Source organism: Esox lucius, chromosome 25 (assembly GCF_011004845.1).
Source record: "Esox lucius isolate fEsoLuc1 chromosome 25, fEsoLuc1.pri, whole genome shotgun sequence".
Classification (NCBI taxonomy): Eukaryota; Metazoa; Chordata; class Actinopteri; order Esociformes; family Esocidae; genus Esox; species Esox lucius.
Genome location: NC_047593.1, coordinates 1706350 through 1994707, shown reverse-complemented (window position 1 = coordinate 1994707; position 288358 = coordinate 1706350). Strand labels below are relative to the sequence as shown.

The following is a 288358-nucleotide window of genomic DNA, read 5'->3' as shown; positions in this document are numbered from 1 at the left end:
ATGGTGCTCTGATTAGTCAAATAAAAGAGTTAAATCCTGAACCAGCTTCTCACATGACACACCCAACTCCTTTAGAACCACAGGCTTCCCATTCAAGTGTTCAAATTACGGAGTTAAATCCTGAACCATCAACTCCTTTAGAACCACAGGCCTCCAATTCAGGTGCGAATCAACATGGTAGAGGTGTTGATAGAAATGTGAATATTGTTTATCGCAATAAATTCAGCAACATTGAAATCCAACAGTGTTTTATTTTTGCTCACATGAATGAAATGTATGATTATTCAGCGTTCTATGTCAATGTGTTAACCACTTTAACAGAACTGTTAGATAGAGCTACAGCCTACGCTGAGCCTAGAGATGTACTGCAATTAGAAATTAGGGGTGATTCTATACGAAACAATGTATCCTATATTATGGAGAATTTCTGGATATGATTGAAAGGCTTGTACAGTCCAATTTATCAATCTTAAGCTGATAATAACCTAGAACTGATTGTGCAAATATTGAGAACTCCTCAGGGTGCGGGCAGACAGAGGAGTACAGCTGAAACTCTTTTGAAATCCAAAATAATTAACAACAAAAAGGAATATCTTATTATTCCTCAGAATGCGGATAACAAATTATGTTTTGCCATTTGTCTGGCACATTTATTGAATCCTGGCATTAGTGATATAGAAAGTCTAAAGATAGCTACTGAACTTCAGAGAGCAGTGGGCTTGTCCATTTATGAAACTGTAGCTTTTTCTGATATATCCAAATTTGAAAACTTACTCTACATCAAATTTGTGGTTCTCTTTCACAGCAGGCATGATTCGGCTATATTGAAATTCCAAAACACGTTACACCCTCATCTTCAAATACTGTATTTGTTTGTATAAGACAATCATTATTATGGTATTAACAAGATTAAGGCATTCTTGGGAGTTCCCTACATCTGTCAGTCATGTCATACTGGCTTTATACGATTAGGGGGGCACTCCTGTCGGTATAACTGTTCAGTATGCATTGATGAGGACTGCCCATATCATCCCCTGCAGCTGACAAAGTGTTGTGACTGTAACCGTACATGCCGTTCAGCTTACTGATATGAAAAACACAAGTTGGCCTTACGGAATCCTGGGGCAGGTAATTTTGCCAGCTGATGTGACATCAATAAGAGTAGTCCCTTAAGTCAGGCTAATTATAAACAAAAAATTTATGAACCTGAACCACACAAATGCAGCAGAAAACGTTGTCCTATATGTAAAGGGGATTTGGATGACGTTGGTGTATTTGAAAAGGTCCACAAATGTTATATTCAATCTCTGAATGAAGAGAAGCCCTCAGAAAAATAAAAAAAATTATGACTTTGAAACCCGTCAGAATGACTCAACAGGTTTAGACATAGCTGTATTTTTGTCTAGGATGACTTTCGAGGGTAAAAAGTGGACGGCTAAGGGACAGAAATAAAGATAGTACACTTTCATAGCCCATAATTCAAGAGGTTATGACTCCTACCTTCTTTTAAAACTCTTGGTTCTGCAAGGCTGATCAAATTACAGTCAAAGAGAGAGAGAAGTTTATAACAGTCCGGCATGAAACCTTTGATTTTCATAAAGATATGGAAATGTATTGTGACAATGATCTGGCTATTTTGCGTGAAGGTTGTCTCAAGTTCAGAGCAGAAATAATCAATGACGCTGGCGTTGATCCCTTGAGTTGTATAACTATTGCATCGGCTTGTATGAAAACCTATCGTACTCATTTTATGACCGAGGAATCTATAGCCATTCTCTCACCTGATATCTATAGATGGCAGTACAAATCAAACTCTAGTGGTTCCATCCAATGAGTACCTGGCTGAGACAAAAACCTCTTTATTCAGCATGCCTTGGAGGGGGGTGAAAAAGGTTTGGGCCTTATCATGTAGATGGTTTTGCAGTCATCTTTTGAGTACAATGAGTGTTTCTTTCATGTACATCCTGCTTTTTGCCACCGGATATGTGAGCTTTAACCCAAAAGTTCTTTGGTGACATGTAATCTAGAGTTCCAAGACAAACAGAAATCCTTACAGGTTGATTATGGTCTGAAAATTGTGTTTTTGTGGAAGCACGAGTGGTCTCACTTGAAAAGGTCAGACCCTCAGGTTCAAGCTTTTACGGATAATTTTGGTACGCCAGTACCCCTGGAACCCAGAGATGCATTATTTGGTGGTTGTACCGATGCTTTGACTTTAAGGCATTTAGCCCAAAAGGATGAAACAATAGAGTACAGTGACCTTACATGCCTTTATCCTCATGTTATGAGTAAATACCACTTTCCTGTGGGCCATCCTGAAATCATTCATAGTGACTTTGACCCCACAACTATTTCGGTCTGATTAAGGCAACGGTTTACCCTCCTCGGGTTTGTTTCTTCCAGTGTTACCAACCCATGGTCCTAATGGGAAGCTTTTCTTTTCTCTTTGTCGCACATGCAGTGACAACAATAATCAGCAACATCCCTGTGATTATTCTGATGAAGAGAGAGCTCTGACAGGTGAAGTGTTTCAAAACAATTTGTGGGGAAAGTATGCTCAGAGAAGCAATATGCTGACAACATCCATTGTCAGAGAAGCCCTGCAATTTACAAAGGTCATGTTTTCAAACCGTTTTGAAATTCTGTGGTTTATGTGAGCAAGCAGGGTGACTGGAAGCCCCCTCTGAGCAATTATTTGGGAGGTTTAACAAATTAACTTGAAGATGGGGATCATATCACAGAATGGTCATCGTGTGGTCCCAAGAGTTATGGATTTAGGACTAACAACAATCACGTAGTCTTGAAGGCCAAAGGCATCACACAAAACTATGAAAACACCCCAAAGGTAAACATGGAATCACTCACACGTTTGGTCGACGGTTTCATAAAGGACAAAACTAGTTAGGAAATTTACTGAACATGTATTAACTCAGACCTTTGACAATATAGTGTGGTGTTACAGTTGCTATCAACCGATGTATGATGAAATGTTGAAGAAAATAAAAATTAACCATGTTGAAAGAATCCTTGAATCATCGATTGATGATCAACTCTTTCCTCCCAACAGAAATAATCTTTTAGTTTCAGATGATATGCTGTTTGCAGGTAATGAACATCCTGAAATTGCCAGAGCTTTTACTCAAAATACTCACCATCGAAACTTTTCTGTGCTCTATTTGATACAGAATATGTTTCACCAGGGTAAAAATAGCCGTACCATTAGCTTGAACTCCAAATACATGTATTGTTTAAAAATCCTAGAGACAAACAGCAGAGTTATGAAGACGCGACAAAAGAAGCATGTTCCTATTTGCTGGTAGACCTTAAAGCTTCTACACCAGAACATTTAAGACTCGCCTACTAAGCGTAGCCCTCCCTTTCCTCATTAGCCTAATCGCCCCCAGGAGTGGGAGCTAATGTCTAACAAAATGTATTTAGTGCCTTAACATCAGTTGGATAAACTTAAGCAACAAGGTTCTGAAACTATTAGACAAATGGCTGAAAGGGATCTGGATACGGATATGAAGGATATATTGAACATGAAAGGAATTAACCCTTATGACAAGGCAAAGAAATACTCTCAAATCTTACAAAGGTATTTGTCTTTGTTGAAACAAATTGAAAATAACATGGGACACTTGACCCTCTCCCTACCTGAAACGGAGTCTACAGAACCTCTTGTTTCAGGGTGCGTACAGGATCACGTCATAGACGAACTTCTTTTGTATACATTATGAATAAAATAAAGGGGTTAAATGAAAGAGCTGGTTGAAAAGACAAGGTTGAATTAATCAGTATTGGTACAATTTTAAGAGGCTCTAATATGATAGACTTGATCAAAAATGTAATTGCCTCACACAAGCCTTACAAAGACAGAAGACCTCTAGGATGGACCCATTTTCTTAAGAACATGAATGATCTCAATTTACCCCTGGCCAGTGTGGCTAATTTAAAAAATGTGTCAACAGATACAAAATGTAAAATCGGTTCCCTCCAAAAGACACTCATTTGAAAAGCAGAATACTGAACACTGGTTAAAATAAGAACTGCCACCTTAACGTGGTGGAGGGGTTTGAGTACCCGAGTGACCCTAGGAGCTATGTTGTCTGGGGCTATATGCCCCTGGTAGGGTCTCCCAAGGCAAACAGGTCTTAGGCGACGGGTCAGACTAAGAGCGGTTCAAAACCCCTTAATGAAGAATAAAATTTTGAGTACCGTGACGTCGCCCGGTATGGCGCAGCCGGGGCCCCACCCCGGAGCCAGGCCCGGGGTTGGGGCTCGAATGCGAGCGCCTGGTGGCCGGGCCTTCCCCCATGGGGCCCGGCCGGGCTCAGCCCGAACGGGTGACGTGGGGCCGCCCTCCCGTGGGCTCACCACCCACAGGAGGGACCATAAGGGGCCGGTGCAAAGAGGATCGGGCGGCAGTCGAAGGCAGGGGCCTAGACAACCCGATCTCTGGACACAGAAACTGGCTCTAGGGACGTGGAATGTCACCTCGCTGGCGGGGAAGGAGCCTGAGTTAGTGCGTGAGGTTGAGAGGTTCCGATTAGAGGTAGTCGGGATCACCTCTACGCACGGCTTGGGCTCTGGAACCACACTCCTTGAGAGAGGATGGACTCTTCACCACTCTGGAGTTGCCCATGGTGAGAGGCGGCGGGCTGGTGTGGGTTTGCTCATAGCTCCCCAGCTCTGCCGCCATGTGTTGGAGTTTACCCCGGTGAACGAGAGGGTCGTTTCCCTGCGCCTACGGGTCGGGGATAGGTCTCTCACTGTTGTTTGTGCCTACGGGCCGAACCGCAGTGCAGAGTACCCGACCTTCTTGGAGTCTCTGGGAGGGGTGCTGGAAAGTGCTCCGACTGGGGACTCTATTGTTCTACTGGGGGACTTCAACGCCCACGTGGGCAACGACAGTGACACCTGGAGGGGCGTGATTGGGAGGAACGGCCCCCCTGATCTGAACCCGAGTGGTGTTCAGTTATTGGACTTCTGTGCTAGTCACAGTTTGTCCATAACGAACACCATGTTCAAGCATAAGGGTGTCCATCAGTGCACGTGGCACCAGGACACCCTAGGCCGCAGGTCGATGATCGACTTTGTTGTCGTCTCATCTGACCTGCGGCCGTATGTCTTGGACACTCGGGTGAAGAGAGGGGCGGAGCTGTCAACTGATCACCACCTGGTGGTGTGTTGGATCCGATGGTGGGGGAGGAAGCTGGACAGACTCGGCAGGCCCAAGCGTACTGTAAGGGTCTGCTGGGAACGTCTGGCCGAGTCTCCTGTCAGAGAGATCTTTAACTCCCACCTCCGGCAGAGCTTCGACTGGATCCCGAGGGAGGTTGGAGATATTGAGTCCGAGTGGACCATGTTCTCCACCGCCATTGTCGAAGCGGCCGCTCGGAGCTGTGGCCGTAAGGTCTCCGGTGCCTGTCGAGGCGGCAATCCCCGAACCCGGTGGTGGACACCGGAAGTAAGGGATGCCGTCAAGCTGAAGAAGGAGTCCTATCAGGCCTGGTTGGCTTGTGGGACTCCTGAGGCAGCTGACGGGTACCGACAGGCCAAGCGGGCTGCAGCCCGGGTGGTTGTGGAGGCAAAAACTCGGGCCTGGGAGGAGTTCGGTGAGGCCAAGGAGAAGGACTATCGGCTGGCCTCGAAGAGATTCTGGCAAACCATCCGGCGCCTCAGGAGAGGGAAACAGTGCCCTACCAACGCTGTTTACAGTAGAGGTGGGCAGCTGTTGACCTCAACTGAGGATGTCGTCGGGCGGTGGAAGGAGTACTTCGAGGATCTCCTCAATCCCGCTGACATGTCTTCCATTGAGGAAGCAGAGGATGAGGGCTCAGTGGTGGACTCGTCCATCACCCGGGCTGAAGTCACAGAGGTGGTCAAGAAACTCCTCGGTGGCAAGGCACCGGGGGTGGATGAGATCCGCCCTGAGTACCTCAAGTCTCTGGATGTTGTGGGGCTGTCTTGGTTGACACGCCTGTGCAACATCGCGTGGCGGTCGGGGACAGTGCCTCTGGGATGGCAGACCGGGGTGGTGGTCCCTCTTTTTAAGAAGGGGGACCGGAGGGTGTGTTCCAACTATAGGGGGATCACACTTCTCAGCCTCCCCGGGAAAGTCTATGCCAGGGTTCTGGAGAGGAGAATACGGCCGATAGTAGAACCTCGGATTCAGGAGGAACAGTGTGGTTTTCGTCCGGGCCGTGGAACACTGGACCAGCTCTATACCCTCTACGGGGTGTTGGAGGGTTCATGGGAGTTTGCCCAACCAATCCACATGTGTTTTGTGGATTTGGAGAAGGCATTCGACTGTGTCCCTCGCGGCATCTTGTGGAGGGTGCTTGGGGAATATGGGGTCCTGGGTCCTTTGCTAAGGGCTGTCAGGTCCCTATACAACCGAAGCAGGAGCTTGGTCCGCATTGCCGGCAGTAAGTCAGACTTGTTCCCAGTGCATGTTGGACTCCGGCAGGGCTGCCCTTTGTCACCGGTTCTGTTTGTAATTTTTATGGACAGAATTTCTAGGCGCAGCCAGGGGCCGGAGGGTGTCAGGTTTGGGGACCACACGATTTCGTCTCTGCTCTTTGCAGATGATGTTGTCGTGTTGGCCCCTTCTAACCAGGACCTTCAGCATGCACTGGGACGGTTTGCAGCCGAGTGTGAAGCGGTGGGGATGAAAATCAGTACCTCCAAATCCGAGGCCATGGTCCTCAGTCGGAAAAGGGTGGCTTGCCCACTTCAGGTTGGTGGAGAGTGCCTGCCTCAAGTGGAGGAGTTTAAGTATCTAGGGGTCTTGTTCACGAGTGAGGGAAGGATGGAACGGGAGATTGACAGACGGATCGGTGCAGCTTCTGCAGTAATGCAGTCGATGTATCGGTCTGTCGTGGTGAAGAAAGAGCTGAGCCGCAAGGCGAAGCTCTCGATTTACCAGTCAATCTACGTTCCTACTCTCACCTATGGTCATGAGCTTTGGGTCATGACCGAAAGGACAAGATCCCGGATACAGGCGGCCGAAATGAGTTTTCTCCGCAGGGTGGCTGGGCGATCCCTTAGAGATAGGGTGAGAAGCTCGGTCACCCGGGAGGAGCTCAGAGTAGAGCCGTTGCTCCTCCACATCGAGAGGGGTCAGCTGAGGTGGCTTGGGCATCTTTTTCGGATGCCTCCGGAACGCCTTCCTGGGAAGGTGTTCCGGTCCCATCCCACCGGGAGGAGACCCCGGGGAAGACCTAGGACACGCTGGAGGGACTATGTCTCCCGGCTGGCCTGGGAACGCCTCGGTGTCCCCCCGGAAGAGCTAGAGGAAGTGTCTGGGGAGAGGGAAGTCTGGGCATCCCTGCTTAGACTGCTGCCCCCGCGACCCGGCCCCGGATAAGCGGTAGAAGATGGATGGATGGTTAAAATATTCTGAATACATAAACAACCTATAATTGTCATGTAATGAGATCTTTATTTCAATAAAAAAACATTTGACTAAAAATCTTAGCATTTATGGTTTTCTTTAAACATCTGTCTTGAACATGCACACTGAGTATAAGGTTTTAAAGGGAGTACATTTAAACACTTTAATCTTCTCATTTAAGGCATGGTTCATCCAACAGACAACCGCTTTTATGTTTTTATAATAACCAGTTTTGAGTCTGATAGCTTCAGGGAGTTTGGAGTCTATTTTGAAGAAAAACTAAAAATCATTTTCCAGGATATTTGTCCAGCTATGCGGACAAATACTCACCTAAAGGATTATTAGGAACACCATACTAATACTGTGTTTGACCCCCTTTCGCCTTCAGAACTGCCTTAATTCTACGTGGCATTGATTCAACAAGATGCTGAAAGCATTCTTTAGAAATTTTGGCCCATATTGATAGGATAGCATCTTGCAGTTGATGGAGATTTGTGGATGCTCTATTGGGTTGAGATCTGGTGACTGTGGGGGCCATTTCAGTACAGTGAACTCATTGTCATGTTCAAGAAACCAATTTGAAATGATTCGAGCTTTGTGACATGGTGCATTATCCTGCTGGACGTAGCCATCAGAGGATGGGTACATGGTGGTCATGAAGGGATGGACATGGTCAGAAACAATGCTTAGGTAGGCCGTGGCATTTAAATGATGCCCAATTGGCACTAAGGGGCCTAAAGTGTGCCAAGAAAACATCCCCCACACCATTACACCACCACCACCAGCTTGCACAGTGGTAACAAGGCATGATGGATCCATGTTCTCATTCTGTTTACGCCAAATTCTGACTCTACCATCTGAATGTCTCAACAGAAATCGAGACTCATCAGACCCGGCAACATTCTTCCAGTCTTCAACTGTCCAATTTTGGTGAGCTCGTGCAAATTGTAGCCTCTTTTTCCTATTTGTAGTGGAGATGAGTGGAACCCGGTGGGGTCTTTCTCCTCTGCCCATTCTCCTCTGACTTCTAGCATCAACAAGGCATTTTCGCCCACAGGACTGCCGCATACTGGATGTTTTTCCCTTTTCACACCATTCTTTGTAAACCCTAGAAATGGTTGTGCGTGAAAATCCCAGTAACTGAGCAGATTGTGAAATACTCAGACCGTCTGGCACCAACAACCATACCATGCTCAAAATTGCTTAAATCACATTTCTTTCCCATTCTGACATTCAGTTTGGAGTTCAGGAGATTGTCTTGACCAGGACCAGGACCACACTAAATGCATTGAAGCAATTGCCATGTGATTGGTTGATTAGATAATTGCATTAATGAGAAATTGAACAGGTGTTCCTAATAATCCTTTATGTGAGTGTACATGACCTGCAGACCTCTGTTGCCGAGGCTGACAAACAAACCTGGGTGACAGCCGGCTGTGCAGCTGGTACCGATGGGATCTTTAGACACCCGTTGCACCAGTCTCACTTCTGCCCAGTCTTTCCAAGTGGTTCATATAGTGTGCCACACGGGAAAGGGGGGAATTATAGCTAATATAGGCAGACTTTGGTTTGCTCCAGGACTTCGAAAAGCATGTGAAAAATATGAATGGAATGCCCAATCTAAGGTATGCAACATACAGAAAACAGGCCCTGTAAAACAAGGTAAAGCACCCTCACCACAATGGTCCGTTTGTACATATACAAAACGTTTTTATTGAAATGAGGGCTGGAGACAAACGCAATTGCTTGGAAGGTAATAATGGCCATATTTCCAAGTTGGGTGGAAGCTTTTCCAACACAAAACAATAAAAAAAAATGAACGAAGAAAAGATCTGTGCCAAGCACTAGGCACTCGCCAAAATTATGGAATAATATAGGCAATACAAATGAACTTAATATATCTGTACAATGCAATTCCACTGCCTGTTGAGGTGTAGCCTAAATAGGACTGGATTATGTTTATTAATAGAGCTGCATTGATTATGGGTCGTACCCATTCTGGTACTATAAAATATTCAAATAGATTAAAGCAAGGAGCCACACAATTGTTTACAGTTTAAATTGCCAAGATTTCGCTGCTTTCTAATAATTAAAAGTGTGACAGTTATAAATGAGGATTTAATCTGAAGGAAATAGCGCACTATTTCAGACGACGTTCATCTGGGGTTGCTTTCCCATTCCAATTGGAGAACTCTGTGTACACGAAATTGCAGGACTGGCTATTTCCAAATTATGAACTCATCTAAATTATGAAACACAACCAAGACTTGCTTTAAGTTAGAATCAACTGGCCAATGTTAAATGTATTATTTTTTTGTATGTATGTTTAAATGTTATGAGTAGTTAGTGTAGGGTATATTGTGTCAGAATGGTGATTTATGGCCCTGGGGGGCGGGGCTTCCATATTGATGTGACAGGTGGGTGGGACATCCGGTTTGCATGGGTGGGACTTCCTGTATGACGTATGTTAGGGTGGGACTTCCTGTATGACGTATGTTAGGGTGGGACTTCCGGTATGACGTATGTTAGGGTGGGACTTCAGGAGTGACGTATGCATGTCCGGTGACTTTGTGATTTATGATTACATTGATGTGTCAGTGTTTGATGTTTTACAACGCCTGATGAGCAAACCAGACTAGTGTTATAACAGGTGGGCTATGTTTGATGATTAACAAATGGGGTTTAGGGTTTCGGAATGTTAAATTCCCAGGCAGTAAATAAGTGTTGTGTCAGTGGTATGGTGTTTGGCGTTAAACAAAAGGGGGCCAGGGTTCCAATGCCTTGTGGTACAGATGTAAACTTCCATGTTTTGCAATGTGGTTGTAACATGGTGTTTTTCCACAAACACAGAGTTACATGTGAGAGACGTGTTTTCCTGTAAGATATAAAGAAAGGGGATGGGACGGGACTTACGAGTTCGGATGGTTTTCAGCCCAATATTCATTTTAACAAGAGATGGGCTTCAAGGTTATATCTGCCCAGTGGTAATGGTCCCTAAATAACCACTAATACAAACTGTAGTATATGCAGGTTAGAAACCACCCCGTGTCTCACGGTTTGTATTCCAACACAGAATTACAGCAAATTAACATCGCATGAGCAATGCTTTTATTTTGAAGGAGCATCCATGGCCCAGGGCCAACCACACATTTCGCAAAGGTAGATTGTGTCGTGGTTGGGGGTTTTTAAAATATTGTTATAAATAAAAACAAGTGTATGTATGAGCAATGTTGAGTTTTGTAATAAAAATTGTTAAGTCAGCATTAACTTCTAAGTTGCATTATATGGCAAAACGTTACAAAGTTACCAGCAAGGTCGCGTATAAATTTGCATGAACAACGGGGAATCGTTGACAGGGAAGGATAGGTTATTTCAGGTAATTAAATCATTCGTAAAGGCGTCTTTTGAAATTGTACAACAGATATCAACGCAAGATTGTTTTCTACACATTGGTAGAAATGTTTAATAATAGGCAAACGTTGGTTAAAAAAAATACTATAGTATATGTGTTAGTATGGGGTTATGCTGTCACTTCCGGGTGAAGATGTGCTGCATTCTCTTAATGAACAACTCGTGAAATCTGATTTTGTATTGCTGCATTATGGTCCTGTGTTTGTTAAATGTTGAACTGAATAATATCGATATGGTGACAATAGCAAGCGTTTATATGTAAGCAGATGAGTTTATCGTTAATATATACAATTATATGACGTGTGTCACGGCTGAGCCGCGAAAATTAACGAGAACGGCTGTTCTACCAGACGTGATATAGCAATATATTTGGTTGCCAAGTGGCTACAAAAATCAGAACTAAATAGTGAAGTTTTATCCTGAATTTGTATCATTGCAGCATGTATAGTTCTAACACAATTTGAATCTAACGTGAAGAACGATGACATGTAACCAATGACAAAGTTAAGAGGCGTGACTTGCTGGAGGAGCCCCGGCTGCGATGTGAAGACAGTAATTAAACCCCGCAGCATCCGCAAAAGACAGCTGGTGTTTCAAGCGTGGAGTATATCGTTTCTGTTGTAAGTACAAGTTATTTTATTTGAAGTAATTTATTTGAATTGTGATGCAACTTTTTAAGAATTTGTAAATCAATTTTACGATCGCGCAATCCATTCATTTTTAGCTGTCTTTCATGTTGCCTGTTTAAATCTCCGGTTTAGGTTGAGCGGATTTGAACACCGACCGTGTTTGGTAAACACATTTTTGGACCTCCAAATCTTGGTAAGTAGACTTTTGACATTATTGTTAATCAGCTTTAATTACCTGTATACGCTTGTTAATCCTATTTGTATTTAGTTCAAGTGACCGGCATCTGCGTCAGCTGGACTGGGTGGTCAGACTGTGATCTTACACAACCTGAGCAGATACTTTGTGTAAGTTTAATTATTTACAGACATTTTTAGTCTTGTTCTAAAGTGTTATTAACAATTATGACTATGCATACTGACCCTTGGTACAACATTCTATATTCCAACAGATTGAGGACAGCCGGGTGATGATACAAAGTACATTACCACAATGGGGTCAGTTACGGACACCCTTCCTTGTGGCTGCACAGCGTGAGGGGATTTTTGTTTTCTTTCAGGCTTGAAAGCTGAAGGTAATACAGCCAACTCTTCAAAACTGCGCTGTATGTAAATGTATGTTTGAGTTAGAATATTTAAATCTGAAAAGTGGATTGTTATTTACACGTTAAACCAGAGAAATGGCGAAAGATAATGCTAACGACAGTCCAGACACGGAACAGCCAACAACCTTTACAAATAATCAATCGACCATACCCCAAAATACAAATGAACCAACCGCTACTTTGTTACACAGCGACGCGCACAATAATCCTCAGATACAAGGCTTGTTAACCGAGCTTAGTAGCCCCCATTTTTCACACGATCTAGTTGACACTCCTTCAAGCTCTCTGATGCAAACTCAGTGCAGTGATGGCGATGTTAGAGTTATACAGCGTAATGCGTTTGACAATGTTGAATTACGACAGTTTATAAATTTACAAAATACTGGTGAAGTTGGTGATTTTGGCACATTCTACACAAGTATTATGGCAGGCTTGGATACTTTGATTGTTAGAGCCTCAGACTTTGTACAAGGGCCCGGTGATCGTCTGCAGATTGAGTTGATTGGTGAATCTCTGATAGATCCCGTACATGTGACCATGAGAGCGGATGAATATAATGAACGCACGTTTGGTAATTTACTTGAAAGTGTTATGCAGAGTAATGCCGAGATTATGATTGATGAATCACTAGAACTGGTGGTACTAATAGTCAAAAACTGTGATGGTGGTGCGCCACGATGTAAAGCTCAAACATTGTTGATTGATCAGATTATCAATAAAAAAAGAAGACATTTATATGTGGCTGTGAATAATGATTCTACGTGTTTTTCTGTTTGTTTGATGGGTATGTTGAACCCGCAGTACACATATCCCGAGGCCCTGGTTAGTGGTCGTGAGCTACATAAGGGGGCTGGTTTAGCGTTAGATGAATGTGTGTCATTCACAGATATTGTTCGGTTTGAAGAAATGACAGGGTGTAAAATTGTTGTCTTTCACCGAACACGGGATGGTCACTTTACCAAGTTTCAAAACAGCAAGGAAACCCACCCTAGAACTGTCTTTATGTACTTACACGATAACCATTTCTACGGTATCATGAATCTGAAGGGTTTTCTGGGTGTGTCTTATGTTTGTGACTGGTGCTATACCGGTTTCAACACACGTGGTGATCATGGTTGTAAACATAGCTGTAGTGTCTGTCTTCATGAAGATTGTCATACCCAACCCCGTAACACAAAGCAGTGCCCTGACTGTAAAAGGATATGTTATTCAGATTTTTGTTATAGCCATCATAAACGTTTGAAGCACCACAAAAGTGTGGATCGTTGGGTTAGCAGGTGTGACCAGAAGAAATACTGTGTCGATTGTGGTCGCTATTACAATGTCAGTATTACCAACTATAAAGCACACCGGTACATTGCTAACATGTGCCCCAATTGTAATGTGGATCTGGCTTTTGAAATGAATCATCAGTGTTTTATAAAACCCTCCAAGCCCGAGGACCCCAGTGAGCGCTACATATTTTATGATTTTGAGACTATTGCCAATCCGGTGAATGGTGTACACACTGCAAATTTTGTGTGTGCAATAAGCTTTGATAACAAGACGTGGTGTTCAGCCGGAGATGGTTGTGTCACTGCTTTTTTTCAAAAGTTTAGGCAACCGAAATATAATGACTACACATTTATAGCACACAACTCTAAAGGTTTCGATGGTTACATCTTGATGCAGTACCTTGCTAACAATGGTATTGGCACGACACTTATTGCTAATGGTAGCAAGCTCATGATTTTTACAGACAGCACATTCAATCAGAGATACATTGATAGTCATTGCTTTCTACCTATGAAGCTGTCAGCCTTGCCACGTGCTATGGGTTTTAAGGATTCGAAAAAAGGCTACTTTCCTTACAAATTTAACATCAAGGAGAATGAGAACTATGTTGGCCCCCATCCGGAACCGCATTACTATGGCGTGAATACCATGATGGCTAAAGAAAAGGATGAGTTTTTGCAATGGTATGCAACTGTTTCCGCAGACCCCTTTGTCATGCAGGATGAAATAAAGGCTTACTGCGTGAATGATGTGGTCATCTTGAGAGAGGGTTGTATGCGCTACAGGCTCGAGTTCCTGGAGTGTGGTGGTGTTGACCCATTGCGGTCAATTACGATTGCTTCGGCTTGCATGAAAGTCTTTTGCAACAGATTCCTCACCAAGGACACCATTGCATTGGTCCCCTCAGACAACTACAACCGTTGTCAGAAGACATTCTCAAACGGCTCAATACAGTGGCTTGAATATGTGGCCTCCGATAAGAATATATCAATACAGCACGCCCTGAACAGGGGTGAAGTGAAAATCGGTCCCTACTACGTTGATGGTTATGCTGAACGTGATGGTTTTAGCACGGTCTATGAATTTCTAGGTTGTTTCTGGCACGGTCACCCAAAGTGTCATTGTTCAACCAGCATCAATCCAATGACAAAGATTCAGTATGGGTTGATGCACCAGCAATGGTTGACAAAGCTAGAGGCTTTGAAAGAACAACACAACGTACATGTTCAATACATATGGGAGTGTGAGTGGAACCGGCTTAAAAACACATCCGCAGATGTCAAAGCTTTCTTGAAGACCTTTGGTTCTCCAGAGCGCCTTGACCCTCGGGATGCTCTTTTTGGTGGTCGTACTAATGCGATTCATCTGAAGTTTACGGCTCGAGAAGGGGAGACTATTCAGTATAACGATGTCTGTAGTCTTTACCCATTCTGCAACAAGACAAAGACTTATCCGATTGGGCATCCAGACATAATCTTTCGAGATTTCAAACCCCTAGACACTTACTTTGGTATTGTTAAGGCTACAGTGTGTCCACCGAAAGGCCTTTATCACCCCGTTTTACCACACAGGGTTGGCGGTAAGCTGTTCTTTCCATTGTGTAGATTATGTGCAGAGTCTGAAAACCAGGTAACTGATTGTTCACATACTGATTCAGAAAGATCTTTAACCGGTACCTGGGTTTCTATTGAGCTGGTTAAAGCTGTTATCGCATTGTGGAAATATTTGAAATCTGGGATTTCACCAGGACATCAGATGATCTTTTTGCAGATTACATGAGAACATTCCTGAAGCACAAGCAGGAAGCTAGTGGCTTCCCACCATCTGTGGTTGACGATGAGGCTAAAGACCGGTATATCCGTGAATATCATGAAAAGGAGGGTGTGCAGCTTGACAAGGAAAACATTGTTGTAAACAGTGCTAGGCGATCTTTAGCTAAATTGGCAATGAATAGTCTTTGGGGTAAGATGGGTGAGCGGACTAACCTTATGAACACAATGTTAATTACAGATCCGGAGGAGTTTAGCCACTACCTTTTTTCCAGTGAAATAGATGTTGGTTATTTCTCGTTCATCTCAGACACTGTTGCAATGGTACAGTGGCGTTACACAAAACAGACACCAATCAAACCACGTAACGGCAACATATTTATTGCCGCGTTCACAACAGCTTATGCTAGACTCGAGTTGTATTCACTCTTGGAAAAGTTGGATAGACGTGTACTCTACACAGACACTGATTCCGTGATCTTTGTCACACGCCATGGGGATTGGGTCCCCCCACTGGGCCCGTTCTTGGGTGACTTGACCGATGAGTTACCGGATGGTGACAGCATAGCTCAATTTGTTAGTGGTGGGCCAAAGACATATGGTTACAAAACCGTTAAAGGTCTGACCTGTCTCAAAGCAAAAGGCATTACGCTCAACAGCTACAACACAGCCATTGTTAGTTTGGAGACGCTGACACGACTGGTTGATAACTTTGTACGGGGTGAGGGTGGTGATGATGATCATGTCCTTGCTAATGCAGACACAATTGCTAGAGATAAAAGAACATTCACGTTGAAAAACCGAGTAGTGTCTATGCGTTTCAGAGTTGTGTACAACAAGCGTGTACTGCTCCCTGATTACAGCACAAGGCCTTATGGGTACTAAACCACAGTCTAGGATGGATAGCGGTTTTGACCCGCGACTACAACACCCGTTCAGCTGTGTCATTAGTGGCCCCAGTAACTCTGGTAAAACATATTTTGTGAAGATGTTGTTGGATAATGCAGAGGTTGTATTCTCCAAAGAAATTCAAAATATCGTCTGGGTTTATTCATGTTGGCAACCGCTGTATGACAAACTGTTGAAAGTAAGGGAGATACATTTCATAGAAGGTCTACCAATATCGCTGTGTGATGACAATCTGCTACCGATTCAGAAAAACAACCTTTTAATTATTGACGATTTAATGAAAAGTGCATCAGAGAGTTTGGAGATGGAGCGAGTTTTCACACAATATTCACACCACCGTAACCTGAGTGCAATTTACCTCGTCCAAAACATGTTTGTTAAAGGCAAATCTAGTAGAACTATTAACTTGAACACAAACTACCTCATCTTATTTAAAAACCCCCGCGACAATCAGCAGATTAGTATTTTAGGCAGACAGATATACCCCGGTCTTTCTCGATTCTTCATGGAGAGTTTTAAAGATGCAACACATCCGCCTTTTGGTTATTTACTTATTGACTTTAAAGCTACAACACCAGAAGACTACCGTCTGAGAACAGGGTTATTTTCAGGGGATTGGCCTGTCGTGTACGTTCCTAAGAAAGTTTGATCATGTCTAAACGCATTCGTAGAAATTTACCACTTTTGAAAATGATATTTAAGGCACCGGCAAGTCAACGAAAAGTTATTTTAGAATCAGCATCCACGACCTCATCCTATCACTCTGTGAAATAGCGCTTAATCTAAGGCGCGGTAATATACCCTTAACCGAGTCGCAGCTCCGAAAAGTAAAGAGACAAAAAGCCAAAATTATATACATGTCTAGAAAGAACACTTCAGTTGCACTGAAAAGAAAAACCATCAACCAATCTGGAGGTTTTCTACTGCCGTTACTAAGCGTTGCAGTTCCATTCTTAACCAGTCTAATTGCATCGAGACAGGATTAAACAACATGGAGCATGCTCAGTAAATGTTTCTGGTGCCACAACATCAGTTGGAAAAACTGCGAGAATCCAAAACGACTAGCACCGATGTAAGACAATCTGTTGAGAATGATTTGGACTCATCGATTCGCAATATACTGTTGAAGCCTGATATGGATTTACCTGAGAAAGCTAAAAGATACTCTGCCATTTTACAAAGATTTTTGACTGTTGTGCGCCAGGGGGAGATTGATACAAACACCCTGACTTTAAGTCTACCTGGGTCTGAGACCGGGTCTGCTGTAGTAAACGTGACTGAGAATAAGCAAACTGTTGACCGAAATGTTGACCTTGTTGATGAAATTTTGGATAATGTGCCTGTGAAGCGTAGAAAGAATGTTGAATATATTCTTAATAGAATGCACAGGTCTAAAGATTTGACTTCATGGAATTCAAATGGTGAATTTGTTTTCAAAGGAGAGATAATCAAGGGCTCGCACCTATTGGATCTTGTTAAAAGTGTGACAGCTACCAATAAAATTGCTGACGATAGAAGACCGTTGGGGTGGGGTGTGTTTTTAGAGGCCATGGCATGTCTCAACATGCCTTTTACAACTATTCCAAATGCGCATGTAAGACGTAAAATCAATTTGTATAAACAAAAGTCTGGTGACACAATGGATGATTTAGCCACACCACCAGCAACTGGTTTTCAAACAACCAAAGCTTTCTTTGAACCTCATACCACGGACCCCGCAAAATGGCTTCCATTTTAATGTTTTTATTTGATTTGTGATACATTGTATGTTTGTTTTATCTTGAATAAATGTTGTATGAAAAAAAATATGTAAACATTGATGTGGTTTTACAAATGTTTTTATTTTTTAATAATAAAGTTGACATACACATGATTGGCTTTTCTATTTCTTCAACAACCATGGCACAAATTAAACGTTTCACAAGATTGAGCATGTTGTATGCAATTAAACATTTGCTTATCACGCTTACTCTGGTACATCTTAGCTACAAACTTTGAGACTAGGGCATCATTTTCTCGTAAATCATCAGCATAAAAAGACATAACTCAGACCTTTTGTCATTAGAAAGAGAAAGAACAAACAATGCTGTCCACACGTGGTTGAAACCAGGTCCTGTACTTGTTTTGAACTGTATTCCACATTCTCACAGGTTTTCAGAAAGGCCTTGATTGACTTGGGAAAATATGTAAAATCCGGGGGGTTTCCAAAACTGTCATAAAACCTTCCAATGCCATCATCCGTTATGTAAACAGCCAGCCAGTGCTCCCCAGGTTGATTGCTTGGGTGTGTATTAACAATCATCATTGATGCAACATCTCGGACAGGCACCCTAGGTAGTTGGTCACTTGCCAGCACACCAAAGAAATGGGTCCTAGATGAAAATTGGTTCACCACACTGGTCAACTCTGCGGTATTCATTTCCACACCGTTCTCCTAATAGTAGTCAACCATGACTTGTCGCCGGTTTGACACTTCGATAATGGAGTCAAAGATTGAATAAACAACTAAATTAATTGTGTGGGGTAGTGGTTGTCTGAACCTCATCTCAAGTCGTACATTCCCTGACTTGATCAAGGATATGTGCTGACCACATTCCTCGTCTGGCGCGCAGTTGAATGCATAAAGGGCATAGCCGTGTAAGAAGTCCGACCTGTCAATAGCCAAGGCTTGGTCCTTTAGGTGTTTTCCTGAAGCTAAGGCCAATTGGTAAAATTCACGCACTGCTGACCCTGTTGTGTAATTTGGTTGGAATGGTTTGCTAGGAAATTGCTGACCATCTACATACATAGCCATAAACTCCAAATTATAATGTTTGAAATTAAATGGATTCTTTGTGTAACTTCCGGTAAAACTGTCATTGTCCACCAATCCTATTACAATACATTTTGGCAGAGGTCCTAAAAATAGGTTTTCCTGGTTACAAACACGACACCCAGCTGGTAAACTAAATGTCTTCATACACACTCTTTCAATTGGGTACTTGGCATTGGTTGAGAGTAGCGCTTGAGCGTGTCCAAGTTTCACGGCTGGCGAAACAGACACTTTCTTGACAAATAGTGATGCTGATAGTATATGCAAACGATAACGCACATCCCCGACCCCCATAAGGCAGAACTCATCTTTACCGCGCACCATCCTAACCTTTATGTCAACACCGTTTAACATAAGTTTCTCTTGAAAGAAGATATCGCTATGAACAGGGCCGATCATTTCAAATGTTGTGCTATCCGCCGAATAGGCTGCCCTTTTCGTAAGTCCATCGTTCTCGCCTGCAGGGTCCGTAACATCCATGTGACCTGCGGCATCCTTGTAAAACAACCCAGCTGAAAACTGTGTCTTTAATGAATCACATCCATAATTCAGAATGCTCTCTATAACGGCTCTGTAGGGGTATGTGTTGCTACTCTGGCTAATTAAACGATCACCCAAGGAGACATCCACTTGTGAAAATAGGGTGGCTATCGGATAGTTGATAACCCCAACACGTGCTCCGGCATCAATATTAGTTCCGTCCGGTTTAGTGATTTTTACACGTAGGTACAGCAAAGTATTGTTTAGATCAACGTAGTCTTCGCCATTCCCGGCAATAAAGAACTCCAGAGGGGCTGCGTCTGATATTGCTGATAGGGTCGGTATTTCAATGTATGTATTTTTCTCAATAGATGTCTGTGTGAATGGAACTGTGAATAAATCCAACTCTGTCTTCATACATTCGCCAGACATACGGTGTAGGAGTGCCATCTCTCTAAAATATATTCTTAATCAGATTTGTCGTGTTCCCTTTGAGTGTCCTCCGGGGTGTATGTCCTCTTTTAACCTTGGCTCTTGTTTTTGTCTCATTCTTGTGTTTTTTACTCTTGGGTAGGCTCCGCCTACCAGGTGGTCTCTTTCTAACACCTCGAGACATGACCATTAATCCAGAACCATCCTGCTGTTTTGTTTGTCGTGACATAACACTGTTGACAACATCGCCGACTATATTCCTAGCCGCACTCTTCAGATGTGGTTTTGCTATGGAGAACCCGCGCTTCAACAAAGGTATTGCCATCCGGAAAAGCCCTCGGAAAAGGCCCCCTAGACCGGCCCCATACATTGCTGAGCTACCATGATACCCTGGTAAACCATACCGGCCTGTGTTGTAGGCAAGGCAAGGCAATTTTATTTATATAGCACATTTCATACACAATGGTCATTCAAAGTGCTTTACATAAATATCCATTTGACAGAGGAACTGTTACAGAAATAAGAAATAATAAAAACCATTAAGAATATAAAATCAAATACAGAACAGTGAAGAAATAAGAAAAATTAAAACCGTTAAGAATATAATGTCAAATACAGTTTAGAATAAAAAATATAATAAAATAAAGGACAGTGAAAACAGTCGGACGGACAGTGGCACAGTGCTCATTCATTAAATGCAAAGTAAAATAGATGTGTTTTGAGTCTGGATTTGAATGTGACTACTGTAGGAGCACATAGTATTCAACATACCTTTGAGGATCATCATAGAGCTTCTGCATCTGCATCTTAAACTCTAAAAGATTGTTTGACGGGTCTGAAGTGTAATTTTGCAATCACCTTCCCCACTACAAATGAAACCAGCTGGTTTTGATCAGATTTTACTTCAATACAGATCTCATCAAATTGTCTCTTACTAAGAGGTACGTAGTGTGGCTTGTCGTACGTCACTGTGACAACTTCATTCTTTCTCCCTGTAATATGTACAGTTCGCAGCAGTGGGACATGACTGTCACCAACACATTGATAATCAATTATATCTGTGTAGATGTATAGGGTGTTAAACCCTGCCAGAATATCTGTGGGGTATGTTCCGTACCATGTGGCGGACCACCACTCGCCTGGTTTTAACCCCAATATCTGTTCCAGTTTTGCGCTAAATTTCAAACTAAACTGGGGCTCACCTTTTAGAAGCACTCTATTTTTAAATTAATCGTACCCCACCGATAAACCATGTGTTTTTATATGACTGTTGAGCTCTATCACTAGTTTTAATATGCTGCTGTAATAACCGGTGTCGAGTTCATATTTCCAAGTTTTGTCGTTTTTCAAGTCAAGTAGTTCAAATGCGTTTTCGCCCCGTGTAAAAGTTTTCCACGTATGCGGGTATTGGAACTCTATCAAAGATACTTCCCAATCGCCTTTCAAATCTATACCTTTGGCAAATTTAGTGGTATAGCACGAACTCGTGTTGCTTGGATAGACATGTCTCGATGAGTTACTGGGCAGCGTTATGTAGAAGCCACCGTCACCCATGCTGATCGCAGTCAATGTAAAGGACGTGATCCTGTAAACCCTGGAGTTTTATCCAGTTTCTAGGTCAACCACCTGTTCCGACGGTATCCAGCTGTTGAATTTCTCAGGCCAACCAAGCCACTTCACAAGACACATTTTCCTCCCTTTCTGTACTTTCTCATTCAAAACTGCTTCCACTTTAAAAGTTGTATCCTTATTTTCAGCAATTCCTGTTCATAAAAGGTCCCAACTATCACATCACCATCGTAATCTTTTATTCTATATACAGGAGGTACCCGAGGAATGCATTCTGTTATTGTAAAATATTCATCTGTGTACCCTTTTTCATAGCCTTTTGTAAACGCACCTCTCAGCTTTGAGAGTCTCACAGTATCCCCAACCTGGAACTTTGCTTTGATTACCATTTCTCGTTAATGTTGTGCCATACAGGTTCTTGAGAACTAATCTAACATTTTCTTCACAAACGTCAGCAGGCTTCATCTTAATAGACCGATGGTAGCTATGGTTGTACCCACGAACTAAATCTTGAATAACCTCAACATAGCGGTGGGTGTTGGCTGTTGTCAGATACCTCCACATTCGTGATTTAATTGTTTTATTAAACCTCTCAACGATACTCGCTTTGACATCATTTCCTGTAGCAAAATGTTTTATGTTGTACTTCTTCATCAACATTTCAAAATGTGAATTAAAAAACTCCTTCCCCTTGTCCGTTTGGACTTTTTGTGGTGTTCTTCCTTCTTTTAATATGTCTTCAAATGCTCGCTTTACCTCTATAGCGCTTTTATTTCTCAGCACGCGAATCCATGCGTATTTGCTTAATACATCTATGCATGTTAACATAAATTTCATGTTATTATTTTCCACGCTGTAAGCACTCATGTCAACCAAATCCAGCTGAAATTGTGAATTTATATCATGAACAATAACTGTATTTCTTTTAAAATGTATAGCTACAGGCCTGTGTAGCGTGTATGCATCCTGGGCGAGCAGCCAGTCATCGGCCTCACCATTTTTGAGGATCTCCCCGGTTTTTTCCAAGTATGCTCTTTTCAAACCCTCTCTACCCACATAAGCACCAGGGTTTGCCGGGTCATAGTAAATACTTTTCATAACCTGTTCAGACATCGTAGAGTGTTCGAGCAATAATGGGAATTAATACATGTTTAACAATGTTTTATTTGAGTTTTCGAAATTACACAACCAATATATTCAGAAAAGTTACACAAACATTCAGATTTCTCATAGTCTTTGTTTATATACATGTTAACATGAGAACTGAAGCTACCTTGGCCTTAGACAACAGACTCTTTGCTTTCATCATACCATGACCCCGCTGCGTCGCATACAACATCCTCATTAAATTTGTCCATGTACTCATCCCTGTTCTCACTCAGTCTCTGTGTGATGTTCGGCTCCAACTTGAGCTTGTGCAGAAAGTTCTCAGCGGCCTCGTGAACATCAGTCATCGGTGTGTGAAAACCAGATGCGTTCAAAGCGTTGACCAACACATGTTTCAGTCGCGGTGTTAAAACTGTCGCCACAATGTCATCATAATGGGCCTCAAAAAAATACTCAGGCGGTTCGAGACATGAATGTCTTGTCTGGCTCGGGTGGTCCACTTTGCATCCGATGCATGCTTTGTGTAGAATAGCCCCAACAACGTTTTCCAGAATCATACCCATTGTTGCTTTGATGATCTTTAAAATTTTTGGTGCAAGTTGTTTGTCCATTTTGTGATAACTCTTGTTAGCATTTGAAAGGTATGACAGGTTAAGAGGACCTAGTTGATCACCAACCCTGTCAATCCAATGGTAGTTTCTTGTTGGGTATGCCGGTGGAATCGAGCTGTCTGGGTCAGGGGTTCCGTAGAAGGCTTCAGCGTTGTCATCCCAGGCGTCACACAGCCAGTCCTCAGCCTTGGGTTCTTCAATCACCGCTTGGTTGTAATCTTGAGACATGTTTCGTAAAATCTTCCGACTGCTTGAATGTCACCGGCGGTCTGTCGGTTTTTATGCTGTGCTGATGAAGGTGTTGGCTTAAGGCGGGGCTTCGGGGTCTTAGGTCAGTTGATCAGTCCGCAGTCACAAACTAACCCGCTGATATTTTACGGAAATAACTCCAATCTGACAGAGTCATACTCTTTCAGCCCCTCGACAACTTTAAACAGTACATCTACTGTATTATGTGGGCCTTGTTTTGGCCCCAAATAAAACACTTTTCGAAAGGTGGCCCATAAACTGGCATTAAAAACCATTTGATCAGTCACACCAGCCTTAAACACTTGGCCTTCGGGTAATTCATAAAATGCAACCTCTGGTTGCTCTGGGTTGAAGATGTATCCCCCGATCCGACCATCGTCCAATTTCCACTCCTGTGCCACCATATCCGGGTGTAATTGATGGATTCGGGTTAAACTCTGCATCGGTTTCTTCGGGGCTGGCATGTTGATTGCATCTCTGCGGTCCATTTGCAATTTCTTACCAAATCGCTGAGCTGCGTTTAAGCTGTTAGCTTTCACCGGTGTTTCACCCAAAACATTGATAGCAGCACAATCCTCCATGTTTTGTAATGTGTAGGTAAGTTCGCTCAGTCAAGACTGAATGACCAACCCCGATGTCAGCGTGGTTTAAATACACATACCACGCCAGTCAACCCATATAACATGAAAGGTTAACAAACACCATTTGTATGCCAGCTGTTGCAACACTTGTCAGAAGATAAAACACCCGGGTTTTATATTTGTCGAACACCATTTGCTGTACACCAAACAACTTGCCGCTGACACAACACTTATTTACTGCCTGGGAATTTAACATTCCGGAACCCTAAGCCCCATTTGTTAATCATCAAACATAGCCCACCTGTTATAACACTAGTCTGGTTTGCTCATCAGGCGTTGTAAAACATCAAACACTGACACATCAATGTAATCATAAATCACAAAGTCACCGGACATGCATACGTCACTCCTGAAGTCCCACCCTAACATACGTCATACCGGAAGTCCCACCCTAACATACGTCATACCAGAAGTCCCACCCTAACATACGTCATACCGGAAGTCCCACCCATGCAAACTGGATGTCCCGCCCACCTGTCACATCAATATGGAAGTCCCGCCCCCCAGGGCCATAAATCACCATTCTGACACAATATACCCTACACTAACTACTGTTATGTGTTTGTGTTATGTCCAAATGTAGCAAACTGCCTGCTTAACAAAACTACTAACTAACTGCAAACCTGCTTATTTGTGCTATTTGTTCTGTATGTCTGGATGTTTGTTGATTTACAAGTTAATGACATCAATGATAGAAATTGAGAAAAGAAAATTGTGTGCTACATTCATGATGACATTTGTAAAAAAGTTTTTCCCAATTTAGGCTAAATATTCTCTACGTTCTCTATGAGAAAAATATTTGAATAAATAAACATTGTTATGGTAGGCTATATTGACATTAAGCTGGATGTTTTAATTTTATTTGACTTATTTTATTATTTAAAATCTGCATTATAAACTTAGGTTTAAACTAATTACGATGGGTTTTCTGTATGTGTTCACAAATCTAGACATGCAGACCCAATGTTAAGCCCAACGACCTCACAAATGCTTTTATGTTCAATTATTTGGGGACATGACATTAAACATTAAACAAACAGATCTTGCAATTGTAGTAACATTGTATTTCTCCCCCTATTGTCGAGAGAAGGGTGTCCACATCACACAAGACTATAGTTGTTTTACAAGAATGTTCTTCAAAATGGTAACTCTACTCACTGGTGGTAGTCTACAGTTGCACTATATTGTGTTGATGACTGCTGTAATTTGTCAATGACTGTCGTTTTATTCATGTTAAGTAACAAGTACTGTAATGGAACTTTTTCTTGGAAAATTCTTAATGTGAACATTAAGCTGGTGCATTATGAAAAATATGTGAGTGTTGCTTCTTGCTTGTACAATTTACAGCATAAGTTCTCTGAGAATCTCGTTTGCATCAAAGTAAAATTGGTATTGCAACTGAATTATCCCTAACCTAATGGATAGCGAATCAAATCTGAAATATAATTGAATCAGCATTATCAAAATCATATCGGGACCTTGTGAATCTGAATCAAACCGGGAAATCAGTGGCGATACCCAGCCCTACATATGACAGTATCATATTTCAAGCAATGTCTTAAGCAATCCATTTGGAGTGTACCACATGAGTGCTTGAACTTCGTAACTACATCAACAAACAATAGGGATGACAATGGCTAGTATTGGTCATTAAAGATGGATTCCCGAGAAGACAATGCAAGTTAAGTTATGGGCCACCGAGAATGAGGCCCTGAAATAAGTTCAAACATGAAATGAAAAAACATCAAATAGATTAATAACTTCATTCTGTTATCTGGTTTGTTTGATTTAACAGTACTGAGCTACTGCTAAGTGGGGTTGATCAATAGAATTATTTTTTTTATTTTATTTTCCATAGTAATAGCTTAATAGTACTTTTCAATGCACATGAGGAAAAAAAACTACACCAGCAGCCAGTTCAAAGCATGAACAACTGTTGGTGTACATAATGATTAAATCCACCCATTCAGATAAATTACCAATAACTAACATCCATATACACTGCTCAGAAAATTAAGGGAACACATAATCATCACAGTATAACACCAAGTCATTTTACTTCAGGGATATCAATCTGTCCAGTTAGGAAGCATAAGCAATTGTGAATAAATGTCACCTGTTTTGGTGCAAATGAAAGTGACAACAGGTGCACTGGAGGCAACAGCAAGACAACCCCAAAAAGGGAATGGCTTTGCAGGTGGTGGCCACAAACAATTGCCCTCTCCTTATCATTCCTGACTGACTCTTCTCTAGTTTTGTGTTTTGCTAGTGTTCTTGTCACCACTGGTAGCATGAGGCAGTACCTGCAACTCATTCAGGTTGCATAGGTATTCCAGCTCCTCCAGGATGGCACATCCATACGTGTTGTTGTAAAAAGGTTTCCTGTTTCTCCCAGTACAGTCTCAAGAGCATGGAGGAGATACCAGGAGATGGGCCATTACACAAGGAGAGCTGGACAGGGCCATAGAAGGGCATCAACCCAGCAGCAGGACTTGTATCTCCTTTGTGTGAAGAGGAACAGGAGGAGCACTGCCAGAGCCCGACAAAATGACCTCCATGCGGGCTACTGGCATGCATGTTTCTGACTAAACTCTCAGAAACAGACTTCATTAGGGTGGCATGAGGGCCTGACATCCTCTAGTTGGACTCCGTGCAGCTCGATTGGAATTCACCAAAAAACACCAGAATTGGAAAAAAAAGTCAGAAATTAGGCGCCCTGTTCCCTTCAGAGATGACAGTAGGTTCACACTGAACACGTGACAGACATGAAAGAGTCTGGAGATGCCGCGATGAACGTTCTTTTTGAACAAATCTTTTCAGTGAACTGGGTGTACCAAATTACTGCTCCAGAAGATTTGTTCAATCAGTGAATCACTTTTGCGCAAGAGAATAACAGAGCTTTAATTGCTAAATACTGTCAATTAAATGATTCCCAAATAAAACCAAAAGCATAAGGTAGGCTTCTTGAATAGTCAATGGGATAAGTTAGCCATTGTTGCCTCTCTACAAACATTAATCAGGGGATGTCTGTAATTCATGCAGAGCAAATTGTTTGTTAATTCCACAATTAGAATATGCTTTGGTGGAAACATTAATGCTTAGGTTAGGTTAGCAAAAACATTCAATAATGACAACTTACCATGCTACAAGCAAAGTGTTAGGTGGATTCACGCAATGCAGCGCCTCTTGATCAGTTGAAGAGTTAGTGGAGACATGGCTAGCATTCTCGTTAGATAGGTTTTTGTAGTGAGACTGGGGTACGGGACGCAAGGCTGATGTTGTTAAACTAGTGTTGAGTACACATGATTCACAACATGAATGCCTATCCTTCAATGATATATTGAAAACAAATGCCTACCACCAAAAAGTTACCGCTTGTGAGTAGTGCGATGCTGACAAGCTCTAACTATGGATGGCTCTGAGGCTTAAAAATGAAAAATGAGTTAATGTTAAAACATTAATGACATAGCATAGCATAGCATCATCTTCCGCTTATCCGGGGCCGGGTCACGGGGGCAGCAGTCTAAGCAGGGATGCCCAGACTTCCCTCTCCCCAGACACTTCCTCCAGCTCTTCCGGGGGGACACCGAGGCGTTCCCAGGCCAGCCGGGAGACATAGTCCCTCCAGCGTGTCCTAGGTCTTCCCCGGGGTCTCTTCCCGGTGGGACGGGACCGGAACACCTTCCCAGGAAGGCGTTCTGGAGGCATCCGAAACAGATGCCCAAGCCACCTCAGCTGACCCCTCTCGATGTGGAGGAGCTCTACTCTGAGCTCCTCCCGGGTGACCGAGCTTCTCACCCTATCTCTAAGGGATCGCCCAGCCACCCTGCGGAGAAAGCTCATTTCGGCCGCCTGTATCCGGGATCTTGTCCTTTTGGTCATGACCCAAAGCTCATGACCATAGGTGAGAGTAGGAACGTAGATTGACCGGTAAATCGAGAGCTTCGCCTTGCGGCTCAGCTCTTTCTTCACCACGACAGACCGATACATCGACCGCATTACTGCAGAAGCTGCACCGATCCGTCTGTCAATCTCCCGTTCCATCCTTCCCTCACTCGTGAACAGGACCCCTAGATACTTAAACTCCTCCACTTGAGGCAGGCACTCTCCACCAACCTGGCTGCGCCTAGAAATTCTGTCCATAAAAATTACGAACAGAACCGGTGACAAAGGGCAGCCCTGCCGGAGTCCAACATGCACAGGGAACAAGTCTGACTTACTGCCGGCAATGCGGACCAAGATCCTGCTTCGGTCGTACAGGGACCTGACAGCCCTTAGCAAAGGACCCAGGACCCCATATTCCCGAAGCACTCTCCACAGGATGCCGCGAGGGACACAGTCGAATGCCTTCTCCAAATCCACAAAACACATGTGGACTGGTTGGGCAAACTCCCATGAACCCTCCATCACCCTGTAGAGGGTATAGAGCTGGTCCAGTGTTCCACGGCCTGGACGAAAACCACACTGTTCCTCCTGAATCCGAGGTTCTACTATCGGCCGTATTCTCCTCTCCAGAACCCTGGCATAGACTTTCCCGGGGAGGCTGAGAAGTGTGATCCCCCTATAGTTGGAACACACCCTCCGGTCCCCCTTCTTATAAAGAGGGACCACCACCCCGGTCTGCCATCCCAGAGGCACTGTCCCCGACTGCCACGCGATGTTGCACAGGCGTGTCAGCCAAGACAGCCCCACAACATCCAGAGACTTGAGGTACTCAGGGCGGATCTCTTCCACCCCCGGTGCCTTGCCACCGAGGAGTTTCTTAACCACCTCGGTGACTTCAGCCCGGGTGATGGACGAGTCCACCTCTGAGCCCTCATCCTCTGCTTCCTCAATGGAAGACGTGACGGCGGGATTGAGGAGATCCTCGAAGTACTCCTTCCACCGCCCGACGACATCCCCAGTTGAGGTCAACAGCTGCCCACCTCTACTGTAAACAGCGTTGGTAGGGCACTGTTTCCCTCTCTTGAGGCGCCGGATGGTTTGCCAGAATCTCTTCGAGGCCGAAGAGATTAATGACATTAAGTATTTAAAATGTATATATTAAAAATTCTTAATATATGTATATTAATTGTTAACATTTGTTCTTCAGCAATTTCTGAAAATTGTGCTGAATTCTTTTTGGAAAGCACATTATATTAACAGACCGGGGAGGGCAAACTAAGGCCCGTGGGCCGAATCCGGCCCTTGAGTCAATTCCATCCGGCCCGCGATAGGTAATAAAATAGTTTTGAGCGGAAGTAAAACACAACTCACCAGCCCATTATACATCTGAGAAATTAAATTATTTAGACATTATAATTAATATTTTAATTGTTGCCCTTAGGCTCAAGCATGCCTGTTGCTCATCAGTTAGGCAGCTTGCCTTGGTTTCCAACATTGACCATTGACCAACAGTAATAACCTATGTCATATGTCAGTAGCAGACCGCACTTGTTTTGGCAACACTGCATGCTTCTTTTGGCCACATAAATAGTGAAGATGTGCAGCAAATGAGTAGCCCGACTCATGGAGGACAGAAAGCATGAAGGGATTTTCAGTATTTTGTCAGGGGCTGCTGTGGATACAGCATATCAGATTTCTACAGTCTACATGTAGTGTGCCTGCTACATTTAGGCCTATTTAGTTTTGTTTGGGTTTTGAGAGTAATGTGTTTATGAATTATAAATGATAAATTCATTATGGTGAAGTGAAGAAGGCACCTTGAGATGTGTGTGTTTTGTCCAGCCTGTACGACCTAGCCAAACTCCCCTTTTAAACACCTTGCAGGCGACAAAATGGACTTATACAAATGGCTCTGAGACACAACTTGTCAAGGCTTACACATACTATTAAGCATTAGAATGGTGCTAGCAGCCTTACTCAAATAAGACACACATGTCTCTGATCATGCAATGTCAGGGGGGGCTAAAATGAAATTTAGAAGTAACTCAAAACAGGCCACATGCAAACAATATATATTCTCCAGTAAAATAGTTTTCAAGATAGACACATTTTGTATCAAAAATGGACAAGGCAATGCTGAAACTCGTTTGTGTGCTACTTGATTAGCAGCTCACATCAAGGGCTTGAGTGTTTTGGGCATAGGTATTTTGTGAATGTGTGTTGAATGGTGTGTACGTGTGTTGGCTAGGGAATTCTTGAGATCAATGCGTCCTCGGAAGGTGGGGTTGGTAAGGGATGGGTGTATGAAGGGTAAGTTAGGAAGCAGTCTGGGTGTGGATTTAACCTCCTAGTTTTCATGATCTGTGTCTTGTATGGATCAGTGTAAAACATTTCTACATCAGCATTTGTCACAAAGTGCTTTTACAAACACCCTGCCTGAAATCCCAAAGCCTCTTCTGGCTATGCTGGGTGAAGATTTTAAGTATACAAAATGTAATAATTAGTAAATGCATATGGGCTGTTTCCTACGTATACAAAATATAATCCAAGTCAGCCATATGACCAGGTGGACAAGGACAGGGACAGTTAGATGGGGTGAGTGGTGTGGCAGCTGGAATCATCAGGTAGCTACTTGATCAGCAACACAACCATGGACAGCTACGAGCCCTTTGGGCTTGCTAGTCCCGAGGTGTAGTTCAAAGGGGCATTTTCTCCTATGTTTAAACGGAAAGCCTCTGTCATAATAATACAGAAGGCATAAAACCTTTGGGCTGAGACAGGGCTCCAGTGATACTGTGGCCCTATCTAAGGGTAACCCTGGATAGGGCTCAACAGGCAGGAATTAACTGCACCCACTTAGGCCTAGTCCACACGGACACGGGTATTTTTATAACCGGAGTTTTTTCTCCTCCGTTTAAAAAAAAAACCCGTCCACACATGCTCGGTTTAAAATAAATCTCCGTCCACATGAAAACACAAAAACGCGCTGTCAAGAGCATGCCACACCAGCAGGCGGCGATATAACCCAAATCGTAAAGTCACCTTGGCCAATCAGAAGCCTAGAAAAAAGTTATTACCGGTTCCGCTAGACTAACAACATGACGAACAGATATAGTGATATAATTGAGCATGTATCTGTATACATGTTAGAAGCCCTGTTAGCAGCACAGTTGTTATAAGCACGCTTTGGGCTACATCCGCCATTGCAAAGAATCGTCAACAAACATCAACAAAGCAGTTAGCGGCGCACAATATGACGTCAAACACAGCGGATAACGGCGCACACTCTGGCGTCGCAAGGCAAAAAACCCGGTTATACTGTCCACATGACAACACTGTAACCGGCGTTTCTGAAAATGCTCACCCTGGCTGGAGTTTTCAAAAATGTTCGGTTACAGTGCCCTGAAACTGCGTTTTCGTGTGGACGGAAGGCCGAACCGCGTAAAAAAAGTCACGGTTATAAAAATACCCGTGTTCGTGTGGACTAGGCCTTAAGCAAGCATCAACCAAAGGGACAACAACCAACCGCAACAATCATGAAAGAGGGCAGAGTATCGCCCACAGAGTTCACTCCCATTGCACGAGGACAGCAATGGAGTGTAACAATAAGCCAGTGACTCTGCGACTCTAACCTGGATTGGCAGATCATTCCACAGTAGTACTCTAACTAATTGAACTTGATTTATTAATTGATCAGAGTAACCGGAAGAGAAGTGTCCAATGACATCCAACACCCTCTCACCCTCATTGTCATTGTCCCTATTTAACTCTCATTTCTTAGTGTGTCTTGTTGGTTGTTCTTTTGGTATTATCCATTTGTTATGTTGTTCTGTCTTCGTGACGTAGTCTGTGTTTTCTTACATTTTCATAATTTTTATTAAAGTTCACCCGTTTTCCCAGTGCATGGTGCTTTTTGCAATGTTACAGAAAGACAGTCCACAACTAAGGACGCAGTGAGTGAACCGAGGACCCGGAAGAGAGGGCAACTGATTGGTGGATAGCTCCCCAAAATATATTTTTTGGGGTGCTATGGCGTTGAGTGCAACAAATGGGTTGGCGCTCTGCCCCAACAGCTGCTGTAAGAGGACACCAGCAACCAGATTTGTCAGTCGTGAGGGGAGCCCGCAGCTATAGGATACAATGGTTTACCAGTTAACTGGAAAAAGACACTCTTGATATAATACACTATATAGCCAAAGGTAATAATTGAGTGTCAGCCATTGTTCACAGGTGCATAAAATCCAGCACATTGCCATGAAATCTCCAAAGACATTTATTTGGGTCGTACTAAATTGCTCAGCGATTTTAAAGGTGGTTCTGTCATACAATATACATTTTAGCCATTTAGCAGATGCTCTTATCCAGAGCGACTTAAAATAAGTGGAAGCTTCTTAAGGTGTCCTGAAAAAACAAAATCACACTAGAGGTGGGCTCATCATTTTGCACACCCTGACAGAAATTGTGAAATCTTGGCATAGATTTAGAAAATACGACTGATCATACAATCTTTCATTTAAGGATATTGATCATAGGATGCCATTAATTATCACATAGTTGTTTGACTCCTTTTAAAATCATGATGATGAGAAACCAAACTTTTGCACACCTGTTGATAGACTGGTGCATCGGAGAAGACCGAAGATCGATACAAGTAAACAAAAGAACACACGCACACTTATACTGCGTAACTTGCAATAAGAATTGAACAACAACGTTTCAGTACAAAGACCTTCATGAGATGATTTCATAATAACCTGATGAAATAAGCTGATGAAGGTCTTATTGCAAGTTACGCAGACTGTGTGCGTGAGGTTTGTTTACATAAATCATAATGATACCAGAAATCACCCAAATGGCCATGATCAAAAGTTTACATACCCTTGAATGCTTGGCCTTGTTACAGACACACAAGGTGACATGCACAGGTGAAAATGGCAATTAAAGGAGAATTTCCCACACCTGTGGCTTTTTAAATTGCAATTAGTGTCTGTGTATAAATAGTCAATGAGTTTGTTAGCATATAAAAAATATATAAAAATGTATCCAAAGATTTCCAAATGCCAGTCAGTACTGTTCAATCACTTATTAAGAAGTGGAAAATTAGGGGATCTCTTGATACCAAGCCAAGATCAGGTAGACCACAAAATATATCATTCAAAACTGCTAGAAGAATTGTTCGGGATACAAAGAAAAACCCACAGGTAACCTCAGGAGAAATACAGGCTTCTCTGGAAAAAGACAGTGTAGTTGTTTCAAGGAGCACAATACGACAATACTTGGACAAAAATAAGCTGCATGGTCGAGTTGCCAGAAAGAAGCTTTAATGCGCCAATGCCACAAAAAAAAACAGGTTACAATATGCCCGACAACACCTTGACATGCCTCACAACTTCTGGCACACTGTTATTTGGAGTGACGAGACCAAAATAGAGCTCTATGGTCACAACCATAAGTGCTATGTTTGGAGACAGGTCAACAAGGCTTATAGTGAACAGAATACCATCCCCACTGTGAAGCATGGTGGTGCCTTGCTGATGTTTTGGGGGTGTTTGTGCTCTAAATGCACGAAGAATCTTGTGAAAATTGATGGCAAGATGTATGCAGCATGTTATCAGAAAATACTGGCAGCCAGTTTGCATTCTTCTGCACAAAAGCTGTCCATGGGACACTCTTGGACTTTCCAGCACGACAATGACCCTAAGCACAACGCCAAGTTGACACTCCAGTGGTTACAGCAGAAAATGGTTCTGGAGTGGCCATCACTGTCTCCTGTCACCTTGGTATCTTCGAGCCATTCTGGGGAGATCTCAAACGTGTGGTTCATGCAAGGCGACCAAAGACTTTGCATGACCTGGAGGCATTTTGCCAAGACGAATGGGCAGCTATACAACTCTATAGAATTTGAGGCCTCATAGACAACTATTACAAAAGACTGCTCGATGTCATTGAAGCTAAAGGGGGCAATAAACAGTATTAAGAACTAAGGGTATGCAGACCTTTGAACAGGGGTCTGTTTATTTTTGCTGGGCCACGTAAGCGGAGCCGGCTAAGAGCGAATGTCACTGACTGGACTGAACTGACTGCCTGACTGACCTTGTTAAATAGCGTAGTGGTTAGAGAAGTAGACTTGTGAACTATAGGTCCTGAGTTCGTATCTCATTATGAATTATTCTGTATAGACGAAAACTTTGCTGACTGAAACTGTATGCGGTCATATTGCGACTGTTTCTGGCATGGAATATTTCATCTTCAGTCCCGCTAGCAATAGCTCAATTCTTATGATTATTCCTAGGAAGTTAGATACTAGTAAGCCTATTACTGGCTAATAAGCTGTTAAAACAGCCAGTGGCAAAAGCAATACAGTTCATAGACGCTATTTGTGGTGGAGGTAAACTTAATAAGAAACGTTAGTCAGTTTAACACCCGATACCAGATGAGCGGATGAAGATGAGAGAGAAGATGAGTTTAACACAATCCTCAATGGAGTCTAGCGATTGCTGAAATGTGTAACCATGGCGTAGTGGGTAAAGACGGTGCCTCTCATGTGGAAGATCTAACTTCGAATCTATTGAGAGCAACAACATTAATCATTTCTGGTAGATTCCATGATTCTCTTGTCTTTTCATTCGATGAAAAAGTTAGTTATCGTTGCCTTTATTGATAGTTATTGTATAAATGTCATTCACGAAGTACGTTGTTTTGCCATGAAAGAAAAAAGACGTTCTTATGCCATGAAATGAAATAGCTTTGTCAGACTCGCTAGCAATTGTTCAATACTTATGACTATTCCGGTATGACTATTCCGGTAAGTTAGTAGATACCGCTAAAGCTTATTACTGGCTAATACGCTGTTAAAATGGACAGTGGCAAATGCAATACATAGCCGCTATTTGTGGTGGAGGTAAACGGCCAGTTGCAAAAGAGGATTTGTTCAGGATAGATACAAGAGACTACACTGACACCCGGCAGATCTCGAAGTGGCAACGCTTTCTATTGCGAGCCGGCTGAATTAGGCTTGCCTGGTTTCCTGTTTTCTTTGTTGCCATGTTTTGTATTAAGATTGTGCCATTCTGTTATGACCTACAGTTGAATGTGAATCCCATAAGAAATAAAAACTTGTGTGTTCTTTACAAATGGTACATATGTATTACCAATTCTCCAAGGGGTATGCAAACTTTTGAGCACAACTGTAAGTAAATTTTCCTTTACCAAAGCCATTAGTTGGCAAAATTGGTGCCAGAGAAATCAAAGTTAAGTGCAATTTTTTTAGGTTGTGGGGGTGGGGGGGATACACAAGTAAATTAAAATACTCATCAAAGAGGTAGGTTTTCTGCTGTTTTCTGAAGATTGGCAGGGACTCCTCTGTCCTGGCTTCAAGGGAAAGTTTGTTCCACCATTTAGGTGCCAAGACAGAGAAGAGTTTTGCCTTGGCTGAGTGGGAGCTGCCCACCCCTTGAGGGTTGGGTGGCCAAAAGTTACAGATTGGAGTGCATGGGTAGGATTGTAAGGTTTAAGCGTAGCCTGCAGATGGAAGGGGCAGTTACCTTTGCTGCTCCATAGGTAATCACCATGGTCTTCTGATTACCTATAATCTTCGGATGCGAGCGTCTACTGGAAGCCAATTGAGCTTGTGGAGGAGAGGGGTGACATGGGTGAATTTGGGAAGGTTGAACCCAAGATGGGCTGCAGCTTTCTGGATATGTTGCAGAGGCCTGATGGCCAAACCTGATGGCCACCTGGACTCTGGAGCAGTGAAAACTTGTTTTCTGGAGTTCTACCTACTGGAACGCATAGTGCCATACAGGTGTGATGGTCAGGTATCCACATACTTTTGGCCATATAGTGTATATTTTATATGCTCATCAAAGGAGCGATCGGGTTTGAGGGTAATAACAAAAAGTACTAACCTCTCATGAAATGTAACTTTTGAAGTACTGTACATCATTTTGTGTCAGGTTTTTCATGTTTTGGGGTTTTCCAAATAAAATGTGTTATTCCCGGCCAACAGTTTCAATTGTCATTTGGACGGGCATGTTAACGGTCAACAATAACATATGAATGTTATGCTTTTCATTATATTATAGGCTGTAAATCATGTTTAGAGAGAATAATAAAGTGCACAAAAATACACAAATACCATAATTGGTCATTCTGCCTCAGCATCATATATCTCAACTGGGTCTGGGATTATCTTATACTGCTCAATGGCTTATTCTTGGGCCTCAGAAATCATGCATGGTCTACCAACAGTATTTGTACAGTGTGAATACTAATCTTAAGGTCATATCCTTTTCTTGAGTGGGACTATGTCCCACTTGTGTTAATGCAGTAAGTACAGAAAACAGGATGGTCAGCAATTTAGTCAGATTACAGTAAATAAACACAAAATAAATGAACCTATTTTTATTAAGTTCAGACAATTGATGCCACAGTGGCTTGGCTGCATTCTTCTTTCTCTACCTCTCTCTTGTCCATCTCCTCTCATTATTCCTCAAACTCTGATGTTCTCATCCATTGTTCCAAAACACAGATGATGAGCTTTCCTGTGACCTTTTTATTCAAGCCAACATCCTAATTGCTTGTTAAGTAATTATGCTTGTTAGTGTTTACACCTGGTCAACTGTTATTTGAGAGCGTTTAGTTATTTTAAGTTTGGTTTTCAATAACTGTGCTTTATAGAGAGAGTTTTTCAAAAAAAAAGTGTGAATGGAACAAAGATCTGACTGAAAACAGATGAATAGTGCTTATGGGTAGCGGTAAATGGTATTTTTTCTGTAATTTAGAAGAAAAAAATTGTGCATGTTCAAAGAACCAGTTTTATTGTGATAGTGACTGTCAAAATGGTATAATTCTTTTAGAATCTACAGTATGCAAAAATAGGGGCGCTTGACTTCATGTCATGTTCAACAATCATGTCTTCTCTTGTTTATCAGAAAATGGAAAAAAAATTAGATGAAGTTATGGTGAGCAATCTCAATATAAACTCCCCACATTATAAAAAGTGCATGGCTTCAGTACTTTTCACACTGTTAAATGTTTTTATACTTCGTAACCACCCAGAATGTGAAATGGGTATTCATTGCATTATTATTCAGCTAGAGCATTCAACATTTTCACAGAGACTATGTGTCAGACTGTGTCCATTACACTATTTAAACAGAGGGAATGCAGCTATTACCTCAGCCATGAAAAAATTTGTGAAATAACGTGGACAGCAGGACATTTATGGGCTAACACAGCCCAAATGCATTTATTAATTATTACAACTTGTACTCTTAAAATGCTCACCCGGCACAGCCAGAAGAGTACTGGTCACCCCTCTAAATACATTTGATTGATTGACTGATTGGGGATGTTCCACAGGACTTGCAGGTAGACAGTCCACCTCCATATATTCTCCAAACGTTTATCCCAGCCATTAAATTCTTGCTGAAATAACGTGAGTAACAGAACGTTTATTAACGGAACTAAAGTGTACTCTTGTAAAAAGATTACTGTAGATGGTCATCCATACAATAGTACCGCTATGCTACTGTATGTGAACTACGAGGAAATTGAAACCATTGGCTGAATCTCAAATCGCATACTACATACTACGTACTACGTACTACAAGTACGTACTTCGCGGATGATGGTGAAGTACATAATGTTTTGTATATAGTAAGCTAGTATGCCAGTATTTGGACCGATTGAAACATACTACCTTTTCAGAAAATTGTGTCTCCACATGAGAACATTTGGTCACGCGTTGACGTCACGCCAAGTTTGAATACTTCGCTAGACACCATTAATCATTGTGTTAAACTGACTGAAGTTTCTTAATAAGTTTACTTCCACCACAAATAGCACCTATGAACTGTATGACTTTTATTAGCCAGTAATAGGCCTGCTATTATCTACTTCTACTTGGAATAGTCATAAGAACTGAGAAATTGCTAGCGAGACTGATACATTTTACACTGCCAAAGCTTTTTAATTTCATGTTTTGTTTTTCTTTCATTCGTGAATGACATTAATACAATAACTATCAATATAGGTGACTATTTCATCAAGTGAATAGATGAGAGAATTGTGGAAACCCCTCGACTTTTACTGCGCCAGAGGTTGTGATCTATATTACCTCAAAAAGCATGCACAGATGTGTACTTAGAAAATCCACCAGAAATCTAAGTTTTATTTTAAGCTTACTATAACATAACTACTCAAGGTTGTAGCCAGCTAAGTTTTTGTTTATTCTGAACAAATCCTAATGCATAATTTGTTTTATCTGTGACAAAGCTCAAACACTGGCCACCTGCATGGCAGTCTGCATCTTTACCGTACTGTGACATACTGTGTTCACAGACAATGGTTTTCAGAAGTGTTCCTGAGCCCATGCAGTGATTTCCACTACAGAATCTTGTCTAATTTTAATGCAGTGCTGCCTGTGGGCTGAAGATCACGGCCATCCAATATTGGTTTTCGCCCTTGTCCCTTGCATACAGAGATTAATCCAGATTTTCTGAATATTTTAATGATATTGTGTACTGTAGATGATGAACTTGTTGCAATTTTAAATTGAGAAACATTATTCTTCAATTGTTGCACTATTTACCCGCGCAGTCTTTCACAGAGTGGTGAATCCCTCCCCATCCTCACTTCTGAAAGGCCCATCCTCTCTGGAATTACATTTAAAACCCAATCATAATACTGACCTGTTGCCAATTAACCTAATTAGTTGTGTGATATTCCACCAGGTTTAGTTTTTAGCATTACACTACTTTTCCAATCTTTTGTTGCCTCTGTCCCAACTTTTCTGAAATGTTTTGCTGGAATCAAATTCAAAGTGGCGATATATTTTTCAAGAAACAATGTCTCAGTTTCAACATTTAATATCTTGTCTTATACAATTTTTAATTAAATATTGGGATAAAGGACTTGCACATCATTGCATTCTGTTTTTATTTAGCATTTTATGCAACCCTGTTTTTTTGGAAACAGGTTTGTAAGCAAGGATTGAGTAATCATATGCAATCTCTTATATCATGTTGGATACCCCTCTTAGCCATATTTATGGTTATTTAATAACATAGAAGTGTTTATAGGGAATTGTCTTTAGGTGATGCTGAATCACTGGATTTATTCAACGTACAACAAAAAAACACTTCAGAGTGTTTCACAAATTCAGGCAAGCTATATGCAGTCATGCAGTTAAGAGGAGGGATATATTTTTGTCTGGGACAGTCTCACAACTGACCACCACCCAATTAGTACAGCAGATAAAACCCATGCGTGTCTACATCAATGACTAAGTCCTACTGTTTGAGCACTTGCTTTTGAGGGGGTCCTTTCAGAAAGTCATCATTGCGAATTCCACATACCAAAGGTAGGTAATATCCTATAAATAATGACCTATGTCTGATTTCAGGGTATGTTTGTTGTGCAAACTGTTTTTATTGTTCATATCAGCAGAAATAGCGGACTGGAGTGAAATTATTTTGGAGCAGATTGAGGTTATAAGTATATTTGGAGCAGAGAGAGGTTAGGGACATTTTCTTTTTGTAATAACAATGCAATATTCTATTTGTATAATTTTATATTTCTCTGGAATTGAAAATCTCAGGGCAAATATAATGAAAACGTGATTATCATGTTGCCAGGCACAAAAAAATAGAACTATCTCCATTAAAATATTAAACTGAATCACATAACCTTTTTAGGAATTAGTTATATTTGTCACAGACAAGAAACACATTTCACCATTATTTGACCAAAAAACAATAGTATGTCATGAGGATGCTGAGATGTTATTACTTTATATTTTGCTAAATATATTAATGTATTTACTCATGTTTATTCTGTTAAATTAATAACTATTTAAGATAAATACAAACCTTACAAATCCATTCTCACACTTGGAATATTTATACTGATTAATTTCAACTTGTTAATTAACCACTATTAATGTTTGTAATGATTGGCATTTGAGATTCTATTAGTACCTGACAGATATATTGGATGGTTTAAATTAATGGGGGACATCAATTGGTCTAATTGCCTCATGAAACTATGGAAATATTTAATCTCTTGACTCCAAGCAAAACCCCCTCTGAGGGTCATGCACCAGATTATGGAGCCATCTGAGAAATACTGAGGGCATTGCCTTACTAGGTAATGAATTGAAAGTAATCTGACTGGGGTTAAAAAAGAGTTCACAATCCTTGACCATGACTGGTACCTCTTTATTTACCATAAAATGTGCTTGACAAGAATTACAGTCAAACATGCCAGATGTTTTCGGACCTCAAAAGTCTTCTTCTGTTCAGATAAATCCACAAAGGCCAGGCCATGGGATATATACATCCAGCCATATCCATATATTTCTAAATAATTTAAATAATTATGAACATGTATTTGCCTCCTTTTAGTCCATTTAGATTATTTGAGAATTGCTTAACAGGATAATACTCCACAACCAGTATGGCAATCTAGTGTACTGTAACTGTACAAATGATACCCATGATACTACTTATTTTTGTTGCAGATGAGGGAACAAGCAAAGATAGTGTTAGAATAATTATTGCAAACCCGTTTGTCAAGGGAGAGAGAAAGTATATTATTTATTGCAGCATTAGTAAGTCTTGTTCATGAGGTTACAGACCTGGTCTTCCTTACACAACCTCATCTCAGTCACTCTCTTCTCACTGTAATGTTGGTTACAAGCTGATATATACATTGAAGGGTGTGTCTACTTAGCAAAGATCAGGTTTCCAAGACAGTAACCCCCATGCCAAATGGTCAATGTAAAACAGTCCTGTGGTTAGTAGAGCGCAACCTACAGAGTGATAATCTAAACAGAGAGGTTTCTGTTGTTCTCATTATATCGGCACATTCACCTACAATGAAACGTACATTCACATTATAATTGTTAATGCTCAGATTCCACAATTGGACAACACTTTAAATATGTATGTACTCATGTCAAGCATGCATATAAGAAAATACTCTTATTATTTTATTTATTTTTTTTAGATCCTTTGGTACTAATCACACAAGTACAGTGGACATACAAAGTCTACACACCCCTGTTAAAATGGCAGGTTCTTGTGATGTAAAAGAATGAGACAAAGATAAATAATGTCAGAACCTTTTCCAAGTTTAATGTGACCTATAACATGAACAATTCAATTGAAAAACAAACTGAAATCTTTGAGGGGGAAAAATGTAAAATTCCCAATAAACTGGTTGCATAAGTGTGCACACCCTTAAACTAATACTTTGTGGTAAACCAAGCACCTTTTGATTTTATTACAGCACTCAGTCTTTTTGGGTAGGAGTCTATTAGCATGGCACATCTTGATGTGGCAATATTTGCCCACATTTCTTTACAAAAGCACTCCAAATCTGTCAGATTGGACATCTCCTATGCACAGCCCTCTTCTGATCATCCCACAGATGTTCAATTGGATTCAGGTCTGGGCTCTGTCTGGGCCATTCCAAAACTTAAATTTTCTTCTGGTGAAGCCATGCTTTTGTGGATTTGGATGTGTGCTTTGGGTCATTGTTGTGCAGAAAGGTTTCAGCTTTCTAACAGACGTCTGAAGGTTTTGTGCCAAAATTGACTGGTATTTGGAACTGTTCATAATTCCCTCCACCCTGACTAAAGCCCCAGTTCCAACTGAAGAAAAACAGCCCCAAAGCATGATGCTGCCACCACCATGCTTCACTGTGGGTATGGTGTTCTTTGAGTGATGTGCTGTTTTGTTGTTTTTGCACCAAACATACCTTTTGGAATGATGGCCATAAAATTCAAACTTGGTTTCATCAGACCATAACACATTTTCCCATGTGCTTTTGGGGGACTTGATGTTTGTTTTTGCAAACTTCAGCCAGGCTTGGATGTTTTTCTTTGTAAGAAAAGGCTTCAGTCTTGCCGCCCATTCATATGAAAAATAATGAAGATTTTTGTCACATGTAGCACACCAGCCACACAGCCAGTACTTGCCAGAAATTCCTGCAGTTCCTTCAATGTTGCTGTAGGCCTCTTGGAAGTCTCCCTGACCAGTTTTCTTCTCGTCCTTTCATCAATTTTGGAGGGACGTCCAGTTCTTGGTTTTCTCAACTTGATAATGACTGTCTTCACGGTGTTCCATGGTATATCTAATGCTTTGGAAATTATTTTGTACCCTTTCTTTCAAAAGTGAGATCCCTCTTATGCTTTGGAAGCTCTCTGCGGACCATGGCTTTTGCTCTGAGATACAACTAAGAAAATGTCAGGAAAACCTATTAGAACAGCTGCACTTTATTTGTGATTAATCAGAGTCACTTTAAATGATGGCAGGTGTGTAATGACTTCTATTTATGTGATTGTGATTGGTTGATTCTGAACACAGCCACATTCCCAATTATAAGAGGGAGTGCACACTTACGCAACGCAAGGTTTTTTATTTTTCATTTTTCCCCCTTGAAGATTTCCGTTTGTTTTTCAATTGAATTGTTCACATTATAGGTCACATTCAAAGTGGAAACATTTCTGACATGATTTATCTTTGTCTCATTCTTTTACATCACAAGAACCTGGCGTTTTAACAGCGGTGCGTAGACCTTTTATATCCACTGTATGTGGTAATGTATCAGCACTCTTAGTACAAACAAAAACTCAATCAAAATGGTTATTCTTCCTCAAATCGCTAAGCATATCATTGACTGAGTACAACAAAAATCTAGAAAGACATGTTTCACATTGAAATACATTATGATCATACGAAGTACATGCATATCTTTTGGTAAGATTTCCTTCTGTATTGAGTAAACTTTTACTATCAGAATGCTCACTGTTCCTAATTGATCATCACTCAACCATTTGGTGAATATACTGTATGTATTTTACATTGTATTGCCTACTATGATCTGTGCAGATTGAAAAGTGCAGAATCACCACCTTAAGTCCATAGAATTCTAGGTGATCTCAGTGTATTTCTAGTGTTATGCACTGACAACTAATCCACAAAAGACCAGTGTATTGCCTATGTACAACACAATACTGTCAAATACAGGACATGATTGCCATCCACAGTCGTAACCACAAAGTAACCATAAAAACTGTGTGAACACCGGCAATGTCTTTCAAAATGGGATCATACAGACAGCAAGTCAGAGGAGTAAATCAGAACAATTATTCAAATTGTTAATAAAGCAGGCTTCTTTGTTGATAAAGCAGGCTTCTACCAGGCTAAAACACAATTGTGTTGTTGTAATACAAACGGCCAGTGAGCAACTGTCCTAGTGCCTGGACAATATGGGAGGAAAACAACCCTGTGTGCAGCCATATCTATGTCCTGTGTGTAGGACATAAGCCACATTTTGGCCCCATAATCTCCTCTTCATTATAGAGGTGGAAAGTCTGCCATTCCTATGAGCATTCCAACCTCCTTCAGCCCATAGATAAGCCATGTCATAACATCACTCGTGACCAATGTCATGTTTGGATGCGCCATGCCAAAAGATGTTTCCCACAGCGCATGGAAAAAGAAGACATCCATTGTGACATGGACAAGATATCATGGCCAAATGCAGAATTGATGCACTTTAGTGTAGTGCTTGCTACCCATTGACATTTCTGTCATTTACATCTCTGGAAAAAATTAAGAGACCACTGCCCCTTTTTCTTTCCTTTCCAAAAAAGTTGAAAAGGAAAGTTTTGAGTGAGGAAGTGTTCGATTTGCAGTGGTCTTAATTTTTCTCTTAATTTTAATCCTTCTGAAGGCTGAGTAGGTGAAGTAGAGGAAGGAGTGGTTCATTTGGGGTTTAGCAATAATGTCACTAGTAAACCATAAAAAGGCTCTACCACTAGATGGTAGTATATTCATATAATGGCCACTACATACCAATTACTGTTTTTCTCAATCGCTTTGGCAAAATTGTCCTTTTTTTTTCCAAAACAATATGTTCATATCTCTGAACAATGACTTTCTCAGTTGCTTTAGCTCATTTTTTAAAGTGTTTTCATTCTCAAAGCTCTTGCTGCATTTGTCTAACAGCATATGTGGTACAACGCAACACCAGAGCTCATCTGCAGGTCTTAACTCACTCCAACTATTTAACTCATGCTTCAAAACAAAGTTTGCGTCCTGTAAAAAGTCAATGCCCTCAAAATGAAAAGTTCCCAAGCAATAGAGAAAAACTGTAAGCAAATTGCACACGTTTTGGCACAGGTTCAAAAGAGTAAATACAATTGTCTACAATTTGCACAATACCATGGCTTGCTGATCAAAACTGATGAGTCGATTCTCAGTGAAATTGTCTTACTCTTCACTTCTAAAACACTCTACCATCGTGTGAGGCATCACATTCAATTATCAAAATCTGTCAGACATCTATGTATATTCCATAAATATATATGATGTGGAATGTTTGTGATGGCATGCAGATGCAAATTAAAACAGAAAGCAATGATGTGCAAATAATTTATATTATATTATATATATATATATAAATATATAAATGAAAACAGTACAAAGACAATATTTAATTGACAACCTTTCAACTTTTGAAACTGAGAAATGTGATTGTTTTTGGAAAAATACATGCCCATTTTGAATTTGATGTCAGCAACATGTCAAATAAAGTTGGGGCATCATTACCAGTCTTGCATCACCTCTTCGTGTACAGTTTTTCACAGTCACTTTGGTACATTTCTCGAATCATCCTTAACGTTTGCAAACCAGTAAGTGCATTACTCAAAACAATTTGTACAAACAGCACCACACAATGGATCACTTGCAAAAGCCTGGAACTTGCTCAAATTCTTTAGTTCATCACTCAAAAGTAAATATTTAAGTCAGTGAACATATCAGTGCCATCAGAATGATAAGTCCTCCTGTCATTGTTCACAAACAAGATAGACAAAATGCTTAGCCATGTTGTCAATATAACAGTGTACTGTATTTTCTGATGCCTACGGTATTGATGACAATGATTGGAAATGCACAAGACTGCACGATGCAACAGTACAATGTTACATATTACTGTATGTGGGATATTGATGGGAAATAGCAACCGATTGGACTGGATTCACATTTATGCTTTTTTTCTTGGTCAGTCAACAAATGACAGTACAATGTCGTTGCGATACAGAAAATAAAAAAGCAAGGCTATTTAAAAGCAAAAAGGAAAAAAAATATAATTAGCAAGTTCAACATAGGCAGCTCCACTTAGGCAGAACTGTACATGCAGCACTTTATGGGGCGCTGTCTTTCTACATCTCCTGATGTCCCGGCCTGTCAGGACATTCTCATCCACATCACAACTGATATCTTCCCTTGCAATGCAGCACGGAAATCATCTCTTGCAGTGTCTTATCCAGCATCTGCAGGCATCTGCTATGATGTCCTCACATGCTGCATCCAAGGCACCTAGGAGGGTCATCTGACTATGTGGCTGAGTATAGAAAATATGATTGACAGATTATGGCAACTGGTTCAAATATTTTGCGTTAAATTACTTATGCAATGAACCAAGGACTAGATGTTTTGGGAACAAAGAATATTAAACCGAGAACCAGTATAATATACAGTATTTTGATCAACATGACATAAGCAATTGATATTGTAGGAAAAAACTGACAATTGTACATCATCAATTGCATGAATGTACCAAAGCATTGGAATTTCTTTTCAAAAGAATGAACAATTGCTTTTAAGTGATGTGGAGGTTGAACATGTAGTTTTGAGAATTTCAGTTGTGATCTGAGAAATGTACCAATGCGACTGAGAAAAACAGTGACAACTGAGAAACTGAGACCAATTGCTGTGTTTTGAACGTGTAATGTTGTCCCATTCTTGCTTGATATAGGATTGAAGCTGCTCAACAGTTCCAGGTCCTTTGCTGTATTTGTCCTTTCATAATGTTGTGATATGTGCAGAATGTGGTTTGGCATTGTCCTGCTGAACGGCAGCCTATGTTGCTCCGAAACCTGTATATATTGTTCAGCATTGATGGTGCCTTCACAGAAATGCAAGTCACCCATGAATTATAGCGCTTTATTATGTAGCCCCCTCTTTTTAAGGGACCAAAATGTATTGAACAATTGAGACAAAAGCTGTTTCATAGACAGGTGTGGGAAATTCCTTCATTATTTTTTCATCAATTAGGTAAAAGGTCTGGAGTTCCCAATGCAAGTGAAACAGGCCATCAATAGGCTGCTAAAAATAAATAAATCCAACAGAGAGATAGCAGGAACATTAGGAGTGGCTAAATCAACAGGTACATTCTGAGAAAAAAAGAACAGGAGAATGGCCTTGCCGAAATTAACCCCCCCAATAAATAAAACTTGATTCAAATTGTGACCACAGTCAAATACTTTTGGTGGCACTACTGAGTTTGGCAAGCAAGAATATGGTCTCATCCTAATTTGACTCTATAGTTACAATAAGAGCACATGGGGGGGAGGTCGACAGGGGGGATCGACAGGGGGCTGAACACATACCCGGTCTGTCTTGTCTTATTGCACACACCTGTTCCCATTTTCCTCATTGGCATGAGTGTATAGGTCGCAAGATGTTTGAATGGCTGTAGGATTTTGATGCTGCTGATGGACAGCAAGCTGCTAAAATCTTGAAGTTACAGTCATTAGGTGGGGGAAGAGTGAAGTGTTTCTTGCCTTGAAGCAATGCAAAATTGAGGGGTGTGAGTGGAGGTGCCAGTGGAGGTCTCAATGGAAGACTTGCGGTGGGAGGTGTCAGGTGGGAAGGTGGTGAGTGCTAGGGGAATGAATAGGAAGGATAGGAAAGAGGGCGAAGAAGCAGTACAGTATTGCTGAAGAATATATTTTGTACACGTTAGTTTGTTTTTATGTACAGTAATTTGAGATGTCACAACTGTCAACGCATGGGCAACGTAGCAAGTGTTTGTAGGGTGAAAATGCAATGTGTTAGATGTGGGGGCCCACATTTATGATGGAAGTGTGGTGAAAAGGACAGTGTGAAATGCTGTAATTGCGGAGGAGAATGCAGCGCGGCTTTTGGGGGTTGTAGAGTACAGCAACAGGCGACTGACGCACAGAAGTATGAAGTGCAGAATAAAGTTAGATATGCTGAAGTGACAAGGAAAGTGCCCAGCGACAGCCCCGAAACCTTTAGGATTTGTAGGAGGTCTGTATGGAGGAGTGGGCCAAAATCCCTGCTGCAGTGTGTGCAAACCTGGTCTAGAACTACAGGAAACGTATGATCTCTGTAACTGCAAACAAAGGTTTCAGTACCAAATAAGTTCTGCTTTTCTGATGTATCAAATACTTATGTCATGCAATAAAATGCTAATGAATTACTTAAAAGTCATACAATGTGATTTTCTGGATTTTTGTTTTAGATTCCGTCACTCACAGTTGAAGAGTACCTATGATAAAAATTACAGACTACTACATGTTTTGTAAGTGGGAAAACCTGCAAAATCGGCAGTGTATCAAATACTTGTTCTCCCCACTGTATATGCAGTATAATAAATGTCGGTGTGCTAGTTAGTGGGAAATGTTCTCGCATAGACGTGGTAGTGTGTGCCGCCAGAGATTACCTGGGCATCTCGGACATCCCAGGGGTAATGGTACATGAATTTATGGCAAGTGTAAGTACTGAAGGGGTGGATAGACATAGTGTATAGGATGGTGTTAGTGATCCTTCAATGGAATACCAAGGGAGTCTAGTGGCAAATGGGCAGCAGCTAAAAAAGTGTATATATGCTATAGATGTGGTGCCTGATGTAGTGTGTCCAGGAAATGTGGATTAAGCCTGAGTTAGATTTTGTGGTCCCTGGATTAATTTCAGTGAAGTATGATAGGACAGGAGGAGTTGGGGCAGGAGGAGGGGGGGGGGGGGGGGGGGGGGGTCACATTTGTTAAGAAAGGTGTGGCATTTTGGGAGATTAATGTTTGGGAATCGGAATGTGTGGGAATTGATGTAGGTTTGAGAGGGGGTAATGTGTGTGTGATACATTTTAATAATCCATGTAAACCGCTGGTATTGGAAGCATTGGAAGGTCCATTTGTGCTCATAACTCTGCATACCCTGGCAGAAAGTGTGACATTTCTTTATTGATTTTGAAAATATGACTGATCATGCAATGTTTTTTATTTAATTTAAAGATAGTAATCATATGAAGCCATTTATTATCACATAATTGTTTGGCTCCTTTTTAATTCAGAAATCACCCAAATGGCCCTGGTCAAAAGTTTACATATGCTTGAATGTTTGGCCTTGTTACAGACACGCAAGGTGACACGCACAGGTGAAAATGGCAATTCAATGTGAATTTCAATATGGAAAAGGATATAAAAATATATCCAAAGCCTTGCAAATGCCAGTCAGTACTATTCAATCACTTAATAAGGGGTGGAAAACTTGGGGATCTCTTGATACCAAGCCAAGGTCAGGTAAACCAAAAAATATTTCAGCCAAAACTGCTGAAAGAATTGTTCGGGATACAAAGAAAAACCCACAGGCAAACTCAGGAGAAATACAGGCTGCTCTGGAAAAATACGGTGTGTTTGTTTCAAGGAGCAGAATACGACTATACAGTGGGGCATAAAAGTATTTAGTCAGCCACCAATTGTGCAAGTTCTCCCAATTAAAAAGATGAGAGAGGCCTGTAATTTTCATCATAGGTACATTCAACTATGAGAGACAAAATGAGGGGAAAAAATCCAGAAAATCACATTGTAGGATTTTTAATGAATTTATTGGTAAATCCTCGGTAACATAGGTATTTGGTCACCTACAAACAAGCAAGATTTCTGGCTCTCACAGACCTGTAACTCCTCTGTCCTCCACTCGTTACCTGTATTAATGGCACCTGTTTGAACATGTTATCAGTATAAAAGACACCTGTCCACAACCTCAAACAGTCACACTCCAAACTTCACTATGGCCAAGTCCAAAGAGCTGTCAAAGGACACCAGAAACAAAATTGTAGACCTGCACCAGGCTGGGAAGACTGAATCTGCAATAGGTAAGCAGCTTGGTGTGAAGAAATCAACTGTGGGAGCAATTATAAGAAAATGGAAGACATACAAAACCACTGATAATCTTCCTCGATCTGGGGCTCCACACAAGATCTCACCCGTGGGGTCAAAATGATCACAAGAACGGTGAGCAAAAATCCCAGAACCACACCTAGTGAATGACCTGCAGAGAGCTGGGACCAAAGTAACAAAGGCTACCATCAGTAACACACCTGCTTAAGCCAGTACATGTCCAGGCCCATCTGAGGTTTGCTAGAGAGCATTTGGATGATCCAGAAGAGGACTGGGAGAATGTCATATGGTCAGATTAAACCTGTCATGGTTCGGGTATCCTTTCTCCCTCTTCTGGCCAGACTCGCTCTTACACACACGCACACATGCACACACACCATGAAGCACACACCACATGCACCTTCATTCACCCTCAGCTGTTTCTTGTTGCAACCAGCGATCGCGCTAAATCTCCCACACCTGTTCTCTCTCTCCCCCTGATTGTGTTTGCTACTTCTAGCTCTCCTTTTCCCTGCTTCTTTGCCAGATTATTCCGTGAGTTTTCTATGCAAGAGGCGCTCCCTTTGACCTGTTTGTTTCCCTTCCTGCCTGAGTCCTGTTTGGATCTGCTGTATCCTGTGAGACCCGAGATTATACGCCGCTAGACCTGAACCTTTTGCTGTACCCTGTTTCTGGAATATCTCTGTATCTGGAATAACGCCCGTATCGACGGCTATTTCTGTTTGTTATATATAGAAGAGGATTTCTGTTCACCTGGACTGTTACTCTTTCATTATTATAGACATTGCATTATTACATTTCGCTTTTGGGTCCTTCCTCACCTGTTATAACAAAACCAAAATAGAACTTTTGGTAAAAACTCAACTCGTCGTGTTTGGAGGAGAAAGAATGCTGAGATGCATTCAAAGAACACCATACCTACTGTGAAGCATGGGGGTGGAAAGATCATGCTTTGGGGCTGTTTTTTTGCAAAGAGACCAGGACGACTGATCCGTGTAAAGGAAAGAATGAATGGGGCCATGTATCGTGAGATTTTGAGTGAAAACCTCCTTCCATCAGCAAGGGCATTGAAGATGAAACATGGCTGGGTCTTTCAGCATGACAATGATCCCAAACACACCGCCCAGGCAATGAAGGAGTAGCTTCGTAAGAAGCATTTCAAGGTCCTGGAGTGGCCTAGCCAGTCACCAGATCTCAACCCCATAGAAAATCTTTGGAGGGAGTTGAAAGTCTGTGTTGCCCAGCGACAGCCCCAAAACATCACTGCTCTAGAGGAAATCTGCATGGATGAATGGCTCAAAATACCAGCAACAGCATCATCAGCAGCATCAGCATGCTGATGATGCTGATGCTGAGATTAACTTTTGTTATTGACCAAATACTTATTTTCCACCATAATTTACCAATAAATTCATAAAAAATCCTACGTGATTTTCTGGATTATTTTTTTTATAGGCCTCTCTCATCTTTTTAAGTGGGAGAACTTGCACAATTGGAGGCTGACTAAATACTTTTTTGCCCCACTGTACTTGAACAAAAATTTGCTGCATGGTCGAGTTGCCAGAAAGAAGCCTTTACTGCGCAATTGCCATTTAAAAGACTGGTTACAATATGCCCGAGAACAGCTTGACACACCTGACAGCTTCTGGCACACAGTAATTTGGAGTGACAAGGCCAAAATAGAGCTTGTTCACAACCATAAGCGCTGTGTTTAGAGAGGGGTCAATAAGGCGTATAGTGAACAGAATACCATCCCCACTGTGAAGCATGGTGGTGGCTCATGGATGTTTTGGGGGTGAGTGAGCTCTAAAGGCACAGAAAATCTTGTGAAAATTGATGGCAAGATGAAAGCATGTTATCAGAAAATTCTGGCAAACAATTTGCATTCTTCTGCACAAAAGCTGCACATGGGATGCTCTTGAACTTGCCAGCATGACAATGACCCTAACCACAAGGCCAAGTGGTCTCCAGTGGTTACAGCAGAAAAAGGTGAAGGTTCTGGATTGGCCATCAGTCTCTTGACCTTTATATCATCGAGCTACTCTGGGGAGAACTCAAAGGTGCGGTTCATGCAAGACGACCAAAGACTTTTCATGACCTGGAGGCATTTTGACAAGTCGAATAAACAGCGATACCACTTGCAAGAATTCTGGGCCTCATAGACAACTATTACAAAAGACTGCACGCTGTCACTGATGCTAAAGGGGGCAATACACAGTATTAAGAACTAAGGGTTTTCGAGACTTTTCAGTTCTTTTTTTTTCTTTGTTGCCATGATTTGTTTTATGATTGTGCCATTCTATTATAACCTACAATTGAATATGAATCCCATAAGAAATAAAATGTGTGTTTTGCTTGCTCACTCCTGTTTTCTTTAAAAATGGTACATATACAGCTAGAAAAAATTAAGAGACCACTCCAATTTTTGCTTAAATCAGCATCTCTTCATGTATGGCAGCCATTCCATTCCATTGTCTGTTAAATTCCAACACAGGCAAATCTAATTTCACGAGGAAAAGTATAGAAACCACTGCTGTTGTCATCCCTATCCTCTTGCCATAGGACCATAGGTATCACAACTATTGAGCATGACAAAAAGAGAAAAGAAAAGCTTTGATTGATGAAAAGAAGGGTTCAATTCTGGCTTTACTGGCAGAGGGCTACAGTGAGCGTCAGATTGCTTCCATCCTGAAAATGTCAAAGATGGCGGTTCATACGTACAAGGTCAAGCAACAGACATTGGGGACAACAAAGCTACAGACTGGCAGAGGGCGAAAACAACTGTTCAAAACAGGCTCCTAGGGGCAGGGCTGAGGTCGTGCAAAGCTAGAAAAAAAGCCCTTCATCAATGACCAGCAAAGAAGAGCCAGGCTGAAGTTTGCAAAAGACCATAAGGATTGGCCTGTAGAGGAATGGAGTAAGGTCATCTTCTCTGACTGAGTCACAATTTCAGCTTTGCCCAACACCTTGTCATCTAATGCTGTACTTATGCTGTATCCAGGTTAAAAACACTTCTCTTCTCACGTGCCTATGACTGAGCACTTAAACTTAACCACACTGTTTAACCTCATAGCTTCCCAATTTTAATCGTTAGTCTTATAGCTTTCCACTTTTAATCTTTATATGTTTTCTTATTGTATTTTTTTATTACTATGATCTATTCATTTGCTTTGATGTTTTCATTTGAGTATTTGTTTTTATGTTATTGTTTTCGTATATTTTTCTTTGTAAAGCACATTGAATTGCTTTGATGTATGAATTGTGCCATATGAATACATTTGCTTGCTTGCTTATGGTTAGACAGAGTCCTGGAGAGGCCTACAAGCCACAGTTTCTCGCACTCACTGTGAAATTTGGTGGAGGATCGGTGATGATCTGGGGATGTTTCAGCAAGGCTGGAATTGAGCAGATTTGTCTTTGTGAAGGACACATGAATCAAGCCAAGTACAAGGTTATCCTGGAAGAACACCAGCTTCCTTCTGCTCTGACCATGTTCCCCAACTCTGAGAATTGTTTTTTCCAGCAGGACAATGCTCCATGCCACACAGTCAGGTCAATCAAGGAGTGAAAGGAGGACAACCAGATCAAGACCCTGTCATGGCCAGCCCAATCTCCAGACCTGAACCCCATGGAATTTGATCAAGAGGAAGATGGATGGTCACAAGCCATCAAACAATGCCGAGCTACTTGAATTTTTGTCCCAGGAGTGGCATAAAGTCACCAACAGCAATGTCACAGAGCATGCCAAGACACATGAATGCTGTGATAAAAAATCTGGGTTATTCCACCAAATATTGAAATTATTATTATGACCACAACTGTACTTAACCTTTTCACGCGTGAGTTTCAAATATTCCTTACCGACCCCCCAGCGTGAGTTTTTTTGCACGTGACTTCGGTACTCTGCAGCATTTGAACTCACGCCAGCCTTTGAACAGTCACCTTGCTAGGTAAGGAACACTACATGCATTGCATTGCAAGCTTCTCTCATTGACTCGAATTCTAAGAGCTACAAAAGTTGGTTGATTTATTACTGTAGCTAGCTAGAAAACGTCAGCTAACCGCTAGCAAACGTCAGCTGCCCGCTAGCTAACAAATCGTGACCAGTTATTCAATGCAGTGAAAATGAATAAACTATATAAAATGCATACAACGGGGAACGTAACTTCTAGAAAGTTTTTGCAATGGTTTTGATCGGTAGTAGTCGCTAATATAATTCGTTTTTGTGCATTAGTGTTGGCTGTCTGTTGGTACGTAACTAACACTTCTTGTCCCGATTTGAATGCTTTCTACCTGGTTAATATCATAGTATGGTCTTGAAACAATTACAATCAGGAAATAAAGTTATAAACACTGTTTGAGCTAAATGTGAGTAAATAATAGCGCGGTTTTACCAGCCATTGTTACGTTACTTGTAGCTAGGTATGCTAATGGTGCGTTCTAAACATGACGTTCTAATCACACCGGTGTGATCGTACGCTCCAGGGACCACTCTAGATTGATCACACTGGTGTGATCGTACGCGCCAAAGGGTTAAATTGCAATAGCATCCAGCTACAGCCCCACAGACTCGGCTGGCAAAAACTCATATTTCTGTTTCGTCATTTCCTGACTCACTCGAGAAATCTTAGTAACGTTTGGACAATTCCACCTTTGTTTACTTTCATCATTTCCGTTACATCTACCTCTTGCTTAAACTAGCTTTTTAAAACCAATATACCTTGCCCATAATTTACGCAATTTTCTGCTCCAAAGAAAATAGCGTGGTTTTCAGCCTTAATGTCAGTGCCTACAAATACTTAATCAAGGAGAAAATATATCTCAAGGGTTGAGAAATGTTATGGCAACGACACAAACATAGTAAACGCCATTGCATTAAATGAGTAGTTAAATTATTAAATTATTTTTTAATTCAATATAGCACTCTATGAAGGCCTATGACCTCTGACACCCATGTTTTAAAATCTCAAGTCAACCGTAATTGCAATATTTGTCACAAAATATTGCAATTATTATTAAATATTCTATCCAAATCATGCAGCCCTATTTACACATAATCCAATTAAAAACAGTACATGTAAAACCAACATCTAAATTATAACAATATGATTTAGAATACATTAGCATAGCTAAATAGTATTACTCAATCCACTAACAATATTTACAGAATCACTTCAGACAGACATAAAACAAACATTTTCCCATGTTATGGCTATCTCAACTAAACATTCTGTTTTTGCCACACCTAAATCCAGAAAAGAGGGAGAATGATTAGAATGAGCATGTTTATATTTACAATGCTACCCAACACAACATATTACATGAAAGAGAGGGAGAATGATTTGAATGAGCATGCTTATATTTACAATACTACCCAACATAACCTAATACATGAAACAGGTGAAACGCTACCAGCAGATCACTGCAATATCAATCAACTCTGATCTAATATATTATAATGCTGTAGCTCTGCCGCCCTGAAGAAGTTTGATAAAGCAATATACTTTTTATTTCTAACTTACATTTAGATTATCAAAAACATTTAATTATATTTAACACTATAGTAAGACAAGTGTTGATTGTTACTTGAAAATGTAATTAGTTTTCTAATTATTTAGAAAATACTCTCCATCCAGGAACTGAACATAATGTGGATAAAATTTAGTACATAATAAGTTATGCATTACCTATCATGTTTGTGTATAATAAACAGGTTCATATCTTTAGTGACTAATTTACAGTCTATAGACAATGAGCCCACTGGAGTTTTCCATGAAGACCCTTTAAATATTTTTATATATTCTAAAAACAGATGACACTTTGACAGTTTAATTAATACAAATCCTGATTTATTTTTCAGAATAATTTTCAAAATAGACCTCAACTAAGATGCCATTAGTAGTTCACTAATAACAATCCCATGATTTATATTTTTGTGTATTGAGTATTTTTTTGAATAATCAATGCTGTCCGGGGGTTTTAAGTGTGAAATCACTACAGCAATAATTTTGCTCAAAGCTAACGTAAACCTGTAACTACCTAAAGTAAGTTTTAAACAACATGTAGATACAGTACTATAGCTAGCTACTGTATATACAGTGGGGAGAACAAATATTTGATAAACTGCCGATTTTATGATTTTTATATAATTAATTTGCATTTTATTGAATGAAATAAGTATTTGATCACCTACCAACCAGTAAGAATTTTGGCTCTCATAGACCTGTTAGTTTTTCTTTAAGAAGCCCTCCTGTTCTCCACTCAATACATGTATTAACTGCACCTGTTTGAACTTGTTACCTGTATAAAAGACAACTGTCCACTCCAACCTCTCCAAAATGGCCAAGACCAGAGAGCTGTGTAAGGACATCAGGGATAAAATTGTAGACCTGCACAAGGCTGGGATGAGCTACCGGACAATTATTAGAAAATGGAAGAAGTTCAAGATGACGGTCAATCTCCCTCAGTCTGGGGCTCCATGCAAGATCTCACCTCGTGGGGCATCAATGAACACGAGGAAGGTGAGGGATCAGCCCAGAACTACACGGCAGGACCTGGTCAATGACCTGAAGAGAGCTGGGACCACATTCTCAAAGAAAACCATTAGTAACACACTACGGCGTCATGGATTAAAATCCTGCAGCGCATGCAAGGTCCCCCTGCTCAAGCCAGCGCATGTCAAGGTGGAGGTGGAAACATCATTCTTTGGGAATGCTTTTCTGCAAAAGGGACAGGACGACTGCACCGTTTTGAGGGGAGGATGGATGGGGCCATGTATCGCGAGATCTTGGCCAACAACCTCCTTCCCTCAGTAAGGACATTGAAGATGGGTCGTGGTTGGGTCTTCCAGCATGACAATGACCCGAAACACACAGCCAGGGCAACTAAGGAGTGGCTCCATAAGAAGCATCTCAAGGTCCTGGAGTGGCCTAGCCAGTCTCCAGACCTGAACCCAATAGTAAATATTTGGAGGGAGCTGAAAGTCTGTGTTGCCCAGCGACAGCCCTGAAACCTGAAGGATCTGGAGAAGGTCCGTATGGAGGTGTGCTGCAGTGTGTGCAAACCTGGTCAAGAACTACAGGAAACGTATGATCTCTGTAATTGCAAACAAAGGTTCATAATTCTCTCCACCCTGTCTAAGGCCCAGGTTCCAGCTGAGGTAAAACAGCCCCAAAGCTTTATGCTGCCACCACCATGCTTCACTTTGGGTATGGTGTTCTTTGGGTGATATGCAGTGTTGTTTTTGTGCCAAACATACCTTTTGGAATTATGGCCAAAAAGTTCAACCTTTATTTCATCAGACCATAACACATTTTCCCACATGATTTTGGGGGACTTGATGTTTGTTTTTGCAAACTTCAGCCGGTCTTGGATGTTTTTCTTTGTAAGAAAAGGCTTCTGTCTTCCCACCCTACCCCATTGCCCATTCATATGAAGAATACTGGAGATTGCTGTCATGTGTAGCACACAACCACTACTTGCCAGAAGTTCCTGCAGTTCCTTTAATAATGCTTCTTGGAAGCCTCCCTGACCAGTTTTCTTCTTGTCTTTTCATCAGTTTTAGGGGGACATCCAGTTCTTGGTAAAGTCTTTGTTGTGCCATATTCTCTCCACTTGATGATGACTGTCTTCACTGTGTTCCATGATATATCTAATGCTCTGGAAATTATTTTGTACCCTTCTCCTGACTGATATCTTTCAAACAGAGATCCCTCTGATGCTTTGGAAGCTCTCTGCAGACTATGGCTTTTGCTCTGAGATGTAACTAAGAAAATGTCAGGAAAATCCTTTCAGAACAGCTGAACTTTATTTGTGATTAATCAGAGTTAATGATGGCAGGTGTGTAATGACTTCTACACTCACCTAAAGGATTATTAGGAACACCGGTTCAACTTCTCATTAATGCAATTATCTAATGAACCAATCACATGGCAGTTGCTTCAATGCATTTAGGGGTGTGGTCCTGGTCAAGACAATCTCCTGAACTCCAAACTGAATGTCAGAATGGGAAAGAAAGGTGATTTAAGCAATTTTGAGCGTGGCATGGTTGTTGGTGCCAGACGGGCCGGTCTGAGTATTTCACAATCTGCTCAGTTACTGGGACTTTTACGCACAACCATTTCTAGGGTTTACAAAGAATGGTGTGAAAAGGGAAAAACATCCAGTATGCGGCAGTCCTGTGGGCGAAAATGCCTTGTTGATGCTAGAGGTCAGAGGAGAATGGGCTGACTGATTCAAGCTGAGAGAAGAGCAACTTTGACTGAAATAACCACTCGTTACAACCGAGGTATGCAGCAAAGCATTTGTGAAGCCACAACAAGCACAACCTTAAGGCGGATGGGCTACAACAGCAGAAGACCCCACCGGGTACCACTCTGTTGCCTGGTCATGCCTTGTTACCACTGTGCAGGCTGGTGGTGGTGGTGTAATGGTGTGGGGGATGTTTTCTTGGCACACTCTAGGCCCCTTAGAGCCAATTGGGCATCGTTTAAATGCCACGGCCTACCTGAGCATTGTTTCTGACCATGTCCATCCCTTTATGACCATCATGTATCCATCCTCTGATGTCCACTTCCAGCAGGATAATGCACCATGTCACAAAGCTCGAATCATTTCAAATTGGTTTCTTGAACATGACAATGAGTTCACTGTATCGAAATGGCTCCCACAGTCACCAGATCTCAACCCAATAGAGCATCTTTGGGATGTGGTGGAACGGGAGCTTCGTGCCCTGGATGTGCATCCCACAAATCTCCATCAACTGCAAGATGCTATCCTATCAATATGTGCCAAAAATTTTAAAGAATGCTTTCAGCACCTTGTTGAATCAATGCCACGTAGAATTAAGGCAGTTCTAAAGGCGAAAGGGGGTCAAACACAGTATTAGTATGGTGTTCCTAATAATCCTTTAAGTGAGTGTAAAAAGAAGAGGGGATGCCACACAGTGGTAAACATGGCCTTGTCCCAACTTTTTTGAGATGTGTTGATGCCATGAAATTTAAAATCAACTTATTTTTTCCTAAAAGTGATACATTTTCTCAGTTTAAACATTTGAAATCTGAATAAAATATTGAAACTTGAAACTTCCACATCATTGCATTCTGTTTTGATTCACAATTTTTCAGTGTCCCAACTTTTTTGGAATCGGGTTTGTACATGAAATTGTAAAAATATGATTAAAACATAGAACAAATGGCTCCGGGAGCCATCACCTTATCGTGGTGGAGAGGTTTTTGTGTTCCTATGAACCTGAGGGTTGTGTTGTCTGGGCCTTAGTGCTCCTGGTAGGGTTTCCCATGGCAAAGTCGTCTCAGGGGAGGAGCCAGACTAAGAATGGTTCAAAATACCCTTATGTACAAACGAGGAAGAGGAGGAGTTACCCTGCCCGGAGGAAGCCAGGGGCCCCCGTCTGGAGCCAGGCCCAGAGGGAGAGCTTGCCGGCGAGCGCCTAGTGGAGCCATGGAGCCCGGTCGGTCATAGCCCGAAAAAGCAATTTGGCACCCCCCTCTCCATCCTATGGGCCCACCACTCACGGGAGGAACCGCTGGGGTCTGGTGCGTTGCCATATGGGTGGCAGTGAAGGCCAGGGGCCTCGACGGACCAGACACGGGCAGCAGGGGCTGGCTCTGGGGACGTGGAACGTCACCTCCCTGTGGGGTAAGGAGCCGGAACTTGTGAGGGAGGTGGAGCGCTATCAGTTAGATCTGGTGGGGATTACATCCACACATAGTCTTGGTTCGGGAACCATACTCCTGGATAGGGGATGGACTTTATTCTTCTCTGGAGTTGTACAGGGTGTGAGGCGCCGGTCTGGGGTTGGGATACTCACAAGCCCCCGGGTGAGTGCTGCTGTGTTGGAGTTTACCCCAGTGGATGAGAGGGTCGCCTCCCTACGCCTAAGGGTTGTGGGGGGGAATCTCTGACTGTTGTTTGTGCATATGCCCCGAACAGCAGTTCAGAGTACTTGGCCTTCTTGGAGACCCTGAATGGTGTCCTGTATGGGGCCCCATTAGGGGACTCCATAATTCTGCTGGGGGACTTCAACGCACACGTGGGCAATGATGGAGACACCTGGAGAGGTGTGATAGGGAGGAACGGCCTCCCTAATCTGAACTTCGAGTGGTCATTTGTTGTTAGAGTTCTGTGCTAGTCATGGATTATCTATAACGAACACCATGTTCGAACATATGGATGCTCATAAGTGTACGTGGTACCAGAGCCCCCTAGGCCGAAGGTCGATGTTTGATTTTGTGATCGTGTCATCGGATCCGCATGTTTTGGACACTCGGGTAAAGAGAGGGGCGGAGCTGTCAACCGATCACCATCTGGTGGTGAGTTGGGTCAGGGGGTGGGGGAAGACTCTGGACAGACCGGGAAAACCCAAACAGGTAGTGCGGGTGAACTGGGAACGTCTGGAGGTGGCCCCCGTCCCGGCATTGGACCTGAGTGGTCGATGTTCAAAGTCCCCATCGACCTCTGCTGTGAAAGAGGCATAACAGTGGGTGTGGGAGGAGTTTGGGTAAGCCATGGAGAAGGACTTTCGGTTGACACCAAGGTGTTTCTGGAATACCGTCCGGCACCTCAGGAGGGGAAAACGGGGAACTATCCAAGCTGTGTACAGTAAGGATGGGACACTGTTGACCTCAACTGAGGAGGTAATTGGGCGATGGAAGGAACACTTTCAGAAACTCCTAAATCCCACTAACATGCCCTCTATAGTGGAGGCAGAGCTGGAGGCTGATGGGGAAGCATCGTCAATCTCCATGGCAGAAGTTACTGAGGTAGTCAGACAACTCCACAGTGGCAAAGCTCCGGGGATTGACGAGATCCGTCCAGAAATGTTGAAAGCTTTGGGTGTGGAGGGGATGTCTTGGATGACACACCTCTTCAACATTGCGTGGGAGTCGGGGAAAGTGCCTAAGGTGTGGCGGACCAGGGTGGTGGTTCCCCTGTTCAAAAAGGGGTACCAGAGGGTGTGTGCCAATTACAGGGGTATCACACTTCTCAGCTTCCCTGGGAAAGTCTAGTCAATGGTACTGGAAAGGAGAGTTTGGCAGATAGTTGAACCTCAGATTGAAGAGGAACAATGCGGATTCCGTCTTGGTCGCGGAACTACCGACCAGCTCTTTACTCTTGCAAGGATCCTTGAGGGGGCCTGGGAATATGCCCATCCAGTCTACATGTATTTTGTGGAGAAGGTGTATGACTGGGTCCCCCAGGAGATACTGTGGGAGGTGCGGCGGGAGTATGGGGTGGTGAGGTCCCTTCTGAGGGCTATCCAATCCCTGTACGTCCAAAGTGAGAGCTGTGTTCGGGTTCTCGGTAGTAAGTCGGACTCGTTCCAGGTGGGGGTTGGCCTCAGCCAGGGCTGCGCTTTGTCACCAATCCTGTTTGTAACTTTTATGGACAGGATATTAAGGCGTAGTCGGGGTGGGGAGTGGTTGCAGTTCAGTGGGCTGGGGATCTCATCGCTGCTTTTTGCGGATGATGTGGTCCTGATGGCATCATCGGTCTGTGACCTTCAGCACTCACTGGACCGGTTCGCAGCGGAGTGCAAAGCGGTTGGGATGAGGATTAGCACTCTAAGTATCTCGGGGTCTTGTCCCAGTGCCGGCCATAGACTTTTGTTGGCCGTAAGCTAAATTTGATTTGGGCAGCTGTGGTAGGCCCATAATAATGTCTAAATTATTTCAATCCAGATTCAGATGGACACTGCTCAAAAAAAGGGTTAATGATTAATGATTAAATCCACCCATTCAGATAAATTACCAATAACTAACATCCATATACACTGCTCAGAAAATTAAGGGAACACATAATCATCACAGTATAACACCAAGTCAATTACATTTCAGGGATTTCAATCTGTCCAGTTGGTTAGCATAAGCGATTGTCAATCAATGTCACCTGTTTTGGTGCAAATGAATGTGACAACAGGTGCACTGGAGAGGCAACAACAAGACAACCCCCAAAAAGGGAATGGTTTTGCAGGTGGTGGCCACAGAAAATTGCTCTCTCCTTATCATTCCTGACTGATTCCTCTCTAATTTTGCATTATTCCAGTGTCCTTGTCACAACTGGTCGCATGAGGCACTACCTGTAGCCCATTCAGGTTGCACAGTTAGTTTGCCCACCCCTGCTCTATGATCTAGCATCCTGACAGTGTAATTCAACCCCAAACTCTGTTCACAATGTCTAAACTAGTCGATTAGGACTCCCTCCTTCCAGCAAGAATCATGCAATTATAGACTTACATACAGGTCATGCTTTTCAACCCTCATTTCTACAGAACTACAAACAACAGAAACTACAGAAAAACAGCTACCACAAACAATGACCCCCCAAAATTACAGCGTACCATATTGTTTGTAGTAGCTGCTTTGGGCAGTTTAATTATTTTGCTGTATTCAAAGTTGTGTCTTTTTTCGGCACTTTGAGGGTTGCTTTTAGTATCAGATGTTTTGAGTAGTTCCATGTAGCGTTTATTTTTGAGTTGTTAGTAGTTTAGCTGCTTAGGTAAATTTTCTGTTCAAAACACTTTCTGATGGAAGAGTCCCTTAATGACATTGAAAAAACAAGTTCTCCTGAGCTACAGTGCCATGAAATGAAATGCTATGCTCAACATCAATACAGCAGCAGTGGCTTTGTTGCTGTTGAGTTTGAAAGTTCTCTTTGGCAACCTTTAAATAAACACATCTTAGATTTAGTTCTTAAATGGAAATGCCAGCACTCCAAATCGGCACACCTAAGTGATAGCTTTGTATGAGTGGGGGAGGAGATTTAGAGAATAAAGTATCTTTGTATAAATCTTTGCATGGAAAACAGCTGCCCTATTGTTTTGCTTGTGTTCATGGATGTGAAAGCTGTCCTACGTGATATTGCATACCATTCCATTTAAAGTGGTGGTAGTGCTGAAGATGTTGCAGAGGCAAGACACTGTGCTTCCTATTGGGGATAAGGAATGCATTGATCAAACAGTAGCTGGATTGCAAACTCTGTTTGTTTCGAAGTTTTAACTGTAGTCTCTTTAGTGTTATTAGCTACTATTTTCATTTCCCACAAAGGTATATTGCATACTCATGTTACATGCAATAATTATCATAGTTATTTACCGGATCATGGGCAGTGTTGTGTGTGTGTGTGTTGTGTTAGAGTCTGTGTGTATGTGTCTGTAAGTGTTTAAAATGGATCAACTGCAAGATTAGTGTTTACACTGATCATAGTGTACATGATGAATGATACATTTTTTTGAGTTTCTTGAGTTCTTTTTTGTTATTTGTTTCTGACTGATTAATCATATAATCATGTCTCCTATGTTGTTCTTTGTCATCTGTCCCATCCAGGTTTTTGTCTGTCAGTAGCACACAAGAGATGGAGCCAGAGGCAGAGAACCAGGAGAGCTCTGTCATAGATGCTTGGTCAGGCTCTGAGTCCCGTCACTCCTCTGATGAACTTTACCTCTCAGAGTCCATGGACGGATCATATTATGAAGAAAGGACCACTGATACAGTCCCTATAGACTCCTGGTCCTCACATATAACACATGTTGATTACCCCCATTCTGTAGATCACCCTGACTTATATGCTCAGAGAGTTATGGTAAAGCATCAGACACCACCCTCCAACAGCAGCCCAGAACAAACTAGCGCGGTTAGGGAACTGAGACCCTGCAGGAGTGAGGAGATAGATAACTTGTCACAGGAGCCAGGTAATGTCTATCCTGGGGAATCTATGGAGTCTTACACAAGCACACATTTACCTTCCCTCTCAAAGTCCCCACAAGGCCCTGACCCAAACTCAGGCCAAATATCAAGACAGCGGTCTACTTCCTCTTCCTCCATTGGCCAGGGTGAGATGACCCAAGCTCCGACCCACGAGAAACCCAGCGGGAACGACAGGAGGCTGGGCTTTGGGACCGAGGCCAGGGGGAATGGGTGTGTTGAGTCTCCGGAGGAAGGAGGGCACAGTGAAGCGCCTCCTGCTTATGTCTCCTTTGGAATTTCAGAGCAGGGTGCTGAGCAGGCAGAGTGGGACTCGGCGTCTGAGAGAGATATCCCCAGTCCCAGCAGACACAGGGCAAGGCGCACACGTAAGTAGCCACACTTCTTCTCCCCCTCACTCCCTCATGGATTTACTGTAGGTTGAGTACCACTCTAAATCTTTTCAACTCAAAGCTATGTGGTCATTTTCTGGCTTATATTTCTAAACAAGAAAAGTTAGGCGTATGAAAATGTAGGTGACTTAGTGTGAGTTAAATCATGGGCTGTGTATTAAAAACAAACTGATGCAACTGCTTCTACAAAGTAGTGTTGTACTGAAAACTAAATAATTTAATAAAGAAAAATATGCTGTAATGCATTTCATTTGGTTTAAGGGCATGTGTGCAGGGAGTTGTGAATACATGGTGACTATCCTTTGCATGTAATAGCCTGGTAGGATAAGAATAAAATATGACCATGCCACTGATGAGCCTGACAGAAGTCAGTTTGACAGACACCAACATGTGTCCTCCTGGCTTGACACCCGATCCATTTTCAAACCACTAGCCCACTAGCTTTGACTGTGTAATGGAAAATTAGCTTCTCACTTTTCTTGACTCATAGAACCCCCAAAATTAGCTTTAAAGTGAGTCTGGCATTTTGGATTATTCTAATAATGTTGTGGACCTAAAAATAACAGTACACAGTTGCAGATGCTGCAGGTCCTGACCTGGTTATGTTGAAATTAAAACACATGATATGTAGAGGTCCAACTTTACTGAAAGTTGACCTTCTTCAGATGAACTGGGAATAGATGTCATGCAAGAACATACTTTGTTTTAAATACTGTATTTATTAGTCTTCTTGTATTATGTTGATTAAACAGGAACTTTTTTAATAGGGTCATATATATTTTGATAAATATTTTTTGAAATTACAATAGTAAATTTCAAATCTTTGTTTTTATAATTATACTTTGTTATTCTTTAGAATTAGACTTTGTTATTCTTTTGTCAGTAAAATACGCCAACTAAAGTCTCAGCTATAAAAAATGCCATCATGAAATCAGCCTGGAACACTGGCAGTTTCACAATGACAGAAAAAGTATTTACAAGCCATTCATAAATTTTTTTTATTACCAATGTTTTATGATTTACATTAATAGGATTCAGACAATTTCAACTGTCATAGTTTCCCAAAAATGGGATAGAGGTATTTCTTGTGTAGCTCTAATTCACTGACTGCTCAGTGGACCCCTCAAGATTGGAATGGAGAGACTGAGCTGAAAGGAAAAGCAAAATGATGACTAGAAAATGTAAACACACAGAGGATTTCTAGGAAACTGTGAAGGCCATTAACATATAGAAAATACCCATAAACATGTCCAGTTCTAGGCATAAGTGACATTAACCATCATGGTGCAAAGTGGTAGTATATATATATACATTTTCTAATATACTTCTTTAATGAGAGCCTGCAGATTTTGGCATGTACAGGTGGGCCATTATCATAATGAAAAATAAATCAAGGACGTATTTGGTAGCTGTGACACCTGCTGACTTGATGCAGGGAGAAAAAAAAAATCTTACAGTCAGTAGCTTTGCAGAGGATTACATGAGGATAATATGTAAAAAGTTGCAGAGTACACCAATATGGCAAGCAGAAGTGACGGGAAGAAGCTGAGCAGGAGAATTGACAACAACAGAAAGGTACTCTGTATTTTTTTGGTTTTGCTTCTCTGTTGTAGCCAACTATGTTAGTGAGTGTTAGGAATTTTACATTATTGTTATGAAATAAACAGAACTCCAAATGATCTTGACTATACTTGTATGAATATTCCCTTATTTGATATTGATGTACTTGTAATTATATTGATATTACTACACAGGATGTACCCTAATTGTGGGTGTAAACTACCAATTTTGAGAATGCTTTCCCTAAAGTTTTAAGAAATGTATAAGCTTGCACTATTGAAGATGATTGAAGATGCACCATCAGGTCAAAGAAAACTTTCTCCAGCCTCCACTGCTGTCCATTAGCAATCCTCCTTCACTGGTTGCACTGCTGGTGAGTTTTCTTAAAAATCCAATACCACTGGTGCACTACTGTTGTTGTGTATCCAACTAATAAGGCACAAGGGATTTTGGATAAATGGCCAATATACCATGGCTAACAGATGGTTTTAAGCAGCAGCAAACCCTAAACGTGGATACAGACCCTAGATATTAGATTTAACTTTAAATCAAAATTAATTTATTGAGGGGGTTTTGCCATTGAATCCAAAATGTCCATAATGTCAAACTGAAAAAGAAATATGCATGGAGTTATCTTGTGTGCAACTATGGTGTTTCCCATGATTTAATGTTAAATACAACTGTGGGAAGTCCCACAGTTGGTTAGTGCAATTCCTGACAAAAATTAAACCATAAAGACAAAGGAACATTCAAAGCATTAGCTTATTCAAAAGCACCAATCAGATGTAGGATACAATAAAATTTCAAAGGCATTGAATTCAAATTCTCAAATAATTAGTATCCATACATGAAGGGCACTAGTCTGGGAGGCTGCCAAACTCTAAAGGAGTCTTCCATGGCTGAACTGGGGACACTGCATACTGAAACAATAGCCCGGTGCTTCACAAAAGTGTCCTTTAACCCAAACGAGTGAGTGTGATTGAATTTTGTCTTTTCATTGTTTCACTCGATTGTGTTTTGTTTGTGCAAGCTGCACCATTATTCTTTTCCTGTGATCAGCAACATTTTATGAACCAGGCAATGTGAACCATTATAGTAATGCATGTTTGACTGTCTTTTTGAGGAGGTGGGGTGCTTTAAGGGGTCAGACTAACGTCTTTAAATATCAACATTTGTGACACTACATCAAGTGAAAGGGGAGATCCAGGGGAACATTTTGGAACTCACCATTTTCCACTCAGATATACATGGCCGAATATGTTCTTAGTCTTCAGTAGTGGTTGTCTTGTCACATAGACAATCGCCATGACCAAATGTTTGCAGCTACAACTTGCATTTGAATCAAATCTATTCGAATCAAAAAAGTCTGTGGAACATGTGGATGTGTTTAGTTTTGCTGTAAGACACCCACAAGCCATGCAACCAAAAGCTATGCTAAAAATAAATTCCTTAAAAATTTAAAACATTTCCCCATATTTTATAAAGTCTGCATTTTGTGGAATCTGCCCTAAATTACACTAAAGACATCATCATCATCTTTTTCTTCCGCTTATCCGGGACCGGGTCACGGGGGCAGCAGTCTAAGCAGAGATGCCCAGACTTCCCTCTATCTAGACACTTCCTCCAGCTCTTCCGGGGGGACACCGAGGCATTCCCAGGCCAGCCGGGAGACATAGTCCCTCCAACGTGTCCTAGGTCTTCCCCGGGGTCTCCTCCTGGTGGGACGGTCCCAGAACACCTTCCCAGGAACACTAAAGACACTTAAATTGTAATATCAAATAATTTTCCATAATTATTTCAAAATACTAAATGATTCTTGCAAAATGTCTCTTAAAACAAGTGCGTGTATTAACTTTGCACTCACAGAATTTAGAGCCTAGATATTAGACTTTAAGACTTTTGACATTGGACACTGATCAAATGTTTTTGTGTTCATCAGTGGCAAAAACTAATTATCAAATCCTTTTTGATTTCACATTGAAACAACAAAATGTGGAAAATTCCATGGGGGGGGGTGATTCATTTTGAGAGCCAAGGTATTCCAAACTGTCTTGTGCCTTATTTGCTCAACATACAACAGCTGTCAGCAAATTAGAATTAATGATCCAAACCACCCAGTTCATAGATAAACAATAGGTAATGGGGAGGTGTGGTACATGGAAAATATACCATTCTTAAGGGTTGTTCTTATGCATGATGAAATGCAGAGCCTGGATACAGCCCTTAGCAATGGAATGTTAAAAAAAAGTTTGAGAATTTTACATTCAGCAAATAACCGTTTTGTATTTCATTGTACTCTAGGTCATTCAACTCCACTGCTGGTGATGATAGCACATCTTTGAAGACAACAGCCAGATATACTGTACATGTGTATGTATATATGTGTATGTATTTTGCACTTACCTGATAAGAATGATTTGCCATAATGTTATTTCATGTTGTTACTGTAAGTAGGATTTAGATATATAATTGTACTTTTATAAATACTTTAATTGAGTTTTAATATTTTGTTAGTACCTCCTAGGGAACTGCAATGTAGTCCCATTGTTGAGGGGTATGATCTTCCTGAATCAGTCAGCAACGCTTTAACATTATTACCTGGAAGTTGATTTTGGGAGTGAACCAGTACTGTATAAAAAATATGACAGAAGTTGTACTTACTAATGATGTTAATTCAATACTGGAATTGCCAGATCTCGCTCTTTTATTGATTTTACTTATCTAGGTATTATGCAGTTAAGAATGCACTATATCATTTCATTTCCACTAATAATATGATCTCATGTAGGCTTACACAATATCAATGTTTAGATAAATGTGTAAATACCTATTGGACAAGTTGACTTTTATCAATATTGGCCAGGCTAAGCCTTAACAAACACAGATCGTGTTTGATGAAATGCAAAAAGAACCAGTATCACATCTTGCATTTGCACAATTGCACAGAGATGCATTTCACTCATTGCACACTGAATGAGTGCTGATGATTTTGAGGTATTGCATTACTGAGGCTTGCATTATTATGCCATCTCTATAGAGGGAAAGTAATTAGCTATTGGCTAAACACTTTGTCATCATTTTCATTTTACCAGATTGATTTTAGAAGCAATATAAAGTAAGCTATCTAACTACAGTAGAATTCTGTTGTGTGCACCATATGAACTAGCTACATTAACAGTAGCATTGCTTGCCATTTTTGTCTTACTTTGCTAGCTAACGACAACACTGCCAACTTTATTAATAATTTTGAGGATGATAACAAGATATACAAGTTCCTGCATCAAAAATGTCTTGTGATATGTTCATTTTCAAAAGTAATGCAGGGGGAATATAAACAGGAGCGTACAAGAAACACATGGGTGAGGTCCTAGAGAAACTTTGTCATTTTCTTGTCGTATTCTTGTAGGCTACAGAAGTTTGTATCAACGGTCCACCAGACCTTCAAATTAGGCGGGAGTGTCTGGGAATGAGATTATTAGTAACTTGATATCTTGTTTTGTTCTGGACAATTATTTACATAATTGTTCTTTGCGGAGGTGTAGCACAAAATTCTGGGCCCTGTAATTAGGCGGTCTCGGAGGGCCCCTCCCCTCTTTATTCAAGATTCAAAAAATGTCTAGGGCCCCTTTACACGTTAGGTCCCTATATTATTATAAACCCTTTCCCCCTGGTCCGACGCCACTGGTTCTTTGTACCGTGTTTCAGTAAATCATGGTGATAAGCTACCTAGAGTTAAAACATCATTATGGAATTGAAATATTATAATAATGTTCCAGATTTTTATTACTCTTTGATGTTAATAAATGATAATGTTGTCTCCAACAGGCCTCTCTGTAGTACTTTTGTCTTTACATGCTTTTTTGTACTTTGTTTATTTGCTCAAACATGTGTTATCCTTATACAACAATAAATTACCTTGAACCTTAATGGCATGAGAGCATCCACCAAATCAAACTCTGTTGAGGCCCCCCACCCTTGTGCTTAAATATTCTTCGTAGGCCAAGAATCTGATATGAATTGTTTCTTACATTCATATAATTCATTCTTACAGCATATGGGTGAATTTGAATTCTATTTAGGATTAAATGGCATATGTTTCTCTTTAGGTATCCACGTATGAACGTGGAAGAATGCAATAATGAGTCCAAACAATATTTCAAAATGTTAAGGTGTCAATTACATAACACTTGTAATGTCATTGGAAAAACTGTTGTCTGTTTTGAAACACAATAGTACATTTGCTATTTTCATTATTTAGCTGACACTCTTGTCCAGAATTACTTCAGCATGCAATTCAATTAACTCTCCATTTCAAAATACAGCCCTTTACACATGACAATGGCTTTGGCTATTGTGATGAGTGCCCCTTACTGGCCACCAACTCCATTTCCAGCAGCATCAGATCCTTTCATCCAAACACAAACCCTGCTTAGCTTCAGCAGCAAACCAGCAGTGGGAGCAGGGTGCTTTAATGCTGACAAAGCCGGTTGCTGGCTGGGCTGAGCCAATTGCGAATATGATGCTATTATGTATTTTCATCATCCATGATTTGAGAAAGTTACTGAAAACCTGACATCTCATTTGGCACAATGCAGAATGCAGAGTACTCGATTGGCTGATTTGGCTGTCAGTAAAAAAAAAAAGGCAGTGTAATAATTGTTTGTGCTGCCACAATTAGATTTTAATAAGGGCTGCTTATATGCCTTGTTTTTCCAGAAAATTGCTCACACATGCACATAACGGCTCACGCATCCGCTTTCACATACTCGGCTCAGTGCTATACTCTTTAAATATTTTTCAAATAACACATTGTGTGTGCTAATCAGAGTACCTCCTCAACGCAATGTAGAACTCTATAACATGGATGTGGCAGGTTGACAAAACAAATATAACCAAATTGATAGATAGAATAATTACCCACATAGGGATTATAATTTACATGCCTTGCTTGGAGAAATAAAAAAGATTTCTCACCTAACCAGAAGTAACCATTAACATATGAAGGTTATTAAATGACTATTCTAACAATCTCTTGTCCAACTTTGTTGCCAAGGTTGCTTTGCTAGTTTGCTACAGCCAGCATCTAAGCAGTGGCTAGCAAAGACAACAAAGGCATACATATTTCCGTAGTTTCAAACTGAGGGCCAATGCAAAACATGAGGCCGCTGGTTAGTTTAGCTAACTATGATTAAACATTTAACAATCCAGAATTTTTTTTTACACGTTCCATGTTCTGAAGGCTATATAGAACAACTGCCAGTAGTGGACTGACAGTTGCGGCTTAAGAAGTCATTCACAACTCCTGCAAAATATATGATTCGGTTATATTCAACTTTTGTTGTCTTTGAACAGTAGGAGTAGAGTACAATAAAATAGAAAAAGTATCTAACCAGAAGTGCAAATAGAAGAGTGAAAAATTTTTTTACAAGTGAAACAATTAAGAACAATGTACACTCACCGAAAGGATTATTAGGAACACCATACTAATTATGTTTTTAACCCCCTTTCGCCTTCAGAACTGCTTTAATTCTACGTGGCATTGATTCAACAAGAGTGCTGAAAGCATTCTTTAGAAATGTTGGCCCATATTGATAGGATAGCATCTTGCAGTTGATGGAGATTTGTGGGAAGCACATCCAGGGCACGAAGCTCCCATTCCACCACATCCCAAAGATGCTCTATTGGGTTGAGATCTGGTGACTGTGGGGGCCATTTCAGTACAGTGAACTTATTGTCATGTTCAAGAAACCAATTGGAAATGATTCGAGCTTTGTGACATGGTGCATTATCCTGCTGGAAGTAGCCATCAGAGGATGGGTACATGATGGTCATAATGGGATGGACATGGTCAGAAACAATGCTCAGGTAGGCCATGGCATTTAAACAATGCCTAATTGGCACTAAGGGGCCTAAAGTGTGCCAAGAACACATCCCCCACACCATTACACCACCACCACCAGCCTGCACAGTGGTAACAAGGCATGATGGATCCATATTCTCATTCTGTTTACGCCAAATTCTGACTCTACCATCAGAATGTCTCAACAAAAATCAAGACTCATCAGACCAGGCAACATTCTTCCAGTCTTCAACTGTCCAATTTTGGTGAGCTCGTGCAAATTGTAGCCTATTTTTCCTATTTTTAGTGGAGTTGAGTGGTACCCGGTGGGGTCTTCTGCTGTTGTAGCCCATCCGCCTTAAGGTTGTGCGTGTTGTGGCTTCACAAATGCTTTGCTGCATAGCTCGGTTGTAACGAGTGGTTATTTCAGTCAAAGTTGCTCTTCTATCAGCTTGAATCAGTCGGACCTCTAGCATCAACAAGGCATTTTCGCCCACAGGACTGCCGCATACTGGATGTTTTTCCCTTTTCACACCATTCTTTGTAAACCCTAGTGCGTGAAAATCCCAGTAACTGAGCAGATTGTGAAATACTTAGACCGGCCCGTCTGGCACCAACAACCATGCCACGCTCAAAATTGCTTAAATCACCTTTCTTTCCCATTCTGACATTCAGTTTGGAGTTCTGGAGATTGTCTTGACCAGGACCACACCCCTAAATTCATTGAAACAACTGCCATGTGATTGGTTGATTAGATAATTGCATTAATGAGAAATTTAACAGGGGTTCCTAATAATCCTTTAGGTGAGTGTATGTTATAAATGGGATGTATAAATGTGCAAATTGAAGGTGCAATGCGGTATGGGCAATTGAAATGCAGGGATAACAGCAATGATGTTCCCAAGGTAGACACGTACATGTAACAACTGAAAAATTGTGTAAACAACATGAATGCCGTTTCAAATAATGATATACAGTAGCCTACATGAAAATATAGAAAAGTCATTTGTCGATTGTATTGATGAAAAACAGTAACGTGTAATACATTTGCTGAATTGATAATTGGTGATTGTTGGTATTTCATTTTATGAATTATTATTTAGCGTAATACAGTTGTAGAATTTTATCTTCAGTAAAATAAGCAAAAAGGTGAAAGGATTTTTAGATTTGCATTTTGATTTACATTTGACAAATTTGCCTACACAAGAAGCTGAATCTCCTATTGAAAACCAACAAAGTGTGATATATATGTTGAATTGTCAAGTAGCCAATATTGGTTGTTTTATGTTTCAATAATAGCCTAATGAAATTGTTGAATGGTCATGGAAATATTGTATTTCATTAGTAGGTTCATTCAAGTTTAACCAAAACTCCATCATTCATCTGGGCGTATTGCACATTCATCCATTGATGTCATGCATTCAGGGAGGGGGGATTAGTGCTGGGGTACAAACGTTATGTGCCGTGGGCTGACCTCTCTCCTCATCCACAGCTTCTGGTTGGTGAAGGTCTTTATTAGTTTATGGGTGGTGTCATTGTTGATGCAGATGTTGATGTCATTGAGAACAGAGGAAGCATATGTTTCAATGTCCATATGAGAGTCAAGGTTGGCTTGAGTCACAAATAAACTGATGTAATATGTGTTGAAACTGGTGCTGTAGAAATGAGTCTGACCCCTCTGGCCACACTTTGATTGTCCTCACTGATGGTTTCACACGTTTAATGAGTGGTAAATTCTTGGGGAGTAGGAACAGTGAAAGGTGATCAGACTGCCCAGGGGGGAGGGGAATGGCTTTATAAGCCACATGTGTAATGTTTGGATACACGTGGTCTAGTCTATTGTTTCCTCTGGTGGGGTTTGGTTTGGCAAAAACAGCTATAAAATTTGAATGGTTGAAATCTCCTGCAAACACAAAAACACCATTCCGTGTTCCGTCTGCTGTTGCTAATGGCAGCCTGCAGTTCTTTCATAGCTAGTTTAGCATTAGTGTCCGGGGGTATGTAGACTCTAATAACAACAATACATGTAAACTCCCGAGGCAAGTAAAGAGGCCTGCACCTAATCATCAGGTACTCCTGATTGGTTGAGCAGTGACCTCTGGTTAAGTTAGTGTTTGTGCACCATGAGTTGTATACATAAATGCACAGTCCACATGCTCTGGTCTTACCGGACTCCTCTGCCGTTTGATCAGCCCTGTAGATATTGCGCCCTTCTAGCTCAGTTACGTTGTCGGGTATGTTGCTGTTAAGCCATGTTTCCGAGAAATTCATGATGCTGCAATCCATAATCCATATGCCAACTATCCAACTTTGGCTGGCCGCTTTCACATATTTGGCGGTGTCACAAACCCCAAGTCCAAGAACTGCGACAGTGAAGCCATCTAGTCATGAGTTAATTTGAAAGACAAAAGCAAGGAATTTCTGTCATCTCAAAGGATCTGCTTATGACTGCCAGGAAGAGACAGCAGAATAAAACACTAAGCATCAGTAGCCTTACACATTAAAAGTAATCATGCATGTCACAAAATGTTTAAGTTAGTTTCCTCTATTGGATGTTGATGGGATTAGTGTGAATTTTTGAGCGACTGGCTATTTGTAGTGGAATCATGCCAGCAGATGGCGGTGTACACTGCTCTATTTCTCTCACACGTTCACTCTGGGGGTTTCAGAGTGACTCTCATGTCAGCATTCTGCCCCATTGTGTGCATAAGTGGCCGAAATGGAACTTGGATTCTGTCCATAACCATTGTTCCCTGAGGGAGGTAATGACGTGCCATCCCTTGTGGGCTCACTGTTCAAGTTGCTGTTAAAAGCGGTTCTGAAATTTATTAATACAACTGTAACTGGTTCCCGGCAGCTAAACACCTTTAGGGCCTTATCAGATGTGATTGTATTTGTATTTGCGGATATGCTTGACAAATGTGTGTCCTTATTGTTTTTTCATGTGTTATGACTGCTGTATTTCAAACACTCAAAACTCATCAAAATATGTTGCAAGATAAAGTATACTTCTCAAAACAGAATATAATCAATTGAGTTATTGCCTTGCAACATGTAGAGAATACTGTTCATCTTACTATTTCATTGATTTTACTGTCCATTTTCAAAGTCTCCTAAAACAGTAATGGGTTCTCTAAATCTTCTGTTTCTGTTTCCACCATGTAAAAAGTTAAACTTGATAGTCAATTTCCTTTAAAATTAGCTGTATCCTATAGCTCTGAATAACAGCTTTGCTAAGAGTTCATTTAGCTTTGCAAACTACTCCCAAAGTTTGCAGACACACAGCCATGCTTTCTTACATTCCAATAATAAGTATATATTTCCAAGTTGTTAAAAATTTTCTTTCCTCTGTTATCTGTAATTTGTCACTGCAGGTTTTTATGCAGAACTATTGTTTGTCAATCTCTCTTTGACTCTCACTGACTATATTGTTTGCTCTTTGGTGCCATCTAGGCAATACCTGATGTAGAGAAAGAATACACGGAGACCCTGTTTTTCATTTCAATGACCCAAAGACCCAAAGTCCATTAACACTGTGCTGTAAAAGGAATGTGAGGAAATCCCTAGTATATGTCAAGCAATTCATACACAATTCTCCCAGGGCTGCTCCTGACAGAGTAGCAGGTAACTAAAACAGTAAAATGCAAATACACTTACCACACTTTTATGAGAATCCATGAAATACAAAATAATACTACACATTTTTGATCTGTGAAAATTTACATTATTGTTTTTATCTCTTGCCAACATGGAGTTGAATTCACACTCCCTCCTGTCAACTCCCCAGACAAGTACAAATACAGGCAGCTTCAAATATTTGAGCTTTATCATACTTTTCAATAATATGTATGTTTCTACTTGGCATTATTTCTGGCATAATATAGATGTTAGAATATAAATTATTTACCTCTCTCAAAAGTTAAACATCTGCCAGTGAATGAGCGATGGCTACCTGCTAAAATTAGCAGGCACCAACAAATTATTTATTTAAATGTTTGGTTAATATAAGGGGTATAAAAAGAAGCCATTATAAATTCAGAGAGCATTCAGACTTCAATCTCTCAACATTTTGTTTTGTTATGGTCCTCTCTTATAACTGATCACATTTATCAATCTACACACATAAGCCCAAAGCAAAAACACTTAAATATTCAATATTGACACTTAAACTATCTCATGAACATAAGTATACAAAACTTTATTCAGTATTTTGTTGAAGCGCTTTTGGCATCAATCACAACTTCTTGGGTCTTTTTGGGTATATCGATACCAGCTTGGCATACCTGGATATGGTCAGTTTCTACCTTTTGTTCTTCTAGATACTCGTAAAATGTGTTTAACTGCAATCATCAGGTCTCACAGATCTTCAATGGAGTTCAAGACTGGGCTTTAGCTGGGCCTATCAAGGACCTGCACCGACTTGTCCCAAAGCCAATCCAAAATTGTCTTGGCTGTGTGGTTTAGGTCGTGAAAGATAAATCTTTGCCCCATTCTGAGGTCCTGTGTGCTCTGTACCAGGTTTTCTTCAAAGACCTCTCTATATTTTTCTCTGCTAATCCTTCCCTGAATCTTAAGCATTCTTCCAGTCCATGCCACAGAGAAACATCCCCATAACATTATGCTGCGACCACCTTGCTTCCACATAGGAATGGTATTATGGGTTACCTTGTTTTCACCTGACATATTGATTGGTATTCAGACATAACAAGTTTGATTTTGGTCTCATTTTGGTAGGTGTAGCTCCAAAAAAGGGAACCCAGTTTAACTCCAAAGCAATTTCTACTCTACAAAGCTTCTGGATTTCCTCCACTGGTTTTGTTTGTAGTACTCTTATAGTCCTAGATCATGCTTAAGTAGCCTATTTGTTCCACCCCACTCAGGAGACATTTGCTCAGTAACAGAAAACATTTGAAGGAATGCTATCCATATCCCAAATACTAACCAACCACAGTCTGGTTCTTGGTATGTGTAAATGTACCTGGGTTGGATCTAGACATCCCAAGTATAAGACTTGGTTTGGTGAGCCTCTTAGGAAGCCAGAAATATGAATACAAACATTTCTTTGTGGGGCACGATACCTCATATTACATTCACATATGACCTGCTCTTTGAAAACCTTAATAAAATCTATCTTTTTGTCTGTTTTCTTATTTCTCTCTGCCAGGACCTAGCCACAACGAGAGTCAATCAGAAAGACAGGTGAAGGAAGCTAAGTCTAAATGTAAACGCATTGCTCTTCTGTTGACCGATGCACCAAATCCCAGAAACCGAGGCGTCTTGATGTTCAAGAAGCGGCGGCAGAGGGTTAAGAAGTATACACTTATCAGCTACGGGACGGGTCAGCAACAGTTTGACAATAAAAGTGACGAAGAAGTAATCAGTGAAGACGGGCAAACAGCCAGGTTTCCTTATGCTGCAAGTGACTATTCAGAACTTCAAGAAGACTACTCAGTGAATGTCAAAAACCGAGACGTCAATTTAAACTGGGATAATCTCGGAATACCAACCATATCTCAACATTTGAAAGAGATGGATCAACTGCCAGAGACCAAAGGGAAAGGTGTTGCAATGTTTGCCCAGCGCCGGCAGAGGATGGATGAGATTGCTTTAGAGCAAGAAGAGATGAAACGCAAAGGCTTACCTGCTGAAGGTATGGTAGAGCCTGTTGATGCAGAAACGTACAAGTCGTATGTACAATCTAATCAAATTCAATCCAGTGAAGGGCCTGATCACATGGATCAACATCTGAGGTACCAAGAAAACCATCAACAGGAGATGCAGGAATATGCTGAAATGATAAACAATTTGCCCAACCACCAGGCTAATGCAATATCAAAGCCTCTAGTGCCCAACAGAACCGCTAAGCCCTTTTTGGGATTCCAAAACAGAGGGCCAGTCCCATATTCCCCTCTTAGTGGTGTAACTAGCACAGTGAGGCATCACGAACTCAAATTCAAGGTACCGGTCCCTATTCACACAGTTCCGCAGGTTTGGTCCCCAACTGGAGATATTATTGCTTCACGTGACGAGCGCATATCTGTTCCAGCTATCAAAACTGGCATCCTACCCGACTCAAAAAGAAGAGGTGCTAATAGAACAGTCATGGGCTCTGCTCAGCAGTCCAACACCTACATTCAAAACAAAGGGGAAAGAAAATCATACATTGAGTCAGGGGAAGAAGAAGATTATTTTAGTCTTGGTGCTGAAGCATGCAACTTCATGCAACCTCGCACCATCAAGCACAAGAATCCCCCACCTGTTGCCCCAAAACCTAACATTAATCTAGCATGTCCACCATGGTTGAAGGAGAGTTCTTCGAATGCGCAATTTCACCCAGCAAAGAGTCCAATCCCGGCATCTTCCCAAAGTCCAGTGGGGCTTTCTCATCAGTACTTTCAACAACAAGACTGGCATTCACAAATGCTGTATCCCAAGGAACCACCCCAAGCACGACCACAGCCACCCATTAACACCTGGACACCAGCCAACACAACTTCAGCCTCTCAACTTAAACCAACTATGAATAGCTGGAGTCCGCAGCCACCACGGTCCCCAGTGAGTATTCAGGCTCTGAACCCAACTTACACAGCAACTCACCAACCCACAGTCTCACAGAATAAGTCACCAAATGCTTCGGTGGCATCTTGCCCTCCTCAACGAGGAAACTCATACAACCATGCAGCTAAGGCAACACCAACTTCTCCAATGGGTCATATGTCTGAGGGACATGTTAGTCTGTCTGGAGATGGTCCAACTCTGAAGGGAAGAGGTGCCGAACTCTTTGCTAAGAGGCAGACCCGTATGGAGAAGTTTGTGGTGGATGCCGAAACTGTTCAGGCCAACAAAGCAAAATCTTCTTCCCCCACCGTCTCCCTTCCAGGGACTTGGAGATACTCACCTAATGTCCGAGCCCCACCTCCTCTATCATATAATCCCCTTCATGCACATTTCTACCCCCCAACAGCAGCTAAGCAGCCACCTTCAACAAGTCCAAAACCCAAGCCAAAGACCAAGGCCCAAGCAAAAGTGCCCCTCCCTAAACACCTGGATTCCCTAGATGTCATGAAACACCATCCATATCAGCTGGACTCATCACTTTTTACATATAATGAAGCCACTGAGGCTGAAGCCTGTAGCCCTCAACCCAAAAGGTCCCCTATCCTAACCCCTGAGTTATACCCACCCTCAAGCCCTAGACCTGCCCCAATTGTTAACCCTAAACCAGCTCCTGTCACAACTCCTTACTCCACACATGATCTTCCCTCAGCCAATCAACAAACTAAGCCAATAGCTCCTGCTAAGCCTACTGTATCGGTAAGTGTCCCATACAAAATCCATGCTCAACCGACACAGTCATCTCAAGCACTCCCAGTTAGCAAGCAACTTCAATTGAAGGCTGCTGATTCACCTGCTGTGCATGACAGCCTCAACAAAGCCCCCTACGCTCCAAGCAGCCACTGCTCTATACCAACAAACACACTACATCAGCCATATCTCAGTGTCAACTCTTTATCTTTTTCTTCTGTACCTTTTGATGCTGAATTTCTCGCTAGAGGTACCATTCCAATGGCACCTCGGCCTAAATTTTCTGCTAAAAAACAAGAGGTAACAAACAAACCGTGGAGGCATGTCGTCCTGCAATATTAGTCTCAACCCACCTATACGGAAATGTAATATATGGCAATATATGGATGTAACTTTTTTCTTATGTGAGCAAATATCTTGTAAACATATATTTGGTTTGATCAACACATGTACATATGTGTCAAAATATGCAAGAATTTGCCATTTTCATGTCAGATTTAAATATGTAATTAACATATACAGCTCCACAAAAAATCACCTTTTTCTTTCCTTTCCAAAAAAGTCTAAAAGAAGGGTTAAAATTAAGTGACCACTGCAATTTGAACGTTCCTCACTCAAAAACTTCCTTTTCGACTTTTTTGGAAAGGAAAGAAAAAGGTGCAGTGGTCTCTTATTGGTTTTAAAATATATGTTAAGTGTTTTAATGTTTATTAGATTTCCGTATGGACACTGCCCTATTTAGATGTTTATAAAATCTACAAACTGAAAAGACAAATTCCAAAAAAGAACTCTGAAACTTGATAGCAAATGAGGTCTCTACGTAATACGTAATATGTATTACAAGTCAACAAATGAAATCAATAGCGTACATGCATAAAAAGTTATGTACCCTAAGTACTTGGGGTACAAAGTTTGCTGTAATAGACAATACGTTGCTCTTCACGCCTTCTGTTTCTGAAGTAGCACAGCAAATATGATCTCTTTGTAGCTTCAGGATGGAGATTTGAAGATAAAAAAAAATGATTTATTGGCATATAGTACTATATCTGGCTAGTTGTATAATGAAGATTTCATATCTGAATTCTTTCATCTATGTGCACCTTTGCCATTGATGTATTTTCACTCTGTTCCTAAATAATAATAATAATAAACCTCCAAATAAACGTGATTGACGGTTGATTAAAACTTGAAAAAAAATTGGTCTTTATCTTACTGAAACTATTTTTCAGACTACCAGAGATTTGATACAGAAAATGTTAGCATTAAAATACTTTTTACTGGCCACACTGCCACCCTTCCTTGAACTACCTCTTTTGCTTAGATTAATGCCTCAATTCAACTTTCACCTTTAAAAACTTATTAACATGCCTCATATCTAATAAAAGTAGCCTCATATCTAATAAAATTAATAAAATTAGATATGTGGCATGTTTCCTGAAATAATAACAGTGTATTGAGAAAAATAGATTATTGTAAGCAGTGTTAATTAAGCTGTTAGTTATGCTAATGTTAGCCACAGCTAATACCAATAAAACTAGCTACCTAATTTGGCTAGATAGTGATGAACAGTTTAGCAATTTATTTATTTAGGTAACTGCTATAGTTTCCATAAGATACAGATACTAGCAGGGGAAAGGGTTTTTACATTTGGCATAAAAGACAGAATTCTAGAAGAGTCCTCTCCTTGGTTCTAATTTTGGTCCACCTAGGGAAACATTGTGTTGTGTATTCTCAGGAAAATGTGATCAGTTGTGTGCCCAGCTGAGAGAGAAAATGTCTAGTTCACTGGAGGGTTTTATTCATACTTTAATGATGATTATTATTAAAAAAGATAACAAGATACTCGGGACTTCTATATTTGGATGCAGACCTCTTACAATTCCTTCAGTCTCATTCCAAACTATATTTAAGGGGGTTATACTTATCAAAGCTTTTGCTAATGGTTGTGTTTCAAAAGCCCCAAAAACATATTTTTAATGTTGGCAGGTATTTTTTCGTCAATTATGGCCAGTAACCAAAAGCGTTCTGTCAGCATATTCATCTTTACACCTAAAAATAGAATTCAAATTTAGGTTACAGCAACTGAAACAATTTTACAATCATTCTTTAATTTAAAATCAGATTTGATCTTCTCTGTCCTTTGTAACATAAATGTTTCCTCTGTCATGTGTTTCATTGTATATTGCACTTTGTGTACTCTTCGCAATCTTGCTATTAAATATATTCTTTACCTTTCCCTGTTTGTTTCAAATGTCTTTACTTTGCATACTGCTGCATGTATTCTTGCATCCTTTTTCGATGAATGCATCACACTTTAATTACGGTACTTTGTAAAAATGTTATTACCTCTTCTATTTAATTACAGCTCCATAAATACATATCTTAAGCAGTACCTAGTAAAAAAATACATGTTAATAAAACAAAAATGAACTATATGCATGGTGCTTGTTAATGCGTTGTTCCAAATTAAACACATTTCTTTACTTTCCACCTATTTAAGATGCTTAGGTAAGTTTTATGTTTTCAAGTACCATTTTAGGCATTGTGTTTGGTCCACTCAACAGATTTAACAACTTCAAAACAAGGTTCAAAACAAGTTTGCATGGCCACCTGCTATGCATCAGGCTTACCCTTTCCAAATATAGCTCAGACTCACCATCTTTAAAAGATGCTATCCCCCTTTAAAAAGTTTGCTCTGTAGAGACCCGATAGTTTGCTAAGCAGAGACCCAATAGGAGTAACACCTGTCAAACTCCTGAATGTTTTTAAATAAAGGGATGTGCTAATAATGTATTTAAGTCATTGGTCTTACTTAAGCATGTATTTTAGGGTTATATTACACTTGGTTTTCTTAAGAACATGAACACAGAAAATCAATATTGTATTTTTCAAGTTAAAGAGCTATCCGCTGCTGTGAATATTTAAACTTTGGTATATTGCTAGACAACAATGGTCACAGCATTGTCAAAAAATAATGATCCTGGATAAATGGAATTGACAGTGATCAAATTTCAATCAATCCAATTTGTTTTATAAAGACCTTTTTACACAAGCAGTTGTTACAAAGTGCTTTTACAGACACCCAGCCTGATGAACATAAGACAGTTGAGTAGAATTGGCCTGTGTCCATTTCAAGAATTTGAAAGGGGATAGCCCGCCCTTTCATGGGAGAAAATATTCTCTGACAGATATTTTCCATGGCTTATGCCAGATGATGGCAGCAAACCTCCAGTGTAGATATTGCCACATTAGTAGTTTGTTGTAACATTAGTGATAAACCTTTTTTTTCAATTTCAGATTTCAAAAATACATTTGGTATATATTTTATCAATGAAAAAAATATTTTGTATAGGCATTTTTGAATGAATGTCTGCATGTTTGTGTATGAGAAAAAATTAAGAGACCACGGCACCTTTTTCTTTCCTTTCCAAAATAGTTGAAAAGGAAAGTTTTTAGTGAGGAACGGAACCTTTCAATTTGCAGTGGTCTCTTAATTTTAACCCTTTTGTTCCTCACTCAAAACCTTTCTTTCCAACTTTTGTGGAAAGGAACGAAAAAGTTGCAATGGTATTATTGGTAAATGTGTGTTATTGTTATTGTTGGCATGACATAAGCAGGATAAACGCAACAGTTTTACTGTTTACCTGTTAGTTCTGTAGAAGTTACAGTCAAAAAGTAAAGTTTTGAGTGAGGAACAGAAGGGTTAAAAATTAGAGACCACTGCAAATTGAACGCATCTGTTCCTCACTCAAAACTTTCCTTTTAAACTGTTTTGGAAAGGAAAGAAAAAGTTGCAGTGGTCTTTTTTCCGGAGATGTATATTTTAAATACAGACTCTATTAGCCACTGTGCATCAATACATTTTTGTTGCTTGCTCTTTGAGGTTTTAGGCTGGGTACATACACTCACCTAAAGGATTATTAGGAACACCTGTTCAATTTCTCATTAATGCAAATTATCTAATCAACCAATCATATGGCAGTTGCATCAATGCATTTAGGGGTGTGGTCCTGGTCAAAACAATCTCCTGAACTCCAAACTGAATGTCAGAATGGGAAAGAAAGGTGATTTAAGCAATTTTGAGCGTGGCATGGTTGTTGGTGCCAGACGGGCCGGTCTGAGTATTTCACAATCTGCTCAGTTACTGGGATTTTCACGCACAACCATTTCTAGGGTTTACAAAGAATGGTGTGAAAAGGGAAAAACATCCAGTATGCGGCAGTCCTGTGGGCGAAAATGCCTTGTTGATGCTAGAAGTCAGAGGAGAATGGGCCGACTGTTCAAGCTGATAGAAGAGCAACTTTGACTGAAATAACCACTCGTTACAACCGAGGTATGCAGCAAAGCATTTGTGAAGCCACAACACGCACAACCTTGAGGCGGATGGGCTACAACAGCAGAAAACCCCACCGGGTACCACTCATCTCATCAATTTGCACAAGCTCACCAAATTTGGACAGTTGAAGACTGGAAGAATGTTGCCTGGTCTGATGAGTCTTGATTTCTGTTGATGGTAGAGTCAGAATTTTGTGTAAACAGAATGAGAACATGGATCCATCATGCCTTGTTACCACTGTGCAGGCTGGTGGTGGTGGTGTAATGTTGTGGGGGATGTTTTCTTGGCACACTTTAGGCCCCTTAGTGCCAATTGGGCATAGTTTAAATGCCACGGCCTACTTGAGCACTACTTTCTGACCATGTCCATCCCTTTATGACCACCATGTACCCATCCTCTGATGGCTACTTCCAGCAGGATAATGCACCATGTCACAAAGCTTGAATCATTTCAAATTGGTTTCTTGAACATGACAATGAGTTCACTGTACTGAAATGGCCCCCACAGTCACCAGATCTCAACACAATAGAGCATCTTTGGGATGTGGTGGAACGGGAGCTTCGTGCCCTGGATGTGCATCCCACAAATCTCCATCAACTGCAAGATGCTATCCTATAAATATGGGCCAACATTTCTAAAGAATGCTTTCAGCACCTTGTTGAATTAATGCAGCGTAGAATTAAGGCAGTTCTGAAGGCGAAAGGGGGTCAAACACAGTATTAGTATGGTATTCCTAATAATCCTTTAGGTGAGTGTAAATAAGCACTTTGTGACAACTGCTGATGTTAAAATAACTTTATAAAATACAATTGATTTGATTTGTTCTCTGAGTAAATCAGCCGTAATCAGGGAGATGTTATATATAAACCATCTAGCATAATTTTCAATGTATATATAAAATGTATATATAAAATGGACAGCGCAGACCACTGCACCGCAATCGGCATTAGGCACTGGACCCCACAATCTGAGACGTAACTTCATTCCATTTACCATCACAGTGTTCCTCCTGATTAATAAATGTCAAGATATTCTTGTGTTGTTTCTCTGTTACCTTCTTCATTCATCACACTGTAGTTTGTCCCAGTTTCAAAAGTGGGATCTCACCCATCTTTGGCTGACCAGACTTCTTCAGTTTCCACATTCCCAGTCCTGTATTTGGAACTGTAGGAGGACATACTGTCTTGTTGCACAAGCTACTAGTAAACACATTTCCCCTCTGAATCCTTATGCATACCCTAATGTTGTGCCAATTCCTACTACATGTGTTCATCTAGCAGTCCCAAAAGGAATAAGGCCTTGCTTTTCCAATCCCAAGAACATAAAAGTCGGAGAAACGCTATACAATACAGTTGGCATTTATGAAAAACAAGACTGAAAGTAATGTCTCCACTAATGCTTCTAAATCTGATCTGCAACCTCTTCAATATACTATGAAAATGTCACCTCTTCCATCTTAAAAAGGTTGTTTGGTTTACACAAGGGTTACAGTAGCCTTCATGTAATTATCACATCAATCAAGTACTAATGTATTTTTCTTCCAGGGACTTGGCAGAAGTTTCTCTCTGTCCTTACACCGACCGAAGCCCTCCCAGTTATCTATGTCCCATGTGACCACCCCTGTGTTCCAGCCCTCATTGGGAAGGCAGACCTCCTGGCAGGAAAAAGCTGTCCTCAAGCCCCCCAGCCCTTGGGAGGCTGCCTCTCGGAGTCCACTTGGCCTAGTGGATGATGCCTTCCGATTTCAAAATGTCTCGCAGTCCATTGCCACCAATGTGAATGCTGCCGCCAACCGGCGATCTCTTCCGGAGCCTCCAGAAGAATGGAAGCAAAAGGTGTCATTAGACATCTCCAGTGTCAGCGGAGGTTACTATCATGCTCCACCTCCAACCATGCATACTAGGTCTATGAGCATGACCTCTGCCCCTGTCTGTGGACCTCCCTTCAGACAGGCCCAGCCTTTGTGGTCTGGGGTAAGTACAAACATGGGACACATGGGCCAAGGTCCACCCCTCTATGCTACCTTCCCACGCTCAGCTGTAAGAAGGTAATATTGGACAGCTGTAAATCCTCAGATATAATTAAAAAATTAAATCAGCAAAGTTGCAAGGACAAACACAGACAATACAGTTAAATGCATAGATGTAAACCATAGGGAGATAATTTTATAATATTTTGAATAGTACCGATTTGTTAAGATTTGTTTTTAAATATCACTAAGGAGATATACCAAGATAGTATAGTGGAAAGTTTAACGCTCGTAATTTCAGAAAAAACGTATTGAGGTTAAGGGTATTTTTAGTGTGCACCAAATGGTTTGAATTTACGTTTGTCACAATGTGTGGGATTGTAATTTGGTTTAAGCATGGATTGTTTGTTTATTTTGCAAAGTACAGGTGTTAGACAAAATGAAAAAAATCATTCCTATGGTATTAGCTCTATGTACAAGGTAATGCTGAACTAGATTAACATAAATTGGTAATTCCACTAATTCTGTGCATTTTTAAATGTTACAAGGTGAAATAAAAAATAATTAAGCTTGATTTCACCTAATTTGAAAATTGCTATTAAGTTGCCATTAAGACAACATGATCAAATTAAAACACTTCAATAGCAAGTGTCCAATACAGTAATAGTGTCCATAGTTGGGTTAAAGTAACAGTAACCATAATTGGGTTGAGAATTTCATTTTAAATTAGCCATAAATCCTCCTGTTATGGGGGAAGTGTAAGGTTGCTGTGTGCTAAAGGGCGTGACAATGCAATGCAAGCTTACAAAAAGAAAAATGTCTAGCCAGTTGGCTGGATCATGGTTAATGTGTTATTTTCTACCCACTATGACTTACACCAGAAAACACCACAACATTGCCTTAAAGAGTATAACCAGCTCACCTGCTTTTACACTTTAGATTTACTATTTGTTGTTAACCATTCACTTCGAAAATATTAGGAATAGTTTCATCCAGATTTCACTGAGGGACAGATTTAAATGAATCATTAATAATAAATAATACTCTTCAGAAAATACTCTTCAACAAAATACCCAAATTCCAGGGCTTTACAATGAAGGAGAATTTTTTGGGATTAATTGTATTAACATTTTCCTGGACTTTCTCAGGATTTAAGATTATATGTTGGTGCACTAATCTCCATTCAAAATGTGAAGCCACTCTTTTTTTTGTTTCTTTGGAGGTTTATTGTCTGAAAGTTTTATTTTTATTACAAAATAATGAGTGAGAAAATGACAGATGGCAAAGAAAAGTAATTTATGTGTTTCATTACGGCGAAAAAAATCTGATGGATTGAGGATTATTAAGTGATTTAACATCATAAATAGAAATATATAACAATTTGAGGAATTAGTGTTGACATGAGGAAGCGTGGAGATCCTGATGAAACCACTGCGAGTGTATGGTTTGTATTTTTACCTTTGGTTAGTTGAGGGGTTCTTATAGGGAGCTTAAATAGTTCAAGGTAGCAACAGGTTCTTGAGGGAATAAGGAATAACATGCACATTGAATACTTGAAAATTTCAAAAAAAATTACATGATGACAGGAATGACATGTTCGCTAGCGGATTGTCCAACATTCATATCTTAAAGGGGCATTTCACCATAGCACAAGAATTTAATACTAATAATTGTAACTGTATATACAAACTATACTTAAGAGTACTAATAACTAATGTTAGCAATAATGCATATGTTTTATAAAAACACAAAATCTCAACATGGTCCAGAATGAGCAGATATGAATTTTGCAGTCAAATCCACTTCCTCTGTAGTGGTCTGTTCATAAAAAAAGATCTGGAATGAATTGCATTGATCATGCCCATGTGGTGTTCTATGGCTGGCTATAGTAATTACAATGAACAAAAAGTGCCCTTTTGTATTTTTTTTGCCTGGTGCCAGTAATGCACCTATAAGTACAGTTGTGCTCATAAGTTTGCATACCCTTGAATGTTTGGCCTTGTCACACAGGTGAAAATGGCAATTAAAGGTGAATTTCCCATACCTATGGCTTTTTAAATTGCAATTAGTGTCTGTGTGTAAAAAGTCAATGGGTTTGTTAGCTCTCACGTGGATGCACTGAGCAGGCTAGATACTGGGGTGCGGGGGGAGCAGAAAAGAACTGTCAAAAGACCTGCGTAACAAGGTTATGGAACTTTATAAAGATGGAAAAGGATTTAAAATATTTTCAAATGGTTGTTTCAAGGAGCACAATACGACGATACTTGAACAAAAATTTGCTGCATGGTCGAGAAAGAAGCCTTTACTGCGCCAATGCTACAAAAAAGCCCAGATACAATATGCCAGACAACACCTTGACACGCCTCACAGCTTCTGGCACACTGTAATTTGGAGTGTTGAGACCAAAATAGAGCTTTATGGTTACAACCATTAGTTCTATGTTTGGAGAGGTTTAACAAGGCCTATAGTGAACGGAATACCATCCCCATTGTGAAGCATGGTGGTGGCTCACTGATGTTTCAGAGGAGTGATCTCTAAAGGCATGAGAATCTTGAAAATTGATGGCAGGATGAATGCAGCATGTTATCTGAAAATACTGTCAGACAATTTGCATTCTTCTGCACGAAAGCTGTGCATGGGACGCTCTTGGACTTTTCAGCATGAGAATGCTGAAGCACAAGGCCAAGTTGACCCTCAAGTGGGTTTACAGTAAAAAAAGGTGAAGGTTCTCGAGTGGCCATCAGTCTCCTGACTTTAGTATCATCGAGCCACTCTGGGGAGATCTCAAATGTGTGGTTCATGCAAGACGACCAAAGACTTTGCATGACCTGGAGGCATTTTGCCAAGATGAATTGGCAGCTATACCACTCGCAAGAATTTGAGGCCTCATACACAACTATTACAAAAGACTGCACCCTGTCATTGAAGCTAAAGGGGGCAATACACAGTATTAAGAAGTAAGAGTATGCAGAATTCTGATCAGGGGTCAGTAAAAAAAATCTTTGTTACCATTTTTTGTTTTATTATTGTGCCATTCTGTTAAGACCTACAGTTGAACGTGAATCCCATAAGAAACAAAAGACATGTTTTGCCTGCTCACTCATGTTTTCTTTACAAATGATTACCAATTCTCCAAGGGTATGCAAACTTTTGAGCACAACTGTAACTTCTACAGATCTAACAAGTAAACAGTAAAACTGTTGCGTTTATTCTGCTTATGTCATTCCAACAAACAATAACACACATTTACCAATAGAAATAACTTTTTCCAATTATAATTTACTTTCGACAACTCAATTCATGCTTATTCAATGTTTGCTTAGTGGATTCTATATAGACAACTGTACTGTAAACACTGATGATTGTACATGGCAGATGGGGCTATTCCTTTGCAGTTTGTTTGCAAAAACACAAACATTAACCCACGTTTACCAGAAGAAATAAGAAAACATGTTTTCTCAACATTCCAATAATAATGGGTTTGTTGTGTGAAAGATCTAGATCATTAGTTGTACAAAATCTTTTGACACTAACCAGAATAACAGCAAAGTAACAATATCTACAAAGAGTAGGCTATACATTTCACAGTAGATTGCCAGTCACAGATTTCACTGGGTAGCTTCTTAACCTAGCCGAAATAAGCAGTGAGTAAATTCCCACAGCCACTGTTCATTTGCAAGAAGCAAGGCATAAATCAATATTTAACTTATTTTCTGCTTTGGTCCTGTCAGTGTGAAGGTCCAAATGCAGTTAGCAAATACATTCTTCAATTCATATTTGAAGTGATTCACGAGACAGAATTTGACGCATTTAGAAAATCTCAATATAAACAGCAACCACTGTCTTTCAAATAAATTTTATAGAAGGCTACTCCGGTTCAAACATCTATGGCACAATATCACCATGTAAGATCAGTTTCACAAATGTATAGTATCCAGTCTATGGAAATTAGGTTTTGAAAACCCGCTGAGTTGAGGGAGAGGGACTATGATACTGTAGATTAGAGTTGTAGTTTATTAAAAATAGTAAAAATGTTGAAACCTTGTAAATGTATATCTGCGTATGGTAACATCATCGAAGATATCCAATGGCTCTATCAATCAAGGACAACCACAAATACACAGAAAGGAACTTGTTTAACAAGGAAGCTTTGCAAAATGGAAAAGAAAAACGTGATCAGTATAACATGGAGGCTTTGATAAATGAAACAGAACATTTAGCAAAACATACATTTTTCAGATCTTGCTCACCCTTAAATCCACAATGTTGTTTGCAAAAAATGCAGTGCTCCTTCTGGCCAGTTTTGTGTGAAAACAATCTCACTACCCTAAACATTATAGACACCACACCAGGGTGAAGTGCCCCTTAATGTGGAACTGACAGCCTTTCAAATATCATATGTTAAAATGATAAAATTCCTAATTAATGCTAAATTAAATTTGACATTTGATACAAAACGTTGAACAAAACATAGAAGTAGAACTAAGAAAAGTACAGTAGGGGTTTGTTGAAAATGCTTTAATAAAATACCATGTTTCTAAAATGCTGTCAGTTAAACATTTAAGCCATGCTCAATTAAGAGAATCTGATTATCAAAACTGAACCCTTGCTATCCAAAATAATATTCTGCTTTGAACCTTTACACAGTGATTCGTTAAATACCCTTTTCAGAAGGGTTCCTACAGAACCTTGAGAGACCATTTTAGAACATCAAATAAGGGATCTTCAGCTGTCCATGTAGAATAATCCTTTTCATTCTTTGTGGACCCAAAAACTGATTATCCTACAGGGACAACAATTTGATTAGGGTGAGTATAACATTTACTCTAAGGGTTTCATGACTGAGTTTGTGTAGAATGAGCAAAAGAATGTGAAGCAGGTTAAATAGCAAGTTTTAATTGCACAAATAATACTGATGACCATAAAAATGTAAAGCATTTAAATTCACTTTCACAAAATCACCTATATTACTATGAACATTTAGGATAAAGATGTATCTGAAGTTTCTTAAAGCACTATTCCAGAATGGTTTAATGAATACAATTTGATGTTTCTGTGATTGGTTTGTTACTTTTTTTTAAAGAACATTTGCCATCATTTAATGTGGTCTGTGAATGTTTTGAAGTTACAGTATGTTTTAACAGTAAGTGATTGTGTTGTTCAATTATTGCTACACTGAGAAATATTGTGGTATTCTATTAAAACTTTGACATTGTCAGTTATCCTGTGTCTATAAAATTGTCTTTCATCAACATGTACAATATATCTCACTACATTGTTTTTAAACCACTAGATATCTCATATTGGTTCTTGGTAGACCTGATATGTATTTGTTCTAGTGAGATCCCAAACTGGATCCTAGCAGGATCTTTTTAAACAGTTCTCAGGAGCTTCTTAGAACATTAACCCAACTTGTTTGAAACGTGTTACTAGCATAAATTCAAAATGGGAATGTATTTTTCCAAAAGCAATAACATTTCTCTGGTTTCAACATTTGATATGTTGTCTTTGTACTATTTTCATTTAAATATAGGGATAAATAATTTGCACATCATTGCATTCTCTTTTTATTCGCATTTTACGTAGCGACACAACATTTTTGGAAATGGGTTGTATTTATGATTAAATAAATATGGCGCAATACACATTCAATCAAACAAGTAGGGTAGTCACAATAGTTGGTTTGTGGTCTTCTTGTTTGTCACTGCTAGTAAGTGCTTAGGCAGGCGTAGTTAACATGAAACTGTCAACAAGCCATGTCCGTATGGTTCCTCTATCCCTATTCGAGGACTATGTCATGGACATAGTCAGTGAATGGTTTCTCCCTCTTCACAACATGGTAGGCAGTTACAATTAATTTTTTCAATGTGTCTATGCTCCACCTCATTCATTCGAAGCAGGCACACGATCATTGGTGTAGACACATGTTGGGGTAATATAGACTAGATCCCATCTCCTTGGGCAGTAAAAGATTTGGGAAGGGACAAACTCTGAGGCTGTAAAATGAAGCCTACCCAGAAGTGTCAAAAACGGCAAATCATCGAATGGCCACTTGAGGCTGGCTGCAAAAGGGAGCAATCTCCATAGATCTCAATGGCAAAATGCCCAACTTTACTGCAGAAATAAACAATAAATAAATGTTTACAGCCTGGTTCAAAAAAATTTTTTGTGTATATTGCTTATTTTCCCCTTTTTGACAACTCACCCGTTTAAATGATATTAAGTCTTGTAATTAGGGGGTGTGGCCTATTGAGTGGCAGGTGTTGTGCTGGTGCTGTCACTCATGTCACACCTAGCGCCTCAGCTAACCCCAGTCGTTATAATCAAGTGACATCCAAATAAACGACTCGTAACCATACAGTCTATTCTCATAACCCCTGTATTGTCCCTGTCCTTGTCCATCTGGTCATGCTTCTGACCTAGTCTACATTTAAAAAGACTCTGGATTTAGCCCACATGAATTTATTAATTATTCCAAATGGATTCTTAATATCTCACCTGGCACAGCCAGAAGAGGACTGAGCCTGGGTCCTCTGAGCCTGGGTCCTCTCTAGGTTTCTTCCTAAATTTCGGCCTTCTTAGAGAGTTTTTCCTAGCCACTGATATTCAACACTACTGTTGTTTGCTCCTTGGGGTTTAAGGCCGGGTGTTTTGGTAAAAGCACTTTGTGACAACTGCTGTTATAAAAAGGGCTTTATAAATACATTTGATTGATTGATTGATCATAACTGTAGTTATGTGAAAATCTAATATATAATCTACAAGTCTCAACCTATTTTTTAGCAGTCTATCATCTCGACAAAATCTAGAGTTGCAGAATTACCACATTTATATATAAAAAAAATTGCATTAAAGTTTTGTTTTATGGTTTCAGGTTAACTTCCCTCAAGTAACCTGCTAACGTTAAGGTGACTGGCTACCAACCGCTAGCAACGCAGAGTAGCAAACTGGTAGCATTTAGTCTAGCTTCTTAGCCTTTGCTAACTTGGTAATGTCGCGCTAGGTGGGTCTTGTTGCAGCGCCCAGGCACCTCAGCTGCACCCATGCCCCACATCTTTGCCCAATTTTGGTTAAACTCAGTTTAACACAATGCTTAATGGTGTCTAGCGAAATATTCACATTTGACTTGATGTTAATGCATGACAGAATTATCTAATGTCGACACGCTATATGACACACAGAAATTGTATAGTTCCAACACAGAAATATTATAGTTCCTTGGCGTAGTGGTTAAAGACACAGCCTCTCATTGGGGAGACCTTGGTTCAAATCCAGTGGTTCGGATCCAGGGTAACAACAATCATTACTTTTAATCATATCCCAAGGTCTCAGAATGAGAACATGGATCCATCATGCCTTGTTACCACTGTGCAGGCTGGTGGTGGTGGTGTAATGGTGTGGGAGATGTTTTCTTGGCACACTTTAGGCCCCTTAGTGCCAATTGGGCATAGTTTAAATGCCACAGTCTACCTGAGCATTGTTTCTGACCATGTCCATCCCTTTATGACCACCATTTACCCATCCTCTGATGGCTACTTCCAGCAGGATAATGCACCTTGTCACAAAGCTCAAATCATTTCAAATTGGTTTCTTGAACATGACAATGAGTTCACTGTACTGAAATGGCCCCCACAGTCACCAGATCTCAACCCAATAGAGCATCTTTGGGATGTGGTGGAACGGGAGCTTCGTGCTCTGGATGTGCATCCCACAAATCTCCATCAACTGCAAGATGCTATCCTATCAATATGGGCCAACATTTCTAAAGAATGCTTTCAGCACCTTGTTGAATCAATGCCATGTAGAATTAAGGCAGTTCTGAAGGCGAAAGGGGGTCAAACACAGTATTAGTATTGTGTTCCTAGTAATCCTTTAGGTGAGTGTAGGTAGATCCAGAAATATTTGGACACTGACACATTTTTATAATTTTGTCTCTGTACGCCACCACAATAGATTTGAAATGAAACAACCGAGATGCATATGAAGTGCAGACTATCAGCTTTTATGCAAGGGGTCAAAAAAATTTTTGTATGAAATGTTTAGGAAATGCAACCATTTCATTACACAGTTGCCTTATTTCAGGGGCTCAAATGTAATTAGACAAATTAACACAATCAATAATAAAATGATCATTTTTAATACATTGTCGAGAATCCTTTGCAGGCAATTACTGGTTGATGTCTAGAACAGATGGACATCACCAAACACTGGGTTTCCTCCTTTGTGATGCTTTCCCAGGCCTTTACTGCAGCTGTCTTCAGTTGTTGTTTACTAATGGGTTCAGTTTGCAGTGGTCTCTTAATTTTAACCCTTTTGTTCCTCATTCAAAACCTTCCTTTTCAATTTTTTTTGGAAAGGAAATTTTTTTGGTTCTGGGGCTGTATGTATCATTTGTAAAGTGAAAAAAACATGTATTTTATTTCTTATGAGATTCACATTCAACTGTAGGTCATAACAGAACTGCATAATGATAAAACAAAATGTGCCAACAAAGTGAACTGACCCCTGTTCAAAAGTCTGCATACCCTTAGTTTTTAATACTGTGCATTGCCCCCTTTAGCATCAATGACAGCATGCAGTCTTTTGTAACAGTTGTCTATGAGACCCCAAATTCCTGCAGGTGGTATAGCTGCCCATTTGTCTTGGCAAAATGCAAAGTCTTTGGTCGTCTTGCATGAACCACATGTTTGAGATCTCCCAAGAGTGGCTGGATGATATTAAGGTCAGGAGAATGTGATGGCCACTCCAGAACCTTCACCTTTTTCTGCTGTAACCACTGGATGGTCAACTTGGCCTTGTGCTTAGTGTCATTGTCTTGCTGGAAAGTCCAAGAGCATCAGGTGTGAAACCATTTTCACCTGTGTGTGTGTCACCTTTTGTGTCTGTAACAAGGACAAACATTCAAGGGTATGTAAACTTTTGATCAGGGCCATTTGGGTGATTTCTGTTATTATTATAATTTAAAAAGGAGACAAACAACTATGTGATAATAAATGGCTTTATATGATCACTATTCTTAAATAAAAAACAGTCATATTTTCTAAATCAATGCTAACATTTTACAATTTCTGCCAGGGTATGCAAACCTATGAGCACAACTGTATTTTGTCTAATCTGGCCTTTCTATTCTTGAGGCGTATGAATGGTTTGCACCTTGTTGTCAACCTTCTGTATTTGCTCTTGTGAAGTCTTCGCTTTATGGTAGACTTGGATAATTATATGCTTACTTACTGGAGAGTGTTCTTCACTTTGCTGCATGTTGTGAAGGGGTTTTTCTTTATCATGGAATGGATCCTACGATCCTCCTGCACAGTTGTCTTCAGTGGATGTCCAGGACTTTTTGTGTTGCAGAGCTCACCAGTGTTTTCTTTTTTTCTCAGAATGTACAAAACTGTTGATTTGGCCACTTCTATCGTTCCTGCTATCTCTCTGTTGGAATATTTCTTTTGCAGACTAAGGGTGTCCTGTTTCACTTGCACTGAGAGTTCCTTTGACAACGTGTTGTGGGTTCACAACAACAGCTTCCAAATCTGAATGCCACACATGGAATCCACTCCAGATATTTTACCTGCTTACTTGATGAAGAAATAACAAAGGAATAGCCCACACGTCCATGAAACAGCTTTTGAGTCAATTTTCCAATTACTTTTAGTCCCTTAAAAAATAAGGGGGGGGTAATTCCTAAACCCTTCCTCCAATTTAGATGTGAATACCCTCAAATTAAAGCTGAGACTGCACTTTAAAGCAATATCAATATTTTTATTGTAACTTGAATATATTTTGATAATCAGACAAAATAAAACTTGTGTCAGTGTCCAATTATTTCCGGACCTAACTGTATATTACTTTGTTGGACCCAGAAGAGATTAATCTGTTGATAGTTCTTTCCTTATTAGTGATGCAGGATTTAAATGAGTTGGATTTTTTTATCCCTGTACACACTGCGCAGTGACAACATGGGAAGAATCCGTGGGCATCATCATTCTTTGGGGCATTGGTATATTTCAGTGTATTGTTTGTGCACTTTGCACCCTTTTGTTTAGTTTTTATTATGAATTAATTCATAATTTGCTACATCTCAGCTTGGACTTTTTTTCCTTTTTATGGTCATGTGTGAGTATTTTGGTTATTTTTCATGTTATAGCTTGGCCAGTCTAATGCATGATTTATGCCTTACAGCTTAGTATTTCCAGACAAAATAACGAAGAACTGTGACGTTGCAGTAACTAAATCACAACATGGACAAATGAATTGGACTTAACACGATAGTTGCCTAATACCCCAAAAGCAAAGCCTAAATGATCACAGAATTGATTCAGCACCCCTGTGACCCCAAAAAAAGTATATGTTCTCAGCTTCACAAAGATGGGATTTGTGGCATAGCTGCCATTCAGAAACTGCTTGTATCTAATGCCGATGCAAAAAGACCATTAGGTTGGTGTAAGGAACACAAAACCTGGATCCCAAAGCAATGGAACAAAGTAATATGGTCTGATGATTCATCTTTCAGCCTATTTCTTACATTGCTGGGTTAATATTTGGAGAAAGCCAAAGGTTGCCTTCAGCACACTATGTCTGCTGCCAAAGGTGAAATAAACATGGTGGAGAATCCGTAATGGTATGGGCAGCCTCCTCGTGGGAGTCATTGGGGACGATTATCTGATGCCAATGCACTGCATGGCTACATAACATCCATGGAATATGAGGACATTTTGGAGCACCAGGTTCACCCTATTGTGCAAACACTGTTCTCTCATGAGAACAATATTTCATACTCCAATATGATGATACCCTAATACACACTGCTAAATTCAAAAGTGTTTTTAACACAAAGATGATGCCAAACACCTTCCAAGGCCTCCCCAATTACCAGTTCTAAACATCACTAAACATTACAGAAGTTCTGCAAGACCAGAGTGCAAAGTAGATTTTCACTTCCATCATCCTTTTGCTTTTGTTCTTGAGGAATGGTGCAATATCTCACTACACACAGTTCAGGTCTAGAATGACAACATGCCAAGAAGGATTCAAACTTTTCTAAAGGCTAAGGTTGGACCTACTCCCTATTAGGTCCTTTATATAAATATATTGTTAGGTGTTTCTGTTACTTTGTCCACCCTCTGTATCTTATTTAAAATGTAGAGATAAGAGTGTATGTGGTAAGAGCGCACTACAAATCATTTTCCAAAATGCACTCTGTCTTCCACAAATTAATAAGCTTTCATTTATTTGTTAAATGGTTGAGCACAAAATACCTGGTGTATGGAATTTCTGATTGTAGGCTAATAATTATTAGAACTGCCCTCAAGACCTGTGGAGTGTCTGGGAGTAATATTTCATCACCTGCACACAGAATGTCAGCTGTGTTTTATATCCATTGTTATTGTGAATTTTACATCTATCCAAATCCTATCCAAACAGTTGTATAAGCTTAACTACGACAACATAATAAAACGTAATGAAAATGCTTCTGACTTTTTTCTGGAATATTGTCACTTTTGCACCATGAGTGTTCTGGTGTTCTAAACTACTGTCTTGCAACAGCTGACTCGTAGAGGCTAGGTGTATAATCCTGGTTGTGGCATACCAATAGTGCCCTATCCAACAGAGGGTGGTGCAAAATTGGCTCAGCATTATCAGGGGTGGATGGATAGATGGGTTGCAGTTTCGCTGTGCATGTGATTTTAGACCAGATTGATTGTGACTATGGTTGCAGTAGGCCCTCAGGATTCATCAAATGTTTTTACACTTTGGATATTGTTTGTTCACCCATTGAAAATGTGTAGCATGTTACATTTCTATTGAAACAAAACACTTGTAAGGGCCTACTGTGATCATACAATGCAGGTAAAAAAACAAAACAATGAATGCACAAAAAGGAAATGAAACTTGATTAAGGGTACATATTAAGTTCTCTTTATGTGGAGGTTAGTTAAGTAGAAAGAGATTGTACACTCTAAAGTTACACTCCCATGCAACCAAAGAGTTGGCTTGCATGTCAGGTTATTGCTCTGACATCTGTCACAAAGCATCTCCACAGGTCCATCCAGGGACTAGAAAACCAAGAAGATGGTTACATAATCAGAGGAAGCTGTGCTGCTCAGAGACAACTGGTGGAAACAAACTTGGGTGGATGAGTCAACAAAATAAAAGTATACTATATGTGTATTTGAAAAGTACATACAAATAAAAAGAAGAGAACATGTGAAATAAAACAGAATACATTCATTTTACATTCTATTGAAGTTTTCATTGAATGTTTTTCACTCATTGTCTCATTGTCATGCATTCTTTAAGTGTGATGACCACATGAGACCCAAACATAGTTACTTTTATGAATAAAAAAACATTTAATCAGATTTTGACTGACTAAAAATGTTAACACAAATTCTGCCTTTAATAACTAAGTACACTGATACTGTGACAATTAAGTCGCTAGACAGCATATAGGAACAGAATACACCGAATCTAATCAAATATATACAGCTCCAGAAACAATTAAGAGACCACTGCACCTTTTCTTTCCTTTCCAAAAAAGTCGAAAAGGAAGGTTTTGAGTGAGGAACAAAAGGGTTAAAATAGGAGACCACTGCAAATTGAACACTTCTGTTCCTCACTCAAAACTTTCCTTATCAACATTTTTGGAAAGGAAAGAAAAGGTGCAGTGATCTCTTAATATTTTCCAGAGCTGTATGTGGGTAGTATATGAGATGACAGATGTAAGGAAATTACCAGTGTTTTGGTTTGCTGATAGCAGACAACTCACTGTATTTGGGTTGTATAACAGGCAGAGGAACCAGTCACTTGAGAGATCAACATCAGAAGTAGTTAGACAATTCAAGTCAGTAAGCTTCGCTGGGCAGCACTTTGAAGTGAAAGGATTTACTATCTTGGCAGCACATAGCCTTATCCAGTAAACACCTTTATATATGCCTCCCCAGGTCTTTCTGACATTTATTTTTATTACACTTTTTTGGTACATCCTGATCCAGACATCAGTGGACATTGAAATCAAAGCTGGTCAAGGCCGTACCAAAAGAATACCAAAAGAAATACCAAAACAATACCTTTGCGAAGACTATAACAAATCAGAACCAATCATACTGGTCTATATTCAGTTCATAAAAGTCTGTGGATATCAATATCAAGGGCCGGCATATATTTTTTGTCATATCCAATTGGTTATGGCCCAGTCTGGAATTCTGAATCAGTATCAACCTACTATTCTTGGATCCCTGGAAGCGATCTCTTTGGCTAACAGGCTAAAGGAACAACAGGCTTTAAGTAACTAGAAATGTAATTTGACCATAGAGAATTTATTAATCTGCAATCTGTTCAAAGTCAGATGTCACACAAATTGTGATAAAATGGCTATTAATATCAGTACACTACAAATTAAACTATATTGTACTGTACAAAATTAAACTGATGTTTAATTATGTGTACTGGGCTCTAGTTTGTTCTTCTGAATAAAACTGTACATTACCATAACGTATTGTTGTACTCATTTGTTATGTATGTCAAACACAATGTTAGTATCAATTACATACTAATTGTTTGCTGCACCTTTGCAGTGATATGTATGGTGATTGAACATGACGTTAAAAGTAATGTTGAACTGTATCTCGTGACAATTTTTTTGCTGCTGTAATTGAGGAACCAGGCTCAGAGGGGTGACTAGTCCTCAATTCACTGCGCCGGGTGAACATTTTAAGAGTACACATTGTAATAATTAATAAATGCATCTGAGCTGTGTCCAGGGTCTTTTAAACCGAATCTAGGTCAGAAGCATGATCAGATGGAAAAGCACAGGGACAGTCCGGGGGGGAGGAGAGTGACAGCTAGAATGTCAGGTATCGTCTTGATCTGCAACACAGCCTGAAAAGGGGCATCAAATTGACTAAAAATGACCACAACCTGGGGATCGGGGAGCACTTCAACAACAACTCAACGCATGAGGCAGGGCATCCAAGCCATCACAGACTACCGGCTACATAACCCCACCCCTACTGCCAGCGACGTCTGCATCACCGACGAGATAAACAGGTTCTCCGCTCGCTTTAACAGGGACAACAAAGAGCCAGCCATTAAAGCTGATCTCCTCCCAGAAGCCCCCCCTCAGTCTATCCATTGCAGATGTGCTGTCTGCACTGAGCAGGGTGAATGCATATAAGGCCGCTGGTCCTGATAGAGTCCGCAGTCTATCAGGTTAGACAACTTCACCTCCTCCACCCGGATACTGAACACTGGTGTTCCACAAAGTTGCGTGCTGAGCCCCCTCCTGTACTCCCTCTTTACCCACGACTGTGTTCCTGTACACAGCTCCAACATCATTGTCAAGTTCACAGACAACACTACAGTGGTAGGCCTGATCAGTGAAAATGACAAGTCACCCTACAGGGAGGAAGTCAAGTGCCTGGCGGCATGGTGCGTTCATTGTGGATTACAGGAAGTCTAAAAGCTGCAGTCTCATCGATGACACTGAGGTGGAGCATGTGTCCAGCTTCAAATTCCTGGGTGTGAACTTCTACTGCTGCACAATCGAGAGCATTCTGACATACTGTGCCACAGTGTGGTTTGGTGGTTGTTCCATAGCCGACCGGAAGGCGCTGCAACGAATGGTGAAAACCACCCAGCACATCACGGGTACCCAGCTCCCAGCCATTGAAGACCTCCAGCGCAAGCAATGTCTGTGTAAAGCATCACCACGGACCCTTCACACCCATGCCACAATCTGTTTGAGATAAGGAAAATTTAGACAGCACATTTACAAGGATTTACAATGAAGAAGAACTGACCCTACTACCCCCAGCACAATAATATAGCCACGTAAAATCTTGGGTCTGAGATGGGGGGTCCAGTGACACTGTGGCCCTAACCCGGGGAGGCCACAAATGTGAGAAAATATCTCCTATGGGTGAACAAAGTAAACGTGAAATACGAGAATAGAACACACCTTGGAGAAATGTGCTAAAAAATGGAGATGTACCATTATTTGCAAATAAATGCATGTGGAGCATCCAGCTTAATTGGCAGTCAATAAAGGAAATGCTTTTCACCTCAAAGCAAACCAACAACTCTACAGAGGAAAAACTAACACAGATACTCATAAAGTCTGCACAGGTTTTTTAAGACGGATTAGGCACCCTTAAACATATGAAAGCACAGATTGTGCTCAAAGACAATGCGAAGCCTAAGTTCCACAAGGATTCTACCATATGCCATTCGGTGGAGGCGAAACTGCAGCAATTGGAAGATCAGGGTATTTTTTCCAAAGTTGACTGGTGCAACCTGGCAACACCTATTCTACCCATCATCTGAGGACTGGTGCCATACGCATTTGTGTGGATTTTAAAAGTCACAGTAAATCCTGTATGACATGCAGACCAGTATCCACTCCCACATATAAAAGATATATTTGCATCACTGGGATCACGCAGAGTGCTTCTCAAAGATAGACCTTACTCAGGCATATTTACAGATGGAAATAGAGGAGCCGTCATGAAAATACCTCACAGTAAATAGCACAAATGGCCTTTCCTAGTATATCTCTAGGAACACAATCCACTGGTGAGGAGTTCTAGATCTTTGTCCAGACTAAAGGCATCAAGCACCTCACCTCAATTCCTCAGCACCCTGCCAAAAACGGCTTAGCAGAGTGTTTTGTGCAATCTTTCAGAGAGGTAATGAGAGCATGTCGCTTCAGCACAAAATAGCAAACTTCCTACTGGCTTATAGAAACGGATCACATGCTACAACAGGACAGACATCAGTAATGCTTTTCATGGGCATCAACCTGAGATCACACTTGACACCGAGGGCTCAGCCACACAGCAATCAACCAGCAGGACTTGGACTATTTAATCCTTACAATACCAGAGGACGTTGGTGATGATGAGGACATAGAACCTGCAGAGACTGAGGAACCTCATGTTCCCCAACGTTCCACTGACTCTGTTTTAGGAGTGAAACGATATCAATAGAGAAATTGCAGAGCACATCAGGGACTTGATATACATTGAACAAAATTAAAAACCCAACACTTTTGTTTTTGCCCCCATTTATCATGAGCTGAACTCAAAGATCTAAGACTTTCTCTATGTACACAAAAGGCCTATTTTTTCAAATATCATTCACAAATCTGTCTAAATCTGTGTCAGTGAGCACTTCTCCTTTGCCGAGATAATCCATCTACCTCACGGGTGTGGTATATCAAGATTCTGATTAGACAGCATGATTATTGCACAGGTGTGCCTTAGGCTAGCCACAATAAAAGGCCACTCTAAAATTTGCAGTTTCACTGTATTGGGGGGGTCCGGGGGGTTCCGAAAAACATTCAGTATCTGGTGTGACCACTGTTTGCCTCACGCAGTGCAACGCATCTCATTCGCATAAAGTTGATCAAGTTGTTGATTGTGGCCTGTGGAATGTTGGTGCACTCCTCTTCAATGGCTGTGCGAAGTTGCTGGATATTGGCAGGACCTGAAACACGCTGTCGTATACGCCGATCCAGAGCATCCCAAACATGCTCAATGTCCTGTTAGTATGCTGGCCATGCAAGAACTGGGATGTTTTCAGCTTCCAGGAATTGTGTACAGATCCTTGCAACATGGGGCTGTGAATTATCATGCTGCAACATGAGGTGATGGTCGTGGAAGAATGGTCTACAACGTTGACATCATCAGCAAACCGCTCACCCACACAACGCCATACACGCTGTCTGCCATCTGCCCTGTACAGTGAAAACCGGGATTCATCCGTTAAGAGAACACCTCTCCAAAGTGCCAGACGCCATCGAATGTGAGCATTTGCCCACTCAAGTCCGTTACAACGACGAACTGCAGTCAGGTCGAGACCCTGATGAGGGCGACGAGCATGCAGATGAGCTTCCCTGGGACTGTTCCTGACAGTTTGTGCTGAAATTCTTTGGTTATGCAAACAGATTGTCCAGGTGGCTGGTCTCAGACGATCTAGGAGGTGAAGATGCTGGATGTGGAAGTCTGGGCTGGTGTGGTTACACGTGGTCTGAGGTTGTTAGGCCGGTTGGATGTACTGCCAAATTCTCTGAAACGCCTTTGGAGACGACTTATGGTAGAGAAATGAACATTCAATTCACGGGCAACAGCTTTAGTGGACATTCCTGCAGTCATTCCTGCATGCCAATTGCACGCTCCCTCAAAACTTGCAACATCTGTGGCATTATGCTGTGTGATGGAACTGCACATTTTAGAGTGGCCTTTTATTGTGGCCAGCCTAAGGCACACGTGTGCAATAATCATGCTGTCTAATCAGCATCTTAATATGCCACACCTGTGAGGTGGATGGATAATCTAGGCAAAGAACAAGTGCTCACTGACCCAGATTTAGAAAGATTTGTGAACAATATAAGCCTTTTGTGTACATAGAGAAGCTCATGATAAATGGAGGCAAAAATCAGTGTTGTGATTATAATTTTGTTCAGTGTAGTAAGGTTGATGATAATTAGGAATGGGGATGTGTTTTTTAAATACGTCGGAAATTTCAGAAATGATAATTAATGACATTCTAGTTAACATTTTATGTCGCTAATAATACAAAACATGGACGACTTGATTATGTTTTTATTTGGTATACACAAAGATATTTTTCTGCTGCTGACCAGAGGCCTTTTTTGATGGCCTAGTTATATCAGAAATTTATATTTTTATATTTTAATATATATATATATATCTTACAAAGTCCGTTCCCATCAGTCTACTGACATAGTTTTATTGCTTTTCTGTCCCTCGGTTGTGCTGTTTCCAGTGCAGCTCAAATAAATCAGAGCTTTTATCCAATCAGGTTTTCCACATGTGCTTTCTCAGGGTGAAAATCTATCCTGAGACCTGTAGAATTTAGAGTTAATCGCATCCTCTGTTGAAGCAAATGGAGAGGAGGTTGTTGATATTGTCATATTTTTCAACCAATCCGATTCAAGTTCGCCATAATGAGCCTGTTCGTTGGCACGTAGCAGTCTTCTAGCTTGCCTACATGTGCAATTTTCAGGTGGTCTGATTGGAGAGGCAAGTACTTAACTGAGATAAAACTAGTTAGGACGTAATGTAGGAACATCTATGATTTATTTTAACTTTCTTTAGTGGGGTTTGGATTGTTAGATGTAGTGCTTTGCTTTAGATTTTTTACTGTTCCCTGTTGTTTTTTAACGCATTATGGAGGAAAATAAATACATGTTTTGGTGGATTTACTAGCAAAGCTTTTTTCGAGAAAACATGGAAATTGTGTGGAACCAACTGTCTCACTCAGGGGAAGGATTTATGTGAAAGGATTTATATGGCACTTTCAATCGATCAACTACAAAAAGTACACCTGGCTTACAGTGTCAAAGGAACATTGTTATTGTGAGTACGTTCTTATTTCTTTGGTACCTGTAATGACTTTGATTTGGGCTTTGCGATGTCTATTTGTGTTGCTGTGTCCTGTCATATTGCATAATGGTACAGTACATCCTTGATGGTCGCAATGTATTCATGTTTCCGTAATTACTAGTTTTGTAAGCCTCTTGTTAAATTGCTTTATTCCACTGTCACTGTGAATATGGGATGGTTACTTCGAATGAAAATAGCCTAATAGCCCATAGGATTAGGCTGCCCTACATGCTAGGAATATTAGCTTTGCGTCCATTGTGCTGAAGTTACTAATGGTTATTGGTAAGGATAAAGTAACCCAGCCAACACGTTTATGTGGTGCCCATATGGGTTACAAATGGGCGACAGGGGTACAGAGTGGGCATGGGCTCAAAATGGGCTTCTTATCTGGGGCCCACTTGGGTCAACTGAGTAAGTCCAACATGGGCAAACCCAGTTGGGCTCCCTTTGTGGGGCCTAGGTGGTTCACTAATGGGAAATGAGTGCATGGGTTGAAAATGGGCTACACTTGGGGACTAATTCAGTTTACAGAGGAAGTGCAAACAGTCAAAGTCTTTTTTTTTTTTTACAGATATCACATATGCACCTTTGAAATTACTTTTATCTATACAAATGCCAACACAATTGCCATTTTAACAAATTTTCGGCCAATTAAAAGGATCGAGACCCTGCAGATACTGTCACAGTGGTGCAGTCAAAATTATGCACACTTTTACTCACAATATAATTTAAACAGTTACAAAAAGACACCTACAGGTACAGGCACTTAACACAACGGTGACACAAGTAATAATTTAAAAAAGCAGGATAGATCTCGCGAGATTTCATTCAGCACTTCCCATCTCCCTCGCATTTTTCGCACCCGCGACACCATTCACTCTCTCAGTCTCACTCACTCTCTGCTGTAATTTTCGGGAGGATATTTGGAAGATTCTTGCTGTCTTCGTAGTCAAGGCTAAGTCAAGGTAAGAAAGTTACATTTCACAATATAAATGTTAATTAAAACACATTGTTTTCAAAACACGATGTTAACCAAAAGCTTCTTGTCACTTTAGAATTTCTAATTCCCCCAGATCGCGCCATATTTTCCCTTATTTCTGGCGCCATGACCAAAGCTATCTGTACGCTATTATAGTAACATTCTTATTTTTTTATGTTATTGTTAATACACCAACTGTGTATTATGACAAACTGATTGGAATTGAGACTCCAGCTTTACAAATTTACCACTGCTTTACGATAAATCCCACAATGACAGCAATTTTTTAATTTGTATAAGATTGATGTGCACATCAAACAGCCAAAATGAAAGCATTTCCTTATTAATTTTTCGAATGCAATTACAAGACAAGCCTGTTTAATCGTGTCTGCTCCCGTTTATTTTGTGATCACAGAACAACGCCATACAGCGACCATTTCAGCAGCTCAAGTTCAAACGCACAAATTACCAACGACATCAACTCGTGCAACCAAAATAACAAAGTCAGTAGTTTATTTCATTTGTAAAGACATGCGCCCACTCATTGTGGTTGAAAACAAAGGTGCCATCTCAGGGAACATTATCCACAATGTCAGAAAAGATCACAGCAACTTTTACCTTCAGTACAAGTGTCCGGAAAAATTACCTCAGGTAATACTAATCCCCTCCAAGTAATCTCTCTTTGCACTGAGCACATCTCACACCTCTTTTGGGGGGACTGTCCTTAAGTTTTCTGAAGTAATCGTCTGGCATATTTTACCTCGGCTGCTTTCTGCACTTCCCAGAGTTCATCTTTAGATTTATGCCTTATTTTATTTTTTTCTGTCTAGGTGTCCCCATACTGCCTCTATAAATTCAGGTAAGCTGTTTTTCTCTTCAAATATGATTTCACTGTATTAGCAGTGTACTTGCAATCGTTATCATGCTAAAAAAAAAAAAAATCCCAATATGGCACTTTCCAGAAGGAATGGCATTATAAATTAAAACCTGTCTGTACTTTTCCACATTCATGATCACATCAATTGCTCAAGTGTAAGGGGAGGTCACACTAAATACTTCCCACAACTAGCATATGGCCATTTCTAAAACAAAAATAATGGTGGCGTAAGACGTTTGCACAGTACTGTAGCTTTTTTGCTAATAACTCAAGTACAAGTATAAAACATCTGTTAGAGAGGCAACTGCATGTATTATGGGAGTGTTCCCTGGGAATTATGAAAAAAAGAGTTGTATTTAGGGACTTGATACACTATACAAATAGTAGATTACTACTTCCGATGATAATCAGAATTAATTCCCATTATGATAATCGTATTTTTCTTTAGGTTGGCGTGGTGGCAGAAATTGGAGGAAGAACATTGGAAGAAGAACACCAGAAGAATGATGGGCTTCCTTTTAGACCACTCCCTATCAAGAGAGTACAATTTTGTTGGCCGCCATGGAAAGCGAGAGTTTCGGGGGCTCAAACTGTTTGAGGTTGTATATGGTATGTTTACTCGCTGTTTAACATATTAATGTGCAAACAAAGGTTATTTTGTATGCAAATAATTGTCCGTACCTGGATAGTGAATACCTTTTAATTATGACAATATGGACCAGGTATATTGCCAATTCAGTGATAAGTAACTGTTAATTAGTGGTGTAGCAATCACACAACTCATGGTTTATAATAAATAATAAAGTTAAATCATTATTAAATACAAGTGAGGTACTACAAATAAAATAAGTAAAAATACACTAGTTACAAGCATAGGTAAATACAATAGAACAAAAGTTACAAATTTAAATTAACTGTAGTTTTCAGGTACAGGTACAGAACCAGTCCCTTGTTTGTTTGTTTAATAAACCTTTGCAGCAAAAATGTTGTGTTTGACAGAATATTATATCCAATACCATTATTGTATTACCTGAAATTACATGGTGGAGATTTCTGCTTTGTTGCAAGGGCTCAAATGAGGAATTTAATCTCACTCTAATGCTCTTTATCTATTTTACAGGAAGCTTGAAAAAAAATGCCCTTACAAACCAGATTACTAGATGAGATGCTGAAAAGGCAGAGTCAAAGTGGCTAATTGGTGCCAGGGACAGGGGAGGAAACCGTACAGCGAGGGCACGTGGTGGAGAGCAAGATGGGTAAAAGTCATTATCATTAAAACTGCAAAGTGTTTAGCCTACTTATATTTGTGTAAAACACAATATTGTGCTTTTGTCAAACTATAAACTCTTGTCAAACTGTAGGCTAACCTACAACTGTCACCCAACCAAAATCACACACACAGTTCAGTGGTTCTGGAGATTTATCTGAATGAGGAAAATTATTCTGAAATTAATGTTTTATGTAAACACACACACAGTTCAGTGGTTCTGGAGATTTATCTGAATGACTCATAAACAAAATGTGAAAATAAAACAAAGTGGATCTGAATATTATTATTTTTTTTAGGAAATAAAAATCTATGAGCATACCTCTTCTCACTTGCACCTCCAGACCCAAAGTATAGAATAGCTCTAGGTGTTCTTATAAGATATTTACTGTCAGATATGTGTCTGCTATATGTTCTGACTGCATATATGCATCATAGTTATTTATTTATATTAACATAAAATGTGGACAGTCTGATTCAGCCATGGCAAACTAAGTATTGTGGTCACTACCGTAACATGGGATGTTTTGTCAAAAATAAAGTATATTGAATTATCAGCTAAGATGTTATGATAGTGTTTGGTTCAATGCATATTCAAACTAATGAATCCTTAACTTTGAAATTAGTATAATAAACGTTATGCCTTCTACAAAGAAAGATTGGGTTCAAAATACAACAATTCTCAAAACGTACACTTAAAATATTATAACAATTATAATCTTTATTGATTTAACCTGTAAAAATATTTTTCAAAAGTATGTATTTATAAGGTAGATATTATTAAGCCTTCTTAATAAATTATTTAATATTGTGTTTCGGTAGTGACAAATTTGGGGAGAGAAAATATTCCAGCATTTTCTGAAAATATAATATGAGAATTAACTGCACAATTACTAGAAAAGCATACCTTGGATATTATACAATTTGCGTACATGAAAAATTTGTGGGAAAAAACAAAAACATTTCAAGATGTTTCCAACTCTGACTTTGCACCAATTCTGTAGAATGGCCCATATGGACTCGGCAGTCTTACCTCGATCCATTGACCGTTAGCAGCTTTCCCCCACCACCTATTCTCCACACTTCTAGTCCTAACCACTTACATGCGGGGGGGAGTACTCCGGATTCGGGCTGAATTCAGAGCTCCCTCTGAAAAGCATGCCAAATATGCATTAAGCCTTAACCCCTCTAATTGTATGTAAGTGTGAACTTGTGAAAAGTGGTAAAAGTTGGTCAAAATGTAAATTTTGTGCCTCCAATATGTGCAGTGCAGGGGGTGTTCCGGGACAGGTTTGAAAACCCCTTATCTACATAAACTTGATTTGGTGCACCAAAAGACTAACCTGACACATCTGTTTGAACTGTGAAAAGGAATTGCAAAAGTTGAAAAATTTTTGATCTATTTATTTTCTGTTTTCAAAGGGCCGTTGGGAGAGCGACAAAAGAGGACTGAGATTCTGATTTTGTATGTGAAATATAGAGTTTTCTGACAGAGGACTGAAAAACTGCACTTTTGTTTTGTTTGTGAAATAGAAAGTTTGTCAAAAGCTTTCACTTTTGATACTTGTCTGTTAATACACATATATTAATACATATTCTGTTAATAAAGTAAAGCTTGAAGTAATGGTTTCTGTTCATTGCTTACATATAATGTTTGTATTTAGGGGTTTACTGTAAAATAAGGTAACCCAAAAAGACAAATATGGTAGCCCATATATACACCCGTGGGGCCCATAAGAGCCCTAGATAAGACCTATCTGGGTCCCATCATCAACCCATGTGGGCAGACTCCTGTAGTACCTAAATGGGGACTACCTAGGCTACCCATATGGGCCCGATATGGAGCCCATCAAGAGCCCATCATCAACCCAACTGGGCTAACACATGTGGGGCCTCCATGGAAACTGCGGCCAAAATTAGCTGGGTCCCAGTTGGGTAGCCCAGGTGGGCCCCGGATATCAGCCCATTTGCAGCCCGTTTGGGCCCCACATGGGTGTGTTGGCTGGGAAGGCCCACTTTGGAAATCCAATTCCCGTCCAACACGTTTGTTTTGGTTACTGACCTGTATTTGCTTGACTGGTATGCAGGTTAGGACTGTAACCAGCTAATAGTTTGTTTTAACCAGCAAGGTAGTAGATAAATGTAGCTTCCATGTACAAAAGTTGTGCAGCGACTAATGACTTTCAAGAGGGGATGGAATTATGCTATATGGGCTTAGATAATACACTGACATGCGGATATAGGGGTATACCTATATCGATTCTAGTTAGAACATGTTTAGGTTCGATTTCAAACTGCAAAATTGAAGAAATTCTGTATTAGACTAGTTTGGGTGTATACATACCAGTTGAATATGGTTCGCATCATAACATGTCGTTTTTGTTTTTCATTTAAAGTGTTTGCATTTGTTCTATACTTTTGTTTTATCTGCTAGGGCTGTCATCACTGTTTTTGCAAAATGTTTTAACTTTATAGGAATTTCTGCTCCAAAGAACAGGGTACAGTTTCAGCATGAAAAATCATATGCAAAATGTAAATTCCTAGCTAATTACTATTTTTCGATTGTAGCAATAAAGCATGTTACTATTCTTATAACTTTTTCAATCAAAACAGTTTTCCATACTTTTCAAATGCATTGTCCCGTGGAACTTACTGGATAAAAAGTTTAATATAGTATCAACAACTGAGGTAAGAGAAGCTGACCATGTTGAAACCTGTTTTTCCTCCTCTGCAATACATTACTATGAGTTAAAACACGTGTTTCAGAATATACTGAGATTGGTTAAAACATGAACACTTTGACAGACTCACCATGCACTCAGTTCCTTGGTCAGAAAAAGCAATGCCTTGCCGATCAGAGTCTTCGTGGGTATATTCGCTTGTAAACACTGTAAAATATACTACCGCAGACTGTGATTTACAAATAAAAAAATCATTTTGTCACACTTCTAGCGAAGTTTTAGTAACAAAACTCTGAGCGTCCGTATTTACGTTGGTAAGTGTTATTCAAGTGTTATATCAAGTTAGTTATACTGTGCACATTTTCTATACAACTACAAAAGTAATTACATGTTTGCACAAGTGTGCAAAATATTTTTACGAATAAAAAACTTTTGTTGCTGTTTTACCTTCATATAAAAATTGATATACACCTATTTTAGATGTGGCCTTATTTTATTAAGAGAAAAGAGTAATCACAAATGTTCTCAAACAAGACTCACAGCATCTGGACAAACAATAGATGCCCTGATGAGTTATACAGATGCTCAGATTAATGAGTAACCTTATAATCTGCCGATACCAGTCAATGATGCCCCCTAGGCAAATACCAGATCCCCCTCTCCTAAGGAACAAGGGACAGATATCCTTCTTGGTTTAAACAGAGGAACATGGTTAGAGTACCTAGTGATGCTCTGATATTTATACAGACATGTGTATCACAATAAAAGAAAATAGCTACATAGCAGGCAATAGAAAAGCAGACATTTCTCAAATGCACCTTAGTTCAAAATTTCCATAACACAGATAAACACATATAAAAGCACCACCTACTGACCAATAAATTCTCGCTTGAAAATGGCATCACCATTCTTATAAGATCCCGCGGAGCTCAGTGAGTGGATAGTAAAAGGATTTCTTAGAAAAACAAGAATATTTATAGACTGATGAAACCCGTTGGCTTTCGCAGATGGACATATGCAAACTTTTGAGCATGACTACATACACATTTTCTATCTTTCGAAATTGCTAGCTAGTTGGAAACAATTTGTTTTCGAGGTACTCTGTGAGGTCACTTGTAAAACTGCCCATTGTTTCAAGTTTGCTACTGTAGCTATCTATAGTACTGTAGCTTCACGTTGTTTAAAACAAAATGTATGTAGGTAGTTACAGGTTTATGTTGGCTTTGAGCAAAGTTATTGCAGTAGTAATTTCACACTTAACACTAGACAGACAGCAGTGATTATCCCAAAAATACTCTGTACAGACAGAATACTCTTAATCATGGGATTGTCACTAGGTAACCATTAGTGGCATCTTTACTTAAATGAGGCCTTACAGTTACTGTGAAAAAAACATCTGAGTTAAACTGTCGACATGTCAGGTGTTTTTAAAATATATAAACAAATTTAAACAGTCTCCATGGACTCCGGTGTGCTCATAGTCTATAGACTGTAAATGAGTTACAGATATTAACCAGTTAATTATACACAAACATGATAGGTAATGCATCATTTAGTTTTACAACATTATGTTCAGTTCACCACCTGATAACTTGTAAATCCTTGAGGGATGGGGTGAGCACTCAGGAGTTTAGAAAGCTGGCCCACTTTGGCTAGCTGGAGAGTAAGTATTTTTCTAAATAATTATCATTAAATGTTTTTGACATTTTAAATGTAAGCCAGGACTGAAAAGTATATTTAAACTTGTGTTCAGCATGGCTGAGGTACAGCATTATAATGTTACATCATATTTGATTGATATATAACAGTATATCTGTCAGCGTTTCACCTGTTTTGTGTATTATGCTTTGTTGGGTAGTATTGTAAATATAAGCATGCTCATTCTAAGCCTCTGTTCTTGATTAAGTTGTGGTGAACCTCAACAAAATGCCCTGGGCTGTAGAGGAAGAAATTTCTGTCCCATTTGCAGAGTGTTTTTTTTTAAATACGGTGTGGGATACTCCAGTAACGGGAAGCGTGGGGTTCTCTGGGATGTTTCGTGGACCACTGATTTCCTGGACAGTACCCAGAAAGTAAATTTTAGGGCAGGTGAGTGGACTGTACATTAGGCATTTTTTATTGTTTATTTTACATTCTCTCATTGAGAGAGAATTTCTTGTTAAGGCACATTAAAACATTTTTAAGAGTTAATTTGTTGTTGAGCTTGAATGCTTGGAAAATTGCTTGTCTGATCATTTTAGTATATCTATGCAAATAATATAATTGTCGATATGCAACAAAAAATTGGAATGGCCTTCTAAGAGTTTTGATTATTTCGATTATAATTTGCTTAATCGTGACGCTATATGTATACGGTATAATGGTTTTAATCCTCTACCCCATGCATTATGAAAAATCTATAGAAAGAAATATTTGACTCTGTCTTTTCTTAGAATGGCTTAACTACGGAAGCCCTGAAGCCCAATTGGTAAAAAAAAAAATTGGGCCCAGAGAGTTTATCTTGTTTGAACGACTTAGTGTCTCGTTTGAACGACTTAGTAAAAACAATAAAGAAGTAAAAACTATTTTTTTTCCAATTGGGTATTTGATTAAATTAAACTTCCTATTTTATTGAAATTTTTTCTTTTTTGTACTTCAAAATATTAAATGGGTCAGAGGAGGTGAATATAAACGTAAAATGTCCCTTAAAATTGTTTTCATTCCCATTGCTCATACTACAGGGCAGTTTGAAATATAATGGTGTAAGGATCACTGGAGAACATTCTAGCGACACCCGACAACATTCACTATCTTACGGATACTTTTAACGAGTGTATTTGTTTCAACACACATCCTACATCAACTAAAATGTGCACACTAAACAATAAATAAACTGAACACTAAAATGGCAGTATATATATACAGTGGGGAGAACAAGTATTTGATACACTGTCGATTCATACAATGTGATTTTCTGGATTTTTGTTTTAGATTCCGTCACTCACAGTTGAAGAGTACCTATGATAAAAATGACAGACTTCTACATGCTTTGTAAGTGGGAAAACCTGCAAAATTGGCAGTGTATCAAATACTTGTTCTCCCCACTGTATATAGGCCTATATATGCATTCATTCCATGACTACAAACGTATGAATAAATACGAAAAAATACATGCATGGACTCCACACACTGCAGCTCCAATTGTTATACATAATGGCTCCTGGTAAAATAACCATCCTATTTGATTCAGTAATGTTTGTCCGGGTGTTTCCATATTAGCCCCGGATCTTTGATCAAGGTCCAAATAATATTTGTTTTAGAGAGAGGTGAAATGATGCAGAAGGCATATCCTAAGGACGTCAGCGGACTTGAGCTCAATTTATATAAGCGCGGCGGTACATTTCGTTTTGAATAGCGGAGGGTTGTTAGGCTGTGAATTAGTATACTAGCTGCTATTGGTCACAACTAGTGAGCAACGCTTTCTCTTTTTACAATGCAAGAAGTTCAACTTAAGCACTTGCACAAGACTACAACTTGTATTCGTTGTAATGTTGCCTAGAATGAATATTTATTGTTTTGTATTACATACAATATTTTATCATTTGAGTAAAATATCATGGCACACTTAATGCGTCCTCACCTTGCCTATGTGCTACTATTCAGCCGATTGCTCACTGTTCTGACTTAACGCTTTGGCATTCAAGGGTTGCCTTGCTTTAGTGTTTCAAATTAATATTACAGTTTTTCTCAATTGCTTAAACACTATAACCAGGCTTTTGAACTAAAATTTCAAAACCATAACGCCAGTTTTTCAAAAAGCACACCCATTTCACTAAACTATAAACACTATTCCCTGGTTTTGACACATGAGTCAGATTCGTTGAACTGTTACTGCAAAACTCTACACACAAATCCCTTAATTTCTCATTGCCTACACCATTTTGTCATTTGGAAAGCACAGCATTCAATATTGCTCACTCAAGTCAGCACAGCTGAAGCTCAATTAGCACACAATTACCCGGGTGGAAACATTGAGTCAGAATTGATCACACACCAATCAGAACTTTCAATAGATAGCTAAAATGGCCAGTCAGCTCATTGAGTTTTGGAACAACGGATCCACAGATAAATGACAGTCGAGGAGGGAGAGGGAGAGGAAGAGGACATGGTCGAGGAGGGAGAGGGAGAGGACATGGTCGAGGAGGAGGAGAAGGATGAGGACGTGGTGAAGGAGAAGGACGAGTACATGGTGATGGAGAAGGAGGAGGACGTGGACGTGGTGGAAGAAGGCGAGGAGGGAGAGGAGGAAGACGTGGTGAAGGACAAGGTAGAAGAAGAGTAAGGGCAAGGAGACAAGCAGTCTTGGATGAAATTCGAGCCACTTTAGTGGACCATGTTCTTGTCCATGGTATGACCATGAGGGAGGCTGGGCAACGAGACCATACTAATTTGAGTCGCTTCATCATCGCCTCCATCATCAGAACCTTCAGGAAGGAAAACAGGTAGGTGTACTTAAAGTACCACTGCTCTGTACAGTCAATTTTGAGTGCTGTACTCTGTGCTTTAACATCACATGCACTGTTGTAAAGTGTAAGACCGAGAACCTTATATGCGTGTTCACCTCCTTCAGGCCATGGAAGAAGCCTGCCTAGACATATCAGTAGATGCGTGCCAGGGGTGGATCAGGCATGCAAGAGGATTTTACTCCCGCTGCCTGGCTAGGGCCAATATAGTCTGTGATGTGGACGAGATTTTCTGGCCTGACCCAGAGCAAAGACAAGATGCTGATGCAGAATATATATATATATATTTTTTTACTGTGTAGTACTGTAATACAGTAATGAATAAAATGTGCCAATGTAACCATTGGTTGTGTCTTGTGTTCATCTGAAACAGTTTGTGGCAACATAACTTAACAGTTTTGGAAATGTTGTTTTGAATTTATTACACCAGTGTGTAAAACTAAGTTTTAGTGTGTATGTTGTGACGGCTTGTGTGTCCCGTCTGAGGTCAAAGTTTGGTTTTTCAGCAAGAGTTAATGGTTTTGAAAATAAGATATTTGGTGAATTGGGTGAGACGTTATGGATTTGTGTTTACTGTTTTGAGAATATGAGGCATAGGTTCAAGAAATGTGTTTAAGCAATCGAGAAAAAAAAAACTGTAGGCTTATCACTGGACAGATGGGCTGTATCAACCATTATATGGCCTTTTAATGCTGCTGCATAATGAATCTGGCCTAATTAGACATACTAATGATAATTTAGAATTATCATTAGTATGTTTTGAATTTGTGTTCAAACGAGAAACTAAGTCGTTTGAACAACTTAGCAAAAAACTATTAGTAGTAAAAAAAGATATTTTATTTTTTACTACGTATTTTTTTTATAAGTCATTCAAACGAGATTAACTTAATCGCTGGGCCCACATTTTTTTTTTACTACTTGGGCTTCAGGGCTTTCGTACTTAACATGAAGTGCAGTAAAAATTGTTTTAGAGTTGTTTTTATTTTAAGGTAATTTATGTTGCCATAGGGTAACAACATACAATAGTGGAAATATATTTAACTTAACTTTTTCCTCAGAAATGTTGTTTGTGTTGATTTAATTGGTCCTATTATAAGCTTTAACACTTTACTTACATACTACAACTTAAACATACTTTCCAACAACTTGTGCTTTTAATTATTACATTATTTTTAAAGTATTCAAGACAATATAGTGTTATGTTTTATCCAATACATATTATAATCTATGAAAAACAAGTCTCTAACTTATGCAGATGCCTCATAATTATGAAACACTGTTTAGTTTACTATTGTCTGCCTCTGAGCTCACTGAATTGTCCCCATCACTGCTTCCATCAACTGTCCAATCCACATCAAAAGGAAAAGTGCCCCTTAAATTAGATTTTAACCATAATACAAATGCCAGAGCATACGACTAATGAACATATCACTTTCATTATTGCTGTTATTGTTTGAACAGCATAACTGATTGCAGCTACCTTGCTAGCTAGCTTGACTATTGCAGTAATGTCATTCCAGTTCTGCACACTGTTGCCACTTGTCAACACAGACATTTGATCGATTTACCAAAAACTGTGGTGAATATGACATCATAACTTAGCTGGCGTGATGTTTCAATTTTTTAGAGTTGGTAAAATGAGTTGGTTTTTGTTTGTTACTGACATTTTAGTTAGTCAGAAATCGCGCTACTGAAAAAAACTGCATGTCATCTGACTTAACCAAAGCACCTCATTGGCTAAATTAAGGTCTTCTCTCTTTCATAAAAAAATTACCTAGAATGTTTTGTTAAAGAGAGAGTCACAAGGAAATGAACTCAAACACAGTTGCCAACTTAGCGACTTTGTCGCTAGATTTAGCAACTTTTCAGACCCCCTTAGCGACTTTTTTTCAAAAAAGCAACTAGCGACAAATCTAGCGACTTTTTGTGGTGTTATTGGAGACTTGTTCTTACTCTTCTCAACGAGCAACGGGTGCCGCCGTGGGCCCCTCCCCCATCTGAAAGCACTCACAGGCGGCCCAATCCTTGCACAGCAGTTCCTCCGAGCTGCAGTCAGAGCAAGAGATGTTAACTCGTCTGCATCCAGACTGAAAATGAATCGCGCATGCGCTCCACCAGAGAGTCTCTTTTGGGTAACTTTTACCAGTCCCAAGCCCGGATAAAGGAGGAGGGTTGGTTTAAAAGAAAAAAAAGAATCGACAGAAGAAAGTTAATTTGTAGTTCTAAACATGTTTAGGGTGTTTTTACTCACTTTTTGTCTCTCCTATGACATTATTCCTCTCCTACAGGCAGCGTCCATCACGTGCAGTTGGTGCAGTTCTCTTAATCCATGATCATGATGACATCTCCCCTTGTGTGTTGCTCTAAATGTTTATTTTCTTTCTAGCCTTTTGATTTTGACTTAAATAGCGCCCAGTTTTTTGATTTGTTCTTTGTTTTTTTGCTCAGGTCACGTCATTTAGCGACTTCTAGCGACTTTTGGACAGCCAATAGCGACTTTCCTTACTGAGGAGTTGGCAACACTGCTCAAACAGTATGTTGCCATATGGCCACAACATGCGGTAGAGGAAGCTAGTTTTAGCAAGAGGTAGATGTAAGGGAAATCATGAAACAGAAGTAAACAACGGTGGAATTGTCCAAAAGTTACTAAGGTAACTTAAGTGACAACAGTTTGAAATTGCAAGTGGGTCAGGAAATGACGAAACGGAAGTGACTTAATGGAAGTATGACTTTTAGCCAGCCTAGTTTTAGCCAGCCTAGTTTTAGCCAGTCGAGTCTGCTATTGCAACCACTGCACCCCTGAGCCCCACTGGACTCTCCTCTGTGATATGCTTTATATGTTATCTGGCTACACACTTGAAAAAAGACAACTATTATAGTGTTATTTTTATTCTAGAGACGACTCACATAAAACATAATAAAGAGCTATAAAAAAGAAACTATTAACTGAGTTAAAAGTATTAAAATATCTATTCATGGCGATCAGTGATGATTCAACAAATAGTAATCTAGCATAGTAACAATAAACTAATAATTTTGCCCAATAGGGCCCAATAGCACTGGCTGGAGCATTTATCTGGAGCTAAAAGAGATGCTAATTATCCTTAGTTATTTTGTTTACGATTCATTATTTGTTTTTAGATTTTGACATATGTTTGTGAAACTATTAGCATATACACTCACCTAAAGGATTATTAGGAACACCTGTTCAATTTCTCATTAATGCAATTCTCTAATCAACCAATCACATGGCAGTTGCTTCAATGCATTTAGGGGTGTGGTCCTGGTCAAGACAATCTCCTGAACTCTAAACTAAATGTCAGAATGGGAAAGAAAGGTGATTTAAGCAATTTTGAGCGTGGCATGGTTGTTGGTGCCAGACGGGCCGGTCTGAGTATTTCACAATCTGGTCAGTTACTGGGATTTTCACGCATAACCATTTCTAGGGTTTACAAAGAATGGTGTGAAAAGGGAAAAACATCCAGTATGCGGCAGTCCTGTGGGCGAAAATGCCTTGTTGATGCTAGAGGTCAGAGGAGAATGGGCCGACTGATTCAAGCTAATAGAAGAGCATCTCTGACTGAAATAACCACTCGTTACAACCGAGGTATGCAGCAAAGCATTTGTGAACCAACAACACGCACAACCTTGAGGCGGATGGGCTACAACAGCAGAAGACCCCACCGGGTACCACTCATCTCCACTACAAATAGGTAAAAGAGGCTACAATTTGCACAAGCTCACCAAAATTGGACAGTTGAAGACTGCAAGAATGTTGCCTGGTCTAATGAGTCTCGATTTCTGTTGAGACATTCAGATAGTAGAGTCAGAATTTGACGTAAACAGAATGAGAACATGGATCCATCATGCCTTGTTACCACTGTGCAGGCTGGTGGTGGTGGTGTAATGGTGTGGGGGATGTTTTCTTGGCACGCTTTAGGCCCCTTAGTGCCAATTGGGCATTGTTTAAATGCCACGGCCTACCTGAGCATTGTTTCTGACCATGTCCATCCCTTTATGACCACCATGTACCCATCCTCTGATGGTTACTTCCAGCAGGATAATGCACCATGTCACAAAGGTTGATCATTTCAAATTGGTTTCTTGAACATGACAATGAGTTCACTGTACTGAAATGGCCCCCACAGTCACCAGATCTCAACCCAAAAGAGCATCTTTGGGATGTGGTGGGACGTGGACCTTCGTGCCCTGGATGTGCATCCCACAAATCTCCATCAACTGCAAGATGCTATCCTATCAATATGGGCCAACATTTCTAAAGAATGCTTTCAGCCCCATGTTGAATCAATGCCACGTAGAATTATGGCAGTTCTGAAGGCGAAAGGGGATCAAACACAGTATTAGTATGGTATTCCTAATAATCCTTTAGGTGAGTGTAAATAAGCACTTTGTGACAACTGCTGATGTTAAAATAACTTTATAAAATACAATTGATTTGATTTGTTCTCTGAGTAAATCAGCCGTAATCAGGGAGATGTTATCTATAAACCATCTAGCATAATTTTCAATGTATATATAAAATGTATATATAAAATGGACAGCGCAGACCACTGCACCGCAATCGGCATTAGGCACTGGACCCCACAATCTGAGACATAACTTCATTCCATTTACCATCACAGTGTTCCTCCTGATTAATAAATGTCAAGATATTCTTGTGTTGTTTCTCTGTTACCTTCTTCATTCATCACACTGTAGTTTGTCCCAGTTTCAAAAGTGGGATCTCACCCATCTTTGGCTGACCAGACTTCTTCAGTTTCCACATTCCCAGTCCTGTATTTGGAACTGTAGGAGGACATACTGTCTTGTTGCACAAGCTACTAGTAAACACATTTCCCCTCTGAATCCTTATTAGTATGGTGTTCCTAATAATCATTTAGATGAGTGTACATTAATATTATTATTACTACACAATACTTCTTCCCAGCATTTAACCCCCAATTAAACACAAATAACACAGTCATCAACACAACTCTTTAAAAAGTCAGAAACACTACCCCGTCCTCATCCACAGTGCATAATTCAGACTTTACACCCCATCTAAAAACTCTTCCAGACGTTTCATCAGTTCATAGTAGCTATGCTCCAACGTCAAGCGAGCCCTCACAAACCTCATCAACATAGCCCTGGGATCCGTACAGCCTGCCCCCTGCATTCTATGTTTCCTTGTTGTCCACACTGCCAGCTTCGCCTGCCCCGCTAGGTAATTCACTAGACAATCCCTTCTATTCGCCACACTGTACTTGGGTCCACTATTGCGGGGGGAAAAACACACAACACAAGTAAGCAGATGCAGTTCTGTGGGGCAGAAGTGGAATGGAATGGCCAGGCAGGTTGAAGCTGACAATTGTCTACAACAGCATATCCTTAAGCCACTGGATAGCCTATAGATTTTCACAGTAATAATTGTATTACCTTACTAAGAGAAGAATAAACATAGAAAAATGAGTTATTATTTTTCAGGGCACAGGGATTTTGCTTTAAATTTTACTTTGTTTCTTAAAAACATTTGAGAAGATCCAAGATCAGCCCCCTGTAATTTTTTTGTAAAATTATTAATCTGTTGCTGTTGACGCTCCATAGTTGCTCCATAGTTTATGAGCGGAAACATTTTTGACAAAGGCAGACGCTGGCCAGGTTTTTCAAAATTAAGAGTTTAGTTAATACGTATGCGTATTGCAACATACTGAAACCGTCACACTGCGCGCTTTTTTTAATTTCTACGGATCAGCGCCGACAGCAGCAGAGTAGAGCAGCAGTCCGCAGTAGCAGCAGCGCGTTTTCAACATTGGTGAGTAGCATACCTGTCTCTCTATTATGTAAAATTATTGTATTAAACCATCATTACTGTCGAAGTATTGTGAGCTAAGACACTGGGGAATTTGCCAAAATGGTTGTTTGAATTCCGCTAATGTTTTGTGTTTTATCTAACTTTAACTAATGTTAGTAGTTAGGCCTAATCAACCTAATTAGTCGACATAACGTTACTGGTTTTATACAGCCCCTCTCGAAATCAAAGGCAGAATAAACAATTTCGAAGCAGTATTTTAAACAATTTCGAATACAAAAATGCAAGCTGAATTAGCTCAGCAGCCACATTTGGCGGCTCTATTTGTTGCCTCTGCTGATTTTTTTCTTTTAGTTTTGTGTGAATGAGTTAAAGGACATTTGGTAATATTGTACAAAACAAGCTTTGTAAGCAGTGATGAAGCTAGTGTTACATTAAATTAATTGTTTAAGCTAGGCTGTTTGTTTTTCCCGAGAGTTCAGGTATGCATTTTAAGAAAATGCTGTATTTCTCAGTGCAAACACAAGAAGGCTCCATTTTATTACTGGGATCTTGTTTGTGTACTTCATAATGTGTGTTGTGGGTCCCTGAAATTTGGTGGGTGAATGTTAACCACACTGTATTTACCTGTGCAAAAACATAAATTATAAAAAGTGCCTCCTGTTGACTTCTCTCAACCATTGTCTTCCTGTCACATTTAGATTTGTCCAGATCACAGTTCAAACACTGTTGGAAAGAGTTCTTCTTTGCCACGTAAGTAATTTAAATGTAATAGTTTGCCATATATGCATTATGTATCTGTTGTCAGTTCATGCTTATTGGTCATTTTCAGTTCTGCGGCAGTGCCCCTAGGCCCATGGAGTCGAGGTCCGCAGGCTTTTTTTAAATCACTTTTGTAAAAAGCTTGGGTCTGCCGAGTCTGTCCAGCTTCCTTCCCCGCCATCGGATCCAACTCACCACCAGGTGGTGATCAGTTGACAGCTCCGCGCCTCTCTTCACCCGAATGTCCAAAACATACGGCCGCAGGTCAGATGAAACGACAACAAAGTCGATCATCAACCTGCGGCCTAGGGTGTCCTTGTGCCACTTGCACTTATGGACACCCTTATGCTTGAGCATGAAGTTCGTTATGGACAAATTGTGACTAGCACAGAAGTCCAATAACTGAACACCGCTCGGGTTCAGATCAGGGGGGCCGTTCCTCCCAATCACGCCCCTCCAGGTGTCACTGTCGTTGCCCACTTGGGCGTTGAAGTCCCCCAGTAGAACGATAGAGTCCCCAGTCGGAGCACTTTCCAGCACCCCTCCCAGAGACTCCAAGAAGGTTGGGTACTCTGCACTGCCGTTCGGCCCGTAGGCACAAACAACAGTGAGAGACCTATCCCGACCCGTAGGCGCAGGGAAACGACCCTCTCGTTCACCGGGGTAAACTCCAACACATGGCGGCAGAGCTGGGGAGCAAACCCACACCAGCCCGCCCGAGTGGTGAAGAGTCCATCCTCTCTCAAGGAGTGTGGTTCCAGAGCCCAAGCCGTGCGTAGAGGTGATCCCAACTGCCTCTAGTCGGAACCTCTCAACCTCACGCACGATCTCAGGCTCCTTCCCCACCAGCGAGGTGACGTTCCACGTCCCTAGAGCTAGTTTCCGTGTCCAGGGATCGGGTTGTCTAGGCCCCCGCCTTCGACTGCCGCCCGATCCTCTCCGCACCAGCCCCTTATGGTCCCTCCTGTGGGTGGTGAGCCCACGGGAAGGCGGCCCCTTGGCGCTCGTTCGGGCTGAGCCTGGCCGGGCCCCATGGGGAAAGGCCCGGCCACCAGGCACTCGCGAAAGAGCCCCAACCCCAGGCCTGGCTCCAGGGTGGGGCCCCGGCTGCGCCATACTGGGCGACGTCACAGAACACATAATGTTTTTCATCATTAAGGGGGTTTTGAACCGCTCTTAGTCTGACCCGTCGCTAGGACCTGTTTGCCTTGGGAGACCCTACCAGGGGCATATAGCCCCAGACAACATAGCTCGTAGGCTCACTCGGGTACTCAAACCCCTCCACCACGTTAAGGTGGCAGTTCAAGGAGGGGTTTACTGAGCAGTGGTGGAATATGAGTGAGTGCAGAACATTTGTATTCAGGTACAAGTACAGTTAAACTGTTAAAATATTACTCAGTTACAAGACAAAATGTTGACACACTGTTACATTGTTTTTCTGGACCAATTATTTTCATTACCAATGAATCTGTTGATAATTTTATCTTTTATCAGCTAAATATTCGTAAATAAAAAGTTATCAGAATGTGGCCATTTTTTTTATTAGATAGAGCCTGACTCATACTGGTTGGTGATTAATAATTGTATTTTTTTATTAATTGTTGCAGCTCTAAGTTTGATGTTTATTCAAACTGTACTCAGTACTCAATTAGGATATTTTAAAGCATATCTTGCCCAGCTGGGGCCTACCTAATACCTGGTGTAATCCTGCCTTAAACCCACATGGGCAATTGACTTGGGGCCAACATGGAACCCGCAGACAATCCCACTTGCAACCCATATTTCAGCCAATACTGTCCCCATGTAGGCCCCACATAGGACTTAAAGCTGGGACCAAGATGGTTCTTGTCTGTTTTGCCCAGCTGGGGGCCATCTAAAACCTGGTGTAATCCTGCCTTAAACCCACAGGGGCAATTGGCTTGGGGCCAACATGGAACCCACGGACAATCCCACTTGCAACCCATATTTCAGTCCATACTGTCCCCATGTAGGCCCCACATAGGACTTAAAGCTGGGACCAAGATGGTTCTTGTCTGTTTTGCCCAGCTGGGGCCCATCTAAAACCTGGTGTAATCCTGCCTTAAACCCACATGGGCAATTGGCTTGGGGCCAACATGGAACCCGCGGACAATCCCATATGGGTGTGATCTGACAATCCCACCTGGGGCTCATGATTCTGCCCACTTTTTACCTACATGGGCCCCACATAAAAATGTTGGCTGGGCAACAAACAGATGCACGGTTAGCTCCTAACCTAAACCCCGACACCACTCCTCCAGCACAGAGAACAGCACAATTAACCTAGAACAATAGAAAAACAAGTGCTTAACTGTCTCCTCCCCACAGAATAGACACTCCCTCCCCACAGAATAGACACTCCCTCCCCACAGACGGATCAAGGTGCGACACCTGTCTGTAGCGATAGGCCTGTTAATTATCCTCCACTCTAGGTCAGCAATATGCTTCTCTATGGGAAGCTTATTCAGGGACCGCCAACATCCTCTCAGTGAATAACCTGGGCCCAAAACACCTGGCCACCCCGTCGCTACCAGCCCATGAACATCTTCTCTCTGAGTCACCTTTACAACAGCCACATACAGAGCCTTCTTGCCAATGGTGCAGAAACCCTCCAGCTGTGGAGTCTCAAAGGACAGTAGCAACCCCTCCCGGTCCAGCTGGTCATATCATGCCACACATCAACCAAGTGATGCTGCTCCAAAAAAATTGTTCAACATGATCTGGATTCATTCTTGAAAATTTGAAGTCAGCAACCCTAACAACTGCACCATTGCTAGACTTGCAAAGCTAACAAATTTTTAAAAATACATTACTTAATAAGGTGACAAGTAGAGGTTGCTGTTCAAAAGTCTCAGGCACCGAACCGCACAGAACAATCATAGAAGCCTGCATTTTCCAAATAAAATATATTAAAATATCCGTTAATACCCTTCTGTTAACATTAAGAAACAGTCTCTGGCAGTGTCAGGACTGACACTATCCCCACTGCCATGGTGGCAAGTAAAACGCATATAGTCAGCATGTTCGTAGGCGTGTACTTCGTTGAAGGTGTGTGAGGTAAAGGCCAATGACAAGCATTGTTTGAGTTCATGTACACTGAGCGCTCCAGAAACAAAAGTATACGGAAGCAACACAAGCATAATATAAATTTAATCATTAATCTGCGCATCTGTATAATTCATCAGGGCATCTATTGTCTGTCCAGATGCTCTTTAACTCTTTAAAGTTCAAGAGGTTACCCATGTGGGGGAGGACAGATTGCCCCTTGTGTGAAGCCTAGGTATTGACAAATCAAAGGGAATGTGTTGTATTGACAAGACAGATGGGCAGCCTCTTACCACTCCCCTTTAACTGTAATAAATACAGACTGTTCATGTATCTACTTCAGAGACTCCTCTGATGATTATTTTGTAAGCGTTTGACGCGTCTCTCTATTTGCAAATAAACTGTTAAATATGCCAAGAGAATTTTGTCTCTGTACTTCCTCCTTTAAGTGTTCTAATCGATGAAATTGCCATCGCAGCTACCTTTCTACTTGACAAGTAAAATTTCATTAGATACCTCATTTAACTAGTTAGCTAGATAAGGAAAGCTATGAGGAAAGAGAAACAATTATTCGACATAGAATACATTTTTCTTTATTTGTATGAGCACAGATTGCTTGGAAGAAGCAATTATATTGCCTATTAGCTAGATTTAGTCAAAACCACTGCCTCTATGTCATCTTAGAGGATCTAGGAATCATGTAAACAAATTTAAAATAATCACTTATCAGCTTTGTAACGATAACACCTTGTAGTTATTTTATATTACTGTAGTAGCTAAGGTCTGTTGGTTTAAATCATAGTATATTTGTTTTATTTGTCATTTTTGGTCACATGGGAAGGTCAAGTTTTTTTGCTCAGCTTAATTTTTCTTAGGGAAAGCCAAGAGAACCTGCCTGCAGGGCTCCACTGTGGGTTGCTACAGGTTGCAAGCTCCGTGCTCAGTCGAGCTCCACTATGAGTCACTTTTGAATCTTTGTAAAAAGAAATCTGTCCACACAGTACAAAACGTGGGTATCTATGCCAGTGTTGCAAAATACTGTCCATCGATTCAATAATTATAGTTGTAGACTAACAGTATCTTTATTACACACGCTATTGATTTATTCTGTTAAAACAGGACATAAACATGGTCCATAAGCCTAGAGATATCAATTAATAAAAAAACATAAAGCTTGTTGATTGAACAATTGGAGCTAAAGCTTCTCCCTGTTATTCTCAAAAAACACACACTTCTCATTCAGAATTTTCCTTTGAACTCTTTAGGAGTGTTTAATCGTCTCAACTCATAGAAGCGCATACAGCGGTGAACACACACACACACACAGATGTGTGACAGTGAAATTGAGTCTGTGTCTATCCCTTTAGTCCTTCCTCCAGGGGCAGCCAGGAAAAGTGTTTCCCAAGTCATGGCCAAGCACAGCTCAGGAGAGGATGTCTGCATGTTTTTATGGGGTTCTTTATGGAGGAAACCCATGTTCACATGGGGAGCACCTGCAAACCCCACAGAAAGGCCCCTAATCGATAGCCCGCCACAGGGCACCAATAGGCAGCGGCCAAGGCTCATTGATGCACATGGGGAGCGAAGGCTGGCCTGTGTTGTCCAATCCAACAGACGAGCTACTGGAGCTCAAATTGCTGAAAAAGTTAATGCTGGTACTGATAGAAAGGTGTCAGAACACACAGTGCATCGCAGTTTTTTTGCGTATGGGGCTGCGTAGCCGCATACCAGTCAGGGTGCCCTTGCTGAACCTGTGCATTGCCGAAAGCGCCTACAATGGGCACGTGAGCATCAGAACTGGACAGTGGAGCAATGGAAGAAGGTGGCCTGGTCTGATGAATCACATTTTCTTTTACATCACGTGGATGTCCGGGTGCGTGTGCGTCGCTTACCTGGAGAACACATGGCCCCAGGATGCACTATTGGAAGGAGGAAAGCCGACAAAGGCAGCGTGATGCTTTGGGCATTGTTCTGCTGGGAAACCTTGGGTCCTGCCATTCATGTTGATGTTACTTTGACACGTACCATCTACCTGAGCATTGTTGCAGACCTTGTGCACCCTTTCATAGCAAAGGGTGCTAAATTTCCTGATGGCATTGGCCTCTTTTAGCAGGAAAATGCAACCTGCCACAAAGCAATAATGGTTCAGTAATGGTTAGGGGAACACAACAAGTTCAAGTTGTTGACTTGGCCTCCAAATTCCCCAGATCTCAATCCAGTGCAGTACGTTCTTCTTCAGCTTCCTATTCCCAATTTCGATATAGCGCTGCCTATGAGCAATGCACCGTCACATTCGCTGCAGTATTTCGCTGGCATTTTATGTATTAGCACAACATCAGGTTTTACTATGCCAACACACAGATGCAGTGCAAGAGTTTTAGAAGGTGGTGTCCTTTGAAATGCAGGAAAATGCAGGAAAAACCCTGGATACCACATAGCATTGTTAAACCTTAAAGCTATGCTGGAATTCTGTTTGTATTAGGAAATGAAGTTGTTTTTAAAAGATACTGCTGTCCATCCCTATGCATACATTCAGTATGTGCACTTAGTATCTCACTGCTCTCCCTGAAGCCTAATCGGATTACACACCTTCTTTCACTGTGCAACTTGTTTATGTGCATCTTTCTAACTGTCACTCAAATGGTTAGATTCTGAAAGTCAGTGGATGAAATTCAAATTGATTGGGCAAGCTTGCATTGGAAAGCATTGTTTCTGTTAATAGAATATATGTATGAACTACACATTGATACATCAGAAAATATTTATGTTCTTACAGCCAAAGTTTTGAATGTATTGAAATTATTGTAAGATTTAATGAGAATTTACAATACTTGAAATGCACTCAACACACTTCAAAATCCTGAAAACATCTATTTTCAATGTTGGTACATCTTTTAAACTTTCATTCAGAAGCAAAAAGTTTTTCTGGGATTTGGCAGAAGCCCCTTGAATATTTACTCAACTGCTTAGTTGGTTTGCTTGGTAGCTAAAACACAGTGCAATTGAATAAGCTCTGTATGTAAACATACAGAACAATTTTCTTGATTGCATTGAAATCATTTAGCAAAAATACCTATTTTGACGTTGCACCTATCCAGAAAATGTATTGGTTTTACAATCTATAAAGCTTTTACAAAAGAGAGAGAGTGTGAAGGATATAATAACAGTGTGGGAAGACAGGCTGCTTCTGTTCTTTAGACAACTGTCACTGCAGCTGGATGTGTTATGCAATGAGTGAGAGATTGGTTTTAGGCTGTGTGGGGGGCTGACCTTGATATTCTATTAGACATAGTGAAAAGAGTGTAAGCTGCTTGGCAGTTAAGAAGGGACAGAGGCCTTGCTTCTAGGGGTGGGACAATATGCTCAAGTTTTGATATTGTTCGATAAGTTTCGATTGGTTCATGACACTGGAAACAAAGTATAATTATAGTTAAGAGAAATTGACTGATAATTGTGTTTCACATTAAGCTTAGTAAAGTGCTACTACAAAACTAATCAAAAACATGCATCATTTGTAGAAATAAAGTTATTGCCTTCAAGCAGATAAATCTCAGCTTTCAAAACATATGTAATTATCTATACATACTGTATTAAGCTATATCAGTCAATATCAAAAACAAGTATTCATGTATTCCAATCCTTGGAATCAAAAACTTTTAAATTGCAGTCAGTGTTGGACACCCCACATTTTTTTAGTGTGGACATATTTAAGACATATCTACAACCCTATTTCCAAAAATGTTGGGATGCTGTGTAAAATGTAAATAAAAAATAGGATTCAATGATGTGAAAATTATCATTTGAACCATATATTCAATAGAAAATAGTACAAAGACAACATATCAAATGTTAAAACTAAGACATTGTTTCATGAAAAATATATGTCCACTTAGAATTTGATGCCAGCAACATTTTTCAAAAAGGTTGGGACAGAGGCAGCAAAAGACTGGAAAAGTAGTGTAATGCTAAAAAACTAAACCTGGTGGAATATCACACAACTAATTAGGTCAATTGGCAACAATTCAGTAATATGATGGGGTATTAAAAGATCATTCCAGAGAGGATGGGTCTGTCAGAAATGAGGATGGGGAGGGATTCACCACACTGTGAAAGACTGCATGGGCAAATAGTGCAACAATTTAAAATGTTTCTCATTGTAAAATTGCTAATTGATTTGGGGGATCATTATCTATGCTACATAATATCATTAAAAGATTTAGATAATCCAGAGAAATATGTGTATGTAAGGGAAAAACAATATTGGATGGCCGTGATCTTCAGGCTTTCAGATGGCACTGCATTAAAAACCAACACAATTCTGTAGTGGAAATCACTGCACAAGCTCAGGAACATTTCCAAAAACCATTGTCTGTGAAAACAGTATGTCGTTGCATTCACAAATGCATGTTAAAACCCTACCATGCAAAAAAGTAACCACATATAAACAAGATCCAGAACCGCTGCCATCTTCTCTGGGCACAAGCTCAATTATGATGGACTGAGGCGAAGTAAAAAACTGTCCTGTGGTTTGACTAATCAAAATTAGAAATTACTTTTGGGAATCACTCTTCAAAAGCCAGCATCTGTGATGGTATGGGGGTGCATTAGTGCACATGGCATGGGTGACGTGTTGCAGGCAATTTAATTCAAAATGGGCATGTACTTTTCCAAAAACAATAAATATTCTCTGTTTTAACAGTTAGTGTGTTGTTGTTGTACTATTTTCATTAAATATAGGGATAAATTATTTGCACATCATTGCCTTCTGTTTTTATATGCATTTTAAACAGCATCCCAACTTCTTGGGATATCAGGTTGTAATAGGGAGTGACACAGGGAACTGGTACATTGCAAGGGATCAAAGCCCTGGAGGGCATATTATTAATGCAAATAGAGGAGGAGGCAAGAGAGAAAACTGAACAGAAGACAAACTGCTCTCCTGAGGTGGCAGCGTCATCTCTGGGTTAGCCTCCCAATGGCGGTTTGGGAGGAATGGATGCAAGTAGCCGTAGCTTAGACGGCCTCTCCACCCTTCTATGTAGTTCGGCAAATAAGTTAACTGGGAGCATGTTTTCCAACTTCCTAGTAACTGCTGCATCCTCTATGTCTTCCTCTGCTTTAGGCTTTGGTCCAGCTCTGCAGGGGCCTTCCCCTGACAAGGCCCTTATGGGATACAGCTGTGCAGGGGTGGGACTGGCACTGCTGGCTTCCTCTGGAAGGTTCAGGAACTTGCCAATTCTATCCCTTGAAGTGTTGGTGTGACACTGATGCAGCAAGCAGGGAGGCATTCGTGCCCCAAACTTTTTTGCTGATAATGCTCAATTCTCTTAAGCTAAACTGTTCTTAGTGCAGCAGAAGTTCATGTAACGCAATGCACTATTCCTTTCATTTGCCAAATAATAAACACCATCAATTAATACAAATATTCTTAGCCATGAGCATTTAAATAAACTAGAATACCAACCTGTCAACTTCATCAGGCTTCACATCTGCACAGTGGCCAATGAAAGTATTAGCGTTTGTGCTGAAAGCTCTATCTGAGACCCTTTTCACCACTGTGCATACAGTGTCAAAACGATACAACATTTTGTCAAGCTTTGGTATCGTGTCATCACATCTTTTCAGTCAAAAAACAAACATTGATTACAGTACCGGCCTGAAAACAATGACCAGCAAATGCAGTCATTTTCTATTTTCTGAGCAGTAATCTATTACATTACTTTAGTCTTGGTCTATTAAAAACAAGCTTCAGTTCAAGAAAATAAACTTCATAGATAGCTTGATGACAAACTTTATAGATAGTGAGTGGTTGCCTCAAGCATACACTAACATTGTTAAGCAGATCATCAGCTTGCAATTGCAGTAAGTCATGTGCAGTCATGTTCAAGCCTGAACCAAAGCAGTGTTCTGTGCACAAACGGAAGAAGTAGAGGTTTATGTGTGTAAATGTACCGGTTATACTAATTAGTTATTATATAGCTCATTTCGAGATTTTTTTTAATTGCTAAGATTATAATATTATAATAGTTATTATAATAGTTTTGACAATGTGATTAATTGAATGTTGATCTTTTGACACATGTCTATTACCTTAATCAACAGTTTTTTTTTGTGATTTGGGTTATATGGGCTGGGTAACAGTATACTTCACTTTGTGACAAATGCTGATCTAAAAAGGGCTTTAATAAAATGTTCATTTTTAATACTTTGTTGAGAATCTTTTGCAGGCAATGACTGCTTGTAGTCTGGAACGCATGGACACCACCAAACGCTGGGTTTCCTCCTTTGGGATGTTTTGCCAGGTCTTTACTCTAGTCTTCAGTTGTTGTTTGTTTGTGGGTCTTTCTGCCTTAGGTTTTGTCTTCAGCAAGTGAAATGTATGCTCAATTGGGTTGAGATCAGGTGATTGCCTTGGCCATTGCGGAATATTCCACTTCTTTGACATAAAAAACTCAGTAACACTTTCCGATTAGGGTACATGAACAAATGCAGAAGTTAACATGAACGAATTATGAACAAAGACATAAACAAACGGTTAATAATGATACCCCCTACTTTATTAATGATTTACAAATGCATTAACTAACAGAGTGTAGTGTCATTTGTTCATGTTGAAACAGAACATGAACTCATGTCATCAGTTAGGGATTTTTAATGTATGATAATTCATCACTTTACTTAAGGGGACACAAAATAATTAACTAATGGTGAAGTATCAGTTATTAAGGGTTTATAGCTGCCCATGTGTCATTAGTTAGAGATTGTTAAAGTAGCATAATTCATCACTTTACTTAAAGGTAGCAGAAGTGTAAACAGAAGTGTTAACGCTTACAGTGCAACAATTGCAAAGTACCTAAACAATACAGTTACAGAATTAAATTATATCAATCCTAGAGATATTGTCAGGGGTGAAAAGCTTTGAGTGAGGAAAAGAAGAGTTAAATTCTGGCTTTACTCGCAGAGGGATACAGTGAGCATCAGGTTGCTTCCATCCTCATAAGAAAAAGGTCAAGCAACAGACATCAAGTGACCTACAAAAAGAATGGCAAACAGCAACTGGGGTGAAGTGCACGGCGAGGACGGTTCAAAACAGGCTACTAGGGGCAGGGATGAAGTCGTGCAAAGCTAGAAAAAAGCCCTTAATCAATGAGAAGCAAATAAGAGCCAGGCTGAAGTTTGCAAAGACCACAAGGATTGTACCGAGTAATGGAGCATGGTCATCTTCCCTGACAAGTCACATTTTCAGCTTTTCCCAACACCAAGTGCAAGGTTATCCTGAAAGAACACCTGCTTCCTTCTGCTCTGACAATGTTCCCCAACTCTGAGAATACTTTTTTTCCAGCATACAATGCTCCATGCCACAGGCCAGCCTGCTCAATCAAGGTGTGGATGGAGGACCACCAGATCAAGACCCTGTCATTGCCAGCCCAATCTCCGGACCTGAACCCCATTGAAAATTCCTCAATGGGGAATTTGATCAAGAGGAAGATGGATAGTCACAAGCCGAACTACTTCCATTTTTGTGCCAGGAGTGTTATAAAATCACTCAACAGCAACGTGACAGACTGGTGGAGATCATGCCAAGAGGCATGAAAGCTATGATTAAAAGTCAGGGTTATTCCACCAAATATTGATTTCTGAACTCTTCCTAAGTAAAAACATTAGTATTTTGTTGTTGAAAAAGGAATATGAATTTGTTTTCTTTGCATTATTTAAGTTCTGAAAACAATACATATTTATTTGTGACACGACAGTGAACGAGTGGGGACCCAAATGCGGACACAGAGGCAGAGGAGAGTGGTCCAAAGTGTTTATTGAACAAACAGGGAGTGGGCAGGCTCGTAGTGGTGGACAGGCAGGGGTCTTTATTGGAAGTTGGTCGAAGGTACAAGGGAGGGCATGCAGGCTCGTAGTGGGGGACAGGCAGTGTTTGTTGTCGGGCGGTCAGATGGTTGAAGGTACAGGAGAGGGCAGGCAGGCTCGTAATCCGAAAAACAGGCAAGGGTCGTAATCCGGGGAATGGAAGGACAGGTAGAATGGATGATGCACACATAGAACGCTGGAAACGACTGTACAAGACAAGACGATCTGGCAACTGCCGAACAGAGAACAGGGTTTAAATACACAGGGCTAATAGGGAACCGGGAACACCTGGTGAGGGGCGGGGACAAGACAACAGGTGAAACACATCAGGGTGTGACAGAACCCCCCTCCCCCTCCCTACGGACGCACCCAGGAGCGCTATTGGAAGCCCTGGGCCCGAACCCCCAGTAGTCGCCGAACAGAATAGGTCGGGTGGCCGTCGATGAGACGGGGGAGAGGAGCAGGCCTAGGGAGAGGAGACAAAGGACAGTTAGTGACGGGCTTGATACGAGACATATGAAAGGTCGGGTGTACACGGAGGGAGCGGGGCAACACTAAGCTAACAGCCGAGCGGCTGATGACCCGAGAGATCTGAAAGGGCCCGATGAAGCGGGGAGACAGCTTGCGGCTCTCCACACGAAGGGGCAGGTCTCGGGCGGACAACCACACCCTCTGGCCAACACGGTAGCGGGGTGCTGGGGTCCTGCAGCAGTCGGCCTGCCGACGGTACCTGGCGTTGGTGCGCAGAAGCACTGCACGGGCCCCCTTCCATGTCCGACGACAGTGCCGAATGAAGAACTGGGCGAACGGAACACCGACCTCCACCCCCTGCTCTGGGAACAACGGAGGTTGGTAGCCCAGAGAGCACTCGAAGGGGGAGAGCCCAGTAGCGGAGGAGGGTAGGGTGTTGTGGGCATACTCCACCCAAACCAGTTGCCGGCTCCATGTGGTGGGGTTGTGTGAGACCATACACCGCAGCACCGTCTCCAGGTCCTGATTGGCCCGTTCCGATTGGCCGTTTGACTCGGGGTGAAAACCGGAGGACAGAGTGAGGGAAGAACCAATGAGGGTGCATAAAGCCCTCCAGAACTGAGAAGTGAACTGAGGGCCCCGATCGGAGACAATGTCAACAGGCAGACCGTGGATTCAGAAGACATGCTGTACCATCAGTTGGGCCGTCTCCTTCACCGATGGCAGCTTGGGCAGGGGGATGAAATGTGCCGCTTTGGTGAAGCGGTCCACCACCGTGAGGATAGTGGTGTTGCCGTCGGAAAGGGGCAGGCCCGTGACAAAGTCCAGGGAGATGTGCGACCATGGGCGACGAGGGACAGAAAGTGGTTGCAGGAGACAGGCTGGGGCTTGGCCAGACGTCTTGTTTTGGGCACACACCGTGCAGGCGGATACGAAAGTGGGGACGTCCACCCCCATGGTTGGCCACCAAAATCGTTGACAGAGGAAGGCCATGGTCCGTCGGGCGCCAAGGTCTTGAGGGCCGCGAAGGCACGAGATGCTATGGGGGACCATTGGAAGGCCACTTTAGTGGAGGTCAAGGCGGTGAGCGGGCCAGCCAACTCACTGTAACCCCGGATGAACCTCCGGTAGAAATTGACAAAGCCAAGGAAGCGTTGTAGGTCCAGGCATGAAGAGGGCTGTGGCCAATCGGTGACGGCTTGGACCTTGCCGGTGTTCATCCGGATGCTACCCGCAGCCACTATGTAGCCCAGGAAAGGAATGAGGGAGTGATGGAACCTGCACTTCTCAGCCTTAACGAAAAGGCGGTTCTCCAATAACCGCTGAAGGACCTATCGTACGTGAGAGGTGTGTTCCTGGGCAGAGCGGGAAATAAATAAATCATAATGTCATCTAGATACACAAAAACAAAGCGGTTAATCATGTCCCGGAGCGCATCGTTTACCAGAGCATGAAAGACTGCCGGAGCGTTGGTCAGACCAAATGGCATCACCAGGTACTCATAGTGTCCACTAGTGGGGTCTTCCACTCATCTCCCTCTCTGATCCGTACCAGGTGGTAGGCATTGCGGAGGTCAAGCGTGGAGAAGATCGTGGCACCCTGGAGCTTCTCAAATGCAGAGGCAAGCAGAGAGAGTGGGTAACGGTTTTTCACAGTGATGTCATTCAGGCCCCGGTAATCTATGCAGGGACGCAGGGTCTTATCCTTCTTGCCCACAAAGAAAAACCCTGCGCCAGCAGAAGAGGAAGATGGTTTCGGGTCCAGACAGTGAGTACAGGCGTCCACGGGGAGGCGACGTGCTTGGGTGAAGGTTTATGGCACAGTCATATGGCCGGTGAGGTGGTAAGGAGGTAGCCCGGGCTGTCAAAAACCTCCTTTAAGTCCCAGTAGTCAGCAGGGACGGATGACAAGTCGATGTCTGTGGACAGTGGGACATCCCTGGTCAGAACCTGTGGAGCGGTCTTCAGACAGTGAGCCAGACAAAAGGAGCTCCAACCCGTAACAGAGCCAGTAGCCCAGTCGATGTGGGGGTTGTGTTTCACGAGTCATGAGAGGCCTAACACAATGGGGTTTGGGGTTTGGGAACCCCAGATAACAGTGGCAGGTGCCCACTGCGTCTTGGTCTGACTCACCCGTATTCCTGCTGTTACGGATGAGCCCGTCCTTTAAACGGACAGCTGGTGGCATAATGTCCTTGCCCTCCGCAGTAGAGGCAGCTGTGACTGAGCATTCAGCGTTGACGCTCCTCCGGAGTCAGACGCGCCCTGCCCAACTGCATGGGCTCAGGTGTAAGGGCTTTGGTTATCCTCGGTGGGTCTCGGAAGGACTCGGGTGGTGTCGTCAGTCCCAGTAACGCTCCGCTGTCCAGCCTGCCGGAATGCGGAGGTGCCTGGGCAGGGTGACGGGGTCCTCTCTCCCGCTCTAGTTCCCGTAGTCGGCTGCCTATACGAGTGGCCGTGGACACGAGACCATCTACACGAGACACGTGGGCACATCTCGGGAGTAGACAGGGCAGGAGGCAGGTGGGGAGCTACCTGTGCGGGCAGGGCCAGGGTTATCCTCTCTAGCATTCGCAGCAGGCTATCGTTGGCCTCCTGTTGGCGTTCTCTCTGCTCATGGAGTTCCTCTGCGATGCCACTGAGTGCCTTTTTACTGGTTGGAAGGTGATGAAATACTTATGTCATGCAATAAAATACATATTAATTATTAAAAAATCATACAATGTGATTTTCTGGACTTTTGTTTTAGATTCTGTCTCTCACAGTTGAAGTGTACCTATTTCGATACAAAGCATGTAGAGGTCTGTAATTTTTAAGTAGGAAAACCTGCAAAATTGGCAGTGTATCAAATACTTGTTCTCCCCACTGTACCTATGAATAGTAAAACCAGAGAAACTGATAATTTTTAAGTGGTCTCTACATTATTTCCAGAGCTGTATTAAAGAGCTGTAATTCCTAAACGCTTCCTCCAATTTCGATGTGAATACCCTCAAATTAAAGCAGAGAGACTGCACATTAAGACGTTATTCATTATTTAACTGTAACTTAAATATATGTTGGTAAAAATAACAAAACGGTCCAATTATTTCCGGACATAACTGTATGTTTGATTGAATTTATATCGTGTTAGTATTGACAATGCTGGGTAGTTAAATCTGAGTCATTTCTGTCATAGACATTCCTTAGCTCGAAGAAACACGTGTCCGTGGGAAGAGAACTCAGTGTGGCCTGGTGGCATGGTTTGAGTGCCCCATTATCCCCCTCTCTCTATGTCTCTCTCTATTTCTCTGGTAGGCCCCCCACATCCCCATAGTGTTTGTGAGTGGCTTTGAGTTTTCACCCTGCTAAATTTAGCCTATTGATGTAAGCTGCATTCCATGACAACAGACACAGAGACACCCCCCAACAGTTTGGCTTCAGTGGCCAGGAGTGTGAAGATCAGGGTTGATCAAACTACCTAGGTTGACCCCTGAGTCTCCTTTCCTCCCAGTCAAGGATACAGGTCGTTCAAAAGACAAGACAGCCAGGACAAGCACAGGTATGGACTCATCCCATCAAGTTTTAAGTTGTAATTCTGAGGTATAGCAAAATAACAGCATTAATATGTTTACTGTGACCATTCACAACAACTAACACTCATTCCACTTTCGGGGGATATTCACTCATTTAACTTTAATTTATCCCATCCTTTTACTAACAAATGTCTTTATCATTTTGTGAAAACAAAATTATCCCCAAAGATCATTTGATTTTCCACCGTAAATGTGAAGTAATGTTTCTATTATTATCCTTTTTAAAGAGCTGATCATGAACATTGTATTCAAGAACATTTCTCATGTTCACATGTATTTACTATTAATTGTAAACCAATAAGGCACTATATTATCATTTAAAATTGCTAACTTAACATTGAGTTTGAACATGGACACATTTGAAACATTGATCATTTTAATTTGAGAGAATGTATTATATTTAAAATATCAAAAAACATTTTGCACAGAAATGTCTAATTCAATAAAACAAAACAGATATACTGTTTAAAGTAGCTGACTTTTCTGACAAACCCATTGTGCCTATGGACATGTACAATAGAACAAACATTTATTTTGGTAAGATCATCTTAAGGGTTTCCAGTTTCAAATACAATCCCTGGGACACAATGTTCACCGCTGACAACATACTGATGATTCACCATGCTGCATGTCATGTGATTAATGTGCCTCAACTAGCATTTATTATAAGGTTTTCTTTAGATGTTGACTTTGCCTTTCAAGTGGAAATAATAAATGACACCTGCCAATCTGAGAGAAATTATTCAGATGTAATGTTTTAGTTTAGGGCTTGGCTAAACCCTATATTTTTCAACAATGCAATGTAATGTCTAAACAATATAATCATAAACCTGACATGAAACCCATTATCATATGTCATTACCGTTGATCACAAGACAATAATGGTCATATGTAGTGCAGCTTTATTGTACATATGAAATTGTTCTTAATTGACTTGCCTGGTAAAATAAAGGTAAAAAAACTAAAAACATATCATAGTTATTTGATAGATCATTGCATGTACCATGTGATTATTAAATCTTTACCAAACCCTCTCACAAACAGTACTTCTATATGATTTATATCAAAACAGTATGCTGGTACTCTCATGCTGATTATATCATCACAACAAAATGGCCTCCATACAACTAAAATATTTCCCATTTGGGCAGAACAAAGACTAAATTTTGTGTCCTTTGTGTTTCCAGTGCCCAGGGGTTAATCCTGTGTCACCCTTCCCAAAGCAGCCATGTCGCAATTCTGTACAATGCCAGCTGGAGAGAGGAAGATGCGTGCCGCAGCTATTTGTCGAGAGGTCCACAGTGCCAATGGTATGATGTTGGCCTGGGCTCACTGATAGCCTTGACAGCAAAAATAATCACGCATTCATAAATAAGATAATGAAGATGTTTTACTACCTATGGCGACTAATCCATTTTTCGTTGTCATTTTGAAACTGCTATTTTGGGTCCAGTTAGGTGGGGAGCTGTGGAGGGGAGAGTTGTGGAGGGGGACAACTGTGTAGTGATTTAGGGGACCATGAGGTTTTGCAACAGCTGGGGTACATTCTGTATGGGTACAGCTGATTGATGCAGCATAGTATTCAGTCTTTAATATTTAAAAAGCACAATGACAATCAAAATGGAATATAACACTACATGATTGCAATCAGAGTTGAAATGTAACACTCCACATTTACAATTTATATAAATATTGTTTTATTTGTTTAGATACTGGCACCCAATCCATTAAAAATAGCCTAGATGTTTTCATACATTTTTTAATAGGATCCCAGGTTTTCTTATTGCACTTGCACAGAGCAGAGATATACAAGACTACATACTATAAAACATTCAATTAAAGTGCAAGACAAATGGACACAACCAAATTAGGCATGACAGCCCTTGTTATCCAGAGGCACACACCTACCTGTGTCAGAGAGTAAATTAACCATATTATAAATGGCATGTATATAAAAGTGTTACACAATTATTTAAGAGTAATCATGTAATCATAATTGTCATTATTGTTGTTATTGTTATACAGTGCAAACTCCTCTTTGCAACTTTCTATAATACACTGCTCAAAAAAATTAAGGGAACACTTAAATCACACAGGGGTCTTGATAAGCTAAGTATATTAATGATCAAAATCTTTACTGTACATTGTGTAATTCGTTGAGAACAAAGTGACGTAACAACAGTTGCTAGAAACCAAAATCACCAACCGATTGAGGGCTGGATTCAAACTCAAACTATTGAAAATCACAGGCTGTTCCAACTTGCTTGAATTTCATCAAGGCAAGTCATAATGTGAATCAGTATTGTGTATGGCCCCCATGTGCCTTTATGCACTCCCTACAGTGTCCGGGCATGCTCTTGATGAGATGGCAGATGGTGTCCTGGGGATCTCCTCCCAGATCTGGATCAGGGCATCAGTGTGCTCCTGGACAATCTGTGGCACTACTTGGTGGCGTCTGATGCATCGATACATAACGTCCCAGAGATTCACAATTGAATTCAGGTCTGGAGAACTTGAGGGCCAATCAATAACATCATCCAGGAACTGCCCACACACTCTGGCCAAATGTGGCAGGCATTGTCCTGCACCAGGAGGAACCCAGGGCCCACTGCACCAGCGTAAGGTCTGACGATGGGTCTGAGGATTTCATCCCGGTACCTAACAGCAGTCAGGGTACTGTTGGCAAGTACGTGAGGATCTGTGCGACCCTCCAAGGATTTGCCTCCCCAAACCATCACTGACCCACTGCCAAACCGGTCATGCTGATTAAGGCAGCATAACGTTCACAACGTCGTCTCCAGCCTCTTTCACGTCTGTCACGAGGTGTTTGAACCTGCTATCATTTGTGAAGAGAATTCTGGTGTTCTCTGATGAATGCTAATTGAGCTGCACAATGCTAGGCTGTGAGGACTGGTCCCACTAGAGGAAGTCGGACCCTCATGCCACCCTCAATGGAGTCCGTTTCTGACAGTTTGGTCAGAAACATGGACACTAGTAGCTCGCTGGAGGTCATTTTGTAGCGCTCTGGCAGTGCTCCTCCAGTTCCTCCTCAAACAAAAGATCAGATACCCGTCCTGCTGCTGGGTTGATGCCCTTATAAAACACTATCCAGCTCCCCTTGCCTAAAAATGTGACTCCTAGTATCTCCTCCATGCTCTTGAGACTACACTGGGAGACACAGCAAATGGCACGTATGGATGTGCCATACTGGAGTAGCTGGACTGGCTATGCAACCTGCATGGGCTGCAGTTACCGCCTCAATCTACTAGTAGTGACAAGGACATTAGAAAAACGCAAAAACTAGAGAAGAATCACCCAGGAAGGATAGGGAGAGAGCAATTGTCTGTGGCCACCACCTGCAAAACCATTACTTTTTTGGGGGTTATCTTGCGGTTGCCTCTTCAGTGCACCTGTTGTCACTTTCATTTGCACCAAAACAGGTGACATTGATTTACAATTGGTTATGCTTCCTAACTAGACAGATTGATATCCCTGCAGTTTAATTGGCTTGGTGTTATTCTGTGATGATTACATGTTCCCTACATTTTTGAGCAGTGTATATACTTTGGATTTTAAAGTTGCAATACACAGTTCAGATATTATCAGAATAATAATGTTAGTTAACTTGGAAAATGTATTGGAAATGTATTCAAAACCTGTTATTCTGCACATTACTTTTATCTTATTATTTTAAGAAAAATATATCTTTAGAAACTATTTACATGTTGTGAAACTAAAACATACTAACACAATTAGAATTTTTTTTTATAGTTAGGTCTTTAATTACAGTGATATTTGTGAACGGTTTTTTGGAAACAGATTTTATTATATTATTTAAATGTGTAAATCAACTAAAATGGTAGATATGACTTCAAATTATTTGTATTGTGATAACATTTTGCCACAGTAGGGGTTAGTAACATCATGGATCTTTGCACCAAAACATTAGGGAAATGTGTATTGTCTGAAATAGAGGTCACACATGTTAAAGTATATGAAATAATAGATAATAATAAAATGTTTTAAAATTATTAATTCCATTCATAATATGTTTTTATGTAGGAATCTATTTATTAATGGAGTATATAGATGTAAGATATAAAAAGGCTATGATTAACAAATTACTGTTTTTAATGTAGACTTAATAAGAATGCTTTTCATTCCTTATAATTTGTTATGCATGATCATTCAAAAGGTAGGAGTTTGATAAAAAGCATGCACACTAGTAGTCCGTTTGGCATCAAAGTGATAATGTATGAGCAGAAAAGAACCCCATACATGCTACAATATGTCTTGCTTATTCAACCACTGTGAAGCTGGAGCAGACAAAAGCTTTGTGGGGTCATAATGTTGAAGTTAACTTCATAAACATAATGCATTTGGTGTAAAATAGCTTATGCATGATCAGAGAAAAACCTTTTACAAATGTGTATTTTGTGATGAATCTTTCAGTATTTTGCTTCCACTTGTAAAGAGGCACTTGTTAAGGTAAATGACGTTATGGGTCATTATACGAAATTCTACGAAACCTTTGCGTGTATCTGATATGCAACTTTGATTCCAGTTGTGGTTCTGTGTAAAATGCAAATAAAAACAGTATGCAATGATGTGCAAATCATTTATATAAAAATCTAAATAGTACAAAGACAACATATCAAATGTAAAACATTTAGAAATGTTATTGTTTTTGGAAAAAAACATGCCCATTTGGAATTTGCTGCCAGTAACACGTCAAAAAAGTTGGGACAGGGGCATGTTTACCACTGTGTTGCATCACCTCTGTTAGAAATCAGCTGTTTCGTATAGTGGTTGAAATAATTAATCGCGTACCCAGTTGTCAAAGGCGAGAGTAATTAAATTATTTATTGCAGCATTAGATAGTCTTGTTCATGAGGATAAGGACCTGGTCTTCCTTACACCTCTTTCAACAATATTTTGTGTTTAGGAACCAAGCAGATCAATTGCTGTAGTTTTGAAAGTTAAATGTTTTCCCATTCGTGTTTGATATAGGAATTTATTTGCTCAAAAGTTCGGGGTCTCCTATGTCATATTTTTCGTTACATAATGTGCCAAATGTTTTCAATGGGCGAAAGGTCTGGACTGCAGTAAGGCTATTTTAGCAATGGAGCCATGCTGTTGTGATACTGGATGGCAGCATATGTTGCTCCAAAACCTGTATATAATCTGTACTCACAGATGTACAAGTCATCCATACCATGTGCACTAATGCACCCCCATACCATCACTGATGCTGGCTTTTGAACTGTGCACTGATAAGAAGCCGGATGGTCCCTCTCCTCTTTTGTCTGGTGTCCATGATCATGCTCTGCTTCAGTGAGTCACAGTACATGTTGGCCTTCATAGTTCCCTCAATGAACTGTAACTCCCCAGTGCCGGCATCACTCATGGAGCCCCAGACCATGACACTCCCACCACCATGCTTGACTGTAGGCAAGACAATCTTGTCTTTGTACTCCTCACCTGGTTGCCACCACACACGTTTGACACCATCTGAACCAAATAAGTTTATCTTGGTCTCATCAGGCCACAGGACATGGTTACAGTAATCCATGTCCTTAGTCTGCTTGTCTTCAGCAAACTGTTTGCAGGCTTTCTTGTGCATCATCTTTAGAAGAGGCTTCCTTCTGGGACGACAGCCATGCATACCAATTTGATGCAGTGTGCAGTGTATGGTCTGAGCACTGTCAGGCTGACCCCCCCCCCCACCTCACATGACACCGGGGAGGGAAAATGGCTCATTGGGCCCAATTTGGGCCGAAAACCAATATTAGATGGCTGTCATCTTCAGGACCTCAGGCAGCACTGCATTAAAAACTGACATGATTCTGTCGTGGACATCACTGCATTTACTCACCTTTGAGAAATACTGTAGATGATGTGATCCCCAATCTCTTTGCAATTTAATGTTGAGAAACGTTATTCTTAATTTGTTGCACTTTTTGTCCACGCGGTCTTTCACTGAGTGGTGAACCTTTTCCCTTCTTTAAGTCTGACAGACCCATCCTCTCAGAAATGATCTTTTAATACCAATCATGATACTGACCTGTTACCAATTCCCTAATTAATTATGTTGTATTCCACCGGATTTAACTTTTCCAGTCTTTTGCTGACTCTGCCCCAACTTTTTTGAAACGTGTTGCTGACATCAAATTCAAAGTGGGCATGTATTTTTCAAGAAGCCATAAAATGTCTCAGTTTCAACATTTGATATGTTGTCTTTGTACTATTTTCCATTGAAAATAGGGTTTAAAATATTCGCACAACATTGCATTCTGTTTTGATTTACATTTTACGCAGCGTCTCAACTTTTTTGGAATTTGCAATATGAACTACGTTTAAGTAAAGCACATACAGCTCTGGAAAAAATTAAGAGACCACTGCAAAATTATCAGTTTCTCTGGTTTTACTATTCATAGGTAGGTGTTAGAATAATAATAAAAAAAAAACAGTTCTGTTTGATACTGACAACATTACTCCCAAATTCCAAATAAAAATTGTCACGGTACGTGCACTCCCGGTTGCCGTCACTTCATGAACTCACTCCGGACTCAGTCATTGTCTTGTCTTCCATAATCATGCACACTAGTTTCCAATCATCCCATCAATATGTGTTTAAAGGTTTCTCCTCTGCACCCCCCCAGTTGACGGTTCTTGTTGCGTGTTATGTTTTTGGTACGTTTCATGACATTATCCGATTAATCCACCAAATTTCACAGTGGGTGCGAGACACTGTTGCTTGTAGGCCTCTCCAGGTCTCCGTCTAACTATTATACGACCAGGCGTGGAGCAAAGCTGAAAATGTGACTCGTCAGAGATGACCTTACTCCATTCCTCTACATTCCAATCATTATGATCTTTTGCAAACTTCAGCCTGACTCTTCTTTGCTTCTCATTGACGAAAGGCTTATTTCTAGCTTTGCACAACTTGCTCTGCCCCTAGGAACCTGTTTTGAACCGTCTTCGCCCTGCATTTCACTCCAGGTGCTGCTTGACATTCTTTTTGTAGGTCACTTGATATCATCCTATGGTTGTTGCGTGACATTCAAATGAGTTGACAGTCGTCTCGGTCAGTGGTCGTTTTTGTTCTCTGCCAGTCTGTAGCTTTGTTGTCCCCAATGTCTGTTTCTTGACCTTGTTCTTATGAATCGCCGTCTTTGAAATTTTCTGGATGAAAGCAACCTGACGCTCACTATATCCCTCAGCCAGTAGTAAAGTCAGATTATAATTTTTTTATTCAAATTACCTTTGAGTTAATACTTCATCCAACTGGTCCTATTGCAAGAGGATAGTGATGACCACAGCAGTGGTTTCTATACTTTTCCTCGTTAAATAAGATTTGGTTCAGGTAATCACCTAATGGTGCTTTTCCACGGCACGGTACTTGCTCAACTCAACTCGTCTTGATTCTTCATGCTTTGGGAGCTTTTCCATTGCATGGTACCAGCTTGACTCGACTCTACACGGCTCGCTCGGTTGGTTTTCCACTGCAGATTGTACACTGTAACTTGATTGCTACGTCTGACTGTTAGTCCCGCTCCCTCATTAGCTTAAGGACATACAGAAATACATTCAAAAAGAGACCCTCTTCACTATCCACGCACTCCAGTTCCACAGGATCTTCTAACAATGGTGACGCCATTTTCAAGCAAAAATGTATCGGTTAGTTGGATGTGCTTTTTAATCTTGTGATCTGTTATCTCGAATATAACTTGCTCCGAAGCAGGTTGGGTGTGTACCATGGCGATGTAACCCGGTAACAAGTGAACCACCATCGTGACATTAACAACCCAGGATTCAACCTGAAGTTAGCTCGCTAACCCAAAATCCTTCTTCATAGTATAGGCCTCAGGATTGGCACAGCCATGTTGAGTCGGGCCGGTACCATGCAGTGGAAAAGCGCCATAATCAGTGCCTTATTAAGTAAAATTTGGGATATATTTAAACATTTCAAGACTTTTCAAGACTTTCATATGATAATGTATTAATTGATAATGCATGAGCAGAGCAAAAACCTTATACAAATGTGTATTTTGTGGTAATATGTGTTTATCAACACATTAATAAGCTTTTCAACACTGTTACTATGAATTCACATAAATTATTTAAATGTTATATTTCAGGATAATTGTAAAGAACTAATAAAAACCTTCCATTGATAACAACAGATTCTTCTGGCCAGCTTGGGAAGTCATGATTTGGTACGTTTCATGACATTATCAGATTAATCTCTGATCAAAATGAGATATGGGCAAAACCTGTTGGGTAAATAAAAGACTGAGTGAGACTGGGTAGACCAATGTGTGCTTGTTATGCTTAGATAACAAAATAACATTGTTTGTCCATACACAGGAAGTCATGTTCAGTCAAAGCGCGACAGTAATCAGCCAATGGGCTTACAGTACTGTGATGTGTATTCTGGGTTGCAATGTCTATAAAGTAGAGGTACGACCGGAAGTTCTTTGAGATCAGATTGAGTTGTTTAAAAGACCGAGTAAGATCCAGTCTGCAACATCATGAAAAACAGACTATCAAATGCTGCAATAAATAATTGAATTATACCCATGTAAATCATATGCTATGGCCTTTTTCGATCGAGGTTTTGGACAGCGCTTTCCACCACAATCATCAAAACACCAAATGATGGAATATCTTTTGGAAGAATGGTGTTCCATCCTTACACTAGAGTTGAGCCTCATATAATCTATGCCAAGGTGCATTGAAGCTGTTCTGGCTGCTCATGGTAACCCATCACCTTACTGAGAAACCTGATGTTGGTCTTGTAATTTGTCACCACTCTGAATGGTATTTAGTCATATATTGTATATATAATTAATTGATATACCTTTCATAGGGGAAAATTCTATTTAAATATCCTTCTTTAAATTGACATTTTTATGATTTTAAAGTTGACCAAACAAAACATGTCAGATTAAATGGGATTTGGCTGTTCTGGCCCTTTTGAACAGGTCTGGATCTTATTTAAATCTACTGAAACTGTATTTCATCGCAAAATCTCAGTGAAAATCGTACAATAACGTTTACTGTCTTGTCAACCCTGTTACTATTGTGAACCATGTTACCAAAGTGTCAACCCAGTTACTGATAAAATGTAGTGACAAAATATGTAGAATTGGCAAAAAAATCACATTGTTTTAATGTAAAGTCATCTGACACATATTTTGGTCTTTCTTCCAGGTGACGCTATGGACCTGGGGATAAAGGTTAGCACTCCCAAAGACATCATGCTGGAGGAGCTGTCTCTGCAGTCCAATAGAGGTTCCCGTCTTTTCAAAATGCGCCAAAGGAGATCTGAGAAGTACACTTTTGAAAGTATCCAAAATGAAGCAAACATGCAGCTGAGTGTAAGGCCTTTTACATTTACATTTGCGTTATTCAAAATGCTGTTATTTCAAATGGTATCTCACATTAAGTGGAGTCACAGGCAAATGTAGATTTCTAGTATTGTTTGAATGTACTGTAATTAGTTCATTTGTTAATTCAATCCAACATGACGTATATACTGTACCTGCTAATGTTTTACCTGCTAAGTAAGACGAATCCATTAATATATCCACCTCTACAGGGTTTGTTCCAGATTAAACTGCATAGGTAGATACTGTAGTCACCATGTTCCTAAACGCAGAAGTCATTCTTAATGCAGATTTTGGTGAATACAAATGCATGTTTGATGACCTAACTCTAACTAGAATCCAATAGTATTTACACAACTTTGCAAGCCAGGATAACTGTCTGATAATATGATTTACACAACCGCTGTGTGGCCAGGGAAACACCTTGAACTTTTCGTCATGTTCCTCAAACCAATCCTGAACAATGTGTGCAGTGTTGCAGGGTTCATTATCATGCTGAAAGAGGCCATTGCCATCAGGGAATATCATTTTTATGAAGTGGTGTACCTGGTCTGCAACAATGTTTAGGTAGGTGGCACGTGTCAAATTGACATCCATGTCCACGTCCGAACCCAGGGTTTCCCAGCAGAACATTGGTCCGAGCATCACACTCCCTCCACCGGCTTGTTGTATATCCACAGTGCATATTTGGTGCCATCACTTCCCCAGGTAAACACCGTACAAATGCACGGCTGTCCACTTGATGTAAAAGAAAATGGGACTCATCGGACTAGACAACATTCTTCCACTGCTCCAAGGTCCAGTTCCGACTATCGCGTGCCCATTGTACATTTTCTGTCACCTTCTGTCAGTTTGAACCAAACAGGATAGCCTTCATTGCCTCGTGCATCAGTGAGCCTTGGGTGCCCAACACAGTTTGTGGTTTGTCCCTCCTCAGACCAGGAAGTTAAAATGATCCTCAAAAAAGCTGGACAAACAAATGTGAAAGAATGTTTTCATGTCAACAGTTGTTGGTGTAATTTAGTGTGCTTCCACAATGGATATAGTTATCTATTATAATGTTATTCAGGCCTTATATTATTTGAATTATAGTATTCTATGTTAAAATTATATACTATACTGTATTCTTTGAATACTATATTCTATTTGAGGTATAGTATACTATTTAAATTAACAATCACATGTATCTGACTAACATTTAAAAAATAAATGTCAGTCTGAAAAAGGTTTTCAGTAGGGTTCTTTAAGAAGTAATATGGTTATTAGATTATATTACTAGATTCAACTTTATTTTCATTGAACAAGTACATGAAATGCAGTTAGCATCTTACCAGAATTACAAATAGAAGAGGGCAGGAAATGTACAAATATTAAGTATATGTATATTACAAGTGGAATGAAGGCAAATGCAGTAAAAATGACAATACTAAATGTGCAATTCAGGCAAATGGAGGAGGGCGGAGCATTTTCAAGTATTAAGAATAGTGTATATTACAAGTGGGATAATAGTTGTGCGGGTCCAAATGGCAATTCTAAATGGCATTCTAGATGTGCAATCGATGCAAATTGAAGGAGTAAAGTAGTAATGTGCAACCGGGATGCATAGATTGCAGCAATGAGGTCCCCGAGGTAGATATGTGTATGTAACAACTGTAAAAATTCAAGTACGATGGCAATAAAAAAATTTGGGGCATGAATGTGAAGGGTCCCAGATGATTCCGCTCACCCTGCGCAGACACTGCTTGCGCTGGAGGACTACGATGGCTGGAAGCTGGGCACCAGGGATGTGCTGGGTGGTTTTCACAACCCGTTGCAGGGCCTTCCAGTCAGCTACGGAGCAACAGCTAAACCACATTGTGTGCGCCACACTTACTCAGAATGCTCTCGATTGTGCTGCGTTAAAAGTAAAAAAAACTAAAAACATTTGGGAACCATTTGGATTTAAATAACACTTTTTGGATGACCATGGTTCTTTTTGTGGTTATGTTGCAAAATGGTTTATAGTATATTTTTTATGCTTTTTCATGGTTCCATACAGACCATCTTAAATCCTTACAAATGTAGAAAAAGGAAAATTATTTGATGATTAGTTCTATACAGAACCCCATATCATATTTCCCAGAATGCTCTTTTGCAATGTGATTTTTTAGAATTGTTTAAGACTTAATGTTTATGCATTTACATTTGATTTAATTGTATTTTTATTATTTGTTTTCTTACTAAATATTTGTTTTAGTTGTTGGACTAATCTGTTACATTTGATAGCTATCCTAACTCCGTCTGGATTCCATTAAGAATTCCACACCACTTTGTAAGCCAGCATGATGTAACTTACAGGCCTGACATATACCAGGGATTACCAAACAATAAGTCCCTCATCAAAAGATCTACATATTATTCCAAAACCGTCATTTGACCGTGAAGTTGATAGTCCAAGGTTTGAATCCTCATGATATTGGATCTATGTCAGCGAGGATTCAATTGTATGTCCACATTATTTTATACATAAATATTTAATAACTGCTAAGATTTTCAATCTACAATGGGGAGAACAAGTATTTGATACACTGCCTATTTTGCAGGTTTTCCCACTTACAAAGTATGTAGAATTTGCATTTTATTGCATGACAAAAGTATTTGATACATCAGAAAAGCAGAACTTTATATTTGGTACAGAAACCTTTGTTTGCAATTACAGAGATCAAAGGTTTCCCGTAGTTCTTGACCAGGTTTGCACATACTGCAGCAGGTATTTTGGCCCACTCCTCCATACAGACCTTCTCCAGATCCTTCAGGTTTCGGGGCTGTCGCTGGGCAATACGGACTTTAAGCCCCCTCCAAAGATTTTCTATTGGGTTCAGGTCTGGACACTGGCTAGGCCACTCCAGGACCTTGAGATGCTTCTTACGGAGCCACTCCTTAGTTGCACTGGCTGTGTGTTTTGGGTCGTTGTCATGCTGGAAGATCCTGCCACAACCCATCTTCAATGCTCTTACTGAGGGAAGGAGTTTGTTGGCCAAGATCTTGCGATCTGGCCCCATCCATCCTCCCCTCAATATGGAGCAGTCGTCCTGTCCCCTTTGCAGAAAAGCATCCCCAAAGAAAGATGTTTCCACCTCCATGCTTCACGGTTGGGATGGTGTTCTTGGGGTTGTCCTCATCGTTCTTCTTCCTCCAAACACGGCGAGTGGAGTTTAGACCAAAAAGCTCTATTTCTGTCTCATCAGATCACATTACCTTCTCCCATTCCTCCTCTGGATCATCCAGATGGTCATTGGCAAACTTCAGACAGGCCTGGACATGCGCTGGCTTGAGCAGGGGGACCTTGCGTGCGCTGCAGGATTTTAATCCATGACGGGGTGGTGTGTTACTAATGGTTTTCTTTGAGACTGTGGTCCCAGCTCTCTCCAGGTCATTGACCAGGTCCTGCCGTGTAGTTCTGGGCTGATCCCTCACCTACCTCATGATAATTGATGCCCCACGAGGTGAGATCTTGCATGGAGCCTCAGACTGAGCATCTTCCATTTTCTAATAATTGCGCCAACAGTTCTTGCCTTCTCATCAAGATGCTTGCCAATTGTCCTGTAGCCCATTCCAGCCTTGTGCAGGTCTACAATTTTATCCCTGATGTTATCCCAGCTCTCTAGTCTTGGCCATTGTGGAGAGGTTGGAGTCTGTTTGATTGAGTGTGTGGACAGGTGTCTTTATACAGGTAACGAGTTCAAACAGGTGCAGTTAATACAGGTAATGAGCGGAGAACAGGAGGGCTTCTTAAAGAAAATCTAACAGGTCTGTGAGAGCCGGAATTCTTACTGGTTGGTAGGTGATCAAATACTTATGTCATGCAATAAAATGCAAATTAATTATTTAAAAATCATACAATGTGATTTTCTGGACTTTTGCTTTGTAAGTAGGAAAACCTGCAACATCGGCAGTGTATCAAATACTTGTTTTCCGACTGTATTTGGCAAGAGAGACCTATGACAGTTTTACTTGTCTTGAAGTGAGCAACATTGTTTTATTGTAAAGTTTCCTTAAATCAATGAAAGAAACATTAAACTGAGTAGAAGGGGAAGTCTTAACTTATGATAAAACCCTCTCTTTTTTCCAGCAAGACATTCTAACTGAGAACACAGAGAAAGACGAAAACAAAGAGGGATTGAAAACTCTTCCTAACACAGGAAACCCACCAAATACCGATAGCATTGCACCAGGTATGTAGCTACAGTAACACATAAACACATTCATTCTGTTATTTTTCAAATGTCAAAATCTTTTACGGGAGAATTAAAGGTTTTGAGGGAATAACTCAATTTAAATTGAGTATTTCAGGTGATTAAAGCTTCATTTGTAACTATTGTAACAGTTCCCTCCAGGTTCATATACTGTACACTACCATTCAAAAATATTTTTTTAAAGAAAAGCGCATACTGTCCATTAAAATAACATAAAATTGATCAGAAATACTGTGTAGACATTGTTAATGTTGTAAATGACAATTGTCGCTGGAAACGTCAGATTTTTTATGGATTATCTACAGAGTCAAACAGAGGCCCATTATCAGCAACCATTACTCCTGTTCCTGTGGCACATTTTGTTTGCAAATCCAAGTTAAGACATTTTTAAAGGCTTTGTGATCATTAGAACACTTTTGCAATTATGTTAGTATAGCTGAAAGCAGTTGTGCTGATTAAAGAAACAATTAAACAGGCTTGTTGGTCTTCTTTAGACAAGTTGAATATATGAGGCATCCGCAATTGTTGGTTCAATTACTGACACAAATGGTCAGAAACAAATAACTTTCTTCTGAAACTCATCAGTCCATTCTTGTTCTGAGAAATGAAGGCTATTGCATGTGAGCAATTGCCAAGAAGCTGAAGATCTCGTACAATGCTGTGTACTACTCCCTTCACAGAACAGCAAAAACTGGCTCTAACCAGAATAGAAAGAGCAATGGGAGGCCCCGGTGCACAACTTAGCAGAAGACAAAACATTAGTTGTTTGAGAAACAGATCCTCAACTGGCATTAAATAATACCTGCCAACCATCAGTCTCAACGTCAACAGTGAACAGGCAACCAGTCAAGCCTAGCGTAGTTCAGCCATCCCGTAATTAGAAAGGATGAATGTTGTTGTCCCGGGCTGGTTTTGATCTGCAGTTTTCTATGTGGCAGACTGTGTCTTTAACAATAACGCTATTTAAACAGTTGGAATGCAACTTTTACCTCAGCCATTACATTTTTGCTGAAATAACGTGGACAACAGAACATTTATTAAGGGAACTAAAGTGTACTCTTGTACAAAGACTACTGTACATGCCTAGCTAATACCTATACAGTACCTGTAATGAAAACAATGACTAATCACTTGATGGCTGGTTAATTTCTTTAGAAAACAATACAAAATATAAAAGGGTCACGAAATACAATTACTAATTTAAACATATGAGATTTATGTTATTACACAGAGGATATATATTGTTGTGTGATGGCTAAAAAGTATTGAGTGGATAAATATTTCTGAGACAAAAATTTGAATGTCTGAAAGGAGAATCGAACCGGGGTCAAAACACAGAAGGTCGGGGAAAATCCCAAAAGACCACAGTGCTTGCTGGTAGTCAGTCCACCACCATATAGTCTCCAAATGCCACTTTTATGCCAGCCATTACATTATTGCTGAAATAATGTGGGCAAAAGAATGTTTATTAACGGAACTGAAGTGTACTTTTGTACAAAGATTACTGTAGATCGTCGTCCATACAATAACAGTTGAATAGCTAACCAGTTCACTATGTGCGCTACGAGGAAATAAAATGCATTGGCTGAATCTCAAATCGCATAGTATATTCTCTGTACTACAAGTACATACTTCACGGATGATGGTGAACTAAGTACTGTTTTGGTTATAGTAAGCTAATATGCCAGTATTGGGACCAATTTCAATAAGGTATATCTGGAAACTGCAAGCCAGGGCCGTTACTTAACATGAGGGTTCCTGAATATTTAGGTTACGCCCACTGATGTTCACCATTGGTCAGTTTAGGGACATCCTGGTTTGACAAACGGTACAACGCTAGGTGTCATGTATGGGTATGATGTCATTACGTTGAGTGTGCTAATTGAGGAAGAAGAGTTAACTAATGTTACAACTTTATCTCAGAGTCCATGTGATTTCATTCAATATCTTTTGTCATGATATAACACTAGGTTCAAGCGGTTCAAGCATTGATATAGAAAACAAAAGTGTATTTGCTTTTACTACATGTTGCTCTAGTCTGATTATGCTTGCACCAATTATGTAAAATTAAATAGTATTTTCCAAAACCATGTTTCAGGATTAAAATTGTTTGATAACATACAACTGAAATATATTAATTTGAAGACTGAAGTGCCTTAAAAAATAGTTTTAAATGTTTTGGTTACAGTCAAGAATGAGACACTGGTGGTTTAGAAAGCTGCAGAGTGCAGTTATAATACAGACACATGCATACATACACATGCACGGTCATACTCACTATGCCTGCCATGGTCAGTTTTTCTTTAAGTACCCATTGCTTGGTTATATATGATACAGTAGAGGGCCATCATTAGGAGGTTGATGGTCGAGAATGCTGCTAATTGCAGTTACAACATAGTTGATCTGAGCTCTACGTGTTATGTGAAACAGGCCTCCCTTTTTCACAGGTTTATACAGGATTACCATTTATGCATTTTCCATAGATTCAACATATTAAACAAATGTGAACAGGCTGTGTAAGGTACATTGTGCGGTGGACCTGTGAGCAACAGCTTCAGTGTCAGCTAAACTGTTCTGGTCCTTTGCCGTCCTTTGCCAAGACCTGTGGGTTCTGCTGTGTTAGAGCTGACCAATTTTCATATAAATTATTGTAATGGTTTCTCCTTCCTTTCACTTGCACTGTTTAATTTAATAGCATTGTTCTAAAAAGTTTAAATTGGTATCCGGAAGTGTTGAATATTCTATAGCCTGTTGCAGAAAGGTGGCAAGTTTCAATTTGCATCATGTAGAGGTCAGGTCAACATCTGTTTACAGACATATACATTTTTTGGTGGGTGCCTGGATTTTTTTTAATTCTAGAGTAATGATGTGGTTATTGACTTAATACATTGTTGGGAGGAATATAAGTGTTACATGTATTGGAATTGATTATCTGAAGTCTTTTAACCCTTTTTTAACCTAAAAGTTGATTCAGTAACATAAATTACAAGTCGAACAGGTCCAAAAGACATTACTGAAAGTCAATTAATGTAGTCCAAAAGCATGAAGTTAATGGCATAACCTAAAAATACAAAATTCAATGATATGTCAGTTAAACAATTAAAATGTTTATTCAGCTTTGCCCAGATTCTGTAGGCTTTGGTTTCATCCTGTCGTGTTGTATGGCCAGGTGAACACTTCCAAAACACTGTCCAGTTTACTGTTGCTAAACAACTGATGTTTCTTGACTAGTCAAACTATATTGTGTTTTCTGGATCTTGTAATTGTTGTTGTGTGGAAACCAGCATTAGCTGATGGTTTAAAGACTGCTAATATGTATCCTCATCAACAAAAATAATTAACAGAGAATGTCAAAATTATAAGTAAGTCCTCTTATCTATTTTATCCATGAATGTTTCAGTGTCTTCAAAATGATTAAACAAAAACATGAATGAGGAGAGAGCTTCTTGTTCTTCCTCTAGAGTTGAGGCCTCTCTGAGCATCTGCACCGCACCCTGTATTTATTCATCATTCAGGGGTGAGGACTCAGAAGAGGCTTGTGTTGGCATTTACACAGGCAACAGCATCCCCCAGGTAAACAATGCATCTTGGCAACTGAAATGAAAAATCACAACAGTCACATAGAAGTAGAGGTGTACAAAGTAAAAGTACTCAACTGGGTTCGCCGTTTTACACCACTGCATAGAAGATGGCCATGGCAAATTATTATTTGGTTTGCATTTCTAAATAATGACTACATAGTGTATATGAGGCTAAAAAATAAATGGATCTTGCCTACTTGCATATAGTGACAGGTGCATCATGCATCTTTAGTTAGTTATAACATACCTGAATTGACTAGAGCTGCCTAACAAGTAGCCTACCGTAACACGTATCTAGCTATCTTTAAACTTATCTTTAATCGTGTATTCTGTTTTCAAGGTATACGAATCTCAGATTCAAAGAATTTAGTAGATAAGCAATCTTAGTGAATATGTTAACTACAGTGGGTATAGAAAAGCATCACCCCCCTTTAAAATAATAACATTTTGTTGCTTTGCAGCCTGAAATGAAAACGGAGAAAAACTATTTTTGTTTTATTCAGCTGTATTTACAACTTATAACATCCAAGTGAAAGATATAATACCAACTTTTCAGAAGAAAATAAATAAAAAATAAAAAAACAGAATCACTGAGTTGGAAAAAGAATCACCCCCCTCCTAAAGATTACTTGTAAACCCAACCAGGTGTCGTTAATCACCTTTTCAATAGCAGACAAAGCCAATTGACTTTCAACTGTGATCAGCTGTGGTCATTTTGATTAGCTCAGCATGAAACAAGCTTTTCCTGAAGCATTTCAGTCATTGGTAGTGCAACTGAAGAAAACAATCAACTATGGGTGGCAAGGCATTGTCAAAAGATCTCCGGGATAAAGTTGTGGACAGGCAGGTAAGGAGAAGGATAAAAAAAAAAATGAAAGGCTTTATCAGTGCCTTGATTAGAAGCGCAGTGAAGTCTATTATTAAGAAGTGTAAGGTATTTGGTACAACACAGAACCTCCCTGGGTCAGGACGTCGCTCCAAACTGGATGAAAGAGCCAGGAGGAAACTGGTTAGAGAGGCAAGCAAGAGGCCTACAGCAACTCTGAAGCAGTTGCAGGAATTCATGACAAGGAGTGGTCATTGTGTGCATGTGACAACAATATCACAAATTTTCCACAAAGGTGGCTTGTATGGGAGGGTTGCAAGAAAAAAGCCACTCCTCAAGAAAGGCCACATGCAGTCATGACTGAGCTTTGCCAAAACGCACCTCGAACATTCTAAGGCCACATAGAAAAAGGTGTTATGGTCAGATGAGACTAAAATTGAATTATTTGGCCTCAACGCCAAAACGATATGTCTGGCGAAAATCCAATACAGCTCACCATCCAAATAACACCATTCCTACAGTAAAGCATGGAGGTGGTAATATCATGTTATGGGGTTGTCTCTCTGCAGCAGGGACTGGAGCACTTATCAGGATAGAAGGAAAAATGGATGGGGCAAAATACTGTCAAATTCTTGAGGAAAATCTGCTGTTCTCTGCCAGAAAGTTGTCAATGGGAGGAAGATTTACCTTCCAACATGACAATGACCCAAAGCACACAGCAAAACTGACCACACAGAGGTTGAAGGAGAAAAAGGTGAATGTCCTTGCATGGCCTTGTCAGAGCCCGGACTTAAACCCCATTGAAAATCTGTGGAATGACTTGAAGACAGCAGTCCACAAACGGTCACCATCAAATTGAACTGAACTTGAGCTGTTCTGCAAAGAAGAGTGGTCAAATATTGCAACGTCTAGATGTGCAAAGTTAGTAGAGACATATCCCAACAGACTTAAGGCTGTAATTAAAGCAAAAGGTGGTTCAACAAAATACTGACACAAGGGGGTGATCCTTTTTCCAACTCAGTGATTGTTTTATAATTTTTTTTTAAATGTCTGACATGTTGGTGTTATATCTTTCACTTGGATGTTATAAGTTGCACTGAGCAAATACAGCTGAATGAAACAAAAACTGTCTTTCTTCATTTCATGCTGCAAAGCAACAAAATGTCCATCCATCCATCTTCTTCCGCTTATCCGGGGCCGGGTCGCGGGGGCAGCAGTCTAAGCAGGGATGCCCAGACTTCCCTCTCCCCAGACACTTCCTCTAGCTCTTCCGGGGGGACACCGAGGCGTTCCCAGGCCAGCCGGGAGACATAGTCCCTCCAGCGTGTCCTAGGTCTTCCCCGGGGTCTCCTCCCGGTGGGACGGGACCGGAACACCTTCCCAGGAAGGCGTTCCGGAGGCATCCGAAAAAGATGCCCAAGCCACCTCAGCTGACCCCTCTCGATGTGGAGGAGCAGCGGCTCTACTCTGAGCTCCTCCCGGGTGACCGAGCTTCTCACCCTATCTCTAAGGGATCGCCCAGCCACCCTGCGGAGAAAACTCATTTCGGCCGCCTGTATCCGGGATCTTGTCCTTTCGGTCATGACCCAAAGCTCATGACCATAGGTGAGAGTAGGAACGTAGATTGACTGGTAAATCGAGAGCTTCGCCTTGCGGCTCAGCTCTTTCTTCACCACGACAGACCGATACATCGACTGCATTACTGCAGAAGCTGCACCGATCCGTCTGTCAATCTCCCGTTCCATCCTTCCCTCACTCGTGAACAAGACCCCTAGATACTTAAACTCCTCCACTTGAGGCAGGCACTCTCCACCAACCTGAAGTGGGCAAGCCACCCTTTTCCGACTGAGGACCATGGCAACAAAATGTGATTATTTTAAAGGGGGGTGATTATTTTCTATACCCACTGTATCCCTAAATATATAGCTAGAGGTTGTCATATGGTAACACTTACCAAAATCTTCGTCATTGACTCTGTAATTCTTCCTTCATAAACACATGCACTAAATTAAATTAAAAAAACATCAAAGGAAACCGTCAATGGGTGTAACTTAATATTAAGGAACCCCAATATTAAGTTATGCCCCCGACTTGCGGTCTGCAGACATACCCTCCTCACCAATTTGGACATACTATGTAACTCGTCAGAAAATTGCATCTCAACATCAGATCATTTTGTCACGCATTAACATCACGCCAAGTTCGAATATTTAGCTAGACACCATAATCATTGTGTTAAACTGACAAACGTTTCTTATTAAGTTTACTTCCACCACAAATAGCATCTATGAACTGTGTGGCTTTTATTTGCTTGTAATGGGCCTAGTATCTACTTACTTGGAATAATCATAAGAATTGAGCAATTGTAAGCGAGCCTGAAGATGAACTTTACACTGTCAAAGCAATTACATTTCTTGGCACAGTGTTCGTTTTTCTTTCATTCGTGAATGACATTGATACAATAACTACCAATATGGGTGGAGATAACTTACTATTTTGTCAAGTGAAAAGAGAGAATATTGGAAACACCTCTTTTACTGCACAAGGGGTTGTGATCTATAGGCTATTACCCCAAAAGGCATGCACAGATACATACTTATACGCAATATATCCGTAAACGTTTTTTATCTATCCTAATGTGTAATTTCTTATGTCTGTCGGAAGACTAAAACCCCAGTCACTTGCATGGAAGCCTGCGTCTCTAACTTCTACACTATTTAACAAGGGGTTGTCACTCACTCACACGCTCACTCAGTAAGAGACATTCGCTTACACGGTCCAGCAAAAACATTGAAGAACAGTTCATACAGACAATTCGTTTTGGAAATCGGTACTATTACTGATAAAGTACCATTAATGATGCATTAACAGCCACTTTATTACAGCTCTTTCAAAACTCTTCTTCCACCCCAAATTAACAGAGTAACAATAACAGTGAGGATGACAACCATAATACCAACCCAAAACCCAAATATATTAACATACAACGAATGAGTAACATTCAGTATAAACATATCAGCCGTGCTATTGCGTTCAATATCAGCTTGATGACTTGATGACTCACAATTAAGTGCTACTCTATAGTATTTTTAATAGTGTGAATTCAGTGTGGCTGTCGAAAGTGCGCATGCGCTGCTATCGAATATTCCTTTCTGTCAACGGGAGCTTGTGATATCTCGTGTACTTGTTGCTCCTCGCTCCCAACATTGTCTTCCTTCTAAAAAGCATCTGGTACCCTAAAGCTTGTTTGCGATGCAATATTAACCTTGTGTTCTTTGCGGTTCTGCATCCATATATAAGTTGTTGTTTTTTAAACAGCAGCAGAAAGCAAGTATATTGTGTAGGTTAACATGTGTGTAGTACAGTATTTTGCAATGACAAATGCCATGTTTGCGTTAGCTAGCACAGCCAGTCAAAGCAGCTGTGATCTTAGTTTGCCAATTCAATTTGTTGGACTTCTCTCAATATTAAGCTATCCTTACGGAAAATATATGTATTTTAAATATATTATCTCTATACATTGGATAAATGTATGTCAAAGTGTTGGATTCCTTGATTATATTTCAAAAAAACGTATTACTATAAATGCATGGATGTATTACGAACACGCAACTTTCTGTTTGGCCAAACTGAATGTACTTTCATGTCCTGAAAACTATTGCAATATAACATTTACCTCAAATGGTATTATATTACAAATTTCTGCATCAGGTAAATATGGAGACTTCCAAAAATTGGACACTATCAGAACAGTACAACCACTTAGGCACCAAACAATGTAACTGATAAGTTGTTTGAATTTTGCAGAATGTAAACAATTCTGCCTAATTGTATGGTAAATATAACTGAATGGAATTTATCAGTCTTCCCCAGTGCATAGCATGTTAATGAACTAAACTATCAGCTTGTTGTAAGATAATGATGGGGTCAGAAGAGATAACCATTATCATTTTCAAAAGGTATTTTTCCTTCAGTATGTGTATTAACGTTGACGATTAAGCAAACAATTTCTCTTAGAATTGTTTAATTTTGATGATCAAAAGACTATTACAGGTGGCAACAATAATACCAATACCTTTCTAGATTTTCATTTTTCTGGAAAATATCCTGCCTATGCTTACTGTAAAAATATGTTGACTTTGGTTGGGCATGGGCATACAGCCTACATACCCATGTGTTATTGTTGAATTATATCTCAGATTTCATATTAATTTAAATGCCATGTCTACAATTTAAAGGTGCAATTGTTAAGTTTAGCCCTCAGTTAGAAGTGGAATTGTAGAGACAAATGAAAACAGAAATAAACTACTGAGAATGGATTATCTACTGAGGCTTGAACACATAACACTCTCTACCAAAAGCAAATATTTAATAGCTAAAGCATTGGTTATAATGTTCATGTCACTGGAATTATTTAATGTGAACTAACGCTAGTTTAGACTGAGGTGCTTATAGCAATTATTTTTTATGAAATAACCATGGCAACGTTGCATTCCACTAAATATTTGCTTACATTAGCAAGTCATTGTGCAACGGAAAACAGATAATTAACTTAGCTACATGTGCATAGATTAGCTACCGAGGCTTGAAAGCATAACACCATCTCTAAATGGTCAAATTATTATGATCTAAACCGTACTTTATAATGTTCGTCACCTAAATGATTTTAGATGGACTAACGTTAACTTAAATTGAGGTTAGTTAAATATATTTCGATAAGCTAACATTACTAGCTAGCTAACGGCAATAGCATTTATCGCTAACGTTAGCCATTTTCTGATCCTGCTAGGTAGTTTTTTATGAATGAAATAATAATGGCGACGTTGCATTCCACTAAATATTTGCCCACCGTAGCAAGTCATTGTACATAAAAAAACTGTGGATTGATTAGCTACTGAGCATAAATTAGCTACTGAGGCTGTAAAACATAATACCATACCTAAAAGGCAAATTATTAATAGCTAAACTATCTGTTATAAGGTTCACGTAATCAGAATAATTTTACATGGGGTAACTAGTCAGAATTTTTAAAAAGCCACTAGCTGCTAACTAATGAGGCAATATGAATTCCATGTACAGTATACTGTGTGGCATTGGGGGTTAAAGAGGGACAACAATGTATTGTTTTGCTAGATGTTGCACAGTGCCCCATGATTGTAAATTATATTTGTAATTTTACAAACTCTCCTGTGTATTTTGTACAATACATTCACAGCAGCAAAAAGTATCCCATGTAGATTACAGTGGGGGGATGGGAAATAAGGCCTTTACACACTGCATTGTTCCTGGCTAAGACTGGCCCCAGGTTAGCTTAGCCTGTGTTCACACAAGAGTTTGTCAACCCTGTCCTAAAGATTCACACTTGTGTTCCTAAGCCCTGGGCTAACGGACAAATACACAATACCATTTTACATTCTATGATAAGCTGTAAATGTTATGTTCTCTCTGACATGCGAATAATGTTACTGTAGCCTACATCACTGACACATGATCAATGTTATGCTACCACGATTCAATTAACGTCTTCATGACACCGACTGATCAAGATGCCCACCCTATCGGTATTTGCTTGAACAAATTTGTCATAACTATGCAAAGAAAGAAAAAAACGTTAGTCGACCTTAATTCTTTCGACATATTTGCTGTATTTACACTCACCTAAAGGATTATTAGGAACACCTGTTAAATTTCTCATTAATGCAATTATCTAATCAACCAATCACATGGCAGTTGCTTCAATGCATTTAGGGGTGTGGTCCTGGTCAAGACAATCTCCTGAACTCCAAACTGAATGTCAGAATGGGAAAGAAAGGTGATTTAAGCAATTTTGAGGGTGGCATGGTTGTTGGTGCCAGACGGGCCAGTCTGACTATTTCACAATCTGCTCAGTTACTGGGATTTTCACGCACAACCATTTCTAGGGTTTACAAAGAATGGTGTGAAAAGGGAAAAACATCCAGTATGCGGCAGTCCTGTGGGCGAAAATGCCTTGTTGATGCTAGAGGTCAGAGCTAGAGGAGAATGGGCTGACTGATTCAAGCTGATAGAAGAGCAACTTTGACTGAAATAACCACTCGTTACAACCAAGGTATGCAGCAAAGTATTTGTGAAGCCACAACACGCACAACCTTGAGGCAGATGGGCTACAATAGCAGAAGACCCCACCGGGTACCACTCATCTCTACTACAAATAGGAAAAAGAGGCTACAATTTGCACGAGCTCACCAAAATTGGACAGTTGAAGACCGGAAGAATGTTGCCTGGTCTGATGAGTCTCGATTTCTGTTGAGACATTCAGATGGTAGAGTCAGAATTTGGCGTAAACAGAATGAGAACATGGATCCATCATGCCTTGTTACCACTGTGGAGGCTGGTGGTGGTGGTGTAATGGTGTGGGGGATGTTTTCTTGGCACACTTTAGGCCCCTTAGTGCCAATTGGGCATTGTTTAAATGCCACAGCCTACCTGAGCATTGTTTCTGACCATGTCCATCCCATGTACCCATCCTCTGATGGCTACTTCCAGCAGGATAATGCACCTTGTCACAAAGCTCGTATCATTTCAAATTGGTTTCTTGAACATGACAATGAGTTCACTGTACTGAAATGGCCCCCACAGTCACCAGATCTCAACCCAATAGAGCATCTTTGGGATGTGGTGGAACGGGAGCTTCGTGCTCTGGATGTGCATCCCACAAACCTCCATCAACTGCAAATGCTATCCTATCAATATGGGCCAACATTTCTAGAGAATGATTTCAGCACCTTGTTGAATCAATGCCACGTAGAATTAAGGCAGTTCTGAAGGCGAAAGTGGGTCAAACACAGTATTAGTATGGTGTTCCTAATAATCCTTTAGGTGAGTGTATATCCAAAGCAAGCTGCAATAATTACTTTGCTAAGATAGAGCAGGTATAATGAAACAACAAAACTTTGCAGAGTGAAAGGACCAAAACAGACGAGGCTGTTGGTAACGGTGCGCGTCATAAGCATATATGTAAATTAAGTGAAAGGGCAGCTTTTGTGATTGGACTATAAACATTCTATGTTTTGTTCTTGACCCTGTTTCACACTGATTATTTTGTCACTATTATTCTGGGGCTAGCCCTGAAAAGTCGGTGCTAACACTGCTCCAGAGCATGGCCAGCTAGCCCTAGGTTAAGGGGGGTGCTTTCCCACTTCAAAATATGCAAGTGTGAACACTTGCTTAGCCCTGGGCTTAGGAGGTGCTTAGCCCAGGGCTTAGGAGGCTCTTAGCCCTAGGCTAAGGTGTAAACACATCTAGTTTTTACACCTTATGAATTGCACAATCAATCTCCAATGCAAATGAGCACAAGCAAATAAAAAACAATAGCATCTAATCTAAAAATCCTATTTTGATCATGCTCTCTACATTAGCTTATACAGTATAAGCTTTAACCATTTCTTGCTCCACCTTATAATATTCTTTATCCCATGTAAATATTTTTAGAAATTGTCATTTTGTTTCATTCATAATTTCCCTCACATAGTTTTTCCTTTAGAAATGTCGCCTAAACAACACAAATTACAGACACACCACAGACCTTCATTGTGAAGGCAACATATGAAAATCTGAAGTCTTATTGTTGCTGACTATACTCTAATGTAGAGTGTTACTGTTGTTACCGAAGTTAAATAAATAATAGGCCTGCAAATATAGAGCGGTATAGTTTTTAACGGTTTAATGAGTGCAATTCGTTTAATGCCAACTTTACTACGTAGAGGTAGTAACAGCTGGTCACAATCAATGATGTCCATCCATCCATCATCTTCCGCTTTTCCGGGGCCGGGTCGCGGGAGCAGCAGTCTAAGCAGGGATGCCCAGACTTCCCTCCCCCCAGACACTTCCTCCAGCTCTTCCGAGGCGTTCCCAGGCCAGCCGGGAGACATAATCCCTCCAGCGTGCCCTAGGTCTTCCCCGGGGTCTCCTCCCAGTGGGACGGGACCGGAACACCTTCCCAGGAAGGCGTTCCGGAGGCATCCGAAACAGATGCCCAAGCCACCTCAGCTGACCCCTCTCGATTTGGAGGAGCAGCGGCTCTACTCTGAGCTCCTCCCGGGTGACAGAGCTTCTCACCCTATCTCTAAGGGATCGCCCAGCCACCCTGCGGAGAAAGCTCATTGATGTGCAGTTACTTATTCACAGAGTTCGCAACTCCTCTTCAATTTGCAGTTTGAAATTGAACCTAAACATTTTCTAACTAGAATAGATATTGGTATACCCCTATATCTTCATGTCAGTGTATTTTCTAAGCCCATATAGCGTAATTTAATTGACAAAGTAATCATCCCCTCTTGAAAGTCATTAGCATCTGCAAAGCTTTTGTACATGGCAGCTACATTTATCTACTACCTTGCTGGTTAAAACAAAATATTAGCTGGTTACAGTCTTAATCTGCATACCAGTCAAGTACAGGTCAGTAACCAAAACAAACATGTTGGACGGGAATTTGATTTCCAAAGTGAGGCACTTTATCCTTACCAATAATGATTAGTAACTTCAGCACGATGGACACAAAAGCTAATATTCCTAGCATGTATGGCGGCCTAATCCTATGGGCAGTTAGGCTATTGTCATTCGACGTAACCATCCCATATTCAGAGAGACAGTGGAATAATATGATTTAACAAGAGGCTTGCAACACCAGTAATTACAGAAACATGAATACATGGCGAATGAAACCATCAAGGTTGTACAACGACATTACAAGTACTAAAGATATAAGAACATACTCACAATAACAATGTTCCTTCAACGCTTTGTACTTCTAGTTGCTGATCGACTGAAAGTGCCACACAAATAATTTCCCTGACTGAGACATTTGGTTCCTCGCATCTACTATATCCTTACACTGAACGGTTGCTAGTTGGGGGTTTGGTTGACCCTTCCTCACAATCGAAAAAGGCTTTGCCAGTAAATCCGCCACCAAATGCTTTTCTTCTCCTCCATTGTGCCTCAAAAAGACAACAGAGCTCAATACAAATCTAAGCAAAAAACCTAACATAAAGCACTACATCTAACAATCTAAACCTCACTATAGAAAGTTAAAATAAATCTTAGATGTTCTTACATTACGTACATTAGTTTTATCTCAGTTAGGTAGCTGGCTCTCCGATCACACCATCTGAAAAATACACAAGTAGGCCAAAAAACAGGTGCGTTATGGCGAACTAGAAGTTGGATTGGTTGAAGAATATGACAATCAACAACCTCCTCACTTTTTTCTTCAACAGAAGATGAGATTCACACTAAATTCTATAGGATTCTATAGGATTTTCACCCGGAGACAGCACATGTGGAACATCTGATTAGATAAAAGCTCTGATTTATCTGAGCTGCACTGGAAACACCGCAACAGAGGGAGAGAAAAGCAATGAAACTACGTCAGTAGACTGATGGGAACGAACTTTATAAAATACATCTAGCGTTAATGAAAAGAGCGTTTTACCTACCCTACTTGGTAGGTAAAAAGACCGATCAACTTGACATTACATGATGTCTGTTCTGCCGCACATGTGGTATTTCACGATTTGCAACTTGTCTGCTAAAGATAATTCTTTCAAACGAAATCAGATACAGGTGAAAAGATGAGTGGCTCAGAGACAGGAATGGAAATCAAGATTTGAACTTCCGGTCAGATTGGTGAATCGTCTTGTTCAACCATCTTTGATTGCAGACATTTGGTTCCAGAATTCAGTGAAAAAAATGGCTGCGCACGTAAATAGTAATTAGCCAACCAAGCTCAACATAACCTTCACAAAGGTGTTTTTCACTGATTGTATTTGTCCATTCCTAAATATCCAAGAATCGGAATTCACAATTTTTCACCATCTTTAGTGAAATAGTGAATAATCACGTAAATAAAGGCATTATTAACACAAACCATTGTCTGCTGGTTAGCATATGTTTTATTGATAAGACAAGTGGAGTGATCCTGAGGGAAATTACACATCTTAGAAGGTTGCTCAATAAGGTTACTCAAAAAATATTCATTATACTCTTTAACAGTATTATTGCCCTAAATAGTTTCAAAATGTAATTTTAACCAGTTAAAATCAGAATACTGCTCCATATCTAATAAGCAAAATGGTGTTTATGGGCTGCTGTTGTGACAATTTTTTTGTCATAATATATTTGAATTGACAGTGCATACTGAAATAATATGCATTAAGAAATCATGCTGAGGGGCCTTCAGTGATATTTTAAAATGCACTTGTGAAAAGGTTTAAATCTGTCATTTGATGCTACAGAAGTAGTGTTTGAAGCATTTTTCACAAATTCAAAATTGCGGAAAAACCATTACACCCAACTTAATGGTTCTCAATTGCAAATATATTCCTTGGGAGGAGATGGACTTATATACCTCTTTTCAAGATTCTATTTGAAACATGTTGAGCATGGTGAGCTTGCAAATGTGGGGAACCCCAATAGCGCCACTGTGTGGTTGATAAAAAATATTTGCAATCATTTTGTTCGTATGGTCCTTGTCAATATACGTACCAAGTAGAATTATTATACCATTGTCCTTGTAGGAGATGTGTTTATATATGTGTAAAACCACGCCCCCTCACATGTTCATTGGTCAGTAGCATCCCTGTTTTTTAACATACTGGCCTGATTGATGTAACTTTTGAAGACCATCGTCTATAGATGCCAAATATCAAAGTGCATGAAGATCAGACATTTGATGCCAGAGTACATTTTGTAGTGTTTTTCACAAATTCTAAATGTCCGTCAAACCATTAAAGCGAAGTTAATGGGTCCCAATTGCAAATATGTTCCTCATGAGGAGATGGACTTATCTACCTACTTTCATGGCTGTATCTCAAACGGAGTGAGTATGGTGACCTTGCTAATGTGAAAAACCTCAATAGCACCAATGTGTGTTTGATTAAAAAACACTCCTTGCAGTCATTGTTTCTGTTTGGTCCTTGTCAACTTACGTACCAAGTAACATTATTATACCATTATCCCTGTAGGAGATGTCTATATATGTGCAAAACCACACCCTCTCACATGTTCATTGGTCAATAGCATCAGTGTTTTTTGACATAATGGTCTGCTTGAGATAATTTTTGAAGACCATGGTCCCTAAATGCCAAATATCAAAGTATGTGAAGATCGGACATTTGGTGCCAGAGGAGTAAAGTGTTTTTCAAAAAATCCAAAATGGCGGAAAATCCATCATGGTGGACTTTATGGGTCCTTATGGCAACAATGTCCATCATGAGGAGATACACCTATGTACCAATTTTGAAGACTCTAGATCACAAGGGGTGGGCGCGGTGAGCTTGCAAAAAGTTCAACTTTGGAGACTTGTGACAGTGCCACCATGAGGCTGATATGCATGCCACAGCACCAGAAGTTGCGGCCCTTGGCCCTTTATTACCATAAAAATGTAGGCACCTTTAAACAATTTAATCTCACGGGAATTAGCAAAAAACACCCTTTTTTGAAAGAAGAATAATAATAATAATTAAAGCTGCAAGCAGCATTTAGCAAGTTTCAGCATTGAAGATACTACTTGCCAGTGAACTGCTGAAACCTTAACAAGTGTTACATCAATGTAATTTCAGACTGTGAACATTGTTTGATGCAGTATACTAAGAATGTACACCTCTAGGTGAAATACACGTTTTTATAGTTCTGTACATGTCAATTATCATTAATTACCAAGGTCTACACAAAAGTAATCAACTAATAATAAAATAAGCCTTAATGGTAGAATTTTTGTCTGTTATCAAATGATCCACCATTCTAACCCACTGTTTTATGTAAAAAAATGAATCCTTTTAGAAAACTAGATGGGAAATGATTGCTTACATTGCTAGAACATACACTAACCTATGACAAAGGTAACTCGAACATAACAGGACCACAAGGTAAATCAATCAATCCCCAAGGAGTAAACAACAATAGTGTTGAATTTCAATGGTTAGGAAAAACTCCATAAAGGCCGAAATGTAGGAAGAAACCTAGAGAGGAACCAGGCTCAGTGGGGTGACCAGTCATATCCAGTAAATACACATCATTGTGAAAGATGTATTCGGTAATGTATTTTCTACACAAATTACATATTGTAATGAAATCATGTTTGTCATTGAAATACATTTGGACAAAATTATACATTTTTAAATACATTTTGATACCTGAAATATATTTTGAATCTAACTGAAAGTTGGAACGCTGTGTAACAGTGCAACAATTAAAGAATAATGTTTCTCAATGTAAAATTGCAGAGAGTTTGGGATCTCATCATCCATGGTACATAATAGCATTAAAAGATTCAGAGAATCCAGAGAAATCTCTGTATGCAAAGGAAAAGGCCCGAAAACCAGTATTGGATGGTCGTAATCTTTGGGCCCTCAGGCAGCACTGCATTAAAAGCAGACACGATTCTGTAGTGGACATCACTGCGTGGGCTCAGGAACACTTTTGACAACCATTGTCTGTGAACTCAGTACATCGCTGCATCGACAAATGCAAGTTAAAACTTTACCAGGAAATGAAGAAACCATATATAAACAAGATCCAGAAATATTACCGTCTTCTCTGGACCTCACCAACATAATGAATGGGTTATTTTCAATGTGGATGATATCTTCATTCATTAAAGAAGGGGATACCATTTCTGTAAGGCACCAGCAAAATCTGTGTCCCCCTGTCAATCAAATGACTTAGTACCTATATTGACCAAAGTCATAGAGTTAATTATCCTCTCCCTCTCCATCCTTTGTAATAGGTTTAATTCAATCAAAATACATAGCATCTACATTTTCCAAATCTTTTCCAAATATTGATTCTCTACCTTAACCACACATTCAATGTGTTTAATTAATTCTGGATAATATTTTCATTAATTAAAGAGGGGGACACTATTTCTGCCAAGCCCCGGGGAAGTCTATGCCCTAAATTTACCAAAGTCATTGAGGTAATGATCCTCTCCCTCACCGTTTAATAAATGTATTATATACTCCAGATGAATTTAAACCCATTGAATGTGTTGATAAGGTAGAAAGTCAATAGCTGTGAAAGGTTAGGAAAATTTAGGTACTATGTACAGTATTTTGATTGACAGGGTGACAGATTTTGCCGGTGCCTGAAGATATTATCCACATTGAATTAAACCTAATACATATGATGGTGAGGGAGAGGATAATTAACTCTATAACTTTGGTAAATTTAGGTACTGTGTAATTCGATTGACACAGGGGCACTGATTTCGCCGGTGCCTGGTGGAAATGGTGTCCCCCTCTTTAATGATCCATTGAATAAGCTGGTTAGGTAGAGAATGAGCAACTGTGTGAGTTTGGTAAATTTAGGTACTCTGTATTTTGATTGACAGGGGGACAGGGCTTAAAGACTTTTTATTCCATATTGTTTATTTTGATATGTAACTTTATCCATATTCCCAGCTCAGAAGTATCAATTTTTTTATTTCAACTTGAGGTGTGCATGTTAAGCATACTGCATGAAACAATTTATGTTCACAGTCCAAAATTATATTAATGTAAAACATGTTATAATTTATCACTTCAAAGCAGACCTGAATATATAGCCAACATCTTCAAAATGTTCATCATTAATAAGAAAATAGTGTCCCAATTCACCTACCAATGTGTCCCATTCAACATGTAACTTCCTAGAAAAAAGAAGGTCTCAGATGGTGTTTGAATGGATCTAGATGGTGTTTGAATGGTTTTTAAAACAGACGCAAAAAGGAAGTATATTGTGTTGTTTAACATTGTGTACGTAGTATTGTTTCAATGACGAATGCCATGATTGCATTAGCAAGCACAGCCAGTCAAAGCAACTGGTAATCTAACGTTGGTTAGCCAATTCAATTTGTTGGATTATCTGAATATTAACTAGCTACCCATATGGAAAATAAATGTATTTTAAATATATTATCTGAATACATTTGGTAAATGTATGTTGCAATTGGCTGCTTTAAATATGTTGATAAAAGATGTATTGATATAAACATAGTTTCGGGGCTCTGTTACAAAGTGTCCCAGGGCTCTGTTACACAGTGTCCCAGTTTACTTGAAAACCACTGTCTACTTTATCTAGCACTGTCAGGTTAAGTGGGACAGTGCTAAAAATCTGATTGGTATAAATCTTAAAGTTGACACACAATTTCACTGTTTTAAAACGCTATCGCTATGAGCTTATTGTTCCATGATAACTGACAGAATGGCGTCCTTATCATCGTATAACATGTTTTCAATTGTCAGCATGCTTAACATGAGGTTTGAATGGTCAGTCATGACCATTCTACCCATGATACACTACCCATGAGCTTAAATGTACCACTCAACTTTAAATCTCCGTATTCCATTCAAACACACCTCTGTTTGGAGCAATGGGTAGAGTGCCTGATGGGAGGGCTAAAGGTTGTGGATTTGTAACAGAGCCCTGAAACAATGTTTATATCAATACATCTTTTATCAACATATTTGAAGCAGCCAATTGCAACATACATTTACCAAAGCTAGTTAATATTCAGAGAATGCGTCTGTTTAAAAAAAATTATCTATAGATTGCAAATACCATATTGCAGAGCAAACAAGCTTAGGTAACCAGATGCTTTCTGGAACCCTTTTTCGAACCCTTTTTGGAAGGAAGTCAGTGTCGGGAGCGAGAAGCATCAAGTATGCGAGATATCACACACTCTCGTTGACAGAAAGGAATATTAGATATTGGCGCATGCGCACTTTCGACAGGCACACTGAATTCACATGGTCACTGAATTCATCGTAACACCAGTCCATGCAGAAAAATTAGGTTTTGCATAGGTTGATTCAAAGGACTCTAAAAGCATCCGGGGCAATAAAATGTTTTTTACTGCAATATCCTACTAGGGTTGGTTTCTTAACAAAAAGCCCTTGTTTGCTTAATTAGTACCAATCCAGTATAAAAACATACAGAGGTGGAACATAATTAGAAATATGTAAATTGACCCTGATGCTTGTTCTTACCTCGCAGTTCAGAATTATTTTGTCCTGTGCAGTTGCACAATTTCTTCTATCAGTATCAGTACTTATACCTTATTACTACTAGGCCTTATATTCAGAATTTTCAATATATTTTCTGTATTTATAATGTTATGGTGCTGCTACGAATTTCCCAATGAGGATCAATAAAGTTCTAATCTATTCATATCAACATTAGGTTCAACATCTTTCTTGTGTGCCCTGCAAACCAAGGATCACTTTGTTCTGTGTTCTATTGTTGGCCTGTACAGTATGCCTATTGTATGGTTGTCAACACATGATAGCCTTTTTTCACAGATTTCTCTGGATATTGAAAACCACACAGACCTTAAAATGTATTCCTGCTCATGTGCAATAGGCAGAGGGCTGTGTAATCACATAACAGTGTTGCTTTACCAGATTGCACACTATAGTACCATGGGAACCAAGGCTGTGCCCACTGCTGTCGCTAGCACAAGCAAACTTCAAACATGGCAGAGACCTCATACTCAGGTGGTTAATGTCTTGAATAACATCCAAGGCCAAAGGCATACACTTTGATTCGATTCAACAAAACATTTGTTTAATGTTCTTGTTAATTCATTAGGGTATACCTGAGTCTGTCGATCAGCTTTGTGTAAAAAAAAGTAGTGGAATAAAATCTACACTACAGGGCACACACAGGTGATTATAAAAGTAACATAAACATTTACAAAATGAATTGATACTTGAAAGTTGTTCAAGTGTGAAAGTACTCTTTTTCTGTATAAGGACCAATTCCTGATGAGTGTCTGATGTCCATTGGAGAGTTGCTGAATGATGAACATCCACTGCCACTAATCTGCCAAATTCTGTCAGGCTTGAAATATATTTCCTTGGTAGATTCTAAATTTGGTCCTGTCCCAAAAGGATCAGTGCTTTCCTACCAGTGTTTTCCAGAGACTACTGGCACCCTCAGTCACCATCTTGATGGACCCAATTTCCCAAACCTACCAATACAGAATTACAGACTGCCTCAAAACTTTCAATTTGCTCCAAATATGCAGCAACAATACCACTTACAATCTCTCCTTGTTTCCGAGCAGATGTCCATAATATTGGAGAAAGAGACAAGGGAACAGGGAAAGTGCAACAGCTAGTCGATTTCATGAATCAGCACATATTATGGGTGATCCTTCTGGCCAGGCATACTGTCAGAGCATCTTAAAGGGAACAACTCATGGAATTAAATAAAAGTCAAGGTAAATGTAAGACTCTAAGACTGTAAGATTATAATAAAACAGTTATTTGTTGGTGCAGTTTTAAGAGGTGAGTGTGTCTGTATATCATATGTGTGGTGGGAGTGCTTTCCAGAGCTTGGGTTTTCAAATAGATGAGCAAATAGGTGGCAGACTGGGAGAAGGTCAGAGGTTCCAGGTTGTAAAAGTCTTTGAACATGAGGAGCAGGGTGATACATTTAATTCTTCTTTACCCAAGTCCATGGACCCTTGGAAATTAACCAGAAGACCGGTGTTAGTCCATATTTGGTTGGTGGTGCCAGCTAGAGTGAGATGGATGGAAGAATCAAATACAATGGGGAGAACAAGTATTTGATACACTGCCAATTTTGCAGGTTTTCCTACTTACAAAGCATGTAGAAGTCCGTAATTTGTATCATAGGTACTCTTCAACTGTAAGTGACGGAAAGACCAAAATCCAGAAAATCAGGATTTTTAAGTAATTAATTTGAATTTTTTTTGCATGACATAAGTATTTGATACATCAGAAAAGCAGAACTTAATATTTGGTATAGAAACCTTTTTTTGCGTCCATATCCTTCAGGTTTTGGGTCTGTCCCTGGGCAATACGGACTTTCAGCTCCCTCCAAAGATTTTCTATTGGGTTCAGGTCTGGAGACTGGCCAGGCCACTCCAGAACCTTGAGTTGCTTCTTACGGAGCCACTCCTTAGTTGCCCTGGCTGTGTGTTTCAGGTCAATGTCATTCTGGAAGACCCAGCCACAACCCATCTTCAATGCTCTTAGTGAGGGAAGGAGGTTGTTGGCCAAGATGTCGCGATACATGGCCCCATCCATCCTCCCCTCAATACGGTGCAGTCGTCCTGTCCCCTTTGCAGAAAAGCATCCCCAAAGAATGTTTCCACCTCCATGCTTCACAGTTGGGATAGTGTTCTTGGGGTTGTACTCATCCTTCTTCTTCCTCCAAACACAGCGAGTGGAGTTTAGACCAAAAAGCTCTATTTTTGTCTCATCAGACCACATGACCTTCTCCCATTCCTCCTCTGGATCATCCAGATGGTCATTGGCAAACTTCAGATGGGCCTGGACATGCGCTGGCTTGAGCAGGGGAACCTTGCGTGCGCTGCAGGATTTTAATCCATGACGGCTTAGTGTGTTATTAATGGTTTTCTTTGAGACTGTGGTCCCAGCTCTCTTCAAGTCATTGACCAGGTCCTGCCGTGTAGTTCTGGGCTCATCCCTCACCTTCCTCATGATCGTTAATGCCCCATGAGCTGAGATCTTGCATGGAGCCCCAGACCGAGGGAGATTGACCGTCATCTTGAACCATTTTCTAATAATTGCGCCAACAGTTGTTGCCTTCTCACCAAGCTGCTTGCCTATTGTCCTGTAGCCCATTCCAGCCTTGTGCAGGTCTATAATTTTATCCCTGATGTCCTTACACAGCTCTCTGGTCTTGGCCATTGTGGAAAGGTTGGAGTCTATTTGATTAAGTGTGTTGACAGGTGTCTTTTATACAGGTGCAGTTAATACAGGTAATGAGTGGAGAACAGGAGGGCTTCTTAAAGAAAAACTAACAGGTCTGTGAGAGCCGGAATTCTTACTGGTTGGTAGGTGATCAAATACTATGTCATGCAATAAAATGCAAATAAATTATTTAAAAATCATACAAAGTGATTTTCTGGATTTTTGTTTTAGATTCTCTCACAGTTGAAGTGTACCTATGATAAAAATTACAGACCTCTACATGCTTTGTAAGTAGAAAAACCTGCAAAATCGGCAGTGTATCAAATACTTGTTTTTCCCACTGTATATGAAATTCTGACTACAGATAACTCTTTCTACAATGATTCTTAAGCGGGCGATGGCTTGGGTACACTCCATATCCTCTTTGGTGAACTGCGACTTGTGCTTGAAAGGTGGCATGATCAGTTTAGCCCCAGTTTGGGACAGAAGAGTTTCAATCAGAAAGCCCTTATCAGCCAATACTTCATCACCATGTTCCAGAAGATCAGTTAAAACAGATTACCTGGTTATCTTCTCTTCTGAGATATACCCTGTATAGAACTTGGAAACAAAGATCACAGCACCGCTAGGAGAAACCCCAATAAGTCTCTTTAAAGTTGTGTGTGACTTGTAGGTTGAAAATGTCTTGGAGTGCAATGTATTGGCAGTTGGTGACTCGCAACACAGCTCAGTGCAGTCCAAGATCACTCTCACATTTGGGTAGGCCATCTTGAATTTCTCAGGCATAGAAGCCTTCACCTGTTCACGTGACATCCAAATTGGAATGGAACCCAGCAAGGTACACATAGTTGGCCCATTTAGTGATTAATTTGCTAATAGTGGAAACACTTACACCAAACATGTCAGCTAGTACTTTCCCCCTTTATCCAACTGCTGTGCGCAAAAAATATAAAAATAACTTGTCAATTAGTGCTAGTGTTCGACTTGGGCTTGGTGTAGTTGGCTGCTCAATACTTTCCATCCTTGTTCTTTGTGCTTTTGTCCAGTACTGGAGCTTTGAAGCAGAAGGTTCAATGGTGTTCCAAAACAGCAAAAACAAGTCTTCTGAGGGAAATTTGGTGTAATATTGAAAGTCCTCATCAGAGACACAACCTGCTGAACTGAGGATGAATCAGCGTTAACCTCTTTATCCGTTCCTCCAGCTTAATCTTTAGAAATGCCACCTCTAGGGCACCTGTTGTAGACAAATAAAAACATTTAGGATAATAAAAGTTAATATATCACAAGACGCAAGTGTAAAAAGTAGCAATGATCTTCGGCAACCGCATGTTGCTCCACCTTGGCAACTCTTCTACTCATCCAACTTCAAGCAAGCAGGCGAGTTTATTTATATAGCACAATTCATACATCGAAGCAATTCAATGTGCTTTACAAAGAAAAATATATGAAAGCATAATAACATAAAAACAAATACTCAAATGAAAACATCAAAAGAAATGGATAACATTATAATAAGAAAAATACAATAAGAAAACATATAAAGATTAAAAACGGGATAAAAACTTAGGAAGCTATAAGGCTAAACAGTGTGGTTAAGTTTAAGTGCTCAGGCATAAGCACGTGAGAAGAGAAGTGTTTTTAACCTGGAGTTAAAAATTGATACGTTTGGGGCACGTTTAAGATCTTCTGGTGGTTTATTCCAGTTTTGTACAGCATAAGTGCTAAACGCAACTTCTCCATGTTTAGTTTGGACTCTGGGCTCTACTAGCTGATCTGTGTTCATGGATCTAAGAGCCCTGCTCAGTTTATATTCTTCAAACATATCAGAAATATATTCGAGTCCTAAACCATTCAGAAATGTATAAACTAAAAGCACCACTTTGAAATCTATTCCGTAACTGACTGGAAGCCAATGCAAAGATTTAAGAACCAGAGTGATGTGCTCTGTTCTCTTGGTCCTGGTTAACATTCTAGCAGCAGCATTCTGAATGAGCTGCAGTTGTTTTACAGTCTTTTTTGGGAGTCTAGTTAAGAGGCCATTACAGTAGTCAACCCTACAGTCAACTTCAAAACCTTGACGTCTCTTTATTCGATCATAAACACACTCTCTGCTCGGTGCAGTCCACTTAAAACAACACGGTATAGCACCTTTCCTTAATATTGCTCGCCCTGTTGGTTTGGTGCAGATGTCAGAGGAGTCAAAATGAGTGCTGCAGACATAGGTACTACACCGCAAAACTTTAAAAGTTGGCCCCTCATCCCTCCCAATAGCAAGGATCCAGGTACACAACAATGAGCCCTCTTCTTCGTTTGCGCCATTTTCAATACATACAATCTGAACGGAAGTATTGATGCGGTTCAGCTCGCTAAAACGGAAGTCGTACTCGTTAAAACGGATGGGTCGTTCGTGAACGATTCATACTTTTTGAACAAATCTTTTTGGTGAATCGTGATTCATGATTCATCTCAGAAGGATCTTCGAGTCTCGTTCACCGAAAGGAACGATGAACGATGATCCATGGCTCTTTCGGATCTCCGAATCTCGTTCAGCAGAAAGAATAATGAATTAAATGAACGACGATCCATGGATCTTTAGGCACTTTGGATCACCTGAGAATGATGGAAGGCTAACGACAAATGAGGAAATAAGTCTTTCAGTCTTTCTGATACACAAGTATCTCATTATCATCCTTAATGCTCCAAAGTAAGAAACGTTAGCTACAATAAATATTAGGACAGCAGTCTGTTATTCAGCTGTCAAGAGATTGTTATGTATATGTCTATTGGTAATACTGTAATTGTCAGGACTCCATTAAACTGATCATATTTATTAATAAACCTTTTCTCATGGTCCTTTTCATCCCGTGATCACCGGAAGGAATGACAATGACTAAGGAGAAGATAGCATAGGCTTTTCCTCTTTTGGATCTCAGAGTCTCTGATTTATTATCAGCTTAATAGACCAAAAAAGGTATTTGGTCTATTATCATCTATTAGATTAAAATAGTAGCATTAGTACATTTTAAAAGTTGTAATATCATTACATTTAAAATGAACCTTTATTACAAATTTCTAATGATTTATTTTCTAAATTGATCCTTGATCTTGCCTCTTGATTTTGACAATGAGCTGCATTTATGTGTTTTCTGTACAGTAATTAATTTAATAACATTTTCTAATAATACACATAATGAACATGGTTTTGGTGATGGCTGTAAAGCATGATATGGTGTAGCATTTACTCTTAGTTAAGAGTTATTTGAGGGAGTGCTAGACTTCCCCGGGTGGGGGGGGGTGGGTGGTGCGACACCGGGACAGGAGGGGGGAACTGACTCAAAAGAACAAAATTTGTCAAAATATAATTTTTTTATGAATGATTAGAAAAGATCCAGATCCGTAAAGTGAACTTCCCATCACTAGGAGTTAGTTAACGTGTTAATAGTTAAATAAAGTTGCTGTTTGCAAGGGCATTGTGGTCGGGAATGGCGTTTTTTAAGTCTGATGGCTCGATTCCAGCTAGAGGCAAGAAATTTTTTTTGTTGTGGAATTGAGTTGTTTTGACAGGAATTTTCTGTTCTTCATCCTAACCCTAACCTCAGTACTCTGATGCCTAACCATAACCCTAAGTTAACCTAAACTGTTCACCTTACATTTTTATTCATAAAGACCAACATAATAGCGAGTAACATTAATGAGCAACTTAATAGCGAGTTATTAAGAACATGTTGATTGTGAAGATAAATCATTGATTTTTGGATTTCTATTCAGGGATGACCTGAATGACCTGAAGACCACCGTAATCTATTTCAAATATTAAACAGTTGTTGGGTGAACATTTTGCAGTGAATTGTGTTTGCTATTCTTAATATGTATTTTTTCCTGTTATTTTGTAGCTTTTATTGCTGCGATTGTAATGCAAGGCACCTGGAAAAAGAGACCTTGGACTGAATGTGTTTCCTTGTATAAATAAATACAAATAAATAATACTGTATGATATGCAGTAGCATTTAAAACTATATTGTGTAATGGTTAATGAATGTGTTACTAAGACTATGTGTAGAGACTCATATTAGCTCTGAAGACCAAACTTATTCCCCATAGCATCAGAGCAGACCTCTGGCCTTTAAACGAGATACATGAGATGCATTTCCTTTCCGTGTGGTGCCTTACTATCGGTTAAATTGTCAGCAGGGGATCCCGACATAAGACTCTTGTAGAATCTGATATGACCAATCATGGTGTCAACCCATGTCAGCTGGACCAATTGGCATTTGAGAACAAAGATAAACACACTCTTAGGTTTGCACTATTTTAAGAAAAGATAGTGTCATGTCTGTATCACATCAGTCAAATCAAATGTCTTTTTACATCAAGTGCTTGTAACAGACAACCAGACTTAAACAAGAAAATTAAATGGTCATGCTGTTATTTAATTATGTAGATTATTAATAAAACAGTCATTCAGATTTTTTTTCTTTTTATAAAAACAGGTTATACTAAGTATGGCTCTTTTATTTACCCCAGCCTCTTGTGTCTTATTGTTACTTAAACCATGCAGCCTCAAAGCATTCATCTTGAGATTGCTAGTAAACCACAAAACCCAATAAGAGATTTGATCTAGGTTTTGTTGCTGGTTAAATGCTCTAACCACTAGACTATTTGGCATTTGCCATGCTTAATAATCTAACACACAATTCTTACAAAATACAATGATATGGCCTAGGGTGGTCCAGGGGTCTAAGCCACAGTACCTGATGCACATACAGTGTACCACACATGATTTTGACCTAGCCTTTTCAGCACACTCACCTCTCAAAAAAAAAAAAAAGGATTATGTCCAAAAATGTTATGCCTTTGTACTCTCTCTGACATGCAGGGATGGAAGGCAATGAATTGCCACTAACAGATCTGATTACCTGTTGATGGGATAAGTGAGTTTCTTTACACTGCTCTAATAGTCTGATTATCCTATCCTTCTGGAATGTGTTTCAGGATATGGGGGCCCCTTAAAGGACATGTCAGCAGAGGCGTCTAACTCGACAGCTATACCCAAGTCTTACCACTCGCCTTGGCAGCAGGCTATCATCAATGACCCTGCCCTGGCCGAGACCCTAAACTTAAGGATGCCCATCCCAGAGCCCAGACCAGAAGCTCCTGACTACAAGAGCTTTAACAGGTAAGGCAAATGTGACTACAGCTATTCTGAAATCAACTTTCGGTTAAAAATTAATGTATTATATAATATTTGTCCGACTGCTTGCACAAAATGTACAACTATAAATTTTTTGGCCAAAGCATTTTTCTATAATGTGGATTTTTCTTATTGTAATATATACATTTTTGTAACTCAACATAGTCCTTTATTTAACCAATTTCTTGAATGAATTCATGCACATTTTGGTATACATATTTCATGAACCATTATAAACAATATCCATGCAAATTAACACACTCTTTCTTACAGATATTACATCCCTGGAGTGTGCAAAAAATGCAATTACATTTTCCTGATTTTACATCCTAGACTTAAATCTTTAGAACTTCATTAAAATTAGAAAGCAACCCACACACACACTACTCCTAGGGCATACTATAAAACATAAGCAAATCAATTGAAAGTCATTGGGCCTGATATAGCATTCTCCCACTTTTTGTCCATCGTACACAAGCATGCGTGTACAAGAAAATCATGCACACAAGCATACAGTGGATATAAAAATCTACACACCCCTGTTAAATGCCAGGTTCTGGTGATGTAAAAGAATGAGACAAAGATAAATCATGTCAGAACTTTTTCCACCTTTAATGTGACCTATAACATGAACAATTCAATTGAAAAACAAAGTGAAATCCTTGAGGGGGAAAAATAAAAAACTCACAATAACATGCTTGCATAAGTGTGCACACCCTTAAACTAATACTTTGTTGAAGCACCTTTTGAATTTATTACAGCACTCAGTAGGGTAGGAGTCTTTTTGGGTAGGAGTCTATTAGCATGGCACATCTTGACATGGCAATATTTGGCCACTCTTCTTTGCAAAAGCGCTCCAAATCTGTCAAATTGCGAGGACATCTCCTGTGCACAGCCCTCTTCAGATCATCCCACAGATGTTCAATTAGATTCAGGTCTGGGCTCTGGCAGGGCCATTCCAAAACGTTAATCTTCTTCTGGTGAAGCCATGCTTTTGTGGATTTGGATGTGTGCTTTGGGTCGTTGTTGTGCTGAAAGGTGAACTTCCTCTTCATCTTCAGCTTTCTAACGGACGCCTAAAGGTTTTGTGCCAAAATTGCCTGGTATTTGGAACTGTTCATAATTCCCTCCACCCTGACTAAGGCCCCAGTTCCAGCTGAAGAAAAACAGCCACAAAGCATGATGCTGCCACCACCATGCTTCCCTGTGGGTATGGTGTTCTTTGAGTGATGTGCAGTGTTGTTTTTGCGCCAAACATACCTTTTGGAATTATGGCCAAAAAGTTCAACCTTGGTTTCATCAGACCATAACACATTTTCCCACGTGCTTTTGGGGGACTTGATGTTTGTTTTTGCAAACTTCAGCCAATGTTTTTCTTTGTAAGAAAAGGCTTCCGTCTTGCCATCCTAACCCATAGCCCATTTATTTGAAGAATATAGGAGATTGTTGTCACATGTAGCACACAGCCAGTACTTGCCAGAAATTCCTGCAGTACCTTTATGTTGCTGTAGTTCTCTTAGAAGCCTCCCTGGACAGTTTTCTTCTCTTCTTTTCATCAATTTTGGAGCGACGTCCAGTTCTGGTTAATGTCTCTGGTTGTGCCATATTTTGTCCACTTGATGATGACTGTCTTCACTGTGTTCCATGGTATATCTAATGCTTTGGAAATTATTTTATACCCTTCTCCTGACTGATATCTTACGAGGTCCGCAGATAACGTTACTTTATTTACTGTTTCATATTTATTTATTTTCTAATTAAAAGTCCCGTGGCACTCCCATTAATAAGTACAGCAGTATCATACTGTCTGTTTAAAATACCTTTAAATTGAAACAAGGTATTTGCGTTGCTATAATATAGGGACCAGCACCACAATCCACGCGGAGAAGTTATCATTGGTACGTACTATACGCAACTAATGGCTAGCGATATCTGGAAATGACCCTAAGAAAGGTTGATTACGAAAGCAGGGTATTTAAAAAACTATTGACAGGAAAATATCTATTTGCAGATGTCGCAGGTAAAGTAACTTGCTTAATATGTTAAGCTAACGTCACAGTTTTTAAAGAGTACAATTTGCAGAGGCACTTCCAGAGCAAGCATGCAGCGAAATACAAAAACTGTTACCCGATGCTACAATTCAACAAGTCCAAGCGCAGATGCAGCCTCACTGATAAACATCTTGCAGCAGTACCGCCCACTGCTTCAACAGAAAAGACTCCTGACTTCACCTCACTTGTCAACGCCCATACGAGGCTCTCCTGTTCATATTGAGTGAGTAGCCCTAAAAGTTGATTTCTTGGGTCTGGGCTGCTGGAATCGCTGTCGTTAAAAGCGCGTAGTACAAAAGATATACTGTATGAAGTTAGATGATGGCAATTATACCAACTTTTGCTTTGAGTGAAAATCTTCAGAAGTGATTTCACAGACTTATGTCTGCCCTAATAACTATTATACCTATATACAGTCACCTAAAGGATTATTAGGAACACCTGTTAAATTTCTCATTAATGCAATTATCTAATCAATCAATCAATCAATCACATGGCAGTTGCTTCAATGCATTTAGGGATGTGGTCCTGGTCAAGACAATCTCCTGAACTCCAAACTGAATGTCAGAATGGGAAAGAAAGGTGATTTAAGCAATTTTGAGCGTGGCATGGTTGTTGGTGCCAGACGGGCCGGTCTGAGTATTTCAAAAATTGCTCAGTTATTGGGATTTTCACGCACAACCATTTCTAGGGTTTACAAAGAAAACCCTGTGTGAAAAGGGAAAAAGATCCAGTATGCGGCAGTCCTGTGGGCGAAAATGCCTTGTTGATGCTAGAGGTCAGAGGAGAATGGGCCGACTGATTCAAGCTGATAGAAGAGCAACTTTGACTGAAATAACCACTCGTTACAACCGAGGTATCCAGCAAAGCATTTGTGAAGCCACAACATGCACAACCTTAAGGCGGATGGGCTACAACAGCAGAAGACCCCACTGGGTACCACTCATCTCTACTACAAATAGGAAAAAGAGGCTACAATTTGCACAAGGTCACCAAAATTGGACAGTTGAAGACTGGAAGAATGTTGCCTGGTCTGATGAGTCTCGATTTCTGTTGAGACATTCAGATGGTAGAGTCAGAATTTGGCGTAAACAGAATGAGAACATGGATCCATCATGCCTTGTTACCACTGTGGTGGCTGGTGGTGTAATGGTGTGGGGGACGTTTTCTTGGCACACTTTAGGCTCCTTAGTGCCAATTGGGCATTGTTTAAATGCCACGGCCTACCTGAGCATTGTTCTGACCATGTCCATCCCTTTATGACCACCATGTACCCATCCTCTGATGGCTGTGAAAAATATTGCCCACCCCTGGTCTAGAGTCTTTGTACACATTGTTAATTCAAAATTTGATGCACGGACACCAAACAGAATTTGTTCTCTGGCACATTTCAGTTACTGTACTGAATATTTGGAGTATTTTGTCTGCCAAACTGAATATTTTGTCTGCCAAATTCAGACAAAATACATTTTAACAAATATGAGCAATTTCCCAGATTCTAATATGATCGTATTATTTAATGTCATTATCCATGATTGGTCATTATCCATCATTATTCGTGTAATGATTCTAAGCACTCAATTGGACGATGCTGCTTCGAATAAACATGACAACCAAGCAGCACATTCTCCCATAAATATATAAAATCTGCATGAATGTGGTCAATTACAAATGTGCAAATATCTTCCCAAAATCTCCTTACATATGGAAAATGCCCAAATAAATGTTACACAGTTTCTTGGAAGCTCATCACAGAAGGCAACATTTTTGTTAATGTCGTTTTAAAATTAGTTTTGATAATTTTGTATAATTTTGAAGGACACTTTCTTGATCTTGTTAACAAGTAAGAATTTCTTTGGTAAGAAGTTTCTTTTGGTAAATCCCATCTATTTTTCCAGTAAACATTATTGATAAAACACATTCCATTAGGCAGTAACATAAGGAATATAATTTATATTTTTTTTATTAAGTATGTATAGATTGATTATTATTTTTAAGAGAAGTAGAGAAACACATTTTTGTTTCTCTAAATTGGAAAAATAGAGGGCAAGTTAAAACTAAATGGTCCAGGTAAACCTTTAAACAACATAACTGTTACAGATGGAATAACATCAAACAATGCAGCATATTCTCTGGGCGAAATTGAAATGTTATAAAGAGACAGGAATTACCTTTAGCTAAGTAGTAAACCCTCTGCATTGAAAACCTGACCCACCAGTAATATATTATTATTGGAAATCAGAAATGAAACATCAGCTCACAAATGCATAAAACGCTCTCATTTGAATAACAGATACAAATCTCAAAAAATCAAGAGATGAATGACAGATGAGCTTGTTATTGTGGCTATAGCCTTACTACAGCGCTAACATTGTGAAACATACATACAGTTAGGTCCATAAATATTTGGGCACTGACACAACTTCCATAATTTTGGCTCTGTACGCCACCACTATGGATTTGAAATGAAACAACCGAGATGCAATTGAAGTGCAGACCTTCAGCTTTAATTCAAGGGGTTGAACAAAAATATTGTATGAAACATTTGGGAATTGCAACCATTTTCATACCTAGTCCCCTTATTTCAAGGGCTTAAATGTAATTGGACAAATTAACACAATCATTAATAAAATATTCATTTTTAATACTTTGTCGAAAATCCTTTGCAGGCAATGACAGGTTGAAGTCTGGAACAGATGGACATCACCAAACACTGGGTTTCCTTCTTTGTGATGCTTTACCAGGCTGTTACTGGATTTTTTTTGCAGCCTAAGGATGGCCTGTTTCACTTGCATTGAGAGCTCCTTTGACCGCATTTTCACAGCAACAGCTTCCAAATGCAAATGCCACACCTGGAATCAACTCCAGACCTTTTACATGGTTAATTGATGACGACATAATAAAGGAATAGCCAACACCAATCCATGAAAAAACGTTTGAGTCAATTGTTCAATGACTTTTGGTCCCTTCAAAAAGAGGGGGCTATGGATTGAAGAGCTGTAATTCCTAAAACCTTCCTCCAATTTAAAGCTGATGCTGAATGCAATTTAAGGCCATATTCATTATTTCTTCACCAACAGCCAAAATAACAAAACAAAACTCAGTGTCCAATTATTTCCGGACCTACAGTGGGGAGAACAAGTATTTGATACACTGCCTATTTTGCAGGTTTTCCTACTTACGTAATTTTTATCATAGGTACATTTCAACTGTGAGAGACGGAATCTAAAACAAAAATCCAGAAAATCACACTGTATGATTTTTAAATAAGTAATTAGCATTTTATTGCATGACATAAGTATTTGATCACCTACAAACCAGTAAGAATTCCGGCTCTCACAGACCTGTTAGTTTTTCTTTAAGAAGCCCTCCTGTTCTCCACTCATTACCTGTATTAACTGCATCTGTTTGAACTCGTTACCTGTATAAAAGACACCTGTCCACACAATCAAACAGACTCCAACCTCTCCACAATGGCCAAGACCAGAAAGCTGTGTAAGGACATCAGGGATAAAATTGTAGATTTCGACGCAAGCAAATTCCAGTGATTTCTTCAGTCCGTCAATTCTAATTGCATTGCTCCCGACCATATATTCTATGGCGTCGCATCTAGGGTTAATTCGTTTGGAGAGAGTTGAGATAATGTCAGAGTTGGCTGTGTCAGCATCCATCCATTCAAATGTGCTGTTTTTGGATGGTGGTGGTTTGCTCGGGGTGACAGGCAATGAAGGGAAATCCTCATCAGCCATTGCAGATATTAGAGAGCCAGTCTGGCCCGCGTAGTTGTGGCAGTTTAGCAATCAGAGCATTAGCCTCGTGCACTGTTAGACTAGCTGAGTCCTGCGCCTGAATAATGCTAGCTGAAGAGTTTGCCATGCTGGCCCTCTTCCTATGTGACTTTATGAGTCAGACCTTTACCTACGTATGACCTGGTACCTTTAGCAAGTGAAATAATAACTTTTTAAAGTATTATAAAGAGATCTTTCACTGTATTAGGATTAAGAGGTAGACGTCCTACTCGCGCTTAGCATTCCATCATTTTTAACTGCTGGTCGCTGATGCCAGCTGACGACTGGTCTCAGTTCCCTGTTAAAATAAAGTATGTTTTGCATGTGTGTGAACCTAAAAATAATTGGGAAGTGGTGCTATTTACTCTCACATCTGGGCGTAAAGTCCAAGCACCTATATAAGAGAAATGTTACCCCTATAGAAATTGAAACAACTACCCTGCCTGGGAATGAACTAAAAGCTTATAGAAATAAGCAATATGTAATGGCCATTTGAGCTGTCAGGATCGCTTTTAAAGTTTCTCCATGTTTTGAGTAAGTAAAGGAACATCAGAAACACACTGATTAGTGCTCTAAGTAATGAAGTAACATACAGATGAGGAATAACCTTTACCATCAAGTAAAACGCACGTACGTCCTGGTTTTACTATCACAAGGATATGCAATTACAAGTGTCACATGCGACAATTGTATACAATTGCGGATATGAGAATGACTTGATCAGCACACCCCTACTGAATATACTATAGAACATTGACACTTCATCTTCTCTTAAAATAGGGAGTTATGATCAAGAGGGAGAAGCACATATACAGTGGGGAGAACAAGTATTTGATACACTGCCGATTTTGCAGGTTTTCTTACTTACATAGCATGTAGAGGTCTGTAATTTCTATCATAGGTACACTTCAACTGTGAGAGACGGAATCTAAAACAAAAATCCAGAAAATCACATTGTATGATTTTTAAATAATTAATTTGCATTTGAATGCATGACATAAGTATTTGATCACCTACCAACCACTAAGAATTCCGGTTCTCACAGACCTGTTAGTTTTTCTTTAAGAAGACCTCCTATTTTCCACTCATTACCTGCACCTGTTTGAATTCGTTACCTGTATAAAAGATACCTGTCCACACACTCAATCAAACAGACTCCAACTTCTCCAAAATGGCCAAGACCAGAGAGCTCTGTAAGGAAATCAAGGATAAAATTGTAGACCTGCACAAGGCTGGAATGGGCTTGCAGCTTGGTGAGAAGGCAACAACTGTTGGCGCAATTATTAGAAAATGGAAGAAGTTCAAGATGACGGTCAATCTCCCTCAGTCTGGGGCTCCATGCAAGATGGAAGGTGAGGGATTGGCCCAGAACTACACGGCAGGACCTGCTCAATAACCTGAAGAGAGCTGGGACCACAGTCTCAAAGAAAACTATTAGTAACACACTACGCTGTCATGGATTAAAATCCTGCAGTGCACGCAAGGTCCCCCTGCTCAAGCCAGCGCATGTCCAGGCCCGTCTGAGGTTTGCCAATGACCATCTGGTTGATCCAGAGGAGGAATGGGAGAAGGTCATGTGGTCTGATGAGACAAAAATAGAGCTTTTTGGTCTAAACTCCACTCGCCGTGTTTGGAGGAAGAAGAAGGATGAGTACAACCCCATGAACACCATCCCAACCGTGAAGCATGGAGGTGGAAACATCTTTCTTTGGGGATGCTTTTCTGCAAAGGGGACAGGACGACTGCACCGTATTGAGGGGAGGATGGATGGGGCCATGTATCGCGAGATCTTGGCCAACAACCTCCTTCCCTCAGTAAGAGCATTGAAGATGGGTCGTGGCTGGCTCTTCCAGCATGACAATGACCCGAAACACACAGCCAGGGCAACTAAGGAGTGGCTCTGTAAGAAGCATCTCAAGGTTCTGGAGTAGCCTAGCCAGTCTCCAGACCTGAACCCAATAGAAAATCTTTGGAGTGAGCTGAAAGTCTGTGTCATGTAATAAAATGCTAATTAATTACTTAAAAATCATACAATGTGATTTTCTGGATTTTTTTGATTCCATCACTCACAGTTGAAGAGTACCTATGATAAAAATTACAGACTTCTACATGCTTTGTAAGTGGGAAAACCTGCAAAATCGTCAGTGTATCAAATACTTGTTCTCCCCACTGTAAATAGAACAATGAAGAGAATGTATCCAGGCCAAGGCCTCATAACAGCTGTGATAAACACATTGGGTTTAACATGCCTTTGAGTGTACATACACTTTTCTACAATGGGTTACCAACATTATATTAAAACAATGAGTGAGCTGTTGCATTTGCACTTTTTCTAACTGATGATCATACATTTGATTTATTAGAGCTGATATGGGCATAGGTAATCAGTCAGGCACTGGTTCCTTCCAAGAAACACACCACATGGTCTCAAAAGAACAACACAACAACCCGTGAGGTGCGGGTGAAAACCAGGGACTAAAATAAACAACATAATGACTAACTCAAAACAGGTGCATGTGTGTTAGGGGTGCGTTTGCCATCGTTTCTGGCCAGAAGTTAGTACACCGGCGAGGTGGAGCACCAGAGGAGAGAGCACACATAGAGCAACCGTCTGTTATGGTGCAAAATGAATGTTGATTTTTCGATTCATTCAAGTTACTAAAGTCACTATAACACTGTCCAAATAATGCTTAAGGGGATGTAGAAACATACTGTTCCAACACTGCTCTTATAAAGACAGAGGTTTTGTAAATATTCAACAGAAGTTGGAAAGCCTTTAGGAATTCCTAGCATCAACTTTCAAGGCTTAATTATATTCAGTTGCTGCAGAACAACTGCAAGTTGTTAACCCGTTACTTGTTCCCTGAAAAAGGCCTCTGAAATAATTTTCTCCTTTTTGGTAACCTAAACCAATATTTTTTTTTTTACCTCTGATAGTTTACCGCTTACCTGTGTACCATTTCAGGTTATTCACTGGATTTGAACTGCTTACATTTCTATAAAACCTGACCAGTAGTGTACATGTCTGACCATTTCATACTGTTAGGGGAACTACAGTAATCATAACAGTGATGATTTATTTAAATCTTTAATCTTATGACTAGACGATGGTACGCAAGCTTTTTCTCTCATTTCCAATGATACACAAACTCAAGTTCAATCTGGAACAAGAGAGTCAGTACATATCTGTTGCATTTAGTTTAATTGGTACTTTTGAACTATTTGTTGATGCATGATTTCACAAATTATAAAAGCAATAATAGATACTATAACATATCAGATTGCACCAAAATCAGTGTTCAAAACTGAAACAAAAACATTAAACTTTGGAAATGGGAAATAAAACCTAGATAGGTTTTACTAAGGTGTATTAATTGCCCTGGTCAGCGGATGCACAGTGATTTCCCAGAAAACTAAACAAACATCCCACCTTCTTTCATAGGATAACCCATGGTGAACTTTTTTTTTTTTACCTTGACTTGAATGCGTTTCAACCAATTACAATGCTTAATTTCTGCATTGATTTATTCAATATGTCCGTATCTGATTTTCAGGGTTGCAACACCATTCGGTGGTTTCGACAAAGCCCCCCGGAGCAGTGGGATCACATTCAAACTACCTGAGATAGACCTGAACCCCCCTAGCTATCCTGAGCTCCAGGACCCAGGAATGAAACGGCCCACCTTCAACAGAGTTGCCCAAGGATGGATATCCGATGGTGCCCCTATCATCCTGCCCACTGTACCCCTGGAACCTATGCCCATCCCTGAGTCAGATGACCTTTAGATGACCTAGAAAGACAAAGGAGCACTGTAACAACAAGATCCCTTGCTGGCACCTCAAATCATATCTGATCTCCAGTTTAGGGCCGAAGCTGAAATCATGATTATTTATATGTACAACCAACTTGTGGTTTAAAATAGGGTTCATGCTGCCATGTTTCAATTATGTGCCTTTTGCCTGAGCAATGAACCGTAGTTAGTTTTGCACCACCTATCAAGTGAATAACATGTAAATAAATAGCACACATGACATGAAATTATTATTTTGGATATCAGATATCAGAATAAGTTTTGTCTTTTAGTGATGTAGACTGGTTGCCTGTTATACATTTAGAATGGGCTTAGCAATGTGCAAATAAATATGTAAATTATATATTTTTGTCATGACATTGTATAATTAATTGGCTCATGTAAATCAAACTTGGGTTTGGAAGTGTAGAACAAAATCAACTGGTTTTATTTTGACTTTGATCACTAAATTAATCTAATTTAAGAAAAGAAAAATAATAATCTAAGCTGCATTGTACTTGAAAATAGATTACTGAGTTGCAGTATGGGAGCATTTGCTACACATCCAAAACATAAATTGAATTAATGCATTCCCAATTCAAAGACGTGGAACACAGCTTAAGTGTGACAGTGTTTAATAATACCTACTAGTTCTACCCTGAACTGTACCCAGACCAATAGATACACTTGATGGCTGATCCAATTACACATGCACACACTAAGACACACACACATAACTATGTAAATAATCATCTGACCCAGACTAAATTTAACAAAGGTAAGAATAGTTTTACAGCAGATGGACATCACTGCAATGTCTTAGGGAAATTTGAAGTAACTGATCAAGTTAAAGACAGAAAACACAATGGAAGATCCAGTAAGCTGTCTGCATCTAATCAGCACTTAGGACTAAAGTCAGAGTCATCACTATTTATTAATTTACCTTTATTTATACAGAGAAATCCACTCAGACAAAGGTGTCTTTTACAGCTGAGGCCTGTATTACAACAACAAAAATGGAAAGAAATCATACATTCTGAAAAGCAATCAATTTGTCTGAGTGGACAGTTTAACCCAGTTTTGACTAGGCCACCAATCCCCAGCACAATCCAGTCTTGAAGTTAGGACGTTTTTGCATGACTGCCTTAAATAAAAACATTAAACAATGTCAGTGACTCCCAGCCAACTGAACCATATAACAGACGATGTGTGCAAAAATGTACACTCGTGATAAAATGCATGGCCAAATTATTTGACTGTATTCAGTGTTTATTTTTTTTCGAGCATTTTTTTCGAGCATCAATGACAGAAAAGGCTGGATGCATTAAATGCTTCCAAGAGTCTCTGAAAGACTTAATAAAAAAGCATTCTCTAAAATAGTTAATAAATCGCCTTGCAGACTAAGAATAAAAGTAAATAGCTACTTAGTCAGTGTATGTTTTCCATGTACAGTATATTACAGTGTGTTGCAGAGGGGCATACAAATATAGTTTTGCTGGATATAGCACAGAGTCCTGTGCTTTCACATGATATTTTGACTTCACACATTCTCCTGAGTATTTTGTACAATACATTCAGTGTGCCACAGAATACTTTTCCCACTATATGCTAAAAGTATCCCTTCAATATAATACAGTGGGGGATGGAGGGGTGGAGAAAATAGGCACAATCTGAAATCGCATACTGCGTACTGCAAGTATGTACTTTGTGGGTGATTATGAAGTATGTACTATTTAGTATATAGTAAGCTAGTATGCCAGTATTGGGACTGATTGGGACATAGTACCTCGTCATAAAATTGTCTCAACATTAGATCATTTTGCCACGCATTAACATGCCAAGTTTGAGTATTTAGCTAGACACAGTTAAGCATTGTGGTAAACTGACTAACGTTTCTAATGATGTTTACTTCCACCACAAAAAGCATCTATAAACTGTACGCCTTTTGCCTATGGCTTTCTTAATACCTTACAAGCTAGTATACTTGTATATCACTACTTGGAGTAGTCATAGTAATTGAACAATTGCTAGCGAGACTGATGACGAACTTCACACTGCCAAAGCTATTTCATTTCATGTCACAACAACGTTAGTTTCATGACGCAACAACAATAACTACCAATACAGGTGACGATAACTGATGTTTTCTGACTGACTTTTTCCTCTTACTGCGAAAGGTGTTCTGGTCTATATTACCTCAAAAAGCATGCATGGATGCATACCTCGAAAATCCACCAGAAATGGTAGACCATCCAGGAACTTTTGGCCTACTATTTTCAGCGTACTACGGTTGGGGACATACTAATTTTTTCGCGTACTAATCTGGCAAGTTATTTCAGATTGAGCCATATTGTTGTTGGATTTCTAACACAATCCCTGTCCAAAGCCAATAAGCACCTGCTAATTTACAACAATAATACATTTAAAATAAGCTTTTTGCCGAACCTCAGAACCATACATGTGGCCTTGTTGGCTTGGTGATTAGCTGGATTCACTTTAGGCCAACACACAGAAATCCTTAATACTGCTTCCTGCGATTCCAAGTCTAGGTACAAATCACCAGTGATCACTTAACTTGATATGAGATCATGTGGCCAATTGGTCCATTACGTGATTTAGCATACCTTTCAGGATGGTGGGTGATATACTCATATACTCAAGGGTAATATTACAATTTCTTCCTAATTTAACACTTAAGGCTAGCAATTCTAATTCCTTTATGAATACAGATAGACTTAAGAAGTGAGACAGAAAGGTGAATTTTGTAAAACTGCCCACGCCTCCACCTTTTCATAACCTATCCGCTATAAAAGCAATATACCCATCAACTGCATTATCTTCATTATTTGTATTCTTAGATCACCAAGTATTAGATAAAATAAATATGTCTGGATAAGATAGACCCCAAAACCTCAATAAAAGAAGAATTATGGCAAATCCTGCAAAAAGCATGGACTATTGACTATTGAAAAAAATAAAATCAATACACTACATATGCAACATTTTGTTAACACTTTGTTAACATTGCTACCAAAAGACAATAAAAATGTGAGGAAAAGTCATGCTGCAGTTGATCGAATTCTCTATTGGGTTAACGATGCATTCTGATATCTTAAGCACAGCCAATTGCAATATTTCTTTAAATAAATTATTAGTTATTAATATATCATGAGCACAACTTGTTGCTGAAATTATTCAAAACTTGGGAGGACACCTTTGAAATAGACTGTAGCTTTATAGCAAAGGCTCTTTCTTTGCCGGCTCATTCGCTGCACAACAGTGTCTGGCAGAACAAATGGACAGATTTATCAGTTTGTTAAAAACCGACATGAGTTTGAAATAATTCCCTGTTGTCTAGTCAGTTTAAACATAGCATTAGTCTATAGTATGTGTATAAAAATCACAGATTAAACAATTAATTATGAATGAGAAGGCATATGCTGCTTTAAAGGGATATTTTTCTGACTTTGCAACGTGAAGAGATTCCTTTCATAGCAATTAATTTTTTTTTTCTTTCTACATCAAAATAGTTCATGCATATCATGAAATAGGCATCAAATCAGTTTACTTTAATTTGTGTCACTAGAAGATTAAACACAATATTTGTCAAGATAAAAGTCGTTGGCCTCCTTCAGCAATAATTAGATTTTAATTTAAATGTTCTTGGACAGCAGGTAGAAAATGATAAGTTCCTTTTCCTTGGTTTCCAAGACTATTTAAGAGGTTTAAAGTTGAGGAAAGCATTCACAGAACAGATGGTAAAATGTAGCCTAACTGTGTCAGTCAATGATTTTGCCTCTGCAGGTCTCAAGATCTTAATGGATACAAAGATATGTTACCTGGAGGGTGTTCCCTCAGCACTGCATTTTGTGTTAATTTAGTAAAGCCCTATTGTACTATAGTCACAAAAAATGCAGCTGTAAAGTGGACTGAAAATAGGCCTCAAAGTAATCCATTATTTCTCCAACGGTATGTGTAATTGATACATTTTTTATAAAAAAAATGGTTTGGAAGCAGGTATGTCTTTTTACCAAAGTCAGTTCCAGACATTCATCTCAATAAAGGGGATTGTTTGTAAACATTACTATTCTTTTTTTTTATATTTTAGTAATCTTGAAATTAAGTGTGTTTGTTTTATAGAAATGCAACCAAAAAAAATCCTCAGTGTATCACAAATATTTCCACAGATTTAATTGTTTTACCACCATGGTATTAAGCCATTTAGCCACATACGCAACTAGAGCACCCTCATTACATCATGAAGTATTCTTTTTAAACTATTTTTTATAGTTATGTTATTTCCAGTCTCACCTCAAACATTTGTCTGGAATTACTTGTCTACCCTCCGAAACAATTCACTGTCTAGTGCGACCATGTCCTACATAGCTAGAGATTGCAGTACTACACACTAGGGGCGGAGTTTTACCTCTCAACTCTCAAAACATCACTAATCTGCGGATGACATTCAGGTGGCAAAGACCGTTATTGGATCTATTTCCCGAACAGAATTCCGGTTATTGAACCGAAATCATCCAAACAGCATTTCAGTCTACAATAAGACAGGGAACAAGAGGTATTCAGCACGACGGTGAAAATGCGCGTTGTCACATATGTTCTCTAGCGTATGTATTTTTTTTTAGCTATGCAGGCCGTACTGTACTGGACCACAACGATTCCCTCCACCCGCACAGCCCAACGGTATCCACGAGCGCGTCTTGGTAGTCTATTGCAGTCATTTTTGCGTATAGGTTTGTTAGGGGTATTAACTTATGGGAATCCGACTAATGTACACAACTAATGCTGCTTTGGCAGGTCAATTCCAGCGGACAAACGTTATCGACGATATACGGTGAGTTGCATGGCTGTTATAAAAAAAATCTGTATCAAGCAGGAATGTTTTCTGTGATGCAATGATGCGAGTTGCGGTAAATAAAGCGGTTCCACATCTATAACACGCATGCGTTAACAGGTGTAAGATAATAGATATGTGTGTGTGGTAGAAAAGACCCCTCACATTCTTGTAAACCCCAGTAAGTGTTGTCATTATTTGATATTTAGAATGACATTGTATTGCGAATTATACGCTAAATAAAATCATAAACATTTAGGTTACGAGTCAATAGACTAGGATAAGCATCTTTTTGCAATAGAAAACATGACTGCACCATGGATGCAGAATTTACTCATTAGAGACTGAATAATGTCTCCTAAAGTTAGTTTTGTCTCCCTGTAATCATTTATATTCATATGTATACACGTTTTTGATCACAACATACTGGATACTGTAGCCTGAATACAATGAACATTATTTATATCTTGTAAATATACTGCTTTAGCTAAAAAACAAGAACAGAAATCTAGATGATCATAGACCATCTACAGATACAGGTATCTAAAGGTCAGTTAAGGCAAATACATGTGAATAGGTATATTAACTTAGAAATAAATTTGTATGCACAACAGACTGAAAGGTGAACCAGTTTGAAACTTTGGCAGGAGAGGAAAAACTGTTGGGATGTAAGCTGGTAACTGGAGTGTTGCATGAACAAAATTCTAAAAGCAATTGCTTGCCACTTTAACACCTCACAATAACTTCACATGGCAGTGTACATGGCAGTCATCTTGTCCAACCTTTCAAAGATTGAAATATGTGTGTCTTTCGGACAGATTGGGCTACCAATACTTAAGATATAAAATACTATGCTGATAGTATATTGAGTCAGTGATAAAAACATAGTGACCAGAGACGTGGAATTGCTAGTGCGCCAGATGCAGCCATATTGCCTAGAAAGTTTGTAAGAAGGTTTGTGAAGCACATTGGGTTGTATTTTCTCTTTCTTTGTATTATTATTATTTCTTGTCAATATACCCTGTTTATCACCACACTTTTGGGATATCCACTTCATTATCAAGGCCCTTTCAAATCAGAGTCACTTAAAGCAGATGTCGAGATATTACATATGATGTCGCAATATATGTCCTCTATAGCACATCCAATGCTCTTCTGGTTCTTACCATGGTTTTTGCTCAACCAGCAAGACGAGAATCCCTTTATGCTGGAAGTAATGCATTCTCCGGCCTTCCAACTTTATTTTGCTGACAGGTGCTCAAGATGCCACAAGAAGTCACTGGAATGGTGCTAGACAAGGCAAACATACTTAAGGGATTAATAACCCCTTAACCTGAACGGTGCTGGCCTATTGCATCATTTCAGGATTCACACCCTGGTCTTTCAATTACACAGCATACTGTGAGGGAGTGACTTTAATGACTGGTATTAGCTCCTCTTAATAGAGTTTCAAGTTTCAAGGTTTATTTGTCAAATACACCAAACAACACTATCATCCTCCACAATGAAATTATTGTGACATGGCACCCAACAACTAGGTAGTGAGCATTAAGGAGAAGAATATATACGCAAAAATATACCCAGACATTTTCTGTTTAAATAAAGCAACAATATGCATAACATTGTACACAGCAGTTTGGGGAAAAAAGAGTCGTTTCCATTACTAACAGAACACAGCATAAACAAAGTAAAAAGCTAAACCACTGAAAACGTTATCTGGGCTATTTATTGCGTTAGATGAATTTCCATATTTCAGAGACTTGTTGATGGCAAGCTAGCGAACACGGAACTATAATCATGCTAGCTAGTGCTAGCGGGAACAATAATATGCGCTTTTTGACCAGTTTGCGCAAGGCTATTTCTAGCTAAAAGGCAAAATTGCTTCTTCCGAACAATAGTCACTTATGTGTGGGAATGTTTGGGAAACAACCCACAATGTAAGTACGTTTTTCTTTTTCTTTTGTAGAGAACATCAGGTTGTAACACTATTTTCCAGCAGCAAATGGAATCAATGAATGTCTGCTTAACATAACTTAGCTAGCTAACATTGGCTCATCGTCTCGACCAAAGACTGTGGCGAAACCTTAAAACATATATGCACAAATACAGATAAAATAAACAAGAAAATAATTGTTTCCCCCGTAATCATTAATCTAACTTACACATAGCTTTCCTTCACTATCTAGACAACTAGGTAAATATCATAGACTGTATATAGGTAAATATAGGTATACTTTACATGTCAATTAGAAAAGTAGCCAACTCTGCATCAATGTTCATACAAACTTCAGTTCTCACCATCTAATAAATGCCAAATCCATAATCACCCTTGTTTTATTCTGTGCTTTGTCTAATGCTCGCGTTGCTTCTGTATTTTCCTTTCTGAAGCACTCAGTGTAGGCCTACATGAACACATAAAAGTGAAGGTCATAAAATTACAATATAATCAAAAAGTTGATTTATTTCAGTAATTCCATTCAAAAAGTGAAACTTGTATAATGTATACATTCATTCCACACAGACTGATATATTTCAAGTGTTTATTTCTTTTAATTTTGATGATTATAACTGACAACTAATGGAAACCCCAAATTCAGTATCTCAGAAAATTAGAATATTGTGAAAATATTGAAGACACCTGGTGCCACACTCTAATCAGCTAATTAACTCAAAACACCTGCAAAGGCCTTTAAATGGCCTCTCAGTCTAGTTCTGTAGGCAACACAATCATGGGGAAGACTGCTGACTTGACAGCTGTCCAAAAGACAACCATTGACACCTTGCACAAGGAGGGCAAGACACAAAAGGTCATAGCTAAAGAGGCTGGCTGTTCACAGAGCTCTGTGTCCAAGCACATTAATAGAGAGGAGAAGGGAAGGAAAAGATGTGGTAGAAAAAAGTGTACAAGCAATAGGGATAACCGCACCCTGGAGAGGATTGTGAAACAAAACCCATTAAAAAATGTGGGGGAGATTCACAAAGAGTGGACTGCAGCTGGAGTCAGTGCTTCAAGAACCACCATGCACAGACGTGTGCAAGACATGGGTTTCAGCTGTCGCATTCCTTGTGTCAAGCCACTCTTGAACAAGACACAGCGTCAGAAGCGTCTCGCCTGGGCTAAAGACAAAAAGGACTGGACTGCTGCTGAGTTCTCTGATGAAAATACGTTTTGCATTTCCTTTGGAAATCAAGGTCCCAGAGTCTGGAGGAAGAGAGGAGAGGCACACAATCCACATTGCTAAAAGTCCAGTGTAAAGTTTCCACAGTCAGTGATGATTTGGGGTGCCATGTCATCTGCTGGTGTTGGTCCACTGTGTTTTCTGAGGTCCAAGGTCAACTCAGCCGTCTACCAGGAAGTTTTAGAGCACTTCATGCTCCCTGCTGCTGTCCAACTTTATGGAGATGCAGATTTCATTTTCCAACGGGACTTGGCACCTGCACACAGTGCCAAAGCTACCAGTACCTGGTTTAAGGACCATGGTATCCCTGTTCTTAATTGGCCAGCAAACTCGCCTGACCTTAACCCTGTAGAAAATCTATGGGGTATTGTGAAGAGGAAGATGCGATACGCTAGACCCAACAATGTAGAAGAGCTGAAGGCCACTATCAGAGCAACCTGGGCTCTCATAACACCTCAGCAGTGCCCCAGATTGATCGACTCCATGCCCCGCCGCATTGCTGCAGTAATTCAGGCAAAAGGAGCCCCAACTAAGTATTGAGTGTTGTACATGCTCATACTTTTCATGTTCATATTTTTCAATTGGCCAACATTTTTAAAAATCCTTTTTTTGTATTGGTCTTAAGTAATATTCAAATTTTTGGAGATACTGAATTTTGGATTTTCATTAGTTGTCAGTTACAATCATCACAATTAAAATAAATAAACATTTGAAATATATCAGTCTGTGTGTATTGAAATAAAATAATATGCAAGTTTCACTTCTTGAATGGAATTACTGAAATAAATAAACTTTTTGATGATATTCTAATTTTGTGACCAGCACCTGTATAAAGCTTGTCATTGGTCTTCACCTCACACAGCTTCAAGGAAGTACACGCCTATGAACATCTCGGTCTTCTATGTCTTACTTGAAACCATGGTAGTGGGGATAGTGCCAGTCCTGACACTGCCAGAGACAGTATTTTAACATTAACTGATTATATGTAAGGATTAGTGTCAGATATTTTAAATAGAAGATGCTGCATATGGCTCCTTTAAATTTAAACCTTTTCATTGCGATAAAATTGTTGTGTAGGTTATTAACTGGTTAGCTTCTCTTTCGTATTATGTGGGTGGCTCAGGCTAGATGTCTTTTATGAAACGTTTTACATGTTTTCCTAAAATCAAAAGATGACAAACATTTTGCTCAGTAAGGTTGTTCCCATTAAAGTCCAACTTGGAATTGTTGTTCCTGGTTCACATGCACTGTGTGCAATGGCGTGGGTTGAGGTTATGCTTTCCATGATAATGTTTGTCAGTCACATCTGGCTGTATTGTCAGATAGGAAAATGAAAATGATCTTTCAAGAAAAAGAAAAAATATTTTTTTTCTGGGTAATTTGGGATTACATAATATTATGCTATAACCCTATTGTAAATACTAGTAACTAAAGAAGGAAGAAGGTAATGAGTACTAATTTATCTTTTCATTCATTTGTTAATATACCTGTGCAGAAATACTTCAGTTATTACGGTAACATTGTTATTATGATATTATACATTGTTATTCATTTAATTTTAGTAATATTCTGCCATCAGATAGTAATTTTAATGCAAAAGGTGTGTACTATTGTGTCATTAATATTCTACAGTGATATAACAGCACTGCCATTGTTTTTTTAAATCGTTTGACTGGGTTACCTACTTGTAGGATATTACGCCTATTTGGCTTGAAGCCTAATCCTACTTGATATAGAATTAATTCAGTGGCTTCCTGGAAAGCATCATCACTCTGCCTACTCACAGCTCAAAGAGAAGATCAAAGATCTGTCCTTTGTTTAATTTTTCAGTGCATAGAAAAAGCATTGATTTGGAATCCACTTTATGGAACACCTTCTGAAATACATTTCTTCTACTTTTCAGTTTTAACTGAAATAAGTGAAAATAAATAAAAACATTTCAATTATTGAATTGTATTGTCAGTTCATTCCTGATTTGACTGAATTCGATTCTAATGGACCCCAACCCTCTAGGGAACCTCACTGACCTAGTTAGCTTGCTACAGTGTTTGTTTTGGTATCCACACTTTCAGAAATGTCAATGTTCATTTTTATTTTCAGTGCTGTGACCAAATCAAGAAACGTCTGTTAACTAAGTGTTCATTCAGTGATCATGTAGCCTATGCATTTACAAGTAATTTGGAAGAGAGACTTATCCAGAGAAACTATGTGTAATTAATGCAAGCACTGTCATAAAAAAGTGCTTGCACATTCCCTTTAGGAATTGAACCCACACCTGAGCTACACAGGACCTTTAATTAGGGTTAAATATTGTGTGAAAAGGAAACAACAGAAAACAACAGATTTTTCACCTTGTAATCTTTATTACTGGTCAGATGATCTAACTGCTAGGCTACCTAATCCCTAATAGACCTGGTGTGTATTTTTGTCACTGGCTCAAATATAAAGTCCATTCATAATTCTTGGAGAGTGTAATAAATGACAAATGAAAACAGAAATATTCAGAAAATAGGATACAGTTATTTAATGAGCAAAAGACAATAGCAAACAAGTCAACACCACTATACTGTAATTCCCATTTTATAACCTACAACCGTGGAGAAACCGCACCATTAATTATATAGCTTTGTGTGTATACAAAACGGAGTATTAACCACACCCATAAACCACATTTGCCTGGAGAATTTTACTCATTCATACATTGTACATTAATATTAAACATCTGTCAAAGGGCACTACCAAAATGAATTGGTTGAAGAAAAAATATTTTTTGAAAACCATGTAACGCCAATTGTATCATATTTGCTACATGAGATTCTGTCTACATCGTCAAGCAATCATCTGTGAAAACGTTTGCCAGTGGAAATAGTTTTAAAAATGTAAACTTGTGTATTAGTCGCACCCATGTATTACCCGCTGTGTTTGAAAGTGTTTTCTATGTCTGTATAAGCCGCAATATATAAATGGGAAATGACAGTATTCTCGCCACATTGCAAATGATTTGTCCTCTGTTCTTCTTTTAGACTCCTATTGTCATTGAATATCCAATAGTGCTATTTGAAAGCTTTCCTATGGATAAACCTGAGAAGAACTTCAATGGATCTCTTAGGAAGATTCAGGCAAGGATGTAATGGATTGGTCCCAAGGCCAAACAACAGCACCAACTCCCTCTTCCCAGTATGTCCAGCTGTGGAAAACCTCCCCAACTCTCTGGAGAAGGTAAATAAAAACAATGTATCATAACCCAGTTGTCAAGTGCTTTTTGCTCCGATTTGCATTGACTTTGAAGAATTAGGGCCGGGTGCAGGCCAAGTCTATCAAGGTGTGGAGACATCACAACAGAAATCATCATGCAGCATGTAGAGTATCATTCTTTCTAGAAATGACAAGGCAATTGCAGATGTTCACCTAGCTTTTGACAAGAACTCAAAACTTTGCATACCCTTCGAGAATTGGTAATATATGTACCATTAGTAAAGAAAACATGAGTGTGCCGGCAAAACACATCTTTTATTTCTTATGGGATTCACATTCAACTGTAGGTCATAACAGAATGTCACAATCATAAAACAAAACATGGCAACAAAGAAAAGAATGAACTGATCCCTGTTCAAAAGTCTGCATACCCTTAGTTCTTAACACTGTGTAATGCCCCATTTAGCATCAATAACAGCGTGCAGTCTTTTGTAATAGTTGTCTATGAGACCCCAAATTCTTGCAGGTGGTATAGCTGCCCATTCGTCTTGGCAAAATGCCTCCAAGTCATGCAAAGTCTTTGGTTGTCTTGCATGAACCGCAGGTTTGAGATCTCAACCAGAGTGGCTCAATGATAATAAGGTCAGGAGACTGTGATGGCCACTCCAGAACCTTCACCTTTTTCTGCTGTAACCACTGTAGGGTCAACTTGGCCTTGTGCTTAGGTTTAAGTTCAAGAGCGTCTCATGTGCAGCTTTTTTGCAGAAGAATGCAAATTGTCTGCCAGTATTTTCTGATAACATGCTGTATTCGTCTTTCCATAAATTTTCAAGATTCCCTGTGCCTTTAGAGCTCACACAACCCCAAAACATCAGTGAGCCACCACCATGCTTCACAGTGGGTGGTATTCCGTTTATTAAAGGCCTTTTTGACCCCTCTCCAAACATAGCGCTTATGGTTGTGACCATAAAGATCTATTTTTGTCCAAATTACAGTGTGCCAGAAGCGGTGAGTCGTGTCAAGTGATTGTTGGACATATTGTAACCAGGCTTTTTTGCGGCATTGGCACAGTAAAAACTTCTTTCTGGCAACTTGACCATGCAGCTCAAGTATCGTCATATTGTGCTCTTTGAAACAACCACACTGTCTTTTTCCAGAGCATCCTGCATTTCTCCTGAGGATATTTCTTTTTATCCCAAACAATTCTTCTGGCAGTTAAGGCTGAAATCTTTATTGATCTACCTGACCTTGGCTCGGTATCAAGAAATCCCAGAGTTTTCCACTTCTTATTGATGATTGATCAGTACTGACTGACTATGTCTTATATATACATATATATACACTCACCTAAAGGATTATTAGGAACACCTGTTAAATTTCTCATTAATGCAATTATCTAATCAACCAACCACATGGCAGTTGCTTCAATGCATTTAGGGGTGTGGTCCTGGTCAAGACAATCTCCTGAACTCCAAACGGAATGTCAGAATGGGAAAGAAAGGCGATTTAAGCAATTTTGAGCGTGGCATGGTTGTTGGTGCCAGACGGGCCAGTCTGAGTATTTCACAATCTGCTCAGTTACTGGGATTTTCACGCACAACCATTTCTAGGGTTTACAAAGAATGGTGTGAAATGGGAAAAACATCCAGTATGCGGCAGTCCTGTGGGCGAAAATGCCTTTTTGATGCTAGAGGTCAGAGGAGAATGGGCCGACTGATTCAAGCTGATAGAAGAGCAACTTTGACTGAAATAACCACTCGTTACAACTGAGGTGTGCAGCAAAGCATTTGTGAAGCCACAACACGCACAACCTTAAGGCGGATGGGTTACAACAGCAGTGTACCACTCATGTACACTACAAATAGGAAAAAGAGGCTACAATTTGCACGAGCTCACCAAAATTGGACAGTTGAAGACTGGAATAATGTTGCCTGGTCTGATGAGTCTCGATTTCTGTTGAGACATTCAGAATTTGGCGTAAACAGAATGAGAACATGGATCCATCATGCCTTGTTACCACTGTGCAGGCTGGTGGTGGTGGTGTAATGGTGTGGGGGATGTTTTCTTGGCACACTTTAGGCCCACGGCCTACCTGAGCATTGTTTCTGACCATGTCCATCCCTTTATGACCACCATGTACCCATCCACTGATGGCTACTTCCAGCAGGATAATGCACCATGTCACAAAGGTTGATCATTTCAAATTGGTTTCTTGAACATGACAATGAGTTCACTGTACTGAAATGGCCCCCACAGTCACCAGATCTCATCCCAAAAGAGCATCTTTGGGATGTGGTGGGACGTGGACCTTCGTGCCCTGGATGTGCATCCCACAAATCTCCATCAACTGCAAGATGTTATCCTATCAATATGGGCCAACATTTCTAAAGAATGCTTTCAGCACCTAGTTAAATCAATGCCACGTAGAATTACGGCAGTTCTGAAGGCGAAAGGGGGTCCATACAGACCTTCTCCAGATCCTTCAGGTTTCGGGGCTATCGCTGAGCAATACGGACTTTCAGCTCCCTCCAAAGATTTGCTATTGGGTTCAGGTCTGGAGACTGGCTAGGCCACTCCAGGACCTTGAGATGCCTCTTACAGAGCCACTTCTTAGTTGCCCTGGCTGTGTGTTTCGGGTCGTTGTCATACTGGAAGACCCAGCCACGGCCCATCTTCAATGGTTGGGATGGTGTTCTTGGGATTGTACTCATTCTTATTCTTCCTCCAAACACGGCGAGTGGAGTTTAGACCAAAAAGCTCTATTTTTGTCTCATCAGACCACATGACCTTCTCCCATTCCTCATTGGCAAACTTCAGACGGGCCTGGACATGCGCTGGCTTGAGCAGGGGGACCTTGCGTGAGCTGCAGGATTTTAATCCATGACGGCGTGGTGTGTTACTAATGGTTTTCTTTGAGACTGTGGTCCCAGCTCTCTTCAGGTCATTGACCAAGTCCTGTCATGTAGTTCTGGGCTGATCCCTCACCTTCCTCATGATCATTGATGCCCCACAAGGTGAGATCTTGCATGGAGCCCCAGACTGAGGGAGATTGACCCTCATCTTGAACTTCTTCCATTTTCTAATAATTGCGCCAACAGCTGTTGCCTTCTCACCAAGCTGCTTGCCTATTGTCCTGTAGCCCATCCCAGCCTTGTGCAGGTCTACAATTTTATCCCTGATGTCCTTACACAGCTCTCTGGTCTTGGCCATTGTGGAGAGATTGGAGTCTGTTTGATTGAGTGTGTGGACAGGTGTCTTTTATACAGTTAACGAGTTCAGACAGGTGCAGTTAATACAGGTAATGAGTGGAGAACAGGAGGGCTTCTTAAAGAAAAGCTAACAGGTCTGTGAGAGCCGGAATTCTTACTGGTTGGTAGGTGATCAAATACTTCTGTCATGCAATAAAACGCAAATTAATTATTTAAAAATCATACAATGTGATTTTCTGGATTTTTGTTTTAGATTCCGTCTCTCACAGTTGATGTGTACATATGATAGAAATTACAGACCTCTAAATGACAGAAAACCTGCAAAATCGGCAATGTATCAAATACTTGTTCTCCCCACTGTATATATATCTTTTTTTTTTCTCTACTCCCTGGCTCAAGCCTACTCAGTGCATCCAAGTGAGAGCTAACAAATTCATTGACTATTTATACACAGACACTAATTGAAATTTAAAAAGCTACAGGTTTGGGAAATTCACCTTTAATTGCCATTTTCACCTGTTTGTCACCGGGTGTTTCTGTAACAAGGCCAAACATTCAAGGGTTTGTAAAATTTTGACCAGGGCCATTTGGGTGATTTCTGTTATCATTATGAATTAAAAAGGAGCGAAACAAATATGTGATATTAAATGGCTTCATATGATCACTATCCTTATATAAAAGACATGATCAGTCGTATTTTTTAAATCAATGCCAAAATGTCACAATTTCTGCCAGGGTATGCAAACTTATGAGCACAACTGTATATATAACATTGCAAAACTTTAGGGAGCCTGACAGAAAGTGAATTACATCCAAAGTTATCAAGGCATGGCAAAAACACGTTTTTGTCAACGATAAATCCTACACATGCAACACAAAATGCTCTGCAATGCAATGCAGCAAGGCAAGTGTAATGTTCCAATAGAAATTCATGAACTTCCGGTGTACCAGAGCACATTGACTCTGTAGGCGTGATCATTGCTTTATATGGTATCTTTTTCGAATCCTGCAAGGTGTCATGTAATCATCACAATCCATGTGCTGGATCACAGTAGAAATAATCACACAGGAGAGTTTGATTTTATCCATAACAAGACAATTGCAGATGTTTACGGTGATAATAATGCTGTAAAAATGGGTTTGCAGAAGTAGTCAAATGCCAGGTGTTTCAACTTTCTGAACTTTGCAAAAAAAAAATCCTCTCAGATATTGTATATTTTATTGTCATAATTGAACAGATGTTTATTATGGATAAAATCATCAATCCATGTTGATACTGTTGTTTTTAATGAAATGGCCTAAAAGTATCACGGAGTCACCTCTTCACCATTTGATGTTGAGACTGATGAAGCTGCCAGCCATTTGAGGACCTGTGATGCGTCTGTTTCTCAAACTAGACACTAAAGGATTTGTCCTTTTGCTCTGTTGTGTCCCACACTTCTATTCTGGTTAGAGCCAGTTTGCGCTGTTCTGTCAAGGGAGTAATACACAACATTGTATGAGATCTCCAGTTTCTTTGCAGTTGTTTGTATGGAATAGCCTTCCCTTCTCAGAACAAAATTAGAATGATGAATTTCAGAAGAAAGTTATTTGTTTCTGGCCGTTTTGAGACTGTAATCAAACCCATAAACGTTGATGTTGAAGATACTGAACTAGTCTAAAGGCCAGTTTTATTGCTTCTTTAATCAGCACAACAGTTTTCAGCTGTGGTAACATAATTGCAAAAGGGTTTTCTAATGATCAATTAGCTTTGGTTTTCTTTAGAAAAGAAGGACATTTCTAAGTGACCCTAAATTTTCAACAGGAATATAGAAATTGTGGCCATAGGCAGTATTGACCCGCAGTACACAGACAAAACGAGGGATGACGCACTCCCATCGGTAGTAGTAACGTGCGTCTTGCCAACAGATAGATAACCTATGTGCACGCATCAGTGGTGTTCAAACTGGGGTAATTAACTTTGGAATACGGGGGGCTGAAGTACTCCACCCCTAATTCCTGCAGCTATGATTCAGAGTATTGAATAAAAAAGTTAGTGTGTTGCTAAAATCTCCCCAGGGGCAGTATCTAATTTGGCATGGGCCAAGCTCTTCAAAAAGCCTGGAGGTGGTGGAGGTGGGGGTCTGGCTAAGTCCTATCAGCCTGGCAGCATGCTCTCTCTGGCTCTCACCAAAGGCCTACTGAATGAACCAGGCCAGAATAGCTGCTTCCTCAACAGTGCTGTACAGGTGAGTACTGAACCATGTTAATATATAAATACTAACACACATATTGCTACATGTCACAGCACATCTCACCCCGAGGCCTAATGCCCTTTTATTTGTGAGAATTCTCTCTTTGATTAAATTCTGATATTAGTATGTCTCTCAACACTCCTATGACAGCTACACAGTTGGGCAAGGATAGAGGCGATGAGGTGTCCTGTGACAGCAGGAATCTTTAGCAGATCTGTTGACAGAAGGATAATATTGGCCTCAGTTTGACCTAGTGGTAATGTACTGACTGGTACTGTGGCTATTCGGGTAACTTAAATGTTCTTCATTGGCCATCGAGTCAGCATGGTTGATCTAAATGCAGTGACCAGTTGGGAAAATAATGTACTTGTATGATTTAGTTAACATCTAGCTGATTATAACTAGCACATGTAGCCAACATCATGATCTCATTACCACTAAGTTAACAAGCAAGCCTAAGCGCCACTGCACATGCAACCTTAATTGCTACAGCTGCACGATCGAGAGCATTTTGGTGAACCTTGCCAAAGTATGGTTTGGTGGATGCTCCTTGGTTGACCGAAAGGCCCTTTAACGGGTAGTGAAAACCGCCCAGCACATCACTGGTGCCCAGCTCCCAGCTATTGTGGACCTTCAGCACAAGCGGTGTCTGAGCAGGGCACGCGGCATCACCACACCCATGCCACAAACTCATTGCTGTCCCCTCAAAATAACACAACACACAGCCATTAATGACTGTTGGCAACAAAAGTGAGTACACCCCTAAGTTAAATTTGTCCAAATTGGTCACAAAGTGTCAATATTTTGTGTGCCCACCATTATTTTCCAGCACTGCCTTAACCCTCTTGGGCATGGAGTTCACCAGAGATTCACAGGTTGCCACTGGAGTCCTCTTCCACCCCTCCATGACGACATCACGGAGCTGGTGGACGTTAGAGACCTTGTGCTCCTCCACCTTCCATTTGAGGATGCCCCACATATGCTCAATAGGGTTTAGGTCTGGAGACGTGCATGGCCAGTCCATCACCTTTACCCTCAGCTTCTTTAGCAAGGCAGTGGTCGTCTTGGAGGTGTGTTTGGGGTTGTTATCATGTTGGAATACTGCCCTGCGGACCAGACTCTAAAGGGAGGGGATCATGCTCTGCTACAGTATGTCACAGTACATGTTGGCATTCATGGTTCCCTCAATGAACTGTAGCTCCCCAGTGGCGGCAGCACTCATGCAGCCCGACCATGACACTCCCACCACCATGCTTGACTGTAGGCAAGACACACTTGTCTTTGTACTCCTCACCTGGTTGCCGCCACACACGCTTGACACCATCTGTACCAAATAAGTTTATCTTGGTCTCATCAGACCACAGGACATGGTTTCAGTAATCCATGTCCTTAGTCTGCTTGTCTTCAGCAAACTGTTTGCATGCTTTCTTGTGCATCATCTTTAGAAGAGGCTTCCTTCTGGGACGATAGCCATGCAGACCAATTTGATGCAGTGTGCAGCATATGGTCTGAGCACTGACAGGCTGACCCTCCACCCCTTCAACCTCTGCAGCAATGCTGGCAGCACTCATACGTCTATTTCCCAAAGACAACCTCTGAATACGATGCTGAGCATGTGCACTCAAATTCTTTGGTCGACCATGGCTAGGCTTGTTCTGAGTGGAACCTGTCCTGTTAAACCGCTGTATGGTTTCAAGGTCTTGGCAATCTTCTTATAGCCTAGGCCATCTTTATGTATGCAATATATTCTTCCTGAATTGTTGTTGCATCTTTTGCCAAATAAATGGGCTAGCTGTTGACAATACATCTTTGCACAATAACGTGCAAAACTGTGACCCCTCAAACTGCAATATGCACCATATTATGGACTATGTGTACCCTTACACCCCTAATCAATGCATATGATACTGTGATTCTCATGTTTTAAATGTACAGGTGCTATGGCAGTTGGACATTTTCAGGAGGAGTTTGAGACAGCTTCCTGGTCACTTCTGTCTAGGGGATGCCTGCATTTTCTGTGCTTTAAAGGTTTGTCTTTATATTATCATCCATTAATTATCTTCCACCTTGTTCTATTACTTATTCTGAAGATATAAGGACTTACAGTTTCCTATATTAATTATTTTGTAATGGTTATTTTTTGAGGTTTTCTCAACAAGTTGGCCAAATTCTAATGTTCTTGACCCAAATTTTTGCCTAATATCACAGTGTTTAATCTCAGAAGCCCAATATCAAAATTCTTCTTTAAAGCTGACTACACAGACCCTGGCTTAGGGTTAAAAAAAAAGTGTAATTTGTTGTAAATTGTTTGAAAATCTAAAGGCAAAGGCCACATTAGAGCTAAACCATAATGTCACAAGTAGCTGCAACTGTCATTACTACAACCTTGTGAAAGTGAGTGAGACATAAAACAATTTTTTATCAAACAAGTGCTCTTGATTCAACAGGCATGCATATGTTCAGTCCAGAACAACGTTTTGCCCATGAGCTGTGTATAGCTAATGTCAACTGCATGTGTGATATGGAATTTACTCCTAATCTTACTGCACTGATTTTGCCAATACTGGGTTATGTTATACTGGTTTTTCAATCCAGGACTTAGCTGGATCTGATCCAGTAAACTCTTTATGACTAGGTAAATGAAGCAATTTACCATTTGCTCTATGAAAAGTTCCATAATGCTCTATGAAAAATGTATTCTACAGAGTATTTTCAGCCAGTTCCAACAGAGCCGAGAGCGAGCGTTGCCTTCTGACAGCCTACGCCATGCCCTCGCCGAAACTTTTAAGGATGAGCAGCGTTTCCAACTGGGCCATATGGATGATGCTGCGGAGTGCTTTGTACGTGTAGAAAAATAGAACATACATTTTTATTTATTTAACTGAAGCAGGAGTTCCTAACCTTTTGAATAATTCTTGGTGCCCAAGGAAAACATTTTGGAGAGGATTCATCTGCACATTGTTTCCGACACAACGGATGCCTGCACATCGAAGTCCTGCATAACCCACCAGAAGTTTGCCATGACACTTTATGAGCAGGTACTTCAATGTATTTCTTTCTCTAGAAATGGGGTAAAGGGGAGAAATATAAACTACAGCAGGGATGCCAAATACCCCAGTAGTCATGTTTTGAGTAAACATTTACAGTGTGGATGTGTCAGCCACTACGATATGCAGAATAATTCACAGGCAGAACTACTGAAGCTACACTGCAAAGTTCAAACCACAAGTTAGCTTTGAAACAGCATGGCCAGTTCATAGTACATAAAATAGCTTGGAGTGTACTAGAAAATGGTATTCAATCCAAATGAAAAGGTAAAAAGAACAAAACATAACGTCAAAACACACCTTAAGATGGCAGTACAGGCCTAGCAGACCAACACCAGATACCCAGCATCTAGTGGGTTCAATAGGTTGCAGATTTCAGGCAGTAATTGCATTAAAGGATATGTGACCAAATAATAAACATAAGTGCTTCATTTCAAAATTATACTGTAACATCCACAAATTAGTCGGAAGAGTTCAATGCCTTACTTTCCATCTCAACGTTTTATTAGAGTCACTGTAACCACGCCTGAAATTAATTACTCCGTGAAATTCAGCAACACTCAAGATTTAGAGTCCATGTGTAAGAAGAAAGAGCAATGGCAACGTTGCCAATTTAACCAAGAAAATGGCCCACCCACCATTAACTCATCAACCAAAAGAAAGCCCGGCCCCAAACATTCCAGGCATTGCGTATGGTTGTCCGACAGCAGGTAAATGACAGGGGCAGACCCTTCACCTGGTGCAATTTTTACCCTGACAGCAACAATAACAAGGACAGTGTTCCATGCCCACATAACAGTCTGTAAAGGGTCGCTACAATATTAATCGGTCATTGTCGGTGACCTGAAATAGGGGACCTATATATAGTTTTGTAATTTCTAAATTGTGAAGACAATACAACAATTAACTAATATACACTAAAAGCTGAGAATGTATAATTTAACCTCATAGTATTTGTTTTATTTTTAAAGATTTTTTTCTGGAGTATAGAGCCAAAAGAATGAAAAGGTTTCACTGTTGTCCCACTCACTCATAATTACTAGAATGAAAGCAAAAAGTGAGTGATAATTCTTTTAAAATATGAGGTTATTGTTATTTGTATTGTTTTGAATTTATCCAAACTTAAAAACAGTATTACGCTATCTCTGGACACATTTCTATATCTTCAGACCTGGAACAGCTTCCAGGCTCCGAATCATCCTCTGAAAAATCTATCACTGGCAATTATTGTGCAGCTTAAAACACTATTACTGTACATACTGTACATCCATGAATAAAAGGAGACATGGCAAATACACTGTACACTACAGTGTTGTTAAAGAAAAATCAAACAGAATTATAAACTATATACACAATCCTAACACAATACACATACAAATTTTGATTTACAATTACAATTTTCATTGTAGATTGTTGATTCAATTTGTGCTTAACCTGCTAATCTATCCCTACAGTTTGTTTGTCGTAGCTGTGGCGCCTCCTCTGACCCCCTCCCTTTCACAGAATTAGTGCATTATGTGTCTACCACCGCCCTATGGTAAGTACCTACAGGAAACTACCATTAAAGATGAAAAACTTCAGATTTTTACATTGTATAATAAGACATTTTAAGAAACATTCACCAGAAGTTATTTTAAGTGAATACAAAAGCACATCCTAAAATGCAGAATTTCTATTGGTTAAGATAAACCAGACTGGAGGCCACTGCTCAAAATACTGTTTAAATTACATAGTCATACCTGTAGTAACAACACAGTAGTAAGCCATTTCAACTTTTAGATCAGGTGTTGGTGTACTCTCGACAGATAATAAAAATTATACCATCCTTGAGTATTAATGATACTCAAGGTCATCTCACATAAAAATTTGGCTTACATGAAAAAGTGCATTAATCAACAGCCTCCAATACAGACTGATGCTAAGAGCAAATCAAAACCTTTCTTTCTGTTATTGTTATTTAAATTGCAGTACACTAATGTGTGAACAATAGCTTCAATTCTTGTTACTGTTAAATAAGGCCTGTGTGATTTATACTGCAGCTGGATACAACTACTATCTTCCCCCTCCTGTGTCCCAGCCAACAGGTGGACCGCATATTGGGGAAAAATGACAGGCTCCGGTCCGACATGTTTGGGGAATTGCTGCAGGCAGCAAACACTACCGGCGATCTACGGAACTGTCCGGTATGTTGTTTGCTCATTGCCACCATGAACTAGTGTCAGATCAGATCTATAAGCGTGTGTCCTAATCTGACAGGAGGGTCATGGTTAGCGAGATTCTATCTTTTATGTTTCTTACTCGTACACAGCTTAATAGTTACTTACTTCTGCATGGTAGTAAGTACGCTGTGGTGGTTGTGAACCATGCTGATTGGTTTTTGGTAGCTCTTATTTAATTGTCTAGTATCTTTTTCACCATCATTTACCCAGGAAAGTCATTTGTGAACCAATACACACTTCCAATGATTACCTGGCCAAAGGCAAACAGTTACATGTGGACATGTCAACATAAAGAGACATATACACTCACCTAAAGGATTATTAGGAAAACCATACTAATACTGTGTTTGAGCCCCTTTCGCCTTCAGAACTGCCTTAATTCTACGTGGCATTGATTCAACAAGGTGCTGAAAGCATTCTTTAGAAATGTTGGCCCATATTGATAGGATAGCATCTTGCAGTTGATGGAGATTTGTGGGATGCACATCCAGGGCACGAAGCTCCCATTCCACCACATCCCAAAGATGCTCTATTGGGTTGAGATCTGGTGACTGTGGGGGCCAACTGTATGTACTCACTACTGTTAGTTACTTAAATCCCATGTAATCATATTAATGTATATATTATATTGATTTATCTCCTATAACTTTAACTATCAAATGTTAACACCAAAAATTCAGGAGATAAAATCATCTATTGATAAATCAGATACTGAGAGACATTTTTTTAAAGAAATGTGTGGGCATTTACCACTTCAATTGCTTTAGTTGACATGGAACCTTAAAGAATTTGTTGGCAGTGTTTGGCACAAGTAATATAATGAAAAATTATTATAAGTGAATTATTAAACAATTTTTACCCACACTACTTCGTTGCTCTTTCTTTTTGAACTGTGTTTTGGTCCCAACAAAAGTTAAATGGAGGGTGCTGAATTATAGCATTCATTCAGGTGCACAGAAATGTAGTTTGTGTATGACGTCTTACAGTATGTTTCTATGATGTGGCTGTGCTGTTATCTATGCAGCCATAAAGTAATTCCTTAACAAAGTGACTACAAAGCAATATAATAGAACTGTTGTACCAACATATCAGCTTGTTTTACTCAATGTTTGTAAACTCAATAAAAGTAACACTTCTATTGTTTAATTAACACTTTAAGAAATGTTGAAACATATCGGCTGGGCTTAATTTGGGCACATTTTCAGAAGCGTTCCACAGATTTATACCCGTGTCTTCCAAAAAGTCCTCACTGTCTGCTTGTTTAAAACCTCTTAAAAGTCTCTTTGGAAAATGCAGGCTTCTATGGTTGTTCGGTGCGGTTCAGTGCCTGGGACTTTTGAACCACAACCTTTACTGGTCACCATATTTAGTAATGTATTTAAAAAAAAATGTTTTAGCTTTACTAGTCCAGCAATTGTGCAGTTGTGTCGCTGACTCCCAATTTCTTACTTGTTATGGTGCCAGATCTAATCCAGATCATGTTATACTTTTTGAGGGCAAGCGATACTGTTTATTGTTGTTTAAATAATTTGTTTTATTTTGTGTATCTCATGACATTATTAATACAAAACATTAGAACGGATGCAGAGTTGAAAAATACTAGCTGGAAAGGCAAGAACAACACTGGCATGCCAAATTACTGTGCTACAAAGTAATGCTGGATAATGTGGAAAAGGCGTCCATATGATCAATAAACATTGGATATTTATTCCTGATCAACAGGTGACACGACTGTGCAGTGAGTTTCAAAGCCTTGAGAAATCGAACAGATTTTCAAACCATTTTGATGAACGCATCAAACGCTTCAGAAAGCCTCAGTTGCCCATCACTAACTGTGACAAACAAAAGAACAGCCAACAGCTAATGAAGTATTCAGGTGATTGTGAGGCGAGAAGAGTGCTGCATTCAGGTGGAGTGGAAGGTTAGGATTCCTGGAACCGGATGACAGGTGGCGTGCACGGGGACATGAACTTGGCACAGACCTCACTGGAGTATCACACATTCATCCATTAATATCATTCAGTGTAGTGCCTGGGTACAGATTAACGCCTGCCCCGCCAGTGAAATAGTTTCTAAAGGTTTTCAGTTTGTGAGTTTCGAGGTTTGTCCATTTGTATAGACCTAGAGACGTTGCTCGGCCTATTTAATATTAATTAGCCCCCACTAAATAAATCAATATATCAGTCAATATATTTTCTCTGTGATTTCTTTTTTCCGTCAACCATCACATCTTAAACTCCTTACAAATTGTGTGGAAATTATATAGAATTGTGTAAATTTGGCAGCATGATCGGTTGAGTCTGATGCTTTGAACGTAACTCGCTCATCTCTCTTTTCTGTAAATAGTACTTAGTCTCCCTACTATCCGCCACCCCCATTAATGGCCGTTTCTAGTGGTGGGAGAAGTAAATCCTTTCAAGTTCAAAATGTAAGTGCACTAGAAGGGAACGTTATGTTTCGCTATTCAGTATACGCTTTCAGCTAGCCACAAATGTATGGAGGTTAAATATTTTTTTTGAAATTATATTGTTTTAGACAAGTTGCAATTCGTGACATTTGACTTGTAATACGTCATGTAATATCAAAGTGATCGGCCTTTTATACTTTTTTTACTGGAAGGCAAGAAAGCTAGCTTCCACTTTATAGTAGACAATTAAGAGAAGACTACGATCAGTCATTTGTAATACAAATAAAAAGCAATTACAATGTAATTATGCTATCTAATCAGCATCTTGATATGCCACACCTGTAAATTGGATGGATTATCTCTGCAAAGGAGAAGTGCTCACTAACACAGATTTAGACAGATTTGTGAACAATATTTGAGAGAAATAGGCCTTTTGTGTACTTAGAGAAAGTCTTAGATCTTTGAGTTCAGCTCATGATAAATGGGGGCAAAAACAAAAGTGTTGCGTTTATAATGTTGTTCAGTGTAGTAAGGTGGCCAATAATGGGGGACAGTGGCGCATAATAGGGGGTCATATTTATTTGCTACATCACTAACCAACAACCTGAAAATATTAATATTTCCCCTGAAATTTAGAAAAATTATCATTATTGACATGCTAGCCAAATCAAATTTCTTCACGCTAACAGAAAAATATACAGCTCTGGTAAAAATTAAGAGACCATATCTACATGTATGGCAGCCATTCCATTCCAGTGTCTGTTAAATTCCAACACAGGCACACCTCATTTTACTTAATGAGGTACTGATTAGGTGATTACCTGAACCAAATCTAATTTAACGAGGAAAAGTATAAAAACCACTGCTGGGGTCATTAATATCCGCTTGCAATAGGACCAGCTGGATAGTAAAAACAGTGCAAGCAGTACCTCAAATGTAATTTGAATTAAAAAAATAACTATTCAGCATGACAAAAGAGTTGAAAAGAAAAGCTTTGAGTGAGGAAAAGAAGGGTTAAATTCTGGCTTTACTGGCAGAGGGATACAGGGAGCGTCACGTTGCTTCCATCCTGAAAATTTCAAAGACGACAGTTCATAAGAACAAGGTCAAGCAACAGACATTGGGAACAACATAGCTACATACTGGCAGAGGGCGAAAACAACAGTCCACTGACCGAGATGACCGTCAACTCATTCAAATGTCTCTCAACAACCGTAGGATTACATCAAGTGACCTAGAAAAAGAATGGTAAACAGCAGCTGGGGTGAAGTGCATGGTGAGGACGGTTGGAAACAAACTCCTAGGGGCAGGGCTAAAGCTTGTCATGCAAAGCTAGAAAAAAGCCCTTCATCAATGAGAAGCAAAGAAGAGCCAGGCTGATATTTGCAAAAGACCATAAGGATTGGACTGTAGAGGAATGGAGTAAGGTCATCTTCTCTGAAGAGTCAAATTTTCAGCTTTGCCCAACACCTGGTCATCTAATGGTTACACAGACTTGGAGAGGCCTACAAGCCACAGTGTCTCACACCCACTGTGAAATTTAGTGGAGGATCGGTGATGATCTTGGGATGCTTCAGCAAGGCTGGAATGGGGCAGATTTGGCTTTGTGAAGGATGCATGAATCAAGCCAAGTACAAGGTTATCCTGGATGAACACCTGCTTCCTTCTGCTCTGACAATGATCCCAAACTCTGAGAATTGTTTTTTCCAGCAGGACAATTTTCCATGCCACACAGCCAGGTCAATCAAGGTGTGGAAGGAGGACCACCAGATCAAGAACCTGTCATATCCAGCCCAATCTCCAGACCTGAACACCATTGAAAACCTCTGGAATTTGATCAAGAGGAAGATGGATTGTCACATCCAGGGCACGAAGCTCCCGTTCCACCACATCCCAAAGATGTGGATTGGGTTGAGATCTGGTGACTGTGGGGGCCATTTCAGTATAGTGAACTCATTGTCATGTTCAAGAAACCCAATTTGCAATGATTCGAGCTTTGTGACATGGTGCATTATCCTGCTGGAAGTAGCCATCAGAGGATGGGTACATGGTGGTCATAAAGGGATGGACATGGTTAGAAACAATGCTCAGGTAGGCCGTGGCATTTAAACGATGCCCAATTGGCACTACCATATTCTCGCATAGCTAGCTAGCCCCCAGTTTGTGATTTCCCCCAGGCCAAGGATTTAGGAGCCAAGGCCTAGGAACAAAAAGCTGAGTCAGCTTCAGACCTGACAGCTTCACCCCACAAGAGGTTCCCTGGAGAGAAAGGCAGAAAACTTAAGAGAGAAAGAATAAAGCAAAAGGAGAAATACATCTATGAGACTAAAAAAGGCTGTGGTACCTCTGAAAAAAGTAGTTCCAGGTTCCAATACCATGAACACCTTAAAAGAAGAATGCTTGTTTTGTAATGAACTCTACTCCGTTATCAGTAGGGTCTGGATATGATGCGAGCAGTGTCAGAGGTGTGCAACTTACACCTTCGAGGTGGGGGGGGGGCATTTTACCCCAGTAGCTGGAAAAAATGCACCTTTCCTAAAATTTACATTTGTTTAAATACAAATTAATCTGTCAAATGTATCCATGTATTTTACTTTATAATACATTGCCCTAAGAATTTAAATATGGTGGATTTTCATTTTATAGATATTTCGAACCTTATTAAAAATATATATGAAATTCTATAGCCTGTGTCCTTTGAAATAGTCATTTTTTTCTAATGAGACCTCCAATAAAAACCAACAAATTTCTTCTTCATATAATTCATCGAAAAGCCCTGGCGGTTCTATTGTTAATAACCAATTAGGCATGTGATAGGACAAGTCTCGTAACGGGTGATTTGTCTCACCTGGCTCTCTTTGTTTAATGTTGGGTAATTAACAGTAATTTGGCGACTTTAGTCCATTGTAAATAATCAAAATACATGTTCTTTTCAAACAACATTTTATTAAATAATTAGGGGGAAAAACAATCGTCATTCACCTCTGAAGATATTCATGAAACGATGATGGGTTGAACGTGCCCATTTAACAACCAAAACTTCCTTCATGTAAACGCACTGTTATATACTTGAACTATATATTCTGTGGCATATTGTACTTTATCAAAGAAATGTGGTGGGAAAAAACATTGTATTAGTGTAGGCTACTTTATTTAAATAAAATCTGACGTCTAAATTACGATTCAGGAATGTTTGAGGCTGCATGACAGTTGAGAGTTTATGGAATTAAACACCGCAACATATCAATCCATGAACAGGATTAAAGCAGATAATGTTCCGCTGATTTGAATATTTTATTATAACCATATAAATGCAGATACTAGTCTTGAAATAAAAGCAGTAAACGTTTCAATAACAGCAGTTCTCGGCGAGTGTCGACGTTCTCACAAATGCCCCCTAGTGGCCTTTCTTATTTATTATTTAAGGATTTTGTCAATTTTGGCACTGTAACGTGCCGCAGTATACTGTACTATAACTAGGCATGCCATGTCGCGGACCGCCCTCTTGGAACTGGAATTTGATGAATGACATCTGTATAGAACATCTACAGATGGAAATTGGGACTCAAAATGAAGTGTAACTAAATTCTGAACTTTCCCAGGATTTGAAAAGCTGTAACAGTCATCCCACTTTCCAAATGTGGCAACAAACTAGACTTAAACTGTTACCAGCCGTTCCCTGCTCAAATGTTTTAACATCTAGTAAACAAAAACATAACCCATCATTCTAAGCCCAACGGTAAAGTCAGGCTTCAGAGCAGGCCATACATATACCGCAGCAACGCTGACGTTCATAAATAGTTAGACCACTCAATCTCTTTGCAGAGCCACACCTTCTGCCGATAACTAGAATCGGTTTGTTTGTTTCCCCAAAATCTTTCCTTCAACCTTGCTGCAAAACATAGTCTTTTGAAGTGTAGACTTTGGTGGTGTAATTTAAAGAGATGGCACTAAAAGTAACGTTAACAAATTACATGGTGTTCATTACAACACCATCCGCTTGGTCACTAATTTACAATAAGACTACAGTGAAGAAGGCTGTGGCACCTTCTTCAATTGTCTTTAAGAACAATATCTTAAAGACAATTTCTGGATACTGAAGCATATGAATGCAGATCCTGTAAGTATTGAATTTAAACCTGCATGACCCAAGTTCTACTGTTGGTATTCTGATGTGCTGTATGACATTGTGATGGCATAGGCCGGAAGGAAAGGCTGCCAGACTAGTGTTAGGGATAAAAATAGCAGTTAAGGCTTATCCACTGTTGCTCTTTCATTTCGATTGGCTAGCACCGGTCTACCACTTCAATGTGCGTCAGCTCTGGTGCAAATAGTTTGTTCCATTAACCCTTTATATGCATTTAAATTACCTAGGATTATGGAAACTAAAAATGCTTGTACATTTTTGATGTATAATTCTGTATATTTGACTGTGATATATGCTTGTCTCATCTAGCCAAGATGAATGCACTGTATTAAATACTTAAAGGAAATTATAAGTGGTGGGAGCTGCATATGGTTGCACTTGCAGGATGAGTTCAACTCTGGCAAAATGCTCTTTCAGTAATAACTCTCCCATCTAAACCTCCCCACTAGCAATGTCCATAACAACATGGAAATGCCAGTATGTGCCACAAATTAGAACTGCTCCAGCCATGTCCATGAAAACTAAACTCACTGACTGGGCACCTACAACACAAGAAAAAAATAGAGAGACAGCCTAACAGCCCTCACCTGTGGTGAACCTCAAATATATAATTTTAGAATGAATAAATGCATTTATGTTACTTGATAAAGAAATATTTATTTGTTCCAATACAGTACATTTTTTCTGACCATTAAATGTTTTGGAATGTCAAGTTAATTTATATCATTTTTAAGGACCCTCGTAAGTTTAGTAAAACATTAAAATAAACATACATTTGAGTAGGCAGGGCACAGAGCAGTAGCACAACATTGCCTTAATTTAAGCTTACAAAACAATGAACAAAGGATATGGTACAATTTAACTGCACAAGGCATAAGCAATAAATCACACAGTGGCAAAAGGCTGAACTAAATAGGATCCCCAATTAGAGACAATGATGTACAGCTGCCTCTAATTGGGGAAAACAATGCCTAGAGGCCTCTCCTGTGCCAAGTCCTGACTATTGCAGACCAGCGCAGAGATGGCTAGGGGCATAGCCAGGACCTGACAGTAATGCATGCACATGATCCTAATGCCTAATGATCTTCATTGTTCTGAATATCTCAATACCTTTCTGAGGAATGTTAAATCATAATTCCATTAGATATACACTACAATTCAGAAGTTTGGGGTCACTTAAAAATTCCCTTGTTTTCCATGAAAACCTACATGAGTTAGGAATATTGTGATGGAAAAGGTCCATCCAGTAGAACAGTCATAGGCAAGACATAGGCAAATCTCAAGCACACAGTAGCTGTTTATTAAAACTTGCAAGGAGAGAGGATTCACACTAGCAATGTAAACAGCGACAAATCTCTAAGGCAGTTGAAGATACATTCAATAATTATACCAGAATGGGTGGGGGTAAGCGTTTCCATAGTCACGTTGTGAAAACAACATATGTTCCTTATCCCTTCCTATCCCATGTTGTGTGTCTTCCTCTATCCCGTCCTAAAACACATTAATCCGTCTATGCCCCCATCCTGACAAATGGTTTACAACAACATCCACACCTCGTGTTCTTCCTCTCAGGAACAAGATCATAGCACTCTCCTACCTGACCATCCTGTATTCACTTTTATCCTAATAACTATCTTTTACCTAATACATTTATTAACAACAAACACAGAAACAGACAAAATATAGCAAACTGAACAGGAAATAAAGTAATTGACAGGGTTAGAAATAATTTCAATGTCAACTTTATTTATAAAGCACATTTAAAACAACTGTTGTTGACTAAAGTGCTGTACAGGACAAAATATCAAAGTATACAAATAAATGAAATGTAAAAAATTACGCAGATACACATAAGACAGACAAAATAGCAGCACAGACATTCAATGCCAACTCAGCTAAGATTTAAAGCCAGAGTGAAAAGGTGTGTCTTTAGCCATGACTTAAAAGTGTGTATAGTCTGGGCATTTTGAATATGCAGTGGTAGGCTATCCCTGAGGATGGGACCACCCACCACGAAAGCTCAATCCCCTCTAGTTTTTAGCCTGGCTTTTGGGACTAAAACTAGAAGTAACTGGTTAGCTGACTTCAGTGCTCGGGCTGGAGAATGACGATGTAAAAGTTCAGAAAGATATAAAGGGGCCAATCCATTTAAAACCCTAAAGACAAGCATTCAAATCTTAATATCAAACCTGAAACGAACAGGAAGCCAATGGAGGGAGGCCCAAATTGGTGTTATGTGCTCCCGTTTTCTTATACCGGTTAAAAGTCGAGCGGCGGCATTTTGTATTAACTGGAGCCGATTTAGGGTTTTCTGATCTACCCCCAGGTACAAGGAATTACAGTAATCCAGTCGAGACGCAATAAATGCATGGATAATTTTCGCAAAATCCCTGGGAGGAAGACAGACTTTAACCTTTGCCAAAAGTCTTAGCTAAAAGAAGCCAGATTTCACTATTAGACTAATTTGCTTATCGAGTTTGAAAGAGCTATCAAAGATAAAACTGAGATTCTTAAAAAACTGTCTGCTATAAGAGGCTAGAGGGCCTAGGGTACCAAGAGGATCACCCAGCAAGTTACCTCATCCACACACAAGAATCTCTGTCTTACTTTCATTTAAAGTAAGAAAGTTTAGCGCCAACCAGATTTATGTCCTTTAAGCAGTCTAAGATAGGCTGTACAGAGTTTATAGATGTTGTTTTTATCGTCATGTAAATTTGTACATCGTCGGCAAAGCAATGAAAGGAGATATTGTGTTTCTTAAAAATGGACCCCAAGGGCAACATATATAGTGAAAAAAGGATGGGGCCTATAATGGAGCTTTGGGGGACCCCACAAGTGAGAGGTGCCGTGGTTGATGAAAGTCTGGCTAGGTGGACCGAAAAACTCCTATCTGTCAGGTATGACTCGAACCATTTCAGGACAGTTCCTTTGATGCCAATGGACTGTTCAAGGCGTTTCAAAAGAATCCTATGATCCACCGTGTAAAAGGCTGCAGACAGGTCCAGAAGCACCAGAATAGCGGGGCTCCCTGAGTCAACAGTTTCAAGGAGATCCTTAAAAACTTTTAAGAGTGGCGTTTCAGTGGCTTGACGTGGCTTGAAGCCAGACTGAAACTTTTCTAGGATATCATGATTTTCTAAAAACATTGTTAATTGGTTAAGAACAACTCTTTCTAGTACTTTAGAAAGAAAAGGTAGCTTAGAGATGGGCCTAAAATTTGAAAGAACATTAGGATCCAGGTTTATTTTTTTAATAAGAGGCTGTACTACAGCATGTTTAAAAGCAGCTGGAACACACCCACAAATAAGGCAAGTATTAATCAGAATAAGAATACTGGGCCCAACCGTATCAAAAACATATTTTAAAAGACGAGAGGGAATGGTATCCAGGGGACAGTTTGTGGGGCGCATGGAACGGACTACCTTTTTTAACAATGAGTGTGATACAGGCTCAAACTGATCGAAGACTAGAGTAGCAATCTTTCCAACAATGTTTTCAAATCCTCACACAGTTTGGCTGATGGAACAATACAAGCCGCGCTACTGGGGTTTATCAGAGAGTTAAGAGAGTTGAAGGGAACCTGAGGCTTATGATTATTGTTGGAAACAAGGTTTGATATAAATTGTGCTTTTGCAGCTTTAACAGTTCTCTGATAGTTAGTACAGCAGTTGCGTGGCATTCCTAGGGAAACCCTGGAGTTTATCCTTCTTCCATTTTCTTTCAGCTCCTCTAAGTGAATGTCTGAGAGTGCGGGTATTGTCGTTTAGCCAAGGCTCTAAAGATGGCTTTGCGCATTTAGATTTGAATGGCGCAACAAAGACTAAGATATCAGTGCAAGTGGAATGCATAAGAGTAGTAAAATCATCAGCGCTAAGAGGTCAGCTGTAATCTAGATTACACAACACAGAATCATTAAAAGCATTCGAAAAATGCAACAAAGTTAAGGGGTTAATCGCACGCAATTTACGTGCAGGAACACCATTTTCAGTCTTCGAGCAGGGAACTATGACAGTGAACAAAACAGGCAGGTGATCTGATATCCAAATATCACAAATTTCAGTGACGTGGACACAAACCGTAAGGCAACACAAAGTCCAGTCTGAGCCCTTTATCATGTGTCGGACTAGTCACTGACTGAACGAGATTGAAGGAGTCTATGAGACTCATAAAATCCTTGACCAAAGGCCTATTTTCACAGCAATCATGATTTTTTATGGAAATAATTACTGTGTCTTTAAACTTTGCTTCATCCATTTGCAGCAATTACAGCCTTGCAGACCTTTGGCATTGTAGATTTGTTAAGGTACTCTGAAGAGATTTCACCCCATGCTTCCTGAAGCACCTTCCACAAGTTGGATTTTCTTGGTGGGAACTTCTTACTAGCTGCTCCCACAACAGATCAATAGGGCTGAGATCTGGTGACTGTGCTGGCCACTTCATTATAGACAGAATACCAGCTGACTGCTTCTTCCCTAAATAGTTGTTGCACAGTTTGGAGCTGTGCATTGGGTCATAGTCCTTTTGTAGGAGGAAATTGGCTCCAATTAAGCGACATCCACGGGGATGGCATGGTGCGACGTCTACAGGGTATGGCAAAATGGAATGATAGCCTTCCTTCTTCAAAATCTTGTTTACCCAGTACAAATCTCCCACTTTACCCCCAGCCAAGCACCCCCAGACTATCACATTTACTTCACCATGTTTGACAGATGATGTTAAGCAATCCTCCAGCATCTTTTCATTTGGTCTGCATTTTATGAATGTTCTTGTTTGTGGTCTAAACACCTGAAACTTAGATTCATCTGTACATAACACTTTTTCCCCATTTCCCCATCCCCATTTTTCTTTTCAACTCTGCCTAGAAGGCCTGCATCCTGTAGTCGCCTCTTCACTGTTGACATAGAGACTGGTGTTAATACTGGTGTTAAATACTATTTAATGAAGCTGCCACTTCAGGACCTGTGAGGTGTCTATTCCTCCAACTAGTCACACTTTGTCCTCTTGGGCCTCCCACTCCTCTTTCTATTTGGGTTAGTACCCGTTTACACTGTTCTGTGAAGGGAGTAGTACACAGCGTTGTACGAGTGCTTTCTTGGCAATTTCTCAGATGGAATAGTCTTCTTTTCTCAGAACAAGAATAGACTGAGTTTCAGAAGCAAGTTCTTTGTTTCTGGCCAATTTGAGCCTGTAATCGAACCCACAATTGCTAAAACTCCAGATAATCATCTAGTCTAGTCTAAAGTAGAACAGTTTAAACAGTTTTCAACCGTGCTAACATATTTGCTAAACGTTTTTCTAATGATCATATAGCCTTTTAACTTGGATTAGCAAAATCAATGTGCTTTTGCAACACCAGTGGCAAACCCTGACTATTGGAGCTAGGCCCTCAATAGCGGAAAAAGATCTGATGTCATACATAATAGATATAGAACTCAGATGCCTGTGTTGTATATACAGAGCATGACATGAGACCTTTCAAAGAAATTGCTCACAGAAGCAGCAAATGTACCATGTTAGAAGAAAATATGGTTATGTTGTTTCAAAGAAACATTTGCCAAAACAGTCACTCAAATAGTGGTGGAATAAATCCAACCACACAACCACTCACATTGTTTCAATATTTAGAACAGTAGGCTACATGCTGTCAGAGAGAAAAAAGCACTGTATACAATGTCTAGCATGGATCAAAAAATGCACCACAAAATAAAATGTCATGTACCCAGTATTTCAGATAGCAACGTCACTACCTTAGTTTTTACCTCACAACCAGTGATCTAAAGTTGAAAAAATATTTTACACATTGTTTTCAAAATTATGTGAACGAGATAGCAACATAAAGTATGCAAATATGGAGCAGAACGCGGATAGCAGGAAGCAGAACTCAAAGCTTGTCAGTTGCATTAAGTATCTATCTGCGCTGTGAACAGTGTCTTCATCAAAGTCATTGTGTTGGTCTACTATGTATTCAAATAGTTCAATGAGTTGCGCCTTTTTTTGATACCCAGTGCAAACTAAGCGTGATGAGAAGTTCCATCGAGTTGGCACCACTATGGGTCGTCTTAGCTGGGATATTTCATCCAGTAGTTTTCTTTGTTTGGCAGATCTTGAGAAAAACGCTGCTAGGCCATGAAGATGAGAAAAGAAAGTATTTCACTCGTTTAGTTTACGCATAGCAAACTAAAAGAAGAGTGTGTGCATAGCAATGAATGAATAGTGCTTGTGGGATAGTTTATTTCACCTTGGCCTGCATTCCGTTTATACCAGAGGCCATGACTGCAGCCCCATCGTGACACTGTGCCACCACCTTGGCCGTCCATTCACCCTCCTCTAAAAAGCTGGTAATTGGTGCAGCCCGTTTATCCGCTTCTGCCTGTTTATCCTCAGTTACATTCTTTCCTTCACACCACCATTGGAAGTGTAACGCAACACATAAGACATCTCACCTACCTTTTTGTCAGCTCAAAGCCGGTTATCCACGGATATAATTATTAACGTGCATGCCTTAAACGATATGCCTTTCAAAACTCTTTTCTCGTTGCACCAAATCAGGCAGTGCCAGAGTTGGTGATGCTCATTTACGCTCTCTGTAGTTGCCATCTTCATAGTCATATACACTTACACTCAAAAAGCTAACCAGCTAGATAGGCTCAAGCATGAGAAAACAAGATAAGGCTCGCTATTGGCTCTGAATGTACTTAGGCCTTGATCATACTGTAAAGAAATATGGACGTAATAACTGTGATGTCACACATAGGTGTCTGAAGGCCAGGTTTGAAGCGTATTTTTGGCGGAGATGGCCATCGCCATCTTGGCAGCGCGTCACTCGGTCAGACTCCCCCCTAACCAAAAATGGACTGAGGTGCCTGATTGCTGATACAGCGCCCACCTAACGCGACATTACCAAGTTAGCAAAGGATACGAAGCTAGGCTAAATACTACCGTTATGCTACTCTGCATTGCTAGCGGTTGCTAGCCGGCGGTTGGTAGCCAGTCACCGTAACGTTACCAGCTTACTCTTGAGGCAAGTTAACCTGAAACTATACAACAAAACGTAAATGCTTAAAATGCTTTAGCGATTTTTTTTATATAGAAACGTGATAATTTTACAACTCTAGATTTTGTCAAGACAATAGACTGTAAAAATAGGTTGAGAATTGCAGATTAGATATTAGATTTTCACATAACATAGTTATTAGCATTGACTGTATGGTATCGTTTATTTGGATGTCACTTGATTATAATGTTGCTTGTCAGTAACTGGATTTAGCTGAGGCGATACCAGAAAGGGCAAACCGCTAGGAGTGACACAAGTGACAGCGCCAGCACGGCACACATGTCACTCAATAGGCCATGCCCCCTAATTATTAGACTTAATATAATTTAAACATATGAGTTATATATATATCCCCCCCATCCCCCACTGTTGTCAAAAAGGGGAATATAAGCAATTTACACCAAAACCATTGTTTGAGCCAGGCTGTAAACATGTTTATTTCTGCTGTAAAGATGGGCATTTTGCCATAGAGATCTATGGAGATTGCTCCCTTTTACAGCCAGCCTCAAGTGGCCGTTCAATGAATTGTAGGTTTTGGCACTTCCGGGTAGGCTGAGTTTGTCCCTCGGCCTTGGTGCGTCATACAATTGCCACACCTATTGCAAGACAATTTGTGATAGGTTGATTTCATTGTAATTTCAGGATGCCGCTCAAATAGAAGTCAATGTCAATGACGTTGGTTTGTGCCTTCTACTCAAAGTCTAAGAACCTAGCCAATGAGCGTTGAGCTGAACTAGATTATTTCTACCCAGAGTACCAAAGAAAAATGTATTGGATATTTCTTTCTCTTGGATATTAACTCTTCTGTTATCAACACAAACTGAATAATTTCAATAGGAAGATCATTACAATTAAGACAAAAAATATTAAATCAATGAAAACAACATTACAAATTATAATATATAAAAAAATATATCTATCCTTAGGTCCGCTCTGAGGGCATAGAGAGCCCTGACAGTTCCTCACTGTGGAACACACGACAGATGGTTGGACGGATGAATGGCCCTCTGTAAGCCTATGTAGATACTCCATAAAAAATCATCTGTTTCCAGCTACAATACTGATTTTCAATAGTCTGATCAATTTTATGTTATTTTAATGGACAGGAAATGACATTTCTAAGTGACCCCAAACATTTGAAAGGTACAGCTCCGGATAAAAGTAAGAGACCACTGCACCTTTTTCCTTCCTTTCAAAAAAGTCGAAAAGGAAGGTTTTGAGTGAGGAACAGAAGGGTTAAAATTAAGAGAGCACTGCAAATTGAACGCTTCTGTTCCTCATTCAAAACTTTCCTTATCAACTTTTTTGGAAAGGAAAGAAAAATATGCAGTGGACTCTCTTTTTACCAGAGCTGTATATTAGCTATTTATATATACACCAATCAGCCATAACATTATGACCAGGTAAAGTGAATAACGCTGATAATCTCATTATCAAAGCACCTGTCAGTGGGTGGGATATATTAAGCAGCAAGTGAACATTCTGTCCTCAAAGTTGATGTGTTAGAAGCAGGACAAATGGGCAAGTTTAAGGATCTGAGCAACTTTGACAAGGGGCAAATTGTGATGGCTAGACAATTGGGTCAGCCTAAACTGCAGCCCTTGTGGGGTGTTCCCGGTCTGCAGTGGTCAGTGCCTATCAAAATTGGTCCAAGAAAGGAAAAGCGGTGAATCCGCCACAGGGTCATGGGAGGCCAAGGCTCATTGATTCACATGGGGAGTGAAGCCTGGCACCAGGATCCACTATGGGAAGAAGGCAAGCCAGGGGAGGCAGTGTGATGATTTGGGCAATGTTCTGCTGGGAAACCTTGGGTCCTGCCATTCATGTAAATGGTACTTTGTCACGTACCACCTACCTGAGCATTGCTGCAGATGAAGTGCACCCTTTCATGCCAACGGTTTTTCCCTGGTGGCATTGGCCTCTTTCAGCAGGATAATGCACCCAGCCACAAAGCAAAAATTGTAGAGGAATGGTTTGAGGAACACAACAACGAGTTTGAGGTGTTGACTTGGCCTCCAAATTCCTCAGATCTCAATCCAAATGAGTGTCTGTGGGTTGTGCTGGACAAAGAAGTCCAATCTATGGAGGCCCCACCTCACAACTTACAGGACTTAAAGGATATGCTGCTAATGTCTTGGTGCCAGATACCACAGCACACCTTCAGAGGTCTAATGGAGTCCATGCCTCGACAGGTCAGGGCTGTTTTGGTGGCAAAAGGGGAACCTACACAATATTAGGTAGGTGGTCATAATGTTATGGCTGATCGGTGTACGCTGCTCAGAAAACGCTAAAATATAAATATATTAAAGATCAAAATCTTTACTGTACATTGTTTAATTCATTAAGAACAAAATGACATAACAAGGGTCAATAGAAAACAAAATTACCAACTGATTGAGGGCTGGATAACACAGAAAATCTAAGTAAACAATTGGAATCACAGGCTGTTCCAACAGAAATTCACCACGGCAACTCATTATGTGACTCAGTAGTGTGTATGTCCCCCACGTGCCTGTATTTGCTCCCATCAACGTCTGGGCATGCTCCTGATGAGACGGCCGATGGTGTCCTGTTGGATCTCCTCCCAGACCTCCATCAGGGCATCAGTGAGCTCCTGGACAGTTTGTGGCACTACTTGGTAGCGTTGTATGCACCGATAAATAACTTTCCAGAGGTTCTCAATTGGATTCCGGTCGGGGGAACGTAAGGGCCAGTCAATGGCATCAATGCCTTCGTCATCCAGGAACTGCCTACACACGCCAGTGGTGGACCTGACAATTCTGGTGTTCTCTGGCGAATGCCAGTTGGGCTGCATGGTGCTGGGCTGTAAGCACAGGTCCGAATAGAGGACGGCAGCCCTCATGTCACCCTCAAGGAGTCTGTTTTTGACAATTTAGTCAGAAACATGCACACCAGTATCCCACTGGAGGTCATTTTGTTGGGCTCATGCAGTGCTCCTCCTGTTTCTCCTGGCACAAAGGAGCAGTTACCGGTCCTGTTGCTGGGTTGATGCCCTTCTACGGCCCTGTACAGCTCTCCTCATGTAACGGCCATCTCCATGCTCTTGAGACTGTATTGGGAGACACAATAAACCTTCTTGAAACAGCATGTATGGATGTGCCATCCTGGAGGAGCTGGACTACCTGTGCAACCTGAATGGGCTGCAAGTACTGCCTCATGTTACCAGTAGTGACAAGAACAATAGGAAAACGCAAATCTATAGAAGAATCAATCAGGAAGGATTTTCTTTGGCCACCACCTGCAAAACTATTGTGTCATAGTAAAATAATTGCTAATATTGCAACAATATTAAAAGAAATATACCGTAATATAATGCACTTAAACCCTGCTGATTTACCTGCATCTACATAAAACATTCTGAAACCAAAAATGTAAATTGTAAAGATACAGTATCTCACAAAAGTGAGTGCCCCCCTCACATTTCTGTTAATATTTGATGGTATCTTTTCATGTGACGACACTGAAGAAATGACACTTTGCTACAATGTAAAGTAGTGAGTGTACAGCTTGTATAACAGTGTACATTTGCTGTCCCCTCAAAATAACACAACACACAGCCATTAATGTCTAAACCGCTGGCAACAAAAGTAAGTACACCCCTAAGTGAAAATGTCCAAATTGGGTCCAAAGTGTCAATATTTTGTGTGGCCACCATTATTTTCCAGCACTGCCTTAACCCTCTTGGGCATGGAGTTCACCAGAACTTCACAGGTTGCCACTGGAGTCTTCTTCCACTCCTCCATGACGACATCGTGGAGCTGTTGGATGTTAGAGACCTTGCGCTCCTCCACCTTCCATTTGAGGATGCCCCACAGATGCTCAATAGGGTTAAGGTCTGGGGACATGCTTGGCCAGTCCATCACCTTTACCCTCAGCTTCTTTAGCAAGGCAGTGGTTGTCTTGGAGGTGTTTGGGGTCGTTATCATGTTGGAATACTGCCCTGTAGTCCAGTCTCCGAAGGGAGGGGATCATGCTCTGCTTCAATATGTCATAGTACATGTTGGCATTCTTGGTTCTCTCAATGAATTGTAGCTCCCCAGTGGCGGCAGCACTCATGCAGCCCCAGACCATGACACTCCCACCACCATGCTTGACTGTAGGCAAGACACACTTGTCTTTGTACTCCTCACCTGGTTGTCGCCACACACGCTTGACACCATCTGAACCAAATATGTTTATCTTGGTCTCATCAGACCACAGGACATGGTTCCACACGTTCAACCTCGTATGAGTGCTGGCAGCACTCATACGTCTATTTCCCAAAGACAATCTCTGGATATGATGCCGAGCATGTGCACTCAACTTCTTTGGTCGACCATGGCGAGGCCTGTTCTGAGTGGAACCTGTCCTGTTAAAACCACTGTATGGTCTTTGCCACCGTGCTGCAGCTCAGTTTAGGGTCTTGGCAATCGTCTTATAGCCTAAGTCATCTTTATGTAGAGCAACAATTATTTTTGCCATGAGGTGCCATGTTGAACTTCCAGTGACCAGTATGAGGGAGTGTGAGAGCGATAACACCAAATTTAACACACCTGCTCCCCATTCACACAGGAGACCTTGTAACACTAACGAGTCCCATAACACCGGGGAGGGAAAATGGCTAATTGGGCCCAATTTGGACATTTTCACTTAGGGGTGTACTCACATTTGTTGCCAGTGGTTTTGACATTAATGGCTGTGTTGAATTATTTTGAGGGGACACATTTACTGTTATACAAGCTGTACACTCACTACTTTACATTGTAGCAAAGTTTTTCTTCAGTGTTGTCACTTGACAAGATATAATCAAATATTTGCAAAAATGTGAGGGGTGTACTCACTTTTGTGAGATACTGTATATATTGTGTTCTATATATGCTCCTTTATATCCTCCACTATCTTATGTGCTCACTACACATTATATAATATTGTCAACGTTGTGTATATTTTATGTATTCTGTATATTAGAATGTATATTATGCATTCATTCATTGTTTTGTACATTACTCCAAGTTAAATTCAGAGTATGTGTAAAAGTACACAATTTAGCAATAAAGCTGATTCTGACTTTGGGATGGAAATTTTTTTCCTAGGTCATAAAATCACAACAACATCAAAGTAAAGCTCTCTAATAAAAGGCATAACATTTTTCAAATGTGAGACATTTCTGTGGGGAATTTTTTTTCCGGAACCATGCTCTAGACCAGTGTTTCCCAATCCTGGTCCTCAGGACCCAAAGGGGTGAATTTTTTTGGTTTTGCCCTAGCACGCACACACCTGGTTCAAATGGTGCCCTACCACTTACACACTTGGTTGATGTAATCAACCTATCATCATGTCTTTAATTTGAATCAGGTGTGTGAGTGCTAGGGCAAAAACAAAAAAGTGCACCCCTTTGGGTCCGGAGGACCAGGATTGGGAAACACTGCTCTAGACCATCCTATCAGCCAGGGCTGTGTAAGTAAATATCTAATTTGAAAGTTCTTTAATAAATAAAAAGAATATAGATATAGGATTTTGAAAATAAAGTCCTCATATAGCTTTCTGTCTTTGATTATCTCTTGTGGATGATAGTTTGTCATCTTCTTTGTAGAGCAATTGTGGCCAGAGCATCAAGATCCGTCGCGTTCTCATGAACTGCCCAGAGATTGTCACCATTGGATTTGTGTGGGACGCAGAGCAGTCTGACCTCACAGAAGATGTGGTGAGGTCACTGGGTCCACAGCTCAACCTCTCGGGGGTAAGATTTCAAGACATCCAATGAAAGTCAAGTCACAGTGTTTACATCATGTTTTTACTTGTTTGTTTTTCTTGTTGGGTTGATGAGCCTTAATATTACAGATTAATCTTTTTTTTTTCAGTAATATATTCATGCTTTTTAATGAAAACACTGCAAGTTATTATATTTCGAGTTTAGCTATAATTTGACTAGATGTCATGGTATTAAGACATCTTAGATCTCTTTCCAAGAATTTTATGAAAACCTTCGACCTTAAGAGAAATAATTAGTTTTTTTTATGATTGGTGGTAGTCCATTTGCACCTTACCTGTTATTTTATTAATGGCAGAGATACTGATTAATACCTCTTTTGAGTGACTGACTATTATACTTTTGAACCAATGTCTCTCCCACCTGACCCAATATGAATAAATACAAATAAAAAAATTGAGACCCTGTCCAACAAAGATCTGAACCCATTTGTATTAGAGTGACCTGTTCAGAACAAGGAATGGCCAAACAGTGATATTGGCAAAAATGATTCAGTTAGGGTGCTAACTGTATGTTAAAGGATATCCTAGCCTAACCAAGTACTAAACATTGTGGTGGACACCTATCTCTCAAAGACATTTCTCAGAGGCACATCTTCAGTATATAATGTTTGAATCTGTAATACCTCATTCTAATTGGTCACCACTACTAGAATGCATATTACTTATCAATAAGATGTATTTCATAAATCCTGATTTACATCAGCAGATACTCAGAAGAGCAAGCTACGCAGGAGTTAAAGTACAGTGGGTATTAAATACTCCTCGAAAAGGAACCTAGGAAGATACCTAGAGAGGAGCTAGACACCAAGGAGGTGGCCTGTCTTGTCCTGGCATTGGCGGGTGGAGAGTACAAGAGTACATTGTTCAGGCCAGATAATTCATTACGAGTATTTCGAGCATTGTGATTATCATTGGGTCATATTCCTCAGGATATAAATGTAAACTTGCTTTTTTATTGACAAGTGGATAGTGACAGTGTGTGCAAAAAGTTTGCTAATCCAAAGTAAATGTAAATGCAAGTTGGCTTTTAATGGGCAAATGTTTAATGTTCAGGTAATAAATGACAACTCGACCAGGTGAACTGTGGACAGGGACAGCCAGGAGATATGAAGCAGAAATCTGATCAGCAACACGATCAGCTAGACTTTGACAGGGACAGCCAGGAGACATGAAGCAGAAACCTGATCAGCAACATGATCAGCTAGACTTTGACAGGGACAGCCAGGAGACATGAAGCAGAAACGTGATCAGCAACACGATCAGCTAGACTTTGACAGAGACAGCCTGGAGACATGAAGCATAAACACAAGCAGTGGACAGTGGGGAAGTAGCGCTAGAAATCGCAGTCCTAAAGCATGGTACAATATACACAGGCCTCTCTTGAAGTGAAAAGGGAAAGAAGAAGAAATCTCCCACCACACATGCCAAAGACAGGAGGAGGGGGACTGGACTGAAAGATCATGTCAGGTGACTCAACCCACTCAAGTCAGAGGCTTGCATGACGCGATGCACCTCCCCCGGGACAGCAAGGAGGAGCATGAGCAGGCCAGTTACTCAGCCCCTATAATAAGGTTGGTGGCAGTGTATCCCAGAGTTAGGGGAACCTACCCGACAGACACAGCTAGGGTCGTTTGTCAATCCAGAGCATTGCCTTTTACCTTCTCTCTCCTAGGCCAGACTACACTAAATCATTCAAACATCCAGTATACGCCCCCCACCATTCAATTCTTGAGGTATGCCCACACCATTCATACATAGCAAAGCTTCTTTTTAATATACCTAACAAATATTTTATACGAAACACTGAACAGTTATTTTATTTTGAGATTCTGTTTATGTTCTTCTAAGATTGGATCCAAATGGAAAGATGTTGCTTCTAAATGCATCCGGGGACATTTCCAGTGGTCACATGCACACGATGGCCAGTCTGTGTCATAAAGGCTTGAAGATCCTTCAAAGTTGCCATTGGCTTCACGGTACTTTGTACCACTCTAATCAGTCTCCTCCTTGCCCACTGATGCAGTTTGGAGGGACTGCATGATCTATGCAAATTGATCTAGGTGATGCTTCCACTTCTTAAAAATTATCTTACTGTGATCCAAGGGATGGACAAAGCCTTTTAATTATTTGTATCCATCCCCTGACTTGTGCGTTTCCACAACGTCATCTTGTAGACCTTTTGAAAGTAACTTTCAGCCCATAGTGGATTCTTTGCTATCAAATGCACTAACTAACCATGAAGTCCTTTTTGACCAACTGATTCTATTCTAAAATAATCAGAATCACTACATTTGATCACAGATGAAAGACAATTAGCTTGATTTGTGATCTGGAAGATGCTTGGTCGTACCTCAGCACGTTTGCAATTGCAGTGCTAAGGGGCGTGTTCATCCAAATAGGGTATTTTACTGTTTTGATTGTAATACATTTTCAGATTATTTTTTCACATGGATATTGTGGGTTATTGTGTGTAAATAAAGCCGGAAAAAGTCTGATTTAATGTGTTTTCAAATCAGCTGTAAGGCAGCAAAAGGTGAACATTTTGGGAGGAGATGGTGACTTTCTATACCCACTGTATGTACAGTAGGTGCCAGTCATATACAGGAAGCCAGTGTAAAGAGGTTAATACTGGAGTAATGTGGAAAAGCTTTTTTGTATTCTAGCAGTCGCATTTAACACTAATTGATTAAAGTAGTAAAGCTGAGGTTCTTCACAGTTTAAGTTAACTGTTCAACTGTTGACATGGATTGTTAGATCTAAAATCAGCAACAAGAAGTAGCATCTCTGTTTTTTCTGTTCTAAAAGGTATAACCAATTTAATGCACTTATTTCTTGAACACAGGCTCCCAGGTTAGCCAGGGTTTTGTTTCATTGAGATATAAAGCTGTTTTTTAGCGGCCTTATTAGCAGCAGTTTAGTTGAGATTTTATTTCCAAATTACATAAACAAATGTTAACATAATGTAGTGAAAACAATGGTGGCCTGAAAAGACATAGAGGAATTGGGAACAACAAAATGTAACTTTACATTGTTGGAAGACACAGCATCCACAGAGATAAACTAATACATTTCTGAAAGACATGTTTTAAAAAAGGCATGAACTTGTTCGTGTAGACAAATTTGGGGTTCCAATCTCTCTAAAAGAATGTTGTGATTGATGGTGCTGAAAGCCACACTTACTAGTGTCAGCCTTGGTGTGACACCATTAAAATGTAATTTACTACTACATAACCAAGTACTATGATGGGTTTTAAATCCAGTTTTAAAGTGTCGACATGAGTGTTTCACTTTTTTATTTGTCTTCAGGAAGGTGATGGAAGGAGAAATTCAATATAATTTTCAAATAATGGATAGATTTTTAGTAGATAATTTATTACTCACACTTTTAATCGGTTTGCTACACAACCAGAGAGCAATTTATTATGTTAACATTGGTGGTCTAACACACCGAAAGTGGCTTCAGTAGCATAGTTTGAACAGGATTCAGTAATCCAGGTCAAGGTGTTGAAGAAATTACTGTTTTATTAAATATGTAAAATGCAGGGTCCAATATAAATATACAAATCAAATTTGTTTCCATTGCTTTGAGGTCCTGGAAGTTTAGTGCAGACTCAGGAATATGGAGCTTTTGAAAGATATGCATAATTAGGGAGTAATGTGTTATCTAATCAACAAAACATCTAAAATGCAAACCACATAACTACAATGTTTTTACTACAGATATTATGTTATTACATACTGTATTTATATGAGCGACGTTAGGTACTGCAGGTCCTATAAATGTGCTGTTAACTGTAAATAATATTTAACATTTTGTGCCTACACCATAATTCCACCTTACCTCCCTATGTAACTACAACGTGTGACTTTATTTGTTCAGCCTTGAATTTGATAACTCTTCACATAGGTATAAAATATAAGTAGTATGTAGCAATGTGTGTTTAAAAAACATCAGAAATATCACCAAACACTTTTCTAATGTGAAGTATGTCACACACAGGCAACATGGCTCCACAGTTTTCCACTTTCCACAGTGTGTTCGTGTTCCTGGCTGATTTAATCAGAATGCTGTGCCAGGGCTCTGTGTTTTACATAATCATGTGACATAGCAAGATTTGATATTGTATTTAAGCCTTATCCATAAATTTTAATTACACAACAACAAATCATGAACATGGTTCTCAACCATCTGACTTGATGAAAAGGGTGACAGATTGATCGTTAAATAATTGTTCAGATCGAGGTCCTGTCACATGTATGCACAGAAAACAAAGTATTAGCATATGGTGTAGTTAGCAGACGTTTTGTGAGATTTGGCAGGCATCCGCAATGTAGTCCGCCTGATGGTTGTATTGGGGTTGTTTGAGGATTAATCTAGTTGATTGAAAATTCCAACCCTTTGTATTTTCATGCATGTCATAATTTGTTTATGTCATTGTTGATGTATGTCATCTTTCATGTATGTCGTATCATTCATGCAATCTTTCATTTGTGTAATGTTTCAGTTGTTCAATCGAGTAACCGATGGGAACGCCAAACGGAGCGAGTTAAAGCTTGTGGGAATGATCTGTTTCTCCAGCAAACACTACTCTGCGTTTGCTTATCACACCAAGTCCTCGAAATGGATCTTTTTTGATGACGCCACAGTGAAAGAGGTTAGTGTTCAAATTAATTTGTTCTCAAGGCTTTTTACCAGAGTCATAAATGCAATGCTTCTACTCATATTTCTGGCTACACCATACATTGGTGAGAAATAAACAACACTAAAAACCTTTAGCTCATGGAGAAAAAACAGAAAAGGAACCAGGCAGGCCTAGTTCAGCCGGCCCGCAATAAAAATGTATAAAATGTTTTGCCCTCACTGGATTCGAACTCAGGTCTCCCACATGAGAAGCACTGTCCACTATGCCACAGTGCTGCTTGTTTAGCCAGTGGCTAGACACCATTAACCACTGAGAATTTTCTAGCGAGACAGAAGATGACCTTTTCCCTGCCAAAGCTATTTTATTTCATGGCACGAAAATATTCATTTTTTTCATTCGTGAATGACATTGATACAATAAATATCAATAAAGGTGACCATAACTAACTTTTTCATCAAGTGAAAAGACGAGAAAATCGTGGAATCCACCAGAAAGAGTTGCAATACTGTATAACTGTAAACAGTTTTAGTTGAGGCTTACTATAACTTAGCTACTGAATGTTGTAGCCAGCTACAACAAAAACGCAAACAGTTTTATTGCGGCCCACAATTAAAATGTATAAATATTGTCATCCTTAAAGGATTTGAACTCCCCAAATGAGAGACAGTCTCTAACCACTACACCACTGCACTACATGTTTTACTAGTCGCTAGACACCATTCTGCATTGTGTTAAACTGATTAACATTTCTTATTAAGTTTACCTCCACCACAAATAGCGTCTATGAACTATGGCTTTTGCCACTGGCCGTTTTAACAGCTTATTTGCCAGTAATAGGCTTACTAGCAGGGTTCGGTAGGCTACTTTTTAAATGTAATCCATTGCAGTTACAAGTTACCTGTCCACATTTGTAATCAGTAACATAACTATTTGATTACACAAACTCATGTAATCAAAATCTGATTACTTTTAGATTACTTTCATATTAAGAGGCATTGAAAATGAAGTCTGGGCATCCATAAGCATCCCTGCTTAGACTGCTGCCCCCGCAACCCGGCCCCGGATAAAGTGGAAGATGATGAATGAATGAATGAAAATAAAAATAGGAATAGGAATAGCCTATAACCAACCGAACACCTTTTGCAGGATCAATCAGTGTTTACATAGCTGTTCAAAAACAGAATTGGCATTTTACCTTATGGGTTGTGTAGGCTACAGTGTCTTTGGAAATGGGTTTCTAAACCATTGCTTTTTACTTCTAGATGACTGGGCTACATCTTTACATTACAAGCTAAAGGTCTGTCAGATATTCAGTCATTCCAATTAATCCAATAAACCTTGATCTTCCAGAATCTGACTTTTTATCTGAACATAACCCAAAATCCTGTTCTGTTATTATTTTTATTCATGTTTTTAATTGCTTCAAAAACATTGCTGAAAAATAAATGGCAATTATGTCAAGTGAATTGACATTGTTGTATATAAAAATTAAGATATCCGTAGCTTTTCGCGCTTAAACTAAATATGCTCAGTAGTCTGATGATTTGCTCCACAACCAACATTGTCAGAATGTTGCAGTAACCCCCCGCACGCAAATGCACGTTTGCAATCGTGAAAACCCACATAGAAAGATTTACCTGCGCGAACGTTACCTGCAGTTATTATGGCCACCAGTGATGGATTTTAAAAACGCAAATGAAAGAAATAAACTGTGAAACCTGCACTCTTAGCTCAAAGTAAATGACGTCAGCAGCCAATGACAACCAATGAACACAATTTTGTAAAATATCTTCGGTGCAACTTGTCCTGGCTGTGTTGTTCGGTGCATTTGACAAATAAACCTTGAAACTTGGCCTATTGCCTATCATTGTTCTGAGAATTATGCGTTGAGTATATAACTAAATAACGTTTTATATGACTCGGCTAATATTATCGAAGATATATTCTGTTTTTACCAGCCATCCAACCAACCAAAACCGGAATAATATAAACTAGTGCTTCCTCCGTTACTAAACTGGTTATGCGTGTCCACCATTGCGCACATGATGATCACACACACAACTGAGGTGCGCAATTCATATTTTTGTTTAAATAACTATATTTTCATGACATACAACGTGTCATAATTATTTCACGCACCTATTATTTTTCAATTGAAGTAATACAAAAGTAATCATTAATCTTTTCAAAAGTATCTGTAATCCAATTACAATATTTGTTAATCGGATATTTACATTGTTGGTAATGTAACGGATTACTTGTAATTTGTTACTGCACAACTCTGCTTACTAGTATCTACTAATTTCCTAGGAATAGTCATAAGAATTTAGCAATTCCTAGCCATACTCTATCGTGACCCAAAAAGCATGCACGGATGTGTACTTCGAAAATCTACTAGAAACAGTCGCAATATAACCGTAAGCAGTTTTATTTTAGGCTTACTATAATGAAGATACTGGTTATAGCCAGCAACGTTTTTGTGTATCCGGGGGGGGCAAAAAAAACAACAACTCATTTTTACTAAAGCAGTATATACAATCAGATGTATTACCTACCACCATTTAGTTGTTTTGTGTTATTTAAAATAAAAACATATTTTTTAAACAATGCAATTAACCACGCTATTTAACAAGGTCGGTCAGTCGGTTGATCGGCTCATCTGCTACAGCCTTGCAGTGCTGTTCATGCTCTTCTTGGCTGGCTCCGCTTACCTGGTCTGGCAAAAAGTTCTAGATTTTTCAAATAAAAGTGCTAAATTTTTTAAATAGAAGATGATGCCACTTAGCAGTCTATACATTTATTATACATCCCCCACCATTCTGTTTTTGAGGTATTCCTACACCATTCGTACATAGAGAAGCTTCTTTTTTATATAACAAAATTTTTTTACAAAACAATGACCAGTTACTTTCATTTTGAGATTCTGTTTATGTTCTTCTAAGATTGGATCCAAATGGAAAGATGTTGCTTCTAAATGCATCCGGGGACATTTCCAGCCACTGCTTCTGTTTTACACTAACATGGAGGGGACCCCAGTCACCAGCGAAGATGCGCCCAGACAAACAACCTTGTGTTCCCGGTTCAAGGCCCAGATCAACGGAGAAGTGCCAGGTAAATCTTAAAAAACTACAACCACAGAACAATAGATTTATCCTCAAATTTTGTATCTGTGGAAAGTGAATTGTACTTTATATGATTCAACTTCATGCATATTAAAGAGTCTTAAACTAGCTGAAAAATAACAAACATGATGGAGCCTGGCATGTTGATTTCAGTGTTTTTCAAACCGCTCACTCCAGGCAGAGGGGATTGGGATAGTCTACCCTTGTAATGTGCAGTGTTGAACTTGATATGAGGACGATGCCTCTGTGGCATGCAGATTACCGCCCACGTCTGCCTCCCTACCTAATCCCTGCTATCCCTGCCCCGTGGGCCAAGTACGCTTGGTAGCTTTCACTCGATCCCGTGATCTCCCATCCGACTTTCATTCCCTTTCTAATATACGCTAGCTTTTAGAATCTGTGCCCTGCATATTCAAATGGACCGTTTAGCCTGGGTGTCACATCTAGACACCTCTTTTGAAATGGGATTTGATACATACTATCATGTGGGTAAGCGTAAATAATTGCTTTGTTTCATTATTGTTTGAAGTTACTGGTTGATAAAATGACTTAGATGGATGTTTGGAACAAAGGATGGATAATCAATGCTGTTTACAGCTATTTTTTTTTTTTTTTTTTTAGATTGAAAGTGTTGAGAATAGCCTAGAGATTTGTCTGGTCTGGATTAATGAATTGACAACTTTAACTAATTTATTTCTACAGACTACTAAGATGTAATGTACTATGCCATATTTAACGAATGAATTCAAGTAAACAAAGACAGCGGGTGCACTCAAATGGTGGACTACTAATCTCTGTGCTGACAGATAATAGTACTTTATTTTGCCCTTGCTTTCCATTATCTAATTGAAGCCTGGTTAACTGGCATACTCTTCACTTGTGTTGTCCCTATATATAGCCACACAAGACTACCAAATTCAGAATTAATTGAATACCCGGTATTCTCTAACAATAGAACTGTGCACAATTCTTGACTATCCTGCTGGATTCTATGAGCATACTCAATAAAACAGTATGCTCACAGAATCCAGCAGAATAGTCAAGAATTGTGCAACATTTACCTAGTGGGTCGATTTTACTACCTACAATTATTTTTATTATAATAGTAATCAAATTTCAGTCTGGGTGCCACTAGAAATAATATTTCTGTCTGATGTGTTTCCAGGACCATGGGTCTGAGATTCCCAGGTTAAAGTCAGTTTCCACTCATTGCTTTCCTTGCAGTAATCTTTGCCTTTTAATTTTGTTCAGGGAAAACACAAGATAGGAGGCTGGAGATTTGGAACTTAACATGGTCTTGCTAGCAAAGGTGCTACTACAAATGGACTAAACTAATACCAGACTTGTCAAGTTGCTGTTTTAGTGAGGCAGAACACTTTAGCAACAGGAGATTTTTGCCTTACAGCAGAGGTGGCCAACTAGTGGGTATTAGTTATTAAGTCGGAAGTCTTTTAGTAACTAAAATAAGCTGAGGTTTTGTAAGTTTGAAATAAATACCTTAATATACATAGGATGTGCTACATTACAGGTGTTCATTTGCATCAGCATTCCACATAATTGACTACACAGCTGGGCATCAGAGTTCTACATCATGTAACCAAGTTGGTAAACCCCTATGATCTGGCAGGCATCGATGATGTCATCAGTCCAGAACGTGGCCATTAGCTCTAACCTTATCTCATTGAATGCCAGTCTGATGTTCTTCTTCCACAGCAGGGATAAAGAAACTGGATGCTGTCCGAGAAAATGCAGGTCCATTCCGCTCCAACCAGGGGCTATATAAGCAAACGCTACCTCTGTCCTCCACCTCAGGCTACATCAGAGGTAAGATGCGGATTGAGGCCAGTAGGCACAGAACTGGAGAGAATGTTTTGAAGCATAATAAAACATGTCCAATGAGAACACTCATTTTTATTTTCCATTTGAAAACATTTCAAGCAGTGTTTGATTTTGACCAGAGCTGTCTAAAGAGCTAACCCAACTTGTTTCTCCTGAAAATGCATAATTCTTCATGAAATAAATCCACTTTGTTTACCTGCCTCTAGTCTGGATTCACCAACCTAAAGTGAATCTAAAACATTACACTTTAAGGTGCCCTGCAGAACATAACCCAAGTTTAATTAATATGTCAGGGTTGTATGGCAAAAATGTAAATGGATTCATACACTCACCTAAAGGATTATTAGGAACACCATACTAATACTTTGTTTGACCCCCTTTCGCCTTCAAAACTGCCTTAATTCTACGTGGCATTGATTCAACAAGGTGCTGAAAGCATTCTTTAGAAATGTTGGCCGATATTGATAGGATAGCATCTTGCAGTTGACGGAGATTTGTGGGATACACATCCAGGGCACGAAGCTCCCGTTCCACCACATCCCAAAGATGCTCTATTGGGTTGAGATCTGGTGACTGTGGGGGCCATTTCAGTACAGTGAACTCATTGTCATGTTCAAGAAACCAATTTGAAATGATTCGAGCTTTGTGACATGGTGCATTATCTTGCTGGAAGTAGCCATCAGAGGATGGGTACATGGTGGTCATAAAGGGATGGACATGGTCAGAAACAATGCTCAGGTAGGCCGTGGCATTTAAACAATGGCTAATTGGCACTAAGGGGCCTAAAGTGTGCCAAGAAAACATCCCCCACACCATTACACCACCACCACCTGCCTGCACAGTGGTAACAAGGCATGATGGATCCATGTTCTCATTCTGTTTACGACAAATTCTGACTCTACCATCTGAATGTCTCAACAGAAATCGAGACTCAATCAGACCAGGCAACATTCTTCCAGTCTTCAACTGTCCAATTTTGGTGAGCTCGTGCAAATTGTAGCCTCTTTTTCCTATTTGTAGTGTAGATGAGTGGTACCCGGTGGGGTCTTCTGCGGTTGTAGCTGCCTCAAGGTTGTGCGTGTTGTGGCTTCACAAATGCTTTGCTGCATACCTCGGTTGTAACGAGTGGTTATTTCAGTCAAAGTTGCTCTTCTATCAGCTTGAATCAGTCGGCCCATTCTCCTCTGACTTCTAGCATCAACAAGGCATTTTCGCCCACAGGACTGCCGCATACTGGATGTTTTTCCCTTTTCACACCATTCTTTGTAAACCCTAGAAATGGTTGTGCGTGAAAATCCTGAAAATTTTTTGAAATACTCAGACCGGCCCATCTGGCACCAACAACCATGCCACGCTCAAAATTGCTTAAATCACCTTTCTTTCCCATTCTGACATTCAGTTTGGAGTTCAGGAGATTGTCTTGACCAGGACCACACCCCTAAATGCATTGAAGCAACTGCCATGTGATCGGTTGATTAGATAATTGCATTAATGAGAAATTGAACAGGTGTTCCTAATAATCCTTTAGGTGAGTGTATATCTCTTCAGACCTGAGAAAGAATTGTTCAAGTGAAATCATACCAAAATGATGTTATTGATCAACAACACAAGGAATTGTAACAATGCTTGCTTTTCTAGCTTTGGAAATTTTTATATTTTTTTCCAAGTGTTCTCTTCATACAGTGAGATTATAAATGCAGTTCTGATGTTCTTTACTTACTCACTTCAAAATATTTTTATAGCCTTTATATTAACAAAACATTTTTAACAGTAATTTCTAATGGTCTAATGCAGGGGTGTCAAACCGGTTCCACGGAGGGCCATGTGTCTGCAGGTCTTTGGGTTTTCCTTTAAATTGGTTCCCAGGTCAGACCTGAACAACCAGGTGGGGGTAGAAATTAACCAATTAGTGAACTAATTAATCAATCAGGTACAAGGTGAGAGCGAAAACCTGCAGACACTCGGCCCTCCGTGGAACCGGTTTGACACCTGTGGTCTAATGGAAACCAATGATTTGCACCTCCCACCCTGAACTTTTTCACATTTGAGAGAGCCAAACATTGCCTATGCATAAACATTGTGCTGTAAACATTGTGTGAATTTACTTCTACATGTATAGGTGTGTTGACGGGAGAGTGGGTTCAAACGTATGTTTGCTAGTAAGAAAATAATCTACAGTTGTGTTCAAATGTTTGCATACCCTTGGATAATTGGTAAATATGTACCATTTGTAAAGTAAACATGAGTGAGCAGGCAAAACCCATTTATTTTATTTCTTATGGAATTCACATTCAACTGTAGGTCATTACAGAATGGCAGAATCATAAAACAAAACATGGCAACAAAGAAAAATACTGACAGCGTGCAGTCTTTTGTAATAGTTGTCTTTGAAGCCCCAAATTCTTGCAGGTGGTATAACTGCCCATTCGTCTTGGCAAAATGCCTCCAGGTCATCCAAAGTCTTTGGTAGTTGATGATATTAAGGTCAGTAGACTGTGATGGCCATTCCAGGACCTTCAACTTTTTGTGCTGTAACCACTGGAGGGTCAACTTGGTCTTGTGCTTAGGGTCATTGTCATGTTGAACAGTCTAAGAGCATCCCATACGCAGCTTTCGTACAGAAGAATACTAATTGTCTGCCAGTATTTTCTGATAACATGCTGCATTCATCTTGCCATCAATTTTCACAAGATTCCCCAGGCCTTTAGAGCTCACACACCCACAAAACATCAATGTGCCACCACCATGCTTCACAGTGGGGATGATATTCTGTACACTATAGGCCTTGTTGACCCCTCTCCAAACATAGCACTTATGGTTGTGACCATAAAGCTCTATTTTGGTCTTGTCACTCCAAATTACAGTGTGCCAGAGGCTGTGAGTCATGTCAAGGTGTTGTCGGGCATATTGTAACCAGACTTTTTTGAAGCATTGGCGCAGTAAAGGCTTCTTTATGGCAACTCTGTTAGTTCCATTTTGATAAAAAAGAAAATACCTTGTTGGGCTTGGTTGTGGTCACCAGATTATGAACCCAGGACATTGTTATGGAAGGTGTTGAATATAATATGTAGTACTTCACAAAGGAGCTCCCCAGGGGTTATATTTTCGGTCCTTTGTTTAGTTTTTTTGTATATACATTTTATCTGTGACTGTGAGAAACTCAAATTTTTACTTTTATTCTGTACGCTGCTACCCTGTTTATTGCTCGAGCGTTTGCATTTACAGTTTATTATAGAGCTAAAGCTGGCGCTAAATGTAAGTAAAACAAAGTATATACTATTCTCAAATTCCCAAAATAAGTATTTAGTTGATTTTAACAATTGACAGATCCTCCTACAAATAACTGAATTTGGTTGGATGAAAATCTCTCTTTCAAAACACACATTGGTGAAGAAGCTATGAATTAGAATTGGTTTATTTTTTGGAAAAAAATCATGTCTGTATTATCAGCATAGATTGGAAAATGTACAACTCACTTTCATGTCAGTCTTGAATTATGGTAATAATTTAAATATGCATGTTTTAGCCTCAGCAAGAAAACCTCTAGATGCGGTTCATCATGCTTCTTTGTGTTTTGTTACAGGTATGAACTATCACACATATCACTATCTTTTATACACATCAGATGGCTTGGACCCTCAGGCTTCCAGAAGGGTCAGATGTTGGTTGATCTTTGTATATATGTTTTAATGAAAGAACATCCAAACTATCTTAACGCCAAAATAATAATATAAAAACAGCTTTATCAAACACACTCTCAAGACTGGTTAGTCGTAGAGATACCATGGGTTCATTCAGAGTTAGGGAAGACTGTTTTTTGTCTACTGTACCCTTCCTCATGGAATGTTTTGCAGAATATGCTCAAGTTAGATGTTTTGGTTACCCTTTTGTTATTCATTGTAAATATTTTTCATAAATGTGTTTTAATACCTTAGTTATGTGTTATTTATTTGTAAATGTTTTTATTTGCTGTAATACAGAGCTCAGCGGTAAAAGAGACCTAGGTCTAAGTCTGACTCTGTATAAATACATTTTAAAAAATGGACAACTTTGATGTTTTGGCTCTGTATTCCATCATTTTGGGTTTTAAATGGTACAAATGGTACTGTGCATAGCCTTCCCATTTAAGAGTATGCAAAGTATTTGGGCAATTGTCTTCACAGTTGTCTTTTGCTAAGGCAAGTATCTTTTTTGCATCATTAGTGCATCCACAATGCTTGACTTTAAATTTAATTTGGAGTTGGTTGCAACAAAGAAATGTAAATGAGTGGTGGGGGCTCTGTATAAAAAAATAAAATATGGTTGATGGATGTAAATACTCTCAAACGAAAGCTGTCAGTCTGCTTCCTGTCAAATCCAGTTCAAATCCAATGTTGTTTCACCCAACTAAAATCAAGTGTACTGTGTATAGAGCCAAAACATCTTGCCACTTTCCAAATACATATGAATTTGCACTGTAAATAAATTGCCAAATTAATGAAATCACATTGCATGGCATTTATTGTATCTTATTTGTTTTTGCAATCCTGAATTATTCTCAGCAAAAGGTCCATCTGGAAGTCCCAACAAATTCCGTGATCCTTCTAAGGAGACTTCCCAGAGGGTTGTTGAAGGACTAAAGAAGGAGGCTGAAAGGGGGCATCGAAAACCAGACCCACACAAAGGTACAATGCATGTTCATTTACTCTTAGGGAATCTTTTTACAGGGTACATGTTATATTTTGCTTCGAGAGATTCCCTGAAAAGCAATGGCTACATTTCATACGATTTAAGTTGCATTTTCCCTGTAAATTTTTATAATACTTAGACATTTCTGAGTGTATTATCAGTATTGTACTCCTAAAGAGTACACTAAATATTTGTGTGTGTATATATTTATATATTGCATATACAGTATATACAGTTTACTCAGGATGTTTTGGAACATTTCGCAAATGGGACTACAAAAAACAACACAACACAAACAATTTGTAATAATTTGGCTGCAAACAAACATGGGCTTGTACTTTCATTCAAACACAAGATTTTTCCTGCAAAAAGGTTTCAAAAGTATTAGTACCCCTAAAGAATATTTAAAGTAGAGTCTACTGGGAAATGTTGTGCTTTTCAGTTGGTCTGATGCCTTTCACCTTTTCCTGTCACATGCACGTAAAATCCCTGTGCCATACTTTACATCATGATGGGTAAAACCAAAGAGCTGTCAGCTGCAAAACATACAGATGGTTGTTCACCGAAACAGATCAGGTAAAGAATATATAAAATACTTACAGTTGAATACTCCTAAGCACAGTCAGGGTTTCAGAAGTCTGGAACATTTGTAAATTTGTCAAGTAAATGACACCTGCGTATTGAGGGAGACGAAGAAGGTGCCAAGGATGGAAGTTTCAGAACTGCAAGACTGCCGAGTGGAATGTTGGGTTATCAAGTCAAAATCAGCTGTTAGACACCACCTCCATGTCAACAACCTTTCTTTGGAAGGGTTGAATGAAAGAAGGTCTTACTCAGCCCAAACCACAAATTGCAGCACCTGAACTTTGCAAAGCATTATTGGAATTATAATTGGAATTGTGTGTTGTGGTCAGATGAGCCCCCTTTTTTAAGGTAGTCCACAAGTGCAAATGTAAGACTCTCAAAGATCTTGAAAAATAAACTAAATATTGCAGAGTGCCATTACATTGGAAAATTCAGTTTTGCAGATAAAATTTAACAGCATGCAGAAGTACTATTTTGTATACTTCTCCTTGTTCTGGAACTTTCTGTCATCTGAGTTAACTTCCAAAGCAGGAAGCTTCCAAAGAATATTTCAGTATCTTTCTTATTCCTTCAATGCCTGCGCTTTCACAGCACAAGTGTTTTATATTTAGGCAAGCAACATATTTATATTTTTTGTTTGAAACATAATTTTTTGTTTCAAACATAATGAAATTTCAATATACCATTTGCAGTTCTGTATAATTTGAGAATTGGTCTGATAACATTTGCAAGGCATTGTATATACAATATATATTATACACAGATGTTGTTATAACCTCTGCTAAATTGTGTATTGTTACCCCAAAAGACATTTGATATAAAATGGTTGTTCTCTTCCTGTTTAGATATGGCCTATGCAAGATCTCCTCCAGAGGGTGGGCTAAAACAGCACAGCGACCAGAGGTTTAGAGGTGGCAGCAGTGCCCGAGCTGACAAGTTTTCATCCTATCACCAGAGCAAAGTTTCCCAGGACACACGCTCTCAGTCCGGTGCCCCTGACGGACACAGTTGGAGAAACGAAATCTCCCCTGGTCGGCATGAACAGGACAGCAGCCAGGAAGCGTGGGGTAACGGATCGGGCCGCAACAAAGCCAAGCCGTCATGGAGGCCAATCCGTGAAGTTCTGAATGTGGACAGCGTCTTAAATGACCTTGAACGCCGGCAACAACAACAGCAGCAGCATGGACGTGGCTGTAGCCCATGGCGCGTTAAACCTTCCTGTCAGGGAAGGCTGCATGGTGGTGAACGGGATAACCGGGAGCGCGAAAAAGAGCAGGAAAGGGATAAAGAGTGGGAACGAGAGCGTCTCAGAATGAGGGAAGAGCGCAAACAGCAGAAATGCTTGATGACAATTTATGAGGATGAGCAGCGTCATGAGACTGAGAGCCATAGCTCTCTTGAATCAGAAGGCAGGGCCAGTGGGCATGGCGACAAGGGAGGTGGAGGGGTTGGGAACACCGGCAGCAGTGTGGGGAGGGCCAAGGCTGGGCCAAAAGCCTTGTTGCGTAGTGAAACCTGGACCATCCAGAGAACCGAGTCAGGCTACGAGAGCAGCGACCGGCTGAGCAGTGGCTCTACCAACCCTGACTCGCCGGGGGTGGACAGCATTGCCGGCAAGGAGCAACGTTTGACTTCAGAAGTCTCATCTCAGAGGTGGGTGTGGCAGACTGTGCTAGCTTGCTGAACTAAAGCCTAGAAGCATAAATTATTGTTTGATGTTGTGGTCTTTGTCTTCTGTAGATTCAAGTCTTGTGATAACAGTATAGTGTGAGATTTTGGCATTTCCTACTTAAAGTCACATTTGTTTGTGAATGGTGTTTAATGAATTTTAAAATGGAATCTGGATCCATTGCAATAGTAATGCAATTGGTGATGTGAAAGTGCAAAGTAGAAATATCTGCTAATTGCCAAAATATCCCCTTAAGTGATTGTAATGCATTTAATCATGTTCATAGGTCAACAATATTGTACTTAGTACAACTCATACTCATGCATGCATGCATTACAGTGGTTGTTCATACTACATTTTTTTATTTTCACAGGAATCACGTTTCCAGACAATACAGTTAATTAATGACTCTATTTTCTGCGATGACAAATAATTCTTTTCAGCAGGGGTCAACTTCACCCAAACAGATGTGATTTAAAACCTGATGTGGAAAGCTCCCCTTTGCATCAAGGTAAGTGGAAATCCTGAGTTTAACATGCATTTTAATGTATTTAGAAGTTGTTGTTCTATGTTGTGAAGATTCGTTGTTTGTAGTTTAAACAAAAATAAAACAATTCAGAATCCTAGCGGTTAGAGCATCTGACCAGTAAAAATGTACAGAACATTCTTTCCCTGAGTAAGGAAGTTTACCCTTGTTGATCCTTGGTCATATCATTGCTGTATATGTCAATTTGTTCTCAATCAGCTTACCTGGTAAATGAAGGGTTTTTATCTGTCATCCACAAGATGACTTAGAGATGCAAAGAATTGTTTTAATCTTAAGAAATATAACATTATAATGGCAAACTCTATTCTAATTAAGTACAAAGCATATTGTATCATCTACCTTTCATAGTGTAACACTTGCAGCAATATGACATGTATAGCTATTGTGTATTTTGGTCTGTGATCTAAGATAATATGACTATGCATTTACGTTTCAAATAACAATAACAAAAAAGAGAAATTCCAGACTTTTCCCCCACCCATAACAGCTTCAGGGAAACACAGGCTTAAAAAAGAAGGAAAAGCAGATTATAGGACCGTTCATTTTGATCCCCTGATTTAATAGCGCTAGATTATTGCCAAATGAACAGAGGGCAAGAAGCCCAAAATCTCAATTTTTTTTTTGTCATGAATACACAATTCCACATGTCTAGTGAGTCATGCAAAATCAAGCCTTTCAAATCTCCTACATTCTAATCTGCACACCCTATTTAAAAAAATATATACTATTTCCAAGAATAGAATAATACCCTAACCCAGCGTGGAAACCTAGACGTTGAGCCGAGATAACAAATGGCCTACCGATAATAATGTAAATAGCAGGACTGTAATTGAAAATGTCATAATCAGACATTTGTAGTATACGGTGGGATAGGACATGTATTGTTTGTTCCAGTGGGTTTCCTAAAATGTTTAACACTGAAAATGAGGTTAGGCAAACTATAAAAATACAATAGTGTAATGATTTAATGGTTTGTTGTAGTTTTGTTAAGATGTTGATCTCATTAAAGCTTGCTTAAGGATGAGCTATAACTGTTTCCTAGGAGTTGTTTGCCATCTGCCTTGATGACTTTTACAGAAGCTACTATAAAAATGAAAAGACCAGACTATATTTTAGATTTGTAAATTGTTGGGATTGTTGGAAATATTAGCTTTGTGTGTTTCATTTTTATTTGAGGGAAATCATATTCTATGAAGAATATTTCCAATTTAACAGTATAAAATAATTGTATATAAATTTGACTAGAATAGGGATTTTTAGACATTAATCAGTCTTTTAGTTTTAAATAAGCAGACATACACATTGTTTGGTAGTTGACTGTTGGTCTCTGTAGTGCCCACCTGTTGATTTAACCTGTTCTTCTGTTAAATCCCTTCACATGTATTAGTCTGACAATCCCCAAATGCTGCTTCATACAGCAGCTGGACTAATAATTCATTGATGTTAATGTTTACAGAGTGTGTTCTAGAAGGATATGTTAAATTATGTAAAAAAGTAAAATTAATAAAAACTTAGCTTGTTTCAGGCAAGATCAGAGTCCAGCCAGTTCTTTCCTTTTGCCTGAATATGTTAGCTTATAGCAATGCTTCCCTCTACAGTGAATATAAAGACACATTTTTTCAACCAGCTCCAACACCTTTTATCCTTGCATGGGCCTCTAGGTCAGCAACAGTAAAGAAAAAATAACGCATCTATTTTTAAAGTGGAGGAATTTAGTGTGCATGCTGCTCCCCTCTCCTGTGCTGACGTGTCTGCTGATTTGGTCGATCCAGCCACAGGACCAACGATGGTGAAGATGAACCCTGTACTGCCACAGTGCGTCAGAAAATAGAACTACTTTTAGTCTCCTTACTCATAGGCACTGTAAGAGAAATAGACCATCTCCCTTAAAATTGGCCATTCCTTTTTCTTTCTCTCACTGTTTATCTCTCTTGCTCACTCTATTTCCTTTTAATATTCCTACTGTTTCTCTTTTTTCAGCATTGTTGCATTTATTTGTCTGTTTGTATTATATCATAGATTTTCTAACCATTTGAATCATGATCAAATGAAATGATTACATTTTTATGAAATGCATTATCTTCTAGGCAAACATCAAATAAAAACTCAGGAAAAGAACTACGACCATCAGGTTTCACATCTCCTGAAAAATAGTCCAAGTTCAAGGTAGAAACTTGAATATTTGTATTAGTTAAACTGTATTTTAAATGTTGTTTTTTTGTCACTGTGTACAGCTAGATTGTGTGCACTTAAAACAATAAAATATGTTCTACAGACGAAAGTTTCGATACAGCCCTGGAAGTTCCAAGAAGGGCGCTTGTCCAGAGAAAGATTGGGCATCCGCAGACAACAAGAGCAGTCACATGATGGAATCAACAGAGATGACCAATAACAACAGAGGTGGCCATCATGGCAATGGCTCTGCTCTTCGGCGCCTTGGCAAAACAAGCAGCTCGGAGTGGAACAGCTCAGACGACTTAGCCGGAAATCTCTCAGAACCAGAAGACAGCGCTTACCGCTCCAGCAACAGTGAGCTTCTGCTGTCCGAGTCACCCTTTCCCCCTCACCACTTAGCCTTTCACCAACCTCCCTATGTTGAGCTGGGAGATCCTTCCTCTCAACATCAATCCACAACACCTCCACTGCCTCAGCCCAAAGCCATCCAGCAGGCCTCCCATCACCAAGGAGACATTGGCCGTCACTGCTTCCGTCCCAGAATCCTCCAAGAGCCATCCCAAACCAGCCCTCGCCCCACCATCCGAGCCACTCTTGTCTCACAAACACCCAGCCCAAACAGGTCTGAACCCAATGGCCCTCTCCAGAGGCCCTCATCCGGGGCCAGCTCAAAGTCGGGCTCGGACATGGAGAGAAGTAACCCTTCGTCAGGAGAAAGCGAAGAAAAGCCCATCAGCAAGCCTCCTGGAGCGGAGTCGGCTGCAGCCCAAGGGGTTTCCCTCACAACGTATTTCTGTGTTGACAATTGCATGACAGACACATACAGACTTAAGTACCACCACCAGCGACCCCTCTTACTTTCCGCTACTGTTCCCCGAGCACCAAGGGAGCAACGAGACCACCGCAGCCACCACCTGCACTCCACAGACACACATTCCATGCTAGACCCTCCCAAAACCCGCCCTGATGCAGGTAAGCTTAGACAGTCAAGGGATTTTAACTTTTAACTATTTTGTTTTGGACTAGTCAAATCCTAGCAAAACTGTTGCTGCTTTTGTTTTCACAAAATGTAAATCACGGTGCAGTTATCAAGAAATGGCCCAATTATCATAAATAAATTACAATTATACAACAATGCTGTAATGTTAGTAGGAGGGGGAAAAAACGGTTTTAGCTGCTGTAGCAGCTGGAGTAGCTCAAGCCGGCAACAGTGTGCGACTGAATACAGAGGGGAGGAAGAAACAGGAGAGCAATAGACTCATGCTCAATGATGAGCTAACTTAGAACTTGTTATTTTGAATTTGATTGCATAGCAGTGGTCAAACCAAAATAGGCTATCTATCTATTGAAGCAATAAGGACCGGGGGGTGTGATATTATAGCATGCAATAATGAGTAAAATATGGGCCATACACCACAAATCCCAGAGATGTCTTATTGCTTTTATTTAATTGGAATTGTTTATTTGTGACAACGAATTCATTACTTTGGCCTTGCTTCATCAAGGCAACGCTCCAGCAGGTTGAAAACAGTCAACATTTGAAACAGAAGTCCTCCTATGCACATTTTGCCAAGCCATTCAGCATCTTTTCACACTGGTTGATTAACAGGAAATATTTGCTGTTATATATGTGCTTGGAGGACAGCATATTCTCTGGCCATAAATCAAGCTTCCTAGTGCCTGACCTACCAAAAGGAGACAATAGAGAAACATAAGAGAAAGCAGCCTTGTCCAACCTTTTACACATCCACCCCATGCAGTGCTGAGCGAATTTGCAGTGTGCTCCATAGGCCAGGTTGGTATTCCACAACCAGGATGCCTAAATCACATTGATGCAGTCACAAACTTTAAAACCCTGCAACACACTGCAATGCACCCAGGAATGGTTTTTAAAAAAAATGCTATTTGAAACCAACAGTTGGGAGGCACCCCTCAAGCTGGTGCACTTTGGTGCATTTTGTACAAGGCTGTGCTACTAAATATTGAATCTAGTGTGTATTTTATTTTCTGATTTAAAGACATATATTAGTTTCTAAAGACAAAGGATCTGTATAGTAACAGTGAAATACAGATCTGTGCCGGACCCTGCAGTGATAATTAAACAATCCAAGAGGCTTCAGAATGGGCTCCCTCTTAATCCAATTTATTCTAAAGACACAGCATGCGGTTTATTGATGTCAAAAATGGATGTTATTATAATGTTTACTGTGGATCAATTTGCCTCATCCTTACTACATATCAGTTATAATTGATGGTGACACAGCCATCTCTCTACAAAGAAATATGAGCTACTGTAGTGATGTGCATTTAGAGAACGTGTCATACTTTTTGAAAACGCTCTGCAGTTTGGGAACTATGTGTTTATTGTAGCTGTAAAAAAAACACTTCACAATCTAATCTGGTTACAGCTGTAACTACACCATGTTTAAAGTTATCAGGATAACTAATACTCTGTGGGCCTAGCAGTGACAAATGTACCTTGTTAAAAGCAGACTTTTCAATATATCATTCTCTGGTAGGGGGGTCATTTTGTGCTCTGGGCATAGAAAAAATAAGTTGAAATTCCCATCAAAAGTCCTTATTGGCCATGTTAAAACATGCACACACAATGCATTTAATAAATTGTAATATTATTATTAATCTTATTTTATAAGACTACATTTTCTTTGAGCCCAAGCAGTATGGCGTTTTTGTGTCCAATGCCAATGACAATACTAGAGAGGCACCGATTAACTATAGTCCTTCCAATTTTGAAGAGAGAGCTTTCATTTTGGTGGATGGAAAAACAGGCCAAAATGTGCTACGAAGGATTAACAGATACTCTGAAATATGATTTCATAACTAATAGTTGCAATGAACAAGTGGTGGTTATTGATTGGCTGTGTTGTATAACTCTACGTTTGTTATTTTGTATACCCTTCATGTCACACATTCTCAAAGAAATAAATTGTATACTGAGACCTTTCACTCAGTTACTCAATTATCTGACTTTCTTTTTTCCACGAAAAACAGGCCATAGCAGCAATAAGCCCACTGCAAAATGGAATCCAGTGACAGCAAAAGGACTAGATGAGCGTGGCTATTTGTGACAGTATTACCTGGTAAGTAGTCTCGTGAGGCCACACCTCCAATCTCTTCTGGCCTCCTATGAGGACTGGAAACTTACCTAGGAAAAAAGTAGCCGCTGACTCTCAGCGTGGAGATTACTGGATGTTGGTTTTCGAAAAAACTCCACTCACAGGCATGTTGAAGGTATGGTTTCACTATTACTTTGAGCTGGATAGAACACATTCCCTGAAGGTTTTTAGTTCCTACCCAGGTTTGAACATGTCAGAAGTGAAAGAAAAGATGAAGGAAAAATGAAATTCTGTTTTGGATGAACTGTGCTCTATTCATAACATTGAGTCAATAAAGCCATTACAATTTCTCTCCCTAAATGCTGTTCTGAAAAAAAAAGTTCCTACAGGCTATCGTTCGTTAGGCGAAAATCAGAAGATTGTGACAGGAGCCACATATCGTTTTAGAAAACCCATCATTCAGTGTTACCGGCCCTATTATGTCTTCTAAAGTGAGTGTGTTGTCCGGGCACAATAAAACATTTTGCCTTGGAAAAGGTTATGTTTGTTTCTCAAAGACTGATATAGTTCACCACAAATGTGTCACAAATATTTTAAGATTTTTCTGGCTAGCTACTGTTGCACTGAAGTCATTATTCTCATGAGCGCCTGTATAAACCCCTCCCAAACAATGAATTTGATTGGATTAAGTGACTATTAAGGATTTATCATGCATCATATTCAGCAAACCTTTTACATTTTTCATATTAGATCTTTTGTATGCACACTGATGTAGCTTATTTTCTTGCACATCAAACCCACCATGTTTTTGTTTGTAAGGTGCCCGAAGTAGAGGAACCTTATAGGTTTTCATTGGAAGACCACTAACTTTTCCCAGGTTGTGCTTTTACATTTACATTTTAGTCATTTAGCAGATGCTCTTATCCAGAGCAATAATTTATCAGCAAAGGTATGTGCTGCAAAAACCACACAAATAATAAACATAAAATATAAAAGTTGACAAAAGACAACAGACAGCCATGGTGGCAGTGGAACTATATTAAGTTCTCTATGAAAAGGTGAGTGTTTAGACATTTTTTGAAGATAGGTAGAGATTCTACTGTACTAGTCTCCTACAGAAGCTACAATAGTTCCACCATTGAGGTGCCAGGACAGAGAAGAGTTTTCACAGTGTGGATCGGGAACTGCTCTGAAAGGGTGGGACAGCCAAGAGGTGGCTGAACAAAGAGCGTGGGTCGGGATGTAGCGTTTGTGCATTGCCTGGAGGTAGGCAGACAGAAGCTCCTCTTTTTGCTCTGTAGACAAGTACCATAGACTGTTACACATTCTTCATTGAAGGAAAATGGAAAAGCAAATATACTGTTAAAGATAATGTTGGCAGTGCATATGTCTTTAGAATCCAGATCAGATGCACAACCAGGTAGGCATTGGGCAGTAACCGCAGGAGTCTTCATGCAGAAAACAGATCTACAACAAAACCAGGTGTACTTTGAAAAGGGACAGCTAGGAGTCTTCTGTCCAGGTAGTCCTAACACCAGGTTGAAGGGCTCTGGTCCTCCTTAGATTCAACAAGTCTCTAGATAAATTAGAGTGAGCATTCTATATATTCAAAAGGTGCCTCAGCATAGAATTGATTCACGGCACACAAATAGTTGGGAGTATAAAATGTAGGGACGTGAGGTTCCTGGAAACACTGTGGCCCTGTATTCAGATTACCTGGACAGGGCCAACAAACCAAGAAAAACTCCACCCACTAGATCACCAAAGGGACACCAACACCCCACAAGCCTCCCTGAAACAGTATAGCTCATACGGTTCTCTCCCCTCTCTCCCAGTGGAGAGAGGGGAGCTTGCCAGGCAAAGACAGGGATGATATTTCATTAATCTAGTGCCTTGCCATTCACCTTCATGCCACTGGGCCAGACTACACTGAAAATAAGAGGTTAGAAATAGTAAGGTGGTATACATCTTTTGAATTAAGCGTAGGTATAGATAAGTACAGCAGGACCAAGGGAAAAGTTGGAGCAAGTCCAAGGGGCCTGTAAATAGAAGCTATGAAAAGTGATTGTGTACACTGCCTTCATGTATTTCCTGTCTAATACCTCAAAACACAGAGTAATATGGAATTTGCTGTTGTAATGTTAACAACACCACTTTTGTGGGATGCAGGAGGGTTATGGTCACTAGTGTATCTGGAGGAGATGCCTCATTTAGGGAAATGGATTCAGCAGGCTTAATCCAGGATTCACAGAGGCAAAGATATTGAGGTTTGCACATAATGGAAATATTGCAGGGGATCTTGTCACCAAGATGTAAGAGATGTTTTATTAACCTGGTCTGAAACAGGATTTAGTTGTTCACTGAAAGTGATGTTGCATTTGCAAGCAATACCATTTGCTCCTTTGCAGACATTTTTTTTTTTTTTTTTTTGCATCTTCTTCCGCTTATCCGGGGCCGGGTCGCGTGGGCAGCAGTCTAAGCAGGGATGCCCAGACTTCCCTCTCCCCAGACACTTCCTCTAGCTCTTCCGGGGGGACACCGAGGCGTTCCCAGGCCAGCCGGGAGACATAGTCCCTCCAGCGTGTCCTAGGTCTTCCCCGGGGTCTCTTCCCGGTGGGACGGGACCGGAACACCTTCCCAGGAAGGCGTTCCGGAGGCATCCGGAAAAGATGCCCAAGCCACCTCAGCTGACCCCTCTCGATGTGGAGGAGCAGCGGCTCTACTCTGAGCTCCTCCCGGGTGACCGAGCTTCTCACCCTATCTCTAAGGGATCGCCCGGCCACCCTGCGGAGAAAGCTCATTTCGGCCGCCTGTATCCGGGATCTTGTCCTTTCGGTCATGACCCAAAGCTCATGACCATAGGTGAGAGTAGGAACGTAGATTGACTGGTAAATCGAGAGCTTCGCCTTGCGGCTCAGCTCTTTCTTCACCACGACAGACCGATACATCGACTGCATTACTGCAGAAGCTGCACCGATCCGTCTGTCAATCTCCCGTTCCATCCTTCCCTCACTCGTGAACAAGACCCCTAGATACTTAAACTCCTCCACTTGAGGCAGGCACTCTCCACCAACCTGAAGTGGGCAAGCCACCCTTTTCCGACTGAGGACCATGGCCTCGGATTTGGAGGTACTGATTTTCATCCCCACCGCTTCACACTCGGCTGCAAACCGTCCCAGTGCATGCTGAAGGTCCTGGTTAGAAGGGGCCAACACGACAACATCATCTGCAAAGAGCAGAGACGAAATTGTGTGGTCCCCAAACCTGACACCCTCCGGCCCCTGGCTGCGCCTAGAAATTCTGTCCATAAAAATTACGAACAGAACCGGTGACAAAGGGCAGCCCTGCCGGAGTCCAACATGCACTGGGAACAAGTCTGACTTACTGCCGGCAATGCGGACCAAGCTCCTGCTTCGGTTGTACAGGGACCTGACAGCCCTTAGCAAAGGACCCAGGACCCCATATTCCCCAAGCACCCTCCACAAGATGCCGCGAGGGACACAGTCGAATGCTTTCTCCAAATCCACAAAACACATGTGGATTGGTTGGGCAAACTCCCATGAACCCTCCAACACCCCGTAGAGGGTATAGAGCTGGTCCAGTGTTCCACGGCCCGGACGAAAACCACACTGTTCCTCCTGAATCCGAGGTTCTACTATCGGCCGTATTCTCCTCTCCAGAACCCTGGCATAGACTTTCCCGGGGAGGCTGAGAAGTGTGATCCCCCTATAGTTGGAACACACCCTCCGGTCCCCCTTCTTAAAAAGAGGGACCACCACCCCGGTCTGCCATCCCAGAGGCACTGTCCCCGACCGCCACGCGATGTTGCACAGGCGTGTCAACCAAGACAGCCCCACAACATCCAGAGACTTGAGGTACTCAGGGCGGATCTCATCCACCCCCGGTGCCTTGCCACCGAGGAGTTTCTTGACCACCTCTGTGACTTCAGCCCGGGTGATGGACGAGTCCACCTCTGAGCCCTCATCTTCTGCTTCCTCAATGGAAGACGTGTCAGCGGGATTGAGGAGATCCTCGAAGTACTCCTTCCACCGCCCGACGACATCCTCAGTTGAGGTCAACAGCTGCCCACCTCTACTGTAAACAGCGTTGGTAGGGCACTGTTTCCCTCTCCTGAGGCGCCGGATGGTTTGCCAGAATCTCTTCGAGGCCAGCCGATAGTCCTTCTCCATGGCCTCACCGAACTCCTCCCAGGCCCGAGTTTTTGCCTCCACAACCACCCGGGCTGCAGCCCGCTTGGCCTGTCGGTACCCGTCAGCTGCCTCAGGAGTCCCACAAGCCAACCAGGCCTGATAGGACTCCTTCTTCAGCTTGACGGCATCCCTTACTTCCGGTGTCCACCACCGGGTTCGGGGATTGCCGCCTCGACAGGCACCGGAGACCTTACGGCCACAGCTCCGAGCGGCCGCTTCAACAATGGCGGTGGAGAACATGGTCCACTCGGACTCAATATCTCCAACCTCCCTCGGGATCCAGTCGAAACTCTGCCGGAGGTGGGAGTTAAAGATCTCTCTGACAGGAGACTCGGCCAGACGTTCCCAGCAGACCCTTACAGTACGCTTGGGCCTGCCGAGTCTGTCCAGCTTCCTCCCCCGCCATCGGATCCAACTCACCACCAGGTGGTGATCAGTTGACAGCTCCGCCCCTCTCTTCACCCGAGTGTCCAAGACATACGGCCGCAGGTCAGATGAGACGACAACAAAGTCGATCATCGACCTGCGGCCTAGGGTGTCCTGGTGCCACGTGCACTGATGGACACCCTTATGCTTGAACATGGTGTTCGTTATGGACAAACTGTGACTAGCACAGAAGTCCAATAATTGAACACCACTCGGGTTCAGATCCGGGGGGCCGTTCCTCCCAATCACGCCCCTCCAGGTGTCACTGTCGTTGCCCACGTGGGCGTTGAAGTCCCCCAGTAGAACAATAGAGTCCCCAGTCGGAGCACTTTCCAGCTCCCCTCCCAGAGACTCCAAGAAGGTCGGGTACTCTGCACTGCCGTTCGGCCCGTAGGCACAAACAACAGTGAGAGACCTATCCCCGACCCGTAGGCGCAGGGAAACGACCCTCTCGTTCACCGGGGTAAACTCCAACACATGGCGGCAGAGCTGGGGAGCTATGAGCAAACCCACACCAGCCCGCCGCCTCTCACCATGGGCAACTCCAGAGTGGTGAAGAGTCCATCCTCTCTCAAGGAGTGTGGTTCCAGAGCCCAAGCCGTGTGTAGAGGTGATCCCGATTACCTCTAATCGGAACCTCTCAACCTCACGCACCAACTCAGGCTCCTTCCCCGCCAGCGAGGTGACATTCCACGTCCCTAGAGCCAGTTTCCGTGTCCAGAGATCGGGTTGTCTAGGCCCCTGCCTTCGACTGCCGCCCGATCCTCGTTCGGGCTGAGCCCGGCCGGGCCCCATGGGGGAAGGCCCGGCCACCAGGCGCTCGCATACGAGCCCCAACCCCGGGCCTGGCTCCAGGGTGGGGCCCCGGCTGCGCCATACCGGGCGACGTCACGGTACTCAAAATGTTTTTCTTCATTAAGGGGGTTTTGAACCGCTCTTAGTCTGACCCGTCGCCTAAGACCTGTTTGCCTTGGGAGACCCTACCAGGGGCATATAGCCCCAGACAACATAGCTCCTAGGGTCACTCGGGTACTCAAACCCCTCCACCACGTTAAGGTGGCAGTTCTTGGAGGGGAATAGCAAAGTAGAGTAAAATAAATCTGGGGTCACTAGTGCTGACTTGGGTCTATACACTTTATGGAAATAAGTTGGTTATCTTGACTACCTGATTCCGGAGCGCAGAACATAATGTAGAAAATAATGTTGCCCTCACACGGAGAAGTCAGTTGAAACCAGAGGTGAAATTCTACCTTTAGCCAATGTCAACATCCAGTATGCGGCAGTCCTGTGGACGAAAATGCCTTGTTGATGCTAGAGGTCAGAGGAGAATGGGCCGACTGATTCAAGCTGATAGAAGAGCAACTTTGACTGAAATAACCACTTGTTACAACCAAGGTATGCAGCAAAGCATTTGTGAAGCCTCAACACGTACAACCTTGAGGCGGATGGGCTAGAACAACAGAAGACCCCACCGGGTACCACTCATCTCCACTACAAATAGGAAAAAAGAGGCTACAATTTGCACAAGCTCACCAAAATTGGACAGTTGAAGACTGGAAAAATGTTGCCTGGTCTGATGAGTCTCGATTTCTGTTGAGACATTCAGATGGTAGAGTCAGAATTTGGCGTAAACAGAATGAGAACATGGATCCATCATGCCTTGTTACCACTGTGCAGGCTGGTGGTGGTGGTGTAATGGTGTGGGGGATGTTTTCTTGGCACACTTTAGGCCCCTTAGTGCCAATTGAGCATTGTTTAAATGCCACGGCCTACCTGAGCATTGTTTCTGACCATGTCCATTCCTTCATGACCACCATGTACCCATCTGATGGCTACTTCCAGCAGGATAATGCACCATGTCACAAAGCTCGAATCATTTCAAATTGGTTTCTTGAACATGACAATGAGTTCACTGTACTGAAATGGCCCCCACAGTCACCAGATCTCAACCCAATAGAGCATCTTTGGGATGTGGTGGAACGGGAGCTTCGTTCCCTGGATGTGCATCCCACAAATCTCCATCAACTGCAAGATGCTATCCTATCAATATGGGCCAACATTTCTAAAGAATGCTTTCAGCACCTTGTTAAATCAATGCTATGTAGAATTAAGGCAGTTCTGAAGGTGAAAGGGGGTCAAACAAAGTATTAGTATGGTGTTCCTAATAATCCTTTAGGTGAGTGTATATCTAGTAATCTGGATAATCAATCATCTTAAAAAAGAATTACAGTATGATTTCCAATCCCTATAAACATCACTTATCTAGGTCCTACAATCTGTTTGTAAGATATCAAAATAACTATCATGGACGGTTCTTTTATAGAATGTGTTATATTCTACAAAGACCTTGTAATCAGTATAGATGACAAGCTGCTCTTTTTAAAGAACTGCATAAGAAGATAACGGTTACATTTATTTTATATAAAAAAATTATTAAACAAGTCATTTCAACATAGAAATAAAGCTGTGAAAGCCACTTCCATGTCAGTGTGATGTTTTATACACTACATTACCATTCAAAAGTTTGAGGTTGCTTAGAAATGTCCCTGTTTTTGAAAGAAAAGCAAAAAAAAAATGTCAATTTCTGTAATACAGGGATCATGTGTAAAAGTGACCTTGTCTCATTCCCTGAATGCATCGTTTACTTAATTTCTTGTGTGAGGTCTCCAGTCACTCCCTGTTTCTGCACCTCCTGAAGGCAGCATGCCCTTGCCTGTCCAAGCCCCTGCACCCAGCTCCCGCCCCCGGACTCACTAGAATACCTTGATCACTCCAGGTCTTGGTTCTCTTACTTGCACACTACCAGGCGCCTTGTCTTCATGTGTTCCACGAACGCTGTACCTTCTCACCAAAATCTTCTGGATTCATCTCACCTGTGTCTGTTTGAGTTGTGCACTTTTTACTCCTCAGTTTGTTTCTTTTGACGACCTTGGAGCCTTTGTCACAGAGTTCATCTATAGTATTTTTGACTTACTGTTTTTGACCTTGTATTTTCCATAGTCCTTAGTCTATGAGTTTTTGCCTTACCCCTTGTGTACCTTCGCCTGTGTGCCTTTTTGGATTTCTGGATTTTGACCTTTGCTTGTACATTCAACCACTATTTTTGCCTGCTACTTCTAATAAATACTTTAAGTTCTGCGATTGGAACCAAACAATCTGCCTGCCTGTTAGTCCTTACATCCTGAAAGTTTATTTTAAGTGTACTAAAATAATTTCAGATTATCCACTTTCTACAACTCAAGTTTTTATTTGTAATAAGGTTATCAGTCCTTATCTGGGTCTGGGTCTTTCTGTTCTGAGGTTCTGTATCTCACATCATTTCATAGGAATTTTGGAAACAATTTATACAAAAAGAAAGTCTGATTAATATGTTGGTAGATGTCAAAAATAATAACTTTGCAATGTCAGTAAGCAGAACAGTTAAATAAACAAGCCACAACAGGTAAAAACCTGATTTTGTAATGATATTGGTATGATTTCCCTGACCCACAGCTGTGGTGTTTTACAGGCCTAAATAGATGGGGGTGGGGGCCTCCAGTAAGAATTCTTGCACCTCCAGTAAGAATCTTTGCCCCCCCTGTTTAGTTTCCCCATAAACACTGTAAATGGTATGAATTATAACCCCATTTTCAAAACAGTTTGGACGCTAAGTAAAGTACAAATAAAAACAGAAACGATGTGCACATCATTTATCCCTATATAAATAGTGTTATTGTTTTTGGAAAAATAAATGCCCATTTTGAATTTGATGCCAGCAACACGTTTCAAAAAAAGTTGGGATAGGGGCATGTTTACCACTGTGTTGCATCATCTCTTCTTTTAACAATACTCTGTTAATATTTAGGAACTGAGCAGATATCAATTGCTGTAGTTCTGAAAGTGAAATGTATTCCCATTCTTGCATGATATAGGATTTCAGTTGCTCAACAGTTCGGGGTCGCCATACTATTACGTGATACATACAGAATGTGGTTTGGCATTGTCTTGCTGAAATAAGCAAGGCCTTCCCTGAAATGTACATTGTCTAGACGGCAGCACATGTTGCTCCAAAACCTGTATATATTGTTTAGCATTAATGGTGTCTTCACAGATGCCATGTGCACTAATGCACCCCCATACCATCACGGATGCTGGCTTTTGAACTAGGCGCTGATTACAAGCTGGATTGTCCCTCAGACTCTTTAGCCCGGAGGACGCGGCGTCCATGATTCCCAAAAATACTGTATTTAAATTAGGCTACACTTTCATTTGACAATATATTTGGTTGAAGGCTAGAACAATATTTTAACAAATTATGCATGTTTTTTATTATTTTTGCAGTAGTGCTTTACTAAGCTTAATGTCGCTTTACAAAGCTTTACTAACTGGATGTTATTGGCCTGTGTAGAACATGGATAAACCCTCATGAATGTACTGCTCTAAATTAGGCCTCTCCTCATGGCTTTACTAGTGATCATATCCCCAGTGCATCCTCAGTGAGTTTCCAGAATTCTTGTCTATCCTTCTAGTCAATGACCCTCTTCAAAATGATTTGATTTTTATATTCAACTTGATTGTTATTGAATAGTACCAGTACAGCACAACGAAATGCAGTTAGCATCTAAACAGAAGTGCAAATAGAGGAGGGCAGAAAATATACAAGTGTTTACAAGTATTAAGTATACAGTTGTGCTTAAGTTGGAATACCCTGGAAGAAACTGATTTTGAAAATATGGCTGATCATGCAAAAAAAAGAACTGTCAAAAGACCTGTGTAATAAGGTCATTGAACTTTATAAAGATGAAAAAGGATATAAAAATATATTCAAAGCCTTGCAAATGCCAGTTAGTACTGTTCAATCACTTATTAACAAGTGGAAAATTCGGGGATCTCTTGATACCGTGCCAAGGTCAGGTAGACCAAGATGGATTTCAGCCAAAACTGCCAAAATTATTGTTCGGGATGCAAAGAAAAACCCACAGGTAACCTCATGCGAACTACAGGCTGCTCTGGAAGAAGACGGTGTGTTTGTTTAAAGGAGCACAATACGACGATACTTGGGGTCAACAAGGCCTGTAGTGAACAGAATACCATCCCCACTGTAAAGCGTGGTGGCTCACTGATGTTTTGCAGGTGTGTGAGCTCTAAAGGCACGGGGAATCTTGTGAAAATTGATGGCAAGTTCAATGCAGCATGTTATCAGAAAATACTGGCAGACAATTTGCATTCTTCTGCACAAAAGCTGCTCATGGGACGCTCTTGGGATTTCCAGCATGACAATGACCCTAAGCACAAGGCCAAGTTGACCCTCCAGTGGTTACAGTGGCCAGGTTCTGGAGTGGCCATCGCATTCTCCTGACCTTAATATCATTGAGCCACTCTGGGGCGATCTCAAACCTGCGATTCATGCATGATGACCAAAGACTTTGCATAACCTGGAGGCATTTTGCCAAGACGAATGGGCAGCAACTGTATACCACCTACAAGAATTCGGGGCCTCATAGACAACTATTACAAAGGACTGCACGCTGTCATTGATGCTAAAGGGGGCAATACACAGTATAATAATTTTTCTTTGTTGCCATGCTTTGTTTTATGATTGTGCCATTCTCTTATGACCTACAGTTGAATGTGAATCCCATAAGAAATAAAAAACGTTTTTTGTCTGCTCACTCAATATATTACCGATTCTCCAAGGGTATGCAAACTTTTGAGCACAACCGAATGTATATTACCATTGGAATGTGTAGATGTGCAATGAAGGTACAAATGGCAAGTTGCAGTTTGTGAAATTAGACTTGCATGACCGACCAGACGTCATGTAATATCAAAGTGATCAGTGTTTTTTTTCTTTACTGGAAGGCAAGAAAGCTAGCTACAACTTTCTAGTAGACACTTCAGAGAAGACTACGGTCTGTCAATTGTAATACAAATAAAAATTAATTACAAAATTGTAAGGTGGCCAATTATTGGGGACGGTGGCCAATCATAGGGTGTCGTATTCTTTTGTGACAACACTAACAAACTATGGAAAATTTATTTTCCATTAATGATATGCTAGCTAACATTTGTATGTCACCACTAATCATCAGGAACACAGTTGCAAAACTGTGCATGTTTCACAGATTTTCGTTTGTTTGGGTTTGAAGTTAACTTCGCTATGAATTCGGTTCAGAGGAAGGGAGATCCAGTTGTTAAATGTTTCTGTTTTTAATTATGTTCATTTGTTTTATTACTTTATTCCAAGGTGAATAGGCTAAAGACTAAATATGTTTTTGAAATGATTCAGAATGATTCAGAGAAATCTTGCTTAGATGTTCATATACTATAAACTACAGTTGACAAAAGTATTTTGGCTACATAGTACAGCCATTTTTGTGACTTTTGTTGGTGTTGGATGGATGAAGACAGAGTGGACTTTAATTTCTTTATTTTGATATAATTTAAGTCTCTTAGATCAGTGTGTAACACAACCTTTGAGACAGGTATAATTTTAGCCAACCGTGACCAAAAATAACCACATTTTGATAGATTTTACACCCGTTGTTACTCTAAAAATACATGCTAATTTTTTTTGGGGGGGAATATACCTAGACCCACCAAAACGAGATTTAGCCCCCCTGTTCATAATTTTCTAGTGACGTCCCTGCTTTACACTACATTACCAAAAAGCACTCACATCTGCTCGATCAACTTATTTCTCCAACCTGATTGCGGTGAACAAAAACAATCAAAAATGCATCTTTGATACAGTTGCAAAGTTAACTAAAAAGCAATGATCAATAAGTGAAGTGGGTCTTCACTTCAGCAATGATGAATACATGAACTTCTTTAATGAAAAGATCATCACCATTAGAAAATAAATAACTGACTCCTCCTTAACTGACTCCTTGAGAAACAAGCTAGCTGGGCAATAACAAGCAAACCTTTTGTCCCTGCATTCACAGCTTACAGAAACATCTGTTAACCATTAACACTTCTAATGATTGCCTACTAGGATAGAAATTAAGTACATAGGTATACATTGTGATAGAAATCATTTTAGGCAGGTAAGGTACAGATCAAAATGCTATTTAACACAAACACATTTTATTCATATTTGCAAATAGAGACAGAAAGACACTAACACAAGATCAGTGACAGTCTGTCTGCCGTAGAGTTCAGAAACACCTCTTTTGGTATGGGCAAGAAGGTGGGACAAGATTTCACAAAATAACTGACCTTTGAGCAACACATGACTGGTCTCAATCAGCCTGGTGTTGTTGCTTTGATTAGTTTAGCTCTGTATCAACACATCTTGCATTTTCCTACTGTGTGAATTCATGGACTCAATACTTTACTATCAACACAAATGTAGCTAGTGATTTCTCACTCTCTTATTCAATGGTATAATGAATCAATACATCAGCTCAGTGCATTTCTATAATAATCCACTGCATTTGACCTTTAAGCAACTCTTAATGTCAATTCTTAAACAATTTACTCACATATAGTCAAACACTGAATCACTAAGCTTTAGGCTGCTACAATTAATCCCCTAAAACATTGTTAACATTAATGATATCATTGCAATAGTAAGGTTTGGAATGCCTGGTTTGGAATATTTGGTTCTGTGTCATCATTGGAATGTGTCTGGACCTATACCTGTGCCGTAAACTTAGAAGTACACACTTTTATTAAACAAGATAACAACATACAAAAAAGCAAACACAAAAGCAAAAACAGTTATCACAGCAATTAACATCTTGAATATCGTCATACCCCAGGGACCAACCATAGATGATAACCCTGAGAATGGATCCCATCCATCAGACCCTTAGTGCAATGCCTTTATAGGTTTCATGCACTAAGTTAATTACTTTGTCTGATGCATCAGAAATACACTCATCTAAAGGATTATTAGGAACACCATACTAATACTGTGTTTGATCCCCTTTCGCCTTCAGATCTGCCTTAATTCTACGTGGCATTGATTCAACAAGGTGCTGAAAGCATTCTTTAGAAATGTTGGCCCATATTGATAGGATAGCATCTTGCAGTTGATGGAGATTTGTGGGATGCACATCCAGGGCACAAAGCTCCCGTTCCACCACATCCCAAAGATGCTCTATTGGGTTGAGATCTGGTGACTGTGGGGGCCATTTCAGTACAATGAACTTGCATTATCCTGCTGGAAGTTGCCATCAGAGGATGGGTACATGGTGGTCATAAAGGAATGGACATGGTCAGAAACAATTCTCAGGTAGGCCGTGGCATTTAAACGATGCCCAATTGGTACTAAGGGGCCTAAAGTGTGCCAAGAAAACATCCCCCACACCATTACACCACCACCACCAGCCTGCACAGTGGTAACAAGGCATGATGGATCCATGTTCTCATTCTGTTTACGCCAAATTCTGACTCTACCATCTGAATGTCTCAACAGAAATCGAGACTCATCAGACCAGGCAACATTTTTCCAGTCTTCAACTGTCCAATTTTGGTGAGCTTGTGCAAATTGTAGCCTCTTTTTCCTATTTGTAGTAGAGATGAGTGGTACCCGGTGGGGTCTTCTGCTATTGTAGCCCATCCGCCTCAAGGTTGTGCGTGTTGTGGCTTCACAAATACTTTGCTGCATACCTCGGTTGTAACGAGTGGTTATTTCAGTCAAAGTTGCTCTTCTATCAGCTTGAATCAGTCAGCCCATTCTCCTCTGACTTCTAGCATCAACAAGGCATTTTCGCCCACAGGACTGCCGCATACTGGATGTTTTTCCCTTTTCACACCATTCTTTGTAAACCCTAGAAATGGTTGTGCGTGAAAATCCCAATAACTGAGCAATTTTTGAAATACTCAGACCGGCCCGTCTGGCACCAACAACCATGCCACGCTCAAAATTGCTTAAATCACCTTTCTTTCCCATTCTGACATTCAGTTTGGAGTTCAGGAGATCGTCTTGACCAGGACCACACCCCTAAATGCATTGAAGCAACTGCCATGTGATTGGTTGATTAGATAACTGCATTCATGAGAAATTTAACAGGTGTTCCTAATAATCCTTTAGGTGAGTGTAAAAGTACAGCACTCAGACCCTACCACCTTGCAGACACCTCCTTAGGAGGCTAAGATCATATCCAACGCCATTTTATTTTGTAAGCTACCACACCACAGACTGTATAAACCTGCTCCAGTAAAGATCCTATCTGCTCATTGTGTGTTAGCCTAACCAATGTAAAGATGTTCACTACCATTGGACCCCGATGGTCGTAAAAAATACTGCTATAAATAAATAAATGAACCAAATCTAATTTGTCCTTATCTGTTATATCCATTCATGCAGCCACCTTTGACTAACTGTGCACCTCCCAGTCTACTACTGAAAAAGGAACAGGGATTAACATTGGGGAACGTGAGGATGTTGGTATGTTTAAGCAAATCCAACAATTCTTGAATAGTCAACCATTATCCTAAGTGCTATGTTCTCCGGCTCTAACGGCGATCTTCTTACTTTACTTTGTTTATGGTGATATGGCACAGGAGCAGGAACTATCGTGGTGGGTGCAAGTTTCATGGGAAGTATCCCAGCGGGGTCCACCTTTAGGGTGGTCATGTGGTCTGCAAGGGGTGTTGCCTTCCTTTCTGAAACACCAATAGTTGTTAGTTACGTCTTACTCTTATGTAACACTGAGAGTACAATAATTCACATCTATTCACATAGTTGGAGAAATAGTATGATGATGGGAACATCGGGTCCAATATCATTTATCTTTCCAAACCGGGTTGGTTAGTACAGTTGCTGATTGGTTGACAGTTATTCATGCAACAAGAAATGTTTCTTCTACTCAGATTTTAGTTCTACAGTATGTGTATTTGTCATTTAGGCCTTTACTCATGGTGAGATTGTATCTCCGCTTGTTTCACTATATGTTACATTTCCAATTTTACCATAAACATCATAGTGTGGATCAAAGTTCCGCACTATTGGTACAATGATGATAATACAGGAGGCACTCGATAGTGCTTCATCCCTCCAATTCTCCTGAAGGGGTTCCATGGTCCTTGTTTCTCTGACGCCATGGTCACAGGCTGTGTTGGAGTTGACGGTTACTGGAGTCACAAATCACTCCTCCCTGTTAGGTAACTTCAATTTACCTATTCTTTCACTGTAGCCTTCCTGCAGTGTGTGGCGTGGACCCATGTTCCTCTCTCAGCTACACCAACAGCAAACTCTATAACAAGGTGTACCTTAGTATGGACCCAACCAGCATGGCCTGACGTTATGTGGTTTTTATCCTTCAGCGTTGTCTCAGTCGGTTGGAAGCTGTCATTTTCATCTCAAAGCAGAATCATCAGGACTAGAACTAGTCCAGCTGTCAGGAATCTGGGTTGCTGGAGACTCGCAGCACCCTGGGAGCCGAATCCTCTTGTAGCTGTGGGACAGTCTGTGCATGTGAGGTCCGTAGGGCGGTTAGGTTCTTATTTCAACCCACCTCACAGCAGTGCCAGAGCTTTTTAACTGGGGTTGCTATGTGAATGCTTAAAAAAAACATGCAGGTACTTAAATATTTTTTTATATATGCAGTTACTCGCTTATTCTGAGCAATTTCTTTGCAATATTGTACTGCTATTTACCTGCAAAAAATGGCAATGAGGAAAAATGCCAATAAAAAGGAAAAACTAAAATGATGGTTCAAATTTTCTGGGGTTGCTTTGTCAATTCCTGGGGTTGCTTGAGCAACCGCAAGCCACCCCCTAGCACCACCCCTGCCTGGGTCTCAGTAGAATATAGTAGTTTCATTCGAAATGGGGCCAATGATCCGTACCTTTCATGTCCTTTAATAAGAACACATTCTCTAGGCTCTAAGCAATAGCAGTCCTTGTCGCTGAATCGCTTTATAGTGCCCTATACCTGTCAGAGAATATTACTTTCAAAAATGTGTTGCACAGTACACAATCAGAAATGTGTCCATTACATTAGCTTGTTGCTTATCGTCAATGCATTGGAACGCATTCTTATCAAAACACTGACACATTCTTCTCAATCATTACAATTTTAGAACTTACATTGAAATGAAACAGTTTCAAAATAATCTAATTAAAACAAATCCTGTGAAAGGAAAATGAGCCATAACAGATGTCAATGTTCCGTTAAACCTATGCAAACAGGAAAAATCTAATGTTTCATACAACTCTTTATGTATACCAAACTTTGAGCACTGAGCTTAATTATTTTAAACATAATTAATGAATAAAGCATCATACCTTGTATACATCATACCTAGTTTGACCCATAACCCAAACAGTGCAATAAAGCATATCAGCATATTCTGCCCTTTATGGGGAACAGGGAAAATCCAAACACTACAGATAAATGTGCACAATATCATGCATTTACTTACACTCCAGTTTGCTCAGAGTTTCATACCTCTCCAGGTGAGCTCAGGAGGGTGTGGCTGATGGCCCACACCTGGTGTTCCAGATATTTAGAGAAGCAAGTGTTACCCAGGAAACTGATTAACATCACCAAGGATCTTTTGGAGACTTGGTGGGGCCAGACCTTTACAGAAGCAAATGTTATGCAGGACCCCTCATTAACATCACCAAGGGTGTGTTGGAGACTTGGTGGGGCCAGACACACCTCTTCATCGAATACCCCTCAACAGGCATTTCTCATTACACTACACTTGCTCCTACTTACCTCGCTGAAATGATCCAGTCATACATACCTACACATAATCTAAGATTGCAAGACGAAGGCGTTCTAATTGTACCAAGAATTTCTAAACAAACAGTCGGAGGCAGGCCTTGGTGTGTAATGAGAATGCCCCCTAAGTCATTTCATCCTGGATCTGGGCCTGGTGTGTTATTACTTTTCTAGAATTCACGCTAGAGCAAGTTAGTTAATACTAGCTCATCAACTTCAAATGCCAACTAATTCAAGCCTGCATGCTAGCGTGTGCATGTTGTTCCTCATACTGTGTATCGTTTAGTTTTATTTTTTTGATGGTGATTTTCTATATAATTTAGAATTTACCTAATAATATTACTATTCATCATTAACTGGATTGCAAAATGTTACTGGTGTATTAGTTATAAAAAAAATGCATGTAATTTACTACTCCATCTGCACTGTATGCAGCTTGTAGTATCGACTGAGCATGTCTTGATTAAACAAGACAAACTTTAATGTGCTAAATGAAATGAAGTGCAAAATTCTACTTTATTTCTATGTACATATTGATATTTCATCCTAGTATACTAGTGATGTTGATTGGTTAATTGCATGTGAATCCAATTTCATTTGTTCTAATTCATAGGATGAATATTATTAATAATGTTTATTCATAGTATTTTTGTTGTTGTCTTCATATCAAAAATGGTGTGAATTAAAACCTATTTAATATATTTAAATAAATGAACACATGCTGGCTGGTGTGGGACCCCAAACCAAATTTTGCTCTGGGCCCTTGAACTGCTAGGATCAGCCCTGCATACTCTGTTAGATAGCTATACTGTACTGTAGGTCTGTCACATATGATTCATATCATAATATTCATATGTCATCCTTTCATTTTAAGGTCTTACTGGAAAAAGCTGTTGAACTGGATGCCGAAGAGTCTGAAGACTGGAAAGGTTTTGCTCAAGAACTTCAACTGAAATCAGTGTCAAATGCCAAAACACTGATAAACTGGGTTAAAGTCATAGTTGTAAGTATTTTGAAGTAAGATACTGTTGATTTGATAGTCCACTTTTACAGAGATATCTGTTCCGTTGTGTTGACAGATGAGTGGAAAGTTGAAAAGACAAGGGTTTACACAACAAATGCAATGATTACCTGTTAAATCACAACTCACTACAGTATGACATAGAACTCTGGGATCAAGAGGTTCAACAATTGTTTTATGTAATGTGCATCCCTGATTGTGTGGCTGACAAAATGTCAGAATATAAGCGCCAAATTCAGCAATCTCAAAATTCAAACACTATGATTGTGTTTGTATACTTGTTAAATTGCTGAATGGACAACCGTATTAATGTTAGCCAACCTGCATGAGGATTTATAAAGAGGTATCAAAAGTGCTGTGTGAACAGTACAAGCATGCGCATGGCAGAGTTTACATTTGTATCAAAACATCATCCAAATTCCAATTTTACTTAAAGGATAACTTCCCATTTTTTAAACTTGAACATGTAACTATTCTATAAATGCTAGACAGAAAAGTTTACATAAGTGTTATTTGGCTGTCCTTTTTGGTGAACTCTTCTAAGAACCCTTTTGTGTTCCATGTTAAACAATGTTAGAAGGTTTCTGCATTTAACCAAAAAAGGTTCTACATGGTACCCAAAAGGATTCTTAGAGGAGTTCTCCCAAAAGGCCAGCCAAATTATCAATTTCAATTTCTTATATATATATATATATTAATTTATACTGACACTGCAGCAGATACATAAAATTAATTTAAAAATGCCACTGTTAACATAATCAATTATACCCACAACAAAATAATGGTAATTAGAAACCTACCACGTGTGGGCAAATAACCTCATTGATTTGAAGGTGATTGATATGGTTTAGCAGTATTGAACATGGTGAGGGTGCCACTATCATCCCTAAAGATACAGTAGTAGTGGCTTTTCAAGCAGATCCAAAATGGATCACAGTTTCTATGGCCTCAACATGGCCTGAAGACTTCCTTCAGAGCAGAGGTAAATTGAGTTTTGTCTGAAAAAGTCTGAAAAGGCTAAGATATCCTTTCAGTTGCCATTGTAAATGTATTATATTTTTGGATGAGGCTGAATGAGGCCAGGAGCCAAAGGCATTGATTTGATCCGATCGCAATTTATAACTATGCAGCATTAAAGTCAAGTCCATTTTCATTATATGCTGTTGGCCTCATTCAAAATTGGCTTTTAAAGCTGCAATGCATAACCCATGACCAATGACAAATCCAAGCCAAGATGAGGAACACTATGCAAGCATGATTGTGTTAATATGTTTTGGTCAATGACACCAATATTCTCACAATTTCAGGTGCAATTGATGTAATTTTTTGGTCATTTTTGTCTTTTTAATGACACAGAAGAAACATAACTTCAACACAGTTCACATTAGAATACACTTCACACAGTTCCAGTGGTCAATGGTCATATCCTGTTCAAAGTCAGGGACCAAAACATCTCCCACTTATTTTAATGTTTGTCACAAATATTTGTTGCATTTCCAATTGCAAAATAACGTTTTGGTTATCTACAGAGCTGACAAGATAATTACCAGTTATAGTTATGAATAAAACATTAAAACTTTTACAGATAGTAACATTTATAAAACACCCTAGTGTTGTCAAAAAGCTTAGGGAAATAAATGAATTGACAGCACTATGAATGCCAGGACTGAACTTGCATGATGTTAGTTCTAACCATGTTTCCAGGCTATATTGTGTTGGTTTACATTTATTTTGAAGTCCAAATCAGGAGGAAGCCATTGCAGATTGTCCTTTGAATGTTGGCATTTGGTTTCCACAATGAAAAACATTTGCTGAGGAAACTAATTATAATATTTCATATAGATGGGATAATACTGATTTCTAAACACTTGAGCTGTTGATTTACAGTACGTAACAAGTGCTTACATAATGTGCCATTACAAATTAAATATATTATTTATAGTTTGCACATGCAAAGTATTCTTTTTGCTAGAGGAACATGTAACATTCCAAATATCTTAACATTTTGTACAAGGCAAAATTAGAGTCACAGATATATATTAGAATATTGTGGAAACTTTCATTTTCCCCCATAATTCAAATCAAAAAGTGACACCTTCTTATATTCTAGATTCATTACACACAATGTGAAAAATGTCAAGCCTTTGTTGTTTCAGTCTTGATGATTATGGTTTACAGCTCATGGAAATCAGAAATCTAGTATCTCAAAGTATGTTAATTCATGCAATCAGCCTGTGGCATTGCTGAGGTGTTATAAGCCCAGGTTGCTTTGATAGCGGCCTTCAGCTCATCTGTGTTGTTGGGTCTGGTGTATCTCATTTTCCTCTTGACAGTACCCCATATATTCTATATGGGGTTCAGGTCAGGCAAGTTTGCTGGCCAATCAAGCACAGTAATACCATGAGCAGCAAACCAATTATCAGTCGTTTTGGCGCTGTGTGCAGATGCCAAGTCCTGCTAGAAATGGAAATCAGCATCTCCATTAAGCTTGTCATCAGATGGAAGCATGAAGTGTTCTAAAATCTCCTGGTAGATGGCTGCATTGTTTCTGGACTTGATAAAACACAGTGGACCAACACCAGCAGATGACATGGCACCCCAAATAATGACTGCAGAAACTTCACACTCTACTTCATGCAACTTGGATTCTGTGCCTCTCCACTCTTCTTCCAGATTCTAGGACCTTGATTTCCAAATGAAGTGCAAGATTTACTTTCATCTGAAGAGAGGATTTGGACCTCTGAGCAATGGTCATGTCTGTGTGTGGTGACTTGATGCACTGACTCCTGCCTCTGTCCACTTCTTGTGAAGCTCCCCCAAGTTTCTTGAATCAGCTTTGCTTGACAATCCTCTCAAGGCTGCGGTCATCCCTGTTGCTTGTGCACCTTTTCCTACCACACTTTTCCCTTTCAGTCAACTTTCCATGAATATGCTTTCATACAGCGCAATGCGAACACCCAGCCCTTTCAGCAATGACCTTCTTTGGCTTACCCTCCTCATGGAGTGTCTTAATGAGTGTCTTCTGGACAGACTGAGAGGTGGAAGGCTCAGGGAGTTAATTAGCTGATTAGAGCTCCTCTCAGATTAACATTTCTGTATTGTAAATGATTTATCATCTAATATTTTGAAATACTGGATTTTTTATTTCCATGAGCTGTATGCCATAATCATCAAGATTGTGCAATCAATCTAGAATATATGAAGGTGTCACTTTTTGATTAGAATAATCGAAAAAAACGAACTTTTCCACAATATTAAAATTCTTTGAGATACACCTGTATAATTTGTGGCAAATTAATATACCACAAAAATTGTCTTTACATCAAAACACTCATACAGCAATAGGTATAGATGTTAGATATACATTATATTTACAGATACAGTGTTCTACATACAGTGGGGAAAACAAGTATTTGATACACTGCCAATTTTGCAGGTTTTCCCACTTACAAAGCAGTCTGTAATTTTATCATAAGTACTCTTCAACTGTGAGTGACGGAATCTAAACAAAAATCCAGAATATCACATTTTATGATTTTTAAGTAATTAATTAGCATATTATTGCATGACATAAGTATTTGATACATCAGAAAAGCAGAACTTAATATTTGGTACTTAAACCTTTGTTTGCAATTACAGAGATCATACATTTCCTGTAGTTCTTGACCAGGTTTGCACACACTGCAGCAGGGATTTTGGCCCACTCCTCCATACAGACCTTCTCCAGATCATTCAGGTTTCGAGGCTGTTGCTGGGCAATACAGACTTTCAGCTCCCTCCAAAGATTTTCTCTTGGGTTCAGGTCTGGAGACTGGCTAGGCCACCCCAGGACCTTGAGATGCTTCTTACAGAGCCACTCCTTAGTTGCCCTGGCTGTGTGTTTCGGGTCGTTGTCATGCTGGAAGACCCAGCCACGACCCATCTTCAATGCTCTTACTGAGGGAAGGAGGTTGTTGGCCAAGATCTCGCAATACATGGCCCCATCCATTCTCCCTTCAATACGGTGCAGTCGTTCTGTCCCCTTTGCAGAAAAGCATCCCCAAAGAAAGATGTTTCCACCTCCATGCTTCACGGATGGGATGGTGTTCTTGGGGTTGTCCTCATCGTTCTTCTTCCTCCAAACACGGCGAGTGGAGTTTAGACCAAAAAGCTCTATTTCTGTCTCATCAGACCACATGACCTTCTCCCATTCCTCCTCTGGATCATCCAGATGGTCATTGGCAAACTTTAGATGAGCCTGGACATGTGCTGGCTTGAGCAGGGGGACCTTGCGTGCGCTGCAGGATTTTAATCCATGATGGCGTAGTGTGTTACTAATGGTTTTCTTTGAGACTGTGGTCCCAGCTCTCTTCAGGTCATTGAACAGGTCCTGATTTGTAGTTCTGGGCTGATCCCTCACCTTCCTCATGATCATTGATGCCCCACGAGGTGAGATCTTGCATGGATCCTCAGACCGAGAGAGATTGACCGTCAACTTGAACTTCTTCCATTTTCGAATAATTGCGCCAACAGTTGTGGCCTTCTCACCAAGCTGCTTGCCTGTCGTCCTGTAGCCCATCCCAGCCTTCTACAATTTTATCCCTGATGTCCTTCTACAGCTCTCTGGTCTTGGCCATTGTGGGGAGGTTGCAGTCTGTTTGATAGAGTGTGTGGACAGGTGTCTTTTATACAGGTAACGAGTTCAAACAGGTGCAGTTAATACCGGTAATGAGTGGAGAAAAGGAGGGCTTCTTAAAGAAAAACAGGTATGTGAGAGCCGGAATTCTTAGTGGTTGGTATGTGATCAAATACCTATGTCATGCAATACAATGCAAATTAATTATTAAAAAATAATACAATGTGATTTTCAGATTTTTTTTAGATTCCGTCTCACACAGTTGAAGTGTACCTATAATAAGAATTACAGACCTCTACATGCTTGGTAAGTAGGAAAACCTGCAAAATCGGCAGTGTATCAAATATTTGTTCTCTCCACTGTATGTTTTTCTATTTTGCGCACCTGCACATGCGTTGAACCAGGTGTGCAATTTATCTTTTTTCATTTTGATATACAGTAAATCACAGAAAACTAAATATAACTACAGTAAGTGCCTAGTTGTTTAATTTAGCTGTACTCTGAGGTGGCTATTCATAGATGTAGTAATGGATCCTGTCAACATGTGGCCTAAAAATTTCCCTAAAATATTCAATGTATCTTCCATCCATAACAAGGCCTAGACATTCCCTTGCAGAATAGTGCGCAGCTGGTGATATATGGCCCTTTATGTAAAATATATTATATAATATAGATGTGTGTATGTCCCTTACTTAAACCAGAGCAGAGAGGACCTCTGTGGCAACAAACCTGTGTCAGATAAGAGAGAAAATAAAACTGGTGATTTGGCTTTGAATGTGTATTTATTTTTTGTTAATGTATATAAGTAACTAAAATATAGAAAATGCATTCTTAAAAGCCCTACCCATGGAGCAACAGTGGGGGGTGCTGTTTGATTCCCTCTACAACTATGAATGTCTTAAGACAGACTGGTACAAAATATTTGAACCAATTGTTTGGGCACAAAAAAAGTTGACGTTCAGGAATCACTAGATGGGAATACCAACCCACTGAACATATCTGAAAAGCCACCTCATGTTAATGAACTAGCTCAATAAACTAACCAGGTTTTTAAAAAATATTTCAGTTTCCTGTGATGTAGAAACAGTGCATTAGACTTAGACTTTAATGTTAAAATAATATTTCTCATTAATACAGTTTTGCTCCAAACTAGAGATATATATTTGTGACTCTGACTTATCCCGCTGCAGCAATGTGTTTTAACCCTAATGGACTGTTACAAAAAAATGTAGGACATGGTCATCAATGGCCAAAACCAAACTGCAGGTAACTAAGGGTGTTTAAACTTTCTATGTAAATTCCTTAAAGAGGCTCACAGACAATTTGTTGTTTAAACTTGCACAATCAATTAGCAAAAAAATAAAAATAAACTCAATTATTTAGCAACAGAATTCCTTGTTTGAAAGCAACTTTTCAAAAGCTGTGTGGTGTCATTTTGAATAATGCAAGCAAAACCCATGTGTGCCAGCCCGTTAGCAATTTGAATTCTAACAAGATGCACATCGACATAATTGTTTACTCAGGCCTATCCCGTTATCCAGTGAAGATGCTGGATGGGCCTAACAGCTCAGTGCCACAGCAGAAAGGGAGAAATATACAGAAAGAAAGCAATGACTTAGTGCAGTGTTTCCCAATTCAAGTCCTCAAGAACCCCAGCAGTACACATTATCATTCTAGCCCTAGTCAAGCACAGCTGAAAACGAATTACTAGGCTGTCATTGAGTTGAATTGTGCTTGTCCAGGGCTACAACAAAAATGTGTGCACTTAGGGGTACTCAAAGACTGGAGCTGGGATCCATTGACTCTTTCAGGGACTCATTTTGTCTCTTATAGCTGTTAATTTTAGATCTACTGGCTGAAAATATACGAAGGTAACTGAGAGCCTTTTTAACATCCCTGATATTTCAGGTCCTACCTGTTGACTTATTGCGGGAGGAAAAGTAGCATCTATGGGCAGAATTATTCAAGAGAAACAAGCAATTTAATACATTGATGCCATATTTAAGTTAGTAAAACAACATTTACATGTTTTGTGGTCTATGCAATGTATCAATATATCCAAAATTGGGTTTGGTCTTAGATATTTTAAATATATTTAAATGCATGCAGCTTCAAAATTCAGTTTTACTATTATTCCTGTTAAAAGTATTTTTGGTATGGTTAAATAAGTATTGACAATGTTGACAATGGCTTTCAAATACCTTTGGGCTAAGATAAAAAAAAAAAACGATGACCTAACCACAATGGATGTGATAGTATTTATGCACAATGTTTCTGGCCTGTAGATGTATGAGTCCCATTTGTCTTTCTAGAGCAACAACAATATTTGTTTAATTTCTCACTGTTTATATTATTTTTTTATTTGCTTGTAAATATTGGTTATCAAATTAATCATGTTATGTACAATATATTATTATCTGTAAGTGTTGCATCAGCGAAAGGTTTTAAATTGTTTTTCTCACTGGCTATATTTGGGAATATGGACTTCGTATATATTGCTCTGCTGTTGTATCTGGAGTGCCTTTGCATTTTTTCCATGAGAAAGTTTAACAGGTTCCATTTGAAAAGAAATGTACAGTATAGCTGACTGTGTACACTTTATATTTTTTGGAGATGCCTATGCATTTATTTTTATTCATTGTTTAATAAACTTAAGATTATGCAATCACTACACCTATTTTTCATATAGAACTCCGGGAAAAATTAAGAGACCACTGCACCTTTTTCTTTACTTTCCAAAAAAGCTGAAAAGGATAGTTTTGAGTGAGGAACAGAAGCGTTCAATTTGCAGTGGTCTCTTAATTTTAACCCTTCTGTTCCTCACTCAAAACCTTCCTTTCTGACTTTTTTGGAAAGGAAAGAAAAAGGTGCAGTGATCTCTAAATATTTTCTGGAGCTGTATCTGTTGTAGTCCTCAAAAATCTACCTTAATTTTGACTGATCATGGTCAGGTGTGCCAGTTTTCCATTAAAACAAAAACCATCCAAGGCTGTGGAGAGGGTACGGAAATTAAGCATGAGCACAATGAACCTTGAAATCCCCCCGAAAATAATCTGAATTAAGAATGTTGAGAAATTTAGAAAATCAGTCCATCAATTATTTTGAAATGTTTTTTTTTATTTGAATATCAATTCTTGAAGTGTAAATTTAACCTGCTTATTACGAACAATGCATTTTGTACCGATAAGAGTTAGGTAAAAGCAGGTCCGGAGTTGGTTAAGAAAAGAAATATACAACGTTCACTGATACACTGGCATTGTTCTGAAAACAAAATATTGCTCTTTTTGTTAGTGATTGGGTTGTTTGACCAGTATCCTCTAAACCCTCTTGAAAATTCTCTTGGCTTCCACGCCATCGTAGCTGTAGCTCTGTTGGAGAAAAGGTTTAGTTGCATTAATCTGACAAGATACATCCCCTGGAATGTCGTCTGTATTACATAGTTGGACACAAGGATATCTGAGATAAAATACAACCACATTCATTAATAATTGTAACCCAATTTAACAAATCACACAAAACATGTTTTACTTTCAAACCATTTATCACAGACCTACAGGGGTCTCTTTTACCATAATTATTGTTGCAGTGCATGAGACACAACTACTGGAAATGTGTGCTCTGGTCTTTGGCCGCATTGCTAAATTCCTTGTTACCAACTGTAAAGCATGGATGTGGACACAATAATGGTTTAGGGCTGCTTTGCTGCCTCTGGGCCTGGGCAACTTGCCATCATTTAGTCAACCTTGAATTATTGTAGCAGAGAATTCTTGAGGAGAATGTGAGGACATCCATCAAAAAGCTGAAGCTGAACCAAACATGGATCTTCCAACAGGACAATGATCCAAAACACACAAGCAAAGCTATAACAGAATTGTCTCAAAATCATGAAATGGGGGGTTACGGAATGGCAGAGTGAGATCTCAATCTTATTAAAAAGGAGGGCCGTACATGCATGAAACCCCCTCAAACTTGACACAGTTGATGCAGTACTGTAAAGAAGAGTGGTCAAATATTCCTTCCCGTTGAGGTTAAACACCAATAGACAGTACCAATAATTAAGTTATTTCAGCAAACGGGTGTAACACCAGCTAATGAAGTATTTATTCCAAACTATGAAATTGCACTTCTGTTTATTATAATTGCATACAGGTTTATAAGGTTTCAGCAGTAGGGTAGTAGGGGGTAAAGAGGCCCCTGGGGTAACTTGGCCCACCCATGTAATTCACAAAAATGAACAAAAGTGACCAAAACATTTCCCTGGCTGCTACGGATCTTGCTTAACAAAAAACAAAAAACCTTAGGACATATTTCCACAAAACAATGCTGACCTAAATTGATTTTTATTTTTTACAATTTTTTCAATATTTCCAGAAATGTTTCAATAAAGTAGATCTATAAAAAAAAGTATGTAGTAGAAAAGTGTTCAGATAAATAATCCACATGTTTAGAGAGAACATTTTGAATACTTTTTCAATAAAGTAGTAATATGTTTGATGTGTGTGTTGGGGGTAACTGCCCCCCCTTCTACAAGGGTTAACTGGCCCCCATATCATATGTTTCCCCTAGTTCTTCACCAGGTTTGCACACACTGCAGCAGGGATTTTGGCCCACTTCTCCATACAGACCTTCTCCAGATCATTGAAGTTTCTGGGATGTTGCTGGGCAATACATACTTTCAGCTCCTTCCAAAGATTTTTCTAGTGAGTTCAGGTCTGGAGACTGGCTAGTACATGGCCCCATCCATTCTCCCTTCAATACGGTGCAGTCGTCCTGTCCCCGTTGCAGAAAAGCATCCCCAAATGATTATTTTTCCACCTCCATGCTTCACAGTTGGGATGGTGTTCTCTGGGTTTTACACATCCTTCTTCTTCCTCCAAACACGGTGAGTGGAGTTTAGACCAAAAAGCTCTATTTTTGTCTCATCAGACCACATGACCTTCTCCCATTCCTCCTCTGAGTCATTGGCAAACTTCAGACGGGTTTGGACATGCGCTGGCTTGAGCAGGGGGACCTTGCGTATGCTGCAGGATTTTAATCCATGACGGCGTAGTGTGTTACTAATGGTTTTCTTTGAGACTGTTGTCCCAGCTCTCTTCAGGTCATTGACCAGGTCCTGATTTGTAGTTCTGGGCTGATCCCTCACCTTCCTCATGATCATTGATGCCCCACGAGGTGAGATCTTGCATGGAGCCTCAGACCGAGGGGGATTGACCGTCAACTTGAACTTCTACCATTTTCTAATAATTGCGCCAACAGTTGTGGCCTTCTCACCAAGCTGCTTGCCTATCGTCCTGTAGCCCATCCCAGCCATCTACAATTTTATCCCTGATGTCCTTATACAGCTCTCTGGTCTTGACCATTGTAGAGAGGTTGGCGTCTGTTTGATTGAGTGTGTGGACAGGTGTCTTTTGTACAGTTAACAAGTTCAAACAGGTGCAGTTAATACAGGTAATGAGTGGAGAACAGGAGGGTTTCTTAAAGAAAAACAGGTCTGTGGGAGCAGGAATTCGTACTGGTTGGTAGGTGATCAAATACTTATGTCAAGGAATAAAATGCTAATTAATAATATAAAAATCATAATGTGATTTTCGGGATATTATTTTTAGATTCAGTCTCTCACAGTTGAATTGTACCTATGATAAAAATTATAGACCTCTACATGCTTTTTAAGTAGGAAAACCTGCAAAATCGGCAGTGTATCAAATACTTGTTCTCTCCACTGTACCTCCCTGTTACCCTAGTACAGAAAAATATTTTCTAAAAAATATTTCATCAAATATCAAAAAATGTATAAACTGCATCCATTTGGTTACCTGATAGTTTATTTCGCCTAAGCCTAATCATCATCCGCATTTCTTTTTTGTGTCCATATGTAGACAATGTTCTTAGGGAGGCTATTACCCCATCTTACCCTATTTGTTGAACTGGGTTACCTTTATCAATGAATGCGGTTGGAATATAGCTCAAATATCCACATGTCCAAATATGTTACAAGAAAGAACACTTTACAGGGGGTTTATTTCTATTTTTCACACTTTTCACAAAGAACACTTTTATCTGAAGCTATCTAACCTGTATAAGTTCGTCTCCAACGATGGTTCGGGTAGTGTTCAGCACCTTTCCATTGTCCTTTCTGGTAAATGTGCCTTTCAGTATGTCACTTTCCATGGTCCATGTACCCTGATGGGTGAAAGGTCAAATGATTTATGTGAGTATCCTAAAGCCAACTAGTTACTGATTACAAGAAGCAATTGCCAATTCATTTTTTTATCTTTTGTGTATTTTTTTTTTTATTGCACATCTGATAATGATGTAGAAATCATAGATATTACAGTTGTACCTACAAAAAGCATCCCTACAGAGTTCCTCAATTAAAGACCTCTTTAAAGAATAATAAGCAAAACAAATTATGCAACAATATACTCAGAACAATTATTCAACATCATAACTACAATTCTAGACATCAAGGTTCTTAAATACTGGAGGCGTTTCAGTTTTTTGTGAATATTTTCAATGTGGTGATTATCAGATCTGATGATGTGTTAAAAATCTTGGCAAAGACACTGATCTGTTATTAGACGGTATTGATTTGTGGATCCGCAGGAGCTGGTTGCACCAGCTGTCAGGTTAAAATAAATTAGCAAACAGAAACTGGTTATAAATTGGTCATAATTCAAACAGATAAATAACAAAACATTTTTTATTTCCTATGATTTCTTGACATATATTATTATTGAAACTTTTAGCAAGTCGTTAACACTCAAATCTTATGTATCAGCAGGGGAGCAAATAGTCTGTAAATAATAACCTATGTTCCAAACCAATTATAGCAGACCATACATACTGAAGCAATGTATTGGGAATGCATCCTAACTGTTTTTTTATATAGATTTTGGAACATAACCAATTATACTGATGGACTCGGAAAAAAAACCATCTAATTTTACTTTACCTTCAAATGCATTTGAGCACAGAAAAACTTTGTATTTTCGAAATATCAAATATTAATGAAATCTTTCGGATTGTATTGTATTATTTCTTGGAATACAATGTGATATTTTTACATTTACAGTATGTTTAAGTAATCTAGCAGATGGTCTTATTTAGAGCAATTAAGCTTTGCCTCTTTCACAGCTATTGTAAGAATGAGTACACTATAGCTGCAAAGAAGCTGTAATACTATAAATGCATTGCTTACTGATAGCATTGTCCCGTCTGCAAGGGCATATTCAAATGTGACTCCCAGAGTAAATTCTATATCCAGTGTCCGGAATGCACTGGTCTCCTTCACGACAAACTTGTTTCCAGTTTGTTCAAGATTGATTTTGAGGTTATCGTGTGCGGCCAGCTTCCTCTTGACCATGTTGATACCTATAAACAGACACACAATCCATCTTTCCAACAAAAAATGTAATTTAAGCATGAACAAACAATATTTGACCTAGTTGACATGCACTACATTGTATCCCCTGGCTGGATGATGCAATCCTTTTATAATGCAAGGTGCACATCAAGTTTCAAAAACATAATGATCTAGTCTGAAGACACACTACTGAAATGCCTTTGGTACACATTTTTTATTGACTGTAGGTCCATTAAACACAAATTGTATATGAAACCTATATAAACTAAACTGCCTTTACCCTAAATCACTTTTCAAAAGATGAATGATCTTTTACCCATTTGCTCCATGAATCTCTCATAATTTTCACTTCGGTCTATTTTCCAAGTGCCGTTGAAGGTCATGGCTGCTGGATATGGTTGAGTGGCTCTACTCTGAGGAGTGACCTGCCTTAGCCTATCATCTGCTCTTTTATACTGTGGCCTGTCCTAGCTCATTCTGTTATCTCTCTCCCCTATCTCAAATGCTGATGTGGCCGTGTAAAGCTCATGATAGAATATATTCTCTCAAGGCTACACAAGTCACTGGTATCTCCTGAGGATTGTGGGAGTTGTTTCTTCAATGATAATACCATATGTAGACATATTATTCCAACATCCTCTGCCCTTGACTATAACACAGTAGATTATGGTTAAAGACATCTGTTTACAATGGCTGTGCTTCTGATGTATGGGATTTGTTATAAAAACACAAAAACACAAGCGCACACTCCAGATAACACACAAATCATTCGCTATCACATTTTCTGGATTAAATCCCCACTCTTCTGTAAATCCCCATCTTCTTCAAGAGTGGGGATTTAATCCAGAAAATGTGATTGCGAATGTAATTATTAACAGAACAACAAAGGTATAGAAATTCTGTGTAATACAAGATATAATTACATTCAGACACTACCATTCAAAGGTTTGGGGTCACATGGAAGAAACCTTATTTTTTAAAGAAAAGCACATTTTATGTCCTTTAAAATAACATCAGATTGATAAGAAATTAAGTGCAGCATCAGCTATTGTGGGTTCAGTTACAGGCTTAAAATGTCAAGAAACAAATAACTTTTTACTGAAACTTTTACTGAAAACTGAAAGTCTATTCTCGTTCTGAAAAATGAAGGCTATTCCATGTGAGAAATTGCCAAAAAACTGAAGATGTCATACAACGATGTGTGTTAATCCCTTCACAGAACAGTGCAAACTGGCTTTAACCATAATAAAAAGAGGTGTGGGAGGCCCTGGTGCACAACTAAGCAAGAGGACAATTACACCGATCAGCCATAACATTATGACCACCTGCCTAATATTGTGTAGGCCCCCTTTTGCCGCCAAAATAGCTCTGACCTGTCGAGGCATGGACTCCACTAGACCTCTGAAGGTGTGCTGTGGTATCTGGCACAATGACGTTAGCAGCAGGTCCTTTATGTCCTGTAAGTTGCAAGGTAGGGCCTCCATGGATCGGTCCTGTTTGTCCAGCACATCCCACAGATGCTCCATTGGATTGAGATCGGAGGAATTTGGAGGCCAAGTCAACACTTTGAACTTGAATTGTGTTTCTCAAACCCTTCCTGAACCATTTTTGCTTTGAGGCATGTTGCATTATCCAACTGAAAGAGGCCAATGCCAGCAAGGAATACTTTTGCCATGAAAGGGTGTGCATGGTCTGCAACAATGGTGGTACATGTCAAAGGAACATCCACATGAATGGCAGGACTAAAGTTTTCCCAGCAGAACATTGCCCAAAGCGTCACACTGCCTCCGCCAGCTTGCCTTCTTCCCATAGTGCATCTCGGTGCCATGTGTTCTCCAGGTAAGCGACGCACATGCACCCAGCCATCCACGTGATGTAAAAGAAAATGTGATTCATCAGACCAGGCCACCTTCTTCCATTGCTCCATGGTCCAATACTAATTCTCACGTGCTCATTGTAGGCACTTTCAGCAGTGGACAGGGGTCAGCATGGGCACCCTGACTGGTCTGTGACTACACAGCCCCATATGCACTATGTATTCTGACACCTTTCTATCAGTATCAGCATTAACTTTTTCAGCAATTTGAGCTACAGTAGTTCGTCTGTTGGATCGGACCAGATGGGCCAGCCTTCGCCCCCCACATGCATCAATGAGCCTTGGCCATGACCCTGTCGCTGGTTCACCGCATTATCTACCTTGGACCACTTTTGATATGTACTGACCACTGCAGACCGGGAACACCTCACAAGGGCTGCAGTTTTGGAGATGCTCTAACCCAGTCGTCTAGCCATCACAATTTGGCTCAGATCCTTACGCTTGCCCATTTTTCCTGCTTCATACACATCAACTTTGAGGACAGAATGTTCACTTGCTGCCTTATATATCCCACCCACTGGGACAGGTGAAGTGAATAACACTGATAATTTCGTTATCATGGCACCTGTCGGTTGTCATAATGTTATGGCTGATCGGTGTACATAAGAGTGTCTAGTTTGAGAAACAGACACCGCACAGGTCCTCAACTGGCAGCTTCATTAAACAGTACTCGCACAAAACCAGTCCCATTGTGTCATGGTGCGGTGAGCAGCAGCGCCACCGTGCCATATATTCTCAAGTACCCATATCTTACGAACACATCCCGGACTGTCACATGTTTCCCATCTTTCACACCAGGTCCCAATTGTCATCATTTGTATGTGTATATATGTTTCCCCTCTGCTCCCCACATTGTGGATCATTGTTGCTGTTATGTTTGTTCATTTAATCGGTGAGTGTTGTTTAATGTACTGTTTGAATGTTAGCTGTTAAGACGCGCTGTCACGCACTTTAATATCATTCAGTCATTAGTATCGTTGTCTGTTCGTGTTCGGTTTGTTTTGTTTGTTGTCATTAAACCCCACGAACGATAGAAATGCCTGCACCTGGTTCCTCCTTCAACACTACACCACAACTAGACCATTACAGAATGATCCACCAAAACCTAAACCAGCAGGCAGTCCCTCCAGGACCGAGGCCTCCCCAATAATTTTTTAGGGGGGGGCTATGGGGGTGCCCGGTGGTTGGGCGGAGTGAGGACTGGCAGGGCTTCAAGGACCCGCCGTACCGGTTCTCGCTGCCTGAAAAAAAGTCCCCGGCCAGCTTGGTGTGGGCACCCCCTCTACGTCCGGAGGCCTCCCCGGTCTTTGGGCGGAGCGAGGACTGGTGGGGCTTCAAGGACCCGCCGTACCGGTTCTCGCCACCAGAGGTAAAGTTCCCGGCGCCCTCTCCTGTCCCGGCCGCCCCGGCGCCCTCTCCTGACCCGGCCGCCCCGGCGCCCTCTCCTGTCCCGGCCGCCCCGGCGCCCTCCTCTGGCCCTCCGCCGGCTGCCGACCCTCCGTCGGCTCTCCCGGCCTCTGGCCCTCCGCCGGCTCCTGATCTTCCGCCGGTTCTGCCTCCCCGGCCTGTCCTGACGGCTCCGCCGCCCTGGTTAGTCCCGGCTGTTCCGCCCCCTTGGCAGGTGTGTGCCGATGGGGGTTCTGCGCTGCCCCTTCTAAGCACTGTTGGTGAGAAAAAGAAAAATCTCAGACTGGCCAAGAAAAAGAAAATTAAAAAGATGGCAAAATAACACAGACACTGGCCAGAGAATGTTGGAAAAAACGTGTTATGGCCTGATTTAGATGTTCAGATCACAAAGAAAACATTTGTGAGATGTAGACCAGATGAAAAGATGCTGGAGGATTCCTTGACCCCATCTGTCAAGCATAGTGGAGGAAATGTGAAGTTCTGGGGATGCCTGGTTTGTAGTAAAGTGGGAGATTTGTACAGGGTAAATGGTATCTTGAAGAAGGAAGGCTATCACTCCATTTTGCAACAACATGCCATACCCTGTGGATGTCGCTTGATTGGAGCAATTTGGAGCAAGGGACACTGATCATGATCAAGCTGAGGCTGATATTCCTTCCCCATCAACCTTAATGGCCCAATCTTTACCCAAGTTAGAGGCCACAATTACTCATTGGTGGGACAGCTCTGTAAGCCACCAAACAGGTTTCCTTTTTAAGCAAAGGACCATGTTGAACTGAGCTGTAAAACATGATAAAATGAAGAATTAAAAACTGAAGCATGACTAGGTCAGTTAGAATTGAATGTGGGATATTTACGTGTGCACTTTCTATTGAAAAGGATGATGTTAAGTTGTGCAGTTGATTGGTAATCGTATACGTTTTCTGGACCAAGACCCAACTTGTAGGATTTTGTACAAGACTTTAACACAATTACTGAACGTAAGACTGTGTTTGTCTTCATTCATTAGATATACAGTTATAGCACAGTATATACAGAAGAGGATCTATCCACAAAATTAATTTGCCCTCTCTCCCGAGTCCTCCATTGACACTGTGTCCTTTGTTGAGGTTGGTTATTCTGTTATGTTGTAGACAGTGCCAGGGCACAGACACTGGGAGAACAGAGGAATTCACAAAATAATACGTAAAAGAACAACATGGAAAGGAATCCAAACAATGACAAGACACATGAGGGAAAAAGAAACTTATGTAGGGACAGTGATCTGAAACATAGATGAGGGACAATTTCATTATTATACCTTAATTTCAACAAGGAACACACACTGAGACCAACGTCTCTTTTACAGCTGGGCCCAGCGTATACATGTTTACGCATACAGTTTCGATTAGATTAGAATCAACTTCATTGTCATTGAACAGTACAATGACAATACAACGAAATGCATTTAGCATCTAACCAGAAGTGCAAGCATAAGAGGGCAGGAAATGTACAAGTATAAGTTAGCACGTGCAACTGAAATGCAAGGATAGCAGCAATGGCTCAGGGATCAGCCCTTCTCTCTGTAACTGGACTTTGGACATCCTAACCAACAGACCCAAGTCTGTCAGGTTAGACAACTTCACTTCTTCCATCCTGATACTGAACACTGGTGTTCCACAAGGTTATGTGCTGAGCCCCCTCCTGTACCTATTACTACAGATTGTAATTGTATGTATAACAACATGTATTGTATTATGTTTTATTTCTGTTTGGACCAGAAATAAATCTGTTTGGATGAAAGTTGGAAACCTCATATTACTAACAGAAGAGAACCACTCCAAAACAATGGAAATGGATAATAAAACAATGTGGTGAAATAGTGAAGGAACCAAAAAATGTAAGAGTCCATAATGTGTTACCAATTGAATTAATCTTTCCTATTTAGTTTAGACATTTACATACTTCATTTCTGTTCTAGTAGGCTATCATGGGTATTTTAAAGATTAAGAGATGTTTCTGTAGGGGTTGAATGAAGGGACACGGGGGTTTCTTTTACTGCCTGGCTTACTGACCCTGTAGATAACATCACTGTCTTCTGAAATGGCCCCAGAACAGAATAGAAAGTGTCCCTAATGGTTAGGCGGATATTCTACAGGACTAGTTCTGTTTCTTTAGCTCAGAAAAAAAACCCCACTAGTTGAGTTTTAGGATACAAACCAGTGTGCAATTTGGGAAAGGTCTTTTGCATTTTTTCCTGAACTCTGCATGCTTCTCTGCTCTTGGAAAGACCTCAAATATCTGGAGTACTTTAAGCTTAGATATTTGTACTGTAATTGTAATACTCTATATACAGGTCCGGGAAAAATTAAGAGACCACTGCAAATTGAACGCTTCGGTTCCTCACTCAAAACGTTCCTTTTTAACTTTTTTGGGAAAAGAAAGAAAAAGGTGCAGTGGTCTCTTTAATTTTTCCGGAGCTGTATATTAAATACATTTGTTACATTAATTAATTAGGAATTAATACATTAATTAATTAGGAATTTGGAATTAATCAAAAACGGGTCAAAATCCAGTTCTTTCAATAGTGATTAATTCATTCCTTCCCAGATCCATATTCTCATCCAATCCATCATTTGGTGTTGGTTGAGATTCATGGCCACTTACAGTACACACTTGATATATAACATTTGATGCAATGGTTATGATGCAATTAATAACAGTTTGCCTGCTCATAAATGTTTACACAACCCTTTTTGTGCCAAAGAACCCAGATTGATGTGTTGAAATGTTGGCAAATATTCCATCAGAAAGGTGCAGCGAGCAAGATTATTTATGGGTACAACAAGTACTTATCCTGTTGTTTTGGCCAAAGTATTTGTCACTAAGTATTAAATCCCAGTTGTCTACAATTACTCTATGTCTTAAAATATTAAATATTAAACTTAACTCCAATCCATAAGAAATAGTAAGTAATCGATTTGGACTCCAATCCAACAAGTTTAAAATGATATTAGCTCTGATATATATTGAATAGGAAATATACATTTGTTGTGTCATATTATTTCTTTACAAATACATTATTTCTTTAGAAAATTGCAAGGGTGTATATTTGCCCACATCCATATTGTTACAAAATACCATAGGCACTGATATATACATTTAGTCTATTTTTCTTTTAAATTGTATTGTTTCAAACTCTCCTTTTGAGTTGTATTATAAGAAATGTGTTACATCACGCTGCCTGAAAACCAAATGTTCCTACAATTCCATTGGCCAAAACTTCACTTGCTGCAAGGTAAATTAATATGCTATTAAATTATTCCCCACAATCCTTTGATCAGATTAATATATGATGAGTTCTGGTATCTTCCACTTTTTTGTCTTCCTACAGAGAATTCAGTCGAATTTCACAGCAGGAAATATAGTCTAAAAGAAAGTGTGGATACAAATACTGACTAAAAGATATTATCCCCTTTGTTCAGTAGCTCGTCATATAGCCAATAATGTCTGACATCCTTTTTAGGGATTACTGACCAACCAGTACAGAACTCAACCAACTGAGTGAGGTTTTTAGGGTTGTCTGGCATATAATCCCTGCTTCAGGTCTTTTTTAGATTAAGGTCAGGACATTAATTTAGCCAATCCAAAACACAAATCTTCTTTCTTTTAAGCCCTTCTTTGGTAGTTTTGCTTGAATGCGTTGGCTCGTTGGTTTGTTGGAAGACCCATTTTCGGCCTAGCTTTAGCTCCTTGACTGATTTCCTGATGTTCTGTTCAAGAATCTCCTAGTATACCTCAGAATACATGGTTCCCATGATGATGTGCAGTTGACCAGGGAATGTTCTTTTGGTGGAGGCAGTGTTGGGTTTTTTCAACACAGCAGTTTTGATTGTGAACAAAAAGGTAAATATTTGACTCATTTGTCCAGAAAATGGACTACCAGAAACATTCAGGTTTGTCCAGGTGGTCTCTGGCAAAGTTAAGATGGGCAGGTTTGGTAATTCTTTACAGCAGAGGATTCTTCATAGCCACCCTGCCATAAATGTCATTTCAATTCAAGTTTTGTCTCATTGTTGAAGACTGCACAGTAAACTAAGAAGCAGCAAAGGGACGTCTGCAAATCTCCAGTTGTTATGTTTGGGTTGGCATTTACATGATTAATTTTTATTTTGCTCTTGGGGATATTTTGGTAGTGCACCCACTTGAAGATTGCTGTTATGATGCTCTCCATTTGTAAATGATTTGCCTCACAGTGGACTGATGGAGCTCAAATCTTTTTGAAAGGGTTGTACAGTCTTCTCAGATTGATGTGATCTCACAACCCTCTTCCTAATGTCCTCTGAAATCTCATTTCCTCTTGGCACGGTGTGTTTTGCATTTACCTGACCAGGGCCCAGTTTCCCAAAGCACTAAGATGATCGTAAGATGCACGTACAGTAAATGCCTTGTTATTTTATCAATGCGTTTCCTGAAAGCATTTGTTACTTAAGTGACATGAAACATCACTCGTTAATTAACAAGTGCTCCGGACCACTTGTTAGTCCATAGTAACAGACATTTTACTGTTTTTGTGAAATAGCGCCTCCCTCCGCATGAAAAGTGACCGCGAACTGGATTACTTTCTCGACTTATCAGAGTCCTGGTTTATTTATTATTCAATTATTTAATCACCTGATTCATTTAAACTTGGGGTTCAATTACTTTTGTACCTACACATTGAATTTGAACTACTACACATTGAACTACTACATGCAATATATCATCTGAACCAACATACGGAATTGATAACTATAAACTCGTTATATCAGATAATAAAAACTGGTTCCAATTAAATGAAGATTTCACAGTGAAAACAAAAAAAAATCCATAAATGCACAAGGGGTTCACACACTTTCAAGAAGAAGTGTATAAACCATTTGTTTTTTTCTGCAAATTTTCTGTGTAATTGTACATAGGGTGCAATGCAGGGGACAGGTTTCCTGTGCAATATACTAACATACTAATATACTAATATTTAGTATTATACTAAAAATATACATACTAAATTTGTTGGGCTACACTTTATTTTGAGAACCCAATTTAGATTTGTAGATGTTATTTAGAGTGTAATACCATCAACAATATGTCCACAAACTACGTTATCTGTTGAAAAGCATCTGGTTGTGTGCTTACTTATGCAACCAGGTTATTGTAAGGTTTTCATTTTTCCCCCTCAAATATTTCAGTTTGTTTTTCAATTGAATTGTTCACATTATAGGTCACAAAAAAAGTGGAAAAAGTGGAAAAGGTTCTGACATGATTTATCTTTGTTTCATTCTTTTACATAAAAAATACATTTTAACAGGGGTGTGCAGACTTTTTATATCCACTGAATCAATGTTGACTTTCACCATAAACTTGATTTTGATTTCGGCGTTTGCTTATGCCTTGTTGTCAATGGACTTTCACAGACCACCTAAGCCAAAGCACATCTGCTGTTTTCCAAAAAGGACAGTAATGATGTCTCAATAACAACAACATTATCTGTAATGAACTGGTTGATGGCTTTGTTTATCTTTTTTTTTTATCTTTACTATCTACATCTCTGATAATGTGTGGTCCTATTAAGACTTTAACCTGAATCAATGGACAACTTGGCCTCATTAAAAGAAATTTAAAAATAAAAATACATGCTCAAAATAATGATGTCCTCCTAAATCATCTTGTCCAACAAATTATAGCAGTGAAATACAAATTCTAACCACACACCTGTGATAAGTAGATTTATTTATAAAAGGTTGAGAATGGAGGCTGGCGTGACTTTAAAAGTGTTAAGAAAACCTTCAGAGAACTCTCAAATAATAATTTGTGCACCAACATAATTTTGGTGACAACAGTTGCCTCTCACATGCATATCTTAACCATCTACACTAGTTACATTTTAGTGAGACTTTAACCTTAATCATCCGACTGCTTGATCTAAAATCAGGGACCTTTGTAGTTGTTAGTTAATATTACACAGGGATACTAAAGGCCTGAACAGATTTCCCTATCCTTATCATGACATCATTACAGCCCTATAGAAGAATAGTAGATCGGCCTTTCTGTTAAACCTTGTGTTTTATTTCCAATTTAATTATTTCCTGGGTTTGAATGTTCAAAGATAATTGCAATTTGAATTAGTATGTGAATTGGTACTTTTGCCTTATATCAACCGGTATAGGGTACCAATGCCTTATATCAACATGTTCTCTGGTGTGCAAAAAAACAAGAATTGATCAGCAACACAGATAACATTTTGATGTCTTCTTTATGGTGTTAAAGTGGGATCCTTACTTTCTCCATACATTTTTGGACTTACACATTGTTATGAACACCCATTGTATCTTAAAAAATATACAACTTACACTGAACAAAATTACACTGAAAAAAATACATACATACATCTTCTTCCGCTTCATCCGGGGCCGGGTCGCGGGGGCAGCAGTCTAAGCAGAGATGCCCAGACTTCCCTCTCCCCAGACACTTCCTCCAGCTCTTCCGGGGGGACACCGAGGCGTTCCCAGGCCAGCCGGGAGACATAGTCCCTCCAGCGTGTCCTAGGTCTTCCCCGGGGTCTCCTCCCGGTGGGACGGGACCGGAACACCTTCCCAGGAAGGCGTTCCGGAGGCATCCGAAACAGATGCCCAAGCCACCTCAGCTGACCCCTCTCGATGTGGAGGAGCAGCGGCTCTACTCTGAGCTCCTCCCGGGTGACCGAGCTTCTCACCCTATCTCTAAGGGAACGCCCAGCCACCCTGCGGAGAAAGCTCATTTCGGCCGCCTGTATCCGGGATCTTGTCCTTTCGGTCATGACCCAAAGCTCATGACCATAGGTGAGAGTAGGAACGTAGATTGACTGAAACAAATTATAAACGCAATACTTTTGTTTTTGCCCCCATTTATCATGAGCTGAACTCAAAGCTCTAAGACTTTCTCCACCTGTGGCCACATAATCATGCTGTCTAATCAGAATCTTGATATGCCACGCATGTGAGGTGGATGGATTATCTCGGTAAAGGAGAAGTGCTCACTAACACAGATTTAGACAGATTTGTGAACAATATTTGAGGGAAATAGGCCTTTTGTATACATAGATTGTGTCTTGGATCAAAAGAAACACACCATAATCCAAAATATCAGCAGGTTCTACTCCAATGTTTGTAAATAAGGTAAAAACAAAAACTGTACATCCTAATTATTAAAGGACAAAACGATATAATTCAGCCCAACAAGTGTCTACAAGGGGTATAGCAGAAATTATTAATTGATTAATCTTAGCCTTAGCAATTAACTTGATAACTAGCTTGCTTGGGAATCTTTTGGTTTTGAATTCCCATTTGTATGACCTGCTGTATTAGGAACCCAGCGAGTAAATGCTTTTTGTTAGTATGTGTCTTAGGATAGTGTTACAGGACAGAGAAAGCTTCCTTGGTT

General features: G+C 40.1%; 4 protein-coding genes across 7 annotated transcripts; 3 read left to right on the top strand and 1 right to left on the bottom strand.

Annotated features, from left to right (window-relative positions):
• Positions 1 to 62532: 62532 nt before the first annotated feature.
• Positions 62533 to 85926, top strand: synpo2b (synaptopodin 2b). 2 transcript variants are annotated; one of them, XM_034291266.1, is made up of 5 exons: positions 62533 to 62867; positions 64393 to 64466; positions 64756 to 64824; positions 66753 to 66821; positions 75455 to 75533. In XM_034291266.1, exons 1-4 carry the CDS (start codon positions 62633 to 62635, stop codon positions 66774 to 66776), a joined length of 402 nt encoding a protein of 133 aa, XP_034147157.1. In that variant the 5' UTR covers positions 62533 to 62632; the 3' UTR covers positions 66777 to 66821; positions 75455 to 75533. The 2 variants fall into 2 exon arrangements, with proteins under 2 accessions (XP_034147157.1, XP_010900272.3); XM_010901970.4 differs by lacking the exons at positions 64393 to 64466; positions 64756 to 64824; positions 66753 to 66821 and adding an exon at positions 83476 to 85926 and having other exon boundaries at positions 62618 to 62867; positions 75455 to 77604.
• Positions 85927 to 134002: 48076 nt separating this feature from the next.
• Positions 134003 to 185066, top strand: myoz2b (myozenin 2b). Its single transcript, NM_001303754.1, is given in 6 exon segments — positions 134003 to 134115; positions 135337 to 135459; positions 143366 to 143532; positions 147653 to 147755; positions 174875 to 175058; positions 184467 to 185066. Coding segments are annotated over 5 exon segments (768 nt in total). The 5' UTR covers positions 134003 to 134115; positions 135337 to 135377; the 3' UTR covers positions 184699 to 185066.
• Positions 185067 to 185171: 105 nt separating this feature from the next.
• On the top strand, positions 185172 to 267004 carry usp53b (ubiquitin specific peptidase 53b). 3 transcript variants are annotated; one of them, XM_020043923.3, is made up of 19 exons: positions 185172 to 189552; positions 195755 to 195950; positions 201194 to 201363; positions 203305 to 203397; positions 204075 to 204209; positions 204297 to 204407; positions 205871 to 205953; positions 206494 to 206599; positions 225837 to 225983; positions 230521 to 230670; positions 233601 to 233769; positions 235494 to 235604; positions 240161 to 240283; positions 241718 to 242525; positions 242988 to 243052; positions 245176 to 245254; positions 245364 to 246235; positions 248276 to 248364; positions 265514 to 267004. In XM_020043923.3, the coding sequence occupies exons 2-18, from the start codon at positions 195911 to 195913 to the stop codon at positions 248350 to 248352; spliced, it is 3339 nt and encodes a 1112-aa protein (XP_019899482.2). In that variant the 5' UTR covers positions 185172 to 189552; positions 195755 to 195910; the 3' UTR covers positions 248353 to 248364; positions 265514 to 267004. The 3 variants fall into 3 exon arrangements, with proteins under 3 accessions (XP_019899482.2, XP_019899480.2, XP_034146996.1); XM_020043921.3 differs by having other exon boundaries at positions 242985 to 243052; XM_034291105.1 differs by lacking the exons at positions 248276 to 248364; positions 265514 to 267004 and adding an exon at positions 244792 to 244903 and having other exon boundaries at positions 242985 to 243052; positions 245364 to 245478.
• A 6568-nt stretch (positions 267005 to 273572) lies between these two features.
• On the bottom strand, positions 273573 to 278041 carry fabp2 (fatty acid binding protein 2, intestinal). Its single transcript, XM_010901966.5, has 4 exons — positions 277955 to 278041; positions 277474 to 277646; positions 276348 to 276455; positions 273573 to 273643 (listed from the first exon to the last, which is right to left on the bottom strand). The coding sequence occupies exons 1-4, from the start codon at positions 278019 to 278021 to the stop codon at positions 273593 to 273595; spliced, it is 399 nt and encodes a 132-aa protein (XP_010900268.1). The 5' UTR covers positions 278022 to 278041; the 3' UTR covers positions 273573 to 273592.
• Positions 278042 to 288358: the final 10317 nt, after the last annotated feature.

Bases quoted from the DNA above. Each gene is read 5' to 3' on its own strand.
- synpo2b (XM_010901970.4), top strand. From the start codon at position 62,633: ATGACCCAAGCTCCGACCCACGAGAAACCCAGCGGGAACGACAGGAGG. The intron at 62,868-75,454 runs GTAAGTAGCCAC...TCTCTCTGCCAG, and splicing joins ACACAGGGCAAGGCGCACAC to GACCTAGCCACAACGAGAGT. The intron at 77,605-83,475 runs GTAAGTGTCCCA...TTTTTCTTCCAG, and splicing joins CTGCTAAGCCTACTGTATCG to GGACTTGGCAGAAGTTTCTC.
- usp53b (XM_020043921.3), top strand. From the start codon at position 195,911: ATGTCCAGCTGTGGAAAACCTCCCCAACTCTCTGGAGAAG. The intron at 206,600-225,836 runs GTATGTTGTTTG...TCTTCTTTGTAG, and splicing joins GCGATCTACGGAACTGTCCG to AGCAATTGTGGCCAGAGCAT. The intron at 246,236-248,275 runs GTAAGCTTAGAC...CACGAAAAACAG, and splicing joins CAAAACCCGCCCTGATGCAG to GCCATAGCAGCAATAAGCCC.
- fabp2 (XM_010901966.5), bottom strand. From the start codon at position 278,021: ATGACCTTCAACGGCACTTGGAAAATAGACCGAAGTGAAAATTATGAG. The intron at 277,647-277,954 runs GTAAAAGATCAT...GTCTGTTTATAG, and splicing joins GAGATTCATGGAGCAAATGG to GTATCAACATGGTCAAGAGG. The intron at 276,456-277,473 runs GTAAGCAATGCA...TTCACCCATCAG, and splicing joins CAGACGGGACAATGCTATCA to GGTACATGGACCATGGAAAG.